The following is a 246,884-nucleotide window of genomic DNA, read 5'->3' as shown; positions in this document are numbered from 1 at the left end:
CTTAATAAGTCATCTCAATATCTTTTTACGGTATTTTAAATTTGGATTTTCTTATTTCTTAAAGAAAGGTCTGTACGAACACATCTGTAAAATATTCAATGTAGTCGTAGAGTTTCGTAGAGTCTCATATTTTATTATAATTTTGATTTCGTTTATAATAATTAAGATCAAAGTTTATAGCAGCGCCATGAAATCGATACCGACACGTCTGCTCATTCGCTCCACACATAAAAATTGTAATTTTATATTGTTTAAATTAGAAATATAATAACATATCGCAGGTAGGTCGTAAAGCTCCGCGTACACGTATTTTCGAGTGTGTTTCGCAAAGGAATACCGTCATTTACAGGAGAATATGTTTACTTGCGGAGAGTAAACACGATTACCTGAAATAAGGGTAGTGTTTTATGTTGTTATTTACACGACAGACGACGGCCGTTGTAACACGTTCACAGATAATTAGATAAATTCGTTTTCTTCAACGACGTAATAATTCTACTGATGGCGGTGCGCGGTGATATTCTAAAGTTCGTGAAGAGAATTTTATGGAATTATTTATTACTTACGTTAAAGTTATTCTATAATTTCTGCATATACGTTTTTAATGTTAAGCTTTAAAGTTATTTTTAAGTAGGTACCATCCCTACTAGTAATTTAAATTATAAGATAAACATGACATAGGACTGATATCTATCAATAATAAATAAAAGCAGATGTCAATTCGCTATCTCTGCGCACTTCGTTTAGCCATTTATCCTTCGTTTATACATTTTTGCATACCCTTGGATCGATTTCCACTCGATCGTTTTCTAATCCCCATTTTCGCGATGCCATTACGATTCGTGGAGCGCTTACCTCACTCCATATTTCCGCGCATATCGCGACGATTCACAGATCCATTATTTTTTATAGCTCAAATACACGACGCTTAGCGGTAGACCCCCGCCTGCCTCTAACGTCTGTTGACTCGAGTATCGATAATTTTATGAAGTACAACCGATAGCTAGTGTATGCTTTTTTGTATACGATTTTTTATAGGTATATTTTATTGTATTCCGCAAAAAAACGTATGTATTAGGAGATTGTTGAGAAATTGTGTAAACTGTAGAGTTTCACACATTATATTTACACTGATAGGAAAACACATGAATAAAATCATAATATTATAATATTTTAAGCAGTTATTAAAATACAGAATATTATTAAGTGTGATGAGTGACACTTTAATTAACATCTTATTTATGCTCGATTACACTTCTATTTTAGTGGAAATAAGTAATACCCATAAAAATATTAAATCTGTTTTCAAATTAATACCTATCGACCATGTATTTATTTCAATAATAATAGTAATATTATTGAAATAAATAAACATATTATGCAGATTACACACATTCCCTACTTTGCCGTAATTGTCTTTTCTTTTTAAAAGATCTATCATCAGAGAACATGAAATAATTATCAACCTATAAAGATCAAAAAAATATCAATTTGAATAATATAAAAGCGTCTCTACAAAAATTGCCAATGTTACTTATCTATAATTTCATTTTTACGTTAATTCCCAACTCAGCCTTTTCATCCACTCAAATTTTATTGACAAACGTCACCCCCGCGTGACACTTATGTAAATATTTAAATACGATCCAGTACAAGCTATGAATATTTTAAACTCTAAGTAAACCGTTCGACTTGCAGCTTTGCAAGTCGCTCTTATCAATAAAATAAATTATTCTCATTCCGAGTATGTAATAAGGCGCAAAATTGCACCGACCAGTTGTCAGCATTACCTTGTACTTTTGCATTATATCTTTGCATAAGATGATCTGGTAAGTGTTCGCAAATTGGGGATCGATATTAAAGTGACGAGTTATGCTGATTGGATTTTTTCAAGTGGTTGCCGAGGGGACGGTGAATAATTGAGTGTGATTTACTTTTATGAGTTTCCAACAATTTCTGTTTTAGATTTATTAAAATGAAATAAGTTTTGTTTTATTGACTTTAACTTTGAATTTAATTTTAATAATTATAATTTTGCGAAAAGTGTTTATAAACGATATTGCTCATTAAATTTACCAGGCGTAATAAGTTTGTATTAATAGTGAATCGGGGTGATTATAATAATATTATTTTATACAACATATATTTTCATCCACGGAATTAAACATTTTTATATTCTGTGGAATTTTAAACAATACCAATTAAAGATTCAACTATAAGATCTGAGAGCAATTAAAAGGTTGCCATAATTAATTCGTCAGGCGTTGAAAAATTAAGCTAACGAAAAACAAGACTTGAATTACAAACAAGTGGAAAACAAGTGTCCGTCCGTGCCGATATCAATTGATCACGCAGATTCCTGAGATGGCACTCAGTGAGTTCATTCATCGCAATCCACTAGGGATCAGCCGAGTAGCTCTCACCATCTTTCCGGTTCTATCTTTTGTGAGGCGCGCTTTGAGTTGCCTCACTCGATGGCCGACGTCGTCTTTGTTACATTGTCTGTGATAAGTGATTGGTTATGGATACACCTTGTCAAGTGGTAGAGGGAGTTTAAATACTATTTAAAATTAATTTGTTTGTGTTTAGAGACGAATGTTGAAAGATTGTAGGTATTTGGGTATCGCGATAAAGAATTGAATTGATTTTAGATGTTTAAATGTTCAAGTTTAATACGTATATTATACATATTTTGTATAGTAACGTAGTTGTAACGAGGTGTATTCCTTAGAAATATTTATTGATTTTTTCCTTAAAAACATTCCTTAATTTGTAGGTATTCCTAAATGAAATCTTAATGTATGCTCAATATTTAAATAATTTTATGATAACACTGCGGCATTGCTTGTCTAGTGGAAAATATAAAATCGTAAAATATTAACGTAATTTAGTCAATATAAGGCGATAGAATGGTGATTTTGAAAGCCACTATCCCAGGTGGTGACTATCACAATATAAAGTATGCAATGTGGGCGATTCACAATTTTCGCGACTACGTGTTGTAATAGCCACCAGATTCTATCGGTTTCTATACGGACAGGAATTAGTATTAAAAAATAAAACATTTGAACATGTTTTCGGTTCATTGTTTATTCATGTTAATTAATTTTCCTAATCAATTTTTAATAATTTAAAAAATGTTTTGCTAAATCTCATACAAAAATATATGTAACAGTTAGTTTTAGAATAATTAAAGTGAATATTATATTCATTAGTATCTCGTAGCTGATGCAAGACAGTAAGTGCATACCAAACTAAAGCCATACAATAATTAACATTGCACATAGTACTTGTAATAATTATGTAACAAGTATTGGGCTTCACTGTAGAAAGGCACAGGTTAATTCTATAAAGAAAATATTTTCATAAATCTATCGAGAAACGTAATAAAAGCGCGGGAGGGCGAATGGCATTGATCATAATATCGGCGGAGGCTTACGAGAGTGATAAATGGTCGGTCGCAACGTCACTGCCGGGATGATGTGGGCGCCATATTTAAATCGCGCCTGTCACATCCGCGTTCGGAAATAGGCCTTTATATTACTTTCTTTGCAGATATGGAATACGTTAAATATCATTTTTATGAGTTTAATATAAGGATCTTTACACAGATCTTTATAATTTATTGTAATATTGTAGTGTTGTGTTGAGTTGCACTTATTTTATGATTGTTGTAAATAGTTGTATTCTCCTATTTAGTAATTCTCCTAAATAAATTAATGATAAGTATTATTGTGAATATTACATTTTATACTTATATTTTTAATAAAAAATACGTAAAACCACATCTCTTCTACCTAAAAAATGAACGAACTTGATAGGAAATTAAAATCATCAATCAAATGAGAAAAATCACAAAGGCCCGTTTTTCCATTGTCGCCGATATGTTTGTGCAAAAACGACTTTGTCGCATCACAGTCAAACTCATAAAAAATCTTTACCGTAATATAAATATACTGGAAGGGACATTTTCTTTATAATTCTGATAATTTCATATATTTTTATTATACTCTACCACCTTTCCGCCTGCACCTATGAAACTGTATCCAGACACAAAAGTGAAAGAAAGTCAAACAAACAACCAACCAAACTTTCGCACATATCATACTAATTATTAAGCTAGGTTTTTTTTCCACGATTAAATTCCTATTTTTTCCACGATTCAATTACTATTTATATAAGATAGTAAGTATATTTCCCTTTTTATTTTTAAAAAGTTATTATTGTCATTTTACTCATTAGGTAAAGGGCTTTCGATATCAGTATAAAGTTTTTTGATATCTGCAATAGTTACGGAATAATCGCCTGTGCACACTTAACGATTACACCCTGTATATGATAAGAAAGTAAATCACATCGCTTCTAGTAGCCCTACATCAGTAAGACGAGACCGCTTTGTGATAGGACGTAATACGGTCACAATTGGTTATTGCGTCGCAGTGACTGTGCGGTTTGCGCCTCGCGGTGGACGCAGAAAAGGATTACCTTCATGACGTACCATTTATCCTACGGGTACTGTATGGAAAGTTGCTTTTTTATCGAATAATGTTTGGTTGGTAAGATTAAAGCAGTGTTGGCTCAGTGCTGAGGACCTCGGACTTCAAATCGTTAAGTTGGGGGAAAATGCAGGAAATAAATTTTCAGATCACCACTGCTTGAATCGTTGAGGGAAAACATCGTGAGGAAATCGGCACGCCAAAAACCAAAAGTAAGACGAGATGTGACATCTGCTAACAGGCACTTGGCCAGTGTGGTGGATTATGGCTGATAATGATGATGATGATGAATGTTTGATATTCTTTAATACAATCTAACAACCAAACATTCATCATCTACATATACTTTTTCCAGATCGGATTAATCGTCCAGAAATTTTTAATACTCGTTGCATATAAAAGAGAGATAATGAAAATTAACATAAAGTACATACCTAGTTTTAACCTAGTTTACAAATTAAAAAAAATTTCGTCTCTGACTGAATAATCTTCAGAACGTACTTCTTATCACCATTGGGTATAGTAAGTGAATACTGAATACCTAGCTTAGGTCTTATAATATAAATCTAATGCTCTACGGTATAAACCTTATAAAATACGAAGTTTTGATAGATCCCGTATATATAAACAAGATATTTGGAGGCCGCGATGCCAAGTCATCTAGACTGAATTCTCAAAGACATTTATAGTCCTTTCCACCTAAGATGATTTCTGTGACACATCGATTTTTGACACGTGTAGAGATGTCGGTTACTGAAATCGTATCAATTGTTTCCGATAATCGATAATATTCTATATGGAAATGAAATCGATTTGAAAAAAGTACCAAAATTAGTTTTTTCGGCATTTCGCCAACAATTAACTAAGGAATTTTAGCAAACAACAGCAACAAAAAGTCAACAATGACAATTAGTAAAAATAACAGAATACCACGTAAAGTATCAATATAAAAATGCATCTTGTATACAAGGCTGACGTACTCTTACAGACGATTGTCTCGATTGACAAACGATCACAAGATGGGCGCCGATTATATGATTTTCCAACTCTATGATTTTTCAACGATCCATTTCATGTACACGAATTGCGTAGGTATTATATTTTTGTGTTATTTTTCATTATATTAAACTAAACAATACTGTTTTTGATTTATAAGCTTAAGATGTTTCATTTTCATATTTTTGGTAATAATGCCGCCATAAAATAAAAATATTATGCACTAAAATTATTTTGACTTTTTAAACATAAAATACGTAATTCGGAACACGATGAAGTGTCACAGGAATCATCCTAAATGAAAAGGACTATAGTTACGCGGGGTCGCGGGAACGACGGAGTGAAACCTCGGGGATAATATTATAATAGAAGATATTATAAGTAAATTTATTGTAGATTTCTTGCATCAAGTAATAGAATAAATATAGTAAAATAAAAATAAAGAATACTTTTTAAACTATAATTGCAATTTTTTACTATAATTTCAAACTCTGTACTGCATTATTATTTCACTCTATAGAGCTAGATCATATTATAATATGATCTAGCCTCTGAGAAGGGTACACTTTAAACAAGTAGGTATTTATTTTTTGTAAATTTTAAAATTTTATAACTAAAGCCGACAAATGAGAAATCTGGTTAGGGAGCCAGGTGCAAATTTGGTTAACTATTTCCTCTCAAGAGATAATTCGTCAGACGCATGAGAGTATAGTATTATAAAGCCTCGTGAACGTCAGCTGGCGTTCGGTTGGGGGGGTGAGCGGTTGTAGCCTCCCACGCACATAGGAAAAAAAATACATTCGTTCATTCATTTCCTCTCAGCTAAAAATTTGTCAAATTGTAGCTAACCCAATATCTCAACGAAAAAAATAGTCAGCTGGTTACAACATGGTGTATTATACGTCAGCTGGTGTCTCGAACATGAAAGTTAAATTTAAAGAAAAATTTATTTTCCGTTATTTCCTCTCAAACAAAAATTTACCTGATGATAGCTTATATGTAACTGTGGATAAATATATATGTCAGCTGGCTGTATCTTGGTGGAAAAACCGTCAGCTGATACGGGAGGCTACAACCGCTCTTCCCCCCAACCGAGCTCCAGCTGACGTTCACGAGGCTTCATAATACTATACTTTGATGCATTTTCCTAATTACCGCTTGAGAGGAACTTGGTCATAAAATCTGCTGCTGGCTCCCGGACCATTTAAATCTAAATCAATTTTTGAGCCATAACTTATGTAACGCTTTGATAGATTTATAGAAAGACATTGCTTTTTGCAAAATTAATTTCCAAAATAATCATTTCACGTTTAAATAAAAAAAATGTACACAGTATAAACACAGCGTTTATCATTCAGCGTAGCTTCAGTGGGAAGGGTTTGCCAGTCTCAATGATTCAACACTTTCCATTGAAAACTTTATTCGAAGATTACTCCGTTGTATAAATGTAATAAGCTTTGCAGGGACGAGATTAGACCCCAAATTTCACTCAGGCATTAATGACATTTTCAGTTGCTACGAGGGCTTTGTCGTAAGCAATGTTGTGACAATAATTCTGAAAGTCATTTCGCTAAGCAGACTCACTCGTATAGAAGCTACGTAAAACCATGGAACATTAATATTCATAAAGTATTAAACATCATTTTTGTTACTATGGTAATGTTAGAAGTTAGAACTACAGGAACTGTGTGTTCCGAAATGTTCTTGTTGATGTGTCCTTTTTAGTTGGGCTTTACAATTTGCTCTTTATTGAAAATTTTGTAGTGGATTAGTAATAAGAGTTAGGTTTGGCATCCAATGCTTGTATTCTGCTTTAAACAACAGTTTTCCTAAGATAATGCTATCGATCTTAAGATGTTAACGAGAAATTCATAACATTATAATTGTTTCCTATTTTATTGTTCGATTATCATTATAAGTATTTATTAGTCTTTGAACAAAAAGTAATTTGATAGAGTTTCTAAGGAAATTCCAGTGAAAAGTCGTTAGAAAATCTTGAACTGGATAGCTGAGACAGTTTAAAGGTTTCGTAGAAGGCCATTCCTGCGTCGAACATTAATATGCTAATAATTGAAATTAATCAAATTGCAATATACAAAAACAAAGATTCTGCGATATATTCAAGTTGTTCATGGGTCGTGCATGAAATTTACATGGAATTTTGTACTTGTAATAAAGAATGATGAATTGGGCCCGCATTGGTAATTACGGCCAGCAGTGAGCTCGCTCGCCGATATTAAATTGCGAAATTCAATAATTTTGTTATTTGTACTTTTTGCCGGATCGTAACGATGACGGAAATTTGATTGCAACTTATAAAAACAGACAGGTAAATAAATTCGATGGAACTCTTCACATAAATAACATCTGGGCTGGAATTAAAAGTGCTTTATATTCACGGTCAATTGATCTTTGAGCTTTAAGCGCCTTTTTCGTCTTTGGCCGGCTTGATATGCTAAAAATTTTCTATACTTGCCACAAACGGACAAACCAAGCTGCTTCCTATTGAGATTTGTAGTGTGATATACACACTGGTTATAAAAATGTCAATGTAAACCGAACATTGATCGCTATTTCATCTCAATTAGTCTTGTTTTCCTTCGTGTTATAATTGATTTAATAATAGCAATTATATATAACAAAATGCAATTAGTGTACGTTGTATCGTAGTGGAAATTCATATAGGCGAAAACGTGAGGCGCGAACGTATTGTATAGCTGCACTGTATGGTTTTTGTGGACGTAATTGGTTTTTATTCGTGCGATGATTTACTGAGCCACGCTTGAGGTATGGGTCTTTGTCACGATACTATTTCCTCCGCGTATTTTCATAGCACAGATTCATATTCTTGTTAGTCTAACAAAACATATATTCTGTATTGTTTGAATTAACTGAGGCGCTGACAAAAAAATTTTCCTTTCACTTATTAATGTCCATTAATTTGTTATATAGATTGATTCATAAATAACGATTAATTCAAGGTTGAAAACACTTGATTTATCTGATGGCTGTAGATCATTATGAAATATTCTGATAAAGAATAATTACATGTGAAAAATAATAAAACGTTAAATAATGTATAATTGTATGCGTGCATGTTTATTTCAGACAGTCGCTTTCCATTGCTCCTTTGTAGGAACGACGAACATTGACGACGAAATGGAAATTAACTAAAATTCTAAATTTTTTTTCAAACCCTTATTGGTAGTCATCTTCAACAGAATAAAATACTCACATTCAAACATTTTTCACTCATTGATTGTTTTACGTTTATGTAATTATGTAATTAATGACCTAAACAACAATTTTGATACTATACCTCTACATTAGCGTATGGTCCAATCTCTCGATCTCGTTAGAAAGGGTATCTCGATGCATGTTTTAAAATAATCAAGTTCGGTGTTAATTCTTAATTTACTGCTTCGATGGTGACTCCGTTAATGTGATTGGTCGGGGATGAGAGACTGGGGCAAAATCTTACTGGACCATACCGTGATTTTAATGTTATGAGCTTCGTGTACGGATATAACGAGCTTCTGATGCCACAGTATTGATAGCTTTTTAATTGTGTTTTTCGTTGCTCTTTCTATTGCGATTCAGGTCGCATACGATATCATTTGTATATTCTTTTTTTCTTTGTCTAGAATAATGAGAAACGGCCTTATAGGTATAGAGTTTAATAGGGGTTTTATCGAATTTCATTTACAATTATATATGCACTCAAATAGAAAAAAAAAGACAATTAGAAACAGAAAAGATTTCTTTTTAAATAATAGAAGAAATGGTAATTAATGTATTTGCTCATAAAGTCTTTATTTCAGTCACATAAAACTGTATACATAAAATAGCTGCATAAATCGCTGACTAACAATTTAATAAGTGACTAGGTGAAAGCGTTTTATCACAAAAGATAAATACGTGTTTTAATTTAAGCTATTATGGATGTTTTAATGAAAACGAAGCGATTTAGTGCACCTTCCTGAGTGATAGCGATCTTTAATATCGCATGAGTGGCTGAAATGAGAGGCGAACGGAAGTGGCCTCGCCCGTCAAAGGGTTAACTTAGATCGATTGAATTTCGTCTTTTGTATACTCATCTTGTTTTATAATCAAGTTTGTTTTGTTTATTCTGCAAGTGTTATGATGATTTACAATCATTGATTGTTTTTATGATGGAGACTTATTGAATTGGTCAAGTGATTGTGTTTGGAAAATGATTGTGTTGCGTCAACTTTCACTATTATTTACGTTATGATATGAATGAAAATAAAATTGAAGTAGAGCATAATTGGCAATATTCATTTTTAAATTTGTACTATATTTATGATTTTTATGTAAGTATCTTAGACTAAGTACATAATCTAAATTAGTCTACCTCCGCATATTATTCCTAACGTCAAATTGATTATTGAAGTTGGCAAGTCCAGTACAATAATTAATTTAATATGCCCATAACGTATCCATTGTCCAAGTCGTTAGGGCACACAATGTATTCCGATCACCGTAGTTAAACTTTAATTTCAAAGTGATAGCTATGTAGGCAACAATAACATGGCGAAATCTTTGGACCGGATCCCGCACCCCAATCCCTTGCAAACTTCCAATTTATTACCTACGTCAAATCTTAGTTAATAATTCTAGAAACATCATTAAACAGGATGTGGTTGTATCTTCCGCTACCCTCTGTATGAAATTGTAAACTGCTGTGTGTTATGAACGTTAATGCTATTTGCTGATTATCCTTTATAATATGTTGTGTGAGATTGTACGTAAATAGATACGTTGAACAAGCTCGTAGAATGCTTGAAACTTTGGATTTAATGATCTACATATTGTAAGAAATGTATTATTTAATAAGAATACCAGGTAGTCTTTATTATTTAAATAATTGTACGGTGAAAATTGTACGGAACACTCAACAGTAAAACTTAATTCAAGTGCATATTATACATATTATATCATTTTATAAACAGAAAAAATTCTGTCATATAATGTAGCGCCTTAGCAAAATATTCGTTGAAATAATATAAAGCTTATTTTGCTAAATGCTTATTTGGTAAACGTTCCCATATCACATCAGAAATATTCAATGAATATTTAAACTGTGACTCGCATGAAATAGTTTCCATTTTATTATTATAAAGTTAGATTACACTCGTGTCTACGAAACGGATTTTGTATGTAAAAGTACGGAAATTGCTTGTTCCTATTCATGGATGTTCATGTGGTGCAGTTAAATTAGTTTTCTCGTTCCTATTATTTAATACTTTTATAGGTTTATTTAGCTCTACTTTGTGTATTAAAATTTGTTGGAGTATTTGATATTTTCCAAAATATATGTCGTTCTAAAGTTCCCAAATTATAATTTTTTAAGGAAATCTATTAAGTAAGAGTAAAGCTAAAGCCAATGTAATTTATAAAATTTCGGAAGCTTTTTCAAATTTCTAGTAGATTGCAATAAATTCTAATTGCATAAGCGTAGAATCTGGGTTCGATTCCTGGGTTTGATTCCCGGGGAATTTCTCGGTCTGGCAGGACACAGAAGGTTGATCACCTACTTGTCCCTAAATAAAATCGATCAGCGAAACATATGTATGGATAAAGCGCGTCACACACGGTGAAGATACTATAATATTTTATCTTAAGATACGGTTATATTTTATATTATAGTATCTTAAGGTATCCGGTATCAGCGTTCTGACCATCATTTTTCTTATTGGCATTGCGTACTAAGACCCCTGTAGAACCGCCATCCTGTTACAAATGGCCCACAAAATTTCGGGCCTTATGCATCTGCCCCTTACCCCACTTGGGCACATGGAACTTCACTTTTTATTTGCCATTCTTGCCTTCTTATTTAGGTACTTATACAATTTATGGAAAACTGTTTCCTAATCTTAAAAGAAACCGATTGCGGTAGCATTTACTTATAATTATTTTTGTTTTTACAGATCTATATTTGCCTTTGGTCGAGAAGTAAAATATCTTAAATATTTAATATGTGTATTCAAAATTTTAATCTTTTAACCCCGTTTTCCGTTCGTAAAATCATAACTGAATAGCTCAGCACTCGTGCACTGAAAAAAAAATCATGAAATAACTATAATACAGGTAGGTACCTAAATAATCAACGAATGTCTAATTCTTTATAACATTCCTGAAAATTACGAGTTTGAATGATCGGAAAAGTTGGTAAAACATAATACTAATGTTAGAGTCTCCTTGTAGCACTAAAGATTGGTCGAATGGCCAGCATCCATCGGCTACATCCACTGAACCGTATAAGCATTGAGGCGTTAATCCTTTAAGGTTGTCCTAGTGTACAATGAAGGTGAAGATATTTCCAGTAGCATACAATGGTGACATTGCTGTATGATTTTCTGTTAAATAGGTGTACAATGAATTATTCATTTAAATTTAGTAATAACTATTTCTAGTGCAGTTAAATCAAAACTATCCGTAAGATTCCATCAAATACCTACTAGAAAGATTAAAACAACTATCAGTAACGTAGCTAATCGATATCGCATCCAAATCTCGAAGCCAAGTTCATAGTGCATATAACGGCGACAAAATACAACCCTAAAGGCAAAAACGATAATCCCTCGTCTCAGACCTGAGATAGACACCTACGTGAGACTAACGAAGTTCTTATAATCCGCCGGCGTCTTCACCCAGCCTCCCCTGTAATCGAGTTATTGCCTCGCATCTACAGCTCTACGCGTTCCTACTAATGGCTGCGTTGTATTGAAATTTCACTTTAAACAATGCATACCTAGGTAATACAAGTTTGTATATATTTTTCTGTGAAACTTTGTATTGACATGTCTATAATTAAATAGTTTTAGAGGTGGATTATTATAAATTTTATTTTGAAATCGTGCTCGATCAATCTCGCTGAATATATCTATTATTTACATATAACATGAGGTACCTACCTATAATATGCATTATTTGGTATGATTTTGCTAGTTCTGGTGAGAAAAATGAAGCCAATTATAATATTATAGTATTTATAGATGTAATTCGGACGTAGTAATTCGATTAATTACTATGTTGTACAATAATTAATAATTATTATCGGCGTTTTTGTTATTTGCCTAGAGGCTCTTATGTAAAAATAGAGAACGATAAAACGGTTGATTAGTAATCACTAAATGAAAATATTAACTCACTTTATTTTCTTATTTAAATTTCTGTCCAAAAACAAACATATATCATATATAAGTAAGGAAATGATACAAAGAGATACCTACTATGTAATAATGTTAATGAATAGACTAAATGGGCAATTCTTAAAATTGGCTTTGGTTTATTTCATACTAGCTTTCCGCCCGCGGCTTCGCCCGCGCAGTCAAGGAAAAACCCGCATAGTTCCCGTTCCCGTGGGATTTCCGGCATAAAACCTATCCTATGTCTATAAGATATTTTGATACCCGAGAAAGGTCTCGGGTATCAAAATATCTCTATACCAAATATCATGCAGATTGGTTCAGTAGTTAAGGCGTGATTGAGTAACAGACAGACAGACAGAGTTACTTTCGCATTTATAATATTATATTATGTAGTATGGATTTTATGGACTTTTCTGTATCTAAGAAAAACACTTAATTAAAGAATCTAAAATACGCAATGAAACAAAATCCCCACGACATATTTTTACATAATGAGTACCTTCACATTTAGTTACAGTAAATAGTTTAAACCTGAATATGAAAAGATTAACAGATAAGAGGTAGTGGGTTGTTCTACTGTGCAATGACACAAATAAGTATAGTGAAAGCATGGAATTTCATCAACATTATTTTACTTGCTATGAATTTAAACGATAAAGAATGTGAATTTATCCGTTGTTTTAAAAAAATAGATGTGTTGCTAATTTAATATGTTTTTCGATACGATAAGTCCGTAACTTACCTATACTAATCCGATCCGGGTTCGAAGTCCGGAATTTTTCAGTGAGCATTTGCAGGAGGAGCTATGAAGCAGGAATAAATAAAAATACACGAAATTCATGTAGAACTATTTAATAAGAAAATCATATTTAATATTGAAATTGCTAACGTATAATATATTGATATTTTTGTGGATGTGGATATAATATATTGATTAATTTCATTGAATGTATATTATCTACTATATGTATATTATCTACATAAACTATTATTTAGCTTTAGCTTTATTTTTCCAGAAGTTTTGAACAAAATATTCACTGTAAAAGCACTCTATACAACGCATGCCAGTCATATGAAATGCCTTTGTTCTGATTTGTGTAAGATATCAATACTTGGAAGCCATTATGTTAATGTATGCGTACATTAGGTAAGTACATTATTATATAATTGAATAGAAATATTTAAATTTAAAGGCCATAGAGATAGGGATATGTAATCAGGACTTTGGCACTTGTCCCAGAAAGGCGGGCTAATGGAAACTAGCACGCGACTCCTACAATATGCAATTGGTCACCAAGGAACTGATTTATTTTCTGCTTATCTCTCTATCTATAGAAATGGCCGCTTTTATTTTGTTACAACATGGTGTTAAAATCAAGTCATTCGGTTATCAAAAAAATATGCTATAATTTTATTTCTTTCAGATTTGATGAATTTGTAAATAATAATTACATAGAAGCTTTTAACGAAGCTTTTACCACACGTGAAAATATAAATGTGTAACCTACAAATTATTTGTATATGATAATTAATATTAAATAGAACATTACGAGAGACATCTACTTATAACATGGCGAGGTGGTAGTGAAAAATATTAGACAATTAATTACTTTATGCATCACAAGTATCTACTATCTACACATGTTCTAACGAGTATTTTTTATGAAATGACATTTTCGCGTGCTAATAACTGAACTAGGACATGTCTCTCTTAGGCTAAATAAATAACTCTATTAGCAGGCTACTGCAGTGTTTCCCTATACTTAAAGACATAATTGCTATAATTATTCTATTACAATTATTAAACTGTAGGGAACAGTGCATGCTTAAATTCGCTTAAGATAATTAAAATTGCAAGTTAAATGAAAAACGCATGTCGTACTTAAAAGCATGGCATACATGTACCTATACAAAAACTAAATCCAATTAAAAAAATAAATGATCATATTAATCATGGTACCTTGTTAGAATGTGTTGCTGTATGGTATAATTGTTACCTGTAGTTACTATTTCATTACGAAGAAGAATGGAAAAACAGAAAGTTGAAATTATTTAACCGTAGCCTATAAACATGTTGAATAAAACATGACAACCATATTTTAGTTTATTGTATGATATTATTCGAGCGCCCATTTTAAAACGTTTCATTATTCATTTGTGTTAAAATTGCAATGTTTAGTTTGGCTCACAGCATTTCACAATATAGAGCAAATATTTCGAAACGGTACAGCTAACATACTAAATTATAACGAACTTTTCAATGTGGTTTGAAAATTTAGTTATAATTTCTCTATTTCAGTAGTGTGGTGGTGCGAGCACGACAAACAGAAGGGACAAACAAGCCGGCATTGTGCGCCGCACGAAGAGTGCTCTCGTGCCGCCGCTGCCCGGTGAGCCCAAGCTATAAAATCTAATGCTTCTAACTCTCATTTATCATTAGAAAATCGCTTGAACGATGATACACTTTTTACACGTTTGAGTGTAAAAAGTGTGTCATCGTTCGAGCTATATTGATAAACGGCAGCAGATTCAGAATTTGGAAACTGTAATGTGTAAAGATGATTTGTTTTTCAAATATTAATCAGCCACGACACATTTTCAAACTTTTTCGGGATGGAAACATCATAACGGCAGTAGGTATTAAAATTGTAGATTATGAATACGAAAATACGAATTGAATTAAAATGATGTAGCATAGGAATTGTAGAGTACATGAATATTTTATTTTTTCTTATTTTTTGCATGATTAATATTCATAACTCTATTTTAGGCATTTTTTGTATTATCTCAATAAATATGTCAAACAAGAGCATATATTTTTAGAACGTTGAAGCATGTAAATATCTGAAATGTAGACGTAGGTGTTTTCTGCCTGATATTGAGAGCTAAAAATAAACTGTCGATATGAAACTTACTTTTGAGTGGGTGGTTTATGGAAATTTTATCTCTCTTACAGATGATCTAACTTGTTGCTATTGCGATTTTATGTGTAATATAGCAATTTGTTTGCTACGTAAAAAATCGAACATATAATTCTTTGATTAAAAAGATAGCTTTAGTAGCGGTATTTATGATAAATATTGAATTTTTATTTTTCTATAGATACTTCATGCAACTGAGGATAACAACAGAAACAAAACAAAAAAATACTGAGTTTAAATTTCACATGAAAGAGTTCGTTAAGAAGCACTTTGATGCAATGATAAACTCATAATGTACACGAGGTTTTCGTAATATTTCAATCGAATAGAGATCTATTTCATGTAGGTACTTATAAGTAGAGTTATTTCTAAAATTTCTTAAAAATAGCTGGAATCTCATCCATTGGGCCACACCAATAGAATATGTTATATTGTTAGGTTTGGACTACCCGTGGCCTTTTGATTAAGTAAGTGCACCTTTATTTTGGGTAACTGAATTTAATTTATTGCATATAACGTTATTTTACCTGAAAGCACGGGAAAACAATTCACTTATTGTCAAAATAAAATCAATGAAGGTATTTACCTTTGGTTGAAGGTTTTGAGAAGGTACATTTAGGATAATTAAAAAAAGTTGCATATATTAAAATATATTTTAATACGTAATGTCGTAGTGTATATTACAGATATAAATAGAAAATAGAGAAATAAGAACACACGTATAATTAGCTGTCGTATGGCTTCTAAGGCATCAATCAATAAAGCTATGATTAAAAATATAATACTTATTCATTTAACACTAATTATATACATGTGTATTGGAATATATAGTATACTATAATCTACAAAACCGAAAACGACATTTTATTAATCTTGAATAGTATATACTTATCTAACAAATTAACGAACATATAAATTATTGAAATAGGTGAAAAGTGTTCGAAATGATGAGTGGTCCAATGAATAATATAACGTTTACAGCAAATCGTTTATGGCCATAATAATCATTAAAATGTATTTCCATTTTATTGGAGCTCAAACTCGGACCTTTCGATTATGATCTCTATCCTTTTTTTGGGGTTCCGTAAGACATCGCTACGAAACCACTAACAATGTTGTCAATTACGTCGCTCTCATTTTGTGTTGTAATAAAATAACTATTGTCATTGGAATAAAAATCAAATAAAATCTTTAGTATAATATCACAATTATGTTATTATATACAAAAATCAAGTAATGTTATTTTTAGGTTTATTCAAAAATCAATTACATATTTCATAATAAATTTATCTATCTTAATAGCGTTCATAATTGTCATCGAACTACATATTTCCTTGAATGTGTGTTGTTTAATTTTGGTTACAAAATGTGTACGGAACCACAACGATTTATTGTAATCAAAATACAATCCTCTTTTTAATCAAAATCATATTCGAATATAGGGGAAGGGAAAACAAAAAGAAGCAGTTTGGGAACATATAATTTTGGTAAATAGCCATTTGATACGAATCAAATCGTTTTACGAACAAAAAGCTGAAGGTGGGTTTGTATCAATAGATATAAGGTTTGATGATAATAGGGTACATAAGCTTTGTGTTTATGTCTAAAAACTATTCATTGTGTGTAATTACGTACTTAATTTGTCGTATTGAATGATACTTGAGTTTATATTGTATGGAGATTGATTAATTTTAATAAATAATTCAACTACCTTGGTCACTATTTGATATGTTCTGTTATTATTTTTTTTCAATACAGTAAATAATTAGCTCTACATTTGCTAACAATTGCCATATTAAAAAAATAGTCACAGGGTGTTTCAATGGCCACAAAAGGGTGCTATATACTAGAGGTATGTAAAGATTACTACCTAAGAAGTTTTTCTTATCAAAGCTTACCTGCACACACGTGTATTAATTACTTGCATGTATGTAAAAAGTGCACACAGGTGAAGTATAAGGTGGCGTGGCGTGTGGGGGCTCCAAGCCACTCCCACGGCGACGCCTGCTCATTTTAAATTGTAATTACAATTTATTATTGTGTCTCTGTGCCGCCTTCCTTGCGTCCGACGCCATTTTATCGAACATGCTTATATCGTATAATTTCATCGTACAATCACATCTAAGCTCGTCACGTCGCGAGATCTGATGCTGTGCTCGGAGATTATGCCCTGATAGCAGCGGCCAGCGTTTTTATACGATGCTCGCATGAATCAAATAGTTTCTAAGTGGTATGATAATTTATCTCTATTTTCTCTGTGAGGTCTGCAGACCATCAATGCAATGATTTAATAGCTTTAAGCTCATCTAAGATGAGGGGTCGGGTACTAACTTTCTAATTCAGATTGCTAACTAATGGTTAAATCCAATTGTCATATTATAAGCCATGGAGGGAACTTAATAGATTTTGCCATATTGACTTAATGTATTTCAGTAGGTATAAATTGATGCATATTTTAAGTAAAAACTATTAATTTATACCTACTTCCAAACAAATTACGGTGATAAATAAATATTTTACAATTTTCAATTTGTAAGAAAATAATTAACCACCTTTAAACAAGTAAACAGTTCATTTTTTAATCATATTTAATTGAACGATTGCTATTTGAATAACCTTTTATCGAACTGAACTTTGTTCCTACAATGCACTGAAATATAATTAAAATCATTGTTCTCAAAATGCTATTTAAATTAAATGAAAGTATTAAGATTTCAAAGTTATGCTAGCAACCCTTCCTACAGTTGTTAAGTTGTTATTCCTGTGGATTTTGTTGCCACCTTTCATTGTAGGGTAGGTAATCGTCTTTCTGGCCCGTTAAATGGAAATGAATAAAGATTATTATTTTGGAAGATGAAAGCCCACAAATTCTTCTCGTAGACATTATGACAAAATTTCGTGGTAAGTGTATTTTGGGAATAATGTAAATTTTTTGGTATAAGTATTTCATAATTTTACAGAATAGAGATGGAACAATAAATTGTATCGATTAGATGCAGTATCTGTAACGATAGTAAAATACCTAATGTTCCGAAAAAAACATAGATTAAATGTTTATATGTAATTAAATTGTAGCTAATAAAAACCTATACATGTTTAATTTCCACTTCTATTTTATAATCATACCACGCTGCGATAAAAATAAGCTGATATTTTCCAAATGAATAAATATCCATGACTCATTTAACCTCAAACCGCGATTAAAATATCAAACCCCTTTTAAAGCTGCGTACAAGAGCAATAAAACATTGCCGTGGCAATTACATAAGGCATACATCTCACCCTCTAACGAATAGCGCGCTTACAAGACAATAAACAGGTCCATACATCACGCAACGAACGTAGCTCAAAGTTATTTAATTATCGTAAGGAAAAACTAATCCATGGAGAGTGAAAATTACGCATCGCGTCGGCAGGTGATACCGTATGCGAACATGCGTGTGGATACAGGATGTTTTTTTTGTGTTTTTTGTATTCACAGGTGCATTTTGTACGGGTAGCGTAAAGGTTGATTATGGTGGAAGCATGAAGAGTTCTTCATTGTAAGCATGGTAATAAAAAAGCGTAATACCTTAATTTTTCACTTAACATCGTGTTAAATATGTTCTACGACTCTACGATATTACTACTATTGTCGACGTTAAAGCATTGATGATAGTTATGTTAACATAAAATAGGAGAACGGAAATGAGTAAGTAAAATAAACACAAACTTGCTCATGAGTCATGTTCCAGCTAGGATATACTAGTACACACATGCAATATGTGTACTCCTAATATGAAAAAAAAGGTTTTTTCAATGTATGTGAATTAAAATTTTCTATAGTATATAGCCTGTACTATAAAAACTAGTTAGTCAAGTCAACAATGTATACTTTTATTTAAAAGAATACATTAAAAAATTACAGCGACATAACTATTTTAATTGATGATAATGATACAATGTACCTGATGTTTATGTTTAAATGTAATAACGTAGCCTCAAGGAATAATTGTGCTCGCCCTGTATATGGGTCATACTTCAATAGAGACTAAAGGCGCAAGGAGCTGTCGTGTGCGACAATATTTATGCCCGCAATATTAACTCGGATGCGACAACAATTTATTTGGTTATGTTTCTCTGAAATACTCTAGAAAGTGTGAGCAAAATCAAAAATTATATAGGCTTTAATAATAATGTGTAGATTATGTATGAAAAATAATAAAATAATCCGAATAACTAGTATACATATAATTTTTAATGTTGACATTTTGTCACGTATATGTTATTACTAGCGGTCCGCCCCGGCTTCGCCCGTGGTACTTATTTCTATGATAAAATGTAGCCTATGTCCTTTCTTGGGTGTCAAATATCTCCATACCAAATTTCATCAAAATTGGTTCAGTAGTTAGGCGTGATTGAGTAACAGACAGACAGACAGAGTTACTTTCGCATTTATAATATTAGTAGATAGATATGGATTACATGTTTCTTCGTTCTTGTACAATGTTGCAAGAAAATTAATAATAAAATAGAAAAGTTAAATTTGTATTTGAATTTTGAATGTACGAACTTGTGTAAAAGCGTACGCAACTAGTGTAATGGACCATAAAAATCATTCATATTTTATTACATCCCCAGGCACGGCGAAAACGTTCAAACTTATAAAAAGCTCATCTTTATCTTAAATCAAGCAAAAATGTGTTTGGGATGTAGCTCAATAAGCGAACGATTGGTCGGTGTCCGAAATCGGAAAGGGTGATGGTCGCATCATTGGGCCGGTCTCCCGCCCCGGGCAAACACAAAAATCATTCATATGGACAAAATAAAATTGCATCCCAAATAACCCGGAGTTCACCCGCCGAAAATCTATTAGCAATAAATATGAAGTTTTCCGATTTAATCGGATTTAAAACGGGCGCTAGTTGAACTGTTATTAAATCCAAACTTGAAACTTCATACTTAATGATACTTTTTTTGGTTTATGTTACTGTAGTTTTGGGCATTTCTTATTTATTGGAATTATTGTGATTACATGACTTTGGTAGATATTATTTAATGCATCGACTAAGAGCTTTTTAAATAAGTTGCCTAATTTTTAAGGCTTTGTTAATATATGTATACTGTTAAATTATATATTATTATGTTTAAATTTACGAATTCTATATAATTTGTTTTCCAGAATGTTAACGTTATCTATATAATTTTATTTTCTGACCATCATTTTTCTTTTTGTCATTGCGTACTAAGACCCCTGTAGAACCGCCGTCCTGTTACAAATGACCCGAAATTTTGTGTCAGTGTTTCGGGTGTGTGACGCGCTTTATGTTTGTAAAGAGTATGTATCACTGCTATACATTGTAGCATGTGAAAAATAATAATCAGGGTAGGTTTACATACAGGGTTTAAAGGCAGTTAATTTTTTCAATTTTAACCCATTGAGCCCCGAACGGCCCGATCAGTCCACGACACAATAGATTTTCTATTGTGTCTGTGATTCCGGGGCCTGAGTTATTAATTATATCAGTAATAATTAGTATCGTAGTATCTTCTTAAGCGAAATGGGTATTTTTGCGAGATTTATGTATCAGCGCAATTCGGTTCAGCTGTTCAAAGTAAAAAGTAAGTTCAAATAGTTTCTGTTAGCGCAACTCTACTAACTGCTACTGAGTTAAGTTTAAAGTTAGTTAAGTTTAAATTTTGAGTATGCAGATTTTATGATTGTAAGAAATCAAGAAGAAATCGCTATCCAATTTCGTTATTTCACAACCACAAGTCCATACAACATACCTTTATATTTTGGCTTTTCTTGACGCTAAGGCGCGGGACATATACAAGCGGCGCGGCGCGCATCGGGCGCACCGCGGGCGCGCCAGCCGGCGCGCCTCGGGCGCGCTGCCGGCGCGCCTCGGGCGCGCTGCCGGCGCGCATCGGGCGCGCTGTTGGCGTCCGAAAATGATATTTATATAGAGTGGTTAAATGCATTTTCTTCATGCATAATTTAGTAAAATTATGTTTTTTGTGCTAAAAGAGATTTGAAAGTAACGTTAATTTGAAAGTAACGATTTTGTTTTGATAATTCCTTGTAAGTAAATAGCGAGGATAACCCCACGATTGCAAATATATCTTTGTTGGAAATGTTGGAATTTACTTGGAAAATTTTATAGTACTTTTAAAGTAATTTTAAAGTAGTACTGGTGTAATGATGGAAGAAAAGAAGGTTAAAATAACACAAAATTTATATTGTACTAGCGGTCCGCCCCGGCTTCGCCCGTGGTACATATTTCGCAATAAAAGGTAGCCTATGTTCTTTCTCAGGGTCTAAAGATTATCTGTGCCAAATTTCATCAAAATCGGTCCAGTACCTAGTTTATGCGTGAAAACCATACATACATACATACATACATACATACATACATACATACATACATACAAACCTTTCCTCTTTATAATATTAGTATAGATAAAATATGGTTTTCAAACACAGGTTTACATTTAAACCATATAAATCTTATCATTAAAATCTCAGTTCAAAAGTATTTACAGTACTGATCATTCCACAATATTATTACAATTACAAATAAATAAAAAACACAATCAAAATCAGGATTATCTTTATTTCTGACATTGTAAATACATGGGAACTTTCATTATGCTCTTCTTCATTTTCACTTTCCCTACTGCCATCACCTGTGTAAATCATTTCATCGATTAATTCAATTCACCTTTAAAAACAAAACGAAGAAGGGTATGTAATAGCAGCTCTATATAATTCCACACAGAGAGAACACATTTTTGACTGACAGGCTACCGTCTCCTATAGACCGGGAGATACTGACACAAAATTTTGAGTCATTTGTAACAGGATGGCGGTTCTACAGGGGTCTTAGTACGCAATGACAAAAAGAAAAACGATGGTGTGAACGCTGGTACCGTCGGCTTAGTCGCGTGGGCGTTAGTCGAACTCGTCGGAAAAATAGCGAAGTCAAACGATTTGTAACACAAAAAATTTAGAATTTACCGATAGCCCATAAAAAAGAAGTAGGCGGTAGTGTCATGCCATACTTTTCCGGTGTGACTTACAGCCCGCCATACCGACGCGAATGTGTTGATTTAAAAAAAACAATTCAACCATTTGTACCAGGCTAACTTTTGCACAGGTAACCATCGTCGTGCAGCCATTTACGAAAATCGCCATGCCATACTTTTCGGACGATTCCAAATGGTCGCCATACCGCCGAAAATCTGCAAATTTTTTTTTTGTAAAAATTGTAACAGACAAATGACTCGAAATTTTGTGTCAGTATCTCCCGGTCTACTACCACCCGATTTGTTTTTGATTGTGTATGACCGTGAATTGACCTCTATTTGGATGCGATGGGGGAAGCGCGCCTGCGGTACGCCTGCGGTACGCCCGCGGCGCAACCGTGGCGTGCCGCCTCGTCGCCTTTCCAAAATTCTTTCATACAAAATGTATAAGAAGGACGTGGTGCAAAACAGATTCAAGAGGTGCGCTTATGGCACGCCCGCGCCCGCGCCGCTTGTGTTTGACCCGCGCCTAAAGGTTAGCGATATAAACGATTGCTATGTTATTCGACTGCGGTGGTGTGAATATTTTATTCTCTCATAGATCAAGATTTAATTTTTCGGAAAGATTATATTTATGAATTATAATTTCTTCCTAATGATTATTAAAAATTATTATATGAACTAAAGAAAGCCAAGAGTAAAGTGAAGTCATGTGTATTTGGTATGCCCAATATAGGTACAATATAAATCTTTTGTATTAAGGCGGCCCAACCGAGCTCGTTTCTTTTGAGTAGGTAGTTTTGATGTATTATTGAAAAACTATAAGCTTGAAACTGATATTTTAGTAGGTAGTCCCTATTACAGTCGATACCTAGAATCTATGCGAGTGTAACATTATCACTGTCTCAAAACCTAGTTTTTCCATAAATTTCAGATCTAAAATTATTTTTGTACGAAATTTCATTCAAATCGGATCAGTGCTTTTGTCTTAAAGAAGAGATAGACTGATGTGAATTATTGTTAAAGCAATTGAAATTTATAAAATACTGATAAATATAAATATTGATTGCATCAAATTGTAAACTTATCGATATAGAACATAATTTTGATAACAACTTGACGATTAAAACTAAAATTCAACCTTAGAAAGTATTGTAGAATAACTAAAAGCAATGAGTATAACGCTCTGAAGCGCTTACGCTTACGCTTTAACAGTTGTCGAAAACGATATTTGTTACGATATTGTTCGAAAAGAAATTTTTGTATATTATTTACTAGTCCTTTATTTATTTACTAGTCGTCGTCGTCGTCGTCGTTTCAGCCGTGGGACGTCCACTGCTGGACAAAGGCCTCCCTCAATTAATTTAATAATAATTATTTACTTTATTAATTTATTTACTAGTACATATTAGACTGGGGTAGAAGCCTTTAAAAATAATGAAAAGATAAAAAAAATCGCAGTCGGATGAAACCCATTAGAAAAGGAGGGGAATATGATAAAAATGTAAGGAAAAATAAATTACGGTCAATCTGAGTTCGGGAAGTGGGAGGGGGGAGCTTTTAAGAGAAAAAAATGGTCTCTCTCGATTTCCGACAAAACTACAAGTCCTACGGAAAAAAGTTCAATGGCAAAGTTGTAGGTAATAAAAGGATCTACAACTTTTGTATTCACAATTTTTTCACATAACCTCAAAATTTAGGTGAAAAATTCAAAAAACCAAGTTTTTGGTTTTTTATTTTTATCTACTTCAAAATTTATTGTTTTTCTACGAAATTTGGTGAAAACTTACTTTATTATGTCCCAAATACACTGTAATTTATTTGATTGAAAATATTTATTTTTTCGCCTTATTTTGAATTAATACCAAAAAAACAACCTAATTTTCAATCGAAAAGTCACCCGTCAAAATATCAGCTTTTTTCAAAAACTTGGGGTGCCTTTTATTCATTGAAATCTCTACTTTCATATGGTGTAAAAAAAATAAACACCACCATAGTAAATGTTCTCAGGAAATGCATACAAACAGTGTGATAATGAGCTTTTACTAAATCAGGCACACTTCTCGAACTCTATATCTTCTCTTGTATCGGCTTTTCGGTAGTATTTCAAAAGAAAAATAATTATCTGTTCTAAGTTTAATATTTTACAGCATATTCAAAAGCAAAATGATGTCGATATAAACATTTCAGGTAGTTCGAGAAGTGTGCCTGATTTAGTAAAAGCTAATTTTCACACTGTTTGTATGCATTTCCTGAGAACATTTACTATGGTGGTGTTTATTTTTTTTTACACTATATGAAAGTAGAGATTTCAATGAATAAAAGGCACCCCAAGTTTTTGAAAAAAGCTGATATTTTGACGGGTGACTTTTCGATTGAAAATTAGGTTGTTTTTTTGGTATTAATTCAAAATAAGGTGAAAAAATAAATATTTTCAATCAAATAAATTATAGTGTATTTGAGACATAATAAAGTAAGTTTTCACCAAATTTCGTAGAAAAACAATAAATTTTGAAGTAGATAAAAATAAAAAACCAAAAACTTGGTTTTTTGAATTTTTCACCTAAATTTTGAGGTTATGTGAAAAAATTGTGAATACAAAAGTTGTAGATCCTTTTATTACCTACAACTTTACCATTGAACTTTTTTCCGTAGGACTTGTAGTTTTGTCGGAAATCGAGAGAAACCATTATTTTCTCTTAAAAGCTCCCCCCTCCCTCTTCCCGAACTCGGATTGACCGTAATTTATTTTTCCTTTAATTTTCATCATATTCCCCTCCTTTTCTAATGGGTTTCATCCGACTGCGATTTTTTTTTGTTTCAAAAATTATCTACTCTAGTCTATATATGAAATTGGCAAATTTTGTCTTTCAGTGTAACGATGGTTCTTCCTAATTGAATTGTATTTAATTTAGATTCTTAACGTATTCAATCAAAGAAGGAATCTGTTAATTGTATTTTTTTTCTCCTATCAAAAAGCCATGAATTATGAGCCTAAGTCCAGATGTATTAATTAATGTGTCTTTATGTAATTAGCTCTTTTTAAGGATCAAATGGGAGAAAAATATTATGACTTGTATAGAACTTAAATGCAAACGTAGGATTCGGACCCACGTGGTTTTAGTGTAAATCAGTCCATTCAGATTGTACCACAGAATTTGATAATTATTATCTGCATATTAAATAAATAATAAACATAAGGTAAGGTTTAGGTTCAGGATAAATCAAAACACAATGTGATAGTTTTCCCTTTTAATCTTGATATTTTCCTCTACGATACAAGGCACACACACAATTTTAAGTAAATTATGAATAATTATAATAGAAATAATAAATAATAATGCTTGATTTAACATACATGACAACCAAGGGTTTACATTCAAGCCTCCACGTCTAATTGACAAAGAAAACGCTACGCTAACCGCGAGTTGTGTCTGCCAAAACAATGTTTAATTACTGAATAGTAAGTATCTATCGTAAAACGAAAGTAACCATACTGGAACCACATTCACCCGCTGTACACAAGCACACTCGTTCGCTAAACATTTATTATAACAACTAGTTTATCCATTACTTCTCGTTACCCATTACAGATAAATGTATGAAAGTCGAATCTCTCGTCGACGCTCGACTATTCCATATAGAGCTCTGTTTGCGAACGTTCATATATTTATACAGAACGTCCGCGATAGCCGAGCGCCGATCCGATCGAGACCGTCTATTTGCATTCATTTTAACATTTTAAATCGTCTCGTAATCTATGTCGATATAAATAACACTATTGTTTATTTTATCTATAAACGTTAAACCTACAATACTTAAATAGCTATCCACGTAATGTACTGCAGATATGGATGTCGCGCACAAGCTGACGTCGCTCGGGCGCCGTGTCGCTAACTTAACGTAACTATCGTACATCTCTATGCTTTAACGTATCCTAGGGTCAGTTACATCTAATCATTGCACTAAATTTGAATAAATTACATATTGAAGATCACATGTTCTCATTGAATTTATATTAATTTTATACAGGCAGAGACCGAAGGGTCGGTCGTTCGATAGCAACATCCAGGTGATCGGTCGCGGGGCGTGGAAAAGATTTTATATAGCAGTCTTCCATCAATTCCAAGCGTCGCTCTATACGGTCCCGGAGACCGCCGTCCACTCGACGACGGTCGTCCGGGCGCCGATTCGATAAAGTAAATAACGCTTATTACGTAAATATGGCATTTAACGATAGGATTTAGGTACATTTTAAAAAGATTAAATGTCCATGAATAAATTACGTGAACGCGATAAAACCTTACGTCTACGATATAAAGAGATATTTACAAATTTCACTATGGAAGAAAAGTTATCGCGCGTTCGTGTTACGGAACACCTACTTCAACGTTTATATACAAGGGGGCTCGCGCCGGCGTCACTTCTCGCGGAACTCGGCCTTCACGCTGATGACCGGCTTGCGCTCCTCGGGCGGCACGTGCGGCGTGTGCTGCGGGTGCGGCTCGTGTGGCACGTGCGGCGTGTGTTGCTGGTGCGGCGCGTGCGGCGCGTGCGGCACGTGCGGCTCGCAAGTCGCGGGCGGGTCGGGGCGCTCGTGCGGCGCGGGCTCGCCGGCCGGCTAGGTGGCGGAGCTGAACAGCACGGAGTTCTTGTAGTACGCGGCGCGCTCCGACAGCGGGCTCTTCACGTCGCGCTCCATCGCCGCCTGCCGCGACTTGCGCTCCATCTCCAGCTCCTGAGCGAGCGACTCTGTGGAAGAATAACACTTTGTTATTGATCGACATATTGTCTCAATCGCTAAACGAGTTTTAGTTCGAAAAAATTCACTGAGAGTGCGTAAGTAGGTACCTTCCCACAAAGTTTTATATGTATGCAAAATTCAACGTATTTGACAAGGAAAAAAAAAAGTGAAGTCCCGTGTCCCCTTACCCCACGTTTTCTTTAGGGACAAGTAGGTGATCAGCCTTCTGTGTCCTGCCAGACCGAGACATTTTTTTTTTCTTCGTCTCCACCGGGAATCGAACCCAGGACCCCTCAGTTCTACGCTCACGCGTCAACCACTGTACCAAGGACTGTCTGACAAGGAAAAAGTAATTACTAATTCAAAAATAAAAAGTCGTCCACATAAATACACAGTTTTTGTTAAGACATTGAAAAAATGTTTTCCCACCTTTTTGCGCTTTAGTGGAATTACGAACTTAAAATTTAAGATGAATGGCTCATTAAAGTCAATAGAAGCTACAAAAAAGCTATTAATTAATTATGCTAAACTCGCTGTATTTTTTGTTACGTTACGAGTTTACTCTACCGTGTATAAAAACGTTTTACGTGCAATTTATAAAGCAACTAGTGTCATAGGTTTCTAAAATTCATATGAAAAGTTAGTTAGTTGGATATTCGATGATAAAAATATTGAAAGTATTATTTTAAACCGTTCTTGAAAGCAATTACATCATACAGACATTGTATTAAATACATATGTGGAACCCCGGAAAATGTCATTAGCGTTTTGGTAAAAGCTGAGAGACATCAAACGGACTGCAACTCTGTATGGCACTTTCTAATTTAATATTCAACATTCCCTTCAGTAAAAACGTACACTTGCTATATTAGAAGCGTTTATTAAATTGTGACATGAAGGGTTGTTTGTTCAGCGGGCGGCAAGATAGAGGTTTATGAGTAGTGATAATTATATATTATCTATTATATTTTGATTTAACGTTCTCTACGATACTTTTATAAGTTTTAGTCTTTTCCTAATTTTTAATAGCTTTAGATATTCTAAACATTTCAAAGTGGAAAAGTAAAAAGGAAATGATCAGATCATGGATCAAAACGAAATAAAAAAGAAAATGATGTAAAAGAACAAAAATAATTTGTCTGAAGTACAGAAGATTTGTAATAAGGTTTTAAGAAAATTGACAAAGTTCGTAAAGAGGCACGAGTAGGTGAGGTAAGGCAATTGTCTCCGAAAACGTCTACGTTTTACGAAATATGCTTATTCAATTTCATGCAACGCTTGCCGCCTCCTGCAATTTACGAGATATAAAAGATATAAACGGAATCACGTTTTTTGCTTACTCTCATGGAACATTTTTTTAACGGAATATTCAATTTATGTTCTGAATATTCCTTTATAAATTGTATTGGTAGCTAGCCTATTTCCATGAATGTTATGCAAGAAATAGATTTATTCAAATTCCATTTTGTTTACAGATATCTTCTGCTTATCAGCCTTTGGATAAATATTAGGAAGTCAATTTCATTCTGTGTGACAGATTCATTCGACAGTTGAAAAAACTCAATTATAATCCGATTTGTTCTGTGGAGACTGGCTTCAGGGCGTCACACTCGCAAGTGTCGCTCATCGAGGGTTGTCCCGAAACAGAAACCTATTATCCCGGGTGAGATTATTCGCCTAGGGCGTCACAATTAAATATTATACACTTAAAAGCTTCGGCCTTTGCCGTTTCACTTCGCTGCCACCCCTAAATGTCCCATTAGGTCTGTTTGAATACGTAATATTTTTGCATTTGCCGCTTCTAAACAAAATTGCCGGTTCCTTTGAGAGCTATAATCTATTTGTTCTTTGAAATAACTGTTATGGTTGAGTGAATGACTTACGAAAAACTTTGTTTTGTTAAATTGCGCCTTTTTGGAATAGGGTGCTCGTGATAAATTTATAAAATATATATTGTAATCAAGGACTACTTTCATTCATTTCAATAGTGCCAATAACCCTTTTAAACAAATCTGAAAAAATTCAATGGATCTATTGATCGCAGTGTAATTTAAGGGGAAACGAATCGATTTAGTAATTAAATAGAAGACCGAGCAAGAAATTGCGTCCAATCGTTTTCTCAACTAAAAGACAAAATAATTTTTCTCGCTTTGTTGTCACAAAAAATATATTTTACAGACAAAAGGTTCGTTTGATTTTAATAGTATAAATGTCATTGATCTAAACTTTTTATGAAAGGCGAGTTTTTTGAAATTCAATATCTTTGTTGAAAAGAGTTGGTATTCGACACGGGTGTATTAATTATTGTTAAAAGATAATTATTTTTGTTTTAAAAAAATACTTTGAACAACTTGAGAGGCCTGAACTTTACATAAAGGATAATATTTATGAAACTTTTGTAACAGGAGAATAAATAATTTAAAACAGGTATGACGTTGGCACACAATAGGAATAATGTGGTCATCGATAGGGATTGGCCGTCCCTAAGTTCGTGTATTGAAGCGTATCAAATTGTACTGATTGAATTGATCGTCTGTTAATTTTTTTGATAGAATCAATTTCCTCGTGACATAATTAAAATACGTTTAGATTTGATAGAAAGAATGAAAATAAAGATATACAAAGTAAACCATTTCTTCGAATCTGAAAAAGGACCGCGTCATGTTTATATTCAAATACAATCCCTATTTTGTATAAATAAATTTGTATAAATAATTGTGTTATTGAAGTTAATTCAGTACTGATGGCGAATCCGCTACGTACGCATATAGTTATTATAATATGTTCCATTATGAACAAAAAGTTAATATCGTCAAAGGTTTCGGGCGCACCTGTGCGGTACAATTTTATTTCCATTCATTTTACAAGCGCACCTAAAAAGTGGCCGGGGAAGTTTCCTCTTTATTAATTTTTCAACTTTGTATTACTTAACATCAGTTGCTTTATTCGAGTAAATGTTGTCTGCCAGAATGCAATAAAATTCAAAATTCTCTTCTTATATCTTTAATGAAAAATTAGTATTTTATTTTCCATTTTCAACACATTATTTCAGAAAAACTTATGATGTAATTAATCTTATTGCCTTAGGTAAAGTGAAGTACTTAAGTTCGTAGAGTTTTAAACTCCCATTTTTTTATCTGGCCACTATCTTCCAATTACAAAGTACACGAAAAATAGTACCTACGCGAAAGTTTATTTCCTAACAAATGAATTATCCAAACCGTGTAAAAATAACGTTTTTATTATTTGTAGTTTTAGTGAAATTAAAATATTTAGCACACGGCGTGATTTGCGACACGCTTGCGATACGAGTATACAATCGACATTCGCGTGTTCGCGTGCGTCAGACACTGGGGCAGCATAACACTTAAGGCTTTGTCAGATAGGACGCGTATTTTAGCGCTGCGTAGTAGCGCTGCAGCGTCCTGTTTTAACGTCACGCGAGGCTTCGTCAAACAGAACGCTTTAGCGCGCGTTAGGACACAGTAATTGATATTATTAAAGCTGCATGTTGTTTACATAATTATTACTTACGAACAAAACAAGGTACAGCGATATTAACTCCGGAGTCGGAAGAATTTTTTACTTACCAGTTTCATTAATTTCTTCTCCGATTTGTGCCCACAATTTTGCCTTCATTGATATATCTTTATAGTTTATATGAACTATCCTTCGTATTATATAAGCATGGATATTTTCTAACCAATTCTATCAAATTTTCGGTCATTATGCAGTATTTTATTATTATTTTACGCCTATTAACGCCGACGCTAAAATAAATTTTGTAAAAAAATACAACACCCGACGTTAAAGCGTCCTAACGCCGCGACAGAGCGTTGCGTACTGCTAGCGCCGGCGCTCTGTTTGACGGTATTCTACGATGGTAGTAGAACACATCTTAGCGTCATATCGCGGCGTCAACTTAACGCTCTGACGCGCGCTAAGTACGCGTCCTGTCTGACAAAGCCTTTAAATTAGTTGCAATTTCAAGTCGAAAAGCACTCGTCTGTAATTCTGTGTGGGGAAACCGTTTGTAGAGTTGTTACGAGGAGACTCTATATGTATGCAAATAGCTTTGTTGCGTTTAGGCGGATTGTGATGACATTATTTGTCGTTTGGAGCTAGGAAGGAAAGTTACTAATTAAGAACTATAATCGTTTGTTGTAACTATTATATGAAAAGGCAAAAAGAGCAATTGATTTATCTAATAAGTGTGGTACACGAATTTTTTAGAAAGTTTGTAGATATTTAAAAATTTAATCCAATAATATAATATCTATTTCAATGTAAATGTTAAAAAAAAATACAAACACAATGAAATTAGTTTTTCAACTGCATAAAACCCATTCAAAAACCAATAACAGCATTCCAAGTATTTTTCAATAAACGATTTGAATCAAAAAGGGCCCAATAAAATTACAAAAATTGTGTATGACTACCGTTCATTTTGTGCTTTTAAAATGCTTGACATTCTCAATTCGCAATGGTATGTTTTATGATGAGTACGCATTTCTGATCTCGATTTTCCTTTCAGTAGGACCCTTTTCGTTTATTAAAATCTATATTTTAGGGCACTACTATTTTCTTTGTGGGGTTTTTACTGGTTTTTATTATTTTATAGGTAACCTTAATAGGCCTTAAATTTTTGCGATTAATTTTACACAGCTATTAAGTAGAGTGGAGCAGTTTTAGAAATTCGACGAAATCTACAACTAGCAAAAACTATGAAAGTAGAATCTGAAGGGACTGTACACACGATGCGAGCTCGGCGGACTAGTTTAGCTAATAATTTCACGCTGTCGAACGTCCCACCTATGAAAATAGGACAGGGAAAGTAGATGTGTCTGAAAATCAGTACCGGAGTAGCTCAACCACAAGAAGCAAGCTGTGAATGTAAGAGAGAAAGGTTCATCCGCAATTTGCAAGCTGCAAAGTAGAAGGTAAAGGAATGGAGAGTGTGGGACTCACCGGAGTAGTTCTGCCAGAAGGCGGCACCAGCGGGCATGATGTCGACGGGCGGCGGCGGGTAGGCCCAGGCGGGCTTGTCGGGCGAGCGGCGCGCGGGAGGCGACGCGTTCGCGCCCGCTCCCGCTCCCGCTCCCGCTCCCGCATTCGTCTCCGCGCCGCTCGACACTTTGCACTCCGAACCGTTCTCTCGGCTCTCTTGCGCGCTTGGCGCTGAGAGGTTCTCTGCAAAGAGTGCGTCGTCTTACTTATGATGCTGACTTTGCGAGTGGCATGATGAGCGTCACGCAAAGTTTTACATTTTAATGTGACTTGTCGTGAATGTACATGAAAACAGATGCATGGTACATGCCGTACATGGTATTGCATTTAAATTGATTTATATCAACGGAAAATATATAAACCGAATGAATTATTAAGGATATGTGTTACGGAGCTTGGAGGCAAGTTTCATTTTAATACTTTTTCATTTGTTATAAATGGTATGTATGTATTATTATATGTATATATGTCACGGCTAAAGGTAGGTGAGAACATAAACTTAAGATTAGCCGGCTAAACTTAGGTTTATTTTCGACGAGGTGTTAATGTTAGTTTGTTCTATCTTTAGCCGGCTAAACTTAAGTGTAACCGCAGGCCCGTGGCTAAAAATGTCGGGGTGGGTAGATTTGGTTAGCGCCGGGCCGGTGGAGGGCTTGAGGGGCCCGCACAGTGCCAGAAAACACTCGCCCTGTTCCTTACATGTATTATAGTAACCAAATCTACCCACCCCGACTCAGGGCAGAAAGCTGGTGGCTAGGTTAGGTTAGGTTAGAACTCTTAAGACCCGCACGAGCCGAGCGAGCGCAGCGAGCGTGCTGCGGCAGCAGCCGGCGAAGTGCCAGAAAACACTCGCCCTGTTCCTTACATGTATTATAGTAACCAAATCTACCCACCCCGACATTTTTAGCCACGGGCCTGCGGTTACACTTAAGTTTAGCCGGCTAAAGATAGAACAAACTAACATTAACACCTCGTCGAAAATAAACCTAAGTTTAGCCGGCTAATCTTAAGTTTATGTTCTCACCTACCTTTAGCCGTAACATATACATATAAAGAGTTATCAGTTTCGCATGGTAAGCATAAGTAACGAATGATTATACAAGAAATTGAACTCGAATGCATGTTAGTTCAGAACCCGAACCCTCGTTTCAAATGGCCTGCGAAACGATTTCCTGACACGGAGATTAGTACACACCATCACTAGCGTTTACAACCCTTCTTACGTCACGCACTCCACATCAAATGGGAATGTTACAAGTGCTATCAAATATGCAGAAATAGTCTTAATCGTACAAGATATATAGTTGAAATTTCCTCATGTTTGTTCACCTATCGCAAGGAGTTAAGGAAGACTCGGCTGATATGCAGATAGTTTGACAGACGGCAAGTTAACATGTCAGTAGCACTCCAAGTTACTTACTTGTTGAATAGCTATTGAATTGACAATTTGACGGCTAAATATTTATTTATTTATTTATTTATTTATGACACTTTATTGTACATATAACAGGAATTTAAAATAAGAGAATACATAAAATTGGAAAGTGTACAATAGGCGGCCTTATTGCTTAAAAGCAATCTCTTCCAGGCAACCATAAAAATAAAGGACATGTAAGACATTGGTAAAAAGCGAGGGCGCATCAAAAAGATTTAAAAAAAGAGTAGATAACACAAATAATTCATTACTAATTAGAGAATGGACATAGATAATTCAGTATATATGTATTAATCAAGTTATATTTATATTATACATACAAATTAAATAAAAATAATAAGTTAAATACAAATTAATAAATATATTTAAATATATATATGCATATAAATACATATTATACATGTATATAAATACATATTATACATAGTATATATAAAATATAAATACATATTTATAAGATAAAAAGGAAACTAAATACTGGAGAAAAAGTGCTCTTTTACAAGTGACTTGAAATGATGTGGTGTTTTGGCTCGTCTGATAGTCTCAGGAAGAGAATTCCACAGTCGAATCGCTAGGACGGTAAAGGAGGAGTTAAAAAAATTGGTATGGTGAATAGGGGTGGATAGGAGAAGGAGATCAGAGGAACGAAGGGAAAGGGAACTATTGGAGTTTAAATAATGAAACTGATTTTTGAGATAGACAGGAGTTTTGGGGTTAAACAGGACAGAGTACAGGAGTTGAAGGATGTGAGTATTCCGGCGAAGGCGAATAGGTAGCCAGTGTAATCTTTTGCGAAAATCAGAAACATGATCGAACTTGCGCAAGCCGAAAATGAATCTGATGCAAAAGTTTTGCAGCCTCTCGAGAGCATCAAGTTGATATTCGTGAAGATCGGGATAAGAGGAGTCGGCATAATCTAGGAGAGGAAGCAAAAGGGATTGAGTCAACGCAATTTTGGTAGAAATCGGCAGGAAGTTGCGTAAACGACGGAGAGAAGAAGCAGAAGCAAACACTTTTTTCTGCACTTCCTTGATTTGATCACACCAAGATAAACTTTCGTCCAAGTGCAAGCCAAGACTTTTCACCTTCTTACAGAAAGGAATCACTGTACCGTCTACCGCAATACTAGGTAGGGTTTCCCAGTTTATACGACCTATAAGCTGTTTACTGCCTAAAATAATAACCTTGGTTTTGTCAGGATTAATTCTTAAACCATGGTCTTTACTCCATTTAACGATGGTGGCTAGCTCAGTATTTATACGAAAAATCTCATTCGGTAGTTCTGATAATGAGGCGTGCGAATATAATTGGAAATCGTCTGCATACATATGATAAGGAGAATTAATATTACTGGATATAGAGTTAATAAAAATTGAAAATAAGAGAGGAGACAACACACCACCTTGCGGGACGCCAGCAGATACGTTGCACCAGGAAGAAGACAAGTCTTCAACCATGACACGCTGCCGTCGTCCAGACAAGTAACTTCGAAACCAGTCAATAACCGTTGGAGATATGTTGAGAGAGCGTAGCATTGCTAACAAAACATCATGATCGACGGTGTTAAAAGCGTTACTGAAGTCAAGTAGAGAAAGTAACGTTAGCTGCTTGTTGTCAAACCCCCGGCGAATGTCATCTGTGATCTTAACTAGAGCAGTAGTTGTGCTGTGACCTGGTCGGAAACCAGATTGAAAAGGATTAAGGAGATTGTGAGTATTGAGGAAGCGACTTAGTTGCTCTTGTACTAAGCGTTCTAAGACTTTGGCCAGGAAAGGTAAAATAGCAATTGGACGGAAGTCTGAAGGACTAGATGGTTTGGGATTCTTGGGAAGAGGAAAAATGTGAGCATTTTTCCAGTCTTCAGGAAATTGACCAGAGGAAATGGAAAAATTTAAAATGTGAGTGATGATAGGTTTAATGATAGGAAGGATGGGGATGATCATGTTCCGACCAATACAGTCACTTCCAACCGCCTTAGAGGTGATTGACAATATGCACTTCTCAACACCACAATCGGTAAATTGACGCAAAACAAACGGAGGAAAATCAGGAGAAGGTAAGGAGTTGAGGGTATTTAATGTTCGCAATTTGGAGTTAGCGTCAAAGTCCAAAAATGGACTAGAAAAATGAGAATTAAGAGCATCAATATTAACTGATGACGGAAAAGAATTATGCGTTTTTTTGCCAATACCAAGAGTTTTTAGGAATTTCCAAACTTTAGAGGGGTCGCCGTTTTCGACAGATTGGGATATGTGTCGTCGTTGTGCATCCCTACATAATGTATTGCATCGATTCCGAATTTTCTGAAATTTTTCACGGTTAATATCAGAATCAGAGGAGTTTAATTTAGCTTTAGCACGAGCCTTTTTTTTCAACATAGATTTAAGTTCAGCCGTCATCCAAGGAGCAGGTAGCTGCTTCAACTTGACTGGACGTATTGGAGCATGAATATCAAATAGGTTCAGTAGTAAAGAGTTAAATAGAGCCACCTTTTCGTTAATGGAATTTGCGGAGTAAATAACCGACCAATCCATCTTGAGTGCATCATCACGCAATCGGTCATGATCGATTTTACCAAAATTGCGCTGCAAGATAGTTTTGGGTTTCGACTTGGGTGGTTTTACTGTATAAGAGAGGAAAATAAGATCATGGTAGGAGAACAGGGAACCGGGACATTGACCATGTTTAGCAACATGCTCAGGAGAGGAGATAATGATTAGATCAAGGAGGGAAGGAGAGCAGTTAGGAAAGGAGTGGGTAGCTTGAAGAGGAAGGATGTTAAGGTTAAATGAATCAACAACGGATATCAACTTTCTACTACGATGGTCATTCTTCAGGAGGCAAGTGTTAAAGTCACCCATCAAAATCACATGCTTGTAAAGAGGAGAAAATGAGCCGAGAATACAGTCAAAAGATGAAAAGTAGTCAATATTGAGGTTAGGCGAGTAAAAAACACCTAAAAGAATTTTGGTGTTTGATAAGGTGACTTCAACAAGAAGATGTTCGGCCGCATCAGATGGTGGGGGTTGAGGAGAACAACTAACAATTGAAAAAGGAATATAATTACGTAAATAGATTGCTACCCCACCGCCCGGCCTTCCGACGCGGTCGTTACGAATCAACTCAAAACCTGGGATATTGTAAGCTACAGAAGGTAAACAAGGCTTCAACCAGGATTCGGAGATTAATATGGCGTGCAGTGAATTTACATCAAACGAAGCGAGTAAATCAGGATAGTGTGCCGGAATACTCTGAGCATTTATGTGAACCACATTAAAATTTTTTAGCTCATTACAGAAAAGGGAAGAAATATCTAAGGAAGAAGGAGAAGAGGTACTATGGAAACTGTCATCACTTGAGCAAGTATCAGAACACACAGAGATAAAAGAGTCACTATCTGCAACATCCAGAGACATTAAAATATATAATATAAAATGAATATACTAAAATAAATACTACTATTAAAAAAAAAATAAACAAATAAATAAAATAAATAATAATAAACAAACAAAATAAATAAGTAATATATGGTAATATATAGTAACTTAAAAAAAAAAAAAAAAGCTACAAGTCTAACATATCCTTTACCTCCAAACATTACAATAGGAATAAATAAACACTTAAAAAATATTCTATAATAATTTACAAAGAACTACAGACTTCACAATTACAAACAACTACATAATATGGCAAAAATGCTAGAATCCATGACAATTAATAAACTACATCATACGTCAAACAGTGGAGAGATTGACAGTAAAAAGTGACATTTGACATTTCGTTCAAAATATTATTAAAGTTTACGGGTAAACAGTAAAATTAATTTTTGCTAAATCACAAAAGATCTGCTTAGAAGTAAAAATAAGAACCTACACAAGGAAGCATTTAAGCACAAATCATCAATGTAAAATAGACAATAAACATAACAACATAACAACTATCAAATATCGTTAATACGAGGAAATTTAGTTCGATCAGCGCGCCGTTCAATTTCTAGTTGACAGGAATAAATACATAACCTTAATAATTTTTAATTGTAATCAATTAAAAACTTTAAATTGTACTTACCAGTTACTATTCTAAGGATTTCACTGGGAGCCCCCGACTGTTTTAATGCTTCTTCAATCTTTTGCCGTCTTTTCAATTCCAGTTCTAATTGCTCTTGGATTTGCTGCCGTTGTTTTCTTTCCTTTTTCAGCCGTTTTTGGTACATTACTAAAAATAAAGAAACATAATTTGAGCATTATTCTTAAGATACAATAAACATACTTTGCTTTTTAAAAAAGGCCTTCAATAATATGTATATATGTATAATTATTAAACTTGTTAAACTTGTTCACAATAACATCGATTTACGCAGAACCTTAATATTCTCGTATGCTAAAACTAGAATGAAAGTAGATTTTCTCATTAAATATTCACTAGTAATTAATGTTGTTACTAATGAATCGGTCGGGTTCACTAGTGATCGACTCCTACGCATCATTTGTCATCTCACGACCTCTGACACGGTACATAATAATGTACCCATCACATAGGGTTTTTATTCTCATACCCTATTTTACGTCTGTCTTAGGACTTGCTTCACTTATTAGGTGCATAATTAAGTTATTTTACGCAATTTTGATATAATTATCGTCTCGTCAGTTTCACTTAGAACTTTCAATGTAACTTATTTAAAGGATATTTAGAATTTCCACGTGGAATTTCCACATATGTTGAGGTTCACATATTTATGGAAAGGTTCGGTCAATTCGAATGTGTTCATCCAAACGTCCAGTCAGTGGAAAATTCAACGGGCCGTCGACTCTGAACATCGACACAGTCTAACACCTCTGAAAAACATTTTCTCACTTCGATGACGTTTATTTTAGGGCCTTTTTATCTCACCTCATTTATTTATTAACGCATAAGCGGTTACTTATGTAGCTAAAATCATTTTTTCAATTTCCTAGAGTATGACTGCTGTTTTAATTTTTTTTTCACTACTCTATTTAGTAAGATTATAAAGTTTAAACGGACAGAGAAGTAATTAAAGGAAAAGGATCGATATCGGCCTATTGTTTTTGTAAGTCAATATTTGATTACGGATTGTCGGCATCTCTTTGTGATGCAGCATTTGCTCCTACACCCATAAGTTCATGAGTAAAGATGAATCGTAATAATTCGACAATGGATTATTTCTTTCGGCTTGATATCTATTTCATAAAAAAGTTAGATTCCTTTGTTGTTCACAATAGATTTAGGATCAAAGGTATTGATGTAAATTATGTTTTAATTGTTTTTTTAATGTAATCGCAACGATGCTTCACTGTAACAAATATTATTTTTAGGATTAAATTTATTAAAGCGAATTTAGTAGAATTCGCTTAGAATTTGCAGTAGCAATACAAGGAATAACGTAAATTACGGAACGAACAATTTCATGATCCAGTGTATGAATAAAAAAACAAACCGCCAAAATATTGAAGGAATCCGTTCAAAGGGGAAAAAATGCAATAAAAAGTCCGGCCCGATACAGAATGGGAGTGTGGTTAAAAAGCAACGAACGAATATGGTTCCGAACATCCGCTGCAGACAAAAGTTTGGCTACTTGACTATGCAAATTATATTTGCGGACCGCCGCGGTTGAGACTCGATCTCCGACGGTTTCATTCTATGTATAAACGTGTACTCTTTTCATATTTTCATCCGATTTCCTTTTCCCCTCGTTCATTTTGTTTCGTTTTTAAAAGTCGCGGAACAATGCTGCCTTCCGCGGGGCTCATTCGCCGCGAGCGCTTTTCTTGCACGTCGCTTTCCTTACTTATTTTTATATCTATCTCTTTATTCATATCCGTTTTTCTTTAATACTTTCGACTCATAAATGATGGAAACGGTCCCCTTGGGTGCGTTGTTCAAATAACATGTAAATGAGTCAGATTCACAAAACAAAATTACAAAAATATAATTTGCCTCCATGATACATATTTTAATCATAAAGGATGCGTTCATAAATAGAATTTATTTAAATTATATTTTATCATAACAATTTTCGAATAGTTAAATACCGTTACGTTAATAGGTGAATAAATTTGAACAAACTATAATATTTTTAATTATCACTTTTGCGATAATAGTCTTCTAACTAAAGTTCCCACTCATTCCTTATGGCGAAACGTAAATATGAATCTATTTTTATGACAGACTCCCCTCTCAGTAACACCGAAGCCATTTAGATAAGTCTTTTTTATAGTTCTTTATTGAAAATAAATTGCCTAGAATAAAATCAGACACAGTTGGAATGGCTTTCCGATAGATGTGTATGAAATAATGTTTGTTAGATAAGATGAGTCACTTATCGGTAGCGTATGTTCGTTTGAATAATATTTTTTTGATCGATTGTGTAGGCAACTTGTATTGAAATACTTTATATTATGTCCACTTTCTGAGCGAGCAATATAGTTCATAGTAGTAAAATAATCTAAATACTTACAAAAATAAATAAATACTGATAAATTTTTAGAAATGATAAATAAAAAAAAATGAATAAGAAATAAATAAATAGATAACGTCATTTGATACATTACCTACATTTTAAAGGTTTCTTTAAAATGACTAGTGACTAGTGACCCGTCTATCAAAAGAACTGTCCTAAAAACGTCCACACCCACACCCGTAAACTATACGCTGACAGGAGTTTAGCTTTTTATCTGTTTCCTCTGTTTTATTTGGACAAAATTTATGAGGCGAGTGGCTCTCGCGATAAACATTTTCCTCAAAATTGCACGGATTATTGTTCTTGTCGGACGAGTGGGGACTCTTAAGTTATGAGCTACGAATGACCTTTGCCACAACAAGAGATATATTCACTTACATATTTTTCGCTGAATTTCCGGATGTGTTCGACACAATTTGAAATAGCCCGTAATAAGGTCACAGTAAGTATGATGTAAGTATATATCCTTGTGTGACTGACAATAAAATGTTTTCGATAGATATTATATCATAAAGGTACATTCCAAGCTTCCATACTCACAATAAAGGTAAGGGAAATTTGTTATGAAAAAGGAAACAAAATTGCAGGCACTTTTATCAAACCGATCAAAGGGCCGGTCGGACATTCCGATTTCTTACGACGTTAGTAAAAAATACAATCTCTCTTTATAGTTACCATTCCACTGGTTATTATATCCGTGTCGATACGGTCCGACTTACGGACCGTGAAATGTCCGAACTCGATATTGCAGCCCCCGGCACAACGTCATTTCAAACATTTTAAGCTCTAAAGTTAGTCCGCTAGAGATTAAAACATCTTTATTTTATTGCAAAGCGCCGCTATTAAAATCATTTCACTGATGTGGTATACCTACTTACAGTAGTTATATATCGTAATTAAAACTAAGAGCAGAACTGTTTTTAATAAAAACTTATATGAATGGAGACATTCTTTTTTTGCTATCTTGCTCCGGATATCAGAACCAGGACCTCTCAGTTCGTCTTTTAACCGTTAACCAATGTACCAAGGAGATGATCTCCATTTTTCAAGTGTGATAAAATTATCTTTATTAATAAATAAACACCCCAAATCTTCTATATGGTCCGGGAGCCAGCAGCAGATTTTATGACCAAGTTCCTCTCAAGCGGTAATTAGTAAAATGCATCAAAGTATAGTATTATGAAGCCTCGTGAACGTCAGCTGGAGCTCGGTTGGGGGGAAGAGCGGTTGTAGCCTCCCGTATCAGCTGACGGTTTTTCCACCAAGATACAGCCAGCTGACATATATATTTATCCACAGTTACATATAAGCTATCATCAGGTAAATTTTTGTTTGAGAGGAAATAACGGAAAATAAATTTTTCTTTAAATTTAACTTTCATGTTCGAGACACCAGCTGACGTATAATACACCATGTTGTAACCAGCTGACTATTTTTTTTCGTTGAGATATTGGGTTAGCTACAATTTGACAAATTTTTAGCTGAGAGGAAATGAATGAATGAAAGTATTTTTTTTCCTATGTGCGTGGGAGGCTACAACCGCTCACCCCCCCAACCGAGCGCCAGCTGACGTTCACGAGGCTTTATAATACTATACTCTCATGCGTCTGACGAATTATCTCTTGAGAGGAAATAGTTAACCAAATTTGCACCTGGCTCCCTAACCAATACTTATAATGTGTATTCGCTCTAATCAACAGTTTATAGGAAACATAAATTTGGTGATAGGAAATATGAAAACGTAGCAGATATATGCGATTAACGATGATTGTCTTTCGGAATTGTCGCACGTTACGACGTAAGGTGTTGCCATTGAAAAATCAATCAAAATTTTATGTGCGCTGGGGAAAATACTGGATTTATAGATCGTTTTATTTCAAAAATGACAATTAAATGGTTATAATGGTGAAGAAAATGAATGGAATGATAAAAATGCAATTTAATCATCTACTTGTAATGAATAAAACAAAACAAACATGCATAAAACTAATCGATTCTTAGTAAAATAACAAATTCGGCTCGAGCTCGAATGTATTATTTTCGTCGGAATGGCTCATCAGGCCATGCTTCCTGCGACATCAGTGTGGTCGTAACATGACACCTTTATTAATATGCTTGAATTAATAATATTGTAGATATTCGACGGCGGGTCCTAAGTATCGCGTGCGAATGATGAAATCGTGAGGCTTCGCTGCATCCATTCAAAATATCGATTTACATTGACTACAATTTATCGACATTTTATTTTTTTATTTCATATTTTTTCTAAAACAATGTCACTTTCATCTCCTCCTTCTTTCAATAATCATGTATAGATTTATAGTGGTTTGTTAATAAACTTTCTGCGCTACTAAAGTTCCTACTTCGCGTATATAGAAAATTGTTTTGAAAATAACAGTAATTTAATTTTGTTCGGTAAGTAAAAGTAAAGTAATATAATTAAATATGACGAACTTTACACCCATGAAAAACACGAAGTGAGCGTTAAATTACAAATAACATAGTCCTACAGCTGTTAATTATTTACAAACAAGCTATCATCCATGTCCAGTTATTACGGAATATTTATGTCACGCTTTTATTATTGTAACGATGTGATATAACTGAAATTGGACGGCGTCGTCGTTACACTAGCCACAAAAAATATTTAATCATTATTTATGACTTATCAGACATTTAATTTACGGACGATACTAAGTTATGCCATAAGTATGACGGACGTACCTAATTGTTATAAATTTGTTCTATATATTCGATCACGTATTAGTGTTGAAATCAATTTATATGAAGACTGTAATAGTATCCATCAGAGAGCTAATAATGAGTATCTCAAGATAATTGCATTTAATGATGACACTTTACCGACGACATTAAACCAAAATAGAATTAAATTAACGATACATGTCATTCACATTACAAATATCGAAGTTGTTTATGAGGATCATGTGAGGATCTATATTGAAAATAGGTAACCTTATATTTGTATAAAATTAATAACAATGACAAAACTATTCAAAATAAAAGAAAGTTTGAATAAGTAAGAAATTTAGCTCCTGAGCAAAATTATAAAATACGGGCGCAGGTATAAATTCTACAAATATTTACAATGGATGATTGCAGCCGTCCAGCGAGAAATCCCCTTGGCAAACTGAGAGTTAAAATGGGGACGAGAAAAATTAATCCTAATGCGATTTTAATGAACCCGAAATGAACGAATGTAATAATGAATTGTTAAATCTGCATATTCCTTTTGTGTTAAGGTATAATGGAATTAAAATAAGACGAAGCGACGAATAGCTTTTTCTTTATGCAGAATTCAATTTATAATGCAGATAAAAGCTAAATAATATTTTTATTATATGTATATAACTCTCACAAGTAACACTATCTTAACACTTTTATTAAAATTCTTTATTGCCTGAAGTATGTTGTCTTACGTGAATGCTTTCACAAAATTGCTTTTCTTAAAGGCATATTACCAAGACGCGTATTATACAGGTCTGAGATAAAATGTAATAATAATTAAGGCTTAACATTGCACAAAGTCGTATGCCTTAACATCGAGTATAAAGCATACAAGCGCTGAAAATGTACACCTGAAGTCTATGCTCGCTTTTGCATTAACGAATGCGGAAGCGGCACTGTGCATACAGGACGCGCTGCATCCTCCCTTTCCTAGGTGATCCCCCCGAACCCTACGCCTCCCACGACGAGAGGGCACCTCTCGCTCGTACTAGGCGCCTCCAGCAGCAAGCCATGTCCCACCCGTGTGTTCATTACCTCCACGCGACCCAACAATTCAAGTTTGCTTTCCGCCACACAATCTACCTTACCAGACTGACTACACTACACCCATACAGCGGCCACTCGAATAATAAAGATGCAGAAATTAACCCGACCGTACTGAAAAAGCGGAAACTAAGTGAAGCTATCTCGAGTTGAATAGAGGTAATGCCACGCGAGCACTTATACAGCGAATGAAAGAAACTCGTCGTGAAAACGCGATGAGTTTGTTGAAACAGAGGGTAAATGTCAACTACGGAATAAAAATAGTCAACAGATAAATGCAAACGATAAACACATGGGGCATGAATGCATCTCTCTCGACTATTTCTTTAGTTTCTTCAGTCAAAAGAAGGTAAAAACTTAACAGCAATAATAAATAAAATGTTCCGCACTAAATTTGGTTCAGCTCATAAAATATTCAATTACGCATAAGCACACATTTGCTAAGGCCAACAACAACGACCACGCGGCACCCCCATTAAAGATGCCTAAGGGCCATTTAATCGGTCAGTGGATGTAAATTCGCAGGCCCCAAAACAAATATCCCGAAACTAATAAGGAATAGAAATATGTAAATCGTCTACCATATTGTTTCACAAGTGAAATCTTCCTTTAATCTTATAACAAATCCGTGTCCAAATGGCCGGTCCGGGGTGAATTTGAATACAGAAGGGTGTGTAAAGGTCGCGTTGAGACATTTCGTGGTTAGGAAGGAAGTAATATATGCAAGACACGCACCGAGCAGATAGCGCTCATAATGTCGTCCTATGCACATATTGCAACAAATTAGTTGCCTACTTGTAAACATGGAGGAAAGTAAGGCCGCTAAGACATCGTCGGTGGGTAGTTTGCATGGATATGAGAGAGGCAATATGGAGCTCCACAGCTGCTGCTGTACTCATTAAGATGTTTTATGATCGGCCCATCGGACCGTGTTGCCAATTTAAGATATTTCTATGCGGGACGGCACCGCGTTAGTTTGGCTTCCGATTAGGGGATTAAGGTAAGTCCTTTTAGGTTATTAGTAAAATAATTGCGGGTTCCAATATGCGGTTAGTATTCCCTTGGAAACAATTAAATGGTGTCACTTAGAAAACACTTTAACAACTGAGTTCAATTTGCATCATAGATACATCGACTGTTTCGTAATGAATCGAACAAAAGCTGGGTCAAAGGAAAACAAACAAGTTGCAAATAAATCGTTCAATTCGTCGCATACCTATTCCCCGCTTTGCAAGTAAATCAAAGGGTGTTGAAACTTTACACCCACTTAAAGCCGGACACAGTAATAAAGCGTTCGAACTTTGCCAACCCTGGACATCAAATGGGCGACCCCTTCTCACGTTTTGTTCAGAAAATTAAAAGTTCATCAATGTTCTTCGCACGTGAACAAGATATTTTAATTCCTATGTCTCATCTATGCACAGATATTGAGCGCAACTGTATTGGAGCTTAGTTAAAGTATAACATACACAACATTTTTTTTCATTGATTTAAACTTTCTTTAGCTATATTCTAAGGTTTCGTTAGATTTATAAACAATCGCTGAACATATATGTCGTCATTACGACCACGAGTGTATATTCTTAGGTAGTCCAATGCTCAGGTTCAATAAGTGTGTAACGGGACACGCTTTGCTCATGAGTTAGCGAAGTGCTTAGCAATAACACGATACCGGTCGACGTCGGTCACTCGGGATGAATAATTACAGATGAGTTCTGCGCAGCTTTGTAATGCGAAGCGGACGAATTAGAGAAACTTTCAAGGATTTTCAATCAAGCGTTTATTTGGACTGCAAGTTAATTCGAAATAAATATAAAACATAATGATTTGGACTTGATTTAGACTAGATTTGTATGTTAAATATAAAAAAATAAAAAGATTTGTATATTATAATGCAAACTAATCTTGATACAAAGCTAGCTACTAGTTATTATTCTGTGACAAAGCTACAAATTATACAATTAGTTGAGAGTCGTTTGCAACGAGGCTACGTCCATTACGGGCGGCTCAAAGACATCTAAGTGCAAGGGTCCTAATCAAGACGGAATTAATTGTTTCTAAAGAGGTGATTCTGTCGAATATATTCCTTGATTAAGTGTACAGGTTGGGTCCACGACCGAAGGGTTATTAAATAATTTATTGTCTAACAACTATTCGAGAGGGGCGCAGTTTAAATGTTCCACTAAGATTCTGCTAAGTTGTGTTGCGGTATATTGCTGATGTAAAGTTTGTCCATGAAAGTTAAATGAATTCACACAGCAATTGTATCTTAGAGTAAGACGAGAACGGTGCTGTTCTTACTAATTATACAACAGTATTGTTGATTTTAACTAAAGTTTCACGTTATCACGTATATATTTGATCCTTTAACTTTAAAAAACAATATCGTTACATTAACCTTTTATGTTGCCTGTAGACAAAACAATAAAAAGTCTTATGATTGAATTTGGATCGAGTCTTTTATAGCTTTTAATGTACATTTCACCCTGTCAGTGGCAAATTACTCTGGCTGCCCATTCATGCTCAAAAATCACTCTCAATCGAGTCAAGTGGGACAAAATAAAAGGTGAATTCATCATGGGGGTGCGAATCGGCGCCCCTTTCGGGAAACCAAGGCGGGAAACGTATGTCCGGTCCATTTGTACACACTAACAGGTGCTGACAGTTTATTAATTTAAATGTTCTACGCTGTGGTTCTACGCGACGTGACGCAAAAATATTTCATATTTATTGGAAACTTATAGACCGGGAGATACTGACACAAAATTTCGAGTCATTTGTAACAAGGATGGCGGTTCTACAGGGGTCTTAGTACGCAATGACAAAAAGAAAAATGATGGTGTGAACGCTGGTACTGGTGGCTTAGTCGCGTGGGCGTTTGTCGAACTCGTCGGAAAAATAGCGAAAGTCAAACGATTTGTAACACAAAAATTTTAGAATTTACCGATAGCCCATAAAAAAGTAGTAGGCGGTGTCATGCCATACTTTTCCGGTGTGACTTACAGCCCGCCATACCGACGCGAATGTCTTGATTTAAATAAAACAATCATTCAACCATTTGTACCAGGCTAACTTTTGCACAGGTAACTATCGTCGTACAGCCATTTACGAAAATCGCCATGCCATACTTTTCGGACGATTCCAAATGGTCGCCATACCGCCGAAAATCTGCAAAAAATTTTTATTTCGCCAAACTTTTTGTACCAGTATTGCATTTGGATTTTTGGAGAGTATTTGATAAAATGTGACCATTATTATATTTGCCATACTTCTAGTAGGGGGAAAAAGTGCTGTCATACTTGAAAAATTAATTTAGTATTAATTTATATAAGTGAAGATTTCCAACACCTAGATCTTTGAAATTTTGTATTTATATTCGTTGATCCTCAAACTTACAGGAAAAATAAGTGCCATACTGTTACAAATCGTTTGACTTTCGCTATTTTCCGACGAGTTCGACCAACGCCCACGCGACTAAGCCGCCGGTACCAGCGTTCACGCCATCGTTTTTCTTTTTGTCATTGCGTACTAAGACCCCTGTAGAACCGCCATCCTGTTCCAAATGACTCGAAATTTTGTGTCAGTATCTCCCGGTCTATTACTGAGACTGAAGTACTAATTGAAAATACGCTCTTTAAGATAAGTAAACGTCACTACATTTACTTAAGTAAAAATTACAATTTTATATTACTTAATTTGTAAAAAGCGTAATGCATTAATATTTTTATGAAACAGTTCACAGGATCAAGTGGAACTGGGCAAGTATTTTCAATATTTCAAGTGCATTAAAGTTTTCAATTAATAAGAAAATGAAAGTAATCAAGCTTGATTAAATTATGCATACAAAAAAAATGACTTTATATAATATTTTCATAGTTTAAAAGGAACGTTAACAATTCATTTTCATTTTTGAAGACACGACATAAAATGCGAATTGATCATGTTAGAAAATCCAAAAGAAATAGTTAAAAAGTAGTGTATAGTATCAGAGATAAGACAAAAAACGAACGACTCCTCAATAAAAAGCAATAAGTCGATAAACCGAGCTAAATTCAGAAACGCTTGCTACCGAATGTGAGTATTAACGGAATCGCCTTTCACGAGTCGTTTACCAGATGAATCGAGATTGATTTTATCTGCTACATCTAACATAAATATACCTACTTATACAAGTAGGGGGTGTTGATAATATTATTAGTTTGTTACTAACGCTCTTATTATTATAAAAATAGCGATAGGGCTCGATAAGAGTTTATTATAATTAATATACCTAGATTCAATTAGGAAATATTATAAATACGTTAATCAAATATATGAAAATTCAAAAATTGTATCGTTATAAATAAAAAAAAACCTTAATCTATGATAAGTAAGGAGGGCAAAAAATATGTTGCCATCAATGCAGGTAGATAATATTGTATCGGAACAGAGTGAAGTACATCGACATTACTGTTAACCCAAACACATCCCGTCACATGTTACCGATGCAAAATTGATCTGTGAGCTAAATATGATATTTGCAACATAAATACGATATCCTGCAGTCAATTCAGTATGGCTTCATGGTCGACGTCTGCTCGTGTGTGGTCCGTAAACAAAGATCTTAATACGTCTACTTACTTTAACGTCAACAAATTTTATTAGCCCGCAAATTATTACACTTCCATTCATTGCTGCGTATAATTCGATGAAAGCATTGTTGAAATGGATATATTTTATTGATTCGCACATGGTACTCGTTTTCCGCTCTATGTTTGATTTAATGGTACTTAAAGTAGAGTTATTATTTAAAGAATACAAATACTGTCGGATCATTTGTTAAATTCATTATACTCATTTGCTTCAGCAAAATTTAAGATCAATGAGTAATTTCGCCCAGACACCGGATGCGGTCTAGCGAACATAACTTCAATTATTATTGAATTTCCTATGCCATAACAGGGGGAAAAATACAGGGATGCAGTTACTTCCTTTGACAGTAGTGAAATAAATTCAGTTACACATGTTAATAATAGGTAAGTATGCAAGTTAATGAATTGGCGCTATTTTATTATTTACAAAATAATTAAAGAAAGTTATTCCCCTTTCTTCTTATTAAAACAAAGGCAATTTCACAAAAATGTTTTAATTAATTGACGATTCAAAGTTAAATTTAACTTCGAAAAGCCACGACACTAATTCCCTGCTCCGTTTGTTTCTATAATTAATTGGAAAAAGTTTTTCAATAATTATTACACCACTCGATGTTGTTGTTTTCGGCAATACTGGAGGATTAATTGTTGATTTACTTAAATATTTGAAGCCATTGGAAAATTTAGAAATACTTTCTTCTACATAAAAAAAAGTGTGTGCGTGTAACCTTTACGCGCGATTGAAGTAAAACGCACATGTCAATATAACCTTGTTATTGAATATTATAAAATGTCGCAATTGTCAGTTTATTTTTAATTTACTTATTTCAAAAGTAATAAATAAACAAGTATATTTAGAGATTTTAAAAAAATTTTGCAATTTAAAATAATGTTTTTAAAACTGTTGAATTTTTCATTCACTTTGCTATTCACAATTGATCCGTTTGAAAATTTGAAAATAAATAATCCTAATTGATTATGATATTTGCCACTAGCTGGCGTATAAGTCAAGAAGCGTGTAGTATATGACATAATATACTTACAACCAATCAGAATTATTATTTTTAAATGGCGGAAACTACACAGCGTTACTTCCGTCAGAAAAAAAATCTGAGTTACTCCCTAGTCGCGCCTAAAGAAGTTTTACTTCAAAAAGTCATATTTTTTAATGGACGAACGAAAGTAACGAAAGTTTACTTGTTTGTGTGAAATGAAGTCACAGTTAGTCAACATATCGCACGGATTTGTGTCTATAATTAATTGCACTACATTACCTCCGGTAGTGGTTGACTCATTTGGTGCGGCCAACTGGTGCGGTGGTTTTAAACTGACTCCAAACCAGAGATAAGCTTCACTTCACAATTAGTTTCTTATCTTTTTGTAAATGTTACTGAATTAGTACTACATACTTTCATTATACTTTAATATTAATTTTATTTATGATATGATGGAATTGATTTTCCTAAACAAATGAGTATGATGTAATGCAACAATTTTAGTATCAGATTACAAATACGATACGTTGAACACATGGCGCGTGCAGTCATTTGTACACAAATCGACAATTCGGTCGTAGCAAAATCGACACGACTAAGGGTTGCACTATTGTATATATGTGAATAAACAATAATTATAAAATTATAATTATCAAAGGCGCAAACAATTTTCTATACCTAATAGTTATGGAGCCTTCATTACGTTTGAAGCAAATAATTAAATAAATGACGCCCATGTTTTTACCCTCGTCATAATGCCTTTTCTTTTACGTTTATTTTATGAACTAGCCTCTTGCTCCATCTCCGCTCGGGTTGACTCAGGATAAAATGAAAGCCTATTGGCACTCCTGAATAGTGCCTTTGTTTTAGAAAAATAATTTTCATAAATAAGTTCATAGATATTTATAAACACCTCTTTATAACTCAGGTGAATGTAAATAATTAATTTACAATATTGAATTATACAAAACATTGTTAAAAGTAATTATTTGTTTACCCTTGCAGGTTTCAACATCGTAGTCTCGCTGGAAACGTAATACATCACGAATATTGAAATAATATATGCTTTAACAATATCTCATACATTCATAAATTCTAATTTAGCGTGTGCGTGGATCTTGTTACCAGTTTCGTACTCATTGTATGTTACTCCCAAGACATCGCAGCCCCACAACGCGTATACAAAATTAATTAGACAAAATCTTGGGGTCGTGTAATATTTTATTATTATTTCCGCTACTGAGATTTTATTAACGCTTTATATTTATTACTTCTCTCGTAAGGATCTGAATAGGGACTTGATTAGCATCGTTCCTGTATGGATATATTCCTTTAGCTACAAGTTCGTAATTACAGAAGTTGTAATTACAAGCTTGCTTACATTGTGAGACCTTCGTTGGCATTACGTTTTCGTTATCTCGCTGTGAATGTTGATGGTTGGTTAAATTAAACGTCGTGATCCTCACTGTTATTTTCTTTATTAATTTATCTATAATTAATCTGAATGATTTTAATTAGCGAGAACTCTATTATAATTCTCACAGAATAAAAAGATCCTGATATATTATTAAATAGGATTTACTCCTTGTAGATACCTACATAAAGTGAACGGCGTTTATGAAAACTGAAAAATAAGAAAGTTAAAAACATTTATAGGTAGGATAAGAGGCATGTTTAGCGCGAATACAGAAATCTTTCTTTACTTTCATATAAGGTAGTCAATTTGTGTTCCGCTGAAGGTTCAACAGGGTATTCTACTTAGCTGTGAATTGTGTAATGCTACGCGATTCATTCGGATCCGTTTTTAAGCCGCCCTTTATTGTTCTCTTAACATGGTTAGACTCTTTATTCGACAACCTGACGGTTTGTTATTGATACTTCACAATAATTGATAAATGAGGAAATTTATTACAGGTAAGTATTGAAAAGTATTTATCCTTGTATTAAAAAATTGCATTATTTGTAAGTTGAAAATGAGTATCAGTTAATTTATGCTTTAATCGGGGTACCCGAATGATCTATTCATTTGCGTATCGTCTTTTTATACAAATCTGTATAGATATCGGATTCGGCCTAATGGGCGAAGCGAGTTCTGACCAGTCGGTTAAATCTAATCATTTGCATTAGTGATGCGCGGCCGAAGCTCATACAGCGCTTCATTTCACGAGTACATCCAACATTGATCCAATTTGTGCGTTTGTTACTTGCCTTTTATTTGGACTCTCGTCTCATCTAATGGAATATGCTAATGGATATTAAAGGTTTATGAATTTTTCATACAATTAAGTAGCATTTTCTTGCTTCTGCTAACGACAGGCATAAATAATAAGAATCCAAATTAAGATAAAAAACAATACTAACAATACTTTTGCGTTGTAAAGTAGACGATTTCAGTTTGTTTCCAATGACTGGTGTAAAATTTTTATGGCGGAACAATCGTGCAACTACCGACACCAACAATAAAAAGAAACCACTAATGCACCGATGAAGTTCAAATATTTACCCGACACCGGCGTCCGCGAATTTGTGTTGCACCTCACCGCGCCAAGGTATGCCACAAGTCGAAAAAAGTTAATGGTCTAATCTTGGCGTCTTTACCTCTTCCCCTTTTTATAACGGTTTATTATTGGATACATGAAATGAAAATGAATAGACACTGTGCAAAATTAAGGAATATAAAGTACTTCGTCGTAAGTATCAATGTTTGTATTTAGTAAAATCTCAATATTCGAAAAAAGTCCACAAAAACGTTATCTCGACTGTAATTGAATTCCGTACACGGCGTAGCTCGGTCAATATTCACCGCACGAACCTGGTGCGGTCAGGATTTAGCAAGTATCGGAAATATTTTTTGATATCTTCTCAACTACTGGCGTGAGGAATGGTCGGTATTTTTATAAACGATTTACACATCTCCCCTTCATGCCTTGTCGTGGTTTTCACTCGTGAGAAGATGTTTCGTATTTTTTAAGTTAATCTTTTTTTAGTGGAAGACATTTCTAATTGCTGGTTTATGGCTGCCAAAACATATTCTTATTTCTACAACAATAAATTTGTAATCAATATTAATAAAATTAACGTTTGAAAATTTTAGTGGAATTTACCTAATATTGTGATTTATTGGACCAATACAGATAAATACGATGTCGTTATCAAAATTCACTTGTGTGTTTGTTCAGTCGACTATGCATCATGATAATGTTTCAAAATAGGGAAACTTTGTAATCTGATCAGGTTACCATTTTTGTATAGTGAATAGGAACATTTATAAACTCTGTGCAAACTACTACAACCAGCTACTGTGTGAACTCAATTTTTTTTGAAAAATTTCTACCGTGCATATATTCACTACAAATTAAATGGAATATGAGCAGAATGCGTCACGTGTCTCTACTTCGAGAAGATATAGAGCCATTATTTCTTACATTTTACGATATCCGAATTGCAATGGTAGGTATATTGATAACCCTCCATTCCTCACATAATGTTCACATAATTGGCGTAACATTTCCACGAACCCTTTCAAGACACCCGTAACGCTGCCTACATGTTATTTAATTACGGAATCTCAAGTACAATGAGAACCATGCCGACTCCTTCACTCGTATTTAATATAGAATCATATTCAAAATTTAATCAAAATTACATTTTCGAGACAGATATATCCGAATATGAGACATTTTAATATTTAATGAAGCTCCTACTTTGTGCTTTTATTGTAGATTATTGCATGTATAGATAACACAATACTGACACGATTACGATTCTTATCAGCATTCATATCAATTAAAGAATAGAATATATTATGGACCTACATAATCAATAGTTTTATATCTGATAGATTAACTTAAATAAATGCAACGTATAAATAAATTAAATGAGCACACGTAAAATATCAGAGGAATTCAACAGGAGACAAATTCTTAGGATGTGGTTTATAATTCTACCTACTCTACGAGACTGAAGCCGTACAATATCAAAGCGCAGAGAGGCTACGACTTTTAGTCTGCTCCCAACTTGTAAAGTCCCGTAAGATCCTGCGGTAGTGAAGGAATGGAACCCTTGTAAGTCATCCCTTACACTAACGGTCCGTCTCAATTAAAAACGAATAAATCAAATATCCACGTTAATTAGTGATGAGTGATTAAATTCTGTGCAAGTCCATGAATGGAGTTACAGTTACAGATTGCAACTATCATTTCTTCTCATTTTAGGCGACAATTTTTTTAAAATGATTTATGAAATTAAAAAGTAGAGTAATAAATAGTTTAGTAGATATCGAATAAAAATCCATTATTATGGTGTACTGAATACATATATATCTAATACACGGCCCGTTTCCTTCGTGGACGTTGATTAGCCTGCCTCTGCGTCCATAATATACCTATTCCAATTTTCATGGCGGACTGCGATCGACCTCCCTGATTGATTGTTATTGGGCTGGGTACAGCCTGACGTATGGGATAAACTTTCAATGTTACAAGTTTTACCCTATTAGAATACAATATAACAACTTGTGTCTTATAAAGCTATCTCTATATTTAGTATTAGCTCCGGAAATCTCATTTAGTTGTAAATAATGCAATATACTAAATAAGGTTTTGCAAGGTTTAATTATGGTACAAAGTATGTGGCCACTGTATATTATTTTATCGTCTCAACAAAACAAGCAATGAGATACTACGGCTGCGAGTTGTGACCACATTAGTAAACAATGCATCGTCGCTGGACTAAAATGAAAAAAAAAAGCTTTAATAATTTTAAGTTCCCTACATATTGAGAGTATGTGCAATTGTTTGTTGATTGAGTTAAAATTTCGCGAACGTCCAATGGTGGTGAAAGCTTTTGTAACTAAAGGCGTATTTCATAGCGTCGACACAGAGCGCTATCTGATGATTGGTTTTTGGCAATTAACAGTATTGCTCACGTCGCAATCGAGTTCATTCACCGTGTGAAATATGTATGGGATCTGCATTTCCCTCTTTGTTGCGTTCTGCGTTGCATTCATACCGAAATGTATTCAAATTAAACGGAATCAAAACTCGACCTATTGTACAATTTGTAGCGAGTAAAGTCAAGCAACATTTTCATTTTACGGGGTAAAGATTTTCAGACAAATTTATATAAGTATCTAATTTTAGTTAGCGAAGTAAGAAAATATAAATCGAACGAAAATAAAGGTTAAAGCAAACAGAGAGTTTCTAATTCAATGGGTATAAACCCTTTGTCTTAGGTCAATATAGTGTCACTTGACATTTGTTATAAAGGTTACCTTCGTAGCGTACGTTTTCTTTGCTAACACAGTTTTATTACTAAGAAGGGGTGGTTTTGTACTGTGCGAATTAACCTTTCAAATTGCTAGGGTGAAATACACTTGCATAATTTATTTGTAAGCATTTACCTATACAACTTTCTACACGACTAGCATTTCAATATGAAGCGGTATAAACACCGAAACAAACAACGTTAGTATAATGTACACAATTGGAGTACTTAGTGTATAACTGGGGAAAGGTGAATGAATCGGTGAAATGCAAGACAATGCCAAAAGCGGATCTTGGGAAAATGAACTGATTTATATTTTTGTGAAACAATGCTCCCTAACTCACTGTTATCGTATACGTGTTAAGAGAGCAATAAATATATCGAATTAATTAAACGTATAGCGTATATTATAGCGATGAAGATTATAGAAAATAAGATGAGTGTTTGGCACGGAAAGAAAATTGGCGCCGCACTATCTATTAAACGTAATATAAGGATATAATAGTGGTTAAGTTGGAAATAAATAATGCGGTGAGCATGAAAACAATGGGTTCAGTAATGTGATATTCAGTTAATTTTGGAGAACGCGTAGCTTAGTCGTGACTGAAGATTTATGATGGTCCCATGTATTAGTGTATTTCATTATAAAATAACGTGTAAATCAATTATCTTATTAGTGCCATCAATAAAATCAGCTTTAGTATACGTGTTCAACTGTTCTTGAACAGAAGCTTTAGTTGTGCAATGAGAACTTTTAGTTATTTTAATAACAGCATAAAATGATTTCCCGTCGTAGTAAAGAACGAAGATAAAAATAATAACAAAAGACGCACCTCTCATTTTCTGCTCGTCAAGGAGTTGTCTCTCCAGGTTGTCTTTGACCTCCCGCTCTCTAAGCACATCCATCTTCAATTCAGCTGCAACAAAACAATCGATTTTATAATCTTCATTATTCAATCGCGAGATCTTATTATTTCTATTTAAGCCCGCTTAGAAAATAATTACATAAACATCATTTAAACTTATGAATGTTTCTCTGTACACAAAAGGCTTTGTATAAATTTAACAGTGAGCTAAACCGGTAACAAGGCCGTTAGCGAGGGGCCGATTAGGAACATAAACACGGATTAACTCATTCGGAATCCCGGTACCATTGTGAAGGAGTCGAATTGAGAGATTTGCATAACTTTCAATTAAGGCTAACCTGACGGAAGTGATTGGGGAGAAACAACCTTTCTATGAGTCGAAGTATAAGAAGATAAAGTTAGGAATAAAACTGATAACTGAAATTCAATAATAACAAATACATAGAATTATACTCCTGTTCCTAATGATCTTTATAGACGTTAAGCTTTTTTATTAATTTACTTAATCATTTACTTTAACTTAATCTTTATCTAAACCCGGAATTACTATTATATATGGTCATAACATAATAATTAGTGAATTGAAACAGTTATTCAATAGTAAGTAGGGAGTATCTATAAGATATTAAGTTCAACATGCGTTCTCCGTGTCTCAGCGAAGTTTAGTGAGTTGGCATCTATAATTACGGTCTGAGAGTATCGATTGTAGTTTACTATCGAGCTAAAATAATAATTACAATTGTTGAAATAATTGTATATTAAACACAATTTGTGGATCTTTATAAATTATCTTTATTTTTTTGTACTTTATTACAAACTACATTGTGCGCACCACGAACCACAGAGGCAGAGAGGAAGGCATAGACAATTGCCGTTTACAGTGATACCATACAGACTATACAATAACCAAAATACAGATTATAATATTTGCCTTTTCCAACACGCCTCCTCAAATTTATAATCTTTATTTTCTTTAACAATATTACCTTTACTTACAATGCTTAAAAACACAATATAATACCTCCACCCAATTTATAATCTAATTAACTTTTACTTATACACTATTATAACTTGAACTTTTACTTATACAATATTATAACTTGAACTTAGATGTAAACTGTACTAAATTAATCTTAATTCTAATCTGTTTTTCAAAAATTTTGTCTTATCTAGACTTTTAGTTAACATGTCTGCTAAGTTACATTTTGAATCAATTTTAACAATATCAATAATTCCTCTTTCATAATTCTCATTTATATAATGATACTGCACTTCAATGTGTTTTGAATTTTTTGTAAAATTACCATATTTAGCTATTGCAATCGCACCTGAATTATCTTCATACAATTTTACCGGTTTACAAAATTCTAAATCAAATGAATCACTTAACAAGTTTCTAATAAAAAGTACTTCTGACACTGCCTCTGACATAGCAATATACTCTGCAAAAGTTGAACATTTAGTAACCACATTTTGTTTATGAGTTTTCCAAAAAATTAAGTTTCCAAACAATCTAATAACAAAACCTGACGTTGATTTCCGATCTACATTATCTCCAGCATAGTCAGAATCTACCATACAATCTAATATTTCAGTGTCTACATTTCCATAGTATGTTAACTTTAAATCCTTAGTCTTAAACAAATATTTTAATACTCTTATTGCATATTTATAGTGTGTTTGACTGTAACAATTCTGAAACCTACTCAAATAATTAATACAATACGCTACATCTGGCCTAGTGCCGTTACTAATGTACAATAATTCACCTATTAAATTTCTGTAGTGAATACCTTCATCAATTTCCTTAGCTTGTTCTAATCTTAAATTAGTTTCCATTGGAGTATCATATAACTTAGAATTTTCTAAATTATATTTTGCAGCCAAAGATTCAATATATTTTGTTTGATTTAAAGACAATATATTTCTATCATTACTATAATCTATATCTATACCAATATAACTTTTAATTTTACCCAAATCTTTCATTGCAAACCTTTTCATCAAGCTAATTTTTACTTCTTCAATTTTATTTTTACTTTTACAACAAATTAAAAGATCATCAACAAACAGTAATATATATATTGGATCTTTGCTCGCTCTGTTTACATATAAACAATAATCATAGTTACTTCTTACAAAATCTAATCCTTTTATAAACCTATCAAAACAATCATACCATACTCTAGGACTTTCTTTGAGACCGTAGAGAGCTTTTTGCAATTTACAAACTTTATTGTCTCCTATTACAAAACCTTTCGGTTGATTTATATATACTTCTGACTTAACACAACCATTTAAAAATGCAGTCACAACATCCATCTGTTCAATAAATAAACTATTTTTACAACTGTATGACAATAAAATTTTTAATGTTTGCATTCTTCCTACTGGTGAATAAACATTTTCAATATAATCATTTTGCTGAAATCCTCTTACAACTAATCTTGCTTTGTAAACATTATTACTTTTCTTTTTAAAAATCCACTTAACATCAATAACTTTTTTGTCTTTGGGCCTATCAACAATTTGCCAAGTATTGTTTTTATTTAAGCTATTTATTTCAGAGTCCATTGCTCTTTGCCATAGTTCATGATCAATTGAGCTCATTGCTTCCTCATAAGTATTTGGTACATTTGCATCAGTATAATTTACATATATAAAGTGTGAAACTGGATTACCATATCTAGAAACTGGAATTCGCTTTCTTTTAAGTTTTCCTACTCCTACACATTCGTTATTCTCATCGTCATCAAGATTATCATTGTTTACAAGGTGTTCCGTAGTATTTTTATAATTCTCATCTATGTTTGTATCATTTTCATATTCAGTATTACATAATTTATTTGAAACATTCAATGTTGTATCAGATTCTAAATCATTATCTTTAACTATTTGATCATGTTGTTTTTCTAAGCAAATTAATTTAGTATTTTCTTCGACTACCTGAACATGCCTAGCATTAACTATCCTATTATTCAAAAGAACTCTGTAGCTATTTTCATTATACCCCACTAATATTCCTAATTTAGCTTTATCATCCCATTTACTTTTTCTTAAAACTTCAGGAACTCTTACAAAAACTCTACTTCCATAAATTTTTAAATGTTCTACATCTGGTTTTATTCCAAAAAATATCTCATAAGGAGTTTTATTTTCTAAAGTATTAGCGATAGTTCGATTTTTTAAATAAGCTGCCGTTTTAATAACTTCCGGCCAATATCTTCTGTGAATATTAGCTTCCCTCAATAAACACCTACCTATATCCATAGCGGATCTATTATATCTTTCAGCTACTCCGTTCAATTCGTGAACATATGGTGGACATGGTAATAACTCTATACCTTTCTGTTTAATAAAATTAATAATATCTTTATTTAAATATTCTTTCCCATTATCACACTGTAATTTCTTAATTCTTTTGTTAAATTTATTTTCTACTAAGTTTACAAATTCTATAAAACAATTAGCAGTTTCAGCTTTACTTTTAATACAAAATATTCTAGTACACTTGCTATAATCATCAATAAATGTCAAGAAATATTTTTCTCCACCATAACCAGTTGTATTATGTGGACCGTTTAAATCAGTATGAATCAATTCTAAAATCTCTTTAGTTTTAGTTCTATTATTTTCAAAAGGAACATTAGCCATTTTACTTTGTATACAATTTGAACATTTCATGTCTACACTTTCAATCCTATCCGGCAAACCATCAACTAATTTATCATTAACTAGTTTATTTAAATATTGAAAATTTACATGTCCAAGTGCCCTATGCCATTTCTCTTTATAAGTCAATTTTACAGAATGAGTATACACATCATTTTTCAAGTTGTTAAATGCAAAACCTTTCATATAATATAAATTGTTAATTTTATGAGCAACAGTTATTAATTCACGAGACTGATTATATATTTTAGCATAGTCACCTTTAGCTACTATTGTGGAAGACTTAGTTATTTTAGCAAAACTCAACAAATTTTGATTAATACCTTTTACAAAATAAACATTCTTTAAGTCTACATATTGTTTACTATAAAAGTTTTCAAAACAAATTTGAATATCACCTACCTTGGTCGCACTTAATGTTTTGCCGTCTGGTAATTTTACATTTACTGGAATTTTTAAATCTTTACATTTATAAAAATATGTATCGTTATTTACTATGTGATCCGTACATCCACTATCTAAAAGAAAATTTATTTCATTATTATACATACATTCTTTATTCTTATTGTTATCAAAATATACCTGTTTTACTTCCGGGTTTAATACTTGAGTTGTCCATGACTGCGGTGAAAAATTGTTTGAAGTGTCATCTCTGGCATGACCTCGACCTCTGCCTCGGCTTTGACCTCTGTAGGTTGCTCTAAAATGTCCTCGATGATTGTAATGCGTTTGATATCTGCCTGGTTCCTTATGTTGTTGATTTATATTCTTTCTCCGCCAACAGTCCTTCTTGAAATGGCCAGTCTTTCCACAAATAAAACATTGAAGTTTTGTTTTAATATTAAATGTACTCACATTATTTCTACCTTCTGAATTGCATGAAGTAATATTTTTCTCTTTAATTTTAGTCCTCACATAATCAACAGTCCTTTGTTCTTCTGGTATTACATCAAGGAAATCTCCAATATAACTATAACTTGGTGGGAGCGCTTTGAGAAGATATCTCAACTTTTCTGTTTCATCTATCTTTCCTCCGGCATCTTTAAAAGTGTTGATTGTTTTTTCAAAAGCGACAAAAAAATCTTCTACTGTATTATAATTATTCAACTTTACTTCTTCTATGTTTGCTCTGGATAATATTTGCATTGCAGTAGACTGGGTTAGGTACATCCTGTCAAATTTTCTAATAATTTCGTAAGCTGTTTTACATTCACTAATATATTCTAGTTGACGATCTGAAATTGTGCTCATTATAATAGTCCTTGCTTTTAAATCTTTTTTCTTCATAACATTTTCATCTTTTACCGGAACACGTGTCGTGGCGGGCTCGTGACATTCCTTATACTCCAACAAGGTCATTAACCTCAATTTCCAACTTGAATAATTTGCACCATCAAAAATAGGTATCGTAATATCTTCAATCCGGGCTTGCTTAGCCATTGTTTCAATATTTCTAATAATCTTGATCAATTTTCAACCTTTCCTTTTACATTCAATTTACTTGTGTAACTTGTACTTTTACGTATCTTTATAATCTTCTCGTGATGTTGATATTTTTTCATAATTTATTAACCACGCTCTGCTACCATGTTGAAATAATTGTATATTAAACACAATTTGTGGATCTTTATAAATTATCTTTATTTTTTTGTACTTTATTACAAACTACATTGTGCGCACCACGAACCACAGAGGCAGAGAGGAAGGCATAGACAATTGCCGTTTACAGTGATACCATACAGACTATACAATAACCAAAATACAGATTATAATATTTGCCTTTTCCAACAACAATGTTAACAAAATAACTACACGAAACAATGCTTGCCATATTGAACATGATTATTGCGGAGTCCAACAAATGTCGTTGCGAATATGATTAATTCTTCTTGCTATGTTCCTTGGGATTTATTTATTTAACTCTGATATGGATATACAAATTTCAAATAAATATTGATAATACGCCAACATGAATGTAACGAAATGTAATAATCTAATTACAACAATGCACTATTAAAAATACGTCTTCGTAGTATGATAACGAGATAATAAAATGTAAAAATCATCTTTTACATTCAACCATAATAATGTAAAGAAAAGGCTCTGTAACTGGTTCCGTGCCGTATCGTTCGACAATAATCTTCGAAGATAATAAATACAAAGACAAGTTAACTTGCTTTTATATTATGCTATGTGATAAGGCTTAAGAATAAAGGCGTGTAACTCGCACAGGCTATCTTAAACTTCGATCTTGTAAATTGAAATGTTGTCTTGTTCACTATTTGTTTATCTACCATATTATAATATACACAACACTCTATATATTTCATCCCAAATACGTAATTGAGACGTCCACATTGAAATCCAGTACCTAAATTATTCTTTATATTGAAGCAATAGGTACAAAAATAGAAAAAGCAATTTGCAATTTGCTATAAAAACATCGGCACAATTTTCTGAAAAAAGCGGTCAGGCATTTATGATGTATTTTATTCGCCGCATTAAGTCGCAAGTTCGTTGCGATCGTAGCGAGATTAATTTCAAATCAATCCCGTTGTATGCTGTAATTTAGAGGGCTTTTAGTTAAGAACGGTTTCGCACATGAGACTTAAATTACCTCCGCCGAGGGACGGCCATTAAGGGTCCGCGTAGGTATGCGGCATATCTCAACATCTCGCGATTTGCGAGACCAGGCGTCTTAACAAAAGATGCTCCCGGTGGTCTTAGAGTTCTAAGTAGCGATCTATCTCTGTATTGTTTAATCTACATAGTACTTCACTGTTACACACATGTGCAGTGTAATTAAAACGAGTGTATAACTATACATTCAATACTAATTAAAAGCAATCATATTATAACTAAACAACCTTATAAATATATATAGGTAAACCGGAAAATAAATTTATTGGTGAAACTATTAAATGATTGTTATCAGAAACTTCCAAATAAAAAGCATTAAAGCGAAACATTCGATTATAAGTTATAACTAAATCGATCTTTGTATCGAATCAATCAAATTTAAAATACATAATGATGTAGATCGGAGGAAAAAATTATTATTTTATAAATAAAATAACAATAAAAATGATGCGCCGTTCAAGGGAATATATAATTATGGACAATTATTATTATACTGAAGCTCAATGGCTGATAGATGATTGAAAGGATCGAAACCCATAAACAAAAGGATCGATTTTCGTTACGCGATTTAATAATGGCTTCGAGTAATTAACTGATATAGTAATCGTTCCTTTAATATTTTTTGAGTAAGTGCATTCCTCTCATGAATTGTAAAGTCATTTTGATTGTTATTTTTTGTCAATGCCATTCGTGGGTCCCTGAGGGTTGCCGAGGAAAATTTTATTTCTCTTCTATTTCGTGCACTCAACAAAAGCAACAATAATATTTAAATTGAAGTATCAGACCCACTTTATTTTCACTCGGTGAAAATTGAGCATTTTTTTGTTTAAAGTAGACTTGTCAATGTAAAAAAACGTATAAATTACTTACCAAAAAATAAATTAGTTACATTTAAAATTTTCATACCGTAAAATTATTCCCTGATATAATAAATGCTAAACAGAACATAAGTCATAGGGCGAGCGAATGAAGACATATTTTTACAGCCCCTGTAAGTTGAGCTTGCAGTTAAAATAACAATTAAAGTCTGCCTAAAATTTACGACTCAAAACTGACAAAATAATTTAAACGAGCGTTAAGGTGAATGCGACCGAAATAGGTCTTTGAAAGTGGAAACAAAGGTGAAGTATTCAAATCCCCCTGCCGCTTGTGTTGAGACGTTTTAAAACGAAGGAGCGAGTTACCGTTGTAAATGGAAAATTCTAATAGAAACAACACAACAATATATTGCTTTACAAGCGGCATTGTTAATTCTAATATGTATTTCTATTATCTAATGGTTTCGGAATCTTCATGTTTTAAGGATTAAATTATTGTTACAATAAACGTATTAAGATAATAATAAAGAAAACTAGCCTACATTAATAATTATAATGAAAAGTGTATTAATTGAAGTGTAGTTGCATAATTTTGTATTCGAGTCGCAATTACTCCGCAAGATAAATATCTATTGTAAATCCATTGCTAAATTCACGTAACACTTGAAAGGTAATTCAAAATAACGATAATGGCTGTCAAGGCACACAAAACGAATTTTCTTCTTCCCTTTGCTTTTTAAATTTCAAACCGGCAGCAATTTTATTTTATTGTTATTAGATTTTTCCGGCTTATGTCACAGCGATGTCACTGCGGAGGATTACTCCCACAGTCTCCATGCTAATAATCATAAGAATTGCTTCCCTTTATTATGTGTGAAATTTAGAACGTAAAATCTTTCCAACCATTCATTTTATGGAGATTTCATCTCGTATTCTAAAAAATATGAGCGTTTGGAGCACATGTCTTTTTTTTTTTTTTTTTTTCTAATTTAATTTAGGGACTTTGAGTCAGCGATGACTATGTCAGTCCCATAGTATATGCTATAAGTTTAACTTAACTAGCCTACTAATATCCGTCGTGTGAATATGCAGACCATCCTAGCCGCCTCCGTATTAGGTGCAGATAAAATGGTCTGAAACATACCCACATCGGTCGGACACACATTAAATTTCCTATATAATTCTTGCCTCATAGGTGCAGTCCGTACACATTCCATGAGAAAGTGATGTACATCATCTAATATACCACACACGTCGCAGTTCGCGTTAGCTCTTTTTTTCATTAAATATTTGAAGTTGTTTAATGGCATGTGTCCGGACCGCAGCCTATGGGCAATAACAATTAACTTCCTGTCTATTCTAGTATTAGCAAACCATGGAATGCGTGGTGGCTCACATTGCATAGTGCGAAACCAGATGCCTTTCTGTTTAGCAACTAAATCAAACCACTCCTTCCAGTCTAGGAGAATACGCTCCCTATATTTAACTAAGACTTCTGAATATTCGGGTGTAATATAAACTTCGGTACCATTTAAAATTGCATCCCTTGCCATATGATCCACCACCTCATTACCACGGATCCCAACATGAGATGGAACCCATTGCAACACAACAGACCTTCTTCCAGCGATCAGTGCCAATATTTTATTGATAACTGCATAAGCTATCGCTGCGCCTCTGTTTCCAGAAGCACATCGAGCTATATGTTGTAAGGCACTTCTACTATCAGATAAAATAACCACCTTTTCATATCCAGCACCAATAGCATAAGAGAGCGCTTCAGAGATCGCAAAGAGTTCCACAAACATTATTGAATGCTGAGACACATTGACAATCTTATATGACTGCCTCACATTGTGACTGGGATCATAGAAAGCAGCACCGCGACCATCTTGCGTCTGCGAACCGTCCGTGTACAGTTTAACCCAACCTTCATATTTATTGAACAAAGTTAATAATGTATTACATTTGAGTATTTGTTTGTTGTAACTGTTTTTGGATGCTATAATATTATCTATTGTGGTTTGTATGTTATCAACGTTAAAATTTGAAAGCCACATACTTAAATTATAAATATTTAAAGAAGAGCAAGTATTTATTTTTTCTTTTACGGTCTACGGTTACTCGTTGTAAACAGTAGCCAGCAGAGGTTTTTTCTTTCTCCGAAAATATAGTGTGTTAATTTGTTGTGATAAATTGTTTACAAAAGTTAACGTTATATTACCTGACATTGATTGGGCTTTAAGGCAAAACTTATAAGCTAAGTACTTTCTTCGTAAAAAAAGGGGCGGAATGCACAAGTCATATTCCATCACATGAATGGGGGTGGTTTTAATGTAGCCACCTACAACGCGAAGGGCAGCATTTTGAACACGGTCTAATTTTAATAAATGAGTTTTAGCAGCACAGTCATAAACGAAGCTAGAATAATCCAGTCTACTCCTTATCAACGATATATAAATCCTACGAAGGTGTATGGGATGTACTCCCCAGGACGAACTTGCTAGCACTTTTAAAATATTAAGAAATCTAAGAGTCTTAGCTTGAAGCTCATTTATATGGAGATTCCATAATAATGAGCTATCTAGCCATACCCCCAGATATTTTACAGTTAACAAATGGTATTAAATTATTATTAATCACAATCGATACTTGTTCACGTCTTCTTGCTTTACTAAATAAACATAACTGTGTTTTTACCAATGAGATGTCTAAACCAATTTGAGCCAAAGCTAATGAAATTGAATTAATGCATTGAGACATTTTTAAAGCCCTAAAATTACAATCTTTATTTTGTATATAAAATACAAAATCGTCAGCATATTGTAAACTACGCATGTTGCTATCTAGGGATCTATATAGTTGAGAGGTGGCTATATTAAATAAAAGGGGGGATATCGGGTCGCCTTGTGCTAAGCCTTTTCCGGTCCACCGAATTTTAGCATCAGTGGAGTTATTAGTTGCGCCATAAATTTTTAAATGTCTTACTTTGAGGAACGTGTATAAATAATTACACACTTTTGTTCCAACATGCAGTTCATCTAATATTATAGCAAGCTGGTCAACTAAGACGTTATTATATGCACTATCAATATCCAGAAAGCAAGCTAATGTCGGAGTATACTTAGAAAAACCGGTTTGAATTTCCGATACAAGGCGTACAATACAGTCTATACTAGATTGACCTCTACGAAATCCTGAAGTGGAAGGTTGCAAAATTTTGTTCCTCTCTACGAAGCATTCGAGGCGCTTAGCTAGCATAGCGTGAAATATCTTGCAAACACATGACATCAAGGAAATCGGTCTGAATTTAGGGGGGGCCTGATTATTGATATTTTGTTTAGGAATGGGAACTATTTTGATATCGCGCCATTGATCCGGTATCACTGCACTCTTAAGAACACAGTTATATATATTAAGGAGGTGGTACTTTCCCGCCACAGGCAGATTATAAACCATAGAATAAGATATATCGTCAGTGCCAGGCGAACTGTCTTTCTTTTTCAGGCACTTGGAAAGTTCTGCAAAGCTAAATTCACTTTCTAGCTCACAGTTATTAGATTTAAACGTCAAATGTGAGGGCAAGACAAAATCAGGTGCTAGTGAACATAGTAACTGCTCTTTTTGGTCATCGGAAGCTTGAAATGAAGTAGTTCGCATACCTTTCATCCAGCGCATCTTTCTCCACATATCTGAAGAGTTTGTGGTTTGATCGAGACTATCACAGAAACTCTGCCAATTTTTAGCTTTTACCTGTCTAGTTACTTTTTGAGCTTCAGAAATACACTCTGAAAGTCTATCAAAGTTATCAGGTGTAGGATTACGTCTGAAGGTCTTTAAAGCTAGACGTCGTTTGGCTATGGCGTGGGATATAGTTGCACACCAATAGTGTTTGGGTCTAAAATTTTTTGATTGATCTAATGTATCAATTTTAAAAAAGGGTATACTTTCATTGGCCGCATAATTAATGTTTTCTATAAATTTATCGTATACTGATTGAATGTTATCACTATCTAACACTATACAATTTTCAGAAAAACATTCGCTAAAAGAAGATCGAAATATATTCCAGTCCGCTTTCTTAAAATTACGACGTTTAATTATACTACCACCATCATCACTATATGTTAAGAGGGTTTTAATTATTATGTGATCACTGCCTAAGGTCTCTTTTGAGACACTCCACTTGCAAAACACAGCTATATCAGTTGAAACGAATGTTACGTCGGGTGAGCTTTCCTGCAGACTACCATTACTTAATCTAATTCTAGTTGGTTCACCAGAATTTAATGCAACATAATTAAAATCGGAAGAAGCATCGAACAATTGAAGGCCTCTTGTATTGTTTCGATTCGACTAATTGGTATGATGGGCATTGAAGTCCCCAGCAATTATAGATTTTTCAACACTCAAAGAAAAAATATCATCCCAATCACATTGTGAGGTCCTTACAGACGGTGAACAATATACAGAGGCGATAAACTTTAACTGCTTACAATTTAGTATTTTAATACCAATAACCTCTATCCCAGGATTCCTGGTTATTATAGGAAAGGGCTGGATAAGTATAGAACGATGGACAATAATAGCAACTCCTCCATAGCCATCATTTCTGTCTCTTCTAAGAATATTATAATTGCGTATATTAATTACAGCGTCTGAATTAAACCAAGTTTCGCTTACTAAACAAATGCTAATTTTCTCCCGGTTTAAAAGTAATTCGAGATCTTGTCTTTTTGGAAATAAGCTCTGGGAGTTCCATTGAGCAATGCATAGATGTCGGTCAATAGACCCCCCAGAACCTCGCCCAGCACTAATATATATATTATGACTATTACTGTCCATTATTATTAAACAAACTTATAAAATTTCTAAGCGTATCGCAGCTACTTACAGTTTTTAAAATAAATGTCTTAAATGCATCTAGTACTAATTTAACTATTTTAACAAACTTTTGTTCCAAATTTGTTGTGTCTGTAAAAAAAATACTTTGAATTTTATCCCATATAGACTCATTAAGCCTTTCCCTATCCAAATTTTTCTTTCTAGCTCGTTTCTCTCTATCTTCTTGTAGTTCTTTATTTTCAAGATAACTTTCTTCTCTTTGAGGCATTGTATCTACCTCTTGCGAATGAAGTAACTGATTTTCTCTGACTACGTTTTTCAGTCGTTTCTTTCTTGATTCCTTTTTCTTTAGTGTCTTACTTTTATTACTATTACGGACAATGTCTGCGTAGCTAACCTCTTCTGTATAACTGACGTAACTAACCTCAGATTCGCTGTCACTATCAATCATTTTATTTATTTCCTCTTCCACCATATCAGTATCAAAAGTCTTGAGTGGTTGTTCAGAATTATGCAAGAAATGCTCGTTTAAACTCTTTTTGTATTTTTCACTATCTTTTTCTTGTTCTAGATATTTATTTAAAGCTACTTTGTATGTGTAATTATTTTTGCACATAAGACTTCTTATCTCCTTTTCTTTGATGAAAGACGGACATTTTTTGAAGAATGATGGGTGATCTCCTCCACAATTTATACAGCGATAAGTTTGAGTGTCACAATCCTTGTGGTCACCAGTGCACATTGGACAAGTAAGTTTTTTCTTTGGACAAGACCGATTCAAGTGCCCGAACTTCCAGCAGTTTGAGCATTGCGATACTGGAAACGTATACGGCTCGACTTCAAATCGACATTCACATCCAAGTACATATTTAGGTAAAACTGCACTTTTAAAACAAAAGCGTACTGTCTCGCTATCAACCCATTGCTTCTCCTCGTTAAGCCTCTTTAGTCTTTTTATTGACACAATTTCATAGTCACTCTGGAAGGTTTTTTGCAAATCCTCTTCTTTCATCTCTAATTCGATATATTTAACAACTCCAAAAGTGAGACTTACTTCGGTAGTTATACGACAGCGATATCCTAGCTCTTTCATTTTTTTGGAATTTATCAATTTTTCAGCTATCTCCCTATTCTCGACGTTCATGATGATTTTATATGGGGTTTTATACTTTATGTTAAGAATTGTTGTTATATTTATCTCTTTAAGTAATTTTGCAAAACCGATTCTTTTTGGGAGTGGCTTTTCCGAAGATATACATAATTCAATAAAGGTGTTAATGTCTTGTGTAATTAAATTCCGTTTTTCGCCAGAATCCTGACGCAAAACCCTTTTACTTTTCCTACTTTGTACCAATTTATATTCTTCATCCTCCTCCGAAACCAAATTCTCCTGTTCGTCACTTTCATTTCTTGGTCGTTTCTCAGGTCTGGAAGTCTGTAAACTTGTTATATCCATTATTACCGCACTTTCAAAACCCTCCGCACTTATGTCGCTGCGCGTACTGTAGGTACGAGGCCGCTGGGCGACCCCGTCCATTGTTAGCTCACGGAACGTTCGAAACCGAGAATAAATTAATTGAGATTTACACACCGGAACAAATACGTGCGCTCACACTCAAGTGTCGCGCGGCACTGAGCACATGTCTTGTGTGAGGCCTTTTTAACAATATTTATAATTTAGATTTATACTTCAAATTTCGTATAGATATGTGCCAATGTATATTGGTTAGTTGAGTAAATTATAAACATTGTTTTATGCGTACATGGAACAAGAGAACAAATAATGAAGATGTCTTGGCGAAAATAAATTTAAAAAAATAATAGCGTATCGAGCGTGCAACGCTGGAATAACTCCCAGTGTTATCGGCGCACGCGCACCCAATCTGCGATCGAAACACAGCGGATAAGATTATCCGGTAGCCCTGTATTATTTTAATGAGACTACACGATTCTTCGAGATTCAATACGATACGAAAAAGCTTAGGTAACGAAGCGAATAAAAATATACAGGTCAAGAGAGATATCTCACGGCGGCATTGAGATGACGGCGGCTGCAATGGGAACAATCCCGGCAAAAGGGGGTTTTTAAATTAGCCAGCGAACACGATAAACTCTCAAACATCTCTACATACCAGCTGACGGCAGATCGAACGATACCATTATGTCCCCGGTAAGGTACCGATTAAAAATATCTATACATTTATACGCGGACAACATCTGGTATATAAATAAGATATAAACGCAAGAAGCCACGAATGTTTTGTTTTTTGGTTACGTTATTCTTTCCCCGGTGTAAGTTCCCCTCTGGATATTGGTATTAAAAATGTAAAGGAGATTTATGCGAATAGCTTTAAGCTTTCATTAGTTGTTCCTTGTGCAATGTTCTGCGGTCGCCTCTCCCTGACCGGTAATTTTTCATTTTTTCTCTCACTTTCTTATGTTATAAGAATTTAACTGCATATAAAACGGATTTATATTCCCTTTGAGTTCCAGCTGCATGCTATGACTTATAATATTACGATTTTTCAGCCCTCGAGGGTACCTATTGAAATTAGGAATGCTATACGTTTTAATGAGAAGTAATGGGAGATGGTGTTTTAATGGTTCTACTTTATATTCAGAGATACATACATAAATTAATATATAGATATCTTAACAATTTCTAAGCTTAGGCATAGTAGATTTGATTTAAACATAAATGACAAACATAACAAACACAAAACAAATTTTTAATGACAATTAAACACTGATGTTTTAATTTTGTAATTCATTATTCAGTATCGGATTTAAATTAACCCGTTAAAATATTAAATACACGAATTACCGTACTCATGTTTACTTATATATTATTTAAATACCTTCTCTATCTTCATAAATGATGTTTCAAGTCATAAACACATGCAACAAGCACATAATTCCGGATTGTAATTCCGTATGTAAATTACAACTAGAGCAAGGGTACTGGTTCACCCCTTAGAGACAAGTCAAACCATTCTTAAATGAGCTCTTTCAGTTAAATAAATATTTCGTATTCAGAGATCTCTCTAAGTTTGTTTTGCAATCATAACGTAAAACTGAGGTTTATACGAAATTTAAATATTGAGGAAGTATAAATCTAAGCTTCATAGGGCGTTGTGAGAGCGATCGTAAAGATGCTAGTTATATCTACTTATTTGTGTTTAAAACGTGAAGCTGAATATATTTTAAATCAAATTCAAAGGAACAAAGTAACTTATAAGTAAGTAATTATATTTCGTATATTTTATTTGTTGCATTTCTTTTGTCACAGAAAATTTATGTAACAATATTTATTAAAGACTAGCGGTCCGCCCCGGCTTCGCCCGTGGTACATATTTACGTTTTCGCTACATAAAAACCATCCTCATACTTCAAGGAATATAATAAAAAAAGAATTATCGAAATCGGTTCAGCCGTTCTCGAGTTATGCGCTTACCAACACATTTTGCGATTCATTTTTATATATAACTAGCGGTCCGCCCCGGCTGCGCCCGTGGTACATATTTACGTTTTCTCTACATAAGAACCATCCTCGTACTTCAAGGAATATAATAATAAAAGAATTATCGAAATCGGTTCAGCCGTTCTCGAGTTATGCGCTTACCAACACATTTTGCGATTCATTTTTATATATAAGAAGATAACTATTACTATCCTTATTACCGAATCTGCAACAAATATAAAAGTGGCACAAGTCTCTCTACAGTATCGTTTGCATTTTTTTATCCTTTATAAGCATATAAAAGAATAAACAGAGCACCTCATGGAGTTTTTCTCCATTTTCTACATACATTGTATCCAAACGACAAAGTAAAATATTTTATCATTTGATCAATGTCAGCTATTCAATAAAGACATTTCTCGCACACATTATGAACAATTCGGCGTGCGTCACATTAAATTATTTCGGCTAAGTAATTTCGAGCGGTTAATTATTGTGCACAAGCTGGGAGGAGAGTTGAGAATGTAATTATTATTAAACTTTACGATTGTCTCACTTTACCCCTTTATGTCGGATCAAGAAAACGTAACGACGCAACCCTCAGGAATCATGTATACGACTTTAGACTTAGTTTCGTTGGTAGAAATTATAAAATCATTTGCAGTACTTAAGATACTTACGACCGTATAGAATATCTCAGGGTTGTGAGATCCTAAGGGAGTTTCTTAGCTTGTTGCGGTACAGGATTCATATTTGAGCTACCGTCACACAATTTATAGATAAGAGTAACGAGAGATATGAACTGACTACATATATTTCATAAGGTAGTTATCATATGGTTTCGGTATCATGTTAATTAATTTAATGTGTTGTTTTATTAATACCTAGATACGTACATGAATTATCTCTTATTTAATTATCTATTGATATCTTTTATATTATACATACCTACCTAATACTTTAACGGATTTTGTTGAAAAAAAAAATGAATTTAATAAGTCACAAGAAAATCCCGTGTCTCTACCATTCGAGTTTATGTTTGTTTATTATGAGAGAATTGAATATGAATATAAATGAATATGAATGAATGAATATTTCAGGACAATTTTCACACACGGCACAATCTGATCCCATACTAAGCTTTCGCTTGTGTTATGGAAACCAGATGGCTGATAAACATACATATACCATAATTTTTAAATAAATACTTATATAGATAATTAACACCCAGACACAGAGCAAACATTATTAATTATGAAAAACCATATATGTACTTAAAATAAATTTGTTTATTTTATAAGGTTCTTGCATTTACTCTTCAGTAAAATTGATACTTTACATAGATATACATATAAATAATGGAGTTGGTGAGGCTTGTCGATATTGAGTAGATGCGTCATGTTCAGTGTACACAGGGGCCACTAGATGGCGCGCGTGTGGTCGAGTCGCGTGCGCGGTGTAACCGGAGCAACACGCGCAAGTAATCTAATATGGCCGCCCGATGTCGCCCGCATATCGGTACATTGCAGGAATGCCATTTTAATATCCTCGCGTTTATGTCACTCATTGTTTACTTAGTTCCACGATGAACTCGTACGGAAACCACACATCTGCTGCAATGGCTATATCGAAACGGATGGACATGCAATATTGTCAGCGTGCTTCATTTTCCATTTGCTCTACTTCACATGTCAATTTAACTGCTTTCGTAACATGGTAAAGCGGGTAGGTATAAGGTAGATATATTGAAATCACCATTACATAGGTAGGGCGAGAGCGATAAATTATGATTGCTCACGTCGAGTTGAGGTAAACAAACAAAGATTGAATTTAGCGATTTTTGTGGCACACCTCGAGCACAATGGTGCGAAAGCTGGCGCGGCGCGGCAACAATGCGTCGTTGGGTCTATCTGCGCGCAGGCATCTTCAGTGAGCGGTGGCTCGTTAGTTCGCTGCGGGGCTTGTTTGCGCTGCGATGGGAGCCTCGCGAGTCGCGGCGCGCCCCGAGTGATGGACAACATCGCTAATTCTATTACAATGCCCTGTACATTGCTGATAAAGTATACCCAAGTACCTATTTGGAATATTTAGCCTGAGTATTGAACTTAATTACGATTCTCTACTTCATTTTAATTCGAGTTCATAATATTACTTCCGTCGTCTTCTTCCAAGATTCCATTGTATAGAAAATATAAATTCTATTAATATTAACATTTATATAACCTCGTTTCAGTGTGTACTGTATGTGCAATTTTATTGATGCGTTCAGAATCTGAAGTACCGGTGTGTTATATAAAAAGGGAATCGCAATTTGTCACTAATTTGATTTCACCACAACGTAATAGCGTCTGTCCCGTCAGCATTGTAAAAGCTTTCATATCAATTGAATCCATTAGCTGAGTACACAAGTCCTGTCTGTTTATTTGCTCATCAGTTTTTATCATTGACCAGTTCGTGTTTGTTCGATCGGTCACTTCCATATTATTGATGGCTTGTTTCCCCCAATACTTCGCGATTCAATGAAAATGAGTGCTTGGAAACGAATGCTATTTATATTTTTATGATTATTTCGCGAGTAATTTTTATTATAAAGCTTTAAAATTGTCTTTGGTTTATTTACGGTTTATTATAAATGGGACCTATATCTATTCCATACTTTCCCTCGGCAAGCCACTTATTTGTACATCGTAGTAATACTATCAAAGCGCTGACTACTAGCCCACAACGCCAGTTATCTCTAGATATGGAAGTGGAATTCCCTTTATAACAGAACCCCATAAAATATGTTTGCCCTATCTACTTGCGCATGTGCCATTTGTCCGTTGAACAGCACTTAGCTTAACAAAAACTGATAGTTGTAAAACAAAAGAGGTGTATAAAACTACGGTAACAAGACCGGACCAGAACGGTTCAGAAATAAACTAAGCGGTAAGAGTTAACAGGGATAAAGGATTAAAGAGTAGCCGAAGCAGATTTATGTCACGATGATTGCAATCGGAACGATTCTGCGTGTTACTGATGTTTTACTTTTTTTCCAAGAGAAAAGATGTGAACATTTAAGCGCAAGTTAAAATCGAAGAAACGTACCCGTATCGCACAAGATATTGGCTGTTTTATGGACGTTTGTAATCAAAGGCATTGTGGTTTATTAATTTCATTTTAGTAACCCAAATTTTATTATTGTATCAACACTTTAAATATAATATAATAGCAACAATTATGTGGTGAAAACTCATAAGACATTGTAATCCTATCAGATGAGCAGTCTAATCCCAGGATAAAAATTAAACAACATGCAACAGCAAACATTACAAAAAACATGTACCGATTTCCTATTCATAGCGGGGTCTATTTGCAGGATCAAATCGACATAGGTTTATCAAAGCGAAGTCTTTCAAACAACCCTTCTCGTGGCTATCTGATAACGCAGTGAATACGAGACACATTTGTCTGTGCGACACCCACTCTGCATGTCTAGTGTAAAAATTGCCAGTGAATGTGTCTAGATAGTGATCTTCTATTTGCTAGCAACAGAAGGGCGATGAAATGACAACCAGTACTTGTTCCGATGTAAAATATTGGGAACGCATCGCACTGGTAACCGTAGATTTATTTTTTGTTTATTTATATGAACGTTCTAAATTTACATAACATCAAAACCCAATGAAATTCGTCGGATATAATGTTAAGATATAAGACCCACGTGCAAAATGCAAGGTTCGCAACCAGTAACACCTATTAATTCCGAAGAGAGAACCACGCGAGTGATTGCTGTAATTTCTATAAAAAATCAACGGTAAGGATCGCCAGATACGTCGATTTGAAAAAATGTTTCATCAACAATAATTTTAATATCGTAATAACAAAATTACGGGTTTAGTGTGTAGATAGGCAATTTCCAGCCTTAATAAAGTAGATTTAAGAGGTTATTCCTTTAGCATTTACTTACATGTCAGGGGGAGAAATGGAACCTTTTGTTGGCCTATAGCATTATTATTTCCCATTTTGTTTTGTTTATTAATACAATTGGCTCGAGGCGCAATATTGATATTCAAGTTTTGATGATGACTCCGGCCGCGAGTTTTCTCCTCCTCTGTATTTTTATGGGTTTTATAACAATTGTGTTCCGCTTTTCTTTTGTTTACGCTGCCGCAAGTTGAATATATTATAATATTTAGTATTATACAATTTTCATTTTTACATAAGGAATTGTGGTCTGAATATACAATGAAATAAATGGTATGGTCGGTATGAGATGTGTATAGCGTATAGTAAAACACAGAGGCAATAACTTTGCATTTTCCTAGCTGTAGAGAAGATTGGACGTCTCAACGAGGTATTCCGTAAGTACGACAGGCATAGCGCACGAAGATATTTCTCATGGGGAAAACGGAATGACGTGAATAAATAACTCGCAGAAATATCAATTAAACAATTATGCTGTCCGAAAGGAATCGTGTGTAATGATAGTGGGTTGGGCTATAACTCAGGCGCATCTGTTCTACGGCTATTTGCAAAAGGCACGACGCCGGCGCACTTATTTGATGTACTCGTACTGTCTCCATTTTCAGCTCGATAATTGTTGAAATGTTTTTTATGTTATTCAGAAAAACGAATGTAAATGTGTATGGACGACGAGACAGGATAATTACACTGATATTAAATGACGCAAGTTAGTTTATTCGAGTCGTAGGAGGTATGTATAGATTGTATTTTTTTACACATATCGTTAAAGGTAATTGGAATGCCAAACAGAACAGAGAACCGAGATATTAGAATTATAGGAATTAAGAAAATTGCATATTATATAACCGTAACTACTATGATTATCCGACTATTTTCTTCGCATGGTAGATAAATCGCATGGATCTCATGCAGCTTCTACACTTCACAAGCTGCATGACTTTGAGATAGAAAAATGCACCATTAGGATCACCTTCCAGAAAAACGATTTCTGGTACATGTCATGCTCATACCCCATAACTCTACTTTTAATCATAACAATCTTGTGCAACAATAGAGTTTTATGAATAAGCATATTAATTTATAGCGGTCTATCATTTTTGTACTTTAAAAACATCCAAACCTTCCCAGCCTTCTCAACCATATCACATACACAAATGACAATCAAGAACCTATAGAATACAGTCATTAACAACACCTTTTTCATAGCTGATCTAGCGAACGAAAGGCTATAAAATATTGTTATCAATAGCTTTTTTTTTTTTAATTTTTTTTATTGTTTGATAGGAAAGCGCTTGACCACTATCTCGCCTGATGGAAAGCTGAGATGTGGCCTAAGATGGAGCGCGTTTTCCTAGAATTTTTTCTTTACCTTTCTCATAGCTGATCTGTCGCTCCTGCTGGCGCGCGTTGTCCGCGGCCACCTTGAGCAGGCCCTGTATGTTGCGCAGCAGCGTCTCGGTGGAGGACACGAGCGTGTCGGCGCTGGCGTCGGGCGCGGCGCTCGGCGAGCCGGCGCCCGCCGCGTAGCGCGCGCCCGCCGCCGGGCTCACCGCCTCGCGCTCGCCGTCGCTCAGCTCACCCCCTGTCACAAGTGGACTGTTTTAACTGATTGTTCTTATTATGGACACTTTCCGTCCGTGGCTGAGGATTTTTTTTTTTTATTGGTAATAGGGAAGCGCTTGACCACAATCTCGCCTGATGTTAAGCTGAGATGTGGTCTAAGATGGAACGCGCTTCCCTAGAAGGTACCTGTTCACTCTACGCTTGAAGACCCCCATATTGAATTTTTGGTAGGAATAAGATGTTTCAACGCGGTAAAAATTTGTTTCGTGATAATTTAGTAGTTTGCTATTAGTGCTACTTGTTAAGCCTGCTCGTGAGTTGGATGTGTGTTGATTTAGCCTAGTACTAGTTCTGACCAAATAAATATAACAGAATAGTCTGCTATTATGTTATAATTATTTGGTGATTGATAGAAGTTCGAATCCAAAAGGTCAACCTGAAGAGAAGACACTTCTTATTAAGTGATCAGACAATTAAAAATAATATGTCCCCAATTTTTTTAATTGCCTCCAATAAATCTATGTAAAATGCGGAAATTGGCGTCAAATTTACTCGATCATGCTCTTAGTGCAAAACTATCATTGCGTGAGCTTTTCGTTCTAGATTTTATGATGTATCAAGTGATATTATGTTTAAATGACTATACGTTTATAATAAGCGTTATTCTAATTGCCAACAAAAACCATTTGTTCATTGAATTCATTGCCACAATTTAACCATCTAATTTTAATATGAATGCACTTTCCTAAGCATTATGTTAAGTCAGGTTTACCATACACGATATGCAATCAGAAACAGCGTTATAAATATAAGTTTTACATAGCCCTAGTGCGTGCATCATTCGAACGCAATTATAACTGCGTGGAACATCATAATCGCGTGGTACTTCGGACTTTGATGCAAATGCATTCCCATGTACCTATTTGAATTCATAACAGATACAATATTATGGAATTTTTATGTGTTGGATTCAAGGCGGATTAATTAATATATAAATTGTCGATCATTTCTTATGACACAAAATATGTAAATCTAGTTATCATTTATCCCGAAAAATCTGTAGAAATGTACCATTGTATTTATTTCTAATATAATTTGGACATAAGATTTATCTTAGACCTTAGACCTTTAGGTCTATATTTATTAATCACAATCCCATACTCTCAATGTTTATGGAAGACAAAAAAGCAAGATTTTTATTATTTTCTCTGACCCAGAATAATAAATAAACATTTCAAATTGCTAAACATCTTACAATCAAATGCAATACGAATCAACATAAATTTTTTTTTTTTGTAATATAATTTACGACGATGTTCTTAGATTGTTAGTTAACAAAAAATAGACCAATTGGATTCTCTCACGGTCGAAAGTAATCTATCGATACATTTAATTTAACTGACAAGATAGTGAACGCTCATCACATAATGAAGACAACATCGTTTCGTCATTGTCGATGCGCACGATAGCACTTTCCAGTTGTCACAACACAATCTGCCTAATAAGACCAATTAACAAATTTGTAATAAAGCGAGCGTAATAAAAAGAACTCTATTTCATATCAATTTACAGTCAAAATTAGAAAGCGAATAATTGTGTCTTTAACAATCTAACTGAGGTGTTGATTGAAAGAAAAGGGTAAAATATTCCGGACAAAGATCAAAGTTGAATGACACGGTCGTTAAGAAAGAGCTTTTTTGTGGCAACTCCAAGGTAATCGTGACGATCGTGATGTACGTATAGAAATTAATTATAAATAAATATGATTATTTTAATTCTTTAATTTGGATAAGCTCGAGCCTGATCTTTTGAGGTGATTATTAATTGGCACTTGTGATTTTATTTTGTGTAAGAACTAAGAACTGCGACCCTTTACGATTAACCCTTAATCTATTCCCACGCTCCTCGAGTATTAAGTGTCTGCAATAACTTCAGTAAACAAACGTATTGTTTCAGTTAATTTAGCTATTGTGCGCGTGAAGTATTTACAATTGCGGATCATTGTTTTGACAAGCACCGTGCACGGTCCCCAGTCGTTTAAAGCTATTGAAATTATTCCGTGATTGTAAGACGTTAGTGCAGCATTATCTTAAACGTTTGTTCAAATAACGTGCGTTTTAAATTACTTTCGTAATATACTCATGCAATTTCGAGACGTTACATTACATTAATAATAAATTTTCTCTTGATTGATGATTCGAGTCTAGATTGTAGGCGATGATAGCTGTAGCATTTAATATGTCAATAAATTCTATATGCAAAAAGTCGATAGAAAACTGAATGCTTTAGTAGTAGAAGTCACTTTAACGTCGATGAAGTTCTTGGGTAATTTATCACTTGGACCAACTTTCATGACAAATAACAGATAACTAATGTAAAATGTGTGTCGTAATTCACATATTATTACCTGGTAATAAATCACACCTTTTGTACAATTAAATACGCAAAGTAATACTTACAACTTTAAAAAAATATAGAGCAATAGAGAGCGTCATGGGAATATTTTTATTGCTCTAGAATCGTACCATCGATTGTTTCATCTCTATTATTGTTTCCCATATGTTATTAATATCAGGCTTGAATGGCTTTTAACCTTTTTATAAAGATACTGAATGATCAGTCACCGTTTTAATTGAGGCAATAGACATGAACTGCAGATTATAACATAGTACACTAAGCATCTATGAGATTGGTTCTTAAAAAGAGTAGAGCTTTTATCGCCGATAATTTCCTTCCTACAATTGCTTGAAGATTTTCAGACTATTACCGAGTAATTTTACTTCGCATTACATGTTAAGTATATTGAACGCACGATAGGTTCTTTTGCTTCTTAGATTGGCCTTGATTATCTATTGACTACATGTATTAAATTATAAATTTCTTAATAAACTCTTATTGGGTGTGCTATTCTGGTATTCTTCTTATAAAATTATCTATGATAACATCAAGGAAATGATTAAAATGAACATAACTAAGTTATAATTATAAAAGTGGACATTTGTGTCGGAAATAGAAGAGATGATATGCTTTCTCAAAAAATTGAATTCAATTTTACTTCTAATGCTATGGTCAATTGATAGATTTTACTCAGAACAATATTATTTAAAATAAGTATGTGTGTCATGTGTGTGTATCTGTGTTTCTAAACGTTTGTCTCCGTGTACATGTGCGTGTCTGTTTTTATATGTGTGTAAATGTACGTGTGTGTGTGTATAGGTTACCTTCATCCTCATCCTTAACATGGTCGTCCTGGTCGGAGAGCGCGGCGTCGCTGTCGTCGGTGTGCGAGCGCGGCGAGGCGGCGGCGGCGGAGGGCAGGCGCGGCGGCGAGCGGCGCGACGCGGCCGAGCTGCGCCCGCTCGCCGAGCCCTCGCCCCGCTCGCCGCGCTCGCGCTCGCGCTCCCCACGCTCCCCACGCTCGCGCTCGTTCGAGCCCGACTTGGACAGGTTGAGCACGGGACTGTGCCCGGGGGAAGAGCCTGCGACCGATTGATACAAAGTTAGCTTCGAAGTACATTGTAGATGCTATCATCCTATCAGTCCGTTGCCTAAATAAATTACTTATTAAAGCATTTATTCCACAAAAAATTAACGCTAATTGCATCATACTTCTGAGATTTAAATCGATGAATTGCATTTAATAAGTTTTTTTACTATGGCTGAAAAAATATTAAATCATTTATTCAAAACTATGTTTAATCTAAAAGAGTTAAACATTTAAAAAATTAATAATGGATTATTCATGTTTATCAGATAAAATCTTCACAAGATAAGAGTCTAGAAAAACACTATGTAAAAAAACAAACGGGACAGACCATTGTGTGAATCTTCACGCGCTTTGTCCATAGCTATAACACGTTCGATGTCGCCCCGTTCATCGCGCAACCTGTAACAAAAAATTGTTTATGAAATATTTGTATTTATACGGAATTTTTGAAATGCAAAAAAGGTATGAAAATAGCTGGTTTCTATACATTTTTCACGGTTGCTTAATTATATTAATTTCAAATTATTAGGTACTATAACTATTTTTAAATATGTAGAGTTAAAAGAAGAAGACTTAGCGAATCCACCTATGAAATTTAGCCTAAAGGAACCGAAGTATTCATAGATCGCGATAACTGACTTAGAAAAGCTCCCTAAGGCTGTGGCTTCTGTATTATTTTGTTGTGATGTGCGGCGCATGTGTGATTGATTTTATATGTCAAAGTTCTAAAACAACACGGATATAAGAATAGCTCTATTTGTAAATATGAATCGATACTATTTCAGCTGCTGTAGTCTATAAATCCAACAATCAAATCATACAAGTAATAAAAAACCAATAAAAAAATACTCAAAAGTAGAAAAAAGGAGAGCACGAATTAATTGATATTATTAATGTTGTATAGAATCATATGTCAGTATCTCGTTAAGGTATATCAGTAATAAATCGGTCACGCTACCACGCAAATCGAGTCCCAACAGAGTGGTAACAAAGCCACTGACAAACAGTTTTATCATTTGAAACCATAAAGCATGCTACCCACTGCGCGGTAGGCCTACTACAAAGGAAAAAGTACAATATTATAGAACCCCGCTGCGTTTCTTTGTGAGCGGATGAAGACGGTGTATGTAATCATTTTGTACGGATGCGAACTGCTACCCTAATTCCGTGGGTACATTTTTGATTATGAATTATTAGTTTGTAAGCTTCCGTTTCATATCGTTTTGTTTGATGATTTGAATTTGTGTTTGTGGTCTATTTTTATTAAATTTTTCCCTTATTACATAATTTTAATGTTTCCTTGGAAGATGTTAATATACTAATTTTTGGTATACCAACTTATATTATATTTGAACAACATTTTTTGTTTGTATACCTACATTTAATTCAATTTAAAGGTAATTACTTAAGAAAAAAAATTGTTTAATGTTAGAACGTTATAATGTTAGAACCAATTTTGCTCATTTCAAAGGGGTTAATGCTACAATTTTTGCCCAGTAATGCCTTTTGAACATTTGAATATAAATGACGTCTGAAAGTGAAATGTAACATACATAATAAGTGGCTGTTTTAAGCCTTCGTGGAACCCTTTTGTGGATTACAGAGTAAGCAAGTGAATAGAGGCTACGTTTTTCTGGCTAATTAAGTGGATAAGGTTGAATTTTTTATATTATTTGTATTGTTAACATGATGTGTATGAGTATGGTTCTATACCTACTCGTATTTCTGTAAGCTTATGACAATAAGTTTTTTTTATTAAAATATAGGTACAAATTTATTCGTAATATAAGATTCATCATTGCCAATATTTAATGTATGTAGTTTTTCATACATCTTTAAAAATATCCAATTTTTGAGACGAGTATCCCGTATTCAGAAGTTGAATTTTAGAAAAAGAGTTTTCTCGTCATTACCGCCATAAGATAATAAATTAATAACAATTAAATCTCAAGTACATAATTAAAATCAACCGATACTGCAGGAAGTAAATTATTCCATATTTTGGATGTACTTAGTCATTACTCTGTGGCGGAACCCTCGAAATGGAGTCGTTTGGTACTTTACTGACGAGTCACGGAGCACCGACTGAATTTAATATATTTTTCATTTCCGCAGCTATTAATATGTTAATAATTCTTTATATCTTCCAAATCTTGTAACTCAAAACTTTTTCACTCAAAAACTTGAATTGGCAAAACATCAAAGCAGGGAACCAATCGATTGAATATCATAAAAAGTTGAGATCAACAAAAAGTGTAAGATAAAATAAGCTGGTTTGTATATTTGACAAACCAATTCGTTTTGAAAGACTCGAAAATTAATGAGGTCTTGCGTTCAACGCATTCAAATGAAATGACTAAATCATCACATTTCGATCGGACAAAAGATAACGCCTATATCAATAAAGTAATAAATTATTTTCATTTTGTTTTGTATTTATCATTAAAAACTGTTAATGTGATCGATGACGTTGAAAATGTGTTGAAATTAATTCGAATTATCAAGATGGTAGTATATTTTTTTATTTGCTATAAGACAGCTGGATATATCTTATCTTCAAATACACCAATAGATCTACTCATAGTAGAGCGGTATTTATCTGTAGCAAAACATTATGTCAATAATTTGAAATGGAGTTCATTTTGATAATTAAGAGCGATGCAATGATTTTCCTTGAAAATTAATGAATATTCTCCCCAGTGAACTGCCAAAAGCAGCCGTCATCACAGAAATCGCGCAATATTATTCATTTGCTTGTCAAATTTTAAATAATTGGCGATGAAACTGTGATGGAGACAGAAAAATTGTAATGGACAGAGGGTGGCAAATAAAATACGCATCTTATCTGCCACAAATTACTTTTTAAAAGGCTACCGTTTCTTTTTATCTTGTACTACCACAGACATTAAGATTCGTGATTTGATTAGTCATATTATTAATTATAATATGTAAGCAATGCAGTTGATATAACCTAATTAGAAGATTGCGTTTACCTTATATTTCCTTTGACTAATCAATAGCATCATTAAGTTTGAACATGCAAATATATGGATAATACAATAATGAAAGTTAAGTTAGTTAACGTTAACCACTGCCATTACAGGACGAGCAGTGGCCTAAACAGATATTCCGGGGCCACGCGCGCGGACAATGCGATGCAATCTACCACCCGAGCCAATGTACGCTGATTAGTTAATTCTGAACCGCTCATACAGCCTAATACCAAAGCACTAACGTTACGAACCGTTCTTGTATGCATAATCTGATTAGAGGAAGTATTAAACAAAGCTTTTGATAACGGTGTCGTCAAATTAAATTGCTGCGACAAAATTACTGCGAGCGAACTTTTCGATGTATTAGAAGAACGTAAATAATTATGCTACATAGAACGGAATCGATTAAGAAAATCAAATCTTCTCCGAGCGTCACTGCGTGAAACATTTGCTTGACACCCAAATCAAAAATCGCTTTAGCTCACCCTCCCTCGGGGAGATTGGGGAAGCGTCGACGCCTCAACATTTATTATTTCAGACATATCACTCACATGCAAAACAAACTCCGTCCGATCCATCAAAAAGTTTCGCTCCCCGTCTCCTTCGCGAACAAATCGAGTGTGTAAGTAGCGGTTTGAGGATTGCTTCGCATATTTGGTTTGTCTGACGGTCCGACAATTGATCAAACATTTTTTTTATTTCGTATTTTTCTTTAAGTACCTATCTTACTAGTAACAATAAACAGTTTTATAGTACCTATTAATAATTAACTTCGACTTACAATTTTATATAATTATAATGCTTCCTTTTTATTTTATAATACCTACTTATAGAAATAAAACATGCAGTAAATATTAATAACAAATAAGCCTACTCATCCACAAGAAATAAGCATTGTAACCCTCCGCAACAGTCAACAAAGCTTCGAAGAAAATCGAGCGAAAAAAGGCTAAAAACACCTTAGGGGTTTACTAATCGAATAAAAAATATCAGCGGCCGATGCAATGTGTTGGGGAGGAATGGAATAAATTATAAAGAAAACAACAAGCTAAGGGGATTTTAAAAACGAGAAATTTCTTTTGCAAAGATGATTACCTTGAATAGAACTTATTCAAAACAGTAATGACGTTGTTTCAGAAAATTTTGACAAATTCTATGTTTTTGTACTTCAGTCAACCAATCTAGAATTTACAGACATATTTAATGACAAATAAAATTAATTGACATTAGGTATTGAATAAAATTTTATAGATACGAGTATATTATACTCGCATTGCAATTACTTTAAATTAATATAATAAAACTATTATAATTTAAATACGACTCTATCAAAAATGCATTCCTCTTTAACCAAACGTCTAGTCGAGAGCAACCAAACCTAGGGGCGACAAAGAAATCGGCAGTCAGCGGGACCTTTGTGGGGGAAACCGGAGACAGTTATTTAAATTTGAATAATATGATATGGAAAAAATTACGTCACTTAATACCATAATAAAAGTGCACTAAGCGACCGAGGCATTACGCTTGCCAAATGCAAAGAGGGACAAGCAAATTTCGCTTATGAAACGTGAAATGAAATATAAAATGTGTCGGGAAGGAAATAAAATATGTCTCGGAAGCTTTCGAGCTCATTACGATATTAGAAGTACGTGAGCAGATTGTTCAAGTTATTGTTGAAAAATCTGTGAAGATGTTGTTGGCACATTTGTTGAATAAAATATGCATATTATAGATGATACACATGGATTTACTTAAAACGTATGTACGTATTTTGTGTAATATAAATTTTACAAGATAAATAGAATTAATTATAGCGGAGTATAGTTCCTAAATTTAATGAAATACTCGTAACGTCGTATTTGTTTAAAGCAGATTACAGTACCGTAACGAGATTCCGATCGAGCCCGTACGATGTTATTAGGATTTAAGCGCCAACGCGTCGCCTGTCTCCCGGCGCAATGTTGGATAATTATGCAAAATTGCTTCTACGATTCCTATTCGCCGACTTTTTAGGGGCATAACCATTATCTGTAATGGGAATGTTTTTTGATAATGTTTAATTTCACTGTAATATCTTTAGGGAAATCGGATCTTATTCTTTTGCATAGGGAGAATAAGCGCGTTTTTTCATTTTTATTTTGTGAGTAACTTTAGATCAACAATTGGCTGACCACAGATTGCATAAATATGGCTTCAACTTATGCAGCATATGCGATAACCACAGAGAATTTACATGCATCAACAGACTTCCAATCCAATTCCTTCGATAATGTAATGAGACAAACCCTTCCTGATCCTTCAGCTGCTTGAACGCTCGTCAAAGTAAATCAGTTTTTTCTCGCATTTCTCGGTTGAGTTTCCTAGCTGGCTGAAGCTGCTGAATCGTCAAGACTCAGTCGCATGGGTAATGATTGCAATCGAAGTGATCGCCTGTGGTAACCGCAACATGTTCCAATGAGACGATAATGGATCGTTGGAGTTATCTTTTATTTGTCCTAGTGATAAATAGACTACAATGGATTCGAACGTGATCACGTTTGCTACCTATGTTTGTTTTTTTCTAATTCTCTATTTTGCAACCAGTTAGTTCAAACAGAGACAGAAGCTGTTTGAATAAAAGATTATTTTATTTCATCAATAGACTATTATTCATACTAATAAAAAGTCAGATGTTTTACACCATTGTTAAGAATATTTCAGTTTGTCTAATTTTCCGTAAAATTTTTCGTGTATACAGGGAAAATTGTAAAATTTTATGTAGGATAAAAGTCATGCTGTTTTATTTTACCTACTTAAAATTAACGACAGTCTCGTATTGTAATAAAACTATTAAGTATTTTTTTAATCATAATGAAAGGTTTAATGATATAGATGTCTTTGAGATAGAATCAAATAAGTGGACACATTGGCGACGCCGTTTTATCTTGAACTGAGTCGCTTTACAAGCACATCGATCATAGTATTGTTCAGTTTTTTGATAAAAGTAACAAAGGCAATTGATTTAATAGGATATCCTTTTAATTATAATGATCATGTTATCATATCTTTCTTGTAAAAATTTCAAATAATTATGATTTAAAATGGGATGGCATGTAAAGAGTTCGATTCTATATTTGTGACAATTAACGTAATCGAAACAAACATGTCTGTATCATCACGCAGAGTGGGGAGTTTGGCAGAAAGTAAACAGAAAATATAATTTAGAAGCAATTTGCCGCGGATATGTCCGCAATCAAATTGTCTCGTTAATACCACGCCGCTATCAAAACATTTGATTTGTGGCCCGCTCTGTAGGGTTGAATGGTTATTTAACCCATACGATGCTACACTACGTCTGATGACCCTTATTTATCTACAATCAATTATTAATGCAAGTTCAATTCTAAAAAGTACACAAATATTTTAGGTATTTAAAGGAACTAATGAAAAAACTCAACATTGTTTTTTTTAACAAAGCATAGTTTATTATACGTGCCTACAGTAAGCTTTCCATAAATACTAATACACATGGTAAATCAAGTTACACAAGAATATACGAGTAGAATATGCCTATTTAAAACTATTAACCCTTATTAGCTTGTTCTAGTTTTCCGTAATGCGATTTTGTGTCACTTACGCAAAGCAAAGGCATTTGTAAGCATAGATACAAGAGAAGTCTGCCACGGATGTAACTTACATGCAGTAAAAATACAATCATAATTTAATTATACAAAGCGTAGAAAGCCTTAACAATCGCTAATTAAACCCACGTGATACAATCGTATTAGTACCTAAGGGCGTATTGGGTTGTGCGTGTGGATACTTTAATGGAGTTTCGTAAGCTTTTACTTATGTATATTGTTTACCTAAATTTGCTTGGAATGAATATATAATAAACTAGCTTTCCGCCTGCGGCTTCGCCCGCGTTTTCAAAAAAAACCCGCATAGTTCCCGTTCCCGTGGGATTTCCGGGATAAAACCTAGCCTATGTCACTCAGAAATGATGTAGCTTTCCAACAGTGAAAGAATTTTTCAAATCTGCCAAGTAGTTTCGGAGCCTATTCAATTCATACAAACAAACAAACAAACAAAAAATCAAACCTTTCCTCTTTATAATATTTGTATAGAAAAATACGTATTTTTAAGTAAAAATTTTTCATGACATTTAATTCTCTAACATTTTTTTAAAAATTAGTTTGACATTCTTTTTCCGGCTTATTTTCCATTCACTGAATTAATGCGAGCTCACACTCGACTCACAGCTAGTGCGAAGTCAGCATGTAAACAGAAAAATACTTTTTATTCGCGTTTAATTCCCCACCGGCTGAGATTTGCATAACAAACCGGGAAAAGGTCAGAAAGCGAACGGAATGGCAAGTGTCCGGTATGATGCCCAGTCAGCGCTTTGTTTGACATACGATCGTTTACACGATGGCACAGTACTAAAACGAGCACTAAGTAATGGAATACACTTGCTTTATGGTTTGGCGAATCATTTTGCACAGTTTAATGTTTACAAAATAACTCCAGGGTATAGAGAATCTTACAGGGATATGATAAATAGTGAAATACAAAGGTGGTTATTGAATTCAGTTCGAATGAAAAACATTGCTAATACTTTTTAATGTTTCAATAGATAATTATCCAAATTACAATAGATATCCAATTTAAAAACGCTGCATCTGTATAACAAAAAGTTGCGTAGCAAGTGCACAGTTCGCAGTAAACACAGCATTGAATGTTCAAACTCAGCTTCAAAATGCATATTCATGATCGCCTGCGCCACATGCAAATTGTGATTTACACATTGTAATGAATTCTTTTGATCTGTACATTCACATATTTGATTTACCCCATCTATGTCAGTAATATTATCACGCGTTAATTTAATATTCATAGTTTCTGTGTTTCTAATTTGGATTTAATTATATTTTGTTCGATATTATACGACTGGAATTTTGTAGCTTTTTGATATACTTAACTTGGTAATTGTAATATTATCACATAGGTACTTAGTTAATTTCTAACAAAAAACTAATCCAACTTCTTTGACTGAATTCACACTGATAGAATAAAATCTTAATCAATATTACATTTTATTAAAGAGTTTTGAGTTTCTAAGATAACTGAATGTAAAAAGGCAAATAAAAATATGTAATTACTTTAGCGAGATACGACTGTTCAAAAGAAATGCATAAATGACAAGACGATGACAAATGAGTATCGTCCGGATCCACACAGTCGGGTGGCGGACCTCATCAAATTATTCCCCACTTAAAAAATCTTCGTAAACAAAAACGGAGCAAGGGAAAAACATTCGAGTTGCGGGTAAAAAATAGGTATTGGCAACATTGATTGATGCGTACTAATAGGGCGCGAAGGAATGAGGCCGATGTGTAATTAAAGGAGAGGTGACACCTTCTGTCAGTGACACTTCTGTGGCTAACTTTTAGAAATAGCACCGTCACGCCTATCGGGAAGGAAGTGATTAGTGTTACAAACTTATTAAAAATTATTGAGTGAAGGCGACTGATTGATTGCTCTAAATATGTTTTAATATGCACGGATAGTTAGGTACCACTTTAAACGTTTCATTAGTGTTATAATTATTATTTCAATAAATAATCCAGAAATAAAAAATATGGATTAAGCAATGGAATTTATTCACTTTTATGAAAGTAATATAAAACCAGACTAGCTTATACTACAAGATATCAAAAAGCGCAAAAAAGATCTCATTATGCGAGGAATATAAGACACAAAATCGATGAAGATAAGCGATACATCGTGAGTTTTTATAAAGCATCCCTTATCGCTGTGTACATATCATTAGTAATGCAAAATAATGGGATACAGACACCTCCGTGCCGTTTGCCAGCTAATGATTAATGCTGTTCACCATTAATTCTTATTTTTGATGAGAAATTTGACTTGTGCTGTCAGGCGCCGGATCCAGATTAATAAAGGCTGACTCTGCAACTTGTGTTATAACAATGTTAGAAGCGGCTCGTTTATAACGCATTGTGGTGATATTTAATAAAATAATATTCACAATCTATCTATAGTATCAATTAATAAAATTACCTTAGATTATGGATTGGTCTCCGCGCGCGCGCTACGACTAGATACCGCCGGCGTACTTGAAAAATGCGGCAACTTATAGTACGCCGAATTCGGCGTACCCAAGCCAGTCGTGTCACAAGCATTGTGTGGAGAGGGTGAACTGATAATTTATAAAGATTTTGAACAAAATCTGAAGTAAAATGCCTATTTGTGTCATAAAACTGTTTAAAAATAATACAACAAAAAATATGAAAGACACTGGGATCACGTACCATCACTATAAGTATCGCATTATTCGAAATTTCTCCTTTACTTCGAAAATTTTTTCTACGAAAATACGACGCCATTCAGTGTTGCCGTATTGCATATCCAAAAAAATACACGTGGTTGAGGAAATATTTTAGCAATAATTTGAACTTTTTTTTTTCAATACTATTACTAACACATGTATAAAAAAGAATAATACAATAATTTATTTCTGTTTAACCATGTTTAACTGACTCATATAATATGTTTTTTTTTTATTTCCGCTTTTTTACTTTTAAACAACCTTTGTGACTATAGTATAGTAGCGTCGCAAGTGGATTTGAGTCACATGTTCATGGATTCGATTCCCGGCCAGGTCAGGATGAAAAAAATATTTTTCAAACTTCTTTCCAAGATGCCAGATTTCCCATTTATGAGGTAAAATTTATGTAGCTGGCAGCCCAATTCTTCACACACACTAGCGTCTTTACAAATTGCCTAACACACACTACAGAAATGAGTTGCCGCACTCACAGAGCTATTGTTTTTAGGTGGGGCGGTATCTAGTCGTAGCGCGCGCGCGGAGACCAATCCTTAACAACTTAACTGTCCAATGAGTCACATATGACTCATGGTGAACTTTTAGAATAAGTTCGTGAGTCACAGGTGACTCCTTTTTCAAGAATCTTTGGGGTATATTTTTGTTATGAACGTGGAGTGATATACTAAATATAATTACGTGAACGTGTGGCAAAAACCCTAACCTTCAAGAAATTGAAATAAATTTTCGCAAAAGTTTTATACATCATCTGTGGTAGGTACTAAGGTAGGTAGGTGTGTGTATCCTATTTGTTCGAAATAAAACAAAAAATACAGTGAAAAGGAAAACGTTTTATTATGAAAAGTATGTTTGTAAGTATTATTAGGAGAACCAATCAACACATAATATTATGTTTTTCGTTGTAGCAATATAAAAAAATGCTTTTTTACATGTTTTGCACTCTGTGTGCACTTGTTTAGCTTTTCGAGCCAACTGCCCTTGAATTTTTAATTTTTCATAGCAACCGGTACATCTCTTTCGAACTAACTTATTGTTTGTAGTATTACGCGGAATTTCTTGAACACTATGGCCAGGAGATGAACTAGTAACTGGAGATCTGGGAGTCAGAGAAAGCGAAAGTCTTTGAGGCACGTTATTTTCTGTAGTTCTCGCTGCTAGCCCTAGAAAATGTCGAACTAAATGTTCTTGTACTTGCAAAACAGACAATTTAGGACATCCTGATGCCAAATCATTGTAAATGCACCTAGCATTTTTTACAGCAACTTGAAATAAAATATCAACAGCGATTTTTTTGTACCAAGTTAGGCTTTTGCGTAAAGGAGAGTGAAAGGATGCTAGTTGGTCCGAAATATCTATACCTTTTGCTTCATTATAGTCTATTATAACGTCGGGTTCATCAAATTCGGTTCGTCGGGTCATCAATCAAGTTTTATTGTCTATACTTGATGTGTACACATATGACTCATTGAACTTGGAAAAAAAAAATCTTTTATCCCACGCTCATGCTCATATATGAGGCTTAAATATAAATTGAATAAAATACATAAAAACAATAACTATTTTCATAAAATATAATTTATTAAGACAATGTGAATGTTTTTTACCCTAATAGAAAAAAAAAACTGATGGACGTGGGCTAGTGTTATTTTGTATTGTATGGGGACAGTTAAGTTGTTAATCTAAGAAAATTACGTTGTACTTCAATAAGTAGAAACTCAAAAAGATTAATGAAATTCAAAATGAAATCTTGTAAAATAAACAAATTCCAGTAAGACAAAAACAAAGTTACAAAGCAAATGCAATAAATAGTTTGGTTCACCAACGGAACTATCCGAATAGTTTCGACCATAAAAGGGCAAAGTACAAAGAGCTACATAAAATGCCAGAACGACCGCATCGGTGACAAACTCGGGAGGTATTCAGAGGGCTGACTACCGTGACTCGGCACCCTTTTAACAACGCCCTTTGCATATTAGCCAACTGAAAATCAAAAGTCGCTATTATTAATGACATCGCGGCATGACAATCTAAATATCTCTGAAAGTTAAGCTCCGCGAACGTTCCACACCAAACAGAAGTTGCCGAATAAATGTATAGTCACCAGATGCGATCTCAACAATCATATTTCAAATGGGAAACAAGAAAAATTACCGAAGATCCGAGGCATTCAGCATCTTTATCTCACGGATACAAGAGTTCATTTTATGATCATTAATTTTGCCTTTTCCTCGGGTGTTTTATCACAGTGAGAAGCTCTGTCGCGCGTCTCATTAATCAAAAGCATTTGTTTACAACAGAGGGAATTTGATTTGATTAAAATAATTCGCAATATCCTTGATAAATATCACCCTCGGTCTTCGTTTGATCTTCACTAAAATTAATGGTGGGGAATTCAATCACGCAAATGTTAAGGCAGTATTTTGTGACTATTCCTAATTTCAGTTTACGTGTAATTCACAATTCAATCGTATCGTCCTATTATTAGTGAATATACTGACATAATGACGGTGATTCATCATAGTAACGCGTGGCAATTTATTCTAAGCAGCTAATAAAAAAGCAGAATTAAGGATTAACAATAGTACGTCTCTTGTAGCAGGGACAGAGGAATGAATAACGATCGACGTCAGAGCGATGTGTGCCGATCCTGGCGTATGCCCTCCCGGGCGGCTTAACCCGCCGCACGCCGATTAATCGCAGCTAATTCGATCCGAAACGGAATTAAACCGGACGAATGCATAGATCCCAACGATTTGTTGACTGTTAATTGAGTCGACGTTTGATTTACTGCCAATTGTCTCTTTTTGTTATTGACGGTCATCATAAAAGAGATCAGCGCATTCAGCACTGGTTCTTTATTAGCAAGTTAATTTTAACAAAAATAATATACATATACTTAAATAGACCACAAATAACCGTTTATTATTGTGACTTTAACATAAGTAATTTTAATGAAATTAGTTTTTTATGTTTCGAATCAAATATGTTCGCACTACATTAATAACTTAGTACTTAATTCTTTATTGGTTTATATGTTACAAGAAAGTTTTAGTTAGTAAGCTTAAACTACATTACTAAAATTTTTATTCAATTATTTTGTGTAGTATTGTTTTGATTGGCACTAATTGCCCACAGCGAATTCCGACTGAGCATGCATAATATACTCAAGGCAATCTTTATAAAATCAACTAATAAACACGGATGAGTGAACACAGAGGAAACAAAACAAACATTACAAATTATATTAAATCAAAGATAATCCTGTCAATTAATTGGACTTAAGATGAGAACCGGTCGCGGACGCATGCGCGAATCAAACCGACCAAGATAATGCGATGGCAAGAAAACCCAAGGACCACTATTGATACACACTGTTGCTTGTTATAAATGTCAATATTCATGGACAATGATTTTTATTGCACATGGATTTATATGACATTTAATACTTCTCAGAATAGCGCTTCACACGTACTATGCTGTATTTAATTATTCGCAATTTCATACAATGCTTATTTATACCTATAAATACTTTAAAGACATATCAAATATTATTATCAATATACAGCCAATAAAAATAATAGAATCGCCTTGGGTTAATGAAATAAGTAGATATTTCATATTTATTGAATAAGTAAATGTTACAAATGTAAACTTTGTTTACATTTTCTAATTTCTACAGTTTCAATTTTAATTAAGACTGTGAATATTTACAAAATAATTTCTTTAAAAAACAGCCTTAATCCTAGTGGCCGAGAGGGCCTTTGACAGTGACACATCGGTACAAGGCGCGCTGTCCAACTGTAATTCTACCCAACACCGAGCGAGGGACCGACATGGATACGTTTTATTTTCAAATATACTAAATTAATTAGGAGGATTTGTTAATGTGTATCAGAAATAAGGATTAACAAAATCTTCACGACCTTTTTAAACATTAATTTAAAATATTTTCGTGCATAAAGCCTTGATGTGTATGTGATGTTTATTCTAGGTTGTGGTGTTAAATTATTATACATCTGGTTTATTAGAAGAAAAAGCTTCATAGTTATTATAATTGTATGAGTAAAAATAAATAGAGCCCTAAACTGAACCTTAATACCATCAGGCGGAGCTTAAAAAAGTTACTTATGAGAATAATGCAAAGCTCTCTCAAATGCCTTCAATCAAAATCAGATTGCAACATTCAATCGAAGCATTTGAAAATGAAGTCAAAACCGCGGGTATCGTTCAAGCGAACCGCCGATCAATCACCATCCATTAAACAAGAAAAGAAAAGCGTTTTCCCCCAACCATCGGCCCTCGAATCGGCCCAATTTACATGAGAGCCGCTTTTTCCTCGCATCGAGATTAGCCCTGAATGAGTTTGATGAATTGTCTGTACCCTTCACCCCGCATCCCTTACTTCGCCGAGCGGTCATTTGTTAAAAATACACCCGATCCAGCGATCTAATTGTCTCCTCTAATTTCACACTCCCTCCTGATAACTGCGTATCATTTAAATGAAGGACGATTTCTCATTGTTTGAATTAACTGGCCCCCGGTTTCGTTTCGGTTTTATTTAGCCTGGTATAATTAGTGATTTAATTAAAATTTCGTATTCATGGTTTTGCGTGAAATCAAATTTATTTGGGGAATCTTATTTTAATATGATTGGAGCTTATGTTCTACGAATATTCGATAACTTAAAGGAAAAAAAATAGCTTAAAATAAACATAAGAAGGAAAATGAAACCTCACAGAGTCACAGAAGCTGTTCGTCTTACCTTTCCAGGTGTTTAACAATGTCTTCGTAGGCAGCTCTACAATTCTCCCATATACCAGATCTGTTGACAAAGAAATCAAAAATAAGAAAAACGAGAAAGATGAACTCATCGAAATAAAAGCAATACATACGGAACGCAGTTGTATAAAAACGTAAATTGAACTTTTTCTTCTGAGCAGCTTCTTTCTATTCAGATATTATCAAAGCATCTTAATGAGAATTAGAAAGACAAAAACTTGCAGAAAGTGTTCTTTCGAAAAATAAAAGTTGGTAAATGAAAAAGGGTTTGAATGTAAAAGGAATAATTATGAGCACTCAATATTAAATGTTCCGTTAGGCTGGTCGAGGGGTCGAAGAAATTAATTATGTTTTTAAAACAATCGCTTACATTTGTGTCGTAACAACTCATGCGTGATCGTTGAAATTGTTTCTCGATTACTTCAGCACTTTGTTTTCATTAAACTTTTCGTCGAGGGAATACTTCTTACAATAGTTGAGAATTCGAAACAATAAATTAAATGCTATCCTGTACAAGATGAGATGTTCAATACTAATAATAATTACCTAATGTTGTGCTATTATTATATCGCGAAGGTCATAACTTTTACATATATTACACGCTACACCTACGTTATACATATTTTTTGTGAACGATATTTTGCTTTGATGATATCTATGTTATAGAATTGTGTTCTGTTCATTTAATGATTTCAATTACCTAGTGCTCTAGGAAATAGTTGAATCTACTTTGCAATCTATGTTCAATTATTTGTACAATATGAAAGTCAATCACGCAATGAATTGTAATCCAATTACGAACAATTGTTTTAATACATAGGAAATTTATAATTTCATTTTTATTGGCTCCAACTTATTATGGCGCTATTTTTTTTATAAACTTAAAAAACAAATATTTAATTTTAAATGAGTATTTAGTTTCCATGTCACACTATCATTTGAAGTCGCACAAAAGTAAGCAAAAGGCATTCAAATATTACGTATAGCGACATGTGTTCGTAAGTTAATCACAAGAGTGGCAGTAAGACAGTGGGGTAAGTCGAGTCAAGTGAGCATTGTGGGTCTTCGAACGGAAGTGAGGGCATTCAGTGTTTGTACTTTTCTTATTGGATTAACTCGCTTAGCCATTTAACCTGTATCACTTGTGACCCGCTAACAGGTTTCTTTGGACTCATTTGTTAGTAAGCTGATTACGCACTAATTATACTACATTTAACGGATTTCTTCATTATTTGGCACGTGGTGGTTATGAATATTATTTAAGGCAATGTTGGTTTTGTTTATGTTTGTATAAGTTTTTTTGTAAACTCTCCCAATGAGGCGAGTTATAACTACTAAAAACAAACACTTATTAATTTTGTTGGGTCAATATTTATGAAATAACCGCCTGAAAATGGCGGAGGAATGATCAATCTAAATGAAATAATGAGCTTTAGGTACCACAGAATAATAACTAGTAACTAGCGTTACTACTACATACCTGATTTTAGCAGGTAAGTATTCAAAAATTTGAAAAGAATAATATGACACTAAGTCACTAACAACTTAATACAATCAAAATGAAAACACTATTGAGTCACCTATAGATATTTTTAAGTTTATATTATTTAGGTACTTAAACAAATATGAAAATACCATTAATCTATCCATAAAACGGTCATTCCTTCATTTAAACAAAGAAACGAAAATAACATTTCACCCCATGGCTCTAAATTTTATTACAAATCGTCTAAAATGGTAGGTTATAGAAAATTAATATCTGTTCACGCCGTGTTCGGGAAGCCACAGTTTTACGCTACCAATATCCGGACCACGTAGACTTTATGACAATTTATTTAGATATCCAAATTATTTCAAGCCCATCGTTAAATTCAATAATGTAAATAAAACAAAATTAATTTAGTAGTGGAACAAAACACCCTTCTTAAAAATATGTAATTTTAACTTAAAAAGAAACCAATCATGTCTGTAGTAAGTTTAGTTAATGCAAATTGCACAAAGTATTGTGTGGTATAGTTTAGTGAAACATTTAAACAACTTTAATACACATTTTAAAGAAACATTAAATATGATAAGATACTGCACGCGATGATAATTAATCGATGAAAGTTTTATGAGCGTATTTAAATTATTATGGTATATTTTAGTTCGGTAATATAGTACTAGATGGCGTTATGCATTCATGAAATGACAACTTGACAATATTTACATTTTACAATTACATATTTACAGAGAGGTATTTTTTTTTCTGAAGAGGCTTTTCTTCGTGTAGACAAATATCTATTATACTATTACTGTAATGATATCTATATAACTACATTATGAGATAGACGTGTGGCACTCGGGGACTGCCGCGGTAAAGCTATTGCATGCTATGCCTTCAAGCCACACCTCCGCGCCCGTCGGAGTGGAGAGCGTGAGGTTTTTTCGTTACGGAATTTCTCGATTCGCTCCCCGCGCTCAAGGCCCGCGAGAGAAGCTATGCAATAGCTTAAAAATGTGTAGGTAAATTTTGTGTTATACCTACCTACTACTACTACCTACGTATGTACCTACATGGTATGTTGTACCTACTTACAAACTCGCAATTCATTTCAAATAGGTATATACAACCATAACAAAATGTACCTACTAACCAGCTTTTTTCATAGTTACGTAGGTACATGGTATTCTATGTGTTTCTATTACTTTAATTTTCGAATAATTTGTAGAGAAATAATAGAATCCTACCTCGCCAGCGCTTCCATATTGTGCATCGGTTGTCCCTTGATGATGGAGCCATCGGGTCGCGGCACGCCGTGGTGGGGCATGCCTGGCGACATGAGCGCGTGCTGGTGCATGAAGCCCATCGGCCCAAGGTGCGTCGGAGGCGCGTTGTACCCATTGGCCAGCAGCGGAGACTTCTCCATTCGAGCCATTTCTAAAATAAACAAATGTTCATCTACTTAAATGCTGAGAGTTGCATATATTTATTAATACAGCTCCCTAACAGCCTAACTAATACCTGATATAAATATAATTCTATACAAATCTAATAAGAATTTGAACAAGAATCCAGTATGATTAATAACCGTTTCAATTCTTCTTCATAATAAATAGAATGCCTCTCGAAAATAATCTCTTACCTACTCAGGTAAAATCCAATTAATACCCAGTATTATCATTTAATTACTCGTTCCAATAATCGAATCGCCCGTAAAACGGCGTATCAACAATAATAAAATGAGCAATGAATTTCGAGACTATTGTTTTCTGGGTACCACAAACAACCCGTGTAAATATAGGGGGGTGCTGGGCAAATATTCTTAAAATGACCCCCTTAGGGGGGCTACTTTGGTACCGGGTGATCTTTTGGTGTCCACAGTCGCCACCCCCTAGGTCACCAAACGGACTGGGGTGTCGGAAACAATTAACAAGGTGTCGAATTAAACACGAATTAACGTTTGGGCCGTAAAGGAAAATAACCTTTTCCATTGTCCGCTCTCGGAGAAAGGATTTCGGGATTGCTGAGTATTAAATATGTGTTCCGCTTTGTTTTGCGATTAGGGTAAGGTATTTGAAACATTATAACCTTGTATCACAATGAGAGTCGTATCACAAATTATTTATTTAACATCTAAAGTGCATTAAGATAGCGTCTCTGTTTAAGGTGCCCTTCTTCAGTGATAAGTTCATTCATTCTTTTTATATTATGAATGACTCGCGTACACTTTGATAACACTGATAAAGAGTCTGGTTCTTTCTATGATTAATTTAAATTCAATGAAAGTTCTATCATTAATTTAAATTGGTTAAATTCTGAACATAAGTTGATTTTAACACTTTGTGTTAAATTTTAGTTTTGTCTTTTCTTGATACACGATATCAATCAATCTGGATTATAAAAAAAAAGCACCTATTCCAACAAATAAAATATTCAACTATCGTCTAAACATATTTTTCTACATCACACTATGACTACATGAAATGCTTGTAAACCTTCTTCGTTAACATCACAAATGGCGTGAAACTAAGTATTATTTGATTTCACACAGAAACAAACATTATGACCAATGGACCCTGAATTAATTGGCGGGGTTTATTTACTTAGTTAACCGCCTCGGTTATCTTCTCAACCATACACCGCATAAAACGTATTTGTTATTCGACTGAAGTTTGAAGAGTGTGTAGTTGTTTTGTTTTGCTTCAGTTTTGTATAACAAATAAAATAGTCAAAATATTGGCGAGCAGGTTTATTGGAAATTATCCTTTTTAATAATTATTGTAGTTCATTATGATAATTGTCTCTACAAAAAATAAAAGTAAAGGTGCACATGTATAAAAAAGAGAAAAAAAAAAAGGTTTTATACGATTTAAAATAGAAAATAAAAAACGATAAGTAATTGTGAAACCACAATAAGATTAGTGTAACAAACGTCATATTTACAATTCCCCGGACACAAAGTACCTATAACCCAACAACCGCACCGGTCAACCGCACTTACTAATTAACTAAATACGTGTTAAATCTCGTAATAACCTGCGGTTACAACAACCCTTTACAACTTTCTCTTTCTTTCAGCTCGTGTTTATATGATGCCATCCTTTTTCTATTTCGAACCGTTCAGCTGCTGTGTGTAACGATTCATGAATACATTTTTTAAGACGTGCACTTTAGCAACCGTTGAAGACTTGAAGTACATATAAATCATGCATATAGCCCTCATATTTTACTTTAATTGTCAAAGTACCTACTTTATCATAACATTGTACCTACTCAATACGTATAATTCTATTGACGTTACAAAAATTTAGTTTTTATCATTCTTAGTTGAAACAATATAAAAATTCATCACATTCACAAAAGGACTACGAATAACACGCCTCCGGCATAAAAATAACCCTCGATTATTATCTTAACCATTATTAAGCGCATCCACTGATCAGACATTTAAAGAAATAAAACGCCGATTATGCTCCCCATTATTATATCGATTTTCATCGATTTATTGATCGAATATCGACTGTCCTCGACAAATGATCCCAACAAATTACCAGCCATTATTTTGAACTAGAATCGATAGAATTGGAACCCCAATTATATCACTTATGTGTTTAAAAGAGGTCGGATAAGGCAATCATAACCGCAAACGTTAAGGACTAAGCTTTTGTCAGAAAAAAGACATTCCGCTCCAGCATTTGACTTTAATAGCCTTGTTTATTTGCTTTTTATAGCGACCAAGACAGAAGCATGAAATTCTTGATATTTCACAGCAGATAATGACAAGAGTACCTACAATTGACGGTAACATAATTAATTTTTAGTTTTCTTATAAGCTATTAAAAAACTTACATATTGTAGATGTAGAGATGGTAAGAGGTAATAATGAAGGAGGCAAAAATGGTTAAGTTTTATGACACGTAGAGGAAATGCTACACGGTAGGCCAATATACAAAGAACTTTACACTTCTTTGTTTATTAATAATATTCTAATACCAAAACTCATATTTATTATTTATCTAGTGTATTATTTTTAATTTTATACTGGTCTTATACCTATCACTTTATCGAAAAGTTCGTTTTATGGGTTTATGGAATAAAAATTCAAAAATAAAAGTTTAAGTAAGTAAGTAAGTATAGTAGAAATGAGAATTATAATATGTAATACATAATTTATTTTCATTATATCTTATGGTTATCCAATATCCATGGTTGAATCTGAAGCAGATAATGATCACATTTGCGAAAATCAAAGCAAAGGATCAAAAGAATAAAAAGAGAAGATCTTGTTCACTACACAAATATTTCTAACCATACCTACAGTGTAAGCAAAAAGTCCATTATAAAACTTCCAGTATAATTCAAGTTGTATAAATTGACAAATATATTAAACAAAAGAACTTAAGAACAAAAAATGCTAATTACGTCAAAACCTAGAGAATAAATGCAAGAGATATAAAAGTAATACAAAGTTGTATGTTGAAGGTAATTGCACTTAGGATCACAGCGGACGCGAAGAACCGGTTCCCATGCAGAAACAATTATATGAAGTAAACAAATAACAATATAGCTATTTATTCAGACCTACAGCAAAATTAGCCTATAAACTATATCTTATAATCGTTCTGTAAATCATAAAGCAAGTAACAGGACAAAAGGAGAAGCGAAACAAAGAATCTCGAAAATGATACAAAACAAGGCGAATTAAAAGAAAATTACAGTCAGCCGGCAATCGTAGCGTTTACAATAAACACATAATTGTACGGTCAGTTTACCAATGGCATATACGATTGGCTAAAATAACTGTCTGCAATTTGGAGAATAAATCGCTCGTTGTCGCTCGCATGGGCATCGATCATGCAATAAATATTATATTTAAACACTGAGAACTGCTACTTTTGGTAAGAACACGGACACGTACAAGGTACAGTACATTCTTTTGAATCCATCACGGACACCTATCAAAATATCATGTTACATAATTATCGTTTTTATACTTTTAGCTTTTAAGCTACCTACCGTTTATTACCAATATAGAAAAAAATTTAATTTCTTTCGGAAAATGTAACTAATAATATCATAGTATGGAACCAATAATAAGAAAGCATTTATAAAAACTGTACAACAAATCATAATTTCTACACCCAATAAGTAAACATAACAAGATCGAAGAAAGGATCAATCGATCAAAGAAGGTATAATATCTACTAGACAAATATATTTGACGACACAAAGCTGTGTCTATATTAGGGCAGAACTATCGGCGACACAAGTCACGTGCAAACTACAATCAATAACAGTAATATACACAATCGCCGGCAAAATGCGAGCGGTCAATAACATGAGTCAACAAAACGAATCTGAGCTTTCTACGAAGTCCGATAATAGAGCTATTAGTTCATAATCAGTGAGAATAGTTTTAATTTATTGGAAGTAGCCGCTTACTGCGGAAAATATTGGAATAATACAAATTAAATAATTGTATTAATGAAGTCATTTTGATTACTATAATGTTTTAGTTAATTAAAGCTATATAATAGACATAGCATCGGATTGTATGCATTATCCTATCCTATCCTACTGTAAAAAAATGAAACGTCACCTAAAAGTTGAATTAATTTTCATACTTAAAATAGTCGGCAACAAAGTCTAGCAGCTAACAATCTAAAGAGATAACTTTTCAAGAAAAGTATAGAGTTCCTAAAGTTACAACTGTTGTTATATCAGAGTCATGACTTAGCTATAAAGTCTTTCATTTGGCTCGGGCAAGCCTTATGAACAATAAAACGTCGAGGGCTGAAGATTTGGACTGTAATAAAATATTTGCCCTAGCACTCGCTAATCCACGTCCCTTACTTACGAACGCAATTTGAGAAGTTATAGGCTTGAGTAAGCTACGCTCGTCTTATATCTTTATTATACTCTACTAGCTTATTTTCACGTAAGTATGCGTAGTTTGCCTACTGTTGGCTTTATGCTAATAATACTGAGGAAGTTTTGAACAATCATTGTGTAAACATAATAAAACAAACGAACGGAAATTATCAACTATTAAAAATACGTTTCATGGAAAATCACTAAATCAGTTATTGTGATCATTTTTAGACGATCATACGAGGTATTAGCGCTACAATTATGTGTATCGGCTCGATAGTATTTGTTTTACTATGACGTAGTTTGATTTATAAGTACGTCATCTCGATTATGGGAAAAGTATTAAGGCGTTACCCGGCAATTTCGACTATGTTCAACCTCTATAAAGTCTGGTACAACATAAAGCACAATACCGAAAAAAATATATAAAATAGGATGGTCTTTGATCTTTAATTGCTCGCGAGGACTTTTTTTCCAAAGTTAATAGATTTCTAGAAAAAAAATGTGCCGTGGTCATCGATTTTTCCGCAAATACTCTATAAACTTCGTAACCTGCTGACTTAGAGCTCTGAAAGTTTTATGTTTAATAAATTATCAGTTACACAACAGTCCCTGACGAGGATTTTTTGTTTCACTGATTAGTATCTTTTTAAATACAAAATGCGAGGAAAAAAGAAGATGCAGCGGGAGAGGTTTGAGATCCGTCAAGGTTATTAGCGCATGTAAAAGCCTTAAATACAAAAATCTGCTCGCAGGAAATTAAAATATTGTTGTTAATCTAAAGGCAATATAAGCAAATGTTAAATGAGTTTAGCGCCAATCCGAGACTATTTCAACGAGCCAAATAAAAGTTCTCCCTCACTGATGTGCGAAAGAGGGTCAGACTTAATTACTCGTAAATTGACCGGGATACAGTTTTATCCCTGATAAATATAAATGTGAGGATTAGTATGTGTCATGAACGGTATAATTTTCCTTTTCATTAATATTTTTTCTTAGTTTTAATATACCTACTACAATTCCAGAGCAATATCCTATTTTTCGATTATTTTTGAATTAGTGATAACTGAAAATCATTTACCTATCACATTCAATTTCGATGCATCAGAAATGTTACAAAATATTGCAAACGATTACAATTCCATTTCTAGCACTTGTTAAGAGTAAGTCATCCGTGAACTCATACAAAAGAAGCAATGCCATTGTTGTATAATAACCAGCAAAGATACAGTAATATCGAACCATATTTTTATTAATATCCTTGCACAAAGGAGAGATTATCTGTCGGTGGTTTTTAGCAGCAGCTGCCGCTATTGAAATTGAATTTTTCAATGTTGCTTTTTGATGATGCCACTTATAATCTTCATTTGAGCAGAGGATATTATAATGAAAATGATCATATTTATAGATTCTAGTAATATGCTAAGTTTCACATATCGTCTATCACACGAAAGGGGGAATCTATAACCTACATATTTTTAATATAGCTGTATACAAGTCAATCATATTTTTTTCTTACCTACAAAGTTCCATTCAAAATATAAACTATACACGAATGAAAATGTGATTTGGGTACGATAATAAAGTTATTTTACAGACGGCAATATAGAAGTGGGTGTGTGAAGAACGAGCTTAAACTTTCGTTTTTTTTACTCGCTGCTCTAAAACGGCATCTAGGTAATTGTAGTTCGCGTGAACTTATCACACAATTATAAGAAGCAATAATTCCGTGTCATTACTCGTCGTCGATCGGATGCCAAATGCACTGGTGCACGACAAAGAAATGTATAATTTAATTTCAACTCGCGCGATGAAACTATAATTCATTTGATAAGCCTTGCGATCGTTCATACAATTATCAATTAAATTAAAATTGCGGAATTAACATGATGGATGAGGCAATTGTTTCACGTGAGACAACTTAATATTAGCTAAACTATTTTTGCCAAGTTGTCATCACAGAACTGGAAATATTTAGTTTTTAGCTTATATTTTATGACGAATAACTTAAATACACTTGCACGCAAACTCTGATAATAATGCTTCGTGTTATATTAAAGCCATTAAGTACATAATAATAACAAAAAATAATTACAATAAGTATATTATAAATTTGTCAGAGTTGATACTTGATATACTTACTGGCTTCATTAGATGATTAATTCTTAGATATAAAGTGAAACCATATTTTTATTACCAAACAAATATTATTGTAAACAAACCATCGCGTAAGTATAAAGAGTTTTTTTTTTAATTATACCTTTTTCTGTTTTTTATTAATTAGACTTCTAAAACATTCCACAAGTTGTTTCAAGTGCAGTAAAATTGTTACGGCATTATGTTTCCCCATGCTCAAGAAAATAAATATCATTAGAATCTAAGTATCTTACATTAAGAGAAGAAAGGTAATAGCATTACCCCATGAACTCAGATCGCTATCTTCACACTTGAACATGCACACTAACTACTGTGTCTCGTTAGTTTAAGTTTATGGCCCATCTAAGGTCGCGACTTAACGCTTACTATATTGTAATGTTAGTTATTTATAAACTTCAAGATATTTATAATGTTCGCAACAAGAACAATACTGAATCTTGTGATTTTTTTCTTATTGGATTTGTATGTGAGCTTAAGAAATTATTACACTCATAATTTTATGATTTAGTTATAAATTAAAAAATTGAAAATTAAGTCTATCTAAAATTAAGTCTGAAACAAATGTGCAAGTAAAAGGTAAGGTATTTTAACGTAAGGTATTTTCCAAAATTAATTTCGACACAATAACACAACAATTCATCATCTTATTTTAAAATGAAAAGCTGACCTTTATTAAAACATAACATTTACGCAACGAAATGTCGCTTGTGCCGGCATTCAAATGCGCCGGTATTGCTAATTAAAAGAAATTCCTCTGTTATGCTTTAACATGGCAAAAAACGAAATGAATGTTCCATCGCGAGTTCAAGGTGTGAGTAATGTGCCAAGTGGAAAACAATTTAATTGTGAACCTCGTTCCAGACGACAAACGAAACGATGGGAATTAGACTTTTGTGTGCAGAATGTCGGTATGGAAATTGTTCTGAATTTGCAGTGCAAGAAATGTTTATTGCTATTAGGAGTGTTGCAAAAAGTCAACACTCACAACGAAGAGAATAACTAATAAAATCTTTCATATATGGAAAGGTATAATTGTTTGATATATAGGTTCGTGTGTTAGTGTACTTTCACATGCATCAATTTTTTTACAGTCAATTTGCACAGGATGCGTCAACCTGCACGAAAATTGAAATATTTGGAAAAAATATAATAGATATTAATTGCATATTATTTTAATAGAATTTAAACAATGCCCATCACATAACGCTAATCGTGGTATGCTCAAGTTAATATGTACATTATATAGAAATAGTTCTCTATCCTTTGATCACTGATCTAAGGTGATACATGGTCATACAGATAATACTATTTCTAACAGTTGATTGCTAATGGCATTTACATTCACGTCTCTGCCTTTCAGTACCGCAACAATGTTGCTTGTTCCTTCTATCTGCTGCCTTTTTATTTCATGTTTACTTGTAATTATACTCATGTAATTGTGTAGTTTTTTTCCTAGTGAGATTACCTATAAGCTCTATTATCATTGTATATATGATGATTAATTATATTTTTGTTCATTATGTTTAATACAGATAATTATGATGAATGTTATAACATAGATTTAATTATACATAAAATAAAATAAAAATCTGTGTACAATATATTATAATTCCCATGGCACTATTTTTTATAATAATCCAATTTCAAAGGACATAAAAAACTGGAAAGTTCTATTTTGACTAATCCGCAGATTTGTTTTGAACAAACGTACAAATACGGTTGCGTTAATTAATAAATTAGTTTTCTTACTCAGCTCATGCACCATTCCCCGTTCCGTATCACTTCGGCGTTTAATTATTGTTGCCACCGCGCTCATTGTAGCCGTTTCCTCATATGGTATTTAGTAATTTGTTTGATTGCCAGCAATTGTTGGCTGATGTTTAAATCATTACACATTTGCACCGACTACTGACTTCAATAAGTATTATTTTGTTCACGAATAAAAAACATTTCGATACACTCGCTACTCTCACGCACGCGGATATATATTTTTCCTATAATACGTCTCCAGTTTTGTGTGATAGTAATTTTTGTATGCTTGTATTAATTATACTGTTCAGTTTTATATTATGTCATATTAGTGAACTATTATTTTTATAGCAAAATCAGTTTGATACTAGGTATTAACTTATTTAGGAAGTACCGTGTGAGAATGTGGATTATATTCGGGGAGATAAAAAAATCTAAATAGTACAGCTTGCTAGAATTATTTAGAAAATAACATCCAACAGAAATCCCATTAAAATTCTCGTCATTGTGTATTTATAAAATGAAGATAATATCAACTCTTTAGGTACATGTAAAACAAAAGACTGAACATTTAAATAAGCTTGCATCATAAGAACAATGGCGTGAAGAGTCGCAAATTGACTGATCCATCACATCCCCGCCCCAAACACAAACAGGCAAATCCTTACTTAATTTGAGTCGCAGAATTCAATCACAACGTAAAGCTTTATACCCCTGCGAGTAATGTTATAATGCGTACATTATCCCCTGTTGTGTAACGTCGGAAAACGACGACATTGTACAGAACCTCTAATTATTATCAACACGTCATTTTCATTCCTACCGGTTTCCAAAATAATAGGGTCGTCACTCGTCAATACAAAATATCAAATGTTGTTTTGACATTCGATCACATCACAAAGACGAATACAACATTTGCTACCTGTGAAATCACCTACTTATTTAATTACACTGCTTTTTTCAATTCATAAATACGTTTTAATTCTGATAGATTTTTAATAATAAATTGGTATTATTTATTAATTAAATCAATTGTAGCAAAAACATTGAACGCATTTAAAAAAAGGAACAAAGTTTTTTCCCAATGTCTTCCGGTTTGAAAATACGTTTGTCGCAATCTTAACAAAACGAAATGAGCATCGATTTTGATTTAAAACATCTATAGATTAACATCAACCCTTTCAACGAGCACGTGGGCCAACACATCCCTTTCACGCATTTCATATTCCTATTTCCATTCCGTTCAACCTTCCTAGGAGGATTATATTCTCCGATGTTTTCGTATCCTATTATTTCACGGGGTGAAAATAGGCCACCCGCTCACTCACTCATTCTTACGAGTTCTGAGTATGTGTGCATCGTCAACGCGATTTGAACTTGGTGGAAAGTGCTTGTGTGTGTTTCATCAACTGTAAACCACTGTCACCGACTCGTCAAAATAATATTGGCTTAACGTCAAACACCGTATCCCTGCGAAAGTAGACTCGTATCTGAGCACGAATTTAATAATGGTGGTTTTAAATTATACATAAATTTAATATGTTTGTAGAATGTTTAATTTTGTCGTTTGTTAATGTTTTTAAGAATTAATTCACGATAAAAAATTAAACTGTTTACGTGCGTTCACGTTCACGTGCGTTCTTTGACCTTTTCCGAATCGCATTTGAAAAGAAAATTCTAGAGTATGAAAACAACAACACGGTAGCTTTTCACTTATGGGAGTGTTTCGAATTGCAAATTTTAGGGAAAAAAGCGAGCATACTACACTCAAAGTCAAATGCGGCAGAGCGTGATAAGCAAGTGCCGCTTATGCAAGATCACGAATGTAATTGCTCCCTTGTCTGGCACGACACTTCAGGCCAGAGGGAGAGGCACAATGCACAAATCATACGATAGAACGGGATACTAAACAAAATAACAACAAAGGCCTAAGCGACAAAAATGATTGATTGCCAGCCGTCTTGCGCTGAGCTCTATTTAATCACTTTATTCCCTTTTCTCCGTTTGTGTTGGGATAATTTTGTACTAGTGTAATTTGTATATGGAATGAGAAGGTATCTGCGGAGCCGAACACGCTAATTCGCGGTGCCAATCCGAGACGTGCGGAAACACGATTCATGTAATCTCATAAAGCCTTTGATTAGCTCTGATATTTGTATGTTACAGGATAAGTTCTCAAGCTTCCAAATAAAAACATTTTAATTTACTGTCCTGACATAGTTATTATCTAAAACTTACCACTCATGTGTCCGTTTTCGTAGGGCGAATAGTCTCCATTTTCTAGGCGGTGTTTCTTAAAGGGGTGTCCCGGGAACGGCGAGGCGGCTAGCGAGAGACCGACTCCGGAGGCTCGCTTCGGTGGTCGACCCGGTCTGGAGCTGCGGACATAGTAGCACGTTACTGCCGTTTATGGCGGTACACTTTATCTAATGAGCTTTAATATCTACATATTATAAAACAAAGTCGCTTCCCGCTGTCTGTCTGATTCTATGCTTTTGCTTAGATCTTTAAAACTAGGCAATATTTTTATGCATTTTTTTTTAAATAGAGTGGTTCCCGAGGAAACTTTTAGAATTGGGAGAACCCCCTGTTGGAAATTATGTTTTAAACTGTAGGGAATTAAAAGAGAATATAAAAAATTAAGCAATAAATAATTATTGTGTAACATGCTAAGAATATACAACCAAAGAATTTTTTTTTCATTCGAATAGCTTCTGAATCGTGAATCTCTACGTGCCCAATGCATACCTTGAGTTGGTTTCATAGTATAAAGATCTGTTAATTATAATTAACCAGGCCAAGTTATTCGGTTAATGCCCCTTAAAGAACATGACCTATGTGGATATTATTATAAGTAATAAACAATACGTATTGATGACATCATGCTCACCTACCTACACGGGTATAGTAAAATTCTAATATTGACTTATTTATAAGTAGCTAAAATTATGCACATGCCATTGAGTTTAAAAATAAGTATAATTAACATAATCTTCATAAAACTACTATACTATCTATACGTGTTAAGTAGTAATTTTTGTTAAAAATGTTACTGAACAATTGCAATACGCACAGGCGATCTTTATGTAAGTAGATATAATCTTTTTACTCAACTACGAAACATTTACTGTATCAGAACTCACCTTTTGCACAAATTACACTAGGTACACTTTAAAACTATTTACACTTAAAAAAATATAAAAGGTAATCAATCATAAAGCGTGCATATTAATTTCGCTATAAATATTTCCCGCGCAATGTTTGAAAATAGAATGCGTACCTTATAGTTATACTTTTTATTACTTTTTTTTATTCTAAACTTCTTGACAGCCAGCAACATTGTACAGAAAGGAGGTTTATACCTTTTGTTATTTTGAAATTTTATTACAGCAGAAACAAACAAAGATACAAATTAATAACAAAGTAAAATCAGTATCTTAAGCTTTCATACAGCATTTTCTTAACAGGAGTTATCTAATAAATCAAGTTCTCGCGCGAGGGTAGCATCAGATTTATTTTTATTTATTTCACTCCCCCAAGATTTAATACTGTAAGACATCGTCCGCAGTTTCCACAATTTCACGCTTATTGTTTTCCCATCCGTGATTTATGGTCAAGTAATAGTCGCCGGTATGGTCAGCGACGCAATAAACTTTGTCACCTAAATCTCTGTTGCTAAGTCTATTGCGTCACAAGAAAAACAGTTCTATAATTTACAAATTGCTACTCGCTGACATTTTATGCAAGATTTAAATGGAAGTAGTTAGGCACTATAAAATTATCATACGATTATATTAATGTTTCTTTAAGTCGGTGTTAACAGATTACAGAAGTGAGAATACGAGGAAACTGTTAAAATTGCTATTCGTAGTTAGCGTAAATGATCGTATTAAAGCGTTTGGTTGTTATTTAGACTCGATTGACGCAGTTAGTAGAACAAGATACAAATAAGTATAAAAAAGTACGACAAGCTGATCAATTACACTGGTATGGCGTAATGACACATCCAAGTTAGCACGTAGCGCGATAGAGGAACAAGTTCGGCAATTATCGAGGGAGCGATGCTGTTATCATAGTATCGGCTTACGCAGAAACTGACTCTCGGCTATTTATTTTTATGTCAGCAACCGTCATTATGAGACACTCCATTAGCTTGGATTGCGGTGAGTCTCGTTTTCGGTTACGCTTGGGGCGCGATTCCATGCCTTTGTGACGATTCTTTCTACTTTTCGCAATGTACTGATAAGGGCATATCAACAATATCCATATTTTCAGTGACCAGTTCATAAACTGCTCGGAAAACTGAACAAAAATAAACAAAATTTTTTGATCTATTGTTTATAATTAAAATTACAAATTTAAATAATTTAACATAAGTAATAATAATTACGTGTATTAAAACATATTTAGTTAGTCATAAGGATGTTAAGGATGATAATGTGCATATAACAATATGCACATTATCATCCTTAGATACTACAAGGTGTTTCAGTTTGCGAGATAAATATTGCGAATTATATTTACACAACGCTACTATCTCTTATTGATATAACATTATAAATACAAGACAAACTATAAACTAAACTAGAGTGTGTAATAAAATGGTAGGCAATTTACTTTAACGATACGAAAACCTGATATTGGAAGTTGAAGAATAAAAAGAAAATGATAAACGCAAATGGCTTATCAAATTTCATTACAGCCGAGTTGATGTGGAGTACACTATTCCTAAACAATCGGGTGAAAGTAAATGGATGCTTTGTATGTTTATAGTGATGATTGGATAAGCGGTTGTGATTGTTTATTTACATGTTAATAGTGCACTTATTTATGTTGAAATAAATGTAAACTTTTTAAAAATTAATGCTTGAATATTTTTTTTTTACATTTTACTAAATAAATGATTAGATCATATTTACGGAAAAATATGATTTTATTTAATTAACCATCACTAAGCTCCTATGTGTTTTAGCTTCCTGTACGAATAAAATACATCAATAAAGAAATCGGGAGCAAAAATGCAACAAGAGCATGCCGCGAATCGAATATTGAAAGTGTCGAGGGACACAGATAAGACGAACGCGTGCCGCTCCCTCGTCGACAGTCGCCACTTAGCCCATAATCAGAACACCAAAGCTCACTCAGATAAACTGCCATTAAAAAGCGTTCGATTTATTACAGAACGATTTCCGAACGATTTATATGCCAATGTAAAGTGGAGAACACTATCGAAATATTTAACGCGCGATCCTACATTACCTTCGTGATTGCCATTTACTTACCCCTTCGCACGATACTGAATAAAGGATAAAGGATGTTTCATAATAATACGTTTTATCTGTACCTGAAAGACATTTCTCTTTATTTATTGAATTTTAACTTAAACCCGTAAAACAATTTAAAAGCTTTAGACTTATATTTGTATGGTTCGTCTGGATAATTAAAACTTATTTCTATCATTGAAATACAAGTTTGTCCATTGGTAAACCATAAATCCAAAAAGCATTTCATTTATTGGCAGCACTATTAAACCCTACCCTAGTGAAACTTACACCGCTGATAGTTTTGCTTTTTGTTATATTTGCTTAGCAATATTCATCACTCACCACTAGGGTGGAGTGATAATGTATGAAAGAAATTTTTTTTTGTTTTTTTCAAATGGCATAGCGACAGAAAGGTGCCTTTTAATGAGTGAATTCAGCATACAAAATATTGTTTACCTGTCTTGATGTTTTGAGGTGCCCCAACCCAATTGAAAATTAGAAAAGTATGATTTTTTCGCAAACTTTGATTTATTTTTTAATCACAGTATTTTTATGGCCTTCAAGTCTATTATATAACAAACTTCTTTGTGATACACTAAATAATAGCCTGATTAGTTGTTTTAACGTATTTCATTAATGAAAATGATATTATAGAGGAATGAAAATATCAGAAATAAGTAATTATTTAGTACTAGCTGCGCTTGCGGTTGCCTCGCGGTTTTTCACCCGCGTGGCTCCGCTCCTGTTAATCTAAGCGTAATGATTTACAGCCTATCCTTCCTCGATAAATGGGCTATCTAACACCGAAAGAACTTTTTAAATCGGACCAGTAGTTCTTGAGATTAGCGCGTTCAAACAAACAATATCTTCAGCTTTATAATATTAGTATAGATTATAATATTAGTATAGATAATGCTGTTTTTTTTTTTCAAAATTAGGCATTAGCAGTCGTGATACTGATGCTCTTGCCATTATAAAATCATTTTGTTTACTTTCTCAGCAAACTGCACTTGAAGCTTATGTCACAAATTTGATAATATGCTTTACGGCCTGGGCAAGGCATAGAAAATCTTTGATATTCTGAAACGTAGTCAAACCGCTTTTCACGATGTCTTTTAAGGTTTCTTCAGATAAATTAGAAGTCAGAGGCTCAGTTTTCTTACTTTCTTGCCACATAGTTATATTGGTATAATCTTTTGAGCAAGTAAAAGAGAATTTAAAAAAATGCATTTGCAACTTCAAAATATATCAAATAACCTTTGGTACTGAGTGACAAAATACTTCAGTTATCTTTTCTTGTTCTTTTTTGTTAGTTTGTCGGTCTTGATAAGGTTTTAATAAGCGTCTATATTCATCGAATATGGTGTGTCGAATAAGTTGTAGTACTCTATTAAAGCTAATAGTGGGAAGCGATGCTATTCGCCACACATCAAACATTTCCGTAGCTAATCTTTCGGATAAATCATGAATTTTGTTATTTTATCAGGTTTAAATTCATATCTAATAAATAAGTAATAGTTTCTTAGCATCAGTATAAGTTGGTAATTGAGACACTGGGTACTTCTCTGGCAAACAAAATACAGGACAACATGTCGTTTGTCGTATTTTAACTTCCAACACTTTACTGTAACAAAGCGAAATTATAGATAGAACTCACATCAAAAATATTAAATTATGATCTTAATTGTATTTACGTATAAAATATAATTAAATAAATATTACTAACATTAGTGTTATTTCCTTAACGGCACTGTTCAAAATCAACGTTTCCTACAATAAGAGTCGGCGCAAACGGGCCACCGACCAGAGCCACTGGTAGCCAGCGATAGCCACTTTTTTATATATTGAAATATTATGTATTCTGTGTCTTCCTGTTGGCAACCAACGAGATAACACAGAATCTGATTTAGCGTTAATTTGTCAAAATTAAACTTTAATGATTTTCGACTAAATTTTTTGAATTTCTGAAAGTTCATGATGTTGGGGGCACCTCTAAATGTATTATCAGCAAAGTATAATTTTGCATGTGTATTTATGAGCAATAATGACATCTTTTTACAGGTATGCCGAAACGAAAATGAAAAAAAATATTTTTCACTCCACCCTACTCACCACCCATGTCACAGATCGAATGGCAACCACAAAGGAGTCCCTAGATATTCCTTATAGATACCCCTGATCGATATATCAACAAATATCACATAATATTATACCCTTGTTATTGAAAGCGAATACTAGCATTGTTTTTTGCACACAATGTATTAAAATAATCGTCGACGATACATTTTTCAAGAAATTTAATTAGAGTAATCGTAGTTAAGCCAAGCGTTTCCGTCGTAATTACTAAACTAACACTATATAACATGCACATGCACCCGTTTCCTTGCTCACAAAGAAGCACCAAACGTTAGCTGTTGACAGCCTATCACTAGCTAATAGTCATAATATGTTTATAAAAGTTTTTTTGTTCTCGTTTCAAGTAGAGCGATTATTTACACAGTGTATTACCGTATGGGAATGTTTACGCATTAAATTAGACTTCAAATCGGTTATACTAAAAATAAGTACATCCTTCTATGGACACATTGTTAATAAAACTGAAAGACGAGACAAATATTAAGGCGTTCTATTTTAATTTTATTTATGTCTGTTTACTGTATCGATTTTAATGGTACATTGTTGTAGACACAAGCGACAGCTTACGGAAGCGAGATTAAGGAGCATTTTAAGAATATAATCTGATGCTTGGAGTATTTTATTAAGTCGGAAATACGTTGTCTAGTTAACGCCTAACAATGAAGCTCTGTCTTAAAAATGGCCCAGGAATCGGTAGACAAGGTAAAACAAACGAACCTAATCTTATCTACGGTAAACTCAAGCGCAGTAGCAGTTTGTCTTGGGTTCAGTACAAACATGATAAATGATTTCGGTTATAAAAAAGCGATGCTCTATTTTCTAAACGAGTTCCGGTTGAAGCGGGATTCATTCCTCGATTAGTATACAATACCTACTTAGAGAAGTACCTGAGGAAAAAAGAGATTTCATCGTTAATTTATTTCGTATATTTAATAAAATATCTATAATAATTCTACAGTACTACACAAAATTAAGAACTTGACTTCCGAATTTGAGTCATTAAAAACAATGTTATAATAAAAAAGCAAAAGAAAAATTTAATTGAAGCCAAAAATTAGAGGGTACATCGACAGTAACAATAAAAAGAGAAAGCAAAGCCGCGTTTAAGCGTGTCGTAAAAATAAAAATTAAATAAAAAATGCTTGGGGTGGAAAAATTTAGCGACCGTAATTTGGCTTAACAATTATTTCATGTTCAGATGGAGCAAGATGTTCTCTTAATGTTACCTGTCCCAGGGGTATAAACTAAAACCAGACAACAACCTTATGCAAGCCTACCCAGTACCCACCATCTACACTCCCCAATATATATTTCGTTTCACGTAAATCAATTATGAATATTCATTACGTCATCCCGTTAATCCTATTTCAACAAGGAATTGTAAATTCATATTCGAGATATGAATTTAACTATTGTAATATTTATTATTGTTTGTTGTTGTACTGATACAGCGAGTGAGTTGTTGAGAATTAATAAGAATAGATCCGATAGAGCAAGTCACCGCATCAGTTAGGTAGCTGTTACGTTTCAATTTCTTCGTGGCATTTTATTTACAAAACTAATTACGTTTGTCTGATAGAATATTAAACAGAGTGCCTCTCTTAATTCGTTGACAGTTAATAAAGACATTCCAAACGTATTTACGATCAGTCTATTTCATCTTTAATTTCGATAACGAAGAAATGTTATTACAACGGCTCTATATTTTATTACTCACTGTGTACTGATTTGTGATCGTTCCGAGAAATTGTGATGTAGACGTTTTATACAAACAATACCTATGAGATAAAATAGCAAGGACGATAATAATTATTTTTTAACAATTTTATTACTGTTGGCACGAACATCGCCGGCACGCCACGTGGTCCGGATAATTGAAATGTCCAAACATTGAATTTATGTGGCCACTATGATGACTACGTATTTTTTATTGCACTACAATATATTTTTATTTTCTAACGTACTGCTACTTAGTTTGGTTTGATGAAAGATAAGGTTGACTTATATGGGTGTTGAGCCAAAATTAATTACGATGAACTATTATAATTATATATTTTGTATTATATATTTGTTAATTTGTTATAATTATATATTTGTTATTATATAAAATTCGATGTATAGGTACAGTCTCATTGAAAAATGTATACAAAAAATACAATAACTTTGAGTATACCAATTTAAACGCATTCACAATCAGTCACTTAACAAAAATTTATTCCTAAGCAAAACATTGTAAATATAATATTGCAAAAGGAGCGGCCGCCATCCCTTTCTACAAATGCTAGGGCAAAATAATCAGCCCCCAAGGGACAAGCTCTTGTAATTAGCGGCTGTTCATTTCTTAATTTCAATATTTAATTACAAAGGAAACTCGATGACTGCTGAGAAGAAAGAGACGTCATCGTCAGAAAGACTTTCGAATCCGTTTTGTTACATTCGTTTTGAATTAAGTGCTGATAAGGGCTTCTTCATTGTTTTTGGAAATCAAAGGCTGAATTGTATCAAAGAGTTCAGAAATTTTGTAGCAGGATTCTTGGGGTTAATGCTAAAGATATGTTTATTGTCATTTTGATTATACGTCCCTTTTAAAAAACCTTTATAACTTTATAGGATAAGCTGATACCCATAATATATTATTATAATATCTTGTTATTATTACTATTAAGAATCTCAAAGAATAAAATTTAAAGTTACAATTATATGATTAAATACTTTTACGACTCTATCTAAAATATAAAATCCTCATAAACAAATGCGGATAAAAGGCTAGCGCAGATTCTTAAGATGTAATAATATCATCATTGTAACTTTATCTCTTTCGCTAAAGAGCCATCTTACAATTTCCCTTTGTCGTAACCCTATTGTCAGACTCGTAATAGCTCCCGACATATTATCCTTTTATTTCCTTTTCGTCATACTTTTATGAAAATTTCTTTTTGAAAAAACTTTGAATCGAGATCAAATGAAATGAGGAAGTTTAATCTATTTAAATAAGGTATAATTTGTTTAATTATACATTTTATATTTCATAAATTTTATGATGCTTGTTTTGATATGTATATCTATATCTGGTGGAAGTATAGGTCGATTGTCGTCAATTGCAGCCGGTGACTCATTGTAAACACGCATCAGCAAAAATATTAATGATTTCTCTTTGTAGTCGTTTTTCATTTCGAACTTTTCATTGGTTCGATGGTGGTGCGTTTGGCACGTTTTGTTCTCACTCTTTGACGGCCGTTGGTTTGGACACGGCCATTCACTGAAAATGTATCGGAGTGCTGTTTTGTTAAATTAAATTGTACAATTTCTGGACGACTGACCGTCACGGCGATGGTGCACGCCCCGAGCTTCCAACCCCTCAGTCGATTCGCAATCAAATTGAAAAGAAATTGCTATTATTCTATCAACATTCGAACCCGTCACTCGTTCATAAAATATGATCCAAACATTATATATTATAAAACATCCTAAAGTTGCATGCAGGCTCTACCGTTATTGTAATTAAAATTTAGAATACAATGCAGAACGATTTCAAATCTAATCAGTCTGCAAATTGGTGTTAAAGGTAGCGCCGGCTCAACATCCCGGCGCCAAGTTTTTTTACAACAAAAAACTTATGCGCCCTGTGTAATTTCACAGAGATGCAGACCTTTGAAATACAATAAAATCAATATATTTTTAGTATTCGGTGGCTAATAGTTTTCCGTTTACATTGATACGGTTTTTCGGTAACAATTAAAACTTTTGCTACCGTTTCGTTTTGTTGTCGTTTTTCTGTAAACGGTTGATTGGAGCCTTCTTAAAATAAATTGCTACCTGGCGAGCAACACTCTTTGTTGGTCCCTAAATTAATTTCTTCTAATTCTGGCGACGAATAGTGTCGAGTCATATACGTCGTATGCCATCAGCAGCTTTTAACTATGTTTGTGAACAAAAAATATACGCTTGTATTTCATCAACCGCCATTAAAAAGACACTTGAAAGATAAATGTTGCTACATTTAAATATACAGAAACATTTAAAGGGGTGAGTACTGCGTATTGTATACATTACACGAAACAGTTTTTATTGTAACGGAGGAGTCTATTTGAAGAATACTAAAATATCTCCGTGTGTTTATGACGGAATATACTTTTCATCGATTATTAATTTCATAGCGTATAATATTGAGTGAAAAAACAGAATGAAGAAAAACAAACATTGTGAAGATTAGAAACAGAATAGTTCGAGACATGTGATCGTTCGGTGTTGAACAAAAATAAACGTTATGATTTGTTAAACAGGTTATTAGTAAAACATCAGCTGCTGGCAAGTAACAAGGAAATAACCTATTAAAATAGTCAAGTGTACATTATTTTATTAACACTTTCTCGCCTGAGTAGTTACGTATTACGTAGGCAGATACACTCAGTTTGACCAGTTAATGTTCATCATGAATTATGTTTAAATCGCTTCGTGATCGCTTCAATAGCATATTAAACTTATTTAGAGAAGAATAAATAAATTCTCTCGTTATCCATATTTCTATCTCATATTGTGTTTCAAAATAGTGCAAGGAATTTTAAAGTAAACACAAGTTATTCATAAATCAAGAACGTAATAGTTACATTCTGACACTACGTAAGTACGTCTGAAAAATCTTTTGTTTGATCAGACTCAAACATCTGGATGTTGAACAGAAGTTCATAATAAAATATCAAGAAAAAACACGTTAAGTCCTTTTGTATCGGCCGCGTCTATTTGTGTCCAAGAGCGACCGAGTTGTATTGATACTTTAATTGTAAATATATCTATGTATACTATATTCGTTGTAAGCACTTCATATTATATTATGGCTTACAGTTTACAATTAGGATTATTCCTCTGTTCTATTGCTCTGACAAGTTTGTCCTAAAATTTCTTAATATCATACATAGCCTTTCGTCTGAGGCAAAGACTCCAGGATAGGATCTCAATTATTAAATAAAATAAGATATATTATTCACACACTCAGATCACACTACTATCAGTGTGTTTTAGTATTTTAACAAAATTTATGAAGTTACAAGCATCAAGTTGTTATAAATCATAAAATTTATTCAAATTAAAGCGCTTCTTGATGTAAACGTACTCGTATTTTAATTGACGTGAGATCAAGTATCACAACCGTTTAATCCAATAACAACTGCAACCGAAATGTACTCATACTACTTCATAGTAACTGAGATTTGTTTTGATAATACATCATAAAACTATTAAATATTAGATCGCTGAGTGAGACTATCCGAACTGTTTTCAAATTTCCGTACAAGAGATAACCGTAGAGCGAGTGAAACTTTTCATTTTCTAATAAAAGTGCGGTAAAATGAACAAATTTCGTTGAGGGAAAAAGTGAACTATGTCATGTTACATAAGGTTGTGTTTATAGTGTACATGTTCAAAGGTGTTATATTAATCTCAGTGTACTTATAACTTGCGCCCAAGTACAGTAATCGTTTCGTGATCTGTTTGTTATTTCAGCGCTCTAGCCTTGTTTTGTTTCGTTCGGAGGCATGTGGGAATCAATTGTTCTACATCCACATCCGGGTATGATTACCTATTTCTTTTAATTTAAACAAATTTATTTTTATGTGTTCATTGTGAACTGCTTCATCGGAATTCGATTCGTGAATCATACTTGTATCAATTTTAACATGTAAGAAATAGACAGACCGGGCTTTAAATAATATTTTACTTCAAGGACAATTCTGTACAGACTTATATATATTTAAAGTTTAAATGTAAGTTTCTCATAAAATTGATAAAAATAATCGTACAATTAATTATTAATCATATCTCAACAAAGGACACTACACAGTAAAAATGAAATTTAGACAAGATATTATGACACGGAACCCTTTATTAACGAACCGTTTATCCTATAGCCTCAAATCATCAAGTTGCTTTATCTCAGACACGACAGAGGCACCAACTTCCGTTCCCAGCATCACGGTTGCTTATCTTCGACAAATATAACAAATTAAACGAATGTAGGTTCTTTTCTTTACTGTAAATAAACGCGACAGATGTTCGAAAAACACGGAATAATTAATTTATATTTGTATATTTTATACAATAACAAAGTCTTTTTTGCAAGCAATTATTATTGCAAGACTATAATAGCCCCGCAACTTCACTTACTGATAAATATTATGTGTTAGTAAGCTTGTAGCCCATATTATTCTCTTGTGATAGAGTTATTATATTAACATACATTGCAATAGCAAAGTCTCATTAGGAGTTATAGTAATGACAACTGGCAAGGAAAACATTTAAAAATTAAAACATTAATCTTCTTTAATTGAATGTTTTATAAAACTTACTAATATGACAACATTTAATAAGTTTCATTGTGCAGAAACAAGATAATAAATATTATCAATTTAGTTGAATAAAAAAAAGAACATATAATTAAGCTGACTAGTCACGCGATTGCTGTCAAAAGTTTGGCTCTCACTTATAGGTTAAACGATAACGGTTTTTAAAACACAACTAAATTGCTTTCAATGGTTGTAAAGTGCGAAGTGTCTGCAATATTAATTAATTATTTATAATTGCTATACTTCATTTGTACAAATTAGTATTTACATAGTAAAGAGAGCTATTAACAGGTGTAAGTTCGAGCTTTGTAAAGATGTGTGAATTGTCAATTGAATTGCTCTATATGGACTTGTATAGCTATTTTTGTCGATATAACCAGTATAAGCTTATATATATATGTATATCGTATAGTATTCTATTCGCTATGGAGTGTCGAATATCCTGTAATGGACAGAGCAGTGATGTGATACGACAATGCCAGACCTCATGTCGCGTGCCGTGGTCTGCGGTCGCTGGCGGTGCCCATCACACAGTTTTAACGTCTCATTAACGACTAGATATCCACTTATAGACCATATTATTGTTACAAACAAGTTATGTGTTCGTTTCTTATTTCGGTGTGAGCAAAATTTTGATATCAAATGATTGTGATGAAACTATTTTTCAGTAGGTAATGTAATGCTTACCCACAAAATATTTATTTATTTATGACACTTTATTGTACATATAACAGGAATTTAAAATAAATGAAATGAATATAAAATAAAATAGTTAGCTCAGTTCAATTTTTAAATATTTTTTTCTCGAGTTTATGGACATACCTATAGTGTTAATTTTAACAAATGACTTTATAAATTTTGGGCAATTGACTCCTGCCCAAAATTTATAAATTCAGTCCATTACTAAAAGCATAATACCTACCTACTTTGTAAATAAACACCGAGCTTTTATATTGCCAAATAATTTTGCAGCAATCGGTATAATCATTATAAATTCTATTGCATTATTAATACACTAATTTTAGTCTACTCTTTCATTTCAATGACTACAAATCAAAACGCACCCCTTTAATTAAATTGCGGCGCTGTGTCAACTTTAACTATACATAAAACTAGTTGGTCATTAGATGTTAAATAAATGTCGCTTCATTTAACAGTTACAATTCTGCTTTTATTATTAAAGCTTACAATCATCATTTTTTTGACCAAATTCAGTTGAATATGTCGTTAGTTTGTCTAATAAAACCAGTCGTTGCTGTTTCATTTAATTAAACAAGAAAATTGGCTGTCCTTTTCTACAAACATATAATTTACATACTTGCAAAAAATGTGCCTGTGATGCGTAACCACACATTATTCGCAAAAATAATAATTAATAGCTAACTATGCCTGGCAGCTGATCCTAAAATCACATATTATTAACAGGAAGATCATCCTAATAACCATAATCAAATGACGAAATGGATAGTAGGTATATCTAGGTATCAAATGAAATAATAATCGAAGCATCGCAACGTCCATTCAATTATCCCTGAAAATTGAGTCTCATTAAAATAATAAAGCAGCCGGCGGCGAAATCAAATTGAACGATAACAAAAGCGTGTGTTAATTCGAAGCGACAGCGCGTTTTGCTCACATATGGATCAGAAGGACATGCCCGCACTATTCACAGAAACTACAATTATTGTAGCTGTGTGTTTTTCCTACACTTTTGTACAAGATTTTCTAGTGTTTTCTGTTCTGTTCCAGTAAATTCATAAGTCCGAAAAAAAATAAATGAATAAATAGAGTACAAATGTGTAAGCGGAATCAGAATGTCTCCCAACCAACCCGGCACATTTCCGACCAATACAATTACACATTGTTAGCTAAGATATAGCCTCACTATTAGAGCACTAAATTACCTAAGTTAATAAGCGTAAATGTATATGCATATGTCATAGATCACTGCAGGAGTCTGCCCCTGTTTGCACAATAATAGCGTCGCTGTGGATGCTTCTCAATGCAACCCCAAATGCAATTGTGTACATTCGTGCGAGTATTGAGTTACAGTAATGCGATGGAAACATTTGCATCTACTGACTGCCGATAGCTCAGTTATGGATGAGTTAATAGTTATAGCTCTATAACAACTATTATCTTGCTCAATTTATGATAGGGTTTCAATTTATTTGCCGACTGAATCGATTTCGGAGTCAATGGACTTATAAATAAAGGTAAGATACCTATAATTTCAAAGCTCATAGTGGTGAGTAATATAAGCTTATAGCAATTAGATATGTATTTAACAAATGCTATTACAATATTTAAATACTTCAAAATGCTATTCAAGTATTTCAAATTCTAATAAGTAATTTGATTACAATTTAATTTGTTAAGTAGATTTTTATAACCGGTAAAAGAGCAATTGATAGCAATACTCAGTCGGCTATTAACAAAAATCTTGGTCGTTAATTAAGGCTAATTCAAATGGTTAACAGTTTTGTCTCCCCCATCCGATTCCCCGCTGGTGCGACCTCTCGCGGACACTGGCCGGCCATCCCGCAAATTGCTCTTTCCCAACAAATTGTCAATAAAACTCATCTGATTCGCAGTTAAACAAGCGAACGACATTATTAATTTATGCGATGTAATATGGCGCAAACGTTCGCTGGATACTCGGTAAATTATTAATAGTGCTGGGGTAAAAATTAAGCTTAAATCGAATGGGTAGTTTGGATAGTAATGTCCGTTTTATGTTTCTATGTGCGGATTAATTTGTGGAGCCATAATATTTAACGAAATTGCGAGTTTAATTCGACCGTTTAGTCACTCGAGCGTGCTTCTATAAGAAACATAACTTACGGATTGAACAAGAAAGAATTGTTATGGAGTGGTTATGCTTAGATAATTAAAAGCAAGAAAATGAACGATTTATCTTAATTACCATAACTAATACTACCAGCAATCTCTACGTGTATTTATGTTATAGTTTTCAAATGTTAAAATAGATCTGTATACATAATGATAACATCATTGATTGACTTTGATGAACTTTTTTAGCAGTTTGCACTTGAATTAAAAGTCGTAAAAAAGTAAGATATGTAGATAATAATTAATGCACTAATTAAATAACTGAATATTTTCTCTTTCAGTAAACATGTGACAGTCGCGTTTTCGCCGAAGGTGAATTGAAAAGCGAATAGAGCCCTCGCGTCTTGATCTTATCTTTGGAGAAAGCGATTACACAAATCTGAGAAGCTATTAATCCGCCTCGCTGCCCTCGAATGGCATCATGGTTTGTTTAATAAAATCGCGAATTTACATATCAAAACCTACAAAGGGGCATAATTGGAGCCGATGACTTAGAAAACGTAGTGGGTGAGGTGGGTGCGCCACCCCCGAGAACAAACAAAGGAATTATACCCGCCTCAAGAAACTTTTAGCAATGGAAAACGCCTTAACAAACAGACGCGTGTGTATCTAATGAAATTCCTATGGTTGCATAACATACCCGTGCGAGCGCCGAGCGTTATTAACGGAATTATTTCTTAGGGTAAAATCTTTGAAGGCGACTGCTCTCTCGGAAAACTTGTTAAGAAAATGGGTTGAGATCTTTTTGAGATTTCGTTAGTTTGTAACTATTCGTTGTGTTGCGTTACGCGAGGCATCTAATTTATTGGGTAGGCGTAGCTGAGGGAACGAATGGGCAGCGAGCATTCGAAAATGGATCAGAATCGCCGAATCATGCCGCTTTGAACTGAGACCGCCACGACACGATTCGTTAAGAGACAAATGTTTAGATTCAATTTCGACAGTTTTTTATTAGCTCGGTAATTAGTAACGGCGCGTTTATTCCGCATATTTCTCTACTGTGTGCGACTTCGCTGGCTACCACTTTCCGGGATAAATTAGTTTTGATGTAAGCGCACAGATCTAACAAAAAGGGCGCTTCACTAAATTCCACTAAACTTAAAGCAAAACGACCGAAAATTTGACGCTACGTTAATTTAAATCACAAAGCAGCGTAAATAATTATTTGCATAAAAACAAATTGTACTCTTCGGTGATCTGAAATAAAAAATCAATCTCGATTTGACTTGTTAAATCGTAAACTCAGTGAAGCGATCGATGGAATTTGATCTCCGAAGTTTCGAATAGATATTTCTCATAAAATTTGACACTATCAATGCGGAGGCGAATCGAATTGTTTACTAAATCAGTTCTAGTTTCTTGTTTGTAACTATTGCGATGGGAAAGTGGCGTAAAAAATTCGGTCATCTAATAAAGTCGAGAACGGTACTCTTATTAGAATGAATAAGAGTGAATTTGTGTACTTCGAACACCATAATACAACACAAGATCGTTATGTAATCAGACAAAAATGTAGTGTGGGCTTAAAGCAAGAAACGTAATGAAAATCGATTTGCAAAGATAATCAGTGGAGTGGAAGGTGTATTCGCTGATCGCGAAGATAACTCGGAGATTGTTGTGTAATTAGTGTTGTGTCGCGAATTTCACCCGTTGCGATACGAGTGCCATCAATCGTTGTATCGAATATCGATTGCTCTTCGCATCGCGATGAATTATTGAATCTCTCGCGACTCCGCCATTCCAATAAGGATTGTTCTTGCCATAATACATGTAGAAGTCGCAGCATTTGCATTTTAAAAATGAAAAAGAATATAAATGGTTTATGGATTGCTATTACAACCCTGTTAGAATATGAAATGGAATATGGCGATATTTATCAATGGTTTTTTAAATAAAACTATTAGTAATTCACGAGCATTCTTCATTTTTGACACATAAAAATACATGCTGTAATAACAAACCTACGTGATAAAAACATATATCCACAAATAGCATAATAAAAAAAATATTAATATTAATCAATGTCGACTCTATAAATTCCTTAAGTCTATGGTGGGAGCAGACGATTTGTACTAATTATAACGCGCGAACGACGCGAGATGCGATTATCTTTCACTTAGAATTTCTGCAACAGCTAATCTAACCGCCTAGCTGTATTGATAATAACAACGATGAATGTAGAGACAAATAATTCAATTTAAAGTTTTGTAATGAGCCTCATCTATAACAATATTACAATAAATGTTCACTTAACTTTTAACAATGACATTTAGTGTGGCAGAAACCTAATTTATATCTCGTTTTACACGTAATAGTATCCATTATGCATTCCCATAACACCTGAAGTGCATGTTTTATGGAAATGTGTAATCTTAAAAAAGTGAAGCATTCAAGTGTTAACGCGCTGCACTCGGCGACATGAAGTTATATGAATGTAAACGTAAAAAATGAGTATATGTTAAGAGAATAGCTTTTAATAAGAACACGTGTACATTTGTGTAACCTAACACGTGATAGAACAAAAGCTGATGACAGAGCAAGTGTCAATATCCTGAAGTGCGCATAAGACGCCCCTATACGCCTGCACTTCATTCATACCACATAATGGCACTTAATATTTATCTGTGGGAATGTTAGACGCAATTTTAAATCATTACGTGTTAATAGACAATCATTTGAACATCCAAAGACGACGGCAAACTTCGAGAAATTTAGATTATGTTAACCATCGCAAGAAACCTTTTACATTCTATTAATGTCGATATTCCGACCCCTTAAAGAGTTGGAAACACCAAATGGAATTATACATTCCCCTTAAAGTCGCCATAAGACTTTGAGGCGCAATTTATTTCGTACTAGGGTAAGGCATTTTAGCGTCATGAATTAACAGCATCGATATAATCGATTATGATTTGTATTTCATTTAACTTAAAGAGAAAGAAGTCCCAGTCCATATTTATATAAAAGTAAACAAAAATTATTAGCAGGCGGAATATAAAATATTGAAAGGTTGTTAATGTATAGCTATCAAACTTAAAATCCCAAAATATATAGGCCAAAAAATATTTGTTTAAAACTCTAATAATAAAGGTATTACCGAAATCCACGTCATTCGAGTGAAAATATAAACAGCGGACCCGAAAGTCATCGAAAATTATATAAAATGATCTTAGCGAACACGCAAACATTAATTTATAGCTACCGAAACAAACTTAAGTCCATACTTCCATAGCGGGCGCTTCGGAACTTTTACATTAGCGGGGTCGAGGGAGACTTACGATCACACCTATTACTGCTACAATTCTCGTGACTTTTTACTTCCATAGCAATTACCGAGCGGCATATTTAATACTTTGTTTTATGGTCGACCAAGGTGAACATAACGGCGAAGTTTTCCGAGTATGTACGTCTGAGCCGCAGATGCGGTATGTGGCGACATTCAAAAAGAATTTATTGGACGTGCCGGTATAATCTACCTAGAAATTGGATCTTCAGTGCTCTCTTACGTAACAAAACATAACAGCATTCTTTATGTAAGATTTCAATTAGTGTGTCTCTTGGTCGAGTGGAGCGACTAACGAGAGCACAGCTATTATGAGGCAAAAAGGGCTACTTCACGCTTTCGTTAAGTTCTTCCTTGAATCCCGATCATAGTTATCGGAATCTACAGCGCGGCTCGACGCATCAAAGTACGCTTTTTATAACCCAATACGTTTTACCATTCCACAACAATGTAGCCGAGATTCAATAAACATATCAAAACAAGCCCGCGAATAAATCCAACGAATGTTTAATGATGCCGAGCCTCTTTATTGGCAGCATAAACGTGAGCCAACCCTTATGAGAAGTCTAGCCCTATAAAATAAATCTAGAAAGTTATCGTCTACAATAAACAGTCGCAGAGGCTAACGATTCCCACGCAAAGTTGTTAATAAAAGCAACAAAATTATATATTCAAGAGAAGGTAGTGGTATGGCTGTTAGCGAATTCTACGTGGTCCGAGTTACAATGCAAATTGCGGAGGGTTGCGCCGATGCCCTGTAACTGCGAGTAAAGATGGCCGCCGTAATGGTGAAATGAAATTATTAAGCATTGTCTTGTGAAATCGGCCGCAGTCGACACCTGAGTCTCCGCCGGCGAAAGCTTATTGAGGATACGACCGGAATCAAGCTTTTTAAGGCGTGCCATATTTTCAATGGTAAAAATCAAAATAAATATGTCATTAATATTTATGCATCTAAAGAACTTATGGTCAAAATTACTTTACAAACATAATGTTAAGTTTTATACTTTAATTACGGTTATTACTTATTATCATAATTTCAATTTTTATAAATATTTATTTTAATTGATTAATTTTAATTTCTATTTATTAATTATTTTAAAATAATTTCACATTAAAATCATCCCAAAATAACAAAACATGCGATAATTATTCTCCGCGCCCGCGCCGTACCGTCAAAGTTCCTTGTCGCATCCACACGTTTCGAACCAAGACATTACTTACTACCCTCGACTGAAAGCTTTGTATTAAAATTTAAATCTACTTTGCAAAGTGTATTTTATACACGTGCTCGTGCAATTTTGATCGTTCATAAACCTGAAACAGCTACTATTATTACGTTTCACCGCGGTATTGGGTGTTACATCCCCATTCCTCTTCACATTACGACTAAGTCTTGCTTGAATTTATTATTAACATCGTTAATGTTATAGAAGCATTAATTACATTTTGAAGGAGTTACTTTTGTTTGAGTTTCGTTTACTGATTGATTATTTGTATAATGGTGTGTGATCGTGGTGGTGAGTTGAAATGTTATGATAGAAATTGCAATCTAATTAAAAACAAGCAGAACAAAAAAAAGTTATGAGTTTATAGGTAGTACTAGCAGCTTTTATTTTAAAGTTCATGTAAAACTTCTGGCGACTATAGGTATATAAAACGTATCCATGAGACCATGATTGTTATTGCAAAAATATTTTATTTTCGTATTTAAGTACATATTTTTTCGGATTATTATATTTTGTTTTGATGAATAAATAACTTTATTTTTTTATTCAGAAGTAGTTACTTACCCAACTTATGTTTGTGAAACTGATGATAATCAATAAATTTTAAAAATAACACACAAATATAAAAATAAGCATAATGTCAATTCATTCAAGCTATGTAAACAAATATTTATAGGCTTCCGCCCGCGGCTTCGCCCGCACAGTCAAAGATTAACCCGCATAGTTCCGTTCCCATGGGATTTCCGGGATTGCGTCATTTTCCCGGGATAAAAAGTAGCCTATGTCCTTTCTCGGGTATCAAAATATCTCCATACCAAATTTCATGAAAATTGGTTCAGTAGTTTAGGCGTGATTGAGTAACAGACAGACAGACAGAGTTACTTTCGCATTTATAATATTAGTATGGATAAATTGATACAATAATTTCATCGAATGTTGAATCGATGCGCTCGGTCTTATAAAAATAAATTAATTTAAAATTTGTTTTCGACAACAAAGGCCGGCTCCCTGCTTATGGCCTTCTGAAATTCCTCTTTAATCCAACGCATGCCCAGTCCGTGTTTTTAATTTCACGCAAAAAACAGCTTCGACTTGGTGATCAATCAAAATGCTCGTTTCTTTTTTCTATACTTCATTGCAATACGTACACTTTCGCCGTTGTTACCGATGTGAATGTACCTTTATTTATTTTGTTTGCAAAAAGGAAATGGATACATTTTGAATTAAATTAGTTTGATGGATTTTGTTCGAAATGATTTATGTTCATGTTGTAACGTAATTTAATCCCTAATTTGCTTACGTCCTTGCAATTTTGCGATGGCGTTCAAGAAATTAAAAATATTACTCATGCTTATGTTTCATTCGGATAACAATTTGCATATTGATTGGTGTGTACTTGTAGGCGAAGAAATGACTGATTGAATGTGCATTGTTATGTCAAAGTGTAATATTTCACTGAAGTTATAAAAAGAGAAGAAGAGAAGATTGGTTGTAATTAATATTTTTTTATTGATTAAAAATAATTATAAACTTTGTTTGTTCAATCTTATATATAAAAATGAATCGCAAAATGTGTTGGTAAGCGCATAACTCGAGAACGGCTGAACCGATTTCGATAATTCTTTTTTTATTATATTCCTTGAAGTACGAGGATGGTTCTTATGTAGAGAAAACGTAAATATTATGTACCACGGGCGAAGCCGGGGCGGACCGCTAATAATACTATAAATTTGAGATTATGTCGAAACGTTCTTTTATAGTGTGACAAGTGAAGTATAATAATTGTCAACATTACTTTATTTTTAGATATAGTAACCTACTGAGATCTTTAAAATTGACAATCCGGTGAACTATTTACATAATTAAGCCCCAGAAAACTACCTTTTTGTACGTGTACAACCAAACTAAGAGGTGACGGGGATTCCGCAAAAAATGCATCCTACCTATTTCGTTGTGGCTAAAACGCAAAAAAACTACAACAGAACCATATTTACGGAAAAACTTTAATTCCATTATGCAATGTGCAAGACTTTAATTCAAAATGCATTAGCACTCGTAACATATTTCACCATAATAGCGTAGAAAGATTTAAAGATCTTTCTTGAGAAGATAAGATGTAATCTTTACGGATACCGACAATCGCCGAATCCTATTTAAAAAACACGCAACAGCGGTTTCAAAAAGCATACTTATGAAATCTTGAGGCACTCCCACACTTACAAAGGTTTTCCAATGACACTCGTAAATGCTTTTGCTTTTTTATGCTTTGGCGCCCAAATTTAATAGTGATCTGCGCGTAATCTGGATTTACAATTTAACTATTTGATAAAGGGCAGAACAATTTTTTTATATTTTCTTTTAAATAATCTTCTAAGCTTTTTAAGTCCCAAAAACAGTACGTCGTATTATTAAAATATTATGTTGATATATATTCCAAACAACTATTTTTCTAATTTCAAGCTTCACTTTCAATCCCCCATACGAAGCACAATCAAAAGCTAATTTTCTCAAAGAAAATTTGGATTAATTTCGGTAGCAACAGTAACGTGTACTGAACAAACAAAGAAATACATTTCAAAGCCATAAACCAGGCAACAAAGGGACCGACGTATATGTGTTGAAACTGATCCATCATGTCTCTTTTTGAAATAACAAAAACTCATACGACGAACACAACAGATGTTTTAGTAAAAAACTCGACCCTATCGACCCTAGTTTAAAAAATGCTAGCCATAATTTCTATTAAAACATACATAATTTTCTAAATTATCTTTCCTATACCTAAGCGTTTAAATGCAAATTTGGCATTCTGATGTATTAATATGGTCATAATTATGACAAATTAATTCAACTTCTTAATAATTAATTAATTTTCTATTTAAGCATTTTATTTCGAAACATTAATTCAAGCAGGTGTTGGGAGATTATTAATGTTATGGGCAATGATAAATAAATATTGATTAGCATGTTCATATTGGAAATGATACATTATGTTATATCAATAACAACTGAATTTATCATTTGAGTTATAACAGCTTACTCATTCGTATAGCCAACATTAATATCAGAATGCAAACATAATATCGACCAATAAAGAGTTCACATATCAACATGCAAAATTCAAATTAGATTCCAAAAGTATGAACGTGATAAAAGTACCGTTATTGAAGTCGCTTATCTGTGTAATTACAAAGGGACTAAGCTGTAACCATTTGCGTTCATAATGGGAACCTTCGAGTGCCATACAGTTGTATATGATAACAAATCAAAAATACGCATTAACGCGTACCAATATTCTATAGCGAGAAATTATTATTTATACCTAGAAAGCAATTTAAAACATTAACGTAAGTAATATTATAATGTAACGCATCCTTCCTAAACTCCTAGTTCAAATGGTAATGGATGCCGTTAAGAAAAGATATTATCTCTTACGGAATTGGCCCATTCCACTTACCGCGAATTCGTCATAAGGGAAAGCGGCATCAAATATTCAATTTTAAAACAGCCGCTAAAAGCGAAACGTCATCGTTGATACGGACGCAGATGGGCCGCGACAATTTAAAAATTTTGATACAGATGGGACGCACACTTCGCCGGAACGAGAGAGATAAAGCAAGAAATCGTATTAGCAAAAGTGAAAAATTTAAATGGAAACAACACGAGCACTGGCTCAGCTGTAGTGAAATTGCCTTCAATAACAGTTTAGAGGGTGTGTTGATGACAACATAAGATGTCTCGGGTCTCCTGAAAATTATACTGTCAAGAACAAGAAAATGGTATGGAGTAGGAAAAATTTCATTAGCGCCAATCAAAATGACGAGGTCCAAAATGAAGCTTGCGAAGAGAGTCGTAATCACGGACTTCAGTAGGCACCCCCTCGACATGAGGTCTTATTAAAGGAATAATATTTACAAAACGAGACGCCTCAGAAATCCCCAAATTAAGAACTCGCCGAAACCCGCCCAACTTCCACAAAGTGGAATCATTAAATTAAAAATGTAAACTTTTCTCTTAGCAAGGTAATGGGCATCCCGATGTAGATAAATAGATGGAATAGCTGCAAAAAGGAGCATTTTCCTGTTCATTAAATTTTTCCTTCGCTTTTTTATTTCGACCCCTGGTGCTAATTTTGTTGGAATTCACGCCCCTCAACTCCACCCGCTGGGACTCAATCACAGAAATTTTATATCCGGAATTAAATAAGTAGCCGAGCGCATTATTGGCCAAATTTAATATGAGCTTACTTTTAGCGAAGTATCCTTGTTAATTAAGAAAAATGAAGTTATCCTTATTACGTTTGGTGTTTAGAACGCGACTTTGAAATGTTGTGATCAAAATATTTGTACGATTTTCCCGGTTTCTTGCGATGTAAACGTATATACATCTTTGAAAGTTGTTTAAGGTTTTAATCAATATTCAAAATACTCTCATCAACGGCAAGTCATTCCAGAGGGTGGTTTGTGTAAGTAACTCAATTGTCTATAAGATCGAGTCGCAATCCCGATGTAGGAAACGTCAGGAGGTCGGTAGCAAATGCAATTATATCTACTAATATGCCGTCTGCGACCGACGCTCTCCACTGACTTCCTCGAGCGATACCACCCTTTAACTGTTTCGAGGGGATTAATACTTAATTATTATACTGTTGCACCTGAGTTTCTAATACGATTCAATTTTGAATATAAACTTTTAAAGCTACTAATAAACAAAAGGGTATAAAGCAGAATGTAAAGCGAAATACATTGTACGCATTTGAATACCGTATCTGCTATAAGTATTATCAGCTTTCCCATTTATAGGCCCCATACAATATTCAATGTCAATAGTCAGATATTACATGTTGTACAAAGATATCGAATTCCCTTATAAGATATTGATTGGTGCAAATAAGGAAATCGAATTATTCAACGTCCGCCCCTCATTTGTTTTCCGCTCCCCTATCGAAGAGATGAAGAAATTCTTTCTGAGTTTTCGATTACTTGTCCAATTAATTTTATAGATTCATTTGTTATTGAGTTTGAATCATGTTTTAAGCAAATATTCAATTGATCCTATTTGTTACATTCCACATGAAGAATGACTGGAGCAATATTAACTTTATTGTACTCTTTGTGTTTGCGGTATTGGAACGGAATTTAAGATAGTGTCAACCTTTATAGTGCCTACAGATATTTAATAATCACATATTAATTAAGGCAGTTTCTATGAGAGATTTTATACAGATAAAAAAATATTAGTAATATTTCCTATTCTAGACATTAAATTGCAGATTATTTCTCTTATTATCCATTTTAGTGACCATCCTCCACACCATTCACCTTTATTACCGTGCTTTTACTACAAAATGCTCCAAGATAAAGGAAGACTACACACTGTAGCGTAATCAGCAATGACTTCGAGTCATACTGGACATGTACCCTTACCAGAGTTGGGGCATTGCGACGAGAGGGAAAGTCCTCACGCCTGCCCGCCCATCTGGGTGAGTGCGGTGAGTGACGACCAACGAACCGACCATTCGTGACATAATTCGCAGCTCCCGATGAGCACAAGAATTTTCGCATGATCAACATGGACGTGATGTTAAAATTATAATGCTGCTCATATATTTACTAAGTGACCGGTGGCCTTTATTAAACTGATTCGCTGAGTACCTATCTTTAAAGCGCAGTAAAAAGTGTAAGAGGGATTTAATGAAAATATGCTTTCGATCGAAATATCTAAAAATTGAAAATATCTTGTAATCTAAATCACACATACGTATGTGCGTATCTATACACCCTTACATACTCAACTCATGTTTATCTAAATTTAATCATCAGCTTATTTACATAAATAACAAAATCCCAAACCAGTATTCCATGTAAATTGTAGATGCGTCATTTTATCAACAAGTGCAACATGAGTTCATCCGCTTCCAACCACTAATCCGTTTTAGAAGCTCTTTGCGGCATGATCGTGTGGATGTAAGAAGCTCACCCACATAAGGACTGCTTATCAACAACTCAATGGAATGATACTGTTATAATTTCGGATCATAAGCATACACATTACACACGTTGTTGGCATACGCCTATGTTTAATTACTTTTGCTTGTGACTATGACTCATGCAAGTACGTATTTGATAGAGAAATTATTTCTCATTAACGTATAGAATGTCTGCTCACTTAGCTATTTGTACATACGTGTTACTAAGTTTATTCTGTTCAAATTGCCTATTCATTTCCAATGTTCGTACACAGAAACAGAAATGTCGCGACCCTTTCTATCGGAGCCCTTTACAAAATCATTTCCATTCCGTTTTCCAAGTGAAAATTACCCACGGACGGTCAAAGGGGTTAACGATTTAGTGTTTATTTGAAATCGGCCTTTGTTAGTTTAAAAGGTGTTAAAATGTAAGCGGATCCTTTGTTGTGATTTCTGTTGCTTCACTTTAGCAATATTTATTTCAATTTAAACTGTTACTACAGAACTTTGAACACTTATTATATAAATGTGATAAAGTTGATAGAGATCAAAAGCCTTTATCCTTAAACTTACGTCTTATAGGATTAAAAGCCATAAATGATGACGTGTATAATTGAACAGATCTTTGATGATTTAAATTCCTCAAGATAACATTTCATTAGGACCTTTTATAGTAAGCGGCTAAAGATGGGATTATACTGTCTATAGATATTGTTTGCGGCCAACTAATTGTATTATTCTATTCATATTTTTTTACTTGGTAATATTCATCTGATTTAAAATTCATATATTCAAGTTTATTGACAGCTGTCATTATGAACCATTATTAATTTTACAATTTATCAAAGCATAAATTAATATTAAAACTCAGATCATTTATCCCGCCGTATACCTAGCACTTATAGTTTACAGTTTCCCTATTATAATGATGCAATACCCACAATACAACGCATGCACGCCAAAATATTAGATTTAAACATTAAAATAGCCACTCAAGTCATCCACAGTGAACAAGGTTGGAGAAATACATGCATCTTTGTGTTCGTTTGTAAGTACCTCGGCATGGCATCCTACCTCAATGAGGTCTCGCAGTGGGGCGCCTACAGTAGCACAACGGTCTTTTTTGTGCGGCCAGCGTTTTATCAAACATGTTAATGGCTGGCTTTATGATGCCAACAAAAGAAGCGTGCCAACGGAGGCGTTAAATCCTTTACGATTTGATGATTATCGTCATCGTTTGTCATAGGATCAGTTCCGAACTTATGTTGCTATTGGTGCGTTAATGCGTCTTCGTTTAAATGTAACTGGCATTATACTTACCAACATGTATAATAGAATGAATGTATAGAACTTACCAGTCTCGCTCAGTTTTCAAATCTCTACCATAACATAAAAAAAAACACACAGTCATGCTCAAAATAAACATAATCAGGCATTCCAATTAAACTACAATTTTTGTAAATTTATCTGTGTTCAGGATTCAAAACCTATTTTAAATTACAGAAAGGGTGTAACCTGGAAGCATTACAACGACAACTAATTTAAACCACAAAGGTTTTATTGACATTAAAAAAATAAATCACACCACCGAGACATTTAAAGTTATTTTACTAAACTTTAATGACCAATCAAGCATTCAAAGAAAAAGTGATATCCAGATTCCAATGGCTGATGAAATGGGACAAACTTGTGGTAATGGAATTTGCGAATAAACCATAACACATTTAAAATAACACACATTAAAGCAATTTTGGTGGAAAAATTATACTGTGATCCTGCGTGGCGGGTGTGAAGTGTCATCTGTAGTCTTCCAAGCTACACCCTGGGCCTGCGAGCGACCGGTGGGACAAGTCGCCGGAACGTTTCCGAACGTAACGAAACCGAACGCGCAACCAACATAGCGACATACCTGTCTGGCGCTTTCATTGACAGGCACCTGAAATGAAGAAAAAAATCCATCCAATTCGTTGAAAATTTTAAATTTTAAACAATTCTCTTTGCTTTCCAATTATTCACAGATAAATTTACATGCATATTGACTTTACAGTTTCTAGTGTTAATTTTTTGCAAAATATATTAAGCCATCTGCGTTTAGTCAATAATGAAAATCGCTATTAAAGAGGTACACAAAAGACACAGCAACAAAAATGTAATACAAAAATTAAAAGTAAACATTCAAAAAGAACAAACAATAATGTGGCAAAAACAGTTAAAAACAACATTGCAAGATGTATTAGGACAGTTGTTAAAATATGGGGTAGCGTGAAACGGCTTGACTCCGATGATAATGTGCGCTCGCACGCGATCGCGGCGTGTTTGCGTTCGCGCTGCGATGCGCCGAGCGCCGTCGACCAGCGTTTCGTTCGGGTTATTGTTTTATTGATTACATCTTATAATTGGACTTACATCACTACAAACACACTACACACTTGCCTAACCGTTCCTACGATTCGGTGCAACATGTCGAAAATTACGAAACTAATACCAGTAAATATTGATACAAACTAAATAGAGGAAATGTAATTCCAATAAAGGAAACTTAATACGGTAAAACAGAACGATTAATATTGAGTCATTACGATATTGACTGCCCTATCCCAATGGACGAATTTATTAGATTATTACCGGACGAGATCACGCAAACGAAATCGTAAAATTGAAGGAAGTCAATTTAGTTAAATTGAATCCAATTCCATCATATTCCATTTACCAAATAATAAATCATACCAATGCAATTTAAATACTTAAGTTGGTAAAACGAGCATAATTAGAGATATTGATTTACATCGTAGTGAGTCATGAGATATCATATTATGAGTGATAATGATAATTTTATATTATCTATTTTGGATGATACCGAATAACAAAATGAATTTTATATTGGAATAATTTTATTCATCGTTGCTAAATCTACACTTACCGCTCTGCCAACACCGTGCACACGTAACAATTCAAATCCTACCTACTCGAAAAAACCAATCTATCAATATTATAACACAAAAAATAATGCAAGTCAGTTAATAATCCTGAATCGACATTCGACAATGGAAATAAAGTCACAGTCACTTTTTTAATAATGGCAATTCAGTTTTTCTTTTTTTACCGCCACCCTAGGTTCGTTTGACATTTGAACCGGCTGATGACTTGGCCGCCATGATTGATCGTCGCAACGCTGTAAATAAGTGCAATTTAGCATTAATTTTTCCCTTCTATTCAAGTATAATTATTATTGTTATTGAACACATGTAGAGAATACTTTTTTTTTTATAAAAAAAAAATATAGAGCCAAAGTTCAATAATTATAAAATAATCACAAGAACAAAAAATACTTCTATTTACATACAAATTAGTTTTCAACTGTTACTGGTATTCATTTGTCAATCTGCTGTGTCATTTGAAAACGCAGAGATGAAAGACAGAAAACATCTGTAGTAAAATTGACGTTTAGACGAGATATCATAAAGTTCAATTTGATATTCTGTTTGGAATTGCACTTCAAAAGCTCTTGAATGGATGGGTATTGCAAAACGCGCTTTATAGATATCACAATGAGGTCCCAATTTCTTAAAATTTTTCGAAAGTTCTTTCTAAAATGAATGACTGCATACAATTTATCATCGAACCAAGTATCCGCCCAAGGCGTAACAAATCACTCGTATATAAATTGACCACAAAATTTGGATGTTTGTCTGATTCTTTTCCAAAACAATAATCAGAAAACATTTCAAAGTTTCTTTTATAAGCTCTTGGTATTCTTCAAAGTTTAATTTTTCCTTTAACGACAAGAAGTCTAGTTAGTATTGCTATCAAATACATATTAGATACCAAATTAATTGGTGCACTAAAAGCCATTGGTGTTCTAACGTTTAACTTGGTAACATTAACAAGCGTCCAATCATTTAACATTTTTATTCAGAAACAGCAGGCGACAGTCACGTCATAACAAATAAATTACATTTGACAAGTAAGAATTAGATTGATACGTTTAGGTATCACACGATAAATTGATAGTGATGTGTCGGGATGTGGGGGTCTAGCAGCCTATTTAAGGCTATGTGTCTCACACGGTGTGCTACAAACAATTAAGTGGAATTGCATATAAATGTAGAGCTAGCAACATAATTAATTTTAAATCAAAATTATAACTCTGATCAAGAAGTTACTTAATGTTTAGCGATACGAAATAATTTCACATTTAATACGTATTTATTTATATTGTATTATTCAATTTAAATCAAGGATTTCGTATTTAATTTATAATATCGAATTATTAGAAGCATCATAAGGAAGGATACAACGCAGAAAGTAAACACTTTACAATGATCTGCTCAAGGGGCTAGAAATTTGTAAGCTCTCAATTAAAAGGTACGTTATTATTTTCCGCCCCTTTTGCAAATCAAACAAATTATTGCGTAGATCTGTTACGAATTATTTACTTTATTAATACTCCGAAACTAATTTCATTACTGCCTATCTTAATTATTTTTCAAATCCGTTTCATAAATATTGATTTTAACCAACTTTATTGTTATAGCTGTACAATGTACACTTTATAAAAAATAACATTTCAAGTAACAAAAAAATTGCCTCATCTTATTTGACTTCTGGGCAATTTTCAAACATAAAAAGTAACAAAGCAACAAAATAAAAGATTTGAAAAGTAAGCAACTCTTCCACCACACCTGCCCCTAAAACAAACTTTTGACACGAGCGTAACAAACATTTTCAGGAAAAATAATTGCACATTTATCCTCCGGAGGGCATTAATTTCCCTTCACCCGCAATCCAGCTTCAAAACAACCCAATTAGTACATTATTTCTTACTTAGATCTGGTTAAGAATAAGGGCACTTTCACACGCGAAAAAATATTTTAAAATTTTAAGACGTTTCGTTTCTGTTCAGAGCTTTATCTAAAAGCTATCTTCAGAATGATATGAAACTATAAAGTGAATATAATAAATACGTTAGATGTAATTTGTACGTAATTTTTAAATAGCTTAAATCTGAAAAGTAGAGATGCTCATTTTAGAATCACAAAAGATCTCAACTTATATGTATAAGATCATTCATTGATATATTCATAACTAAACAGAGTTCGTTGACCTCTATAACGTATTTAAATTTTAAATTAATGATAATAAATTTCACATTACGTAAATTAAAGCGATTCAATTTCCATAGCGTGTATAAAGACACCTTTTGAATCTCTCCCCTTTCATGTCCAAGGAAGGAATCCTCTATTTTTATTATTTATTACGCTCAGAAGAAATATTACATTAGAATCGTTTAAGTCCTTGCTCGCTTCTTGTAATCCAAAGCAAGATTAAATTCTCGCCTAACGCTAATTAAAAGGGTTACTTTTAAAACAAGTAATTGAAAAAGTCTCGTATTTATACGACTTGGGAGAGCGTTTAATATTTGTAAGTTGTTTTATAAGCGTTTAATGGTTGTGGAACCAACACATTTAATACTGCATTATTGAAAACAACTTCTATTCTATCAAGCCAATATAATTATCTTGCCGGAAAACGAAAAATAGAGACATAATTATGAAACGTTGTGAATACAAGCAGAAGTAATTTAATATCACTGTTTTCCACAATAACGTTCATGCCAATATTCTTTTTGTAGGCAATATTATCCTCGTCTTAATTATAATGACTGGAATTAATGTTTTTTTTTTTTATAATCTTATAAATTTAATAAAAAGTGACGAACAAATTGTTTTAATTATGACAGATGGTAGACCGGGAGATACTGACACAAAATTTCGAGTCATTTGTAACAGGATGGCGTTTCTACAGGGGTCTTAGTACGCAATGACAAAAAGAAAAACGATGGCGTGAACGCTGGTACCGGCGGCTTAGTCGCGTGGGCGTTAGTCGAAATCGTCGGAAAATAGCGAAAGTCAAACGATTTGTAACAGTATGGCACTTATTTTTCCTGTAAGTTTGAGGATCAACAAATATAAATACAAAATTTCAAAGATCTATGTGTTGGAAATCTTCACTTATATAAATTAATAATAAATTAAGTTTTCAAGTATGACAGCACTTTTTCCCCCTACTAGAAGTATGGCAAATATAATAATGGTTACATTTTATCAAATACTCTCCAAAAATCCAAATGCAATACTGGTACAAAAAGTTTGGCGAAATAAAAATTTTTTGCAGATTTTCGGCGGTATGGCGACCATTTGGAATCGTCCGAAAAGTATGGCATGGCGATTTTCGTAAATGGCTGCACGACGATAGTTACCTGTGTAAAAGTTAGCCTGGTACAAATGGTTGAATGATTGTTTTATTTAAATCAACACATTCGCGTCGGTATGGCGGGCTGTAAGTCACACCGGAAAAGTATGGCATGACACTACCGCCTACTACTTTTTTATGGGCTATCGGTAAATTCTAAAATTTTTGTGTTACAAATCGTTTGACTTTCGCTATTTTTCCGACGAGTTCGACAAACGCCCACGCGACTAAGCCACCGGTACCAGCGTTCACACCATCATTTTTCTTTTTGTCATTGCGTACTAAGACCCCTGTAGAACCGCCATCCTTGTTACAAATGACTCGAAATTTTGTGTCAGTATCTCCCGGTCTATGGGCAAAGTTTGTCACTTTCACTAAAATGAGTCGCTGAATCTACAAAAAAGCCTTATCTAAATGACAGTATTTAACATGAATCACTATTTTCATATACACGAATGACGCATATAATGATATACTACACAACAATACATGCATGTTATGCGCAGTTTGAAACGTCAAATGAATACAGACAACTCTCATGGAGAAATCAGAAAGGTATGAAGGAACAGGAGCGATTACCCGCAGGCATCGACAGACTGCGTTCACGATTTATGCCATACAAACTTTGTTACCATTACAATCGTACTTCAGAGATTGTACTACCTCCCCTATTACCGCTGCCTAAGGTCTTTAAGGCTATGATTTGAAATTAAAGCATAGATAGGTATAGGAGTTTGAACAGTTTAAGGTAGGCGCTTGTCTCGGGAACCAGTTCGCGGTGTATGGTCGGAAATAGATCGCCTCCAATGCTTACTTTGAATTATTAAGCTACTATTGATTTTGCAAACGTGATATACCCAGCAAAGTGAACGCATGTATTCGTAAAAGAAATTCAAACGAATCTTGTTAGCAGTTATTTATGAATGTCAGAAAAATTATTGCATGAAAATTAAGAATTCAGTAAATATTTTTCAACTATCATACACACTGATAGGATAAACGGCGACCATAAAAGAAAATTATGTTGTTAAAGCCGACAACAATTCTTTTTCATACAAACCTGACGGTAACATGCAAGCAATTTCAAATAAAAGATAACATCATTTTATATCCATATTCCTCAATTTATTACAAGTTGTGTAAGTAGGAAGAGTTCCTGAAACCACTTAAATATTAAAGGAAGATTGCATATAATTTTATTAATAATTTATCTGATCAAAAAAATGTGACGCAATCTTTAATCATATTTATATGTAGTGAACAGATTACTTGATAAATGATAAATATCGAAGAAATGTTCAAATGAATAGCGTGGTTTATAACACATACATCATTCGGACATATTAAGACATTGACTTTCAGAGGGGCGCTCGCCTTACTTAACTTAATTCAGGAAACCGTGCCGTATGATTTACGTAAAACTGTACAAATGGAGCATGCATTAGTTCCATTAGCAATAATCTGTTAGATTATCTTATTTATGTGAAATTATAACACGCTAGCCGTTAAAATTGCAGTTTAATAACGTAATAAAATTTCTGTAAAATAATTTAGTAAAAAAAGTTTTTCGTGACACAACAAAGACTATTTTATTTATGAACATAACCATTATTGAAATATCATTAATGAGAAATTAAGATACATTATATTGAACTTAGCAATAAAACAAGTCAACACAACAGGGCTTAGCAATAAAAATAGCGGCGAGACAATTACGCCACCGTCACGACGTGTGAACGTACCTCATATCGATACTAACCGTCGATAGATCGATTTATAAGCAGCATAACTCAGTTCGATAAATGATACATTACGAGCATGTTCGCGAGACAATAAATAAACAACTGTCGTATTGTACACTGATGGTATGCGATACAGATCTTACTGCAACATTTATTAGCTACAGCGTACAAATTATTCATCGAACGTCACAACCGTGTGTGATAAGTATGGTTGATGTTCGATTGACACGAAGAGTTGGCTAGTTACGAAACCGAACAATAATTAAAACTGTTAACGAATGTGAAAAACCTGAGAATTCTGATTGCCAGATAAACCGACACGATTGTCTGGATTGCATATTGAAAAAACATGCAAGAGAGATAAGGCGTTACATGCTTGAGCGACTTAAAGGCATCGCGGGCGAACTCAGATAATTGCATTTCCTACTGTGTTACTACATTGGTGCATAACGATGTATCGATTTATAGATAGCAGCCAACTATTTCGACATGTATAAATTATAATCACGTGTTCATTATTTCTGTTGCGCTCTTAAACATGCTTGTTGTCATCACAAATCCTAAATCCTTATATTACAATTATTCTAATTCAGAATTATCAAATTCTATATTCTATTCAATAGTTTGAGATGCCGTTTAATTATGAGGTCGAATTGTAAATTTTAATATAAGATTTATTTATTACTTAGAAATTAAAAGTAAATTCCTAAAAAGACTTTTGGTTTTACCCAAGCATGGTTCTAAAACTACGTAAGATGATAAATATTTAATCTATAACGTTCGTTGTATATCAGACTACAAGTCTCCCGCTTTATCTACGGAAGTTGTAACACCAAATATTCTTACTCAAACACCTAGTAACTAATTCATGCCTCGATCGTGACAACGATATCGTTTTAGTAATATCTTGTCACTTAGTTCGTATCCTTATAACAATCTTATGTCTTTTCCAATTCAATTTATAGTTTAATTATATTATAATTAGTGATTATTCCTGGGCAATTTATTTAAACAGTTACGAGATATTCAGAAATAATAATATATTTTAAATAAAATATGGTACCTATATTATAACTGTAAAATATTGCAAAAATAAAGCACAAAAAAAACATTAATCCGACAATTATTGCGTCCAATAAACATTGGTTACATACACAATGCACATAGAGGTTGCATATGCCGGCCAGTGCGACCACATAGCGCATTTAACATTGTTCTGTTATTGCTCTGCCATTCGTGATCACCATAAACCACAGCTCAGATTACACGTACTCTACTGTTATTTATTGAACATTTAGTCCATATTGATTTCGAAATTGGCTCAACATTGTAACACAACTGTTATAAATCTCACGCTATGATAATGTTCTCGAAACATCACTATCAGAGTACATCAAAAACCGCGGCTGAACACCAAGACGACAGCGATAAACCGACGATTATAAAAAGCTTATTATTACTATAAATTTCCTGAATGCGCCGGGCTTTTGTCTCCCACAAACAATTACCAACAGTAACATAGGAGCTATTCATAAATTTTCCCCGTTTAATGATAACACTCGACATACAGATTAGGCCACCGGGATAGCAGGATGTGTATAATCTTGTTTACTGAACATTGAGCAACCATGTGAACATTGTTTCGTTTAAAATTCTATTACTATCACGATATTAAGAAATTTCTTATTAATTACCAAACAACGTGCGCATTTTCGTTAATTACGTATAACGCAAGCCAATTTATATATTTTTTGGAAGTCAAACAAGTATTTTACGTCCTTGTTAGTATGTGTTCAAACAACTAGAGTAAAAGGGACATCTAGCACAACATAGCTATAAAGATTAAGATGAGATGAACTCAACTCATAAATTTTTCAAATGTTTACGATTTGTGCAGATGCACTTTTTATACCAGTTCTTCGGTCAATTTTCTCTGTCTCTGTTACATATCCTTTCCTATTCATGGAGTCTTTCATCATTTACTAAGTACTTGCACTTTAAAAATAATGAAAGAATAAACATCACACCAAAGACAGGAAGTCGAATGCGACGGCGAAAATGTCATACGAATTTTGACTCTATCAATCCAAATAAAATTAATTTAGCGCTCTACATACATACTGATTTTGCCGCCAGAGCAGAGCCTGAATTTTAACGCAGTCTTCATTATATGCTCATAATACAGGTTTATACGTAACCACTAATAGCTAGAATAGCATAATACACTCGAATGTCTAGAAACAAACCTATTCGCGAACAATAGAGTCATTTGATTCTTGCAATTATGTTTAGGAATGTTAATTGGAAATATAAGCGGCCTACACTGATTACTGACATGCGTGATTATTTGCTATTATTTCATTTTATACGTTGGTTCGAAATTGAATTATAATAAGTCAATGCTCATTAGATATCAAATAAAACTGGATAATTTTTTATTTTACGATTTTATGAAAACTGCAGTAGGTAATGAATTATTATCTTCCTATCCACCCTATCTATGGATCAAAACTTTTTTAAACATCGTGTCATTAATGAAATAACAAAGAAAATACAAATCTACATAATATGTAATTATTCTAAATCTATATTTTGTGTAATATTATAACAAATAACACAAAGCCAATTTTCCTGTAAAGACCCAAAAAAATTCAGTCAATTAACAGATAAAATAAAATGGCGCGGAATGTGTATTATAAAAAGCAGAGCCAAGGGTTATCAAATTTCTTTCTGGGTCTGTTCGTTTATTTAATTAATCACATTCTTACGATTGGGGAGCCTCTGTCCGAATGTCCAAATATTTTAAATTCTTATCTGGAGGGAAATTGATGTCCATATTGCAGTCGTAAAAAAACAAATTTCTAAGATCAAAATAGAATGTTCAATGAAGGGAAATTTATTACAGCATCCGTTTACAATATATACACAACAATATCGTTCTGCTTGTTTTTTTTTTTGCCAAATCTGTAATTATAATATTTGGATGTATTAAGATATAAATATCTACTTAATGATTTAAATGAAAAGTTATAACACTTGAAAACAATTTTAGGGTAAATATTACTAGTCATTTGGATACAATCTGATTTTTAATTAAGATACAGTTGGAAATTCGCGCTTTGTAGAGCATTTTTTCGATAGAGCTCTACTTAAAGTTACCTAGCTTAGATTTTAATTGAAAAATATGATTACAGTACCTATATACTTACTTAAATTATTTCTTTCTAAAATAACAATATGTTTATACTTTATATATAGTTATAATTTTATACTTTGATTAAAAATATGAAATTTGATAAAAAAAATAATATATCAAAGGCACATCAGTTAAAAAAATTGTATTTATTTTGGCATTCATAATAGATCCATTGCTGTAATATTAAGGGAGTTCTTTTGAATTTTATCTCACACTGGATAAAAACATACGTTACAGTGAAATAGAATAAAAAACTGCCAAATCATATCGCTGTTACATCTCGAATGGTTGTTTTTTATTTCAATTTTCGAGGGTGCGTTAAACGTTCGAACGTACTCTATTATTCGGCGAATACTCCACTCTGACGGTGCACTTTCACCGTTTGTTATTAAACGTAATAATGTATATCATAACGTATTCATATCTACAATCTCAATGGATATGCCGATTTCATTATTTTCGGAGCGAGATTAATGTTACTTTGCGCTTTTTACACGGCCAAATTGAGTTGGTGCAATACGCGCGTTTTGTTTTTTAACAATTTCGTCTTCATTCTCATACGTTGAACGATTCTATGATAATGCTAAATCGCTTCGTCATTTTTATATCATGTGATATAAAATCTTTATAACTTTTTTTTTACATGCATATTTTTTATGGTATTTATATTATTGTAGTTATATTTAAGTTATAGACTTGTTAGTTCCTTTAATTTTATGAATTGAGGCTTTTCAAATAGTATTTATTAAAAATATCATACATTATACATTTAATATACCTACATTTTTAATGAAGTCAGCTTTCACAATAAAACACAACAACATGTTTTTACAACAGTATTAATTCAGAAACGATATTTCTGCAAAACGATTTATTATTCCTACTTAACATCGTTTTACGTCAGTTCCTATTTACCCCAAAATGTTTCATTTGCATAATAGCTTTTTTTCCGCCATTACTATTTACGTTAATATTCTGATTTGTTTGAGCGGGGGTCGCACGCACAACAAACATAAAGACAATCTGTACGTAGCGGCCATTTATGTAAATACGACTACGATACTGTGCTATTATGAAAATTGTAGATACCGAACGGGAGTGGCCCCGTATTTACGTAACCTGTGGGTGAGGTTTAATGAATTATTTCAACTTATCATATTATTAACCTTCATGCAGAAGGGATACAATAAAACGTCTACAAAAGCTAATATCTGCGCGAATCCTTTAATTTGTTCGTGTTTAATCAACAAAACATCAGAAAGCAATAAGGTCTATTAAAGAGTCGGATAGTTTCTCATTTCATTCGTCTTAAGTCATCAGAAACAAAGTGCGGCCATCGTCGGTGGTGTTATTAACGCGTCTAAATAATTACAGAGCACATCAATCAGAGGCATATGCAGATAGAGCGTTTTGTGCGAGTCAGCGAGCAGGCACAGTGCAACCCTTTCTTTGATATCTATAATGATATTTCGAATGGAATTATTAAAACGCGTTTCCTAAATTAACAGGGAGATGTGGAATGTTGATAGACATTCTTATTTTCTTAATTTAGCTTTATTTGTTTTGATGGATGACTATAATATGATTTGGAACATTACATGAAACATTTATTTATTAATAAAAATTAGTGCACATAAACATTGTTAAACCGAAGTACCTATAGGTAGGTATTAGTAAAGAAAAAAAAGTAAATAAATATAAACAACGTAAAGGATTGTAGGAGAATGATCGGCACTTTTCGTCTAGAACGCGACGAATGACCCCAATTAAAAGAACAATGAGTGCTATCAATACCCCAAACTTAATTTTCGACGCAAACGTGTAACTAACAGTCAATGTAATGCTCTAATATTTTAATAAATTAACTTATACGTTCCGCTAGCCAACATTTTGTTTACTATTTGTGTACAGCACTAAAAGCTTTCAAGCAAAGCTCTTTTATAAATCTACTTTATTTGAGCTCTACAATTAATTTAAATTTTTAACAAAGTGAAACTAATTTACTTCCAGTTATATTTCGTCGAAATAAATTAATAACAATCAATTGCATGCACACATTGATTTAGAATATAAAATATGTAATGACATATGAACTGAACACTCATCCAATGAGAAAGAAATAAAACAAGCAATAAAGTAAAAATAATAACAACGAAGCATATGCAACCTTTTATAAAATGGCATGCAGTAATTGTTTAAAAATAGTCTGATCAGCTGTGTTTCATAACGATTAAGCGACCAAAATAATAATTAGCCATTTGGCCCTGACAGTACATTGTGATCGCGGCAAGAACTCGCGCACGCGTCAATATTTGATGGACATCTTCACTCGTCATCACTACATTATATTGTCATGACTAAACATCACTCCGCCGTTCAGTTTCCACACAGCCAACATTGGCTCTATCACACACGGAACAAAGTCCCTATTCTAAAAGCATGTCCCTCAGTAACGTGGCCGACGTCAATATTCTGTCTTTGAAAGTAGACTAATTAAGTTTTTTAGACTATTTAAATTCAATGTTGATTGGCAGATGGCGCTAGCGGCGTTTTAAAATGAATACGTCACTTATAATAAATGGGAAATGTTTTTCTATTGCATTCGTTAAGTGTTATTTTAAATGAATTATTTTTGGTACTAGTCAAATACTGCGTTAAATGAAATAGAATATCCCATGAAGTAACAACATCGCGACGAATGCGAGTATGGAGTGTTTCACAAATGTAAAGAAGTGGAGCTTTGCGTCGTCACGATCTAGTTTTGTATGCGACGCCACGTTTGCACGTCAGATTTGACTCGCCACCGCCACCGGCGCTACCCCGCTCGAGTCATTCTTTCCATCCGAAATGTACACACAGATCTCCGCCAAAATTTATTTGCATTCGCAAATTAATCACAAAATTGGGTTCTCACACACGATCCGCGGGCGGGTGAATGGGCGCAGGAATCGTATAGAATCCATCAACATCAGCGCAACGCCGATCGCGAAATCCGTCATCAATCATAAAACATCAGAAAGGATTAAAATCTACGTTGCACCTTCCGAAGCTCGAGTACCCTTGTTTTTCTCTAACCCGTAAATACTGAGGGGCGTAAGTATGGCCCGGGGGCGGTAAATATTATAGAGGGGGGCAGGGTGTACCCCCGCCTTGCAGGGGGGCACTATCCCTTATCGCGAGCGTTACCCTCGGCGGCGCGGTCGCTAGACCGCCAAAATGTGGGGCAAATCGATTCTTGTGCCCCATTTTTGTGCATCTGGACCACTATTGATTTTACAAATGAAACAACATATCGATTACATTGTAAACATCGTTAGTGGATGATAAAAAATGTATAGTAGGTACGTAATTTTGCACTATAAAAATTGTTTATAGAAATGAAATCTCGGCTTTATAGTAATAAAGAATGTAAGTATAAGAGAAAAAAAGTAATAAATAAAATGGAAAGTGCTAAAACTTGAATTAAAATACTTTTAGTGTTGTTAAAATACGCAACAAGGGTCGAACCGATCGTAAAATAGAAACAAAGTTATTTCACCTGAGGCGACTATAATTATTTTAAATGTGTCTCTGGTAGGGATAAAAATAAATTTATATCGATCGTAAATATTTTAGATTACGCAGATGCCTCGCTGATGTCTTTGCTCTTTTACTATGTAAAAATGTTGATTGCGCGAGCTCTGATTTTGATGTTGAGTTAAGCATACTTACGGCATGCGAATTGATCCATTAAATTATAAGATAAGATTTAAGACTTGTTTTGTTTGTGCGGACGCATTATTACTATTTATAATAGATTAATAGATATCCAATTCATGGCCATGGTTATGATGCATGTGAAACGCTCTCCTAATCTAGAGACTACATAAGACCTCAGTCCAAACATATTCCTGTGTGACGTGATAAATTTGCACGTTTTAATGTTTATTTTCTTATTATAATCCACTACATTGTAACACTGTTGGTATAACAATAAAAGCACTGTAAGAGGTAATATTGAGGCTGTAAAAGGCAATTTACTATCTTTCGACTGGCAGATTTGATATTCATTTACTTTTTATCGATTCTCTCTTAAATTGTTGCGAATGTTTTATTAGTTTTTATTACGGACCGTATATCATGGTTTAACGAGGTTTTTAACTGGGCCCGAGTAGCCCTTACTCCGTTTTGTTGCTTTGTTAAGTTTCTTTGCTATCTAAAGTTCTATGACCATATGATTAACGCCGATACTTTTATTAAGACTATATTTCATACAACTTTATAATACGTAATATGCTTAACAATAATAAAAACTATCAATTTATTCTTATTATTATTATCTAATATTTCTCCAGTAGGTATAGCTGTAGCGACACCTCGCTTCCTCCACATAGCTCAACTCAACTTTTAAAGCCTCTACAAATGCATTGCCTACTTACATCATAACACGTCACAATATACACTAAATAATCATTTATTCTAATATCTCTTTAATTTGCCAATAAAAAATAAATATTTAATGAACTTGAATGTAAAAAAAGCACAAACTAAAAACCAAACAAAAACATTCAAAGATGCACAACTTTGCAAAGCAATTAATGAAGAAAGCAATCAAGTAGGTTAGTGTAATTAGATAACTGTATGTAATTTATAATTTTTACGGTCAAAAGATAAGCTTATTCTCACAAAGGTGAGTGGAGCGGAGCGGGCAAAAACGTCACTGCGCTGCATTTCCGTCTACTATTGTTTTGATATGTATCTAGCTGCGCTTTAATAACTGTTCCCGCGTACACTGTAGTGTACATACACAATCAGAATACTATTTGTGAGGCGATTTGCATAGATATATTATTGTGCAGTTTGTTTTGTTATAAGGAGATAGGTTTAGCGTTGGTATAATCACTTGGACACTTGTGACAGATGACTTACTTCTCCATATTCGTTTATATTTTTCAACTTGAATTCGTCAACGTTAATTAAATTGTGATTTCATTATATACACATCTGATACTGATTCTATAAAAAACGTGCAAACATTTAAAAGTTATATTCTTATTGCAACAATAATTAAAAACTTCTTCCTCCTTTAAAATAATAAATAAACATCCTTGAACAATGTCGGTCGCAGACATTATAACGACCTCGCTAAACTATAAAAATTTTCGCATCTGATTTTATAGAACATCGGCTGTGATTCGTTTATAAATAGAAAAGCCAATTTAAGCAGCAAACATGTGTTAACATAATTGTTGTTGTAACAATAATTTAACAGACTTTCACGCTGCTGCCTATGGCTGTACCTAATACACAATCTATAATTCCGCGGTGAGGTTTACACGTCTGTAACAGTTCATCTCATGATAAACGGCAATGACTCCTTCCTCTTGCTATAATTAAACATGATTAGAGCTCAACACTAGTGAGCAGCAATTATAAAATATAACTACGGCTACCGCGCCACGTTACACGGCATGCGATAGTTCTCTATCGACCATTCAATAAGATGCACGGAAGAGAATTTTAATTAAATACATTCTTTGTTGGCGACCCTCCTCTATTAATCATCGCCGGTCCCGTTTTTAGTCTTCGGCTAACGATTGTCGCACCACACTACAGAATATACGTAACCTTTCTCAACAGAATTTCACATTTGTGTGAAGGCAGCACGTTTCAGGCCCATTCAAATCTAACCATGAATGAAACGAATGAGAAAGAGACGGATGCACGTTTCAGGGTCGAGTGCAAGCGAGATGGTGTTTCAATAGTACGCGAAACGGAAATAGAGAACCCGTGATAATTCCGTCTAGCCAGAGGGATTCCCTCGTGTCATTTGTGTGCGTTTTTCGAATTGTACGAGAGGATTACGAGTGTCGGCGTGCGTTTCGACTGTTGTGCCGAGTGCCGAGTGCCGAGCCTCCGAGGCGGGCGGGTAGGGTTGCTCATTCTTTCCGTTCCATCTGAGATCCGCGTTTCCCCAGCTACTTGTTGATCAATCGTAATAAATTGCCTCCGTGATATTCCCATTGTGGAACGGTTTGTCGCTTTGGAGGAAATTGTGTTTCCTCGAGCTACTTCACTTCATTTGTCGCTCCGATTGACTGTTTTATTTGTTGTTACACCCGCCTACTGCTTTGTATAAATTACTCGTTTTGTATTATATTCACTGCTCGTTTATACAACGTGATTAAAATTTTATTACGCTATCTAGGTACATCAATGTACTGGTCTCATACTTTGTATTGTAATATGATAAAATGTTATTGTACATTGCATAGGTACATTGCAATTTAAACTAACAGCTTTATATATTGGAAATCGTTATTTGCACAAACAGTGGTCTGAAGTTTTTATTACGGAAACATTATTTCAAATTTCAATACTTATATCCAATTTATAATAAAGATTAACGGGTTTTATCTATCTCGATGTAATGTATCCATACTAATATTATAAATGCGAAAGTAACTCTGTCTGTCTGTCTGTTACTCAATCACGCCTAAACTACTGAACCAATTTGCATGAAATTTGGTATAGAGATATTATTTTGATACGCGAGAAAGGACATAGCCTACCTTTTACTGCGAAATATGTACCACGGGCGAAGCCGGGGCGGACCTCTAGTAATATATAAATTCAAATAATATGCTTCTAAAAGAAAATTAAAAATGTTGTGTCTAATTTTCCAGATTTTTCACAAGCCTACAAAGTCACTAGCATAAACAATAGACAATAAGAATTTTCATCGTTATTCAAATTAAAATGACCTTCTTCAAATTAGCTGTATTTTTTTAAGTTATTAGGGTAAACTCACCTAATTATGTGACTCACTTAATTCGGAGATACAACGTTTGGACTCTTTTATAGCGTTATAGGAGTAAAATCCAATACATTAAAATTAACCCTATGGTATGATAATAAAGCTTCTTTTCGTGTACAAACTTTTGTTAAAATCGTGCGGGTGAGATGGTAAGAATCACGAGATTTGTCACTGCGGCCGCCATGTTTGACGTTTCACCGGTAGCGTGCAACTGTGCTGTCATTATTTAATTAATTTTAAATAGAAAAGGTGAGTGTAAGTTCATGATACTTTGACAATTAATTGTTAAAAACATATTCTTGTTGATACCGATAAAGGTTTTAGTAATTTTTCATTTGTTTTTGCATAATATCTTATTTCCTGGGTTCAAAAAGTTAACGATTTTCAAGATTGCAACTCAAAACAGTGTCACCGAATTAACCAAGCAAATTTTTAATATTTTCAATTCGTGTATAAATAATTGTTTTTAGTACGTATACGTTAGTCGTTTAAGTCAGAAAATATTTATTTTTACTCAGGTTTAAAAGTAGGATCGCTTTCAAGCATTTTAAAAAAGTCCGTTATTTTTTTTATCACATAATTAAGTGAGTTATTTTTTTTTATTTTAGACAGCATGGAGGAAGACAAAAATAAAAATAGAAAATATAATGAAACAACGCTGACATCCGCAATTCTAAATATTCTGCAGTCAAAAATGAGTCTGTACACTGTTCACACAAACAATTATAATGTCCAATATTAATTTTTTATGGTTCCCCTCTTTTGATAATTTCTCATTGATAAATAAATACATAATTATTACTTTCAATATGTTTATATTTTTATTAATTGTATTTTTTTTTTACTTTTGTGTTCAAAAATAATAAATACTCACTTAATTCGGTTATAACAGAATTAGAGAAGTACTATCACCGAATTATGGTGATTGTCACAGAATTAGACAAGTCATCGCGGTTTGATTATGCTCATTTTACGCTGAGTTAATTCATATGTGTTAAGATTACACTTGCTCCATTTGATAAATAGAAGATTGATTAATGTTCCTATTAAAAATAAAAATAAAATTTATAAAGTTTAACCTGTTTTTTTTTTCATATTCTGTTTTGTCACAGAATTAGATGAGTTGACTATACTGTTTTATATCTTTGAATAATTATCTCAAAAAGGTTGATTCATTCTTGACAATTACATTCATAAAATAAACATTCAATTATGGTCAAAACAAATTTATTAAAAAACCAACTATACACTACCTACTACAGCTACTCTATCCATTTATACTATGCTATATCTTCAAAAAAATTTAGCAAGTTAAGTATAGGTACAAGAAGAAGAAAATGAACAATCATTTATATATCCAAACATGTTACTTAAATGAATGTTTTGCTCTAAAAATTACCTCTACCTATTTCATGATTTATTTCATTTGTATTTATAAAACTTTCGTAGGTAGGTAATAAAACTAAAAACATTAGAAATAAAACAGTCATTTATTTCTATCTTGTTTTGTTGTTATAATTTTTCTTATAATATACCACATAACTCTTTAAAACGGACTCTTTCTCTTTCGTTAAAACGTAGGTATTAAAAAAAATAGAGCGATGTTGGATAAACTTAGAAGAACAGCTTTTCTTTAAAAAGTATGTAATTGTTTTTAATAACAATATTAAATACAATTACATAAATAAATTAGACATACAAAATGGAAAGACCGCATAAGATTCGATTTTAACGGACACGTAACAAGAGCGTACCAAATTAAATAAAGCCTCTTACTCTCGATTTTCATTTCATTTCTCCAATGTTATGTTTATAATTATGTTTTTACAAAAGAAAGACTGAAATTTTGATAAAAGTTTTAATTAAAATAAACTTTTTTTTTGTAAAAATATGAGCAATATCAATATACATATACATAGAAAAATGATAGTAACACTAACATTAAAAAAAATATCATATTAATTTTACTGTTAAAACAAATTATAATATCATTCCGTTTGTCGATATTGATTGGATATTGTGATCGATTCGTAAACATGTCGATTTATCAAAGAGTTTTCTAAAATTAAATTAGTTTATGTGTCAAAAATGGCGTCAAATCTCGCCAAAAACATACGTCACTGTTGCGTTGGGCCGCCCCGTCATCACAACGTCACAAAGACGTAAATAACTAGTAGGATAATATAGATAAACACTTTTTGTAAAGTATTCGTCATAAAATTCTGCTGCAATGTTGTAAAATACAATATTAAAGTGAACAAGTTTGAACTTTTATTTTGTTTATCAAAGACAATAATATTTCTAAATATCCTCCTGTTTTGCTCCTTTAAACCGACATCAATATATTTTAACTTTTATCATTAAAAACAACATTTACATAAGTAGGTATTAAGTATATAAAAAAACATATAGGTATTCACTAGTTTTGCTTAATAATAATTATTGAGCATCTAAAAAGGTAGAGTTTTCTATGATATAGAAATTATTCATATCATAAGCCCTAACAAGTAACAATTTTGGTCATCTTAAAGTTTGTACAGAAGTTAACTGTGAAATTATTGGTGTTTCATTAAAAAAAAATCAAAAATTTTATCGGATGATTCGGTAGTCAGATAGATTGAAGCCTGAATAACAAAATACATATTGAAACTACAACCACAGACATACTAGAACTAAATAAAAGGATATTACTGAAAGAGGCAGAGCAAACAACGCCAACATTACATGCATTTAAAAATAAAAGCGGTAAACTTCTATTCAGTTGAGAAGATTCTATAACGATTAATAATCTCGAGGTTGGTATGATTTACTTTTGTCAGCATGTGCTTGAGACAGTGCAAGCGACGTCTTGGTTTAATATTTCAATGAGAACCACGGCTTGGAGCGTCGCCAGTCCAAGTTCCTAGCATCATTCATAACAGTTACACACATATGCCACACGATATCTTCGGCCATTTTATGTAAATTTGACGACAACGTTATACATACAAAGATATTTTTGGCAGACTACAATAATTTATTTAGCTTACTAGAAATATTATTTGAATATGTCGCGTATGTTTTATTGAAGAGCAAATACTGCTTCATCATATTTTATACTGCTAGATTTACCGATATACTACTTAAGTTGTGACTTAAGTTACTTCAAAACACCTAACAAATAAAAGCTCCATGGCCGTAACGAGTTTGTTATTATTCGAGATCTAAAACAAAGTTGACAAGAGCATCCATACAACTTCTGTTGATAATCCTTTTTGTATATCCCAAATCCTTCCGACAGAAAGTTTGAAACTCACAACAAAAAATGGTCCCGAAGTTCCGTCACACCTACCGGCTCTACAAAGGTAATGAGGCAGTTATTTCAGTGCTTTGTTTATTTACGAAATATCACTCCGTTTGAAGGCGGACCATCAAATGAGTCGTAAACTGAAAATTCCATAAAAAGTCGTGTTGATGACCTCCGTAATTGAACCTCGCTCTTTGTCAGTCGCAGAGACAATGGACGGAACCTAACGCTTTGTGCGTATTGATTAAGAAATCAATTCGAATCGTCTCTAATATAGAAACATAGTGACAGGCGGCTTTGGAAAATTGAGTTAGGAAGTATTGGATTACCCATGTTAATTCGTTTTATACATTAATTAATGCTAATCAGGTACATTAAAGCAGGAGAATACGGGTTTAATCGAATTATCTGCAAATACCGTGTGTATCCGCGGAGGATCTACAGCAGTGTGCATAAAGAGTTAAAAGTAAGAATCACAACAGAGGTTAGGGTTCCGTTCAACGCCGAATGTAACTCGATACGATCTCGTTTATCTGCTGTCGAGCAATTATTGAAGCGTGAAAAGGAACGTCCACCTATTATACACGTTTTGTAATGCGGGCGATGCGTTCTTAAAAATATCGCATTTCCTAGCACCAGATTATAACCCATATGATGCTTTGAATCCAAATTATTCAGTTTGCTTAATGGTTGATAATTATGGTCTTTGTGAAATTATTAACTGCAATGAAGTCCCCATCTTTTTAGTTTTACCATTCTGATGATAACGAATATTTTTCATTGCATATAGTTGGTACCTAGATAATTAAAATAACTTGCAAAAGTATTAAAATATATCCGTATTTCCATAATAGCGTCGTTTTATTCTGAATACTAATTATAAACTCCAATAAATAATTATTAGTGGGCTCTATATTTATTCTAAATATTCAGAATTACTTTATTCTAACATTATCAAATATTTAATTAATAAAAATTGCGAAAAACTGTCAAATAATCATCAATCCACAAATGGTTTTACAATTTTCTACTTTTGATCCATAAATTATATACCAAAAAGTCCACACACGAAGTTTTAAAATATCATAAAAAACATTAGTAATCTGTATTCTTTGTATCGGAATCACTGAAATCGTAATAGTGGAAACATGTCAATACAAATTATGTTGCTACGTTGATCCAAATGTTATCGACGGCCATTTTTAATTTTTAATCTTTTAAAAGGTAACTCGAGTTCAATACGTAGTATGAGATATTATTAATCACATTACAAAGTTATAAAAGTACCTACCTCCATTTATCTACATACTTATTAAAATTATCCGTTGATGTAATAACTACGTAGGTAGGTACATACAAATAAAATTCGCTTTTAATACAACACGTGTAAAACAAACGAACTTAATTAGTTCTAATTAATTGAATCGAAATTGCTTAATCTATATGCATGTTTGAATCGTTAATATGCAGGAATGAAATGAAAAAGTAATAAAAATTTCAATATTAATTATCTAGTTTCAGAAGACACGGACCGGCAGACGAGAAAAAGATGGCGGGCAGCGGCGCGGAAAACAAAAAGATATTGACAATGATAAATCAGCGGACAGCGAACAGTTACACTTATTTCACTAATTATTTCAACAATTTAAACTCTATTTTACACCGGTTAGATGGTATCGTTTTACATAAATACTAATGAGTTTTTTCTCAATTCAATGTATTTACATACCTAGGTATATGTCTATGCAGGTAAGTACTTATAGTTATAGGAAATGCGGAATTTAAATATATTATTTCAGAAATTTAAATAGGACTGTTTTATACTTTCTTCTTAAGGATTATTTTCGAAGCTGGCCGTTATTTTTTGTATTATACTATACCTACCTACAAATAGATAAATAGATCTACATAGCATTAATATTTTAACATCCTACATACTAGTAGGTACCTACCTACCTAAATAATTATTCCGGATTTTACTCTTTGTATTTTCTATAGGTAATTAATTTATTCAGTCTAGTTTTGGAGAATTATATTTTTGAACTCTATATTAATTGTGCCTATTATAAAATATTCCATTAGGTAGGTATATTAGATAATATTAAATTATCGCTAACATCTATGGTACAAACAAAAAATAATGTCAAACAATTGAGCATATCATAATCTCTACAAAACTTCCATTTCGTAATCAATAAAAGTAAACAAGTCAAATTTGTTGCTCCTAAAACGCTCCACAACGCATTAAACAAACATCAAATTTATAAACACAATACGGGAATACGAAAAAAACAAGTTTATATCTCCCAAAAGGCCGGTTGCCGTGGACATTACATTTTTAAAATCGCATTCAGGGAAAGAGATATAGGCCTATCGGGCCAGCGGTACGCGCTTACAAAACAAGATTTTTTAATCTAACTTTAGCGTTTGTAAAAATTACTATTTAAAAATGTATACTGCGGCCACTAATTAACAGAGACTTTACCCTTCCGTCGCCGGAATGCTTTAATATTTAACCCTGTGGAAATATTTGGCGCGTATTAAAATATGAAAAATTAATGTGACGAGCGCGACCCTTCCGTCGAGATTTTCTGCTTGCGCGACACCACTGACTCTACATTTCTCAACTTTGATGCTCTCATGATTATTTTTTTAATTTCTTTAAGCTAATAAATTGTTAAAATTAATTTAATCCTCAGTATCACGTATTTTGTTTTATATACAATATTATAGTTGTACAACATAAAACTCTACCAACATTATGTAGAGCAATTTCAAGTTATCTATAATTTTAATGGTATAAATTTTTCCAATTGTTAATTGGATATCATACTATTGAAATAAAAGACAAAAAATAATAAATAAAAAGAAAAATATTATGCACCAAAAAATAAAGCAAATAAAGACGTTTAAAACTACACTGTATCTAAAGTTCGTAACCTCACAACTAGGTATACATGTATCTCAAGAGAAACGTACCTTGCGGTGGTGCAGTCCCGGTACAAGACGTCGAAGTCCTTGCAGGAGAGCAGCTTGCAGCGGTTGACGCCCGGCTGGATGGCGCCCAGGCCTCGCAGGATGCGCACCTGTTCCACATTGCACACCAGGGGCACTATGTCCAGTCTCTTCAGCTTCGTGTACACTGTGTGCAAACCGCCCACTAAGTGTTTTAAGAACAGTTCGAACGCTTGCGGCAGGCACAGCATGGTGTCGCCCTGGATGATGAACGCGGCGACCTTCTGGCCGCGGTAGTCGACCAGCTTGCATTCGTTCGCGGACGGGTCGGAGGTGGAGATGGGCGGCGGGCTGCCGTAGCGCGGCGGGCCGTGGTGGTGCGCCGCCGCCATCAGCTCCAGTGGGGAGTGGTGCATCATCTGCAGCGAGCCGAGCAGGCCCAGGCCGGGCGGCGGCAGCGGCAGCCGGTGCTGCAGCAGCTGCGGCGGGCTCACGGCCCGCGCCGGCGACGCGGCCTTTACCCTCGGCGAGCCCCCGGAGGAGCCGCTCACCTCACTCGCGGTCGACGCTGAGTCCACGGCGGACTCCATGCTCGGCAGTTGTCTAAACGCGCATCACACACCCGTCGCGCGCGGTGTTTCGCGCAACAATAAATAAAAAGTCGGAGCGAAACGAGGGCGCGGCCGCGTGCGCGCGCCCGCCCCGTCGCCCGCGTGCCATTGGTCGCTCGGCGGCGCGGCTGGCTCGCGATTGGCCGCCGGCGCCGCGGCGCCGTCCCGCCCTTTTTTCCGTTGCGTTGCGAGCGCGCGAAGAAACGTTCCTGTTTCTTTTGGGTGGCGAGTGGAGCGGTCGCGCCGGGGGTGTATTGATAAGAATATCACCGGCAATCAATATGAGATTGGATGCCGCGGAAGCGCCGCGAACTCTCTTAACATACATTCGTAGCAATTAATGTTGATATTCAAATGGCGACGTCTTATCGATACAGAATGAAGATATCGCATTTAAACAAAAATAAAGATATGGCACAGATGATGTTATTATAATTTTATTTCCTAGATTGCAGCCACTGTTTGGGAATTTTAATAATAGCAGTATTAATGAATGTCAGTAGGTGGTAGGTAGTAGGGCTGGGTGTAGAGTTTGATATCGTAGGCAGTTGGCAGCGGATCGGTATCGGTCGCTGAATTGAGGTCACGGCCACTAAAGGTTATCAAACTTTTGACGGATACAGCCTCTGATGGGTAACTTAAAAATTATTATACCTTATTTTGTTGAAACTTGTTGTTCTAGTTCATAAACTTGTTAGAGATATGATTATTTCATTATTTACGTTAAGGGTTGATTTGAAGGCAATTTATTGAGAGTTTGACTTTTCGAATATGGTAGGAACCTACTAAAAATTTAATAAATGATATAAAAGTGATAATTCTGTAACCATAAATAATTACTATGAATTAAATTATCTAATAAATTGTTTCCTGTCCCTTATTTATCCTGAAGTGAAATACCTTTAGGTAGTCGAGCAATGTATGCATATCTATTAAATACCTAGTTAAAAATAATTAATAGATAATATTTTTTTCTTAAATACAAATAGGTATCTATGTACCTACATTGATTGTGTCTTTTGGATGAGTTTTTCAACCTAGAGCACTAAAAGATAGAGTTTTCTTATTACGTTCCTAATTAAGTTATTAAAATAAACTTAAAATGAATTTGTATTAAAAAAATTGAAACGCATGCTTTATACATAGGTATAAAACAGAGCTATGCTTATGGCTACCTACTACGGTTCAATGAAAAAAATATAAACGTATCTACGCAAAGAATTTTTTAATCTCGTTAAAAGATTTGAAGCAAATAAAATGCGTCAATAAACATTAATAAAAGCATGTCTACAATATGTGACAATACATCTACAGACAAACATATTGTATGCAGGATATATCTAACTAATACCATTTTTTTACTACCTATTGAGAGAATATTAAAAAAATGCTTCAACTACAAAAAAATTCTAACCCACTTATCAAGAAACCAACTTAAAAGAGTTTATTATCTCATACATACCTAGGTACCTACCTACCTAAGTTTTAGTTAAAGAAGTTTGGGTAGGTATTAAATAAATATTTAAATTATTTGAGATCGATAGGTATATACCTATGTATATATTATTTTGTGGAATGTAGAGTTTGCTGTATCATATCATTTACCTAGGTACTCTCAAATGATAAGTAGGTAGGTAACAGGGGATAAAAATCTAATAAGTATGTACTATTTTTTTCTTCAGATAATAAATTGTATAGGTTCTTACTATAAATATAGGTACCTACCTACTGCCATTTTCTTATCTATTGATTGAATATTAAAGAAAATGCTTCACCAAAAAATATCTAACATCATTGGTAGGTACCAATCAAGAAAAAAATTTACAAGAGTTTTATAACTCATACCATTATCGTTAAAAATATACCTAAGCAAGTAGGTACCTATACTAACATATTAAATTAATATTTAAATTATTGAAGGACGATATTTATATTATAATTTTGTGAAGTGCAGAGTTTGCTCTATCATACCTATGTTTGACTCTCAAATTATAAGTAGGTAACAGGAGATAAAAATCTAATACCTAGGTACCTACCTAAGTTTTTTTTTCCGTTTATATTTTAGAATAATAAATTTAGGTATAAGCATGATAAAATTGCATTGCATTACCTACAAACTTATTTATGCGCTCACCCTTTATAAAATAAGTGGGTAGGTAAGTAAAATATTATTTTCTAAATTTTATTTGAAAAGATATGCCAGAAATTACCTACTCTGTCGCGAAAACACGAACAATTGAGTTACCTATAAAATGTGTCTGTTTAATATAAAGGAAAAATATATATATACACATTATTTGCATTCATCACATTCCTTAAGAAATATTAAGTCGGGAATAATCCGAAATACGTTAATTACACTTTCTGGAATATTCAAATACAATATCTAGAATTCGCCATTATTTTTATAAATACACATTTGATGATAATAATAGCTTGATTAATTAAAGATAGATAATAATTCATTGTATTTATGTGAATAAATTTTATAAATAACTGACTACTTAGGTACCTATAGGTACTATAGGTACGTAATATGTATGTACATATTTGGGCATTGTAGAGTTATATCAAGATCTTTTACATTTAATCGTAAGCATACGAATTATATTTATTACTAGCTTTCCGCCCGCGGCTCCGCCCGCGTTTTCAAAGAAAAACTCGTTCCCGTAGGATTTCCGGGATAAAACCTATCCTATGTCCTTTCTCGGGTATCAAAATATCTCTATACCAAATTTCATGCAAATTGGTTCAGTAGTTAAGGCGTGATTGAGTAACAGACAGACAGACAGACAGAGTTACTTTCGCATTTATAATATTAGTATGGATTATTTTATCAAAAACTATCTATTATTGTACAAAACATATTCTTCTATAGACAACCCTCACCGTTACACTCTTATGTTACCAGCTCTTATTTAAAATAAATAAAAAGGGTGGAAAGTATGAAACAATAGCAATCTTCAATCTCTATGGCATTCACGAAACCAAAACCCTCTTAGCCTCTCGAAAGAATGTGGAGAATAATTTTCAACAATTTTACAATAGACCCCAGCAATGGCCTCGAGTATATTCATATATTTTATGATTCTAAACATTGAGTTTGGATGTGTAAGATATAAGGGTCATACAAGTTTGTTCAAGAAATCGCTTAAGAAAATGTATTGGGTTAACTTTTGTTCGCGACAATTTGGGGCGCTTGTTTATAACAATATTGTTTCTACACTTTAATAATCGGTTTGAATCGATGATGGTACCTAAATATTAACAAAACATATGATACCTACGTACCTATTGTATTGTATCGTAGCAAGGAAATAATGAACAATCATTGATATAATAAAAAATCTGTAGAAGTTATATGGTTTTTATACAAAAACCCTAGGCAGGTAGGTACCTATATAAAATGTATCTATCATATAAAAGGAGACTCAGATGATTTGTGGCACATCAATGCCATCAAAGAAAAATGTCGTTCGTTTTACCAATATCCTGTACCTACCTATCAACAAATAGGGAATAAATATCTTTCTTCTACTGGTTTATTCTCATTTATTAAATCACAATGCGAGATTATTTTTATCTTTTTAAACCCTATTAGGTATAGAATGAAGCTAAAATTAAACGCCTTATCACTAGAACTGTTATCATCATCTACAAATTTTCTAAGAGTTTAACCTATAGGTACCTACATCGTACTTTTTAAAAAGATAATATTATGTTTATTAATTATTACCTATAATGTAATTAGGACGTTATAATAACTTACTCATACTAAAATAATCTGGGAAGGATGTATGTTTTTTACAATCATTATCAATGATAAATCATTATGATAATGGTATGTCACAGCGTAATGTTTAAAAAAGTTGAATCTTGAGGAGGTACATGCTTATCTTTATTTACTGAAACAGTAATTCATAACGGCTTCAGATCGGAGCACTTATTTATATCTTGAGATTTAGACTTTATATGATAGAACTTAAGGAGAAGTTGATATCTACATGTGAGAGAATTATAACAGAGTAGTTGTTATGTGGCTATACCTTCTTATTACAATATACTCTATCTATGGTGCTGCATGGGGTTACGGGCCATGCTATGGTTAATATTCCTTGACTCAATCACTCAAGTCAGTAGCGCACTACCATCGACCGCGCAAGGTGTGCGCACTTTGTCATTATTTAATATTATTTCACATATCTACCTTATTATAATTAATTGTGGAGAGTTGTTTAAATTCTCCGACATACATATATTAGGTATAATTATTATTTCATTGTGGGTTAATTAAAATATTCCTTTCTTCATCTTTAATTTATACGACCCTATTGCTCTTAAAGAAATAATGAATACCCAGTTAATATTGCCCATTTCTATTTAATAAAACTTCTGAAAAACTGCAGAATTTATAAATATGTAGTATCTATCTATCTTAAGTCCCTTACAAAAAAAAAGGTAAGAGTCTAGTCCACTAGTACCTACCTACTGCTTGGAGGCAATTGGAAACCGGTTCATTAATACCAAGCCACAGATTAGAGAATAGTTACTTACCAAGCCCCATATTATTTAAATATTATTAAGATCTTTGAGAGCTATTCCTTACATCTAATTTTTTGAAATGTATAGTTACTTAGATCTAATTTGTTTGAAATTGTTCAACAATTAACAGAAATTAAAAATAAATCACTCGTTTTTGTGTATTTTAAAGGAAAATTACCATAGAGACAAGAAAATAATAACTTTAATATAGAAAGAGTGTATTGCTGTAAAAACTTGCGAGTGTATTACTGGGTATAAACATACGAATACCTTGAAACAATAATACAATAAGCAAGCAGCTAATAAACACAGCTAATAGGAAGCCCTATTGCGTCTAGAATGATTTACACTGTAGAACTGTGTCCTTACTTGCTGTACCTACGTAATGTTATACATATAGCTATACAATTATATAATTTGAACCATTTATATAACTATACTTAAGTACATGTGTAGAAAAAGCAAGGCATTTTCAGCGCAACTGTATGATTGTATTTGTGTGAAACTGGTTGTAAAAGTGGAAGGTTATACCTACCTATATCTGAAAGTTTCTTTAGTTTTTCAAAAGTTTTGTGCCATTATAATTGGCTGTAAACTTGGTTGTATTATAATTTTTTTTCTATTTACAAAAATATTATTAATTATTAAGGACTCCTTCTATTTTTTCTTTTTTTATTGTAGAGCTTATTCTCAGGATAGATCACAGAAAATGAAGAATACAAACTATAGTCTGTCCACTATAAGAATTGCTTTTTGACAGCTCGACGGGTGATACCAGAAGTGATGTTCAAAAGATTATCGATTGTGATACCATTTCAATTATAAATTCAAATTATTATCATAAATCGAATCAGGTACGTAAATAATAATTACAACGTAAACGTACTAATAAGATATGTAATAATAAGACCACATATCTATGCATTGTAGGTATGTTAAAACTAAACGAAACTAATATTTTATTGTTTATTGGTTTCTATCTTACAATTTGGTTGTCTTTACGTTTAAATTATATAACATAATAGAAGAGTTTTTCTGTATCGGATATATTTTACAGAGTATTTCTATCGATTATTATAATCTATCGACCCATCATTGAATAATTCTGTGTAGGCATCACTAAGTGGGCGGGACCTGTCCATGAAGTACGATAATTATTTGTATGACATTTTAACATAGACAATACAATCCTACATAGGCGTGAAGCTGTCAAAAAGCAAATAATAATATAATGGACAGAGTATAGGTACATACCTATTGTAGAAGAGAGAAGCATCACTACAAATTCTGATAAATAATTTATCAAATAAAAACATAAGTACCTACTTACATCGTTACCATCGAAGAATATTTTTTTAACTCTACCAAACGTTTTACACGACAAAAATTTAACAATCCTGTATGAGTGAAAAATAGAATAAAATCTTCGCAATGGGATCGTAAATGAGTCCAATTAGACAATTATTATTATATGAACGACATTTTCATCTATTATCACAGATAAAAAGATATATTATATTTATTACTCTTAAATCACATGTATAACTCAAAAATGACTCTAGCTATTTTTATAATTCTTTCACTAGTAGAAAGCAACATTATTCTTAGGTGAATTAATAAATAAATAAAATAAATAAAAATCATTCATTGAGTAGGTACCAATACAGTGACATAAAATAATACAAAATCGACGATCGCCTCAACTAAACCTGTGCTAGAGTCGACCGACGCCTTCCACATTACACTTAGCCAGTATTGTACTATAGTCTATACAAATTTAAATTTCACTACACTATAAATATATAAAAAATGTACAAAAACAAAAAATAAAAAAGTACAAAGACCGGAATTAATATCTAACATTCAAATTTCAGGCATGCAATGTGTGTGTATGAGTATTTGAGTGTGAGTGCGAGTGCGTGTGTGTGTTTGTGTATGTGTGTGTGTGTATGTGTGATTATTAAAATTATGATGTGCGGTTATTTTAAAGTGTTATACTTGCGCTTTCAGAAAATCTTCAGTTTTCCCTTAAGAGAAGGTAAGTAATAAGTTTGTTAGTTTGTTTTTCAGTTCAGTTAATGTCAAATTACGAATGTTTAAGATTTTATTGATTTTTTTGTAAAGAAGTGGACCTAAGAAACCGTGGAAACGTTGAGCAGCTGCGGTGTGTACAAACGGCAAGTTTATAATTCTGTCCTTACGCCTCCTTACAATGCTTAATTCCTTCCAGTTCGTCTGCGGCTGTAAAAAAACGGGCTGTATTTTGTTGCTGTTTAATTTTTATCACATGCAAATCCGGGATAGAGCCATAACCAGAGTAAGTCTCTCGCTATGTTAAATACAATAATTACAAGAGATACCTCGCCTTAACATTAATCTATGTCGCATTAAAAGAACGGAATATTTTCACTTGTCAGATAATCTCCAGTGCTCATTATCAACATACAAACAAATTAACCGCACACGTCTCTTATCTGCAGATTTCACAAAACTTGTTTAACTTAGGTACATGTTATAGCCGATTTATATAGAGTAAGTACCTTAATTAGATACCTACTAATTTTATATGGTATAGCTAATTATGTAGTAAATCTACATGTAGTAAATCTTTAAATTGAAATGTTTATTTATTAGTGTAGTTACCTTAGTTCTGGTTTTGTTAATAATTTCTTTAGATTTAAAAGGAATTAAGAGAAAAGGAATAGACGTAAATTGTATTGAGTATACCTAAGTCATTTTATCGGAAGTGCCGTACATACCTACCTTAGTACATCAAAGATCAAAAGATGGCTGACAACATTTTTAAATATTTCATTATCGTTATATTGAAATAGCTTCAGGTGATGATAATTTTATTGAATAGGAAATTTATGTTACCTGGGTACCCGCAAAAAACATAAATAACAACCAGTTATGAAAAAAGCTGTATGTAAATGATCAATAGGTATTATTTATCTTAACGACTTTTCATCACTGATGACATTATATTACCATTTTTGTAAACTAAATAAAAAACGAGACATCTGTGAGAAGTGAGGGTGGTCATTAGAAAGCAATAAATTACTGCACAAAAACTAATTGGAATGTAACCTAATAAGAAACTTGAGATCGGAACAAGTCAGTTTTTCATCCCACCCAGATGCAAAATCGTTGCTCTCTATATTCTAATTTTAATTATTGTTTAATATAATAACACGTTGAATGGTAATGAATTAACATTTGACAATTGACATCTCCATTACTAAACGAAGCGAACCAGCGTTATCGACAAAATGTGCAAAATATTTTCGCAGATGATAGAGATTTTATAGTCCGCAGAAAGTATCGGAAATAAATGGTCTTTACGAAGCAATAAATCGGGCTCAACATTGGGAGCTGCAACAGACTGCGCGTCCTCGTTAAACTTTATTTTTGTATTAAAGCCGTAACTTTGGTGCGACGCACACCGACTGTAATCCCTGTCATGAAATTTTATAAATGTATTACAGATATGTATCTCGGAAAAGTAATAATGTTAATTATCGCGCAGTTAAAATATATTCCAGAGGAAAAATGTTCATTTCACGTCAATAACCGCTTGAAACGAAGCGAGAGAAAGGCGAGCCAAGAATATAATTATTGAAATGATAAGCGCTGGATAATCGTGTGATACGATTGTTAAAGTCTCTATAACCTTTGATTTGTTGTAATTAGTTTGCTTGATTATTCTGAGTTAATAAACAATGAAGGTTCTATTTTTAACGATTCTCTCATTGTTCTTTTAACAATTGATCTAGCGTAGCGTTAACTTTTTTTAAATGCAAAAAAGTACTAATTTTAGAATTAGATTTAACCTAAACACGTTACAAGCAATTGAAAACTAAAAAATCGACACTAGCTATTCCGATGAAAATAATTTATTAGCTAAAATGTAAATTCAGTAAATAATATGCACTAGAAATGCGCCAGACCGTCGAGAAGGAGACTCGAAGCCGCAATTCAGGCGTTTACCTATTGCCGGACTATGAAATTAAATTTGCGAACACAAGGTAGTGTAGGTGCGCTGTTTTCGATAATTTACAGTGTTCTAATTAAATTTCGTACACAGGGTTTACGTCTACTGTGTATAGAATGGCTTTGTTTAAATAATACATTTTGAAGTCATATTTCGGGAGGTGGGAATTTTATTTTAATGAATTTGAATTTTAATATCTACCAAATGGTTAGATTACGGAATAGAGTAATCGGGTAGATATAATACATTTATTCCTTTAATTTAATATCTATATTTCCTCCAGATACCCTAACTTCTTGCCATTCTTAAATAAACAAGGAAGTCAATTAGACAGTCATAAGTCAGTCGTCCCACGAATCTTAAAAAGACCTCTAAGACTAAACAAAGTTAAATCACTTCCACCCCCAGCAATAGGCAGAGCAATGATAAAAAATTCCGTCTGTTCGTTTTGAAGTGTAAATTTTGAAACCTCTGCAGTGTCGTTTAAACATAGCCTGGATCCGGTGATGTTTACAAGTTGATTCAAGTCGCCGCTTCTTTTGATGTAAAAATCATCCGTCTCCCTGCAAGTGTCCATATTGACACAGCCTACCGAAGTGCAATGTCACAATTAAACAAACAGTTGCTTATTCTGTAAAACGGAATATTGTCACACCTTTTAATGCCGTTAAAAATGTACAATTCTTTATTTTTTCGTCGTAGGTACTTACGTTGCATTAAAATTTGAAGGTAAAAAGTAGAGTTCTATTCTAAAGACCAATCTATGATCTAAAACACTCAATGAAATCCTCGTAATTTTGTCAATTGAAAAATGTATTATTTCGCATAATTAATGAATTAACAAGTCTTAGATACACTTTCTTGTTCAGTAGCTCACCCTCTTCAAGACAGCTACCGGCAGCACATTGTTTTATTATTTCTGCTCGGAACACGCCTCACACTAGGCTCCCAGAATAGTACGCGTGTCACTAGTAAAAAGGGATACTTTATTATTTTTTCCAGTTTTCATCACTTCACGCTCTGTCTGTCTTTTGATTCAGTGGCTGTGTAATATGGTGTTGCCGCATTTATTTTGCACTCTTTCTTTAGTGTTGCGGGTTTATTTTGCATTCTCTTAGTGTTAGCTGTTATTCCCAGGCGCTTTGAAGTCAAAGCTCTTTTGACTGCAGGCTTAGTCGATGCTGACCGCAGCGTGGAATGAATGATAGTTCCAACCTGAATAGAATGTTACCTCGTATCATGCAAAGGAATATCTACGCTAAAGGAACGCAATTTTCGAAAGTTATTCAATGCTTTTCGTAGCTAGTGGACGGGTACCTACGAATATAAAGCTGTGACTGGTCACAGAGTAGATGCATAGCATTTTGAAAATTTGCTATTTTATAATATGTATAATACTTGATTTATTCATTGAAATAAATATCTCGAAATAATTATAAGTTTAATGAGCTTGGTGGTCATTGGATGAAGTTAACATTTAATTTTAATTCTTTTAATAAAAAGTTAATTTTAATTCTTCTTTAATTTTTTCTGTCTATGTGTTGGATCTGACTAAAATTTGATTAATATCTAATTAATTTAATTGATTAAATAATAATTAATTTATTTCTAAAAACTTTTCACTTCTAAATAAGAATAAAATTTTAATTGTTATATTTTGTAATCATCAAATGAAATGTTATAGCCAGCATTGTTGCTCTTTGAAAAAGTAGCAATATAGGTATTTATAAAACTTAATGTTTCAACAAAACTCGCATTGGTATCACCAAAATACCTACAGCAAACTTAAAAACATTCTTCAAACGCAATCAAGTTATTCAATATGCAATTCTTCTTCAAAATCCATATCCTGCGTGGCTGCTGATAGTGAGCTGACACATTTAATGGGAATAGGAATGGATGAAAAATTATTCACACGGCAGTATTGACATTACACATATTGACGGGGGTGTTGTGTGATCCCGCGAAAATCTTGTAGGGCTGAACACACGAAAATATTTAGAATAAATTTGAAGGTAGTTTTGATTAACTACCAGCTAATAAATTTAGTAATCTAACAGAATCATGTATTTTACCTTACTATGTTACTTAACTTGTGTTTTTTTTCTAAATATTGATTGATTTATGACGTATATACATATATAGGTATAATATGATGTTTCAGGTATCGTGTTCGTGGATAATGTGACACTAAATGTTTACCAACCCTGACCCTTTACTACAAAAATGATAAAAAAAAGTTCAAAACGTTTAAAATAAATCTCCACAAATAATGGGAGAAAATATATAAATGTATATAATTACTGCGTGACGTAAAACTCACCTTAAATAAGTAAAATACATATTTAAATAAATATATTTTTTGATGCATCAGCCCTAGATTTGCGGAGTCGGATGTCAATGCGTGACGCATTTTAAACATGTCTAGGGCTTATTCGTGGTAATAAATAGAAATTTTTTATCGAACCCCACAGACGCGATACGCAAATATTGTGCACTAGTACATCATACAGACATATATTCTTTTGTTATGTAAGACGAACGGAAATAGAGATAAGGAATAAATATGAAGCAAATTGTAATAACTCTATCGTTTGTATGTATCTAAGTAAATATTTTGGTAATAATTCGTATCAAATCTAGAATTAATTTAAAATCCTACTTAACTACCTACATACCTATTTGTTTTTCTCTTTCCAAGTAAAAAATTGTTTCTTCAAAGAATCAGGAACGCCATCAAATGAATAAATTGGCGTTTCTAAGAACCAAAATAATTCAGAAAAAAAAAACTGAAAAAGTCGTAGAACATTATCATTATTCTAATCAGTATAAATTCTCAATCACTTTAAATTTATTCAAACAAAAAAAAACACTATAAAATGAAGTGTACCGATAGCAGCTGTTCAATTATTATTGGCAAGGATTTTAACAGAAGCATCTCACTAGGTACATGCATTATCCAATCAATCTAGGTATTAATTGTGGCAAATAATAAAAGATATCGAAGCTCTTAATCCAACAATTTGAATTTGAACCACGTTCACGACTAAGAATTGCAATTTTGCGTCAGTTTTTTTTTAATGTTGATCGATCACTACGGTTTAAAATGTCAACTATGGTATTGAAAAGGGCTACCGACATTATAACTATACGCCATAGTCCGCTCTGTATAATCAAAGAGTGGATTTACTGTTTATTCCATATATCCATACTAATATTATAAATGCGAAAGTAACTCTGTCTGTCTGTCTGTTACTCAATCACGCCTTAACTACTGAACCAATTTGCATGAAATTTGGTATAGAGATATTTTGATATCCGAGAAAGGACATAGGCTACTTTTTATCCCGGGAAATAGGATAGGTTTTATCCCGGAAATCCCACGGGAACGGGAACTATGCGGGTTTTTCTTTGACTGCGCGGGCGAAGCTGCGGGTGGAAAGCTAGTATTACTATATATTTGTAGATAGCTGTGTAATAAATGTTTGGTAGAATAATAAAATAATTTCAATTGTATAAGTTACATTATTATTCTTGGTTATTTTGAGTTGCCTATTTTTCATTATACTATTGTAAAAAGCGACTTAGAAGATAAAACTGATAAAACTTACAAGTATCAAGAATAACCATATTTGAAGAACACATAAAAAACAGACATCGTTTTTCTTTTAAAAAACTCTCTCATTTGCCTATCAATAGTGGTTGGAGCAGATCTGACCGTAATAAATGTCATACTTTATGGCACTTAGGAAAATATGCAAGGGAACGATTTTTACATTTTTAGGCGGTGACCGGGGAACGCATTGTCGAATTTTGCGTTTTAGCCGTCATTTCCTGGGGCTATTGGAAAATTGTATCTAATATTTCCCTTATTCGAACCTGATTTTAATGTTGATACGTGTTTTGTTATTCAATTACATGGTTCATGGTTAAACGAAGTTAGATTTGTTGACATTAAATACCCAGTTACCTTCCTAGTTCCTTATTATTAATATCAAAATAATGTTCTCTTAAATGAGAGCCGAGGTACTCGTAAACACCTATTTGGTATTAAGTAGCTATAGCTATATAAGTAATCCTATCACAGCTAAGACTATTTATTACTTAAGAAGATTACATCCCGATTATCCAGCCGCAAATTAAAACGATGGTTCCGCGATTGATGCAAAAATGAAGTTGTAGTAAAGTTTATATTGGATTCGAAACTAAATAAATATTTATCCTACAAATTAGATATTACCCATGCTCGCTTGTACCCTGTATGGTCGTTTTTTGTTTATTATCAAAACTAGCTGGAGCCCGTGGCGTAAACTCGGGTAGGTACAAACTACAAAGTAGCTAATATGCTAATACAATGTACCTATATTGTGTATCTCTGTACAAAAATCCATACAGATCCGATCAGTTTTATTTCCTAAAAGAGTAACATACAAACCTACAGCCATACAAACTTTCACGTGTATAATAATTATTAGATACCTACCTATTATACACCGCCTCCTCGGCACAGTGGTTGACGCGTGAGCGTAGAACCGAGGGGTCCTGGGTTCGATTCCCGGTGGAGACGAAGAAAAAAGAATGTCTCGGTCTGGCAGGACACAGAAGGCTGATCACCTACTTGTCCCTAAAGAAAATCGATCAGTGAAACAGATGTATAATGCATCTGCCCCTTACCCCACTAGGGGACATGGGATTTCACTTACCTACCTATTATACAGCTTTTGTTCAACCTTCAAAATGAAAAAAAAATCAAAATTTTCATCAACTATTTCATCCCTTCTGAATTGATCAAGGTTATAGATAGATATTATTTTTCCGGCAGAGAAACGAACTATACCTACCTAAGCTTTACATAAGCTTGCTTATATCTTACATATATACCTAGGTACCTTTGTTTAGTAGATTTTATATATCAGTCAAAAAGACAAACAGATAAACATTTTAATATAGGTACAACCGTACAAAGTTATTCCTTGTGCGTAGGTCGTTATAAAGAATCCAAATTGTGCCATCACCGTCGATAAGAGCAATAACTCAGCGAATAGGTCAAGCACAATAGTGAGTGTCACCTATAATCGTATATTAAGGCCCTTATCCCTATGAGCACCTTTGCGACAATAGAAAGGAATATATTGTCGAAAAGTGGCCACATAAAAATGACGTACGGTTTCAATGGAAAATAAAGCGACCGCGGGCATTTTCAATTTTTTACTTTTATGTTTGATGCCGTAATGGAATATTATATGAAATGGATGAAATACTGCAATTTACGACGCGTATTTCAATGTGTGTATATTGGGATATGTGCCGTAAATTGCTGGTTGGATATCAAAATTGTATCGTTTAATCGTTAGATATTGGTGTGAGATAATTGAGGTCTTTAATGTTTTGAAATTTTAACAGTTAAAAACTTTTTGTTAAACCAATTAGAGATATCATTTTATTAATAAGTCATTTCTACTTTCGTAATAGTTTGTATAATATGGTAGATTATAGTCTAATCGTAACGTATCGATTGAATTCATGTTCATCACATTAATATCGCAACACACACTTTCATTAAATTACATAAAGCTTTGATAAATGATGATAAGAGGTGCTCTGACTAACGCTAATTGTTTTCTATTGATAACAGACAACAGATAGAAAGTAATTTATTTTTATTTTTACAAGTAAGTAATAAATATATATATATATATATATATATATATATATATATATATATTTACATCATACAATCTTTTTGGCGTCATGCACGTCGTGCATCATTACGACGTCCCCCAGTTTCGCTTGCTTTTTTTAACATGTGTTAATGAATATTGCTTAGTTTTTCAATAGCCAGCTCCGTGGGGTACGTCATTTTCGGATAATTAAATTTTTCGCGATATTCTTCTTGCGTTCGTGCCGCAACATTTTTGAGCCCCGAACCATGGTCATAAATTATAGGCGTCCTGGATATATTGATCGTGATTTACCTATTGCATCGACTATCTAGCGTCCTCATTGATAGCATGAACGGCATTTGTGAGTGCGACGTTGCCAGATTTCGGTTTACTATATCTTTCTTTTATTAACGCTTGTCTTTTCATTTATACCAATTTAGTCAGATCTATACATATACGGAAGCACATTATTTTTATATCATTAAAAAATAATCTATCTACACTTATTAGTAACAATGGATTTTGATAAAGTTTAGTACACAAATCTATACTAATATTATAAAGCTGAAGAGTTTGTTTGTTTGTTTGAGCGCGCTAATCTCGGGAACTACTGGTCCGATTTGAAAAATTCTTTCGGTGTTAGACAGACCATTTATCGATTAAGGTTATAGGCTATCATCACGCTACGACTAACAGGAGTGGAGTCACGGGGGTGAAACCGCGCGGAGCAGCTAGTAGTTTATAATAAGATAAAGAAAATTAAGCTCCTGTCTGTAATTTTTACATGAAAAATCGCAGGTAGTTGCTAAAATAACAAGCATTTAATTATGTACATGTTTATCTTGTCTATTTTTTATAAATTTAAGACAAGTAGGTAGGTAATAACTTCATTTGTGGGTCAATAGGTATATATAGGTATGATAAAAATCGGGATTGTATCCTACCATGGCCTGAACCAATATTATATATGGATGTCAAATATTATATACGGACGTCCAATATCTATATACGGACGTCCAATATCTATATACGGACGCCTAATAGCTATATACGGACGCCTAATAGCTATATACGGACGTTCAATACCTGACTAGTTACTTTAATTGTAAAAATACGGCACTATTTGCGGCAGTATCTACTGTTTGGCTACTAACAAGCTACTGTATGATGGAAATACTGTTACCAATCGTGTTGCATCACTTGCACCATATTGGATTATTCCCATTTGTCCCCACAGATTTCCCAGGGATCAATGGGAATTATTGGCATTTAGTAGGAAGAAATATTTTTAGAGAGAAGAAGAAAGATTTTGAGAATATCCCACTAGATTTGAATTGAACATTCGTATAATATAGCAATTGGACGTCCGTATATATAGCTATTGAGCGTCCGTATATAGCTATTGGCCGTCCGTATAAAGCTATTGTACGTCCGTTCAATATAAACATATTATTTATGTTGTTATATTAACTGAAAGTTACGTTCGTGGTCTTTTCGCTTTAAATCTTATGGCTTATAAAGAATTTCACCCACTACCGTCGCTTAAATTTCCTCCAATTTGGTAACATTTTTCATTACTGCTCCACTCCTATTAGCTTTAGCGTGATATTATATAGCTTTTGGACTTCCTCAATAAATGAGCTATCCAACACTGAAAGAATCAAATTAATCAAATCGTACTAGTAGTTCCTGAGATTAGCGCGTTCAACCAAACAAACGAACTCTTCTGCCCCGTAGGTGATAGCTTGATAATAATATGTAGCCTATAGCCCGACCTCTTAGTAATATTCATGCAAAATTTCAAGTAAATCCATGCAGGAGTTTTTGAGTTTATCCCGGACGTACATACAGACAAACAGACAAAAATTCTAAAAACTATATTTTTGGCTTTTATATCGATTGTAGATCACGCCTCAAGTATTATTTTAAAAAAATATTCAATGTACAGTTTTGACTTTCCTACGATTTTATTATAAAATAAAATAAATGAATTAAAAAAAAAATGTTGTGTGGTTTTATGAAACCACGGTAAAAGTGAAACTTTCCGAACACTGCTTTATACCTACTCGGCAGCCGACCGTCACGCGACATGCGCTACACAGACCAAAAAGTTTGAGACGATGTAATAAAAGTTTCACTTTAAAATTGTTTTATTTCAGGCATGTAAATCCCATATTGTTTTTTATTATATGTATAGATATGGATTTACTAAACATTTTTGGCAGCTTTATCATCAGCAAACTCGGGCTCCTAATGATACGCAACGCGTACACCTCCTACGGCGAATATTGCAGTCAGTGGTAAATATTATGATTGTGATCTATTGTTGCGAACGAGCTGGCAACGTCGCAGTTGTGGACGCCAAATACGCGGAGTCGGAGTCAGGAAATCCCCGAGTTATACGACTGTAAATATACGCGCGACAGCAGCGCCTCATCTGCGCTAAGATTTTTTCTCGAACTTTTTAATATATTATTGCAGCCATTTAAGCGATATTTTGGCATCTATCGATATTTATCCTACGGTTTGTTAGGACCAATAGGACGTAAATGCCACTGGCTATCAAAGTGGCGTCCAGTATTCGGACGCCAAAAGCAGGTGGACGCCAGTTTAAATGCATTTTTGTCTTCAGAGGACGGCTGTTTGCTTGAGGGATAAATATATATATATATACAGTGTAAACTCTATATAACGTCACTTAAGGGACCGTGCATTTTTCGACGTTATATAGAGTGGTCGTTAAATGGAGAGAAAGGGAAAATTGCATGATTGGTCCGGAGACAGGAATATTATTTTGACATTGCCTATGAAACCATGTTATCATCGCTTGATCAAGGTCTTCATATTGAGGTTTCTTCAATTTTTTAGCAGATCGTCCATCTTCTTCGGCATGCAGAATTTTTTCTTTATTTTTCTACGACTGCATTTCTGAGAATCTTCGGTATGTCAGTAAAAAAGAATGTAAACAACTACATTTTCATTGATTTCGGCAACTTAGTCAGTACTTCTTCTTCTTCGTCTTATTGTGGTCGTTATTTAGAGTGAGCGTGATGCTATATGGAGTGTATTATTGTATAGACAACAATATAAACCAACCAAAGTCGAGAAATCTTGACGTTATACGGAGTTTGACGTTAAATGGAGTGTCGTTATATAGAGTTTACACTGTATATATATATATATATATATTTATGAGTCAACATGTTAAAGCCACAAAATCACATCACATGTCCAAATCGCAAACATTTTCCTTATGGGATAAAAATCTAACGCACCAGGCGGCAAATGCGAAATCGTAATAAAAAGTATCCATGTCACATGTAAAATAGCAGTCATAATATTGAAAAGTTCCAAAGTCCATCAATAAATATAGCAATGTGGGGAACTTTACGCCTCACGCAAGGGCGGAGGTAAATATACGTTATGGTTATCGATTATCGATACTCTCTATTTTGGTCCTTGTGTTTCTCCAACTACTTTTTAAGCGTGAGGTTTTACTTTTGAAAGTAAACGACGTCTTACTTCAACTGTTGAACTGTCTTTCATTCTGTCAATTATCTTTGTAGAATTAAGTTTGAATACAATAATAAAAATTAAATTGTAAAGATAAAAAGATAAAGGTAGCTAGGTAAACCTACTATTACAATTTACACTTTGGAGCTGTACCTATAGTTTTAATGATTATTGCTATTATAAGTGTTGTATTCCCCATTCAATTTTAATAGATACTGAAATAAATAATTCAAGAACACAATTTATTTCTTCTCATTTCCGCAAGTTTAAAAATAAACATTTTAAGTAAGTATAGACCAAAATATCCTAGTCGGCAAATTTTAAAAAGAAACAAATCTTGTCTAACATAAAAAGTATCGATAATGCACATGGTCGTCCCTATCGTAGCCGATAGTTACGTCCGGGAGGCGTCAAAACGCATCGACCTCAACTATCAAAGAGAAATCTTTTCCGTGTTTCAGTAACGACCGCGGCGACAACGGGACGTACCATGGTACCACATACATATCTTTTTATACAAAAAGCTCACACGACAGTTTATTGTTTTATAATATTGACTCGAAGAAAATATTTTATAGTTATGATGAATTACGATTTTTTGTTATTTAAGTATGTTTAGTATCCGTATTTTTTTTAATTACGATATTAATATCGTAATTAAAAAAAATACGCGGAAACGTAGTTTAAGCTTTGTAGGTATGTACCTATTATAATTTCAAATTTGTACGCCTACACACATACCTAGGTAGGTTATAAAAATTAAAAATATAGATACTTATACATAGCCGATAGTATTTTTTCGTTAAAGATTATAAAAAATATACCTACAGTAGAACAATACTCCATGAACTGAACCGCCTGTTACCTATCTACTGTTAAAGAAATAGATTATAACTTACAAAAACACCTAATGTAACAATCGCAATACCTTTAATAATTATCTCGATCCCTTCTCAATCCCAATCCCAATACCTATCAGGAATCCCTAGTAACGGATATAACATCCTCGTTGACCATCATGAAATATGACATATCTCTTCATCTGTCTTCCCCTAAACGTTTTTTACAATATTCTCTCTACCAATGTGTCTAAATAATCGTCGAGAAAAATAAACTTTCAATCATTCCTACTAAACGTCCATTAGACGTTATTATTAACAATTAACATACAATTATTAAGTAATTTCAGATTAAAATAAAGTGGAATTCACGCGACTGCGTAACATAATATTCCTTTACACGCAAACGTCAATACACATCAAAGGTGATATTTATCGTGAAATCACAACAAAGAGCACCATCTCAATGTTGTGAGGGCGTGAAATTATTTTCCTTGGCGTATGCAGATTAGGGAGGGTGCGGGCAGGATTAGTTCCGGTTTACTTTTTATAGGATTTCGATGATAAATGTTACCATGGATGGGCTAACGGGTGGTGCGTGAAACGTATCTTAATAGCCACTTTGACTCTTTTATTTTGTAATCTAAGGACTGTACTATTTTATTTGAATATTTTCCTGCCATGAATGTTTAATATTTGAATCGGTTGTAGGTATGTAAAAAAAAGTGCAGTAGAAAGACCTTTTGAAATATTCTTATGAATTTTACTTAATAGGTATAAAAGAAAAATTTAATTCACAATTTCTGAATTGAAGAATGTAGAGCACCGTTGCTCTACAAACCAGAAAATCTCTTTTTAATTTATCAGCTACTTGCCTCCTCTTCTGCTCGGGTTGATCATGGATTAAAAACAGACCAACACTCTTCAAAATCAGTTCAGTAGAGTAGAGAACAGAACCAGAGATTATCTTCCCCCTTGCAACATGGGTTACATCTTTATAACATAACATGATGCTGATGATAACTGTCAATAATTATTATCATTAATTAGGTCCTATTCAGCTCCTAAACTTTCAAAACCTACGCTCTAAATCTATACTTCGATTCTGACAAAAAACGTGGAAAATCGGGAGACAGACGGGAGGATGGACGATCGCGGATCCCAAAATATGATTTATAGATGGGCCGTCATCGCCAATACGCTTTCTATACGTCACGGCGTGTCACCGCTTCGGCTCGACGTGGCGAAAACGAAGAAAAATACGCAGCCGTGTCGATTTATTTCAGTTTGAATGTATACGATACATGTAGGATCTATAAACATTATTCTATAGAGTTAGGCAGTGATCAAATATGTATCAGTCAGGACGCAATCATCTAAACGGTTTTTGACTAGGATGTTTAGTATCTACGAGTTTAAAATAACGAAAGCATTCAAAGATCCATGTAATTTGCTTTCAACAATTATCTATTATATTATTTTCTACAAACGACATGGTAGTTGATAAGCGTTACGTATATTTTTTTTACGCGAAAATACTTAGGTAATTCATGCTTATTTAAAACCTTTAGGTACCTACTTAAAGTACGTAGATATAGGTACCTAATGCCAGGAGTAATGCCTACAATGAAAAAAGTTAATGAAGTGAAAGAAATAGTTGCCAGTTTTAAATAAAAACATTTTAACTGCCACTAATTGCTTTTTATTGCTACTTGGGTACTGTAGAAGTTAAATTATTAAGTGGCGTAGAATTAAACACCACCTTTTAAGGAATCCGCAGTAAACAATGATGAGAGAACTTTGTATTTTTTAGGTGCGGATAACATTTGTTTCGAATCGAACAATAATCGCTCATATTGTCAGTTACAATACAATTTGTTTGAAACTCGACGCGTGAGAGAAATAATAACAAATGATTCGCGCCCTAACGCCGTCTGGCGTTGAAAGATCACGCCTATTGCTGTGTTGCTGATGAAAAAAGAAAAACCATTATCAGATTTCGTAATGTGAAAATGAAAAAGGATGTATGTTGTCGTAATATTTGTTGACAATTTTAGATGGTGTATAGCATAAAACATTTTCAAGATAAAATTTACATTTCATTTACAAATGAATAGGTACCTAACTATTGTTTTGAATAAACTTGCAAAAACTTACCTACACGGTTAAATTAATTTGCTAATTCAGATGAACATAGGTATCAAATGATGAAATAAACTACTTATATACCTACTTTATACATGTACATATTTTTGTAAAAAATAAGTCCTTCCTCAGAAATTCAATTTGTAGCAAAGAAAAGTGTTGTTGTTATTATGTTGATTTTAAAGTAGTAATGAATTTGTCCCGTTTACATTTTATTTGAAAATTACTCTACTGACCCGTGCTTTCATAATTGTAGGGTGTTTGTAATCAGCAACAGGCAAGTTGGTAATCAGCATTTCGCACCCTGACTTTTCGAACGCTACGACCATGCTGACGTCTGAGAATCGAACCTAGAACCTTTTTTAGTAACATTCACTAAGCAAATTCAAATATATGCACTAAACAGACCTCAATCACTACATTTATTTATGTCTCTATAAACGAAAGAGGTGTAAATATCACAACATCTGAACGTGAACGGATTTTAATGATATTTGCTTTGTTGAATTGGTATCCACTATTGTTAGACATAAAAAATTAAAATCTCAAAAAACTGTTTTATACAAAAACTCAGTAAGTTATATTCCAAAAACATTTATTCATCTTCCTTAACAACGTGTCGTTTACGCTCCGGAACTCTCGGAACCTCTCCCGGCTTACTATGGGCTCGTCTATTGGCTTCTTTCTTCTTAGACTTTTCTCGAATAACCCGTAACTCTTTCTGAGCGTTCATTATGTGTTTCGGAACATGTCTGTGCCTTGCTATACGTTTGATTTGTGGATGACCGGCGAATTTCTCCTTGAGTGAGTCGGCGTAGTTGAGGGCTGTGCGTTCACGCGGTTTTAACTGCAACAAATACTTATTTTAAAATGTGTTATTGTTCATTTATTTAAATTAGAGACTCTTTAAGGGCTTTGAAAGCTGTTAAAAGTCTTGTCTCTAAATATAGTTTGAAAATTTTAAGCTGTTCCATAGTGTGTATACGAAAATATAAATGAAATGTAAATATACTGTTAAATAAAATACTAAGATAATATAATATATTGTTTTATTTTAATATTCTCGGATTTGTAATTCAAACTTGTAATTATTATTTTATAAAGCTTCATTGTTACAATATTTGTTGTAAACAATGCGCCGTTTCATTAACTGCCTAAATAATGTCCATTTTCCAGTATTGTTTAGTATACAATACACTGAATGAATTGATTGATTGAATCATAAAATTAACAGCATTTCAGATATAAGAAGAAAAAATATTGTTTGTCAATTTTTTTGGTTTTTTATTTTAATTTTCACTAAATATTGCTTGAGACAATCACAGCCTAATTCTAATTATTCAACACCTTCACAAAAATTTAAAAATTATCAATAATATAGACATATTGATTAGTGGCCTGTTTGTTTATATGACTGAATATGAGTAGGGCAGTTAACTAAAAAACTAAAATTTAGGCGGTAACACAGGCAAATCTGGAACAAACACCTAATCCATACTATCCATACTTAATATTATAAATGCGAAAGTGACTCTGTCTGTCTGTCTGTTACTCAATCACGCCTAAACTACTGAACCAATTTGCATGAAATTTGGTATGGAGATATTTTGATACCCGAGAAAGGACATAGGCTACCTTTTATTGCGAAATATGTACCACGGGCGAAGCCGGGGCGGACCTCTAGTAATACATAAAATCGAATATGTAATGAAAAATATAAACTTACAACACCAAGTTTCTCTGAAGCTCTAGCCTTCCACATTCTAATATTCATTTCATCGGATCCAGTCAATAAATATTTATTATCCAAAGACCACTTAACACAAGTCAATCTCTGCATTCGTTTCGTATGGTACACGTCTCTGGAATGACCTTTTAGTGTTTCGAAAATCCTAACAGTTTTATCGTAGCTTCCCGCTACAAATTCTCTTCCAGTGGGAGCATAGTCCACATCTATGACTGCTGATGTGTGATCCATGTGGATATTGACTGGCTGTTTCAGTTTTCTTACGTCAAATGTGTATAAGCTGTAAAATTAATAATAATTTCATTTTAGATCACCACAACATTGTACTAATATAACATTGTCAAACTGATAGTAGATTCCTTAGGTATTATTTCAAAGGAAATTATGATAAAGTTCTTGTAGAATGTAGAGTATCATTATTCAGCAACCTTTTATAGTTAAAAATTTTTTTCCTCAAAATTATTATTAATTATTATACCATAATAATTATAACATTAGTCATTTACTAGTATGATACCTACTGTAGAATCATGTTTATCTGTTGCTTGGCATTACAGACTACCACATCAACTCTATTTATATTCATGGTCTATAAAGAATAGAGTAGGGGACCACACAGTCAGTTTTTTATCTGTTTTTCACTTACAAAGGTTAACTCAATACTTACTTATAGTCCTCATTTGCAACAGTGAACATGAAAGCTTCCATAGGATTCCAAGCTAATGCATTTGATCTCAACTCCAAAACTACCTTTCTTAAAGGCCCTGTTTCTCTGCAGTCATATAAAATTATGCTTCTATCGCTAGCACAAGATGCAAGCAGATTGGTTTCAACCTGAAATTATTGTGAAGTATGTTATCAGTAAATTGTTTTTCATAACATTAGGGGCTCAAAAGTGTAAAATATACTGAAACTAAATAATGAAGAATAGAAAAATTGATCTATCTATTTATTTGCAAAAGATTCTTCCCACTAATGTGTTTTAAGATTAACCAAATATCTTTAAACACTTTACTTTTATGTTTTATAATAAAATACAGTGTAATGTAGTATTTATTTGTAGTAAATTAAATTGTTTAATTGAAAAAAAGGAGAATACACTTTAAACACTTCTAGCGCTTAAATGGAACGTAATGCTTTACATAAATAAAATTACCTGATTAAAGGCTACATGATGAAGGCTGTCAACACCCCATTTGAAAACTTTAATTGGTTCATTCCTAGTATTTTCCCATAATTGACAATGTTCACCACATGTTGCAAATATGGGCTTATTTCTATGATGTGATACACCAGACACCACAGACATACTCAGTAAAGTATTGAGTGGATCCTCATCGTCAGGTGACTGAACTTCAGTTTTCCATCTTTTGATGGTTTTGTCATCACCAACACTGCTGAAGGTGTCTCCACTGGGTGAAAAGCATATTGAACGAACCCAGCCTTCATGAGCTATAAAATTCCTAGTACATTTCTTTGATGTTAAATCCCATAATCTGATTTCTCCGTCGAATGCCCCACTAGCTAAAGTTGCAAGCCTACTCGGATGCTTTGCTAAGCTAGAGATACCGTCGGAATGTCCATCCAAACTCCCGAGAAATGGTTTAGCAAATACTTTATCTAATTTTACAGCATTCAAAGCTCGCACATATTCACGCGGAGCTTCAAGAGGATGAAGACTTGGGTCATAATTTCTTTGAACTGAAATAATAATTTGTAAGTAGGTTAGTAAGATTTTATAAATAATGTTGTATAGTGTAAGATGTATAAGCAATCTTTACGTACTTTTATGTATGTCCCGTTTTGTGGCACGTAAATAATCTTCAGGATTGCGACTTATAACTTTTATTTTCAAACCCGACATTTTTAATAACTCTTCGAAAATATTTACTGTTTAATCGATTTCCATCAAAACGTCTTAAATTCTCGTCTTAAACGTCTTAACTTAAGATATCGATGAACAAAATCCTACAAATTGTTTATTTATAAAAACAACATGTTATAACCTAAAAAGTTTTCACATTCGCTGTCAAATCACAAATCCCAATTGACATTTGTCACTGCCACTGCCAGGCTGACAGTAAATGTGGTAAATGTATGTAATTTGATAAAGCTTCATACACACATTCATACAAACTGAAATGAAATCAAAATGACTCGTGGGATCATATTTATCTTAGTTTCAGACTGATGCGATGTGCTTATAACTAAATTTAGAGGATCATTTAGAAATTAGAAGCTTCTGTTCACGTTCATATGAATGTATATAAATATCTTGTAAAGTCCGGTCGCGGAGCAGAAAGAATTTCGTACAATGACCTCTTTACCTACTGACAGTGGTCACAAACATTTTTGAATGGAGTGCAGTTTACATGAAATATTTGGAGGAGAAAATGTTTTTTACTAACTTAATAAATAAATGTCCTTTATTCATTTACAATACAAAAAGTATTGTAAATGAATAAAGGACATTAGTTAGACAGGTAGTTACATTTTAACTTTTTGAATAACCACGATATATTATATAAAAAGTGTGCGTGTACACACATATGAAGTGAAACTTCTTTATGACCTTATTTTTCAAAAAATAATTTACTATAGGTATACAATATTACAGAAATACGTTAGTCTAACACGCGATTTCGACTTAGGCGGATTTTGATTGGACATAAAGAGTTTTAGGTTTATTCTTATAACTTTTGAATTCACAAAATCATAATTGAACACCTGACACCAATCAAGCAAACACAAACCTTACGCTCTCAGGTTAAAGGTTTACATTCCCTAAGAACGGCGGTCATTGCACCTGAGCGAGCAAGACACATTATTTTTACGCGGGAGTGACAGTGACAGGTAATAACAGGTTAATGTACGAAATTCTTCCTGCTCCGCGACCGGACTTTAGACGCGGCGCTGTCGCGTCCAAAGAGGTCGCGTCGGACACGTAAATTGGCGTCGGCGCCTTTAATAGTGTTGCCGATATTAATTAATTAATTTTCTCCCAGAGTTGGGATAGCATATTTTGTCAATAGTGTTAGATAATACTTCGGTGTTTGTACTGAATATGGATATAATAATATTATAAATGTGAAAGTTTGTAAGTATGGATGTATGGATGTTTGTTACTCCTTCACGCAAAAACTACTGAACCGATTACAATGAATTTAGCACACATATAGAGGGTAACTTGGATTAACACATAGGATAGGTTTTATCCCGGAAATCCCATGGGAACGGGAACTATGCGGGTATATCTTTGAAAATGCGGGCGAAGCCGCGGGCGGAAAGCTAGTAATCAAATAAAGAGAACAATAATATTGTAATTTTACTTTGTATGTATAAAGGTTTTATATCAATTATTTAGCACTCATAAGTCATAGGCCAGTTGCCCAGCTGGTAATTTAGGGCGTATTCAGAAAGAAAGCTTGAAACTTATAAGCGCTTATCGGCGCTTGTCATGTTCATATAAATATGACAAGCAAGACAATGAACATGACAAGCGCCGATAAGCGTTTATAAGCGCTTATAAGTTTCAAGCTTTCTTTCTGAATACGCCCTTAGGTGTGTGAAGTGTGAATTGTCTATACACATTTACAGTGCGACACAAAAGAGATGAAAATAAATGAGGGCGCCACCGTCGCTCATATAGCAACACTGATACTGCGACGCAAGCGATCTTGATACTATAGAATAAAAATCCAAAAATCTATATATATAATCTAAAATAAATACCGCGATTTAAACCGTTATAATTGTTTCATTGTAGCAAAAGTGTAAATTTAAGACAAAAATACATTAGTATTTTAATTGACCTACCTAGGTCAAATTTTACTTAAATGTATTTGGAATTAGTTATTTTATAAAAATCGGTCAAGTGCTTAGACTGCAGAGGCGCACATAGAATCAAACATACAAACAAACAAGCATACATGCAGCTCAAACACATTACCCTCTTTCTGGGTCCGTCGGGTAGAAAAAAACAAGGCGATTTGAAAACCACATATTTTTATTTTTTTTGTAGATAAATTTTGTACATTAATATAATTCATCAAAATCTAAATATTCTACTCCTTCAAAGGACTGATCATCACTCTGTTTCGAAGTACTGGTAAGAGGGTACGGGGCATCTTCAGTATCTGTAAATATGATACAGTAAATATGATTTTTTTTCGGTTTGATTGATTAATAAATAGATAGCTGTATGAAAACAGTTATCACTATACTATGTAGTAAAATCTAAACTAGGTACTTTATTTGAGACTGGTTGGATTGGATATAACTTCTTGACTCAAATTGTGCTGGTCGCACTATAAAAACTAGTTTTTGTTTACATACAAATAACCTCAAATTAAATTGCGAAAACGTAATAATCGCCATACATACATACATTAAACACTCGTCACTAATGGAATATTCTATTTTACGTAGTACTGAGCAAAAATAAATGGAATCTCACCGGTATATTCTGCTGTACGTTTGTAAACGTTTTCCAAATCAGTCAATAAATTTCCAGCTTGAAATTCGGACAAACACCGAATAAAAACTTTATACACCACATCACGGACACCGCTACGTTTAACCTTTTTCATGATGTCTCCTTTTTTATTTAAATTTCTTGTTCTAAATAACAATTTTATCTCAATAATTCTCCACTTCACGAAAAAAACAACAAATTTTTATTCAACTTGACAGCTACATTGCCAATTCAGGGTTGCCAGGTAATGAAAAACGAATTAGTTCCAAAATAATTAATTTCATCTCTTTTATGTCGTACTATAGTAGGTATCATGTATGTATTACAAATATTGTTTACTAGAGGTCCGCCCCGTTATTTATTTATTTATTTATTTATAATATTATGTAATATGATTAGCAATCCTTCATTTCGTATGAACCCATTTGTAATATGTAGGTTCAAATCATAGTAGTAATGTGGCAACTCGTGACATATTTCTACTGTGTATTTCTACAATCTATCCGATCTGTCAAATTTAGTTCGTAGTTTTGCCGTGGGACATCCAATCCAAATTCCCTCAAATTCCAATTTCCAGTGTCACTCAAAATAAAAATAAACAATTTTTGGTCGTGATTCAATTGATGTTTTTAATAAAATTTATATCAATTCCCTGCTTATTTTTTTTGAGATTTATTTCTATTGAGGAATGTGAACAGAATTTTAATTAAATAAATAAGGTAAGATCGAAGAAACCATAAGTCTATGTACCTTTCCGATTTGAAGATGTTTTAAATGTTATATTTAAAACAATTTATGAATTAATAGTGTTTAAATTTATTCAGGAACAGTAATGTCTTTGATTTTTAACATAAACTGTAAATTTAATCACGAAACCATCACATATTCCCCATGAATTATTTAAGTATGCTAAGTATAAGTCTATTTAGAAGCTCTATTGAAAATGTTGTGAATATATTATATTACTAGTGGTCCGCCCCCGCTTCGCCCGTGGTTCATATTTAGCAATAAAAGGTAGCCTATGTTCTTTCTCAGGGTCTAAAGATTATCTGTGCCAAATTTCATCAAAATCGGTCCAGTAGTTTATGCGTTAAAAGTTAAAACCATACATACATACAAACCTTTTCTCTTTATAATATTAGTATAGATGTTGAGTCGGTCTTATTTTTTCCACAATGATTCTCAAATTTAATATTAAACTTGAATATGCTTTTATTAACTTAACTTGTATGTTTGTATGTAACCCGCCTCCTTTTGAAACACTTTAAACGGATAGATTTAATTTAAATGTTCTACACTTATCAAGAATTGGTGATAATAGAATATATTCATGCGTACATTTTTTTTTGTTTTTAAACTATTAATTTTTACTGTCAAGTAAAAATATGAACTTATTTTTATATAGACATCTCTTTAACTTATTTTGAATGCATTATTGTTATCAGTACAACATTATAAATAAAACTTCCCTGAGATAAGTTTGAACCTTAACTAACTAAAATTTAAAACAATGTTCAATTAAGATTTAAAAGCATAGCAAATGAAAGTATTTTGCATATTCGTAGTTTATTTATGAATTTATAAAAGGATGAAAAAATAGATTTCAAGCTCACAAAAATATTACTTTAGTTTGACTTGTATATATGAATACTATTTGTGCTGCATACTTTCACCAATGGATAATAACATAGTTATCCTGGTACATAAGCATCACTGACAAGTATAATCAAAATTCATTCAGTGCTTTTCTGATTTTAACAAACATACATCCATACATTCTTATATCATCATCCCCTATTACATTTTGCTTTACTGAAAAATTAGCCCATGTTCGCTTCTGAGGTCTAGCTTCTATCCCTATGCTAAAATATATTCTCGACTTGACAAAAATGTGATAGGGTCAGTTTTACTAATGTTAACTGCCATAAATAAAAGCTCTATCGTATTGTTAATGTGTTATTTATGCAAGTTCGTATCGATAAATTGTGTAGTAGGAGAGTTAATTGCCATTTAAACTAGAATTTTTTATCATAACTACCAGAAGGGTGAGTGAGCGGGGTCCGATATGTGTTATTATTAATATAATATAACGTCACCACATTGATAAGGTCACCGGCTCGACGCTAGCTTCGCACGAAGTTTTAATTTGTTCGTTGACCCGATCGGGCGCTGCGTCCGCGCACGTACTACTTGCCGCGTATGTAATATCGCACAGGAAGTTCGATCTCGATGTGATTTTTTTTTACAAGTTGCCATTTATCTTCCAGTGATTGATTTTTATCGTTCGTATATATTTGTTAACTGTTTTACGACAGCTATCTAAACGGTACGTATTGTGTTAATTTATTATGGAAAATAAAAAACGTAACTTCCTAGGTAATTTATGCACTTCGTGGAATTTACTTTATTTGATAAGCGCATCTTGATCTTGAAGAGAATGAAATATAAGTACATAAATAGTTTTAAAATTACGGAATATGATTTGGTACTGAAACTGAAAATCCTTTCACCGGCGACACTGACTTTCCTGTGAATAATGAAAATGTAGAGATAATAGATACAGTACAATAATATGTTTGAGAATATTCTAGAGTTACTCGTAACTAGCCTTATATGTTCAGCTTTGTACCACAGAATAAATAAGTATGTACTAACATTAATAAATAATTTTAATAAATAATAATATAATCTCGCAGTATTAAAATGTTATAGGTAGTTAGGTACATAATATCATCTCTATTCTATTTCATGGTAGGTATTAAAATTGGGTTTCACACTTAACCATCATCAAAATGTGAATAATCATTATCAATTGAGAATTTCTAACTGTGTGTCTAATAAATAACATCGATGACAACGTGGAGGCATTTGACCATCGTTAAATATTACGACACTAACAAATTGGCGTGTCCCAGATATGGTAAAAGCTTTAAGTTCACGTGAACGCCGGGAGGTATTATTTCTATACATCTTTATCTATTTTTTATCATTGTTTATTAATTCCAGTACCCTAATTCTTTCTTATACGTATACGTATTTAATATGTAACCGTATTATTTAATTAAAAAAACTGCCCTTTGATCTGTTATGATCATATGTGAGATTATTTATTTTTTCAGTACCTATTATAAATTATACTTATCGTAGAATTGGCTTCATGGTTTCAAAAGTTCAAAATATGCATCTTCCTGAAGCGCTATTTTCTAGAGTCTAGAGGTAACTCCATGTGTATAGATCGTGTACAATCACCACCATCAACACACAAGAACATATTATATTACCTATACTTGTAATAAATATTTTTATAAACTTTTGTTTCAGGAACATCATCATGTTTCCGCCAAAATTAACACTCTGGTGCCTCGTGCTTACGTGTATTACGTTTGCAACTGCAGAACTCTTCACTGCAATATCAGAGGTCGAGCCTCTACTCGAGACTCACAAACGAATTATAGATGACCTCGACGATTACATTCGTAAAGAAGAAGAAAGGCTAAATATTTTGAAAAGGTGAGCTGAAAGAATCTATTGTAACTATAGATTATCGCGTTTCGTCGACAGAGCTACAAACTTAAGCGAAAAATTAAATTTCGATAAAAAGGGCATTAAATTATCTATTAGTTATTACTTATTACGTCCTAGTAATTTTATACATTTTAAGATTTAATACATACACTTAAGTATAACCTTTTCTAATATTTTAGTTTTAGAGTATGTACGCACCTAAATTTGTTACATCCACAACACCCAACAAATATGGAAGATGCATGACGTGAATTCTCAATGTTTCGCAAGTTCATACAATAGCAACCTTTACTCTTTAGTCTTTAGGTACCTATAGTTTATGCAACAAGTCTAGGAGACGGATGCAAAAAATTTATGGTTGAAGAATTACATATATTATGTATTAACTTTTAAAGTAGGTATTATACAAATTGCACATAAAGGTATCTATATAAAAAATGATGAATACGAATAACATACGAAATGAATACGTCTTTAATTCATGACATTTCGATGGTGTCATTTTTTTCTAAATAGATATTTATGCTTTGAACAGAAATACAGTTTTGGAAGTAGGTAGGTATGCCGCAGGTGCCCCGTTAGGTCATACCTTCGATTGTTCTTCAGATGCCATCATGCCAAAAATACCCACGCTGTTAGCATAATAAACAAAACTTTAAAAGCTTATACGCTTTTGTATTATTTTCATCGCAAATAAATATAAATTTGGTTTACGACTTAATTAAGCTTAATTGAAATTTAAACGGTTGGGATTTCAATTAATTATTTTATAACACATCCCATTTTTATTAGGTTTCATCATAATACTTAAAAATTATTTATTGTAAAACGCTAATAAAATGAAGTATTTTGCTCTTATTTTGTTTCGTATTTTATTATCTAATGGTTTTTGCGCAAGTAGGTATATGATCCATTAAGGCATACTTTGGGAAAGGTCGTGGACAAAAATAATATTAAGAAGAGCAGAGTTTTCATAAATTTACATCTAGAATCAAAATCAATGCCTCATGCAATGTAATAGCGTTAACCACTACAACCAACGAGTATGAGTAATAATCCGCAATACTCACATTTGACATTTGTCGCAGCATAAATATTATCTAATAATTTAAAAATTCATCAGAATATAATCATTTTGTTTCAGGCATTTGAACATTTACAAGCGTGAACATAAACTAGCAATGGAAGATATCCCCAATTACTTGGGGAACCCAATTAATGCGTTTACCCTCATAAAGCGGTTAACTTCAGACTTGGATCATATCGAACGCAGCATTGAAATCGGAACAGGTATTATTATTTTGTCACGTTCATTTTATGGAGGTTTTTTTTATTAATAACGGTACGCGTAGGTCGCTAATGTACCGGTAAATACAAGTTTTGTAACTCTTAAATGGAATATCGATGATTCCTGATGTAATAAATAAGAAACAGGTTTATCGACCACGTGATAAAGGTTCATTGTATTTCGATATTTGATTTTATTTGTGTGACAAATCCCTTGAAACAGCTATAACGGAATATTATGTCCCTGTATTTTAAGAAATTCTACATATTATGGGAAGTAGGAATTATACTTACGTGAAATGTTAGTAAAATTTGTTTTGCAAATTTATATCAGTCACGAACTTCAAAAACCTTGAAAACATTGTGACACACTAAATTCACTTGTGTATGTAATCAATGCTAATAGAATTATAAGTACATACAGGTAAATTAGCTTGGAGAAATTTTTGCGTTTGTAGTAGTGTATGGTCAGCAAATAAAATAAAACAACATTTTATTTTTAGTTTTTATTTTATACAGGGTTACTTGTAAAACACCAGCAACCTCGCAGGACAAGATAGCTAACATCATAAATAACAACATTTGTTCTACGACTTTTGGCATAACGCAATAAATTATTTTTAAATGATTTTTTAAACTTTTATTGTACTCTCCTTACATTTGTAAGTCTATGTTCTATTAATTATCGGATGGACGACGCGACGCCCCCTTCCCCCTCTCGTTCGCTTTTTGTTTACGTAATTTTTGGGAGGCGTAGAGTTTATAATATTCAGACGGAAAATTAAATGAATATTTATTTTTGTATGAAAATAAAATCTAACAAATTATCAAAAGTCGAAATGTTGTTACTTATGATGTTAGCTATCTTGTCCTGCGAGGTTGCCGGTGTTTTACAAGTAACCCTGTATATATAAGGGATTTTAAATTAAACTATATGTGTTTCTCCTCTGAAAAAGATGAGACTTTATTTTAATATTTGCATATTTAACATACATATAACTTTTACATTAACAATGTTACTAAAATGAAAAATTTACTAACCTGAAAAAGAAACGACATTTAAAGTTTAATTCTTTAGTTTGAGAAGTCAAAGGCTTGCCTCGACCATGTTTTAACACTGGAGCCATATTGAATTAACAATATAAAGTTACAACACTTACACACAAATTAAACACTAGTTATGGCCCTGCCTTCATACAAAACTGCTGAATACGCCGTTCGCACGGGAATAGAATGTGGATGCGATTTCCCTTAGTTAGCATCCAAGCTTACGTCTTTATAATTATTAAACTGTATAAATTCATTCTTTAACTCCGGTCTGCATCGTGCAGACATGGGTGTAAAAGTCTCATTTTAGCTATTAAATGTAGTTTTTAAGTACATCTGAGTTTTCATTTGGGCCCTCCGGCTGCGGGACATGTAATTCACTTCAACAAATATTATAACAATAATAACAAATAATAACAACAATCAACAAATACAAAATTTATCAATTAAACTACGTACATAATAATTATAATTTTTGAATGAAATGTGCTTTATGTTCTAACGCTACCAAACGACTGCACGTGGCACCTGCGGACAGCGTAAACTGGTTTATTCTGGTTTTGTGCGTGTTTCCACTTTCCACTATCAAGTGACGATTTATTTATTTGTTTTGTTTCGTAATTATTATGGTCAAATATTAATTATGAAACAAATTATTATGGACACGATATTTTATTGTTTCACGGTAGTCGCCTTGTCGTTTGCTCAAGGACGTAAAATTGAATGATATATTTTTTTTTATAAAGTCAAAACCATTTTCTTTCAAATAAAAACTTGTTTTTATTGAAAACAAAAGTGTTGCTAGGAATAAGTATAAAGTTAAATAGTAATGTTAGGATATCGAAACATTTTTGTATAGGCCAGAACGATATAGTGGAAACGCGCTCTAAGATCTGAGTAATATACACACCACTACATATGCAAAAATTTCTCCAAGCTAATTTACCTGTAATATTATGTGTGTGTTATAAGAGGACCATTATTACGAAACCGTCGCTTCGATGATGTAGTGATTAACACATACAAATAGTGTTTGCTTATTCCATTCCCTCACATGATTCAAATAACGGATTTGCTTGAACAAATAAACGTAAACACCACTAATACATCGTGAATGCAAATTTAATCACGTTCGCGAAAAATATGGGAGATACCTTTGAAGATAACTGGCAATCCTTTATGTGAAGTATAAGACAAACAATAAAAATTCAAATATCTAACAAAGACATAATAAAGTAAATTTATCAGCATATACGTATAACTACAATTTATTTTTATGCTGTATTGTTATTCAACTTGACTCCTCTATTTTTGACTTTATGACAGAGTAATAAAAATAACTCGTTTCTATAATTGCTTGCGAGTAAGCAAAATGTATAATGCATTTGCATAGGTATGGTGTTGGGTATGATATGAATAATGTTCCATAACATACAAAGTAAAAGAAAATGTCACGACAATGTAGCATCCCAATTATTATTTATATACAACTTCCGGATTATTTAGAAGTTACCAATAATAATAGTGAGTTCAACTTCTGATAATAATTAATTCGTAGTTATTCCTTCACTACCTATCAATCGCACATTTAATATGATATCCTGGATTCATAAGACAATAATAAAATATTCCTAAGATAAGAAAAGCTTATACTATTTACTTTACTTTTACTACAATATAATATACATATTACATAATAGATTATTTACTACCTAATATTGAAAGCAAAGGGCGACATTATATTTTCGCCATATATCTCGATTTATGGCAGCATGTTTTATCTCTCTCCAGCATTTCCCTCAAATCTATCTATCTATCTATATACAGGGTGTCCCACTGTTGGTATACTAAGCTCAAAGGAGGTTATAGTTTTGAATACGCTGAGTACGTAAAAAATAATTAAAAAATTCCAGACGCATTTTTTTTTTCAAAAAGATGAATTCTTAAAACTCTATGTGTACACCCATAACAAGCAACCCACCCAACTTTGCCACCAGCACGTGAGCTGTCGTTTAAGATTATGTTTTCATAGACAAAATGCTCACATTAGAGGAGCGGTATATGCCGGCTGCGCGAAGCTAGAGAAGAAAACATAGATTTTCAGGAAAAATTTAGCAAAAAATTTTTGATGTAATTTTGTTTTTTAAGTATTTTTTACGTGATCAGTGTATGCAAAACTACAAGTCCCTTCGCGCTTAGTATACCAATAGTGGGACACCCTGTATACAGGGTGTCCCAAAAAGTAGTGATGAACGGAAGCTGGGAGGTAGAGGACCTAAAGGGCTATCCGAATCACCCCCATGTATGTTATGCGATTTTTCGTATTTTCGGAGTTATGACGTTTTTTTCAATTTTTCACCTATCGCCGAGTACGGTGATATTTTCACTCATGGTGACGTCAATTATTGCGGAAGGTGCTTGATTTTTTTTGTGTGCTAAGCTGAAAGATAGGCCAATTCAGTATGGTAACATTTACTATCGTTAGATCTTTGAATGGAATAAAAAAAAGAATTAAAATGCCAAGAAAGATAAAATTACCCAGTATGTTCTCCACTTCAAGGGCCCGTAAAAAAATAAAATCACATAAAAAAAGTTTTCCATTTGGCTTTTAAAAACTTGCTCTATCTATCAGGTAGCTACCCTGAAAATTTCATTTTATTATTCAGAAGGCTTCAATCGAAAAATTGAAATCTAAATGAGGTAAGTGCAAAAATTGAATTAACATGATGATTAATAAAAACAAATTAAAACCAATAACAAGGTGTTTAATTACAAGAAATTTTTAAAATGACCCCGCTATTGCTCAGTGCAAGTGCGACATCACCGTAAAAAGTTGTCTTTTAAATGTCTGAATGCCCTTTTATCATTTTTAATGGTTTCTTCTGCTACTATGAATTTCCAGGTTATTTCGTTCAAATTGTGGCAGTCTCTCGTCTTTGTAGTATCCCCACGGAAAAAAATCAATAGGGTTTATGTCCGGGGACCGTCGAGGCCAGGCTAAAGGGCAAAGATACCCTGAAAGATGGATTGGTCGTTGCAGCCTGCGCATGCGCTGGTGACGCCTGCCTTAAAGCCTGGCCTGCACGGTCCCTCGACCTAAACCCCATTGATTTGTTTCAATGGGGATACTAAAAAAACCTCGGCTACTTGAGAGAATGCTACAATTTGGACGAAATAACCCGGAAATTCATAGTAGCAGAAGAAACCATTAAAAATGATAAAAGGGCATTCAGACATTTAAAAGACAACTTTTTACGGTGATGTCGCACTTGCATTGAGCAACAGCGGGGTTATTTTAAAAATTTCTGGTAATTAAACACCTATTTATGGGTTTTAATTTGGTTTTAATGATCATCATGTTAATAAAATTTTTGCACTTACCACATTTAGATTTCAATTTTTCGATTGAAGCCTTCTGAATAATAAAATGAAATTTTTAGGGTAGCTACCTGATAGATAGAGCGAGTTTTTAAAAGCCAAATGGAAAACTTTTTTTATGTGATTTTATTTTTTTATGGGCCCTTGAAGTTGTGAACATACTGGGTAATTTTATCTTTCTTGGCATTTAATTCTTTTTTTATTCCATTCGAAGATCTAACGATAGTAAATGTTACCATACTGAATTGGCCTATCTTTCAGCTTACCACACAAAAAAAAATCAAGCATCTAGCGCAATAAGTCACGTCACCATAAATAAAATTCTCATCGTACTCAGCGATAGATGAAAAATTGAAAAAAATGTCATAACTCCGAAAATACGAAAAATCGCATAACATACATGGGGGTGATTCGGATAGCTCTCTAGGTCCTCTACCTCCCAGCTTCCGTTCATCACTACTTTTTGGGACACCCTGTATAAAACTCAAAGGTGACTGATATAGTGATCTATCAACGCACAGCCCAAACTACTCTACGTATCGGGCTGAAATTTGGCATGCAGGTAGATGTTAGGACGTAGGCATCCGCAAAGAAAGGATTTCCCGAAATTCTTGCGGGAACGGGGAAAAACGGGGATGCACGTTCAAAGTCGTGGGCAGAAGCTAGTATTATATATTTTTAATGTTCGCATTTTTTATCAACCAATGTTATTTATCTACATTATAGATTACATAAAGAATCTGACGGTAAACCACGCGGATGTCAAGTATCCGAATTTAGAGGACTTGGCTGGGGCGGCTCAAGCGCTAACCAGGTTGCAGGAAACTTATCATTTGGATGTCGAGGAATTGGCTGAGGGAAGATTGAATGGAGTTATTTACAGGTAAGACATTGAAAAAATAAATGTTTTCATAATAGATTGAATGATTACTTAATTTTTAAATGAAATAAATAACTCTTTGTTCGTATTTTTGGTTTATCATAATAATGGTAGGTAGACACAATTGTATGTTCACTTTTAATCACTAGACCGTGTAGAACTTTTTGTTTAGTTTATTGTTATTCAATCTAAAGTTAGTAAGGTCAAGGATAAAATTAGCATATTATTGATACAGGATTCACAATAAAATGCAATATCTTAGGTTATTTGATTATTATGTATTTATTCATACTTTTACCTTCATTCGATATAAATAGAATCATAATATTATGTTAAATTCGTTTGATGTAACATTTAATTTTGACATGAACAATATACTTAATACATTTTTTTTTTATTTAACACACACATACAGAAGAAAAGAAAAAGAAAAGACACATTTAATTTAGATAATGAGCAATCATCATTGATATAAATAAATATTTGTAGGTAAGGCATGTTGCATCTCCCTATAAAGGTTAAATAAAAATTGGCCTAATACATATTCAAAAATACAGCTTAAATGTATTTTTTTTGTAAACTACAAAAAACACCTGATATATCCAAAACTCACACTTAACTCATACATCTTTAGGGATATTTTCGTCTCTACAATATGTCGTCTTATTTTCCACCTACAATACAAATAATTTATAAATTATAAATATTTTTAGTACACCTATGAGTGCTGGCGACTGCTATGAGCTTGGTAAAGCCTTATATAATGAAAAGGACTATACAAATGCCTTGGCGTGGATGACGGTAGCTTTAAGAAAATATAAGGAGGAAAACCAACCGTATTTGTTCAAGGAAGTCGATATTATGGAATACATTGGATTCTCGCATTATTTGCTGGGTTGGTATTTTATAAATTTAAATGAAATTTTAATTTTGATGTTTTTATACGTAAGATTTGTGACTATTTTTTGCATTAAATCATGTTTGGTTTTAACAATTTTTCATCATTGTATAAATCCTGTAAATGTTATTGTATGTGGTTTGCATAATACAAAAACGACAATGTAGTTATTGCATAAACGACATAAAATTTTATTGTATCAATAATAAAATTAACAACTTGCCTGTTACGATATATTATGTAGGTATATCAAATTCGTAATTCCTTTTAAGTTTCCGGATTATACATATATTTAGGTTGTATAAATATATGGTATGGTATATATGGTATACTTCCTAAGAATGCATAATTATTATATAAATTCCGTATTATTCAATAGGTGACGTTAAGACTGCATTAGAATGGACAAAGAAGATGTTGGCTCTAGACCCTAAACACGTGCGAGCGAGTGGCAATGTACAGCATTATAACAAATTTATCTCCGAAACTGAGGAAAAATTGAGAAAACGGCGCCGAGGCGTAAGTTTACTCAAAAATACAAATATTGTATGCAAAACAATAAAACCATCTTGACTATTGACAAATAATAATACTTAGCTATAAATTATTTAAAAAATTATTTGGTCGCCTATTTCAGAGAAGTTATTTTCTATAAATTATTTAAAAATGAATTGGCCGGCTATTTCAGAGAAGTTATTTTATGTCCGCTTTTTATAAACTATGTACTATTGACCAAGTTGACTGTAAGACTTATTCACAAATTAACGTAAACACACGTACTACAACTTTTGAGCATTACAATTAGGTGCGTTTTTACATACATTTATATTATTTACATTTAATATTTAATAGGAAACTGGAGAAGACGTAGAAGAAGAAGAGTATGTGAAGCCAAAGGAAAAACTTTCCGACTATGCTAAGGAAAGAAAAGTGTATGAAAGGTTGTGTAGAGGGGAAATGGACATACCGCAAGAAATCGCCAAGACGTATGTAAGATTTAACTATTTTTATGAATTATATCGGTTTACAATCGTTTTGAAAAAGGCTTACAGTATATTTGTAATTTTCAATATAACAAAAAAAATTTTCGTTCTACTACAACATTTTTTTTTATTTAGTGTTATGTCGTTTGCAAATAATTATTACATTTTATTTACGTCCACTTTGTATCTTTTTGTAATTAAGAAAAAATAACGTTACAAATTTTAACTATTAATCTTGATTTCAGGTTGACATGTAGATATTTGACGGAAAATCACCCCTATCTAAAGATCGCGCCAGTCAAGATGGAATACATGTACCGCAACCCGGATATCATTATGTTCTACGAAGTGCTCAGCGATAATGAGATTGAATATATCAAAAACATGGCGAGACCACGAGTAAGTTTTTAATTCTTAGAAAAACTCATATACATTACTTGTAACATAGCTAAAGAACGGATGAATGTCTCCTATAATACAGGTTCTTTTCTAGTATAGGAGACATTGTTCAAAATGTAATTATTATAATATAGTTATTATATTATGTAAGTTGATTGTAACCATGTTTAATTGCAAATAAATGATTTGATTTTGATTTGATATAACTTAAAAAATATATTGTATTTTTTGTTTAACGTTTACAATATTATGTAGTGTCAGTATTTTCCAAATACAATATTTAATCTTTGTCACAATAAATTGTAAAGTCTAACAAAAATGGGAACTACATGAGTTGCGAAACATTATTTAAGTTAACGGTTCCTTTACTTGTTTGTATGCGATCCAACTAAGAATGGAATGGACAAGGACCTCTTCTTCGTTCACTTCTTGTGTGCAAATACCAGGCAGGAGCTCTCTGAAATAATAAAAACAATATAATTATGTATAAAACTCTGTAAATTGGACTTTGCTCAGTTCCTGTAAATCACTACATAGTATAAAACAAAGTTGCTTTCCCTGTCCCTATGTCCCTATGTCCCTTTGTACGCTTAAATCTTTGAAACTACGCAACGGATTTTGATGCGGTTTTTTTTAATAGATAGAGTGATTCAAGAGGAAGGTTTATATGTATAATAAGATCCATTAAGTAGTGGAGAAGTACTGTTATTTTTGAGGTTTCTAATGTGATGTCGTAAAAAATTACATTTATTCCGCTTACATTGCAAACGCATGCTGAACCCTACGAGTTTTATCAAAATAATGTACTAAGTATTATACACATTGAAAAGGTCTACAGAAAAGTCCGCGATGGTATATGTCTATCTCTTATGGATAACCCACAATAACTTTTTTTTGTCATTTACTTTTTACGACAAATAATGGCTAATTTTCGAAGCGATTTTAACCAATACAGCATTAATCCTTAACCAATTAAATACCATGGATACATTGTTCATTTAATATAGATCTATATGGCCCTTTACACCGTATGATTTAAGTGAATATTTTCGAAGATATTACAGATTTAAAAATTGCAGGACGTAGCGTTTGCGGCCGCCCGGCTATGTATTTTATACCCGTGCGATGCCGGAGGCCGGAGCGGGCCGCTATATTTTTATACCTATACCACGTTCACAATTTTTCTGTAGTGTATTTAGTATCAGCATTGCACCCGTGCGAAGCCGGGGCGGGTCGCTAGTTTATTATAAAATGTGCAAACACTAAAATACACTTAGAAGCAGTCATGCTACGTGCTTGCGTGTGTTCTGCAGTTCTGAAGCGCAACAGTGTATCATATTTATACATATAGCGACCTAAATCTAAAATGTACTGCATATTTTGAACTAGATGTGCTCCGTGGCTTTACCCGCAGTTTATCTGCTATTAAAGGCAAACATGGGCAAAAACTTTTACCCCTAATATCAGGAACTACTGGTCTGATTTGAAAAATTATTTCTATCATCATACTAAGACTAACAGGAGCGGAGCAATGCGGGTGAAACCGCGGAGTACTGATAGTTGTCTATGTTTTCTTTTAAATTTCAAATTTAAAGTAACTGACAGACTTCACATTTATATTATTAGTAAGGACTAAGAATAATATACGATGTTAGGTTTAAAGTGTATCATAACCATTGAGGTATTATTACTACGTACAGAGAGGACACCACGAACAAAATCTGTGCGATAAGCGCAGAGGCGCGGGGCGCGCGTGGAGCGGCTAGTGAGTCATACACTTTGTAGATATTCTGCCTCTTATTACTTATAAATTAAAACCAATCAATGTAACAAAAAAGAATTGGTTTGAGACGATTGGCTCTCACTCGTGTTACAAATAGTGTAGTACTTAGCGATGTCATCTCTAGTACGTAGTACATAGTAACTCAATGATCACAACAGAACTTCTTTTTCAATGTACAGTGCATAATACATTGAATTAGAAGTAGACGCATCATATTATATTGTATGACACTACTAGGGTTAAGCTTAACTTTAGCACCGTAAATACCATACCTACCATAACGAACTCAGTCCATGACGTCACACGTTCCCAGTTCCGGCGCGCCACAGTGCACGACCCGAAGACAGGCGAGCTAGTACCAGCGCACTACCGCATCAGCAAGTCAGCGTGGCTGAAGGACGAGGAGAGTTCGCTAGTGGCTCGCGTATCCCAGCGCACGTCCATGCTGACCGGGCTCAGCGTGGCGACTGCGGAGGAGCTGCAGGTCGTCAACTACGGGATCGGCGGACACTACGAGCCGCACTTCGACTTCGCGCGGGTGAGTGTAGAATTGACAACATTTCAAAATTTTAACCTACTTATTTTTTTATTTTAATCAAAACTAGATCAAAAATTATTATACATGTATTTTTTGCTTTTTCAAAATATTAAAGTTTTCATTCATCTTTTTGAGTTTGAAAATCATCTCATTCTAAAATGTCGTAAACGCCAAATGACGTCATACATACGGAGGAATAGATTTTTTCCTTTGCGACGTAATTTAGATTAAAAAAAAAAAAACTCGACAGTTGACATTTAACATTTTATCACTCTTGACAGTTGACACTAAAATAAACCGCCATTCGCCAAGCTTTGTAATTAACTACACACCGTTATTTGCAAGTCTTTTCGAGTATCTTAAATTTTCATAGCTAACATAGATTGTTGTAATTTTATACTACACAATGAAAGTTTCCGAAGGATTTCAGTCTGCTGATAATAGAAACCTACCTTCAGTTAGTTATCTGATGATAATGGAATATATGTATGAAAACGATTGCTACAATGCTGCGGAAACTCGTAGTGCTAAAGCATTACTTGCATCTCGAGAATCTTACGTCGAAACAGCAGTAGGATACGTCGAAGTTAAGCGGGAAGGAAATTTGTGTATAATTAAATGCCGTGTAACACCAGAACACAAAGTTAAAGGGAAACTATACGTCGTGTCTGCTACAATAGATGAGACTGCAGAAAAAATCATAAAAGTTGAATGTAACGACTGCGCAGCAGCAGCAGGAGGGTGCAAACACGCCATTTGTTTTGTAATTTGGCTTGTTAAACGATCAGATGAGCCATCGGTTACATCAACTGTTTGCTATTGGACTAAACCCAGACTTGCCGCAGCTGTTACAGATAAGCAGTTTGTTTTGGCTAAAAATTTGGGAAGAAAAAGGAAAGTTCCTGAAGATATAAATGTGAATGTAACATTATCCACATTTACTAATGAGTGTAATCTGCGCAATATATCTGAAGGAATGATTTTAAAATATTGCCAAGAACAGCAGCCTGCACTGATTGATTTAACCGTTTTTAATTTAATGCTCCAGTTTATTCAAGATGTCCAATATGATCACAGTTACATGGCATTTAAATCATGGTATGCAAACATCATTACAGACAACCTCAAAAACCAAATAGCTGAAAAAACTAAAAAACAGGCTGACTCTAAATTGTGGCATGCAATGCGTCAGGGTAGAGTGACTGGCTCCAAAATTTATGAGGCAGTGAAATGCCAAACTACAGATGGTGCATTAGTCAACAGTATTTTAGGGGGATATAAAGTGCCAGAGACTCAAGCTATTAAAAGAGGCAAAACATTAGAAAATCTTGTTATTCAGGAGCTTGAAATACAACTAAATATCCACATCGAAAAACAAGGCTTAATTTTACTATCCCCTATAATTGGAGTATCCCCAGATGGCATTTGCAAGGACTTTGTCATTGAAGTAAAAAGTCCAATGAGTCAAAAAGCAATGAAAAGGTACATAAACGAAAATGAAATAAAAGAAAAGTTTAAAGCACAAATTATGCTTCAGATGTTTGCTGCTAAAAAGAAAAAAGGATTATTTTGTGTAGCTGATCCACATTTTGAACAAAACAAAATCATCCACAAATACTGGATCCTTTATGATGATGATTATATGCAACATTTGTTAAGGGGTGCTGAAAATTTCTGGGAAACATTTATTTTCCCAAAAATGTTGGAAAGTGTTAAATAAATAGAACTTTATAAAAAACAGTCTTTTATTTATAGGAAATTATGAAAATCATAGGCATATTAAGATTAAATAAAATAAGTATTTTACAAAACTACATACATATGTACATAAGTTTAAGTTTGAACTTAATAATTTCTTAGTAAATTTAACCTAAATGTCCTTACATACAGAAATGACACTGTTTAAAATTATTTTTACAGAATATTCATTATTTATATTTACTATAGAACTTTATAAATTAATCAAACCACATACTATGGTCACCACTTCATCTATCTGTTGAATTAACTTATTATTAATAATAGAATGTGGTTTTAACAATTTTTCACTATGGAACTTTGTAAATTAATCAAACCACATGCTATTGTTACCACTTCATCGATGTATTGAATTAACTTATTATTAATAACAGAATGTGGTTTTAACAATTTAAATAATCTTATTCTCCTAATAACCCTCTCTATATGAATGCGTAGACTGGCAATAACTTTACTTTGAATGGCTTCTTTTTTTGTTAATTTTACATTTTTTGCAACACTTGGTGGACGAAGAAGCTTTATGCCTTTTTTAGTCAATAAAGTATCAATATGTTTGAATCCCCGATCTGCTAATATTGAGCAGTTAGGTGGTAACACATCTAAAAATCTAGATACTTCCACTATGTTTGTATCAGATATCCTACCACCATGGCCAGCTGATACAAAAACAATGAAACCATCAGGTGTTGAAGCCAATAAATATTTTAGTGTGTTAGCATTTTTATACTGAGACCAGGTCAGTGATTGCTCTATGGGTTTGGATGGTTTTTCTATTTCTATTTCAAAACAATCTATTATGCAATATATATTTGAGTATTCTTTATTTGTTTTAAAAGAAGATGGTAAGTTTCGTTTTACAGTCAAAATAGGGGGACAATAAATCAATTGTTTAAAAAAATTAGATAGTACATAAAGAGCTTTATAAAATATACGCCATAAAGTGCTTAGAGATATACAAAACATGTCTGATATTTGCCTGAATGATAAATTATTTTTAATTTTGTATAATGTTATTATAATATGTATAGATTTTAATTTTAAATGAGACACAAAAAAGTTTATTAACCAATAATAATTTTGTGGTAATCCTATGTAATCTAATGGCCTTTTTTCAATTATTTCTAGCATGAAGGATTTTTGTATGTTTTCGTTTGTAATGTCAGAAACATCTACAGAAGTTGTAGTAGTAGTGCTACCCTGTGTTGATGGTATGGCATCATCAATATCAATTTGTTCACTATTAAAGTCATCATCATCTTGACAAAAAGATAATGGAGCTGTCTTAATTTTACTCAAAGAACAGTTAGTGGTGCGATCTGCCATTTTTGGTTTCACTTGCACACCTTTATTACAAAATAAAATCATCTTATTTTCTGTGACACTATCTATCTCCATTGGAATTGCTGCTGATGATGTGCTAGGCTGATGTTCCCTTAATGGAGATATATTAGTTAGGAGGGACTGCGGTAAAGAAGCTTTGAGTTTGGGTCGTCCTCTCATAGTTGACCAATACATGTAGTTAGTTATATCTTCTTTTAACTGCAACAAATATTGGGTCAGGGTGTACCCTTGGGGGCGCTAAAGAAACATCTATTTTTTATGGTTTTATTGGCAAGAATAGCCTAAAATAAACCCTTTTTATTCTTTGTATTTTTTCTCTAATGTTGATAGTTTTCGAGATAATCGAGTTTTAATATACTCATTTACAATGGAATCTGAACTTAGACGATATTTTGAAATTTTTTTTTAGTCAGTATAACACCTTTTTTTTATGGTTTTATTGGCAAGTATAGCCTAAAATAAACCCTTTTTATTCTTTGTATTTTTTCTCTTAGGTTGATAGTTTTCGAGATAATCGAGTTTTAATATACTCCTTTACAATGGGATCTGAACTTAGACGAAATTTTGAAATTTTTTTTAGTCTATATAATACCTATTTTTTATGGTTTTATCGGCAAGAATAGCCTAAAATAAAACCTTTTTATTCTTTGTATTTTTTCTCTAATGTTGATAGTTTTCGAGATAATCGAGTTTTAATATACTCCTTTACAATGGGATCTGAACTTAGACGATATTTTGAAATTTTTTTTTAGTCAGTATAACACCTATTTTTTATGGTTTTATTGGCAAGTATAGCCTAAAATAAACCCTTTTTATTCTTTGTATTTTTTCTCTTAGGTTGATAGTTTTCGAGATAATCGAGTTTTAATATACTCCTTTACAATGGGATCTGAACTTAGACGAAATTTTGAAATTTTTTTTTAGTCTATATAATACCTATTTTTTATGGTTTTATCGGCAAGAATAGCCTAAAATAAACCCTTTTTATTCTTTGTATTTTTTCTCTTAGGTTGATAGTTTTCGAGATAATCGAGTTTTAATATACTCATTTACAATGGAATCTGAACTTAGACGATATTTTGAAATTTTTTTTTTAGTCTATATAATACCTATTTTTTATGGTTTTATTGGCAAGAATAGCCTCAAATAAACCCTTTTTATTCTTTGTGTTTTTTCTCTAAGGTTGATAGTTTTCGAAATAATCAAGCGAGTGTTTTCTGGCACTACGCCGGCTGCTGCCGCAGCACGCTCGCTGCGCTCGCTCGGCTCGTGCGGGTCTTACAGAGTTCTAACCTAACCTAGCAACCAGCTTTCTGCCCTGAGTCGGGGTGGGTAGATTTGGGTAGGTAAAGGGAGCCGTCGGTCGCGGTTGCTTTTCGGCAACGTGGTTTTCAGCGACGTGGGCAGTCGGGACTGCATCTGCAGTTTTCACTGCGAATCCCGCGACGACCTACGCCCGGATACACCCGGTGAATGTCCCGCAACAGTCTGCGAAAGCGAGCGGCGTCACTTGGCAGGCTTTTCAATATATTTTGCCGGTACATAAATTCGCCCATATACCATTTTAAGCGCGCTACGCTGCGGCATGTACGGCAATGACGTTTTAATTCAAGCCACTGGCGCTCTATTGTGTTTATATGCACCTTTACCCGCACCATGGTCGGGTCGTCCAGAATCTCAGGTACTTGCTGACCAAGCGCTGTATTTACTGGTATATCCACAGTGCCGTTGACAAATTCGACACTGTGGTTTACCCTGTAGTGGCCACCCATGCCCAACCTTCGCTCCACACCCAAATAACTCCTGTGACAATCCGACATAATGTGTGTTCCAGGGCGCACATTTGCCCCTATTATAGGCTGCAGAGTCTCCATGCTCTTGTCCGGTACCAACTCGACGTGGACTTTCTTAGTCAGACGACTCACGCAACCAAAAGTCCATACTTGATGCTGCAGAAGCCGACCACGGTGGTACTTCCTCGTGTAGAGGTGGGATTCATCTACCTCTACAACATCTTCAGGACCACCGATCAGATCTCGGTCATGGGCCTCTGCAGTATCGCAGACCTCCCTCAAAAAATGATATATCTGGATGGCTGATTTTTTTGACACCCCTACGTCTTTTGCCGCCTGCGTCACTTTGTCTCGACGCAGGAAGTGGAGAATCAGTCCAATTACTGGCAAAAAGGGTATATTAACTCTTTCAAAGAATGTATTTTTCAGAGGACTTATAATTTTATTGCATCCCTGACGCCTGCATCGCCAACGAAAACCCATTTTGTAACTTTGCTTCGCCTCCCTATTCATGGGTCTGCTACAAATTGGACAGCGAGGAACGCGCTGTGGTAATAGATACCACGCTTTGGCAGCTTCAACAGCGCGTTCCTCGCTGTTTATTTTGCCGGCGACATTCCATAAAGAAAAATTATTGATTAAAAGTAGGGACCTATACTGGTTGTCCATACTTTAAAATCAACAATAACAACTCAACAACAATAACAACTCAACAACAATAACAACTCAACAACAATAATAAGAATAACAACCAACAAGAACAATGACAAACCAACAAAAACAATAACAAACCAACAAAAACAATAACAAATCAACAAAAACAATAACAAATCAACAAGAACAAATAACAATAACGACAACAGAGACGAATTATTTTTAGAGAAATTAGCAAAATTTCCGAAAGCAAGTTTTTTTAAATGTTTTTACATACTTTCTTATATCGAAATTGAGTGTTTACCGTAAGGAGAGCCGCGTCCATACAAACAGCACTTAGAAGAAATTCGCATTTTTTGAAATTTTGTATAATAATGAAGATTTATTAGCTGGTTGTGCTTGATAAACTAAAATTAAACACTTTTTAGTCTTTGCATTATTTCTCTACGTAGTATAGTTTCCCTGTAAATTGAGACTGAAAATCTGAATAAAAAATGTTCTACAGTAAGTTTCTCGAAAACTATCAACCTTAGAGAAAAAATACAAAGAATAAAAAGGGTTTATTTTAGGCTATTCTTGCCGATAAAACTATAAAAAATAGGTATTATATAGACAAGAAAAAAATTTCAAAATTTCGTCTAAGTCCAGATCCTATTGTAAATGAGTATATTATAACTCGATTATCTCGAAAACTATGAACATCAGAGAAAAAATACAAAGAATAAAAAGGTTTTATTTTAGGCTATACTTGCCAATAAAACCATAAAAAATAGGTGTTATACTGACTAAAAAAAATTTCAAAATTTCGACTAAGTCCAGATCCCCTTGTAAATGAGTATAAATTATAACTCGATTATCTCGAAAACTATCAACATTAGAGAAAAAATACAAAGAATAAAAAGGTTTTATTTTTGGCTATACTTGCCAATAAAACCATAAAAAATAGGTGTTATACTGACTAAAAAAAATTTCAAAATTTCGACTAAGTCCAGATCCCCTTGTAAATGAGTATAAATTATAACTCGATTATCTCGAAAACTATCAACATTAGAGAAAAAATACAAAGAATAAAAAGGTTTTATTTTAGGCTATTCTTGCCAATAAAACCATAAAAAATAGGTGTTATACTGACTAAAAAAAAATTTCAAAATTTCGTCTAAGTCTTTTTTCCATAGCGCCCCCAAGGCTACACCCCAACCAAATATTGATGTAAATAATGGATTGAAAGAAATCTAAGTTTGTAAATATATTGCCAGAAAAATATTCAAGTACATACTATAATAGTTTTAATTAGTTTAATGAGAACACAAATATTGATTTGAGAATCAAAATCTATGTAAACAAATTTATTCAAAAAAACAATTCTGCTATTCTAAAATCTGAATAATGTTACATTGAGATGATCTTCACATATGTAAAGGCTACGCTTAGGGCAATCAACACCCACTGCTTTACACCAGTCTTGCTTAGACGCACTGGGCACCACAAAAAACATTTTTTCTTTATGTTTAATAGAATTGTTCTTGCAGGAAGGAACAAAACAATATTTGGCCTCTTTAAAAGGTGTATATTTTTCATTTAGATTCATCGTGAGATTAAAATCCAAAACAAAAACAAAATAACACGTTCTTATACTTCGTTAGCTTGAAATTTGAATAATCACAAATAGTAAACACAACTGTCAACTATTGACATTAGAAATATGACACAGGTGACAGGACATGCCATTGCCACGTAGAGGGAGAATGTACTAGAGACGACATCGGCGTATACCCGAACGAGATGGCGAATCCTTACGTCAATGTTGCCAACTATTACAAAAACTTTTTATCCGAAAAACTGGCAAAATATCTATAAATGTTTGGGTATTTTTTTGTAAGATAGGTTTATGAAGAAAAAGACAGATTTGAAAAGATTTTGTTATTTATTAACTTAACTAGCGACCCGCCCCGGCTTCGCACGGGTGCAATGCTGATACTAAATAGTAAATACACTACAGAAAAACTGTGAACGTTGTATATAAAAACATAGCGGCCCGCTCCGGCTTCGCACGGGTATAAAATATATAGCCGGGCGGCCGGCCGGTACAAGCGCGGATCCAGGGGGGGGGGTCATGGGGGTCATGGGCCATGCCCCCCCCTGGGCCATGTGCACGACCTAAGTGGACCACTAATTTAATATTAACTTTTGAAATTAACAAAGTAATATTGTTCAACATGATTTTTTATTAACTTTTGAAACATAAAAGTAATATTATAGAACAATGAAATCAATTTCAAACGGAAGAGAATATAGGTAACAAAAATTAGAGGAAAAGTTATTTACGATCGATCTGAGATCGGGATTAAAAAAACTATAACTGCGGAATAAAGTTTAATGGTAAAGTTGTAGGTATTTAAAATATTTATTACAACTTTTGCTTTTACACTTCTCGCAATTAACCACAAATATCGAAATATCCCAGTTCATATATTTTTTATAAAAAAACAAGGCTAAAGTTTAGATATCATTTCAATCAATGGTAAATAATAATAGAAAATACAGTAAAATTAGGACAAAAAAGGTCAAGTGCGAGTCGGACTCGCGCACCGAGGGCTTCGAACAAACCTAATTGTTTTATTATGTTGTATCTTTAAATGTTGCTTGTAGCAATTTTTTCTTTGTCTGTGCTATAGGACGTGGGGAGTACCTTGTAGGTTGTGATTCCCTTGCAAGTAGTTGCTAGTTTCAGAATATGCGGTTTTAATTGCTATTTCTTCTGATTCAGATTCAAATTGAATTTGAATCAGAAGACAGAATAATATCTTATAAAACAGATACGGGAATAATTACGAAAAACATGAATTTTTTATTACATTATATAAAAAAAAAAATTAATCTTATAACCCCTTTACTCATGAACGCAAATGTAATGTAGGTATTCAATAATTGATATTCACATCAAAAACTTAGGTCTATTATACCTTTAAGCAGTAATAAAATCAAATTTCTATGTCAACGCAATTAGAAGATACAGCCGTAAATGTAGTCTAATAAAAACGTACTGGAAATAGTTCAAATTAAAAGTAAATTAAACGAAATACATTTATTTGAAAATGAACAGCAAAATGACGGTAGAAATAAATGGGCAGAGGGTCCGCGATAATGTGCGCGCGAGTAGCAGACGAAAATGGACGACTCCGCCGCTCGTTCGTTCTTATAAAGGCGCGCCGCACCTCGGTGAGGAAGGCGCGGGGGGTGGCCTTCCGGATTTTACTCCAACACCGCCTCTCCTGACGGGGCAGGGTCCTCGCTGCCTTCAGTGGCAGCTGCAGCTCGTGTGGAAGGGCCAGCTTCGCAGTCTTCAGCGTTATGATGTGCATCGTAACCTGGAATATACAAAAAAACCGACATTGAAAAAAAAAATACTTAAACCAATGCAAATGAGGAAAGCTGAACCGGAAAACCGAACCGTGTAACAAACTTTACACAAACATTAACATTTAATATTAAAAAAACATTTCACGATTTTGGGGAAAATTTTACCCTGTACTGGTATCCCTAATGTTAATCACATGATTATACCATAAATTTGAAACTACGTAAAAACAAATGGCGTCCTGAACAACAAGAACACTTCGTAATTTAGTCGGATAACACAAAAAAATGTTTACGTCTATTTCGATGAAAATATTATATATTTGTAGATAATTTCACATTAGAGTTAATGAAAATGTATCAACTATATCCAGTTCTATAAAACAATATACTTCAAATAAGTTTACTTACGTGTGAAAGGTAATATTTGGTAATCTTCGTTCCGGCCGATTTTTACAACCAATCACACTACAACGCACCATATTTTCACTTAAAGTCGGATTAAAACAGATCACTGTCAACGTTTATTAAACTTTGAAGTCACTTAACAGCGAGAAAAAACAGAAAACTAGCAAAACAATGGACTGTAGCCGCTTGTTTGGGACAAACTGCCTTTGTCCCCAACAAAAGAAATCGCATAACATGAGAGAAACAAAAAACAATGTTTCTGTCTCTCTTGCTCTTAGCTTTATAGTCATAAGTGTATTTCTCTCACGCATTCCTTGTCATTTTAGTGCCTCCTCTATGGTTCATTCTCACTCTACGCATTGCCATGTAAATTGTAAACGTCAAATTGATAGTTTTTTTTTTAACATAGAAAATTAGGCTAGGGCGCGTTTTTATTCCTCCGTATGTATGACGTCATCATAACATTTTTCGTTTTTATTTAATTTCTCCTAAAATATGCGATAAAAAAATTAAATAATTTTTTTTCTGTAATCGCAATAGCGAAATAAAGAAACGGTTTTTTTCTTTCATGGCCTTATAAAAAATGAAATGTTGTCATTCATACAGCAGTGTACTAGACTAAGGGTGCGTTTCCACCAATAATGTGTGAGGATGTATAGCGAGGAATAAAATAAATAAATAAAACTTTATTGACATAATAAATAGGAACAGCTTATATATGAATCTATAGGCTCCTGAATTAGTAAAATACTGTGTATTAGGAGCCCAAGCCTTCTCCCATTAATTTCTTAACATTATGCCTAATGAATGTGTTTGTAAATAACCAATAGTATCGCTTCAAACGCTAAACGCTTCAAACTAAATGAAGCGATATGGTGGACTCTTTACAAACTCATTCCTCGCTACATATCCTCGCACATTATTGGTGGAAAAGTACCGTAAGGCTGGTTTTAGTATTGCGCAGACCATCAGTGCGGACCGTCCCGCGCGCACAGCAGCTACAGTACAGCCTAGTTTAACAATTAGCTTAAGTATGTATTAATATTTGTGTGCATTTTCCTATTGCATTCATATGTGCAATAGCATACGGAAATAACTGTTAAATGATATGTTTAATGACTATTTGTGTTATAATGACAGAGAACCTTGTTGCAGAAACAAGAGAGTGCATTCGATAAATTCAACGGCAATAGGATTGCTACAGTGTTATTCTATGTAAGTAAAATATTATTTTATTTTATTGAATAAACATTAAAACTTAGTTAACCATTAATGTATTATAACTATACTACACTCCTATTAAAAGATGGTCAAAAAATGACAAACTTGTGTTGTATAATACATTCATTCAAATTAACACCTTATTTCGTGGTGGTAATGTTCAAAGTCTGTTGTATGCGCTTACCAGAGCAATCAAACGCGAAGGCAATTTTGCTAGTCTGAGTTTAGTTGTATATTGTAAGTAAGAAGTAAGTAAGTTATTATCTTTAATGTATGTCTATTATGTAAGCTCAAAAAAAAAATACTTTTAATTAACGGTTTTTTATTGATTCATGATAATATAATGTAAAATATGTATGTATGACTATTGACTAGAAAAAGAAATAGAAAATAGAAAAAATCTTTATTGTATTTTTTTTTAAATAATACAGTTTATATATTTGGGGAAACTAAAGCCTAACTAATAAAAAAAAATGTGTGCGTGTACCTACTAGTATACACACGTAAGAAGTGAAACTTCTTTATGACCTTATTTTTCAAAAAATAATTTACTATATGCAACTGGTAAAAATACGTCGAATCACGCGTGGTAGGGATAAGAAAAAGATGGCGCGTAACGGAAAAATGTCACGCGTAACGAAAAAATGTTACACTAAATTTTTTTCCAACCCCGAAAAAGAAGTTTCACTTCAATAAAAATTGTAACCTTTCTTACCCGCAGATGTCAGACGTAGCGCAAGGTGGGGCGACGGTTTTCACGGAACTGGGTCTGAGCGTGTTCCCAGTGCGTGGAGCTGCGGCGTTCTGGCTGAACTTGCACCCGTCGGGCGAGGGAGACCTGGCCACCAGACACGCGGCCTGCCCCGTGCTCAGGGGCTCCAAGTGGGGTGAGACACAATAAAAAAATATATATACAGTGAAACTTGGTTAAGTGGGACCTGGATAAGTGAGAAACCTCCATAACTGGATCTCATGCTGAGGTCCCAACACTTTGGGGTGGGACGAGGTAAACCTCTATATCTGGGATTTGTTCTTTCGATTTATCATCATAGTTACCTCTATAACTGAGACAGCGAGTAAATTTTATATACATAAACCTCTGTAACTGAGATAACATTGTTTGTTTACTCATTCTTATATACATAACACATTATTTTATTTAATGATCGCACCTGTATAACTTAAATAACCTGTATTCTCACCTTTATTAATGGAACCCTCTGTAAATGAGACGGATATTTATTTATACCTGTATATCTGAGACACTGGGTAAGTGGAATACCTCTATAAGTGAAACGATATTGCAGGTCCCTTGATGTCTCACTTAACCAGGTTTCACTGTATATTTCTTTCTATTACACCATGCTACAGGCACAACATGCCCATAGGCTTCAATAGCTCGTCCCAATAACAACTCTGGAAAAAATAATTAGCAAAGCTCTTCCTAATAATATGTCAGACACCGTACATTCCCGACATTTGTTTAAATTTTAAACAACTGGAAAAATACGTTTTTTAAACTTATGTAACTCGCGCATATAAGCACAACTGTGAATAGAGAGATTTTACATGCGGGTGGCATTTGAAGCATACAATGACCGACCCGATAATGAGATTGGTTGTGGGATAGTGTTAAGTAATATTAATGACGACATAACTGTGATTTTTTTTTAAATAACGTCTACTCAAACAGGGTGATCAGCTCGTATATTTAGAAAACATACATAACATATTATACCACAACGTGACCTCAATTATTTTAATTACTTTTCAGTGTGCAACAAGTGGATTCACCAAGGAGGCCAAGAGTTCATAAAGCCGTGCAACTTAGAGTATCAGACCGAAGGCATCCGACGCAAAATTCCCAAACCAGTGCCCAAATCGTCCAGATAGGGAAGCATTTTACATGTTTTGAAGAAACTGGTATTGAAGAAAAGAACTTTAAACTGAACGTCAAGGGTTTATACAAAATTAGGGCTTTATAACGGTATCGTTTTAGTATAAAATAAGTCCCTTATTCCCAGTGTGAAGATAAATTAGGTAACTAATTCTCATATACGTAGTTTTAGTAGTTTAAACTATTCCAAATTTTCTTGCCCAGTTTTTATGTATTTTTCATTTTGTTTTATGGATATTTAGACTATGCTACAGAACCAATATTATAACGCTTTTTTTTAGGCTTGATGTATCTGTATTTCGTTTATAGTTATACAGAGTTTATTAATATATTTCGAAGACTAGTTACTATATGGCCATCTTACGCATTTATTTACACGATTCTAAATGCACTATTGTACTGAAACTTTGCACTTGTCACATTTTTTTTGTAAAATGAATTATCTTATTAATACATATATGAATTAAGATCTGTATTATATCGTAATATATTTTTCAGCGGCAATTTTTATCGATAATATTTTTATTATTGAAAAATTTTGCGTTTTGTAGAGTACCTAGTGATAATTGCCAGACCTTTTATAATACGTAATTAAGAGCTAATGAAGATTTTATATTATAAGTAAAAACAGCTGAATGTGTCGTTTATTATAAACAATGTAATGTATTCGTTCCTGTTTGCAATTTAGATGTAACTCAATAAAATGTTTTTACTTATTAATATTGTTTTCATCTTTAATTGGAACTCCTTGTAAACGTGCCGACGTGCGTAGCGTGACGTAGATATCAGAATAACAAATTGTAATTTACCAATCGTTTTAGTGCACACATTTCCTTAAAAAATGTATTGGTCACGAATACATTATTAAAATTACTTGAGTCATATCCAATCTGACAAAGATTAAAACTATAACATATTACACACATCATTTCATTATGAACACTGAAAAACATACACATAGATATAAATATAAATGAAAGCGAAACAAAGGTTATTTTATAGTTTTACAATCAGTAATTTGAAAGACTTTCATTCAATAAGAACAAATCTATACTCACAATTCGACGCACGCTGACTGTAGGGCAATTTAAGACAACAAAAACGTTACATATAGAATAAATCGTATACTGTACATAACATTCCTGTTGTTTATACATTACCCTCATTAGAGATGTGGTCGGCTCACATATCTCTATAGACGACAGTTTGGGTGTTTCAGAACAAACAAAGTAAGTACATGCATGGAACTTTAGCATTGCACACTACTGTGTTTGCTGTGAAACACTCATAGGAACTTGCTTCTAGAATGTTCAAGTCCAGAGAAGTGGGTGTAAAATGAATAGCTGTAGAAATGAAGATGAATGACGTAACTAGGGTGCGTCCACCGCAAAATGTTCATCTGCCCGTATGTCAATAGGTAAATTAAAAAATCGTTATCTACGTAAAATAAAATTGTAGCAGGTATGAGCTTTTTTAATAGTAAGTTGACACCGGATACGCGATATTTCTTCAAGATTTCATATTCTTTAGCATTTCGAACTTTGATATCCTAAATAGTATCCAAAATTTTCTATTGTTTGCATCCGGACATTACTAAAAATAATAACTTCGCGTAAGCAACATAATGAGTCTTTGTTTTAAGGTCAAGCGTAACATCAGCTCTCGAATTACTTCAATGGATAGTGGATACCTGATTCATGGAAATACTAAAGCATTCTTACATATGATTCTCAAAACAAACACTTATATCAATCCTCTATGTATATTTCCAGAAACATAGCAATTAAAAAGTCTACTTTCCTATAGTTACATAGTTACATAAATTGCATTCGATTATAACTACAAAAGAAATATGAAATAATGACTACTGGTACGTGTAAACATCAGGACAATCTATAAATCATATCTATCTAAAAAAAAATATAAAAAATAATGCTGGTTAGGTACTTGTAGGAGTCGTAGACAAGCTATGATAAAGATACCCTGTAAATGATAAACAATCCTGTAAATTGCAATAATATTTATCTGTTCCAGTTTTATTTTTGTCTAATCTATGTAATGATCTATGCAAAATATGAAATCTCAGTTATCATTCAGATATGCCTAACTTATAATAATATCCTTTAAAGTTGCATTATTTACCTACTTGAAACAAACAAAATGTTCAAATACCTGCATTTGGCACAAAATCAAATTAAGAGATTCAATGATTCCAAAATTAATTTCGCAAAAATTATAAGTACCACTCTACATAAATAGTTCATTACATAATATTACGTACAATTATTAGAAACCAAAGAAGTACGTAACAGACACGTAGATATAGATAGGTAGTTAAACATGAAATCACGTGATTGTTAAATTAAAATAAATAAACGTAGACCATTTTGTAATTGCTCTTCACTACGAAATAACTTTAGAGAGTTCTAGTTTTAGGTCTTACTTAATTGTACCTTGAGCTACCCATTATCAGACCGAAGCTAAGATAGGATCGTATGTCACAGCCTACACGCGTAAATCAATTAACGACTATAACTCCCTTCAAATGGATACTTATCGTTCCCCAAATAAAAGATCTACCGTGACTAATCCAATATCACGAAAAACCAAACACTTCACTTTCTTACCGAAGAGCTAGCTACATACTGGTGATACGAAGTCGTCTGTCGCCAGCTATCGATGAAACCGGAGCTGAGATTATAAACATCCAGTGACTGGAATCCATGCGGCCATCCGCCGACACCATGACGACATAGGACATTTTAATTCTCATATAACATTGCTCCTTTGGCGCTTAGTTCGAACTATTTTAAGAGCTTCAAGGAGGTCCTGGTTTGGACGTAGGTTTACATAGGTGTAAGTATATGTACATAATTCGAATTCCGTAAACAACCTTATAATCCCGAAGAAATCAAGTCAATTTTATATACATATACTTAACATGTTGTTGGCGTTGGTGATGAACTTAGTAGTAGGGTATTTTTTTGAGACAGTATCAAAAGTCAAAACACATATATATGTACCACACTTGTGCTCTATGAATCATGTTTTTTATATAATAAAACTAACTTTCTGCCCGCGGCTTCGCCCGCTTTGTATAAAACCTAATAAATTATATATTATTTTAAAACCTTCGTCAAGAATCACTCTATCTATTAAAAGAAAACCGCATCAAAATCCGTTGAGTAGTTTTAAAGATTTTAGCGACTTTGTTTTATATTATGTAGGTAGTGATAAGATTTGTATTTAGTTTAAAATACATAGAATATAGGTATTTTTCAGTTGTATTTAAATTGTATGCGCAAAAAACGTATGTAGATCTAGACAGAGTGCATTCTTATATTCATGGTCCTATCTCTCCACTTTGTGGATTAAAACTAGACTAAAAATACAGTCTTCGGACGATACAAAACTTATTTATTTTGTCTATTTCTATATTTATATTCCTATAATTATTTTCAAATCCACGTGAGGACGTACAAAATTTTTTTCATTAAAATCGGTCAAGCCGTTTAGGAGTTCAGTGGAAAAAAATATGTAGGTACCAGTACATAATATTATACTGCTGCAGCTGCATCGAGGAGGCTGTCTGAATTCAACTAAGAAATAATATTAACTGTAAATGTAATGTAAGCTTAAAATGCACATTTTATTCCAGCTTATGAAAACTTGTCTGTTTCCTTATTAACTTATCATCTAAAGACTAAACAACACATCGATTTTGAAATACCTATATGCCTAATGCCTTAATACAGTTGTTGTAGAGGTATAGTAGTTTTATATCTATATCAGTCCATACATATCTTTACCTCCATAGGAGACTTATCACTGATCATACAAGAATTACATTTTTAAATATTATCAACATTCACAATATCCTAGGTATAAAAATTACATGAGTATCATAGTTGAACTAGGATTATTATTAGATACCTACTCTTAATTTACTCTGAATGTAATATTTAAACACATGCTTGGCGTTAAAGCCATATCCTGTGATACACATGATTTCAATGAATTCTGCAAACATCATTATTTGTTGATGTTGATGGCACGTGCACTGGTTTTTCAACGAAGTATCTTCAGAATTAATAAACAAAGCCCCTTGTAGACGGTTGTTAGCAAATTCCATTATTGTTGTTTTTTTTTTCATCAGAAAAAATTGAACGCAATAAGATATGTCGGTAAGTATAACTACCTATTTATATGAAAGATAACTATGTATTTATGTACTTTATAAAACTTTTACCCTAGCTGCTATATGCTAATGCTATAAATGCGAAAGTATCTCTGCTTAGAGGTATGGCTGTTACACTTCCAGGCATATATTTATCACTGAACCGATTTTAGTGAATTAAAAAAAAACTGAGAAACGTCATATAATAGTGTGCTAGTTACACTAAAGTTTTATTTAAAAAAAAAAACTTGGTTTGAAAATGAATTTATTCTGAATATTTTATTGCCTGAGCTAGTTACCAAAAACGAACGGGGAAGTTATTTTTTGGCGTTACTCATTCATTTACATACCTACCTATCTACCTACCAACGTCATCATCGTGAATGAGTTTACCACATAATTAGCGTTGCGAACCAACAAATTTTGGAATTACCCATATACAATTACTTAATCCGTCTATCTCAATGCCATGCCGTTGATGGGAGACCCCATTTCATTTTGTACCAAAATATTGTGAGGGACCTTTTTGAATGTTTCCAATAGCGTGTAGCGATCTATTAACCTTTTGACCGCCAGAGCAAAAACGCATCGCCGTGCCCTCCACGCCAAGCCACAAATTCAATGAGATAACCTTGAAAATAGTAGGGATTCCAAGATGTTATCGATAAACATAATAATTCACGTCTGAATATTTGAATAAACAGCTTATAACACAAAAATAATATTTATTTAACCTCATCTCCTACTGTAAAAACTTAAGACCACATTTATAGCAACTATCAACAAAAAAAATCAACCTTTTGAGATACAAAAATACATATAAAATTGCAGCAAGTTACAGCACTATTCTCTATCAGTTACGCCCCATTGGCATGTATACATGCCAATGGCGCGGGCAACCATCCTTTTTTTTATAATATCTCGCTTCTGATTAGGGATGTGTAGCTGTATATTATTATAACTTATCGAGTTTAAAAAAAAGTAAAAAAGTAAAAAATTATTTATTCTTTAAGACACGTACATCAGTCATAATACATACATTATTACATAGTGCTTAATACATACATTATTACATAGTGCTTAATACAGTTTCTTAAAGAAAAACGTTAAAATACAGGAAATAAAATCATTGGTTCCCGCACTAGGCAATGCCTGTCCTGCGGGACCGTGAAATGTTTAACATTAGAATTTCATAAACAGAGCGGCGATTATGTTATGATAAATAGTTTATTTATTAAGTTTATATGAACTATAGGTATTATTGTGGAGTGTTTATTTGTAAATATCAAAACAACTATTACCTTTAAATAAAGGGAATTGCATTAAAACTACATATTTATTTTCCAATCATTTAGTTTAATAATTGAGTTATTACAAATACTAATTATATGTAGGTACCTATTTAGGTCAATTACCATATTTTGATATGACATAGCGACAATTTGTAGCATAAGAATATTCTAATAAAGGCACTGATTAGACTTATTAGGTAATAAATTTTGAAAACTGCTCGCTCACTCGCCCGCTACTCGATAAAATATTTTTACAACTTTCCGCACTTAACAACACGGCACGCGCTTACGACGTCACCAGTCCGACATCTATTCATGTCAATGGCGCAGAAGGGATTGCATATCGATACTGTGCTAGGGATGCGCATGATTGGCGAAAAGGAAAATATTCAAATCAACAATATCCACAATATAGACAATATGGTATTATACCAAAGAATGTAGTATTTACCTTTTTTCTCAGTGACTAAGCTTATATATTTTTTTTGTAGTTATTACAAAAATTAAGCGAATTAGAGTAATTTCGCTGAAATTTTAATGAAGTTACTTGAATATTACACTACATCACTAGTAGGCACGTATACATGTCATTGGCGCGAGAGAACATGCTTTTTTAGCCATTAATTAAGTTATTTTTTGTCATCAAATATTTGAATAACTACTTGGCAATTTTGTTTACTGTGTACAATTATGTAATAACTGGGGATTCAGTTCATAAACTGTATAAATAAAACACGTAAAAGTAAAGGTTTAATATGTTTATTTTGTATTTATCTATGATCTGTTTCTTGGCATGTATAGGTGTCGTTGGCGCACAGGGCACGATTGCGCATGACATCTATAGATGTCATTGGCGTTCAAAAGGTTAAGAAACTAAACGAATTAGGCACTACTACCACATAGACAGTGAAAACTGATACCAAAACTCGACAATTCAATTCTAACTATAAATAACTTTCATATTGCTCAATTTTACCATAACATGATTGTCATCAAAATATGTAATTATGCCTTATTGATATTGGGAAGTAGAGCATATTACGAGTACGACTTCCCGAATCCCTCACAGAATAAGAGACAAGACAGTAGGTAAATAGCACATTATGATATTGATTATTTGTTGAAATTACCGTACAGCTACGAATATCAATGAGAAATCTGTTATCTGGCGATGCTACACTTTGTATACAGGATTCATATATACTGTTACAAATTATTATTCTTAGCCATCATCTTAGAGATATAATCTCGTGACACAAGCAAGGCTACCTTTTTTGTCGCATAAATCAATCCTTTCACTGTTCTAGTACCTATAGATACCTAATACCTTAGTACCTATAGATATATTTAGGTATCAGCATATTACTGATGCTTATCCTTATTATTAATAAAGCAAACTTGCATTTAACTAATGGATAAAAAAAATAAGACATATCCTTTTATTATCTTTATTGTTCACATTATCATGGTCTTACATCGAAAATAAGGAATTACAATATCATATTGAGATTCATGTAGACATAAAATTTACTACTCTATTTAAATAACACTGATATAACATTTAAAACATCAATAAATACTGATTAAAATTGTTAAACACATATTAATCTCTAGTTATATCTACCTCTGGGGAAACACATTGATAGACTTTGATTGAGATTACAAAACGGGTATAATATAAAACATTGGTTGAGTAAATAAAAAAACGATAGCATCCTATCTTCTCCGTTACCCTGTAGTTGTCACAACTCACAATACATCCACACCATCCCCTCCCCGTGCTCTATAGGACGATATGCTTATACAACAATAAAATTGTAGCGATATAAGAGGATCAAAAATATAAAATCTCGAAATATAAAATAGATTCTTAGAATACAAAATATAAATTGTACTATAGCTGAAATGTCGTAATCAGACTCATATTTGTTAGGAATGTGCAGAGCTTAAAGCTAAAGGAAGTCTACTTATTTAAACATTTAGATTTGTAAATGGGGCCATCTAACATTGACATCCAATAAAACATTTAACACCAATATATATATTAACGAGTCACATTCGAGAACGCTTTATCATTGAGCTGACTTGATAAATATTTCATCTTAATTAGAGAATAAAATCGCTTACCCTAATAACATAATAAATGATTTTAATAAAATAACATCAAAAAGGCAAGGTAGTTGTAGTATCACAAAAAATATTAAGTTTAAAATATTGCGGTAACTCATAAATAAATGGTTGAAAATGCTGCAATTAGATTTCATAATTGCGGAATTTGGAGATGACGTCAGTGGGTGGTTCCTGGTTACCACCTCCCCAACGTCCCCAAAGATTAGCACCTCCTTCAGAGGCGCGACGAGCTGCAGCGTTGGATGGGCCGAGGCTGGAAGGGCCGGAAGCGCGGCCAGATTCATCCTCCAGCATGCGGTCCTTAGTGTTGGGTTTGGACCAGTGCATGGATTGCTGGACGTGCTCCTTCATTCCCAGCCACTGCTTATAGCTCATTGAGATGCCACTGTTCCTCCATTTGTCATACAGAGCTCTCTTGGAGGGATCACAAAGTGTTTCTTTTGCCTCCTATTCGAGGAATAAAAATGATCATATACAAAACGCACATTTAATTTTATAATCCAAGTTGCAATGCATAAAAATACCTGTTTGTAGAAATAATTAAAAGTCGAGAAATAAAATTACCTTCAGTTTTTGAAATTTGGCTTCAGCTTCTTTATCTCCATCATTTTTGTCCGGGTGAAACTGGAGGGCCCTCACCTTATATTCAGCATTTATTTGTTCCACCTGTTGGATGAATCACATATTAAGAAATTTAAAAACAAAATAATTAATTCTTTGAACAACTTAGAAATTCTTGGCAATGGCTTAGTAAGTATGTAAGTACCGAATGTAGGTCAGTGCTAGAAATCAGATTAAGGTCAATGAGACCTGCAAATCAATAGTCACAAAAGACATTAAAATGGTAATTTTAGATAATTATACTCACGCTTGAGCTTTCATCGCAGCCCAATAGGCCGTAAAAGTCATCGCCAGGATCTTTTTTATAATTCAGGATTTCATCCACTCCGGTCATTTTAACGACCCACCCTTACAACACCCCGGTAACGACTGGCGCTAGCCTTACCTCTAGGCTCTAGGCTGTAATTGATTGTTGTATATTATGATACTGAATCCCTGTAGTAGTGATTGTGTCGTTCAAATTATCTTTGTGTTGAACTAGAGGTACCACACAATGATCCGTTTCAAACGAATTTATACCCTATTCCTAGTATCTCTAGGTGCACAGAAATTAACTACGACGTATCTTTTCTGCGCATGCCTCTAGGAAATCTCGGGAAATATTGGCGTACACCAACAACACACACGTATTTGCACTTCGATTTCTCGCTCTTATATTTTTATTGCTACAGTTTTCCTGTTATCCTGATTGACATTTGACAATGACATTTGAAGGGTGACCATATACATTTTGTAAATTTGCCATGGCCCATGCCAGATGACCTGCATAATCTGTGTACATATTTAAATTCTTAACTTCTAAATTCACAATATTTTGATGCTAATTTCTGTATTATGTTGCAGTTATTTATTTTAATTGAAGTTTACCTACTTACTTTTTTTTTAAGAAGAATAAAATATATAATAAAATAAAAATCTTTGTAGGTGCTTGGTATAATGTAACTGCATAATTTCGTCATTGTTGTATTAGTTTCTTAACATTGGCTGCAACTCTTCATTAAGCACTCAAATAATGTTGCCAGTACCTATACATGGTTTCCATCTAAGTTGTAACCAGTTTTTCTGGTCCTCTGTGCGCAAGTTTCGGAAGCTGCGCGTCCGAACCCACTTGTAACAAATTGTGCGCATATGGTAGGTACTACAGATTATACTCCTATACACTGATACATAAGAGAACTGCGCAGTTGAGTCACAATAAAAACAAGTGGGTATCTACATACACATACGTGAGGGATCAATACTTCATCAATGAACAGCTTAGTTACTTCATCAATGAATAGCTTATGTTATACTTGTGTTGTTACAAATAAATATAAACATACAAAAATTTACAGATTATTTTGTGTAGTTGTTATTCACATCCCGAAACCCAATTAATTCGCGGAAGGACCGGTTTATCTTAGGTTTGGCAAAAGCCATCGAGCAATCCTCGTAATAGATTTGAATTGCGCCTTTTTTTATTAGTATTCTACTTCTACTCAAACCTAGGAGCTCCTAACTTTTCAGTCAAACGTCGAACGTAAATAATTATTGTTTCGGTTTTGGCTGGTCAATTCTAGAAGCGACTGCAAAACTCGGTCAAACGTCGTTCTAATTTTTTTTATTTAAACAATAGATAAACATTAAAATTAATGCTTATCCATGTCAGAAAAATTAATAATTTTTCATTTTAAATTTTAATAAATTTTTTAAACAAACATTAACATTTAAAAATATTATCTTTTCATACCTAATCTTACAAACTGACCTCCGTATACTCCAAAGCATCTCAAATACAAAGTGAAAAACACGTAAAGTGACCAATCGTGTCAGAACTGGCAGAGTTAATCGGTTCGCTTGAAAGCTGCTAAAATGATAAAATACTTTCAAATATACGGAAAGAAGATATTATACCTATTTCAATTTTGAATGATCATTTCCCGAATTAATAAAATGGTGTTTTGACATTTTCCTGACCAAATTAGTCTCTCCCAGCTTTGACTAAAATTGTTTAGTTAAAGGGCGAAATCGGCATTGAGTTACTATGTAGTACATAGTAACTCAATGTCTATGGGCGAAATATTACATTTATTTGGTCTTTGACCAAGTCATTATGTTAGACCTGAGGATTGACCATGACCAGTACGAGTGCCCGAGCTTCGGGGTTTGACTTTATCATAGTTACATAACTAACGCACTGGATCTATCCAATACCTAGGTGTAAATGAATGTCTGTGAACACTTTTTTAACATCTAATAAAAGTAGTATTTGAGAATGTCGCTTACTTATCTCTTATGTACTGCATATCTATAATTATTAGTATTATTGCTTGACTACACAGTTATATTTAACGAGCCTGCATATTTTGTCAAAAATAGCGGTTAAAACCGTTTAAATTTCACACATAATGGTGTATTTGGTGAAGAAAATGAAAGCAATCGGTTTTAAGAAGGATCTACAATCACGCGTTAACCGTAATGTCATAGAACACCAATGTCCGCTTTGTTAGCAAAGCCACTGTAGAGTGGCCATACTGCACCAAGGTGGTCGATGGTGTTCTATGATATTACTCATACTACATATTTAATTAGTCCAATTTGATTGAATGAATTTGAACAGATTACAACATTTTGTAACACAGTCAGATTATGGTAGTTAGGTACCTACCTTTATTTATATCTAAAAAATATGGTTTTTAATTTTTATCAAGGTAACACGCGTACGGGGTCTCTTAATCTTACCACTAGATACATAGTCGACCTCTGTGTAGATACATAACAGGTTGAGAAAAAATGCCACCCAAATTTTATTATGTCTAGGTATGCCAAGTCTACGCTGTCTACGCCAATGCCATATAATTTCAGTCTGTGCCGAAGGTACTTTAACCCTTACCTTAAGGCTCTAGAGTTGTAGAGTACACACACACACAAATAAATTTAATAATCATATCACCTTTATTAAAATATAATATCAAATTAAAATAGGTAGAGATAAACTACGATAACATGGCGCGCCCCTCCAAATTACTGTTTCAATGTGTGTAGTGAAATACAAATAAAAAAATTAAATTATTAATTTTTATTATTATATTATATTATTTATTATGAATTTCACAAATACTTTCAAACGTTTTGAATTTTGGAGGGGCGCGCCATGTTATCGTAGTTTATCTCTATATAACTGTAAAATGTTTTCGTTATACTAATCTGATCAATTACTTACTTATGGAGGACTATTAACATCAATAGACGCTCCAAAATACACATTGTCCGCTCCTAATGTCTATTTTATATTCCTTTATGGCGCTAAAGCAAGGCCGATAAAGGTAGCTGAAAGTCAAATAATAATAGTTGCATTTGAAATGTGGTGTTGGCGCAATATACAACTGAAAATCCCATGAGCAGCGTGGAGACGGGCGAACCAACGCATCTATCTAGATACTGAGTGAGTTAGCAATGCCTATAACCATTAAAATTTGTAAATATTATTTACTAAATAATACGCTGAGATGTGCTAGTATAAAATAATAAAGCTAAGCATTTATTTGATGATATTTTAGTAGTGTGTGTTTTTTTTCCATCGAGGAATCGTAACTAATTAGTATCTAATTCTTTATTCGGTTATATCCAGGAATCAAAACCCAAACCTCTATGTATAATTGCTAGAGAGTGATAATATAAACCATAATACTATACCTACTATCCACTCAGTATATCCTGTATGCACTATCAATATATCCTGTAGTGATTCTCTAGGTTGAACTTAGATCTAAATTGAAAGTAGTTAACATTGAAAGTACCTAACGTTATAAAAAATACTAAGTAAATTTATTTTTCACAAAACGTTTCCTTTGACCTTTGTCTTACTGTAGAAATACTTTACCAAATTGTATTATTTTTTATTTCTCAATCCCAAAAAAAACCTACTTAGATGCACCCTGTAAGCGTTTGAGATATTTAGGTTAGGTTAGCAACACAAACTACTTCAGTACCTATATACTTAGTTATTTAATAAATAACATAAAAGTAAAGAATCAACACAATGGTTGTCTTTGTTTATATTCTATATTTAGTAAAAAAAATATGTCTTGCTTTAAATATGCAGTACTCGTAGGACGCTACATGGATGTCATAAAAACTAACCAAAAAAAATGCAACAATAAATCTGTTCAATCCTGCAAAAAATCAAAAACATAAAATGAAAAAGGTAGGGAAACGTGCACACTCAATATAAACATCAAGGCTGACGACATTGCATATTCCGTGCATGCTCTAGACATTGGCGTTTCAACCAACTCACATCGCTTTTGCATCAAAAATAGCTCCCAAAGACGCTCTAAACGCAAGTTTACAGAGCTCATCGGACAAGGCGGCTGTGTGCTACGCTAGTGAAAATTAATGTAACCTTGCAATGAGTTTCCCGAGCCGCGTTCGCAAGCGCGCGCATTTGTTATTCGAAAAAAATCGCGGTGCCGTTGTTATGGGTTATTATCGAGGACATCGCGCCCTGTCAACGAACTAGGCACTCAAGATCCACCATCTTTGGCAGCGGAAGTAGCGGCGGATGTCCCGGCATGGGTGAGTAGAGTGGCATATGAATGCTTAACAACAATGCTCGACGCCTCGTTCCCACATTTTCTATTCGTCCCGTGTCCCGCCAAAAGTTTGTTCAACTTCTAATTTTTTGTCGAGATGGTTTTAATATGCATGTAGCTACACACCGATGGTGTTTATTTTAATTATACGATGGTGCCGTCCTCTGAATTCTGTTCGTACAAAAATAGATATTATAGCCTATCAGCCGTACAAATAAACGAGTTATAACATTTTATGCAAAGAATAAACTAAGAATAAGGAAAAATCATACAAATAAACACGAAATAAATGTAACCTAGTATAACTTCGTAATAAGTACTCATACTAATGCTATTCCGTCCTTATTACGGCTACCACCCTAGTATAAGTCTGACATAACCGAGTTATAACATATCTTTTAGTACATTTTTACAAGTTTTAGAAGCAATTTTCAATCTAAATTTGAGATAATAGCAATGAGATTAATACGAGAAGTAGAAAAAGTTGAGCAAATTAATAATTTCATTACGTACTTATTGAAATGGAAAATTTTGTATGAAATGTCAAAATATACGAAATTATGAAAAACCCTTTTGATATTTATAATGATTTATTTATTTACAACATGCGCCAAACCATACATACATAAAACTTATTTCTAAACTTATCACAATAATATACACTTTCGTTGAAAATATAAATCTTCTAAGCCTGGAGTTGTATGTTTTGAGTACCAGTTATTTGGCAACTCTCTATCTCAAGGTGGGTTTATCTTCTGTTCCCCAGATATTGGATAGCGTTATCTATCATTTGCTTGCATATTTACCTAATGATATATTTAAATTATTTCCAATAAATATTTAAAAAATAAATAAACAGAACATCGTATGATGAAACTTCACAACAAATTCGACGAAGTCAAACGAGCGTCAGCAAAATGACAGCACCAAGGCTTAACCGTAGACAATTTCAATGTTTTTCATAATTTTGTGAATGAATTGCGACGTTGCCGCTTTGCGCCTATTGCATAGCGTGAGCATAGTTAGGTACATCGACGTTATTCCAAATTTATTTGTAAGAAATTATGACATCCTTATTCTTTATTTATTCTTATCATATCTATGCATTGCATAAGGTTTGAATAAGCAAGTTTTTATTTGTACGGCTGTATGATTTTTGAATCATAACAGTAGGCAGCATATGTTTACTATCTTCTCACCTTGTCGTTGTAGTTTACATTATATAATATATCAGTATAATTGTGACTATTGTTTTATAGATGGCACTTATTGATTTTATTATCATAGGTACTCGTTCTTGCATTATAATAACCACGTCATCAACGTTTATATCGCATAATCATTCATCTACTCTACAATAATTTTGTTCGTATAGTCACATGATTACATACACACAATTTATAATATTATCTACTCTATATTTCTTTATGCAAACTGATGATAAAATAATATAACATCTTCAATGTATTACGATTTACGATACAAACAGCTAGGTATGAATGAAAAATCGGTAACTTAGCGTCTCACGTTATGAGTTCAATATGGACTTATCATCTTAGAATATGCTATTTTACTATTTATAATATGTATTTACAGATAAATCGTTAATATAGTAGTCGGTATACAGAGAGCATGGAAATAAAACCTATGTTTTGTGTCGATGTGGTGCATTATTCCATTTTTCCATAGTAAATAAAACCTGAACGAAACCACTTCTCTGATCTCTCTTGCACAAAAAGTTAATAAAAAAGCTCTCACACCTTAAAGTTTAAAGATTCGTTTGATGTTCAATCTTACTAACTACTCGCTTTAAACTTCATCGAGAGCAACCGACAACAGCTTACAAAGTACAAACATACTTTGAAGTTCTCCTTTGGTAAAACAAGAAACGAAGCCGCGTGAAAATAATAAATAACAATTAATTATACTGTGTATCACATTAGCCCACTAAATCTGTTTGTGACATTGAATAGGGAGGTACTGTTAGATATGCGTGCCAAACACATATATGGCTCAGCTTTAGTCCAACAATGCATCGATTAAAACTTTATTATTCTTTGTTTGCATTTCTGATGATCCGAGTTTATTAGCGGACTTCTGCGAGATCTACGTAATGTGAAAACTGTTATTATTGTAGTCATAAAGTAGTGGATGAGTAACTCTACCTAATTGGCCTAACACAAACATTTGAAATTCGTCGAATTTAATAATTTCGACCTAACTATAACTGTTACCATGTTAACATAATTATTCGGTGACTTGTTAATTAACTTTGTAAATACAAAACTGTTATAATCGCAAGTACCTAGGTAGTACATATAACCACTTCATGATTCGGTTCGAAATAGAGCGGGATGATCTGAAGCACGCGTGCATCTGGAATTTGTCTAATAAATTGAAATCAGTGCCGGAATTGTTTAAAGGCAAAGTGTGTCACGGTGCTTCAGGCTCTAGGATTTCGATTTTTATGTATTTAAAGTAAAAAACAAATGAATTTCATTTTCCTCATAATATAAATCCATACTAATATTATAAATGCGAAAGTAACTCTGTCTGTCTGTCTGTTACTCAATCACGCCTAAACTACTGAACCAATTTTCATGAAATTTGTTATGGAGATATTTTGATACCCGAGAAAGGACATAGGCTACTTTTTATCCCGGGAATATGATGTAATCCCGGAAATCGGGAACGGGAACTATGCGGGTTTTTCTTTGACTGCGCGGGCGAAGCCGCGGGCGGAAACCTAGTGAATTATAATAACTAAAACCGTTAGATGTATAAGAGAGTAACTAGATAGATTATAATTATATTATGTTAAACATATTAATACCGGAGTCAAAGTACCTTAATAGGTAGGTACTTCTACTTCACTGTAAAGGCAAACAAGAAAACATATTTTGTTAATGGATAATGGATAAAAATGGAGAACGGTCTTTTATAATTTATGAATATTGATTAATTTTGGCTTCAAAATTAATAATTATTTCTACACTCAGAAGTCTGAATAAATAAGATTTATTATTTCACTATTAAATATACTAGCGTCTACGAAACGCTAATCTCCAGTTGAATATTACATATTATAGATTTGCAAATTATGGTATCTATTGATTGACGAGCAGTTGATCAACTAGCAATAATATTGCGTCGCGATAAATAAACAAAAGAGGAGTATGGGAGGGAGCCGCGGATGTATAAGTAGATACTCTATATGTATGTGTTCAGTGAATTAATTCGATACAAACGGAAGTAGCCAATTGTAACTAAGCCGTGGACGGCGTATGTCGCGACGTCCATCCCATAATGCCCATCTTTGTCTATTGACCCTTATTCGATATTCTATGAAAGTCTTCATTAACAATAAATCACCGCACATTGAAAACTGAGAATTTATTACCGTATTTAAATTGCGGTGACTAAGTACGCTGTACGACTAAAATAATACTTTGTAACACATAATTAGGTGTTCAGAAAGTAAGGCGCAACGTGTATGTGTAAGGTTGATAAATGGCATATTTCACTTTTAATAAATTCATCGTTAACATTTATATTAATTGAGTACAAGCTGGTGAATAATGTCGGATTTAATCTCGTTTTGTTTCGAAATACTTCGTAGGTGCGTTAACGCATTGCGGCAGCATAAATAAACACGATGCACGCATTCCTTAAATAACACGCGGATTTTGAACCTAACTCTTTATTTTTAATACTGACTATAAAATAATTAATATAAATATTTTCATACAAAGGCACATACAAATTTAAAAAAAAAAGCGTAGGTTATTCTAAATTTCACGTAGATTTATTAAATTATGAGGCACATGACATAAATTGAAAATTATGGACCGGTATATGGACATTAGGTATGATGTTCAAATCTCTGCCCTCAGTATAAAAAAATGCCCTTTTCTTTGTATTCATTTCGTGAATGTGAAACAAAAGTGACCTTTGTTTTACAGCAGATGCAAGTAAACACAGTCGTACTGCCACATCTGGCGTATTTTTTTATTTTCCTTCACAAAGTGATTAATCTTTAAATCGGTAGATATAAATGTTTAACTCTCATTTATATACGTAGTATAAATATTATTTCTAATCGGTGTCTCTACAAAACATTTCGTCTTATTTGGTAATTAAATCATAGTTTAATAATTGCGAAACGCAGTTTCTAGAATAATTTTATTTACCCAAGTAGCCTACATATTATATACAAAGGAATTCAGTTATTAATATTTCGCATGCGATAACAGCTGCGAGCGATTACAAGATGTCGCCCCTCGTAGCACTTCTCGTTTTACATACGTCTCCAGTTAAATGTCGAGATTTCGAATAAGTGGAGCCAATGCGGCGTAACGCCACATGAGACTTTTGGACAGTAACTGAAATTTGTCGGAAATATGAATTAATGAACGTAAAAATGTCTGTAGAATTTTTAATACAAACCACATTGTTATGACTTGTTACGGTCAATCGAAAATAGAATATTACGTGGGGAGTTATACGATATACCGATATGAGCGAACGTCAACATCAACAATGTACGTCTATTTACAAACATTAAAAGAGCGGCGTGTGCTACCAAAACGGACGCGCACTCAAATTAAATCTGGTCGCAGGCTCCCCTATAAACGTACTTTATGTCGGGGTTCATTTCCTGCACGCGCGTGCTAAGAAAGCTTCCCTAAAGCTGCGCACGTGTGCAAGCTGGCTTCACCTGCGCCCGCGCTGCTTCGCGCTGGGATGTAGCGCAGAACCCGCTACGCTGTCGACGGGATGTGTCGTGCTTGACTTTATCGTTAGCCATGGGACCCCAGTTCGATTACTGTCTACGCGCTACAAGTGAGTACTAGAAATTTATCGTCGATAGTTATATTATTATGTGTTAGGTAGTATTTTTAATGTGTGACTGCGGATAGTTTTATTAATATGAATATAATATGTATGTAGTACCTAGATAGAAGGCAATTAGAAATGCCTTATATAGGCAAGTGGAAAATATTAATTTTATATATTTTATGATTTATGTTTGTCCTCTTATACATGTTCACGATTGTACTGGCTATAACATATTATGTATGTATCTTAACTCAAGTTATGTACTGTTTATCATAATATTTGCATATATGTACATAAATAACAAGTGTTGATTATGACACCTAATGCCTATTGTATATAGTTCGTACTGATATACGCTGACGGCTATATTTTAGGCTGATGATAAAAGAAATAATAGAGCTTGGAGAACAATTTTCATAGAAAATTTGTACAAAAAAAATTATTATGATCGTTACGTATAAGAGTGGTCATTAATTGGCTTGATTATGCTTTGTACAATTCACCCTTTTTATTACATTGAATTTGTATTACATATTTACAGATTATTTTAAATTGAATATGAATATTACAGTCACTTTACAATCACTACACAGCACCGTAAACATCCGTAAGGCATTCCAGTATTCTAAAAATAACAGTTGTATTTATTAATGGTATGGTACAATATGATCGTATCTAGGAATCTTCAGAGTACGGACATATTTTACGCCTTTCTAAGAATTATAATTGATTCATCATTTCCTACATTCGGGTTATTACTAAAGAAGATTCATATTACTGTAACTTCCACATCTTCAGTAGTAGATATAAAATGGTCAAATATATGTGATGGATAGATATAATTCCAACTAAGAACAATTAATATTTACTGTTACTCAGTAATTACATACTATTGTTTTGATGCTGCCTACGCACATTTTTAGTAACATTACTTCGCACGAGACGAGAAAGTATTCTAATATAAATTATATTGAAATTATACACATTGTATACTAATTTGTGGGTCCACTATTATTGTTAATTGTGATATTATGAGCAGCATGTGTCCTCAGGGTGTATACTGTATTCTTTTGACCCGCCCCTTAGAGATAGTGGATAATACGATGCACATGCGGGCTTACAAAAAACTTTTGTGACGCTCAGATTTTTGTATTTTCGATATTGTTGACTTTCAAAGATGCGTGAACAAAAATAATATTATAATTACATAGGAGAAGGAGAGTGAAAGGAATAAACTTTATATTAGAGGAAGAAACTATGTATAAGTTATTTACGTAATGTGGTAACAATAACAATCAGTTCAATAGAGTCGCTAACATATAGGTATCTCTCATTTGTTACTTCGTGATATAACAATACCATCTGTTCCCCTTCATCTACGATGCAACACTAGAAGTAGGTAGGTACTCTATTTAAAACCATATTTAAATTTTTATGAAATATTTTCACTATTGTTAGGGATATTGCTTGTTAACTGAAGTTGTTTAAATGTCGAACTAATTAACAAAAATTTTTTAGTCGTGACACATACCGGAAAAATACAATAATATCCCCAGTAACAAAAATAGGTCACATATTACATCAACGCGGTCTTATCTAACCAAATGATCGCCGCATACAAGAACAGTGGTTTAAGTATCACGGTGCTGGGATGAAGATTGCTTTCAATTCGTATTTTCCGGCTTACAAAAGTAGGTTGCTCCGCGCCCGCACTGGACGCAATCGAGAGCCGTTAGTTCATTGTCGTTATTGAATAATTCCCTCAAGGCGCAGTCTGAGTCGATCGGTGGCAGCCATCGTGCGACACCATTCTTACTCCCTATTATGACTATTGGTGAGAAACTGATTTATCCAATGTCCACTCCACCTTCAAAGGTCATTCTGATTAAGGAAGACAGAAAAATATTTTGTAAATAAAGTCCATTAGATTAGTAACAAGTGTGTAGCTTTGTGGTGGAATCTCGATGGTGAATCAGATCAGTTCATACTTCTCTTATTCCAATGATATGTATAAAGATGGACTATGTGTGAAACATTACTTTTATTTTCAGATAATCCGTCATACTTTGCCTTCCCCGACAAGGATGTCACAGATAATGCTGCTCACTCTGCGTCTCACGTGTCTGGCCCGGAACAGTATTCAAGATCAGCACCAGCGAGAGCTTGGGCTGATGGAGGCAGACCACTGCAGTCTCCACGACGGAGAGAACCGGAGAGTCCTAGACGCAAAGAGTTTAGAGCGCTCCTTCGTTCCTTGTCAGCAAAAGAACCTGAAAAAGCTGAAGCATTTCTGAAGGGACAGCCACGACCGGGTGATTGCGCTCCCGGGGATATGAGACATACTTTCACTGCGCCGCGAATAAAGTAAGACCTAGGTTATAGCCACAATAGCCATAAACATGATGTAAATTAATAGTAGAAGCATCGTACTTGATAACATATCTTTAACTCAATAGTTACATACTTATACAGTAGGTAGTATATTGCAATTACTATACTACTTACTGTTATACTCACGATATACTGTATGCAAATAAGACAGAATAAAAAGATAATTACACATCATACTCTATTTGCATAATAGGCCATCTATATTATTTAACTGTTTAATACAGGAAAGGCAAGATTAGTGCAACGGTGGTGACTTCAGAAGGCACAAAAGAACATGAAGAAGTGTTCTACACTATACCGCTGCAAGGACGTCGAAGACATTCTGTTGGTGGATATTTAACAACAGGCGGCAATGGGTCCGGTGAAGTAACAACTGTACCCAGTGAAGTACCAAAGATGCCGCCTCCTCGATTCCATCAACACGATGAAGAAGCAGTTAGAAGAAGACGACCTAAAAATTTCCCATTCAAAGGTACGATTTATCTGTACTACCACAGATTACATAATAGCCTACTTAATAGTAGCCTAAATAGCTCAGACGTACGGTACAGTGCGCAGGATCAAAGTTATGACATATTCCTTAGATGTAAATCGAATCCAAAGTCCGATTATCGACCACAATTTATGGAGTAAATTAATAACTGTCAGATTTTATTGCGTTTAAAGGAAACTGACATAATTTAATTCTATTATAAGATAATTTATATAAACACGAAGACTTTGATAAATGGTCATAAACAATACGAAGACGTAGGGCATACAACATTATCTTAGAGCGTTGCACCCGGGCCCTTCGACCCTATTCTGATATCGTGATAACATTTCCCGAAATATTAGAAAGTACGCGGGTCTTTTGTTTCTAATGTTTCGCAATACCACAGTTGACAGATATATACTACGTACATACAGTTAGGAAACTAAGCCCCCCCCATGAAATTATGACGTATAGCTATAGGGCTGTTACTTTTTGATATTTAACCGACTTGAAAAATAAAGGAGAAGGTTATCAATTCGGCCTGTATATTTCTGTTTGCTTTTTTTCACAGTTGATTTTGTGGTAATTTGGAGATTAAAACCCGTTAAAATACAAAAATGGTGTAGCCTAAATATGAATTTACAAGAAGAAACAATCCGAATTAATACAGCTTGTATAAGTAAATACGTTTTTATCAGTGCTATATTTCGAAATCTAGTTTTGTTATGGACGCCGAAGGCTATTTAATGTACCTAAATTATTTATAATGCTTGATATTTGTATTATACATATATTCAATAATTATTTTAAACCAGAATTTACAATACTTGTATGTAGGTATACCTACTAAATTATTTTTAAAACGATAAATTAAATTAAATTAAAAAACACAAAATATGCAAAAATAAATTAAAATTATTATTATACGAGCATAGAACCTCTACCTTTTTGTTTTAGGAAGAAAAAGAAAATAGTTTGACAGGCTTAGTGCTTGACAAAGTTGAGACGCCACGTATCGATAAAAATACAATAATTATAATATCTATCTTTTTCTTCCCTAATATTTACGTAATTATGCACATAAATTTAAACAAGATTTTTTTAAGGTTTCCTTTTTTTATATTTTCGTGCTCTTCTAGATTGCGTAAAAAATAGATGCGATCTTTAAACAGACTGGACTCCTAATAGGTACTATTTGTAGCTATCATTTTGATAGAAAATATGTCAACATAATATAAAACTCATACTGCCATATCTATAGAAATTAAAAAATAGTCTCTTTTTAACTTGTAGTCAGATATGGTATTTACAAATATATTTATTGAAAGGGCTACAAACTGAAACAATCGATATTTATTTAATGTGAATTGACATCACTTTAAACTTTTTTCCATACTATATTCAAAATCTGTGGATGTGTCACCCGCTACTATCGATCCCCCTCAATACCCTTGTAAACACGCTTGATGGGGGGGGGGAGCCATTTCGAACATTTTGTATGAAGTTTCCTTACTGTATGTATCTGTATATTGTGGCAATACGTTGATATTCTTTCAAACGCCGAACTGATAAGAACTAAAACTGGACCTGGAAGAAATTTAATCTCATGAAAGATAAACTAGTTCGAGAACTTACTATAATATTATAATAAAAAGTTAATATCCGGATAGAAAGTAAATTATAAATTGCAGATTAATAAGTGCTTTAAGGTTTCACTTATATGTAAGTGTCCTTTTACAAATGTGGTATAAATTAGGTACCTATAATCATTGCATATAACATGAAAAATTCGTTCTTAAGCTTTAAGCTTTGACGAAGCTTTGACGACGCGGTTGGCGCAGTGGTAAAGTAACTGCCTACCGAGCCGACGGTCCCGGGTTCGATCCCCGGTCAGGGCAAATATTTGTGTGATGAACTCAATTATTTGATCTTGGGTCTGGGTGTTATTATCTATATATGTATTTATCAAATATTTTATTTATCGTCGCCTAGTACCCACAACACAAGCCTTAATTGAGCTTACTGTCGGTCGATTTGTGTAATAATGTCCTATAATATTAAAAATAAAAAGCTTTCTTAATAGCGTAATTTTTTTTTATAAAAAGTCAAAAAAAAATATCTAAAGATATTATAATCTTTTGGTTATCACCCTTAAGTTTATCAGTATAAATTTTTTTATACCTTTAAGCTTATCTTTATCTATCGTATAAAACGCAACGGGAATACAATTGGAACGTGTTTAGTGTTTATTTGGCAATCGATAACGTTTGAGGAATATTTACACTAGGCCAAAATCGTTCGTCAAACAAGATTAGGCGACAGAGATGGTGTTGCGATTATCATTGTCGCGCCGGGCTTGCGTTTTAGTGCTTTTAGTATGCGAAGTGCGTGCGCGCGAGCAGCCTGACGCCAGCGACACGGTCCCGCGTCGCCGGCCGCCTTCGGAGTTCCGACCGACACTCCGCGCCGCTCTCAGCCCTTACGTTGTTCAGTCACGGCGCATTCGGTGCCTACATGCATTTCAGTGCAATGTATCTCTGAGTTATCTCACTAATTGTGCATCTTATCCTTCCTCCGGAGGCGATTTAGCAATAATGGACGTAGATTTGAGTGAGTTTTACTATTTTTTTGTATTTTTTTTTGAGCACGGTCTATTGTTAGTTTTTTTGTAGTGTTTGCAATCTCAATTTAAATTTAATATCCATATTTTAATGTTCAAATACAACATTTAATTTCAATAAGATTTTAAAATAAGCTTTTATTATTTCTGATTAAGTAGGTAGTTACTTTAGACTTTCCATTCTAAATTATTATTTTTTTTCATATTGAATTGATCTATGTTTAATATTAAATGTATGTTGAATATCTCTAAAAGAATTTTATCGTAATAAAAAGAGAAAACGCATTTTTTAACGATTATTAATTTATTTTGAGGATTTAACAGTTAAAACTTTTCTAGTTACAGCATATACAAACATACTGTAAAGTCAGCTTATAAAGCTTCAAAGTTAAAAGTTTGTTCTTACAATGTAAAGTTTTAAAATGCCAACAAACAATTCTACGTAAAATGTTCGAGGATTGACCTTACTCCTCCTTGAATATCCAAGGACCGCTCAAATCAATGTCAAAGAGTAAAATAGCCAAATTTGTTTTACCGCCTTTGTGGGCATGGTGACAGTATAACGGCCGTATTTATATGGCAATAGAGATGACAGTTGCCTGATAAAATGACGCTTTATGGAAGTCACCGCTGTGGGCACATTAGTTATGCAGGGTGGCAAGACTAGCAGAATAAACATGGTGTACTTTACATGCATAGGAGCGTCTCCCGTAATGTACTCGCTGTGGGAATGTAAATGCATTGACGCCTATTTTGTACTCTTAACTTCGTGAACCTTGTGTGCACATAAATTATATTTCCTTTGTTTCGTGATTTTTAATGCATCGTCCTTTTATGCAACCTACAGCACTTTCATAGTAATAATAACCAAGTAAAACGTGTGTGGTTTAAATTTGAATTTAATATCATAAATATACAAATCCATCAAAGCCATCCAAGTTTTTCGGTAAACTGTAATAAAACCAAGTTATATCCGATATCACAATCACCCAACAAAATTCCGGGAACACGAGGAGGCAAACACAATATATTTCGTTACCAAATAAATGCCAAACATTGTTATCAGATCATGTATGATGTACGTAGTTGTAAGTAAATACTTGTTATAGTCGTTCAACAAAGGACATCGACACGTTATCGACGGGCCCTTAGGACTGATTTCTGTTTACGCGTGCTAAATATCTCGTAATTAATATGGAGCAGACGTCGCCATACGCATGTAGCGCCACATTATCGCATATTTCCTTTAATGATACTACTTAAAAGCTTATGCTGTTTCATTCAATAAATTTAGCGTAATGTTTATGCATGACTCGATGTATCATAATTTAAATAAGTACATAGTGGGATTTATAACCACATCTTCTGTACAATCCCTTTTATAGTTCGATTTTTGATATCTTATCATAGATTCACTTAATAGCTTGAAATAACAAATAATAAATATTTAAACGTAAAGCTATTTAAATAATGAAATAAAAAAAGTACTTAATAATATAAATAATTAAATATGTCGCTTTAATATTATGTTGGCCATACAATTATTCAAAGTATGCATTAAAGTATTTTATAATAAGTTACTTAGTTGCAATAACTCAAGTTCAGTTGTGAGTAACATTTGCCGGTATTTATAAACTGCTCTAATTAAAATACGGTTTCAAGTCACGAAAAATGTATGATTTAATAACCCCAAGCAGACAGAAAGTACAGAAAAAGAAGGATAAGTTTATTTTAATATCATGAATCATTTGCTGTCCGGAGATGCCAGCTCACAGTTCTCACTAAGACCAACAATAACAAACTCTTTGTTTTTATAACTTACTCATTTTGTAAAATAAATTACTATTTATTTGTATTGAACGCGTCTATATTGGGTCACGACGGATGTAGGTAAATATTAGTTGAATTTCATATGGTATACATCTCGTACAAAGATTCCCGTCTCTAGTCAAGAAACTTCAAGCTAAATATTTACACGAAAATGTATTATGAATGCAAAATTGTTAGTGTGTACTCATTTTTATGATATTACATGTTAAGATTGATGCTTTCCATATCCGAACTACTTCGCACCGGATATTTTATGAAATTATAACAGGTTAACAATTGCTCTACTTTTAGGTGCGGATGTTAGCATAAACAAAAGATGACCTACTGTTTCGAAACGTCGAACACTAGATCAAAAAGCCACCTGACAAAATGGAAACGATTATAGGAAACTGCAATATTTCACTCGGCACATCAAAGCGATGGGTCGTTGAACTGAAAACTGAAGCGGTGCAACCGCCCTTCGACCTAAATTTTACATTTGTACTCGTTATTATTACTTTTCAGGTAGTTACCATTAAACAAATGTTGGTGATGCAAATGGTTTATAATATGTAGATCCGTGTTACTTAACATTTATATTTCAAATAGTTTGTTTACATTAATTTTTAACGTCAAAACATCGCGTATTTAGTATAATATTTTAAAACCCGCATCTATAAAAAATTAAAAAATATTTTGGAAGACTCATCAATGCACCTTTCAAGAGCTAAATTAAATGTAGGTATAATCTGACCTAGCGATATAACATTGACATTAGGCTTAGGTAATAACCAATAGGTATGCATATAGGTTGCGCCCTACACAATGCTCGATGCATCTAATCAACCATAGTTATTCCGGGCGTCACTGATAGACGTTTGTCTATTTAGGAAACGGATATTACATTTAGTCGGGTCTTCATTTGGCGGCAGAGGTGGGTAAGTATAAATCCGTATGGGTTTCCGGCGCGCGCGGTGCATAGCATATTTTGTAAGCATACGTTGATCATGCGCAGCGCACCCCGCTATAAAAACTTAACAGTGGACGTATGTTTGTATTTTAGGTACGGAAATGTGTTTTTAGGACGCTGCTTTTGACACAGCTGCTACTTACCTACATTTATATAAACATTAAACTTAATGATATGTAAAAAGGGCAGCTTTGTAAACTTTCGGAAAAAGGTTCGATAGCTGATACTTTTACGGACATTTGATTATCGAGACGATATTGATAAGAAATTTCACATAACGCCTTATTAAAAAGTATAGTTGTAAAGAAAGGATAACCCTAAATAGAAATAACACTAGTCGTTGGGTGGTATGGGTTATTAAATAAATAATCTTGATGCGAATTTTAATCAGTAACTCTTACAGGAGTCTAATTTTAAATGCATTAGAGTCGAGTTAAATTGCATTTAATTGATTTCAAGTGCCATTAAAGATTGACGGTCTAATGGCAAGACAAGGGCTTTGGCAGGTCGGGTTACTCGCCATGTGCATCAGGCCTTTAGCCTAAGGAACCGTTATTAATGATCAATTCTTAAAAAATGCTCATTTACTCATCTAATTAGGCTAATTTTTGGCAGTTATGATTCATTGCGATAACTATAAAAAGATGATCATATATTATCTCGTCCATTGATCATTTACTTGTATTATGCTTATATACAAATAAAGTAAAATTTTACTAGACTAATAACAAATCGCGTTTATAAATCTTTTTAAATCACATTTGTACATGTGTATTCTTACAGTCAAACAAATAAAAGGCAACGTCCATTTATCTTGTACTACAAAAGTTAACGAGTCAATAGTTATAATAGAAAATTGCAACATCTGTGTCAGTAATCCTAGCATAAAGGAAAACGACTACCGTATTACAAATTTTATGAGTAGAGCTTTATTACGGCTCCGTGAACTTCGATCCTGCCAATGACCTACAGATATCGAGTGAACGACATCGTTCATGCTTTGATTATCCCCTGACAGCGCTTCCTTTTAATGTAACTTTTGATAGGGATTAGCAACTTAACACTATCATATTGGTTACTTGAACGTACAATTTTATCTTTATTATGTATAGAACTCGAGTTAGGTTAATTATTATTAAAATTAGGTAAAAAAGCTTTGAATTGCAATAAAATTCAATATTTTTGGTTGATTTTATTTTTATTTCATTTTTACCAGATATATAGAACCATTTTATATTAACTCCTCTAATTTTGTTATAGAAATGGAAGATATTGCCATCCTTTGGAGTTCTGGCTCTCCAGAAAGTGCTTTATGGTCGGACTATCTCGTCGCGAGCTTTGATAAAATTATGTCGCAACGAGCAAGACATCATTATAGGTAAGTATTTCTTACAAAAGGGATTTTTATACTTGCTCTTCAAGTAAGGGTTGTTGAATAAATAAGTATCATGTGTATTTTAATGATACACCTACATAAAAAACATGGCCTTTTAATGTTTTTTTTTTTCAGAGTAACCACCCTAACGGCTGAAGAACTTATGGCCGCTGATTCACAAGAAAAACTGGATAAACTAGCAAAATCTCAACTACAGATTGTAATATTATGTCCAAATCTCGCCACGAAAATGCCTGATCTAAAAAGAGATCTGAACTGCGACGAGCTCTTCAAAGTGGATAAAGTTTTAGTCATGTTGTTAGGTGTGGAGAAAAATAATGTGATTGCCCAGAATTGCGATGGTAAGTGAAATTATTGTTTTTAATTGTTCCGAGATATAATCGCTAATTGTTTTTTTTTATAATACTGATGTTACTGTTTCGCGAAAGATGAATGAAAATTAAAAGATACCTAATAAAGGAATCCTTTTTCTAGATTATCCTACAATAGACCAGTGGCAAATGATGTCTGTACGCGAGAAAGATACCTCTTTTGTGGACACCTTTCTCACCGCAGCCGTTGGAATCTTGAGGACCAAGGACTGTAAAGATACCGCCACAGATAGAACAAGCTTCTCCATCGTGCCAAAGAAAGTGAAAATAGTAAGTCATAATCATTTGTATGATAAAAAAGATATTGAAGACTGGAATATTTTTTATAACTTTATCATGATTACCTACGTCTCTTTAAGTTAGGAGATTGAGCATTTATCAAATTATAGCATACTCGTACACAATAGATAATTGAGGACATAAACAAACAAACAACACATCGATTCCTGTCATAACGAATTAATGGTCTCTCATAAAATAACAATAAAAGTTTATTTCGATAGTAACAAAGAACTTTCCTAATAGTATCGTTTTGGCACACAGGGTCAAAGTCGAGTGATAGCGCTGCTGAACGACCCCATTAGAGAGGAAGACAGTATCAAGATAATGGTCGACAAGAAAGGCGAAGTTATACAGATACCTACGTTCAAGAAAAGAAACCCTTACACGTTACAATTTGATATACCAGGTGAGATTTAAACAGGGAACTAATTATTCTTACACCTTATTTCGGATATAGGAATTTTAATATATGGGTTTGAATGATATAATGCAATTCTTAATTAAAATTTTGTTTTAAATAGAATCCTGTCTGGAAGTATCAATGTTAGTGTGGGTACGAGTAAGCAAGAACGGCCAGTCACTGGGCAGGAGGCAAATCAAGTGTGAGAGTAGATTGAGAGAGCTGGACCAATTGCTGAGAGCCTCCGACCATCCTTTAGAATTTATGTGCCAGGTAAATATGATTTTATACCTATTTGCAAGTTGTATATTTTTAAATCAGTATAAACAAATAACGTTCGATACGAAAGGCTCCTGTTCTGCTCGGTTTTGGATATCAATATAAAATTGGGTACATATCCTTTATATGTTTTAAATGGGTTTAAGTAAGTTGATTAAAATATTAATGAGTCCATTTTTGTTACAGACATTAGGTTTTAAGACGACTAGCAAGGAGCAGCTTGACAGCTGGATGTTGACCGCATTCCAAAAGAATATTCCGCCTCATTTCAACCTTTTATCATCAACCGAACAGTACAATCCTAAAGCTGATGTATCAAGTAAGTTTAATAACCTTCTTAAAATGTTCTTTAAATAATTTATGGTAGTATCATATTTATGAAGTGTTTTTAAACTTAGTGAAATATAAAGCTCGTTTAATAACTGACGTATTTTGTAGGTGGTGAAGAATATCCCACACTGCTCCACTGGGCAGCTCGATTCGGGCTAGAACGAGTGTGCTGGCAGCTTCTAGAATGTCCTGGAGGAGGCGCCGCGGTTGCCCTTAGAAACGCACGTCAACGGACACCTGCTGATCTAGCGCGGGACCATAAACACTACAAACTGGCTGATATGCTTGCTGATCATCTTGTAAGTACATTGCCTTTATAACTACAAATATAAATTTAATACAAAATAATTTTTATACAAAATAGACAAATTAAGAGCTGTATATGTATAATAAAACTAGATGCCTTTATTATGGATTAATTTTGTTACAGAAAATCAACGAATTTTCCAACATGTATTACTATCTTAAAAACATGTCGGATCCTGACAAAGAAGGTAATACAGAAGATGATAAACAAGAAGAGCTGCGCATCGTTGAATCATCTGATACCGTTGACTCTCCAACACTCGAATGCGCTGCAGAAAATGGTTCTTCAGATCCCTTCAGCGAAACATGCACTCAAAACTTAGAAGATAATCTAGTAAAAGCAGAAGAGGATGTCATGAAAAAACGACGACCGAGCCTCAAATTACCGAAAGTCAGTGAACAACTGTACCAAAATGATTTTCAAATTCGTGATAACACAGCTGACAGAATCCAACAAGCTATCGAGCACGACTATTTAGTCCAACCTTCGAATATTAAAGTAGAAAGCCCTCAATATCGACCAAATAATTTATATGTGAATAGTTCGAGATTGATACCGCAACAATCTGAACTTTGCTTATATTCACCCACCGAAGAATCTAAGTCATTCTTAATCGACACGCCAACATCGGATATAAGTCAAATAAACCTAAATACCAAAGATAACCGTAACAGCGGAAACTCGGTTAAATCTTGTAAAGATGCAACGGGCCAAGAAGAACTTGCAGAAATAATTAACGATTTTAAAAACAATGTATTCACGATATCTGAAGTCGAAAAACTAGTCATGGAGTGGCGAAACAGAAATGAGACACAACAATCTCTAAAAGAAAAGCAAGAGCAGTTGAATAAAATGCGAGAAGAATATGATAAAATACAACAAAAAATCAAGGACCATCTAAAAAGGCCCACGCCTTTTGAGAGAGTTAAGAAAATGTTTTCGAAGAGTAAAAATAAACGTGAGTATCAAAACTTTATGAAACTTTACCATCATGAAAATAAAATTATGTTTTACCACAAAGCAAATCTTATGAGACTAATTTATATACTATTTCAGACCAAGAAAACAACACGGGAACCATTGAAAAACGAAATGGCAGCACCAGACCTAACAGCAGTTTAAGTGAAAGTGAGTATCGAGAAATTTAATAGCTTTTCTCCCTTTTCAATACCTACTGAGAACAAATAAAATAATATATGTTTTGTTTAGGTTCATCCTCTTCTGGCCGATTAAGCACCGTCAGCGGTGGAAGCGTCGGAGACACAAACAGCATGCAATCTGAACATGACGACAAAGCCAGATCTATTGTAAGTATAATTAAAATTTCCATAAAAAAACATTATATAATCACTTTTTAATTGAATCATTTTAAAATTATTAAATTCCAATCCAACATTTTAAATATTTTCACAAATTACACAAGTATTCTAAAACTTGTATATATGTACTATCTAACTTGGGCATGTATTTTTAGATCTCATCCAGTACGCTAACAATGAATTCAGCGTGCGACGGTGAAAACCGTTTAGACGACTATTTGATTCCTCCCCCGCCACGGCCGGTCAACGGATGCGCTCAATTCACAACATTTGGACATCCGAAACACGATAATAGGTAAAGCAAATTAACTTAATTGCCATAAAGTCATCCCATCCCGGACAATTTACTCATTCAGTTTAATACGTATTTTATTTGTATGATGCCATGTTATTGAGCCGCGTTTTATAAGTGAAGTTAAACTTGATTTTTTATTAAAAAATACTGTAAGCAAAATTAATTTTATTCAGCAATCATTAACTGATTACCTACTGTTATTTTTGTACGTCCCTTATAGAATTGAGTATGGAACAATTTTTATTTCCCTGTACTATTAATCATTTTGGTGGTTTATTATTAGTTCTGAATTATAATCCAGTAGTGACACTTTAGATTGAGTGTCTTTAAGATGTTACAAGTATCTTAAAGTTCGATTGTTGTTAGTGATTTTCAACCAACTCTGAAGTCACACGAGACAGACATTATAGCAGCGATTACTTGATCAGACTTGCTAAAAAACATAAATAAAAAATTCCAGGAGCACTCACATGGCAACAATAGTGGAACGCGAAACGTCCGCGTCCCGCGAGCGGCTCGACGAGTCCGACGCGACGCACCTGCGCATGACGTTCGGTTCTCGACGCTGCGACGACAGAGATGGCGCACACATGTACATGAATATTTCTGCTACACACACGTAGATTTTTCGTTAGAAAATGTCTATGAGATTATTATTTTTTTTGTAAAAGTTGGTTAGAATATACTATGCTGATAGTTATATCAAAGAATGAGGTACTTTACCAAATATGGCAGTGCAGTGTGTGAATTTGCATAGGCAGTTTTTAGATATTTTTTAAGTATTTGCCTGACAACATAAAAGTGGCTTTATCAGAAAGTGCTGAAACTGGTTCTTAGTATTTAAATGAGCATTTACAAGGCATTCTATAAAATCGCACATTCGGCTGATATTTTTTAATATGTATTTTCATATTATACACTTAAAAATAAACATTCGACAATTCAAGCAAGACTGACACATTTTTTCACTTTGAAATGTAAATATTTGTAAATAGCTGCTAGTTAATGAACTATTATTTATTTGGAAAATATTACATTTGTGGTACAAATATATTACTTGTAGTTAGTATAAATTGTATGTAAGTACATTACCACCTAGCCATGTATGACAATCTTAGAGGTTTAAGACTCAAAGAAAACAAGATTTTTTATTAATACTTTTATATTAACTTTCCCAAAATGCATTTATAATATATGTATAAATAAATGGATAAACTTAGACGCAATGTTTTATTTGCATGCACCTTAACTACATGGGTATGAAAACTGCTTAAGTATTGTTACTGAATATAATATTCATGATTATAAAAGGAGTATGTATGTCAAAATTGGGTATTTAAGAGCTGAAAATATAATTGCAGCATAAAATAAAAAGAACCTTATAATGTCATATCAATAAAGTACATTTTATTCTACATCTACATACTCAGCAAACTAGTCGATAAATATAATATTACCTATATAATTGACTAAACAAAATATGTATATTAGACTACAGGCCCATGTTGAAAAAAATATGGGTCATTTGACCCACCACCTGACCTATCTAGAATGATATAAGAGCATAAAATAATAAGATTCAGCACTATGACGTCACTCGTAAGCTGTCCACCTGAGTGCAGATGAGAATTCGAAAGTTCAGGTAGAGATTTTCTCCCCTTGTCTCCATGATTTTTGTACGGCGGTGCGGAATAATGGCTTAAAAGCAGTATAGAAATAGTATGACACAGATGCCGTACAAAAATGGTGGTCCACAAAGTCGGAATTTATTTTTATTTTTCGACAGTTGCTGGGGTAAATTTGGTCATTTGATTTTGTACGGCATCTGTGTCATACTATTTCTATACTACTTTTAATCAATTATTCCGCAACGCCGTACAAAAATTATGGAGACAAGGGGAGAAAATCTCTACCTGAACCTTCGAATTCTCATCTGCACTCAGGTGGACAGCTTACAAGTGACGTCATAGTGCTGAATCTTATTATTTTATGCTCTTATATCATTCTAGATAGGTCAGGTGGTGGGTCAAATGACCCATAATTTTTTCAACACGGGCCTGTAGTCTATATGCTATTTGTAATAATTAGATTGTGTATTGTTATAAATCGATACTGTATGAAATGAATAAATTCTACAATTATTTTTGCGGAATAATAAAAACAATGACATTTCCATTGAGTTAATAAGCAAAACTATACTAAAATGATACTGTTAAAGGAAATATGTAATTCTAAAAAATGTAAGCGCGCTGGCACTTATGGCGTTTTCTGGTCGTTGTATGTTTTCTTTAATTCGATTATAAAATGTATTCTTACAATTTATTAAAATATATTTTCTTCACAACAGTATCACATCGTATTATAATTGTAGATATACAGGGTGTCCCAAAAAGTAGTGATGAACGGAAGCTGGGAGGTAGAGGACCAAGAGGGCTATCCGAATCACCCCCATGTGTGTTATGCGATTTATCGTATTTTCGGAGTTATTACATTTTTTTCAATTTTTCATCTATCGCCGAGTACGATGAGATTTTTATTTATGGTGACGTGAATTATTGCGCTAGATGCTTGATTTTTTTTGTGTGCTAAGCTGAAAGATAGGCCAATTCAGTATGGTAACATTTACTATCGTTAGATCTTTGAATGGAATAAAAAAAACAATTAAATGCCAAGAAAGATAAAATTACCCAGTATGTTCATAACTTCAAGGGCCCATAAAAAAATAAAATCACATAAAAAAGGTTTTCCATTTGGCTTTTAAAAACTTGCTCTATCGATCAGGTAGCTACCCTAAAAAATTTCATTTTATTATTCTGAAGGCTTCAATCGAAAAATTGAAATCTTAATGTGGTAAGTGCAAAATTTTTATTAACATGATGATCATTAAAACCAATAAATAGGTGTTTAATTACCAGAATTTTTTTAAAATAGCCCCGCTGTTGCTCAATGCAAGTGCGACATCACCGTAAAAAGTTGTCTTTTTAATGTCTGAATGTTCTTTGATCATTTTTAATGGTTTCTTCTGCTACTATGAATTTCCGGGTTATTTCGTCCAAATTGGGGCATTCTCTCAAGTAGCCGAGGTCTTTTTAGTATCCCCATTGAAAATTCAATGGGGTTTAGGTCGAGGGACCGTGGAGGCCAGGCTTTAAGGTAGGCGTCACCGGCGCATGCGCAGGCTGCAACGACCAATCCATCTTTCAGGGTATTTTTGCCCTTTAGCCTGGCCTCCACGGTCTCCGGACATAAACCCTATTGAATTTTTTCCGTGGGGATACTACAAAGACGAGAGACTGCCCCAATTTGGACGAAATAACCCGGAAATTCATAGTAGCAGAAGAAACCATTAAAAATGATCAAAGAACATTCAGACATTAAAAAGACAACTTTTTACGGTGATGTCGCACTTGCATTGAGCAACAGCGGGGCTATTTTAAAAAAATTCTGGTAATTAAACACCTATTTATTGGTTTTAATGATCATCATGTTAATAAAAATTTTGCACTTACCACATTAAGATTTCAATTTTTCGATTGAAGCCTTCAGAATAATAAAATGAAATTTTTAGGGTAGCTACCTGATCGATAGAGCAAGTTTTTAAAAGCCAAATGGAAAACCTTTTTTATGTGATTTTATTTTTTTATGGGCCCTTGAAGTTATGAACATACTGGGTAATTTTGTCTTTCTTGGCATTTAATTGTTTTTTTTTATTCCATTCAAAGATCTAACGATAGTAAATGTTACCATACTGAATTGGCCTATCTTTCAGCTTAGCACACAAAAAAAAATCAAGCATCTAGCGCAATAATTCACGTCACCATAAATAAAAATCTCATCGTACTCGGCGATAGATGAAAAATTGAAAAAAATGTAATAACTCCGAAAATACGAAAAATCGCATAACACACATGGGGGTGATTCGGATAGCCCTCTAAGTCCTCTACCTCCCAGCTTCAGTATATCACTACTTTTTGGGACACCCTGTATAATACATTTTAGTTTGGATATTATAAGTATTATTAGGAGAAATTGATAGTTTTAAAGGCTTAAAAATTGACAACATAGCTGATCAATTAATACAAATATATTTAAAGAGATCGAAGGAAAAAAGTAGGGATATTACTACTTATATCTTATTACCTTCTTATCTTTGGGCAAGATTAAATTTTATAAGTATATTGTCTAAAAATAAATAGTTTAAAAAAATTACCTAAAATAATGAAATAGAACCGCCATAGCCCATATCATCCATTTAATGCATTATTTACCTTCTCAAATCGAAAAATCAATTTTAAAGCTTTGTTTTACAAAGACTGTCATATTTTATTGTTTTGTGCGTAAATATTTAAAACGACAAATGTTAAAATTTTGTAAATTTATATTTATTTTTAGTGCC

General features: G+C 33.5%; 6 protein-coding genes and 1 long non-coding RNA gene across 21 annotated transcripts; 2 read left to right on the top strand and 5 right to left on the bottom strand.

The window, feature by feature from the left end:
* Positions 1 to 27,134: 27,134 nt before the first annotated feature.
* Positions 27,135 to 157,573, bottom strand: dac (dachshund family transcription factor). Of its 10 annotated transcripts, none has more exons than XM_090120632.1 (12): positions 156,961 to 157,573; positions 134,619 to 134,645; positions 107,877 to 108,016; positions 97,109 to 97,319; positions 94,362 to 94,421; positions 80,586 to 80,656; positions 79,992 to 80,249; positions 76,577 to 76,789; positions 55,774 to 55,857; positions 37,851 to 37,997; positions 32,309 to 32,530; positions 27,135 to 27,348 (listed from the first exon to the last, which is right to left on the bottom strand). In XM_090120632.1, the coding sequence occupies exons 1-12, from the start codon at positions 157,524 to 157,526 to the stop codon at positions 27,218 to 27,220; spliced, it is 2,130 nt and encodes a 709-aa protein (XP_089976758.1). In that variant the 5' UTR covers positions 157,527 to 157,573; the 3' UTR covers positions 27,135 to 27,217. The 10 variants fall into 10 exon arrangements, with proteins under 10 accessions (XP_089976758.1, XP_089976761.1, XP_089976759.1 ...); XM_090120635.1 differs by having other exon boundaries at positions 97,109 to 97,298; XM_090120633.1 differs by having other exon boundaries at positions 107,877 to 108,010.
* A 21,248-nt stretch (positions 157,574 to 178,821) lies between these two features.
* On the bottom strand, positions 178,822 to 182,030 carry LOC149909039 (DDB1- and CUL4-associated factor 13). Its single transcript, XM_090101623.1, has 5 exons — positions 181,776 to 182,030; positions 181,147 to 181,691; positions 180,658 to 180,824; positions 179,970 to 180,270; positions 178,822 to 179,090 (listed from the first exon to the last, which is right to left on the bottom strand). Exons 1-5 carry the CDS (start codon positions 181,852 to 181,854, stop codon positions 178,839 to 178,841), a joined length of 1,344 nt encoding a protein of 447 aa, XP_089957749.1. The 5' UTR covers positions 181,855 to 182,030; the 3' UTR covers positions 178,822 to 178,838.
* A 2,973-nt stretch (positions 182,031 to 185,003) lies between these two features.
* On the top strand, positions 185,004 to 211,905 carry PH4alphaEFB (prolyl 4-hydroxylase subunit alpha-1). Of its 3 annotated transcripts, none has more exons than XM_090120627.1 (12): positions 185,004 to 185,183; positions 187,786 to 187,974; positions 189,134 to 189,279; positions 194,428 to 194,584; positions 195,295 to 195,476; positions 195,859 to 195,998; positions 196,332 to 196,465; positions 196,708 to 196,861; positions 198,958 to 199,182; positions 209,634 to 209,708; positions 210,436 to 210,601; positions 211,489 to 211,905. In XM_090120627.1, the coding sequence occupies exons 2-12, from the start codon at positions 187,796 to 187,798 to the stop codon at positions 211,605 to 211,607; spliced, it is 1,677 nt and encodes a 558-aa protein (XP_089976753.1). In that variant the 5' UTR covers positions 185,004 to 185,183; positions 187,786 to 187,795; the 3' UTR covers positions 211,608 to 211,905. The 3 variants fall into 3 exon arrangements, with proteins under 3 accessions (XP_089976753.1, XP_089976755.1, XP_089976754.1); XM_090120629.1 differs by having other exon boundaries at positions 209,649 to 209,708; positions 211,489 to 211,904; XM_090120628.1 differs by lacking the exon at positions 185,004 to 185,183 and adding an exon at positions 186,604 to 186,790.
* Positions 201,010 to 206,395, bottom strand: LOC149909038 (uncharacterized). Its single transcript, XM_090120630.1, has 2 exons — positions 206,176 to 206,395; positions 201,010 to 202,479 (listed from the first exon to the last, which is right to left on the bottom strand). Exons 1-2 carry the CDS (start codon positions 206,314 to 206,316, stop codon positions 201,217 to 201,219), a joined length of 1,404 nt encoding a protein of 467 aa, XP_089976756.1. The 5' UTR covers positions 206,317 to 206,395; the 3' UTR covers positions 201,010 to 201,216.
* On the bottom strand, positions 207,799 to 208,844 carry LOC149909037 (uncharacterized). Its single transcript, XR_016458661.1, has 2 exons — positions 208,497 to 208,844; positions 207,799 to 208,096 (listed from the first exon to the last, which is right to left on the bottom strand). It is a non-coding gene; the product is annotated as an uncharacterized LOC149909037 (long non-coding RNA).
* Positions 211,906 to 218,514: 6,609 nt separating the features above from the next.
* jdp (DnaJ domain-containing protein) lies at positions 218,515 to 220,516 on the bottom strand. The gene is made up of 3 exons (XM_090120626.1): positions 220,079 to 220,516; positions 219,775 to 219,876; positions 218,515 to 219,657 (listed from the first exon to the last, which is right to left on the bottom strand). The coding sequence occupies exons 1-3, from the start codon at positions 220,163 to 220,165 to the stop codon at positions 219,334 to 219,336; spliced, it is 513 nt and encodes a 170-aa protein (XP_089976752.1). The 5' UTR covers positions 220,166 to 220,516; the 3' UTR covers positions 218,515 to 219,333.
* Positions 220,517 to 224,075: 3,559 nt separating this feature from the next.
* Positions 224,076 to 243,216, top strand: stumps (DBB domain-containing protein stumps). Of its 4 annotated transcripts, none has more exons than XM_090120624.1 (15): positions 224,076 to 224,388; positions 231,296 to 231,608; positions 231,860 to 232,107; positions 238,770 to 238,887; positions 239,020 to 239,246; positions 239,380 to 239,546; positions 239,820 to 239,964; positions 240,080 to 240,231; positions 240,424 to 240,556; positions 240,676 to 240,866; positions 240,998 to 241,832; positions 241,931 to 242,002; positions 242,084 to 242,181; positions 242,349 to 242,488; positions 242,949 to 243,216. In XM_090120624.1, exons 1-15 carry the CDS (start codon positions 224,385 to 224,387, stop codon positions 243,109 to 243,111), a joined length of 3,006 nt encoding a protein of 1,001 aa, XP_089976750.1. In that variant the 5' UTR covers positions 224,076 to 224,384; the 3' UTR covers positions 243,112 to 243,216. The 4 variants fall into 4 exon arrangements, with proteins under 4 accessions (XP_089976750.1, XP_089976748.1, XP_089976749.1 ...); XM_090120622.1 differs by lacking the exon at positions 224,076 to 224,388 and adding an exon at positions 229,099 to 229,247; XM_090120623.1 differs by lacking the exon at positions 224,076 to 224,388 and adding an exon at positions 230,888 to 231,078.
* The last annotated feature ends 3,668 nt before the right edge of the window (positions 243,217 to 246,884 follow it).

Source organism: Colias eurytheme, chromosome 4 (genome assembly GCF_061535395.1).
Source record: "Colias eurytheme isolate Ceu_HAF_F1 chromosome 4, ilColEury1 Martin Lab GWU primary, whole genome shotgun sequence".
NCBI lineage: Eukaryota > Metazoa > Arthropoda > Insecta > Lepidoptera > Pieridae > Colias > Colias eurytheme.
The sequence above is the reverse complement of the archived record's forward strand: the minus strand, read 5'-3'. Positions and strand labels throughout refer to the sequence as shown.

Coding starts and splice junctions, on each gene's coding strand:
- dac (XM_090120632.1), bottom strand. CDS start 157,526: ATGGAGTCCGCCGTGGACTCAGCGTCGACCGCGAGTGAGGTGAGCGGC. Junction 80,657..94,361: donor ATTGTTAAACACCTGGAAAG/GTAAGACGAACA, acceptor TTTTTGTTACAG/GTTGCGCGATGAACGGGGCG. Junction 27,349..32,308: donor CTTCTGGCAGAACTACTCCG/GTGAGTCCCACA, acceptor ATTCTTCCACAG/AGTCGCTCGCTCAGGAGCTG.
- LOC149909039 (XM_090101623.1), bottom strand. CDS start 181,854: ATGTCGGGTTTGAAAATAAAAGTTATAAGTCGCAATCCTGAAGATTAT. Junction 181,692..181,775: donor AAAACGGGACATACATAAAA/GTACGTAAAGAT, acceptor TTATTATTTCAG/TTCAAAGAAATTATGACCCA. Junction 180,825..181,146: donor ATCATGTAGCCTTTAATCAG/GTAATTTTATTT, acceptor CAATAATTTCAG/GTTGAAACCAATCTGCTTGC.
- PH4alphaEFB (XM_090120627.1), top strand. CDS start 187,796: ATGTTTCCGCCAAAATTAACACTCTGGTGCCTCGTGCTTACGTGTATT. Junction 194,585..195,294: donor TTGAATGGAGTTATTTACAG/GTAAGACATTGA, acceptor AAATATTTTTAG/TACACCTATGAGTGCTGGCG. Junction 209,709..210,435: donor TTGCTACAGTGTTATTCTAT/GTAAGTAAAATA, acceptor TCTTACCCGCAG/ATGTCAGACGTAGCGCAAGG.
- LOC149909038 (XM_090120630.1), bottom strand. CDS start 206,316: ATGAATCTAAATGAAAAATATACACCTTTTAAAGAGGCCAAATATTGT. Junction 202,480..206,175: donor AGCAAGACTGGTGTAAAGCA/GTGGGTGTTGAT, acceptor TATTTGTTGCAG/TTAAAAGAAGATATAACTAA.
- jdp (XM_090120626.1), bottom strand. CDS start 220,165: ATGACCGGAGTGGATGAAATCCTGAATTATAAAAAAGATCCTGGCGAT. Junction 219,877..220,078: donor GCTGCGATGAAAGCTCAAGC/GTGAGTATAATT, acceptor TTCATCCAACAG/GTGGAACAAATAAATGCTGA. Junction 219,658..219,774: donor CCAAATTTCAAAAACTGAAG/GTAATTTTATTT, acceptor TTCCTCGAATAG/GAGGCAAAAGAAACACTTTG.
- stumps (XM_090120622.1), top strand. CDS start 229,211: ATGGGACCCCAGTTCGATTACTGTCTACGCGCTACAA. Junction 239,247..239,379: donor GATTGCCCAGAATTGCGATG/GTAAGTGAAATT, acceptor TCCTTTTTCTAG/ATTATCCTACAATAGACCAG. Junction 242,003..242,083: donor TAACAGCAGTTTAAGTGAAA/GTGAGTATCGAG, acceptor TGTTTTGTTTAG/GTTCATCCTCTTCTGGCCGA.